General features: G+C 40.6%; 1 protein-coding gene and 1 long non-coding RNA gene across 14 annotated transcripts; one reads left to right on the plus strand and one right to left on the minus strand.

The window, feature by feature from the left end:
* The first annotated feature begins 12,733 nt into the window (after nt 1-12,733).
* Nucleotides 12,734-224,881, plus strand: RBMS1 (RNA binding motif single stranded interacting protein 1). 12 transcript variants are annotated; one of them, XM_081241872.1, is made up of 15 exons: nt 94,052-94,477; nt 130,346-130,521; nt 182,021-182,079; nt 187,064-187,155; nt 196,425-196,582; nt 198,597-198,676; nt 210,310-210,416; nt 211,303-211,352; nt 211,479-211,572; nt 214,053-214,100; nt 214,993-215,043; nt 218,564-218,674; nt 219,616-219,696; nt 221,136-221,220; nt 222,254-224,881. In XM_081241872.1, exons 1-14 carry the CDS (start codon nt 94,409-94,411, stop codon nt 221,211-221,213), a joined length of 1,254 nt encoding a protein of 417 aa, XP_081097998.1. In that variant the 5' UTR covers nt 94,052-94,408; the 3' UTR covers nt 221,214-221,220; nt 222,254-224,881. The 12 variants fall into 12 exon arrangements, with proteins under 12 accessions (XP_081097997.1, XP_081098001.1, XP_081097999.1 ...); XM_081241875.1 differs by lacking the exons at nt 94,052-94,477; nt 214,053-214,100 and adding an exon at nt 12,737-13,233 and having other exon boundaries at nt 219,616-219,729; XM_081241873.1 differs by lacking the exons at nt 94,052-94,477; nt 214,053-214,100 and adding an exon at nt 12,737-13,233 and having other exon boundaries at nt 130,349-130,521; nt 210,310-210,425; nt 219,616-219,729.
* Nucleotides 63,328-77,147, minus strand: LOC308621852. 2 transcript variants are annotated; one of them, XR_014016515.1, is made up of 3 exons: nt 76,468-77,147; nt 71,750-72,667; nt 63,328-65,996 (listed from the first exon to the last, which is right to left on the minus strand). It is a non-coding gene; the product is annotated as an uncharacterized lncRNA (long non-coding RNA). The 2 variants fall into 2 exon arrangements; XR_014016516.1 differs by lacking the exon at nt 63,328-65,996 and having other exon boundaries at nt 67,896-72,667; nt 76,468-76,588; nt 76,859-77,147.
* Nucleotides 224,882-288,358: the final 63,477 nt, after the last annotated feature.

Genomic DNA, 288,358 nt, shown 5'->3' on the forward strand with positions numbered 1-288,358 from the left:
CAGGTACAGTCCTTCTGAATGCTCGATTAGATTTCCTCCTCCCCCTAGGCCAGACATCTCCCAAATACAAGGAAATCCATCTAAAGCATCTTGAAAGTGCAGGATTACTCGCATTTCATTATTGTTGCTAGGTCAATCACAATATATACCAAACACAGAAAGTCCTGACAAAGATTGGATGGTTTACAACCACTGGCATTCTGCATTGTACTTGCAGGAAATGTAAATGACTGAGGTTTGTATGAACTGGGATTTAGTCCACCAAACAGTCTTGCTTATGCTCAACTATCCATTAAAGTGGGAAGGTTGCAAACATAAAAAGTTTCATGCAATCCTAGAAGTGTAAGTTGATGGGGAGTAATGTCCCCCCAAAGTGCAGGTGGACAGCTTAGTGTCAATCTAAGAAATCTAGAAAACTACCACACAAGGGGCAAATTTTAGGTTCCCAATGTTGTTCAACATTCCTTATGAGTGACAAAATGGAATTGAGAAAATTCTCAATTCTGGTATGATAGCAAATATGACAAGATTATTAACACTTAAAAAAATATAAGAAGAAGATTGAAAGTATTCTTTGTAAATTAGAGGTATGTGTAAACAAAGAATTTTGATCGAAAAGTACAAAGGCAACACTAATTAACACGTGCCCTGAAATTGAGATACTCTCTGCTGATGTAACAGGAGAAATAATCTAGACTTGCCATCAATAAAGGGGTTTGAGATTACAATGGAGCACAAGTTAAAGATACTGATAAATCAATAGTGGATTTGTCTTGTTTCCTTGTTATAATAACAGAACAGGATACATCTTCAAAGAAGGGTGGACTGTAAGAGCTTGGTAGAGCACACACTTTACTGAGCATAAGAAGACAGTGTTTTACTAGACTATCCAATTGAATCATGATGTAGTAAATTATGGGAGACCCAGAAAATGCATCTCAATTTTAGAAAATATTTAAAGGAAAGGTGAAAGGCCTGAAGTTATTTAGTCAATAAAAAAGATGCTGGAGAAGTTATTTATATTACAGAGCAGTGACTAAACATTATCCATCTTCCACAGGGCAGGATGTGATTTGTTATGTCATAAATTACAATTCGAGCACCTAGAAAGTAGGGATTTCTTGATAATAAAATAACTAAACTGTTAAATAAGTTATTGAAGGGAGTTATGTGATCCTACAAGGTCTATAGGTTGATGATAAATGAGAAGCTCTGTATAATGTGAACTAGTTTAATGCTTACACTCAAAGTGTTAGACCAGAGAATGTCTAGAGGCTTTAGCCAAGTCCTGTATGCCATAGACATTTTGATTTAACTCCTACCTTCAGTCTACTGCTCTTTTCTCTCTACATGCATTCCCTCTTGGTTTTGACCACAACCCATATACAGTTGCTGACTCCAAGTCTATTTCCATCTCTGACCTCTCCTCTTAACTCAGACCCACAGATACAAATACCTGCTGGACACATTCACTCACATTTTCACTGGCACCTTAAAAATCAATCCCCTCTGCCCCAAATACTTTGCATAAATGTTCATAACAGCACTACTCACAATAGCCAAAAGATGGAAACAGGCCAAATATTCATCAACAGATGAATGGATAAACAAATTGTGGTATACACATACAATGGAATATTATTCAGCCATAAAAAGGGATGAAGTACTGATACATGCTACAATATAGATGAACCACAAAAACATGCTTAGTGCAAGAAGCCAGGCAAAAAAGGTCACATGGTGTATAAATCTGTTTATATGAAATATCCAGAATTGGCAAATCCATAGAAACAGAAAGCAGACTGCTGATTGCCAGGGGCTGGGAGGAGAGGGGAACAGGGAGTAATTGCTTAATGGGTAATTTTCTGAATTAATTTCCAGGTAGCACACAGTGTGTACTGTATGAGTAAGTAAGTAAAAGAGTACGTAGTACTCTTTTTGTGTTCCTTTGAACTTTCTACATATGTTACTGTGGCAGTCAGACTCCAAGATGCCACTCATGATCCCCACTCCTTGTACTCACATTCTTGTCACGTTGTAACTAATAGAATGTGGCAGAATTAGAATTGATAGTATGTCACTTCTGAGATTTAGGTTATAATAGACACTACAGCCTCTACCTTGGTTGAGTTTCTCTCTCTCTTTCTCTCTCTCTCTCTATACACATGCACACACACACACATACACACTATATACGTATATACAGCTGTCATGTCATTAGCAGAGCAGTCTTATACAAAGGCTCACATTGAGAGGAACTGAGGATGCCTGCCAATAGCCATAAGTGAGCTTGGAAGTGGATCCTCCAGCCCTTGACCTTCAGGCGACTACAGTCCCAGTAGACATCTAAATCTTATGAGAGACCCTGAGTCAGAATCATCCAGCTAAGCCACTCCCAAATTACCGACCCTCAGAAATCATGTGAAATAATGGTTGTATGCTGTTTAAGTTGCTAAAGTTGGGATAATTTGTTAAGCAGCAATATATAACAAATATATACAATGATTAAATTCAGCAGTAACCATGGCAATTATTTGGAACTTACACCAACAGAAAATTTTTTTCAGGGAGGAGTGTTTTTATCACTAATATCACACTCCCTTATTGCCTGCACCCAGAATGCACAGCTCTCATTGCTCTTATACATCCTGCCTCTAGATTAAGCCATTGTCATATCTTTCCTGGAATAACTGGAGTACCTGATTCTAATCTCCCCCCTTGCCATTGAATCTATCTACCATACTGATGACACTGTAATCTTTCTAATCGTAAATCTGACCTTGTAACTCAGATTACAACTCAGACTCTGTAAAACCCCTTAATAACTCCCTTATACCGGCAGAATAAAGCCCAAGTGATTTACTAGTTCATGTTGCCTATGCAAGAAATATTGGAAATGTCCACGTATTGCAGACTAGTATTCTCATAAGGTTGTCATGATCTAGTCCCCACTTAGCCTTTCCAGCTTCAATACTTACTCACCTCTGCATGTACTTGGAATTTAAGTCATAACGAAAGATTTGTAGTTCTCCAACACTTTTGCATATACCAGTATTTTGTCTAGAATTTTCCAATTCTCCTTCAACTCTACTCTTGCTTCATTCCACTTGTATCCCTATTTACTTGGTGAATTTTTTTTTTTCCTCACAAACTATAGCTAAAAGTGTCTCTTCTTAAAAAAGCTTCACTGGGGCTTCCCTGGTGGCACAGTGGTTGAGAGTCCGCCTGCCGATGCAGGGGACACGGGTTCGTGGCCCTGTCCGAGAAGATCCCACATGCCGCGGAGCGGCTGGGCCCGTGAGCCATGGCCGCTGGGCCTGTGCGTCTGGAGCCTGTGCTCTGCAACGGGAGAGGCCACAACAGTGAGAGGCCCGCGTACCAAAAAAAAAAAAAAAAAAGCTTCATTGGACATCCTCAGTCCAAATAAAGTGCTTCCTCCTTATCCAGGTTACCACACTCTATAGCAATCGTATGTTTACATGTCTGTTTTCACTACTAGACTGATAACCACTTAAGGACAGGAGCTATATTCAGTTTGCCTTTAGTGCCATGTTGATTAACACAGTGTCAGGCTACCCAGGAGGCATGTGCTAAACAAAGGAATTAATAAACATTGAAAATTAAAGCAGCAACAGCAACAAAAACTATCCAGTATCACAAAACCCTAACTCACATGCTATTGTAATTTTTACACAAACATTTTCATATTTTTCTAGATAATAATTTTATATAAATTATCCATTTTTATTCCTAGCATTAGCACAGTTTAGTGTTCTGCATTTATTTTTCATTCTGGATACTTCTATTGCTATCTGTTCGAGTTCAGTAATCTTTTCTTCTTCATTGTCTAAGCTGCTGTTAATCTTTTCAAGTACATTTTTCATCTCAGGCATTGTTTTTTGTAAATAAGTAGAGATCATAACTACAAGTTAAATATATAGCATAGTATGACTGTCAGCTAAAATCACCTTTTTCTTCCTTCCTTCCTTTCTTCCTTCTCTGTCATCCCATTAAAGAGAAATTTATCAGCATGAGTTCCTTTCAAGTTCACATGCAATTTAGTTCATCACGTTAATGTTTCTGGTGATGATGTTGGTGGCACTAGTGGTGGAACAGGTGGTGAGGGTGATGGTAGGGGTAGGAAAAGGAAGAGAGAGAGGAGAGAAAGGAGAAGCTGAGGGCAAAGATAAAGATGAGAGAAAGAAAGCGATCAAAGGGAGAGAGAAGAGAAGGAGGAAAGAAATATAAAGGAAACACAATCTAAGTAAGAAGGTAGTACTGAACAATATTTAAAAATAGGGCTTTTATCATCAGCAGTCCTGGGGTTTTACCCTAGATTTTTAACTTACCATAAAGAACTACCTTAGTTAGGGCAATTACTGAATATCTCTGTCTATTTTTTTTAATATATAAAAGAATAGTAATTAATATTTCTATAGTGCTTATTTTGTGCCAGGCACTAGTTTAAATGCTTTATGGATATCAACTCATTTAATCCTCTCATAAACCTCATTTTACACTTTTCCAATCAGGGAGGGGAACAGCCAGCTTTAAACCTGGGAAGTCTGACTCTGGAGTCTGTGCCCTTAATAACAGCATCTACCTGGAAGGATATAAGTGAGGATCAAATGAGGTAACTTATGTGTGAGGTTTTTGTAAACTAAAAAGTAATTATGGGGAATTCTCTGGCAGTCTAGTGGTTAGGACTCCACGCTTTCACTGCTGAGGGAAGGTTCCATCCCTGGTCAGGGACCTGAAATCCCACAAGCCGTGCTGCGGCCAAAACTAAATAAATAAACAAAAAGTATGATGTTAAAATAATTTCAAAATAACTGTGATGGCAATGATGCTGATAAAATGTAGATAAGACTACAGGAAGTCTTAAGAACAAAAACAAAGTATTGCTAAAATTCAACTATAATTTAGATCCGGAAAATTTACAAGTGCTAAGGAAGCTAAAGATGATGCTTCCTTTATGTGTTTCCTTTCTTCCCCAGCTTTCTAATTCCACAGCACCATCAAACAAATAGAATTACCAGTGCCTTCCCCCTTGACTTGGCTGACCACCTATAATGCCACAGAACCCATACACTGGTAGATAAAAATTGATAGAATTTATAGTCTTAGGCTTCTATTTTTATCAAATATTTCTATGTGGTCTTGAAACACATATTATAGTTTTTCATTTCAGTACTGCATTGAAGAGTTTATGTATGTACAGACATATATGTATATACATATATAATATATATACACACTGTTTGGTTAAATCTTAGCTTTTAGGACATTGTACCATCTCATTTAAAATGCTTTTTTAAAAAAAATCTCAAACACTGAAGAATTGAAACAACTAAATAGTTATCTTTAAAGTTGGGGGTTTTGAAAGAAAGAAAGAGAAAAAGAAAGAAAGAAAGAAAGGAAGGAAGGAAGGAAGAAAAGAAGAAAGGAAGAAAGAAAGGAAGAAAGAAAAAGAAAGAAAGGAAGGAAGGAAGGGGCAATTAAGGAAAGGCAAAAATTCTCTCCTCTCACTCTTCTGATATCTCTTTAGAAGTTCTCTTATTGGTGAACACACTGGAAACATCCTCAATTAAAAAAAGAGCCTTAAAGTATTAGGAGCACAGGCACCTTTTCTTGACCTCTTCTGATTATGAAATCATGAAATCACAGCCTACCTCATACAGGCATCTAAACATCTTGCTGCAAGGGTCAGGCTTTTTAAAAAGTGAAAATGCAGTTGAAAAGAAAACCCTTAGTTGACACATGCTTAATAACATGATTTTGTTTAACCTTGTAAAACATTTTAGAAAAATCATGTCATTAAATGATTTTTATCAAAAGCATTTTAAAAACAAGCAAGGCACAAAAATTAAAATCTATCTTTAGGAAATATTGGCCTCCACAAAATCCAAATTTCTAACCAATAGCAGCTTGAGGACTGCAGGCCTATTACGAAAGAAAACAGACCATAAAGTGAAAGAATTTTTTCCCCTTCACATTCAGCTGGCTTACTCCCTGAACTTTTGAACATTTTTAATTATTTGGGGCTTTAATATCATCAAAGGTTGTAATAATACTTATCAGCAGCCTGTTTACAAACACATTCATAGGACCAGCTAAGGAGTGCAAGTCATGGAACCTTGGTTCTTCAAGAGCAGGGTCTATGTCTTGACTTGCCTCTAGGTGCCAGACCATTGCACACTGACGGTGCTCACTAAATGCTTACCTGATGAATTAATTAGTTATAAATTATTTCATTCACCTTTTTGTGGAGATGAGTCTCTGGGCTATGGTGATAAAGAGGTGAAACCTTATTTATAGAACACCCATCCCCAACACGGCTGACTGGGGGAATGTACGGCCTTGACGGTCAGCTGAGTCCTTAGTTGCACCGTATTCTTAGATAGATAGCAGCATCCAACTCTGTGCATGACTTGCCAAATTTAGGACTAGTAGTCCACCACCATCAACACTATTAAATATTCACTGTAACTGAGTTCCTCAGCTGTGCCCAATTTTAGCCCTCATTAATATATTTATCAAATACACGTTTTAATTCATGTATACTTTTTGTCTATTTCACTTCTGGAAGGAATTTTTTCTGAAGTTTAGTACCTACTGGTTGAATACATGGGCTCCTTTTACTGATCTAAAATACACTGGGGCAAGGAAGGGGTGTGTAAGTGGTTGTTACACTGTCACTCTTGTAAATCACAAAATCACTGAATTTCTAAATTGGAAGGGACCTTTGAGCATTTAAAGAACATTTCTCCCCACGAGTTCTGGAGGATGCCTCCAGTAAATTTGCATGTAAATTGGATAATTGGTGTTCGGAGAGAGGTTCAGACTGGGTGCCATGGGAGAGGCATTCAGTTCAACCTGGTGGTTGAAGGAAGCCATGACGGAGCTGGCTTAAGGAAAGGATAAGAGTAGACCAAGTGAAGAAAGGTAAAATGTGCTCCAGGCAGATGGATCAGAAAAACCCAAAGCTAGCTGGAGCTGTACAACAATTTGGTGAAGGTTAGAAGGAGCAGGTATGAAGGAGAGGAAAGAACTACAAGTCACAAGGAGAGAAATCAATATGGAAAAATGAGAAGGTCCAGTCAGAAAGGGAGTTTTGAGCTGTGATTTAAAAAAAAAAAAGTGAACTAAACAGCACTTCTCAAACTCTGGTGGAGGATAAGGGACACATTCTGAGAATTTTAAAATTTGTGTTTCACCTTGATGGAAAAAATGTTAAAGTATATTGCAACTTATAAAGGTAACAAGATTTTAGTTTCTTAAGACAGGTCTCTACAAAATAAGGTTTGAGGATCAATACCTGAGAAACATCAGTGATGTATACATACCTTCCCTGAAGACTGTAAACAATTCCCTACTCATGACCAAACTTCATTGTACATTATAACCAATGGTTCCCTTTTATCTACACTATTATTTGTTTAACTGTCTAAGAACTCTAACGTATATGTCAGGCACACTTTCACCTTGCTAAAGCTATGTATGTGGCCATTCTGTTTTAAGTGTTTAATAAATGTATTACAGACATCACCTACTTACCTAGTGTGGAAGTAAATTCTCCAAGTTCTGCATGAAGTCTTTCTGATGAATCTAAATCCCATTCACTGATGCTCTAGCACAAGGGCTTTTCATAGCAAAATTTCTAATTTTATCCTTCAATTATTTCAATACTCTCAGATAGATGGCATTAGAACAAAGGCATTCATCAATGCTAATTTGTTTGGTCTGATTAACTGTACTGATAGAAAAAGTTTACCTTTAGTTATAAGTGAAACCAGATTGGAGATCTTCGATGGGACAATGTGCGCCTCAAAGTCTTTAACTTGGGGTTGCTCCTACAGAGACACAACCCCCCACCTTTCACCCTATCCAATGTTCTTATGGATGACCCACTCTCATTATCATGTCTCCTCGAAGTGGTTTTCCGTGACTACTTAAAAATCCTATCCAGCTCCCACAAAGTTACTCTCCTCCCATTAGCATGTTGCGTTCTTCATAGAGTTTATCATAATTTATTATTGTTTTATCTTTGTCTCTCTCACTAGACTGTACACTCTATGCAGGCAAACACCAAGCCAACTATATCTCCAATGTCCTGCACATAGAGGATATTTCTTAAATGTTGGTGAAGCTATAAAGGTATAACTTCTCTTGGGGAAAACACCAATGGCTCATGCTTTCCTAAGGGTCATCTTGGCACAAATTTCATTAAGAATATTTCATGAGCTCCTTCTCCCACATGTAATAAGGATAAAAGACACATCTTAAGGAATTTGTTATTGAAAAAAAATTTTAAGAGCAAGCTGATGTGGGTTTCTTAGAAAAATAGCTAATCCAGGTGAGGGCATGAGCTGTACAAGGACCCAGGACCATCTTACTATGCTAGAAAGCAAAAAAATCTATCAAAGACTCTTGGGGTCTGGTAAAAAAAAAAAAAAAAAGCCACAAGAGACAATTTGAAGGGTTCCTCGTTAGCTGAAGATGGGACAGTTTGAGCATCAACAAGAATAATGATTGTGGTGGATTGGAACAAATCAAACATGTAAAATTCACAAGTTCAGGATGTTGTTACTTAAAGCTGGTTAGCTTTGGAGTTTCCTATGGCATCGACTCATTATTCTGAAACTTGGTAAATAGGGGGAAATTTATCCTGCTCTTCCTGTGCTAATTGTATTTCAAGTTAACCAAAGAATTGAAGAGAGAAAAATTCTTCTCCATAGACAATTTCCAACTAATAAGTAAAGAAGGAATGAAGAAACTATGAAAACCACAATTTTGTAACCCCTAGTTATGAATGACTATTAAAACCATGGAAATTTTTAGGGGATAAATCAAACTGATACTACCTGAACTTCTGATCAATCTTAACGTCACTAAAATGAGACAACCGTATATTATGTGTCTCTCTTGATGTGATGTGATGGACATCACATCACCTATGTGTGTCCAGCACCACCTATGAAGTGTTCTTTGCCAAAAACAGTGAACCAGCATGTAATAAACTTCTAGAACTAACCATCAACTTTAAATGACACCACGAGGTTGCAGTCAGCCATGTGGGAAATTCTATAGGACAAATGACTTGATTTCTTTAACAAATAAACATCAATTTAGAAAGTGAGTGGGGGTGAACGTTTATATATTAAAAGAGGCTTAAGAGATAGCTCAACCAAATTTAACATGTGGACATTGTTTCATCCTGATTTAAACAAATGAACTACAAAAAGTGATTTCTAGATAATTGGAGAAAAATGAACAAGAACTGGGTATTGATCTTAACAAATTGTTGTCAACTTTGTTAGAGGTGATCATGATATTGTGTTTTAAAAAGTTCTTCCTTGTTAGAGGTAGATATCGAAAGTGTTGCAGGTGAAATGATACAATGTTTGGGATTTGCTTTAAAACACTCCAGAAAAATTAAAATGTGTGTTTGTGTGTGTGAGCGAGAGAGAGAGCGAGAGTGAGGGAGAGAGAAACAAGGATGACAAAATGTTGATAAATTTTGGAACTGGGTATTAGGAACAGAGGAAATCATTATTCTCTCTGCTTTGGTATATGTTTGAAAATGATCATGAATAAAATTAAAAGCTGAGTTTTGTTTTTAAAATGTTTTAGCATGAAATACAGCAAACATACAAAAGAGTCTTGGAACCATTTAAAGAAAAGTATTGAAATATATTTTTATATATCCACAACCCAGTGCAAAACATGGAACATTACCATCTCCACAAGCCCCCTTCCAACCCTCCGTGAACATCTCATTCTTCTTCTCCCTCAGAAATAAACCACTATTCTGAATTTTATGTTATAACCCTTTGTTTTTCCTTATAGTTTTAAAACCATTACTCATGTAACTATTCTTACACAACATACTGTTAAGATATTTTTTTCTGTTTTTCAACTTCATGCAAATGGAATCATTCTTTATGTTGACTTGCTTCTTGCAACATCAATTTTGAAATGATCCATGTTGCTGCTTTTACCTATAGTTTATTCATTTTCACTGCTGCAAAATGTTCCATTGTAGGCATATACCACAGCCTTTTTACCCATTCTACACTTGGTAGACATTTAAGTTATTTTCTGTATATTTGAACACTCCTGTACATTTCTCTTGGTACACAGATAGACGGAATTCTCTGAGGTAGATGCCGACAATTACGGTGCCCTAGCATTCATGCAAATAAATTGGGGAATATCAAACTGTTTTCTAGGGTGGTGAATGTACCAATTTACATTTCCTCCAGTAAGCAGTGTTTTTGAGATTTTCCCCTTTTCTACATCTTCACCTACTCTTAATATTTTCAGAGTTCTTAATTTTTGCCAATCTGGTGAGTGTGAAATGGTATCTTATTATTATTTTAATTTACATTTCCTTTATTACTAATGAGTATGAGTATCTCTTCATGTGTTATAGGGACATTTGTGTTTCCTCCTCTCTGAAATACACACATTTAATCTTTTACTCATGTTTTAACATGTTGTTTTTCTTTTTAAAATTGATTTCAGGGAGTTCTTTATATGTTCTGTTAGCCTTTTGTAGTTATATGGATTACAAATAACTATTTTGTGGCTTGCTTTTTCACTTTCTTTATAGAATCCTTTGATGAATCAGTGTTCTGAATTTTAATAGAGTCAAATTGATCAATCTTGTACTCTTGGTCACCTTATTAAAGAAATCTTTCCCTACTTCAATGCTATCAAGATATTTCCTATATTATCTCCTAACAGCTTTATAGTTCTGTTTTTTTACATCTAGGTCTTTGATTCATTTGAAATTCTTTCTTCCCCTTTTGTGAAGCAGGGCTCCAATTTCATTTTTTCCATATGGATAGCCAATTGACCCAGAATCATTTATTGAAAAGCTCATGCTTTCTCCACTGCTCTGCAATACCACCGCAGTCATAAATCAAGTGTCTACGTAATTGTGGGTGTGCTTCTGGGCTCTGTAAAACAGACTGAATTTTCATCATCCAGAAAAAAGTAGAACAGTCTGAGTTTGGTAATTTCTTTTATCAACTCAGGCCTAGAACTCCTGAGATTGTTCTTAACTTGTTCTCTTCCTTCCGTCACTCCTTTAAACCATTCCTAGTCCTCCTAGGTTCTTATAACACAGGTTAGTTCACATGGTTCTCTTATCAAATGCATTCAAGAGTCCCACACTGAAACAGTATAAAGAATTATTTTTAGATGCCCTAGCTAGGCAATGGACCACCCCGACCTTCAGATTGACATTAACCTCAACAGGGCCCACCATACAGCAGAAGCTCAGCTATAGGATTTCACATGGGTTAACTGTTAATTTTTTAAAAAGAACGTGATTTGCCTCCTGGCATATCCAAAATATTCTCATAGGAACTTACATTTGTTTTTTCAAATTGTATAACCTAGAAATTTGTCTAAATCATATAAAGATGATAAAGGTTTCATTTCACTATTGCATCATTTTAAAGTATCTTACTAAATCTTTTGAAATGTAATCAAATAAAAATGTAACTGTTTGACAAAATCATGCATTCCATTTCAGTTTGATTTACCTTTGTGCTATTATGAAAACAGACTCTCAGAAAACCAAAATGACAAAACAGAGTAATCAAGGTCTATTTAATAACAAATTAACTTTTCATTACATTTTATTAGATGCGCAACAACTCCAATTTGAAGGTGCTTTCTTACTTATCCTATTTGTACATTTTTGGTACTATCTCTTGTTGAGCTACAATATAAAAGTCTTCTGCAGGCAGCTTCGGGGACCAATTAACTCCATTAAATTATATCCAGTTATGTAGTGAACTGAACCACTGCTGTCTGGGGCTGTCTGCAGCTGTGACAATTAGGAGATGGAGAGAGGCAGAAAGGGAGAGATTGATTTTAATATGTCACTGAAGCACACTGCAACAATATGCCAGCGTGACTTTCAAAATGGCCTTAAAATATTCCAAACTCAGGGAGTTTCCTTGTTCCTGAGTGGGAGTTGTCAGACTGTCTGGCAGCATTAGAAAGAGGCAGAGAAAAGCTGATGTCTATATTGTGTCCTCTAATAATAAGTCTGCCTCTTTGCGACATCTCCCCCTTAGAAAGATCCGTCTGTTTGTTGTGAGAAGCGTGTGTGTGTGTGTGTGTGTGTGTGTTTGAGTGCCTTGCCTCCTCTTGTGCAGAGGGCATGATTTCACCTCTCATATCTCACCAAACTCACCAATCCGAAGGACACTAACCCTCCCAAGGTCACCTAGAAAATTAGTGTTGTGGCCTGGGGGGAACCGAACCCAGGTGTCCCCACTCCAGTCTTGTGGTTGGGCACTAAATAATTTTCCTTCTCTTGTGAAAAAAAAAAATCATTCGGCGGGGGGGGGCGGGGGGAGGGAAGTGAGAGATGAATCAGATTTCCTCCTCTTTCCCCCTTACCTCCCCTCCCCCTTAAGGAGATAAAAACTCATGAAAGCAAACAAGGTGTCCACTCCGCAGTTCTTAAGTGCGTCCCCCCAAAGAAGGTGTCCACTCTGCAGTTCTTAAGCTGGGTCCCCCCCAATCTACCCCCACCCTCCACCCCCAACACAAAGCGATTCGGGCTCCCAAGGCTTCTGCCCGTCAAGCCTGGGAGGTGAGGAGTGGTTAAAACTCAGCCCTCACCTCCAGCCGGTCCCGGCTCCGCTGCGCCCAAGCCCCGCCCCCGCCCGCCCTTCCCCCACGGCCTCGGCACGCCAGCCCCTCTCCCCTCTCCCAATCGGGCGCACCCACCCCAGATGCCGCCTGGCACCGAGCGCAGCCGCCGCCGCAGCAGCACTTTCCACTTGTATTGATCACCTCCCGGCCCCGCTGAGCCTGCTCGCCGCAGCGGAGCGCGGCCAGCGCGCCAGCCCTTGGCAGCCCCGGAGCACTCGGGCTCCGGGAGGCAACTCCTTGCGAGCGCCCTGTCCGGGGTGCCCTCTGCGCTCTGCAGTGTCTTTCTCTCTGTCTGGGAGCAGAAGAAGGAGGAGGAGGAGAGGGAGGAGGAGGAGGAGGAGGAGGAGGACGTCTGGTCCGGGCTGAGAGGTGGAGCAGCGGCAGCAGCCGCCGCCGGAAAGGGAGAGGCAGGAGAGACCGAGACTTGGAAACCCCAAAGTACCCGCGACCCTGCACGGCAGGCTCCCTTCCAGCTTCATGGGCAAAGTGTGGAAACAGCAGATGTACCCTCAGTACGCCACCTACTACTACCCCCAGTATCTTCAAGCGAAGGTAAAGAGGCGCCGGGGGCGGGGGGCGCCGGGGGCGCGCGCGGCTCTGGTCCGGGAGGGGCACGCGGCGAGCCCCCGCCGCCCCCGGTGGAGTTGATGGAAGGTTGCTAACTATAGCGCTGGCCTGGGCGAAGCCCGGCGGCGCGCGGGGCGGCGGCTGCCCGCGGAGCGGAGTGCGGGGATCGGGTTACAGAAAGCCGCGGGGGGAGAGACTAGACAGGAAAAAGCCGCCGGCCCCTTCCTGGCCCGGGAAGCGGGGAGGGTCGCGGGCCGAGAGGCGCCCCTCGCCGAGCCTTGGCTGCTCGGCCGCCGACGCCTGGGGCCCGCGGCAGGACCCGCTGGCGGCGCGGATCTTCGAGCCCTTCTCCTGGGCCTCGCCCGGCGAGCAGTAACTCTCGGCTTCCCTCGGAGTGGCGCGGAGCCTCCCGCCCCCCGGGGACGCCCCTCAGCCTCCCGCGCGCGAGACAACTGGGGCTCGAGGCGGGGGACGGGACTTTTTCCTCCCCGCCTCCGGCCCTGCGCGCCCGCCCCTCGCCTTGATCTTTGTGCGGTGTGGCACTTCACCTGGTTACTGATTTCTTCTTTTACGCTGTTGTTTTGGGTAGAAAAGTGGCCAAAGTTCACTCAGCGTTCATTGATGTCCCTTTTAATCTTCCCTGTAGCTTCTGCAAAGGAAGGACAATGGGCAGATTTCGATGCAGAGAAAGAAGTGACTTAGTATTTAGTTTAGAGACATACTACCTTATATGTTTACCACAGATCGATTGCCAGTGGTGCTTTCTCAAAAACGGCCTTGGGACACGCTTAGGTAACACAGCGGATGACATGTAGTCATACACATTGCGACTGGCTTTCCAGGGACCCTGGGTACGTTGTTAGTGGGCCTACCTTATTTTGACAATAAGAATTTGATGCCTCCTAAACTCAGGAAAAAAAATATTGGGTCCATGAAGAGTGAGGGTTTCACTGCTTTGGAAGCTTTTTCCCAGTTTGGGAGGGCAAAAGTTGGATGCACCAGCCTTCTTCAACAATTAGCATCTCTTATCTTGACTCCTGGTGCCCTTCCAGATCACAAAAGATGCAGCCTCTGAACTTTCTTTGGGAGGTTGTAATCATGCCCTGCTTGCTGGCAGAGGGCATGTCTGGCCTGGTGCAGAGAATCTCTGATTCAACCTTGATAAGCTTTTCTTTCTTACAAGTGTGTGTGGTCCATGTTATGTACCTACATCATAGTTTTGTATGTGTCCATGTGAAAAGGACACTTGTTAGCATAGAGACCTGAAATTTCTTAGCCCTCAAGGGCCTCATTTTCACCCCCCTCCCCATTTTCATTTTACTTTGGGTCGCCACAAAGCGGCAAGATGATACCAGCAAGGATACCCATCATTCATTCTTGTGTGGTCGCTGCTGTATTTGCTTTCAGGGAGTGGAGGGAGGTACCCGTGTTTTGGTGAGCTACACTGTAAATATAAGTTGTTCAAAGAAATTTTGAAGTGTAATCAATGCTCTACCTTTTAGATATCATATATGTTTAATGCACTTGTTTAAATTATGCAGCATTGGGTACCTAAAGGACAGCCTATTCAACACTTAACTGTATGAATAATAAATAACATACACTCAGGTGAAAAAGAAAAAAAGGCCATGTTTCTACAGGCATATTCACCTTAGTAATTTTTATGTACCATTAGTAAGTTAGAAACCAAGTACATAGCATTTAATATAGCTAATGCAATGCCATTTGGCGCTTTTTGCCCCGTAAATAATTGAAGAGAGAGACAAACGGCAAGAGCCTGCTCTAGTAATTAGGGTCGGATCCCAGAAAGCTTTAGGGCCCATTTTCTGAAAGTGTGCTTCCTGCATAAAGCATTTAATATTGATTTGTGTTACAGTAAATGACATTCTCAAAACTATTTTGCTGTTTCTACTATGAAATCTGAAATCCTATTATTCTGAATCTCTTTGTTTCCGGAGAAAGACACACATACTCACTTGACCTATATAACTTGGTATTAAAGTTTGATAATTAAATCTAAATTTCCTGTTGTAAAATATCTTGATTATCTCAGGAAGAGGCATCTCCTAAAATGTAAAGCGACTAGATGCAGATTTTAGGTAGCATAGTTCAGAACACATAGCCCTTTTTGTCTCCCGTATCTCATCTATCTCTTGGTCACATGGTATTGTGAGTCATTAAAAAAAATAGAGACCTGATTTGATTTGTAGTTAGTTTAAAAACAAGTGTTACCTAATCTACCTAAAGAGTTAATAAACTGACGTAGAATCTGTTGTCTACAGTGATGATCCTTGCCTCTGTGTGTGTGTATTTTAACCTTCCTGAAATATGGGATAGAAAACATCACTGTTTAAAGTACAGTGATGTGTTTGCTAGACAGAGTTGTTTTGAAACTTCTGTGTGAAAGCTATATCAAAAACTGAGGGATGGCACGATCGTTTACCAAGTGATATTTGACTTAAACTTGTGATCAAGAGATGGATGTGTTTTGAATTGAAAAAGAATAAACGGATGGGATTTCTTTTCATTAGAAGGAATAGATACCAATGAAAATGGCACTTGAAAATGAGTTTTGTTGCCATACCGTAAAAAGTTAACATATGTCAAATCATTCTTCATATGTTAATCATCCAGAGTCTGTTTCAGAAAAATTTAGTAATTTTTCTCTATAAAAATATATTAGTTACTTCTGCATTCTACTAACAGTTAACAACCAAAAAAGCCTGTGGAGCTGGATTACGGTGTGTGACCATATTGGTATGCTTTGTGCTTTGACAGAAAAAGATAATTATTAGAAAAAGTAATACAGCTGCATTAAACATAAACTAAAGTTGAGGATGTTATAGAAAGGCAGGACATGGGTGGAAATGAAGGAGATTGCGAAATTTTCATAATGCCTTAGCATAGAGTAACAGAGATTGCAAGTAACCTGATTTTACACGCTTGTTGAGTTTTTTGTATTTCTCCTTTAAGGATGGTCTTATCACAGCAGGGTTCTCTTTATCACCTGACACATTCATTCTAAGATATAGGTTGATGTAGCTTCATAAATATAAGCACGTATTGTTCTAAAGGATTTTCTAAATTATTAAGTGACTTATGCCATATTACTAAAAATTAAACTTGGTATCTACTTTTCAGATACACAGGAAAAATTCTGGAAATGTAACATATTTTAATTAACATTTTGTGTGTAGACATTTTCACTTATTGCAAGGCAATCCTTGAATTCTGTTTGTTTCAAAGATACCATGATGTACGTTACTGCCAATATGTGTATGCAAATATTTATGGAAATCGAAATACTAATTCTAGTTCTTCTGAAGAAAGGGAAGTACAAAATGTTCTTTACATGGTTAGCTAATATTTCATACCAGCTACAAGCAGTTTGACACATTTGTGTCTTTATTCATAGTTATATTGTTTTGTGTACTAAAGAAATGTTCTACACTAGAGAAATGTTTGTTTCTAAAACAAATGTTTGTTTTAAAGCTATTTTTGTATAAGTGTATGCCAAAGAACATACCTGAACCTAGCTTCAAAATCTGAAAAATAATGAGTAATATAATTTGGTATTCTATTAATGAAGCTACTAGAAAAAAAGCAGCTTTTCTGAATTGAATTTTTGGGTGCATTAACATTTTGTTGAATTCCTTAACTTTTCCTTAGTCATAGTCAAATGAATATTGTATCAATCTGTTTCTCCAGGAATGAGGGATCATGATTTGATACGTGGAACTACTGAGTATATTAAGGTGAATTGGAGGTACAGTGTCATGGTATTAAAACTTGGGTTGCTCTATGTCTTGAGAAGTAAGTACGTTTGTGAGATGAATAAAGTTTGCTTAAATGCATCAATACAGTAATACAATATTTTACATGATGAATACACCTTATTTCCTTAAGTGAGCGGGATATTGTGGCTATCTGGAAGTGGTGTTGGAAGGCTCAAGGTCATGGAAATGCTAAAATCAAGATGCATTATGATGAAATATTGTAGCACCCTTCCCCTCGGATAGCCATTTCTTTTGAATTTCCATAATACATATTATTTTTTTATATGTCGGGAGACAAATCTTATGCTCCTAGAACGGAACAGGGAAAGATAAGTGAAGAGAAGTAGGAAAGTATTCAGTCATTTAGTATCAGTATAACTAGATATACCTTACATTTTTGGCAATCTTGGCTTCGAATTTAAATTCAAATATGGGCAATTTCCATGTAATACACTTTCATGAAAAACATTTTTTTAAGCTTTACTGACATATTTCTCAGACTTTGTATTTTGCTTAATGGTTTTTTGGAACTTTTAAATTACCCCAGCTTACTTAATGAGTACTGAAATTTTAATAAGTCGTAGGTCTTTACACTAAAGACAAAGGGACCTTTTTCCCTTTTCTTTTTACTAAAGAGGGAGTTGCCAGGAAATAAAATTCTTTTTTTCCCCTATGTCTGCTTAACCACTAAAAATCATGTGAGGAAGATCTAGAATGCAGGTAAAAATGATATGGGCACCTAAATGTTGTTCATTCTTTTTAAAGATGAAGAATTTCTTGTCTAGTTTGTTTTTTATTGGATGCTCAGTTCCCTAAAGTTTATTTTCCCCAAGCATGGTGTCCTTATCCCACACTAAGTCTCTCTTCAAAGGCTATCAGCCCTCCCTATTTCCTTGCTTGATTTGCAGAACTGTAGGTGCTAAATAAATGCTTGTTAGTGACTATTATTATTCTGAATAAGTACATGCAAAATTTTTTTAGACCAGAAAAAAATTATAGACCAAAATCTACAAATATAATAACTCAGCCTGATTTTCTGATGAAATCTCAATATAGTTTGATTTGAATGTTAATTTATTTTGTTCCTATAATGAAAACTTCAAACATTTTATGAAGTGAGTAAGATCCCTAAGATGAATCACATATCAATTGATCCGTGCTTAATTTATGGAATCAAAAGTGCCTTTTTTTTGGCAGACTTTATTAAAGAATATGGTGCCAGAAAAAAAAACTCATAGTATTATATCAAAGAGGGAAATGTTACATGATGAATTGGTGACTCAGCCTGTCTTTGCCTCTTATTACTGGCCCCCACCAACAGGATTCAAACTTTTTTCTGCTTAATTTTCAAGAAATTCCTTATTTTTCAGAGTATTTCAGATGTGGTAAAAACATTTATTCATTTAATGGTTAATAACCAAAACATAAACTAGCATTAAGGTGTTCAGAATTATAATTATCTCTGTTACTGAGTGTTGTGTAACCCTAAATATGACATTCAGCCACCTAGCTTTTTATCTCATTCATTGGGTATTATAGGAATAAGCAGGAACTTATCCAGTTGTTCTTAAGTGGAAGTGTTTTATTCAATGTAACATTGCTTATTTTAAAGAAAGTGTAATGATATGTCAGTGATTTAAATGCAGTGCCATAATATTTGGTACAAAATTAAACCATATATTCAAAATTGAACTTTGGGCTTGGGGATTTTATGTGGAATGAATGTAAACGTTCTGGTTTCTCTGCTGTATCATTTTAACGAGTAAGTAGTAAAACCTGGTGGAACTCGGCTGTTCCTCGGGAGAAGCAGCACTTGGATGATACAGACATTTACCACCGGGAGTTTGGTCAGATGGTACACAGCAAAATGTCTTCTTAGATTGTGTGTGTCAAACACACATGCAAATTTGAGCATGCACACAAATTTGATGACAGAAACCAAATAATTTCTTAATCAGGTAGAAATGTGGGGAAAAGTGTAAAGAGAATGGTGACAGCCAAGCCAACAAGCTAAACGTGTATCTCACATATTTGAATTCCTTATTTTTGCTGAATGCATCTAGTCTCCTTAACATAATTATATGAATATTTAAAATTTTCAAACAAACATTGGAAAATAAGTGTGTCAGAGATGGTGAGAGAGAAAAAGGGGGCAAAAATCAACATCTAGACCTCCTAGAGGAGAAAATGTTCTGTCTAAAACTAAACATTGTCATTCTCCATACATTGTCTTTTAGCTAATTCTTAAATGGATGCATTTACCATTTTAGAGGATGGAGAACGGTCTTCTGGATGACAGATATGAAAACCTAGATTCTAAAAGAGAGATTAGATGCCTTATATCAACAGCTAACTTACTTATAAATCTGCTACTGTAAACACACAAAATCAGTGTCTGGTGGATGATTGCCTACAATGGCTGTAACATCTGTATTCTGGAATTAGGCTAAATTTTAATCTGGTTGTTTGTGGGAAATTGCTGAGGCTCATGAAGGGCTAAAATACTAACTAAGCAATCATATTTCCTTAGTGACCCCAGAGCACCATTCTCTGCACTTGATATTAGGAAAGGTCAGGGAGTGTAATATCTGGTCCCTGCTCTCCAGCTGCCAGGGAAGACAGAATAGACACAATTCAAGACATAAGCAAAGAATATTTACAAAACAGTATACCCAGGAAGGCAGCATACCAACCAAGGGTCTGAGTGACAGGAAGGCACTCAGATCTATATGTGGGATTAAAAACAGTGCCATGTGTATTGTGAGAAAAAGTAAAGTGCTAATAAAAGTTCCAGTAAGCCTGGGAATTTTAGAAAGAATTGGGCTTTAGATTAATGAATGAAAATTTCTTGAAATGATAATCACCATTGTTTTGTATATTTTCTGCTCTATAATCCTTTTATGTCTACTTAGAACTTTAAAGAATATCACCTTTTTGTACTTTATGTTAACTCCTTCTCCTCAAAGTTTCATATACAATTACCTTATTTTACATTATTATTTTTCCAGTTTTATGCTTATAAATGTGCTATTAAACCCACCTATTAGGGTTGTGACAGGCCGAGAATATAATCCTTAACTGATGACATTGTGGTTATATAGAAGTATTACATTTATTGTTTAAACCATTTGAAGTGATGTTTATTTCTCCTAATTTATTAGCCTTCTTTGGAGTTTTGTTATGTTGCTAATTACATCTTTGTGTGCCTGCAATCTACATCTTGATAATGTGTCTATTGTGAGCTAGCATTTCTTCAGAAAATAACAGATTTTTTTTATTATTCCTGATCTTTCATGGTTATAGCTTTTTATTCTCTTTATTTGGTCATTATCTAGCTTTAATTCTTTTAAAATAAGCTGTTTACTCTGCAATGGAGCTAAGTCCTTCAGGACTATTATCCTCTGGCCTCAGTGTGAGACACAGAACCTATCCCTCTGGCTACCCATTGAACAACAAGTGCTATTGGGCTGCTGGGTCCAGAAAAAGAGCAATTTCAGGGAAGGTTTTCGTGCAAGAAAACAAGATCATTTCATTGATATGATAAATAATTTTTACTGATCTTGAAGGAAAAATGCATCATCTTCCCAGCTGTGCAAGTGGGTGGGCCTTCTTTACATGATACTAGTTTTGTTTTTTATAAGTTGAAAAATTTACTAATAAGAATGGGCAGAATTAGATGGATACATCATGGAATTCTGTGCTTTTTCTGAACTTGAGTTTCTTGGGGCGGGGAATCAAAGTTGCCGAAAAAGAATTTTAGATTATAAACTTACATTTCTATTATACTTAAGCCCCTCAAATGACACTATGCTATTTCCCCTGTTTAACACTTTCTAAACATGATGATTTTGAGACTTATAATTGCGAGTATGTTTGTGTTGGAAAACCGCTTAAACCCTTCCTCACCTGTAGAATAGCAATGAAATATTTTTGCAGTTTGAAATAAAGTCTCAGATAAAATATTTGGTTACAAGGAAAAGTAAATCATATCAGAAATTTGTAATACCACCAACTTTACCCTTGTCTTCTCAACAATAACTTGGATTCATCACCAAACAGGTTTTTGACGAATGCAGACATTTACAGAAAGAAAAATTTGCCAGTTTTTATTTTCAGGTCATTAACTGAAATACTCCCCAAACCCTCTCTGCTTCCTACAGAGCACAGCTTTGATTAATTGCATTGCTTTAAAAATGGAAGCCTTAAAAAAAAAATCCTAATCTCAGTTCTTAGGTTTTATTCTACATGATTATTTGCATACCTTTATTAACAACAACACAGAAAGAACTGGCTAGGAGAGAAACTTCTATAGCTGAAATTCTATAGCTGGGCAAATGATATTTTTTAGAGCTCTATGTGATTTGTTCTGTGATTGGGTATACCTTATCTTACAAGCGAATTGTGTTTCCAACAGGTTTTGTTCCAGAAAGTTCACTTATCAATTATTTAGAACTTGAAACTCATCTAGTATATTTCATATATAAATTGTTATCTTTAATGATAGGGTCCCCAGCCAACCCATAAGAGCTTGTGAATGTAACCCAGTTTATAATTCACATACACTTGTTCTGTACTGGTCCTACCATAGAACCAAATCATCACACGGGGACAATGTTTCTTGGAGGATGGGGGTGAGTATTCAGAGTTGGAATTCAGGGAACCCATCTTGGCCTCCTTTAGGGGAGTGAGGAATTTTCCCTAACTCACGTGAGGGGCAGTGGGAAGACGAGTTCCCTTAGTCCCTCAGAAGGGGCTTTGAGCTTCTAGGACTGGGGACCGGGTTTCAAGAAGAGATGGGAGGTGTGGCTTGTGGAGTCACGTGGGTCAGGGATTTGCGAAGCTGGGAGTTGTGGGTTCAGGAGCTTCTCGCTGAGTTAAGGCCCTGGGAGACGTCCTCGCTTCTCACTCCTGAGACTAGCTCCCCGCTTACTTTTTTCTTTCCCTGTGTTGGCCTCACTGCTAATCTCTTGTTCCCTTTCCTCCTAGCCCACCCCCAATTTTCATAAAGCAGTCCCCGGCTTTCCAAGGAGTAGGGCTTTTCATCCCTAGCTCATCACTGACTAGATTACTATAGCCTCACAAGCTTTCCTTCTCTTCTCTAGCACGGAATCAAGCAAACAGCTCTTGAGACTGGTAACAAGAAGGATATCAAAAGACAAAGAAAACATTGTCCAATACCATCACTTCTCTTATTTTCACCAAGTCCTTGTCCAACAATGGTTCGTAACTCTTAGGGGAACCTCAAACCTTGAGAATCTGATGATGGCACATTCCCATTAACCTCAGATTTTTACTGAGACTCAGCCTGTAGAGTACAGGTTAAGAATCCTACCCTGAAAGGAGGGCAAAAATGGAACCAGTCTATGCTTTAGAGCATGACTCAGACCATAGATCCCTTGGTATTTTGATTCTGGATTGCTGCTTGACTCTGGGGTGAAGAGCTAGACAAAGCCCAAGGGCCTACAAAGTAGGAATGGCAAGGGTCCAGGGGGTTGGGCAATCTCAAAGTGTGCTTCCTCTTTCCCGTCTCATTTTCCCCCACTCCTTCCTTCCCCTTTCTCCTCCATTCCTGCTTCTACCTTTTCTTCTTGTGCAGTAACAGTAGTGCCACTGTGGACTGGCTTCTGGCCAGCTACACGTTTGTGTGCCCAGTGGTGAATCTGCCAGGGTGATGGCTGCATACAAGCTAGTCCCACTGCGTCTGCCCAAGTCAGGGGACCAAGTGGGTCTGACTTAATTTGGCTAAAAAAAAAATCTTTGCTACCTCTTAATGCTACAGATTATGATTAAGAATTTGCTAATTACAGTTCCCTCTTTGAATGGAATTTTCTTTCTGATTCCTTATCCAATTTTATATGGAAAATTTAAATAAAATTGTATTTGGTAATATATAAGTGTTATAGAAGCACAGACATGATGTAATACTTTGAACAAAAGAGAATATAATTAGCATAATAAAAAGTATTTTGATGCCAAATGTATGCTCTTAATGAGATTGGAACTTTAAATAGTGAAATGGTAAGCTGCATACAATTTTTCTGAACCCATAATAAAATTTAAAATCATATGTAACCATTTTTTTGTGTTTCTTGAATATTTCACAAAACTATTTTTTGTCTAAAAATAACCACGAAATATTGTGTTTTTCTGATTGGCAAAAGACTAAAAAAAGGTGTGTTTCTTACTTGGTAATAGTGCCTCAGATTTTCATTTTAATAGCAAAAATCTTAAATGTTGATTTCGATTGCTTTTTTTTTAAAGAGTAGATTATATCTTAACATATAAATAGGATTTCAAATGACAGTGTTCTTTTCTACCCCTCTATCTCTGTCACCAAATTCAAATTCATGTCTCAGCAGTTTGGGATGTTCTTCGGTGCATATCCTTTGAGCCTTCAAAATTTGATTTGACTGTGTGTTCTGATGATAGCTTGTTCAGATAAGCACATGGTGGTCGTCATCTGTGTGTCTGGGCCCTAATGAACATCTGCTTTCTAGGGCGCCACAGGAGCACCTTTCTTTGTTTCCTCTTCCTTTGCCTTTTTGATTTGAATCTCGTTAAACCCTGCAAATGGGGTTGTTTTTCAGTATGCAAATACTCCCATCTCCCTTTTTGGAAAAGAAAAAAAAAAGCGCCAGATATTTTAAACATGAACGCGTTGGGAATTTAAAAAGAGTCTGCAGGAAGCAAGTGCACAACTATAGTTCTACTCTTGACCACTCACACATGTTGTACTAAAATCATCTAGCTGAGATCGTAGAGTTGGAGCTACCTGGTGGGCAATTTAATTAAATTCAACAAACACTGAGCAGGCATTGTATTAGGCCCTGGAAGGTGCAAATATGTAAATGAGGCATGATTCCTGCCATTGTGGAGCATGAGATAATTTTTTTACTTGTTTATTTAAAATTTTTATTTTAGGTAGAACATATATATAGTATAGCGCACACATTTTAAATATATAGATTGTTATGCTCACGTAATGGCCACCCAGGTCACTCTATGACATTTCCAGCACCCAGAAAGCACCCTCATGCCCCTTCTCACAGTTTCCTCCCCAGAGGTATCCGCTAGTCTTACTTCTATCTTTGTAGATTGGTTTTGCCTATTCTTGTACTTCATAAAAATGAAGTCTTATCATATGTATCCTTTTGTGTCTGTCCTCCTTAGCTCATTAACATTTTGGTTTGATTCATCCATGTTCTTATGTGTAGCTGATTCTTTTTTTAATGCTATGTAGTATTCTATTAGAGAATATATCACGATTCATTTATCTGTTCTACTATTAATGGGCATTTGGATTATTTCACTTTGGAGCTGTTATGAAAAAATTGCTGTAATTATTCTTGTTCATACCATTTGGTCAACATATGCATTTAGTCATAAGAGAGGAACTGGTAGGTCACATGATATGTGTATGTTCATCTAAAATGGTAGATATTACCATTTTCTAGTCCTACTGGCAAAGTGTGAGAAAGCTATTTGCTCTGTATGTCACTAACACTTGGTATTGTCAGTCTTTTTAATTTTAGCCCTTCTGGTGGGTGGTATCTCATTATGGTTTTAATTTGCATTTCCCTGATGATTAATGATGTTGAGCACTTTTTCATATATTTATTGGCCAATTGGATCTCCTCTTTTGTGAAGTGTCTTTCAAGTATTTTGCTCACTTCTTAAACATAACAGCTTTATTGAATATAATTCACATAACAAAACTCAACGTTTTGCTCGCTTTTTAAAAAAATATCTTTATTGGAATATAATTGCTTTACAATGGTACGTTAGTTTCTGCTTTATAACAAAGTAAATCAGCTATGCATATACCTATAGCCCCATATCCCCTCCCTCTTGCATCTCCCTCCCACCCTCCCTATCCCACCCCTGTAGGTGGTCACAAAGCACGGAGCTGATCTCCCTGAGCTATGTAGCTGCTTCCCTCTAGCTATCTATTTTACATTTGGTAGTGTATATAAGTCAATGCTACTCTCTCACTTCATCCCAGCTTACCCTTCCCCCTCCCCGTGTCCTCAAGTCCATTCTCTACATCTACGTCTTTATTCCTGTCCTGCCCCTAGGTTCTTCAGAACAGTTTTTTTTTTTTTTTTTTTTAGATTCCATGTATATGTGTTAGTATACGGTGTTTGTTTTTCTCTTTCTGACTTACTTCACTCTGTTTGACAGACTCTAGTTCCATCTACCTCACTACAAATAGCTCAACTTCGTTTCTTTTTATGGCTGAGTAGTATTCCATTGTATATGTGTGCCACATCTTCTTTATCCATTCATCTGTTGACGGACACTTAGGTTGCTTCCATGTCCTGGCTGTTGTAAATAGACCTGCAATGAACATTTTGGTACATGACTCTTTTTGAATTATGGTTTTCTCAGGGTATATGCCCAGTAGTGGGATTGCTGGGTCAAATGGTAGTTCTATTTTTAGTTTTTTGAGGAATCTCCATACTGTTCTCCATAGTGGCTGTATCAATTCACATTCCCACCAACAGTGCAAGAGGGCTCCCTTTGCTCGCTTTTTATATGGGATTGTCCTTTTTATTGGTTGTAGGTTTTTAAATAAAGTCTGGATACAAATCGTTCATCAGATATATATGTATGAGAGTTTCTCCTCCCAATTTTCAGTTTTCCCTTTCATTATCTGATTACTATCTTTTAATAAATAAAGTTCTTAATTTTAATGAAGTTCAGTTTATGATTTATGTTCACCACTTTTTGTGTCTGTTTTAGAAATCATTGCTTACTTTAAGGTCATGAAGTTATATTCCTATATTTTCTTCCAGGAGCTGTATTTTATCTTTCACATTTAGCTCTGCAATCCATTTCTAATTAATTTTTGTGTTTGTGGATAGGGTCAAGATTCATTTCCCCCCCATATGAATATCTAACTGATCCAGCAGTATTTATTGAAAAGACATTTTCATTTTCCCCTTTGAATTTCAGTGCTGCCTTTGTTGTAAATCAGGTGACCACATTTACGTGTTTCTTTTTCTGGACTTTTTGTTTGGCTCTGTATGTATTCTTGTGTCAATACTACCTGGTCTTAATTACCAGAGCAATATATTAACTGTGTATTCTTCAAAGTGGCCTTAACTATTCTAGATCTTCTAACTTTTAAAATAAATTTTAGAATAAGCTTATCAATTTTCATAAAAAAAGAAATCTGATAGAATTTTTATTGGACTGACATTGAGTCTATACATCACTATTGGGAGAACTGATATCTTCCAGTCCGTCTTAATCCTCAGCAATTAAGTCAAGTTTGGGGTTTGGGTCGGGAGGGTGGTAATTATTACATCACAAGTACATTTGGCAAAATCAGTTCTGATTTTCGAAAGATTTATCCAAATATATCATCTTTTTAATGTTACTCATTTATTAGAGAGATCCTTTATCCTATGATTTGCTTAAACCCTTAAGTAAATTACACTTTAAAGGATTATAAATAATCCATCTAAAAATTCAAGTTACACACCTCAGTGTTGGTTACTATGCAGAGAGAATGTCATTGTGTATAGCTTCATGTAATCTGTAAGAAGGATATCTCTTCTTATTTATTTATGAACTTACCACTTTTAAGTAACTGATAATAAAACACAATGGAAAATTATTGTTTTAAATGCTTATTTCTTAAATACAGCCAATGATTTCTTCAAAATTTATAGTATGATAGTTGGCATAGACTCTAAGAAAATAATTCTTTTGAAGGGCAAGAGAGAATATTCATTATCAGGTAAAAATTAATTTTGAAAAGTAGCTTATAACTGAAACTTCCCCCTTAAGAACAGATGACATGCTTTTTGATTTTTCTTGAATGCATCTCAAAATGTAACTGTTTCTCCTTTATATTCTTTATTTTCCCTTTGAGGCTTCGTTTATTTGATGATGTGTCATCCAATCACCTTGTCTGATATAAGCATGATAATCAGCTGAAAATTAGTTTGTGTTTGGAGAACTTACTAACATCCCCTGTGATTTTTTTTTTTTTTTTTTTTAAATATACCCTGGATATTGTGAAAACAAAGGCTGGGAATAGCTGTGCTTAGAAAGCACCAGGTAGGGGCTTCCCTGGTGGCGCAGTGGTTGAGAGTCCGCCTGCCGATGCAGGGGACACGGGTTCATGCCCCGGACCGGGAGGATCCCACATGCCGCGGAGCGGCTGGGTCCCTGAGCCATGGCCGCTGAGCCTGCGCGTCCGGAGCCTGTGCTCTGGAACGGGAGAGGCCACAGCAGTGAAAGGCCCGCGTACTGAAAAAAAAAAAAGAAAAATAGAAAGCACCAGGACATTGCTGCTCTGTGGGCTTCTGTTCCTTCAAACTTTTTCGTAGATGTTCTAGAAATCTCATATATATTTTTTTCATGCTTTATATTTAAGGTTTTTAAGCCTTGATTACTGCCGACTTCAGCCAGCCAAAAACAACTACATAGAACTTTCAAAGCTTATTAGTTCTGGCTAGGTTAGCTTGGGTTGAGTAGGAGGTTGAATAGGTGACTTCTGAGGTCCCTTTCAACTCTAAATTTTATGATTCTGGTAATTTATAACATCCAAGAATCACAGAATGTTAGAACTAGAATGAACTTTAAGATAATCTGATCCAAGCCACTCACTTTCCAGATGAGGAAACCTACCCAAAGTGAAGAGACAGGAGTAGAGTTCCAGAGCCAGAGGCGGGGAGTAGGGGGGGTGGGGGGAGGGGGAGGGGGAGTGACAGGAGGGCCAGGCCTCACATGACTGGCCAGCGCTGTGACCTGAAGGAGGGAAGGAAGGAAGAAGGCAGGCCACACACAGCTTTAGCAGCTATTCCAGGAGACTTATCAGAGGCTGGACTGGGGTGTGAATGGGGCCAGCGTCACCAGCTGGTTTCTGATTGGAAACCAGTAGTGGTCACCCTGCCGGCCAGACTTCTGCACTTCCTTCCCCAAGTGCGGCCACTTCTCCTGGTTTGCCACAACAGTGTCCAGATCTGATTCTGCTTTGTTCTCCTGTTTTTAACCCTACAGGTTAGCTGGGTAGCGCTATTGTAGCTGGGCCCTGCTCATCCTCCATGGCTTCTGGCCTATTCAAGGCCTTGTCTCCTTCTGGATTCTTCCTTTACCACATTCCTAAGGGTCTTTGTTTTCATAGCCCTGGGTCTGGGGCCAAAACCCTCTCACTTTTTCAGCACGCCTGGAGCCTTCCCACACTAGCAGGATACACTCCAGACCACTTCATTCTCGCTAAACTTTCTCTGTCCTGCCGTCGCTACCTGCTGTAACCTGTTTGGTCACCAAAACAACAACAACAGCACAACCCAAAGAGGCTCTGATTAAGCACCTCCTTTCTTTGTTGAAGCCAATGCTCTCATTCAGCACTCTGATGGGAGCCACTTTCTTCCTAATGCCAAGCACTCCACGTTAGTTTCTAGTATCTCTTGTTTTTTTCATGAGTTGTTTGAACATAGTTGGCAGCCTTCTGCATTTATATAGGATCAGGTTTCAGGACCTCCGTTTTAGTCAATTACGTGGAAGACCTCAGAGAAAGAAAACACACAGTAGGAGGCATCAACAGGTCCATTGTGCTACTTGGATACAGCTTTTCCCTCATGCTGCTTGGATCATATACTCATTAAATACATTAGCTGGAAAGAACATGCCTGGCCATATGCCTCACTTTAGGGAAATCAAATACAGGAGAAATTGGGATATAATAAGCAAATAAGAGAGCATGATTTTCCAACAGTTTACAAAACGTTCTCCAGTGAAAATGCCTCCCTAAGTTCATTTACATATTTCTAAGACTTTGACAGAAAGTATAATTTAAAGTTGAGCCATCAGGAGTCATGGCCTATTAAAGAGTAATTAGATATTAAGAGAAATAGTTTGTGAAATAATTCCTTAAGTCAGTTGGAAAGGGTGAGTTTATTTTGTCGTATTAGATTTACATCGAACTTCTGAGGAATACATGATTGAGCAAAGGTACAACTGTAGTAGCCTTTTGTGTTTGTTTTGTTTTGCTTCTCACTGCTTCAAAAACCCTCAGTGCTGATTGGTTCAAACCTTTTGGTTTTCCTCCTACTAGTGTGTGTAATCATGACTGGTAAACTCTGGAAGCCATGCCATGCACAGAAGGAAATGACAGAAAGGCCTGTGGGTGATTTAAACTCATCATATTAGGGCCTCTACATTATCTGGGAGGAAAACAAATTGTTTGTGGACCATTATTAGTTGATAAGTGTCACCGTCAAGGTTTCCAGGGTGGCGGTGTTTTTAAAGACTGGGGAGAGACGTGCCTTTTAAAAACATCTTAGGGTGCCTCTTTTACAGAGCAGTTGATTTCTTGGGCCAGAAAGTTCTCTCAGGTGGAGTGAGTGAATCATCTTTAAACAACATGTTGCAAAGCAAAACGAAACGAAACAAAAAAACACCATGTTGCTCCAACATATTTGGCTATTAATAATGTGTGCGTGTAAATTGCTCTGTCTCTCCCAAAACACAGCGGTAGCTTTGTGTTTGAATTTCCTTTACTTATTTAATTATTGCAGGAAAGATGGACCTGCTTGACACTTTAGAAGTCATGTACATTGTTTGTCTAAGTTAAAAACATATGTATTCCATCAGAGTGACTTAAAGGAAAGTCAGGGTTCCAGTAAGCACAGGAGTAATTATTATCCTTAGAAACAGGGAATTTTTTTCTGATCCGAGTTTACTTCCTAAACTAAATGTTTCTGTTTTTAGTAACCTTTTATCTAACTTTTTCAATATGTCAGGAAGCTTTTGAACAAAGTTTACTCACATTTTAAAGAATGTACAGGCCTATTAAGGCAGATATATCCAGTTCTGCATTGGTTATTATATGCTCACTCTTGGGCAGCTGATAAAATCTCATTTTTAGGATGTTTAAAATATGGGGACATAAGAGTTTACTAATTTGATCTTTCTTCATTCCTTATTATATGTTAACTTTCACTAAGTGGAATTTCATTTAGACTATATGTAATAAATTTACATTATAATGTAATATAATTCACATGTTGGGAGATAAGATGGAACAAGTCAGAGAATATCAGGAAAGAAAAAGCATAGCATGAAGTTTTATGTGTATTTAAACTGAATTTAATAACAGTTTAACGTATCATTTTGTTAACAGTAATTTGTGTGTATGTTGTCTCCTTTATAAGAATGTAAGATTCTTAAGACAAGAAATACACCTTGTTCATTTTTGTGCCTATTACAATGCTCTGCACATAGTAGGTAGTTAAGTAAATGTTCATTAAATTGAATCCATGTCTATTGTTTACTAATATGATAAAGAGAATTATGAAGCACAGCCAGAATTCTTTAGGGGTGAAATGCTAATGCTTAAAATACACACATGATTAGGATAAAAATGGGTTTTTAGTCTAAATTACCTAAATAATTTTCTCAATCTATAGCTTTACTATTAGACTCCTTGTTTGTGCCTAGAAGGCCATCACTACTATTAATCTAGTTTGTCATTGTCATATAAGCATTTCATGAAGTACAAAACCAAAATATTCAAGTTAAATATAACAAATGTAATGTGTATAGAAATGAGAGGCCCGGGCTCCTCTGGTGGCACAGTGGTTAAGAATCTGCCTGCCAATGCAGGGGACACGGGTTCGAGCCTTGGTCCGGGAAAGTCCCACATGCCCGTGCACCACAACTACTGAGCCTGTGCTCTAGAGCCTGCGAGCCACAACTGTTGAAGCCCGTGAGTCACAACTACTGAAGCCCGCACGCCTAGAGCCCGTGCTCTGCAACAAGAGAAGCCACTGCAATGAGAAGCCCGTGCACCACAATGAAGAGTAGCGCCCCCTCGCTGCAACTAGAGAAAGCCTGCGCGCAGCAACCAAGACCCAATGCAGCCAAAAATAATAAATAAATAAAATAAATAAATTTTAAAAAAAGAAATGAGAGGCCTATTAAAATGAAAATTTTACTTGTAATTTTTTGAATAACATATGGATGGGGCATTATTATTGAAAAGCAATTAAATATTTTAAAAGGGCTACATTTCTAAGAACGATATTTTTTAGGATTAGCTGGAGGTCTCTAAGGGCCTAGAATTGTGTCTGGAAGGGTTTGTGATTATAGTTGTCAGGGTTTTGACAGGAAACATATTGCATACTCAAACTCGGTATTCAAGGGATGTTTAATAAACAAGGATATTTACAAATGTGTTGGCAGGACTTAGGGAAACCAAAAAGGGATAATGACATGTTCTGAGGCCAGCAAAAGATGGGTATTTTTACTACACAGGGCCTGAAGGGCTAGAGGTGGGAGCAGTTCCCAGAAGCTAGAAGGGTAACGCTGTGAAGAGGGCTGCCTGAGAGGAGCAGTGACCTTAGCTGAGGACCAAGGCCAACCTAGGTTGGGCAGACATCCCTCACTTCCCTCCCATTTTTGGATCTCCTGCGAGTGCCTCCAATTGGAATCCGTAGGAAGCCAGAGGGAGGAGGATCCCTCTGATGCAGGGCATTATGGGTCAGCTTCTCAGGGCACAGAATAGGGTAGAGAAGGTGGAGAGGCAAATGGAGGAATGGGGATCAGTAAATATTTGTCACATAAATAAATGGCTGCTTACTACTTAATGAATAGTTTTCTTTTTCTTTCAACTAACAGTGCTACTTATTGCCTTCTTACAAATCTGCATTATTCCTTGAATGAGATAAGCAGTATTTAGTAGAGTGCCTACTATGTGCAAAGCATTTTGCCAGGCCTGCTGCTATCAATAGCAGATTACTTTCTAAGAAAATTGTCTGCTAGTGGAGTTGTACCTTGCTTTACACAATAGATATTGAAAACAACCAAACAAGTGTTGACATTAAATACTTTGAAGTGACATTATAAAGTAATCCAAAGCACCTCATTTCAAGTAAACTTGGGAAGCTTGCTCTTTAAAGCAGTCCTTTAGTGTAGCTCTGTCCAGTAGAACTTTCCACAATTATGGGAATGTTCTATATCTGCACTGTCTGATGCAGTGTCCACTGGCCCCGTGGAGTCTGTTAAGCACTTAAAATTTGGCTTGTGTGACTGAGACACTAAATTAAAAATTTTTAGCCACATGTGGCTAGTGACTCTCATATTGGGCAACACAGCTCTAGTAAATTGTTAAGGAAGTATGGGCTACCTGATTTAATTTTTGTGTGAAATCCATTTTGAAGTAAGAAGTTGGATCCTGCATTTACAGATTTTCAGATAGCTAGTCTCCATGTATAGGAACCCTGCAAATACTGGTGACCAGAATGTAAAGGGAAAAGAAATCAAAAGCACCGAAGATGGAGTTGGTCCTAAAGCTTTTTGGCTAGTAAAAGTAAAGCAAAAGATGCAAAAACCCTTTTATGTTATATAGTATATGCTTTACAAATGTAGGTTATGTTTATTTAGACTGATTTATGTTTAAAAATAGACCACTGTGTCCAGGTTTCTCATCATTAAAAAGTCTACTTCAATTAAAAAACAATACATTTATTTCCATCATGTAGATATTTTGTACCATACTAGTGGCTTCCATTCTTAGGCAATTGGTTACAAAGAAGATATTCAAAGAATGAAGCTAGGAAGTCTAGTATGTACCCAGCTAGAAGAAAATATGACTAATGATATATTAAAGGTGTATATATCTTCTCTTTAAGATCTTGATATTTAGAGTCTTCATTTTTTGTTTATTTTCTTGGGTTTACTGTATATATATATATATTATATACATATATCATATATATTCAGCTTTATGATAAAATCTGAGATTTCTCTTGGCCATTTTTATCAAGTTTTCTTCTTTTTAGCCTGTCTTTAGAAATCTGTATTACACTAAGTCCAGAGTCTGAAAAAACAATCACTTGAAGTTCATAATTATTCCATAAGGAAAAACAGATGATGCGCAGGCTCAACGGCCATGGCTCACGGGCCCAGCCGCTCCGCGGCATGTGGGATCTTCCCAGACCGGGGCACGAACCCGTGTCCCGTGCGTTGGCAGTCGGACTCTCAACCACTGCGCCACCAGGGAAGCCCAGACTGTGCCTTTTAAAATGAACAAGGTCTAAGGTCATTATGACAGATTTTAAAAATGACTCTTGCTGTACAAACTCAAGAACGTTTTTGTTTTGTTTATTGTGGTAACATATGCATAACATAAAATTTACCATTTTAACTATTTTTAAGCATATAATTCCGTGGCACTAAGTACATTCACATTGTTGTACAATTATCACCACTCAAGAACATTTTTCAGTCCCTAATATTGAGAGGTGACGTTTCCAGTTTCATGGAGATTTTTTTTTCTCTTCTAAAAAGAGCAACAAAATCATCCACAAATTCTTGTTTGTGTCAGTAAGGAAACATCTGCTAAAATCCTATCAAATGGCATTGTAAAATGGTATTAAATTAGCATAGCTACTGTAAGCTTGTTCATCAATATACAAAAAGAAGTTGTTGAAGTAACTTTTAAAATGAAACGGCACTTAAATAGGAGAATGCAGTTATTTGGCCTCTTTCCATTTCATTTTTGAAGGAATTTTGTCAGAAACCCAACAAACACTATAGACCAATGATATGGTATGTGCTGAAGAAAGGTGTGGTTTAATGTATGGGATATATTACACTTTGTGACTCACCTTCCTTTAATGTATTTTTCAAGTTTGTGTAATAACATCCATACTTAAGCTTCCGTTCTTTTATTCCTTTGAGTTCTTGAGACGATACTAACACAGCAATGAAATTTTAACTCACTTTTATGTGTGATAAAATGCATAATTGACTCATAATATTTTGGGAAATTATAAAAGATAAAACCAGCTTTCTTCCACAACATGAGTTCTGTCTACTTATCTGTTGCCGTAGTAACCAGGTAAACACTAATAAAACCAAAGGGGCATCAAAAAAGTTTCTCACATCATTTGCATTGAAAATTCTTCATAGGACCTTTTAAAAATATTATCTGGGTAGGGGAAGGAAAGATTTACATAATGGAAGAGAAGTCAAACTTTATTTGAATATAGAAACAGAGTTGAAGGGGTAGAAATCTGTATTGCTGAGAAAGGAGTTTTCAGAGCAGACTGTTTCTGGTATTTTATACCAATTATGTGCAGCTATTGCTTTGAATAAATTTTGCTGCCCTGCTGAGATTTCCTTTTTACAAATCCTGGAGCAATTATAAGATGGAAGTCTGGAATGTATAAACAATGTCCTTTGAACAGTAAATGAGACTCATTCTTATAAAACTCAAGGGTAGGAATGTACTACCTTTTATTCTGTTTCTCTGCCTTTCCTTCCTCCGTAATCATTGCACAGAAACTCGTGTCTACTTTGAGTGGACAAAAACAGGAATTTTCACTAGAAATTCTTTTAAAGTATAATTTCTATCAAACTAACAAAATCTCTCCATTGCTATAACACAATAAACAGTATACTTAATAACTGTTCAGTGTAGCTATTGATTATATATTTCTATATCTCCAACCTTAGCCCAACAAACTGTAATAGATTACCTTTTTCTGTAGACCTGGAAAACAAAATACTGCCCCAAGTCAGTTTCATGGGGAGAAAAATGACACCCTTAGAGCATAACATTAGTCTGAGTTTCCAAATGTTAGCTTGTTTTATGTGACAAAGCAATCTGCACTAATCATGGCAAACAATATATCAAATCCTAAAGAGAAGTCAACTGTCACTTGGAATTAACTGTAAAAAGCCTGAACTCCATTATTTTGCTGAACTTACAGACCTTATACAATGTTTACAATAAGGTTTGGAGAGTTGCCTAGCATTGGAATATATACAATTAAACAACACAGTGGAACGGCCCTTTTATGTCAGCACTGCTAAAAGACCGCCATTATGCTCACATGATAGTCATTCTTGGAACTCTTAACATAAACAGGAGTAGAGAACATTCATTTGTAATTCTGTCTAAGTGCATGTGGGATTTTATTTTATTTTATTCACATAAACCCCCATGGAAACTAAAGATAGCAATAATAAAGGGATCGCCGAATGAGAATTATTTCTTTGTCAAAGAATGTCATACTTTTGTTTTGTTTGCAACTGAGCCTAAGTACTTAGGTCTTTGGACTTTTATGTAAGCTTCTATAAACAGGGAGATTGTATTTAAATTTATTACAAAGTGAATTTATTTGTTTGAAGATACTTTTACACTAGAAATTAATACAAAATGCACTTCCTGGTTCCCTCTTTTAGACATTTATCAAAAGTAACAAATGTAAAGAGGCAACAGAATATCATAGATTAAAATGAAACCAAACATAGGCTGTGTTAAATCCACATCATGTTTCCTTGTAGTTAGATTAGGTCAATTTAATAGTTACAGCTAGACCAGAAGGGTTGATCCTTCAGTGCAACCACAAGAGGGAAAGATACACAACTGAAGCAATTTCTTGTTTTTGGAAAGTGGAAATATTTAAGAGATTGATTTAAGTTCTGTCTTTCAGTAATATAAGTATATATTTTTAATACATGTATTGGATTTTCCCTGTAGTATTTTTTTCCTATAGGCTTCCCAGGGATGTGTTTGGCTTTATAATTCCGAAAATTAGTTTACATTGAGACCAAAATAAAACATAGCTGTAATCACATGACTCAATATCAGGAGGAAGATTTGAGTTCAGTTTAGATCACTGGAGCCAGTGACTCCAGCTGTTTTTGCCTCTGTTTTCTAGTCTGTTGTCTACAATTTGGGAATTTGTTAAGCATGTTTCCAGAGAGGTTTGAACTGCTTGACAGAAATTTGACCTGTTAAATGGCCAAAAAAAAGCACTGTCAACTTGTATATGAAAAGTTTGCAGGATATTTGAATGACTGAGTATTAAAGCACCCAGAACATAAAAGGTTATCTGAAATATGATTTTTTCAGTAAAAAATGAAATGTTTGCCTCTCCCTAATCCTGGCCTGAAATTTGTAGTTTAGAACCCTCAATACAGACCACTTTTTGTCCTTTACTTTCGCTTATAGTATGAATCCTTCTCTCCACTTCTCTAAATACCTGGTGGGCCTCCACTTATAATTAGAATAAGTGAAAGATTATATTGAATTAGACTAAGGATTTCCCAAACATGGTTTTGACCCTATTTGGACAGGGTCAACCAGATGCCCCAAGTATCCTTTAAATAACCAGTGAATCGATCATCTGTGTGACTAGACTGTTCTTGCACCCGTTTATGTGTTTAAGGACACTCAGAGCAATAGGATCCACATACATTTGTGCAGTACTACTGGATTCCTTTTTTTTTTTTTTTCAAGAAAATACACATTTCAAATGTTTCCTCTATTCCCTTCTTTTCATAATTTCAGGACTAAGTTTGGTTTTGATTTTATAAACTTTAAAAATATTTCTTTCGGGCTTCCCTGGTGGCGCAGTGGTTGAGAGCCTGCCTGCCGATGCAGGGGACACGGGTTCGTGCCCCGGTCCGGGAAGATCCCACATGCCGCGGAGCGGCTGGGCCCGTGAGCCATGGCCGTTGAGCCTGCGCGTCCAGAGCCTGTGCTCCGCAACGGGAGAGGCCACAACAGCGCGAGGCCCACATACCGCAAAAAAAAAAAAAAAATTTCTTTCAAATTAATATTTTTCCAGAATGAAGAATCCTAATTTTATATTTATTTTCTTTGAATCATTTTAGTTGATAATTTAATTTAGTTGTTTGGAAGGGCAATAATTACAACTTCACAGAGTGACCTAATGCACTTGAATTTTGTGCATAGTAACGTTAGATTTTTGATTATATTTCTATTAAATAACTCGCCATGCCCAATGTTAATTGCTCTTTGGGGTTATGGTTCACGTTGAGCTGCCACCTTTCAGGTGGTCCAAAATGACTCCCAGATACCGTTCCAGTTGTAGCTGGTAGTTTAGTGGGCTGTGTTAGTCTTACTCATGGATATTGAAGATCATCTGTCACCTTTTTGACTCACTTTCCCATTTTCTCAGCCTCATCAGCACAGTATGTGTCGTGATGAAAAGAAAGAGTGGTATATGGAGATGTGGCATTTCAATGCGTACCACTTCTTTCAAATTTTATATAAAAATGTTAAGTTAAGCTGGACATGAGTCTGAGAGCAACCATTCTTAGAACTTAAAAGAATTATGTCATGATTCTCATGTTGGTTTCTTGTTACATTTCCTTCCTTTCTAATGTTCATTGCACATATACTCTTACCCAGGCATATGGAGGATTCACAGGTCAGAAGACATATCCCCACTCTTGGAGAGAGTACAATACAACTAGGGGAAATAGTATGTAATTAATAGCCATTAACAATTTGAGTTGAGGGGTGTGGATGGTATGAGGAGAGTGGTCTATGGGAAGGTGGAGAAATAGACTTCACTTCACTTGAGGATAAATCCAAAAAATCTCTGTGGATGGGGCAACATCTGTGCTCAGCTTTGATAGCATGGTGATGATGATCAGCGGTGTCGGTGGCAGAATAACATTGGTATGTTTGGGGTGGACTAGAAGAGCAGTGCAGAGAGCCTAGCATCCATGCAGGAAGACAAGGCGAATGAAGAGTTCTTGCTTTATCCTTTGGGCAGTAGGGAGCGATTATAGGTTTTAAGCTGAGAAACAGCAACATTTCAGGGAAATTAATCCAGTAGATGCAAAACAAATGGGTTGGAAGTGAGGGGAACTCTAAGCATAATAAGGCTTTTTCTGTGTATATTTTAAAGTGGATTCTGTGGCTACTGTGTCAGAGATTTCTTGAAAACCCCTAACTAAGAATATAGGCAGTACCTAATGAAGGTACTGTCTATGTTCTTTCAAATATTCTTTCAGTGTTAAACAGTTCTTTTCACTACTGACCACAAACATATTTAAGTGCAAAATCAAATGTGCCTGTGATATGTACAAAAGACATCTAGGCAAAGTGATTCTATGTTTTTTCCTTAATTATTTGAATTTGGAATCCCACTTTATAAGACTCAAGTACTATGTAAATTCATCCTGCACAACTGCAGGTATAGGCTATGAGAGAATTCATTGTAGTAAGGTAAATTGTTTTGAACAACAATAACAAAAATGATAATGATTACAGCTAACATTTTTTGAATATTTACTATATGCCAGGTACTGTTCCAAGAAGTTTATGTGTATGCAAATCACAATTGTTAAAATATAATATATAGTTAAGTATGAATGGGTCTCATATTAATAGAAAAATGGGAAGAGAAGAACAAGTTGGTGTGCTTGATAAATAGAACAAATTTAATCTGTAAATATTGTCTCTTTTCATATGATCAAGAGAACACCCATGTACTAGGCCCTATGGGAAATGAATGATGTCACTCTTTTATACTGACAATTGAAAAAGTCTATAATATAGTTCATTAACATATGCTAGAAAGTAAAAATAAATTGGGTGAACAGAATAATATTTGGGGAGTGTGATGTGGAGCTATTCCAAGCAGAACACCAGCTTGGATTTGTTTTTCTTTTGCATCTACACCCGCACAACAGCCTTATGGATTTAAAAATAATTATGTACAGTTTTATCGTCTTGGCTCTGGAGCACTGCACTCAGTGAAAATCATAGTTATCTGCATTAGGAGGCTGCCGATGCAGCCTGAGCATCTTTTATTAAGAATCTTGTCTCATTCTGCCTTTCAGAAATGTATAGCCCCGCCCCCTTCATTGTTTTATCTATTCACTACGAGGTCAGCTCTTTGTCTCCTTAACTTTATTCTCTTTTTTGAAATCTCTCTTTTACTCACTTGTGGAGTTACATCACAGAATGTGTATCTCCTATAATTATATATCTTGTGACAACTCTCTTGATGCTTCCCAAGAATAATTTCTGAGTTGTTTGCATAATCCTCTGGCTTGAGTGAGAGTTAGTTATAGGGATACCAATAAGGTCCTGAGAGAAAACAGAAGGGCCAGATATAAATGCTGAGATTAGTGGCTCCCTGAAGAAAAACACCCCGTGGGAAGGTGGGTACCAATGTGGGCAGTTAGAAAGCTTTGGATAGTGATTCTGGTGGAGGGTTGTCCAATGTGGAAGAAGCTGAAAACTACTAGAGAAATGACGAGTTTAGAAAATGCTGGACGTCCCCGGGGCCCCAAAGCCCTGAGTAGCCATCAGGGGCCACATAACTTGCATGGGCAGAGTCCAAGGAAGCCTGGAGTCACGGCTATGGTGGGAGCAAGTACCCAGGGGATGAGAATCAGACCCAGGCAAGCACCTCTGGTTCTTTCACGTCCAGTGAGGCGGACAGAGAGGATTCTGGTTTGAGTTAAGGTTGAGAATGAGGGTAGATTTGGAAAAGAGACTGAAAATGCTATGGAAGAATGATCTATCTCTGTAGATATCACTTATATGTGGAGTCTTAAAAAAATGATGCAAATGAACTTATTTACAAAACAGACATAGACTCACAGACTTAGAAAACAAACTTATGGTTACCAAAGGGAAAAGTGGTGTCGGGGGGTGGGATTTGGGATTAACAGATACACATTACAGTATATAAATAGATAAACAAGGACCTATTGTATAGCACAGCGAACTATATTCAGTATCTTGTAATAACCTGAAAGGGAAAAGAATCTGAAAAAATATATATATAAGTATAACTGAATCACTTTGCTGTACACCTGAAGCATTGTAAATCAACTATACTTCAATTTAAAAGAAAAAGGAATGATCTAATGTATAAACATGAGCCAGGCCACGTGGAATTTGAGAGTATGTACCTGTAATATGTCTAATTTGTATGTAGTTTATTCCCTGAGCTTCTCTTTAATGTTTGCTTGTAAACAGTTACCAAGTCAATCATTTTGTCTATTTTAAATGACTTTCTGGACATGTGGTACTTCAGAGTGGGGACTGAGGGCATTGTAAGAAGAGTACAAAGGCATGGAATCAAGTGGTTTTGTCTTAGGAGGAGAAACCTGTGTTCCTTCAGATGATGGTAACAGAACATTTCCCATGAAGTGGCATCAAACAGAGACTTTTTGTTTAAGGGTCCCCTGGGTCTGGGTTTTGGCATGTATACATGTCATAATCCCAACACAGGTAAATACTGACTGTATCATGGGTAAGGGCGGAACTAATGCTAACAAATCATTTTGTCAGTGGGCTGTTACTACGCTAGCCCTGATACCTCTTTTCATGTAAGAGTTCAAATTTCTTGTGGCCAATAAATTAGGTGTTCACTGTTCAAAGCTGAATTAATGAGTAAAAGTTGCTTCAATGATTTCTTACAGTTTTTTTTTAAAAAAAGACTTAAGGATAAAGTTCCCTCCAACTTTCCTGCCCAAGATAGAAGTTAATGTGCCACAGTGGGCTTCCCTGGTGGCGCAGTGGTTAAGAATCCGCCTGCCAATGCAGGGGACATGGGTTCGAGCCCTGATCCGGGAAGATCCCACATGCTGTGGAGCAACTAAGCCCGTGCGTGCGCCACAACTACTGAGCCTGCGCCCGCGCTCCTAGAGCCCGTGCTCTGCAACAAGAGAAGCCACCGCAGTGAGAAGCCCATGCACTGCAATGAGGAGTAGCCCCTGCTCACCACAACTAGAGAAAGCTCACGTGCAGCAACGAAGACCCAACGCAGCCAAAAATAAATAAATAAAATAAATTTATATAAAAAAAGAAGTTAATCATATTTACTTATGCTATATATTTTAACCAAATGATCAAAATTGCATGTCCCACATGCTGTACATAATACTGTTATTTTGTATGAGAGCTAATCAAAGTTATCAGAAAGTAGTTTATATATTTTTTGTTGAAATTGGAGGAATGAAAATAAGCTTCCTTCTATTAAAGCTATTTATTTGTTTGTTTGTTTTTTATTAAAGTATAGTTGATTTACAGTGTTTCAGGTGTATGGCAAAAATGCAGACTAAAGACAACCTTTCAATGCTGGACCATAAAAAAACAGACCCAAGAAGAGGGGGACCTGTGCATTTACTCCTCTGACCATTTTGGGACAGCACTCTAACCATTTTGGGACAGCACTCTAACCATTTTGGCAAAACAATCCAAAAGTAAATCAGATAGAAACACGAATCTATGTTCCCAGAGAGACTGTTAGTAAGCCGCTTGCAAGCATGGGTCGTGCCTTCAAATTGCTTTGAAACCTCTGTTATACATATAGTGGATACATACGAATAAATACTTGTTGAGTGACCCAGATCCATATATAATATCATCTTATTCTTTTTAAGAAAACAGCCACTGCGTTTCCTTAATTCCAAGTGTACACATTTCCTCCCAATACTTAACCTTCCCTGAAATCAGAGTGCATTGTCTGGTTGGTGGCGTGTTTGAGGGGTTGCCAGCCTGGGTGAAAGTCCAGTTCTTCTGGAGGGGATTTGTGGATTTGGGTTTACTTGTGATGGCCACCTGGGGACACTACCAATCTGAGCCCACTTGAAATTAAATCTGCTTGAGGTTTTGTTGTGCCACACTGGTTGTGTGGATATCGTACCAGCTGGTACTTCAAATTCTTGGAGGAGATTTTTTTTTTCTTCTCTTCAGCCAGTCATGAGCTTGAGACATGCACATTTCCTTGCTGTGTCTTTCAGTGCAGTAAGTTTATTTCTTGTTTGCCCTACTCCAGATAATGGGACCCCCTTGCTCTCCACATTTTCTATAGAGTTCTTCTATCAGATTCCTCATTTTTTATCTCGAAGTGGTACGTAGAATAATGGTGTATCTTGTTGTTGATGGCATCTTAGGTTTCATGAAATACAGTATTTGTTCAGGTTGCAGTTATCCAGCTGATCCATGGCACTTGAAAGCCCAGACAGAGGTTCTGCTGATTGGCTGCTACTGGGGCCAGAAAGCTTATTTTGTGTAGAAGATGGTTACAATACCCTCGTGGATCTGAAGGTATGAGCCAATGTGGATGACAATTAATGTCTTAGTGTTAATTCTGCTAAGCCTCTTTGGGCTTGTTTGTAAAGCCACTTTACAAACTTACTGGTCAGTTGTATCCTTTTGCATTTCTCATAGTAATTGATCCTTGCACATTTTTTTGCTATCACACGTGCAGAGTAGAATGCCCTCCTGAATTGTAATCTCCACTTGTTAACAGACTATTCATTTCTCTCCTTCATGATTGTTGCCAACACTTTCTAAATGCTTCTGTCCCGGGTGCTTCTCTTCCTCTTTGGGAAAAGAGACAGGAGGAAGAGAATTAATATTTATTTATTGCCTAATATTTATTTATTGCCTACTATTGTCAGGTACTCTATGAAATTATTTTCTTTAATCCTGACAACAACCTGTGGAAGATAATTATTATTATCCCATTTTACGTAAGAGAAGACTGAGGTTCACAGAGGTGAAGCACCTGCCCGAGGCCATGCAGTAGGTAAGGAGTTGAGCCAGGATTTGAAACCTGCGTCAGACTTCAAAGCCAAACTACTTTCACTCTACTTCATCTTTTCATTTGAGGGCAGAGCTTCATGTAGGTTTTTTTGTTTTGTTTTGTTTTTTCAATTTCTCTTAGGCTCACTGAAGTGATTTATTCACACTAGAGATTGAATACACATATAGAATTCCCCTAAAGCAGGTGCTGCATCTGACTATATCATAGGTGTTGGCCCTGAAGCTCGAAATTTGGGCTTTTGTTTTGTGTGTGTGTGTTGCATACATGTTAGATTTCGGTTACTGTGCTAACATTTGAGAAATGAGTGCTTTTACCTCAGATAAAAATAAAACTGAGGGCTCACTAATCTAATTCTCAAATTTAAAAATTCTCAAAATTAGTCCGATATCTGCTTGGGTGTCTCATTTTTCATATAGATACCTAATTTAGAGTTTTTACTCTTTAACTAGGCTTTGGCAAAGCATCAATCGAAAGCAAATAATATTTTATATTTACATTTAGTAATATTCTGAGACTATAACTTACTACTGCATACTTTATTGAGTGAATTTAATTTCATAAAAGAATGATTTTAGAAACTTTTATTTTTAAAGGTATGATTGACAGACATGATGTAACTCACTGGGGATGGCAATAAATTGCAGTAAGATTATAATCAAAGCACTTTGAGTGTGTATGTACCATATGATAATAATACATGAATATGCTTTAGGCTAACACAGACTTTTCTGCTAAGTGTGAGAATTACCCAGAGAGGGAGGTTTTATGGAAGCTAGATGACATTTCTAATTACTAGGTAAAGACTGAAATTCAGGAGTGTGTGTGTGTGTGTGTGTACACATACCTGTAGCCCTACCAAGGCCTAATTTATTTATCTGTCCTCTTGTTTCCCACTGCTTGATCAGACCCAAGCATAACTTGGGTACTCTGAACTAGGCTTCTAATCTGATGGGTTCTACCACGAACTTTGGTGACTGATGAGCAGTCTCAGGAGAAGGCAATAGAGAGAGGAGAGAATTCTGTCCCACAGTCCTCACACTTGGTTCCTGAGGCAAGCCTGCTTTATTGATTTCTTGCTGAGATTTCTTATTTCTGATACTGGCTATGATTGGTTAGTATCTGACTTTTTCTCACCCTTAGACCTGGTCCCTCTTTGAAAGTAAATAATAGGGTCGCCTGACTACAGTTGTGAGGGCTGGCAGGTGATGACTGAAAAAGTGGTACCTTTCTCATCTCTATCAAATAAAAAAGGTTGAATGAAAAATGTAGTATTGAGTTTGGCAGGAGTAATAATGTTGGAGTTAGGCCACAATATTGGGGCCTGATTTTTTTCAGTGTAGGTGGTGATGTATGTTTGTTTTGCAAAGACTACACAGCTTCCTTAGAGAAAAACAGGAGAGACAAGACTTTGAGTTTTGAATTTCTACAGAGTTGAGTCATAAAATGTTGGACGTGCTGTTGTAGTGTTGCAATGACTATGCCAAAGTCAAGTTTTACTGCATCACATATTGTTATTAGTAGTGACAGGCTGGCCAATTAATCTGTCTCTTTGGAGAAAGAAAGATTAACTTACTTGTCTTTTTGTCATTATGATTGTCTGTCTGATAATAACTCAACTTTGGAACATCTTCAAAACTCATTTGCTTCAATGCCCTTTGAAGAACTCTTGCCCAGAAGATAGTTAAAGATAAATATTGACAATTATATTTGTGGAACTGTAGTACTATGCTATTCTGTAAATAAGTACATTGCAGTTACTCTTGGGAAAATTCAGACCTCATGGAGATCCTTCCTTACTGTATATAGCAACCTACATTGTGGAATGTGACACAATTCCTATTAAATAGGATTAGCCCATTCATGTGGGCCTTACAAGGGCAAGGATCTTTTCTTATTCTTCATATCCCAGAATTAATGACACGTTCAACAAATATTTGTTGAATGCATGAGTATATGGGCAATGATTTTAGAGAACATGTATGACTTTTAAATAAAAGGTATTTAAAGCTATACTATTTTGAAAAAACAACCTCCAGAAAGCTTCAGAGAATAAGAACTTGTATATCTACCTTAAAGTATTAATAGTTATTAACATTTGCCACATATGCTTTACCTCCTTTTTTCTTCTTAATCAAAGAAATAAAATAGTGCCTTCACGCCTTCCTCAGAGGCACCTCTCACCATGAATGTTGAGACTATTCTTCATGTTCGTGTCCTTATACTTTTCCTACATTTATGTGTATCAATGAAACAATATATAGTAGAGGTTTATTTTGTGTTTTTACATTTGCATTTATGATATCATACTATGTGTATGATAGCGTATCATTCTGCAGTTTTGTTCATTCACAGGTTACATTTATGAGAACTGTCCATGTTGATTACATATAGATCAGTTTTATTCATTTCATTGCTTAGTATTCTGTCTTATACCTTAAGACTTTTTGATGCATGTTTAGATCGTTGCAGGTTTTTTCACTGTTCTGGAAACGTCTCCACGAATATCTCTCTATGGGTCCCTTTTTTGCACATGTGTGGGGGCTCCTCTGAGGCCTGTTTCTGGCAGGGGAGTGGGAGGTCTTGGTGTGTCCTGTGCTCTCTGAAAGGGCTGTCTTAATTTCTCCTGACACCAGTGTGCAGGAGAGTACCTTTCTTCCATATTCTTTCAAACAGGCTTTAGTATTTAGTTAGTAAAATATGCAAAATGGGTTCTTTTAAAGTTCACGGTAGATGGCTTAACTGTTACTTAATTTCACAAAATTCAAATTCTTTTTCATAACCTTAGAGGAGAAGGAAGACAACATAGGAAACAAAACCCTTGTGAATGAAAAAAGGGAATCACCATGGAATAAAATAGGAGACATTAACTTAAAAACCCTTTGGTGGCCCTTCATTGAAGGTCTCTGTTGAACCACACTGAAGTGCATCTCATTCTCAAAGGGGTGGTGACTAACCCCCTCCCCACTTCCCATGACAATCCTGGCTGAAAAGACTCCATAATAATCATTTTTGAGCCCTAAACACTCGGTCTCGTAGCAGCCTGAACTGATGCTTTTGAGAGGCATATTATAAAATGAAAGTAGATATCTAATGAGAGGTTCTGGATTAAGTAGCTTAAGTGAGTAAGAATCAGCTTTTACAGTGATTGGATTAACCATCCTGACCAATCTGAACATCTTTTTGAACCTCTTTTTTCTAGAAAAGATACCATCTCTTTTATGTGGAAACCACCATTAGCAGAAATGAAACCTTGGTTTTGTCAGAAAGAAAAAAAAGCATTATGACTAATTTTATGGATCAAGTTTTTTTTCTCTCAGCTCCTGACTGTGTTCTGTTTTCTTCTCATTTCTGCAGGAAGAGCCCATTTCCTTGCCACGCTTTTGCCTTTAATGTATAAATAGCAAGTGTTAGATGGCCTTTACCTCAAATCTCTTCCATTCATCTCAGGTTCTCATTCTTCAGTTGAAATGGCCCGCTAAATCTGGCAAATGACCATGGTTAATATGTTCTTTACCTTTTGCCCCAATTCTCTATTTCTCTCGCCAAATATTCTTACTGTTGAGAGGACCATTTCCACTTACCCAGTTCTAGAGTCTCCAAAATCACCTGGTTGTGAAGTTTTCCTCCTGAGTACCGCTCACTGCCCTCGCCATCAGGAAATCAGCCTTTTGTCTTTTGTCCCTTTCTCTCCTACCCTCATCTGACCCGTGTGAGATGTTAACTTCTAGATTAAAAGAAGGTCTCCTCAGGGCTACCTTGAGATGCCTGGGCAAAAGGCAGGCCTAAGAGTGGAGGGCAGGAGTCATGTGCTTGTTTTTCCTATATAGTACTCAGCACGCTGTGAACTCAGTAAGTCTTCAGCACAAACTCTTTAGTGTCTGCTTGCCAGTTATTGTGATAAATGGCACAGAACAGATTGGTTTTCCTCAAAACACAGTATGCTTTCAGGCCACTTGAATACCCTCCCCCAGATGAAGCTGGTGCACATCCAAGTTTGGGGCCCATTGGGCTAAGCAGAAGAGAGCCGGGGAAGGAAATTGGTGGGGGAAGAGCACATAAAACAATACTAATAGCTGAAACAATAATACTAACTGGTGTTGTCTGTGGTTCAGGGTCATCTGTTCTGCCCCTTGCCTTCCGTTGCCATAGAAAACTGAAAATTGATTGAATTGATTAAATCAGGAAGATGACAATGGTGAGTCCATTCAGCTGCCTATAAACCTGAGGGATTCTTTCACAGCTAAGCAAACAGCTACATGGCTAATGCCTAAAAGAAAATAAGCAGCAGGTCCAAGGGAAATTAAACTCTGTCCTTTCGCTGACTCCCTTTCTATTCTATTCTACTGGAAATGTGTATCTGTGAAGAATTTCTTAGTCATTTGCTGTAGGCAAATACTTGTGTGGGCCTAATGGAGTATAGAGCAGTGAAAACAGAGGTCATAACTCAGGGAGGAGGGCGGGTAGTGGCGGTGATGGATGTGAACTAGGGCAGGGTGTCTTCTGCAGCCTTTGAGGCCCTGTGCACTTGCCACGGTCCCAGAGCTCTCATAAAGCCACACCAGCCACAGGGGCTCTCCTTCCAGAGGTGATGGAGGTGCAGGCTCGGGCCCTTCAGCAACCACTGTGCTGACTTTACAGAAGTAAAAGGAAAGGGACAGGAAGTCACACCCTGCCCCACACATACTTGAATTGAGTGAAGTAAGTTCTAGAACTGCAGACGAGGCCACAGCCACCCTGCCTCTCTCTGAGGTTTGTAATGCCACCATTTACACTTTGTTCCTTCCGTCAGAGCATTGTCTTTGGTTCAAAAAAAAAGCACATTTTCTGAGAGGGATAAGATTAAGCTTCATTGCTCATCTCACTCTTATTGTAGCAGACTGGATGAAGAACAAAGAGCAAGAGGATGCTGCATGTCTATAGTGGAAGAGCTGTGGTTACCAGAGCGGGGGATGGGGGGTGGTCATTCCTCAGGGAGCTTAGGGACCAGAGAGAAACCCACCCCCGCTCAGTGTGGTTGTCATATTAGTAAAATGAGAATAAGGTGAGTCCAGGGCAGCCTTCAAGGAGCAAAACAACCAAAGAGAAAAATACAGAAAAAGCAATGGGTTGTCTGATGACCTGTGTTAGAAAGGCGAGTGAGCACTCTTGCAGCAGCAGCTCTGGGACTTCCTTCTGGTACCTCACCAGCCCATGACCTGTGGCCAAACCCCAGCGACCTTAACCGAGACTCGGCCTCTCTGAGCTGCAGTGTCCTTATCAACGAGTTGTCCTTTCTGGAGCCTGGCTGTTGATTCCCTTACCTCCTGGTGACATGCTAAATGATGAAGGCCCCCAGATCTGGTCACCACCTTCTCCTCCTATCCCTCTCACTTTGTGCCTCTCAGAGTCATTAAGTGGCCTCAACTTCTATCCCCACAGAAAAGCCAATGCATCCCCAAATTGATGACCAGAAGCAGGACATTCACCTTGATTGCCTCGCCACAGGTCAAGGATGGTACTTTTGGGGGTGGGGTAGGGTCATCACCTGCTTCAAGGAGATTCTACCTCCTTTGGGCCCAGAGATTTGTTTTAACTTATCTACAAGGTTAATGGATTTAATTGTGTGTTAGATTGTAAGTAAGGATTCTTCCCAGTTAATGATGCTGGTGTAGGAAAAGCCATCAATTCTCCCATGGCTCAGCAAGCTTAGGCTTGAAGTAAAATAGTGTTTAGACCTTTTCTCCTAATATATGCTTCTGTTCAATCAATATTGACGAACGGGTCTCTTAGAAAGAAGATGGGTGCATTAGACCTTATCTCATCTGTCCAGTAAGTCAGTTGTTGTGCTTCAAGTATTAGTATCAGGCACTCTTCTGAAACTTTACTTTCAAAGTAATGGAAAAGTGGAATAAATTATTTATTGAGAACTTTGGTCATGAAATGCCCTGGTCTCTTGTGGCAATAAGGTTAACCGTATAACATGTGAAATAATATACAAGTTGGTCCACAGTTAATAATGATTAATGAGTGGAAGAATGAGGAAAATGTTTTAAAATAGGTCAGAAATGTAGTGCTTATGTTGGTTTGTACTTCTGTTTGGAATTTTTAAAGATCAGTATATGTATCATTTTCAGTTATTTGAAATATGCCATTAAGAATTATGGATATAGAGTTTCGCCCAAATGCATTTAATCTTTTAAGCATTTGTACTATTACAAAGATCGTGGAGGATCAAATGAAAGCATTTTAAATGGAAATCTTATAAGAAGGAAGAATGGCAGCACTTTGAGTGGTGTCCTGTTTACTTTTCTAAGATGAAATTAAATGTCATGTATTTGGGAAGCCCACTACAGTTTTTTTTTCTAAGGGAGACAACAACTTGTAACCCTAAGAAAGAGTAGATACTTATGGCAAATTGGAATAAACATGCCACTGTTAGAAAGAAGACCAAGAAAGCTCCAATCTACATGAATGGAAACTATCCAAAGTGCCATAGACACTCTATTAACAGGATTGTTTGGAACATGAATGCAGATCAACTGTAGGCCAAACAATCTCAAAATGTAATTGCATCCCAAAGCAATTAGACATGGTGGGTATTAGGTCTTGTCTCTGAAGCAGTCTCATAAAGGTGCTGCCTGAATTTCTAAGGAACTATGTAAGCTGGTACAGTTTTTGCCAGCGTGCCTCTGATTGGTGGTTAGAAAAGCGTCACAGCAGCACACAAAGGCTGTGTGAGTCTAAAGTGAATGAGTCTTACAGATCTGCTCCAGCCAGGAATCCCTTTCTTCACAACTGTGCATGTCGTGTATATTATGGACCTTGTGCTTAAAACATTTCTCTGGAGATTTCTCTCTGTCTGCGTGTTTTGAGTCCCAGGACCCCAAGATGTGGCCAGCAGTTCTTACTTCCTTGCTTCTAAGGAAGTACTTGGGGTGTAGTTGCCGTGTGAAGACCTCTCCACTTTGGATAAAGACCCTGGTAACTTTAAATATTAGTAAATCGGGAAGAAAATGTTCTTTAGTGTAATTTCATGTGTGAAACAACTTCAATGGAAAATTTCTTGATCCATTTTTTAAATACTGACAATTTTAATGATCATTGTGAGTAAATGAAGGTACACGTTAATCTAATTACAATCACTGTACCTAAATAAATATTCAGGCTTATGTACTATAGAGTCACTTCTACCCTGCCATCTAGTGTAATATGTAGCACAGAGTATCTGTAGCAGAGTATCTACTTAATAAATACTGGTTAAAGAAATAAATGAATTGGGACAACCAGGCTGAAATAGAATTAGGTCTAAATAGGAGAGATAAGTGCCATTTATAGCATCCAAATAAGGTGTCTGAATATGGTCATCAGTAAAGCTTTAGTGTGATGATATGCAAAAATTAATGCTAACAATGTTTTTATTCTAAGAGATGTTCAATGTGTATTAGAGAAACCTATATTTCTTTGCAAAGTTGTTTGACTCTTATGCAATAAATTGCTCAAAAGTGGTGGGTTGCACCCAGAAGTGTCAGGAGATCACTGAGGAAGTCACATGATGTGTCAAAGCGTGACATTCAGGCCTGCACTAATTAATGCGTAGGCAGCACTGCCCAGCTAGCTGATCAACTGTTGTATGTTGCCTACTTAGCAATCTCTGATCTATGCTCTGAATCATGTCATATGATTTCAATGTGTATTTGTGAAATTATTCAACACTTAGCATACCTTAAAGGCATAAAGCAAATTGTGGCTATTTCTTGAGGCCATCGGTGCTGCAAGAAATGTTGTGCTCCCCTCTCCCCCCGCCCCCCCGCCCCACTCCTGTTTGTGGCAGTGAAGCTTAGCAATAAGAAAGACCATGTTCACATCAAAGCTCTGTTACTTATTTGCTGTGAAAGCCTAATATTTCTAATATAAACATATAATAGTTCTTAGCCTCAGTTTACTTCTCTGTAAAATGGGGCTACTACTACTAATTCACAAGATCGTTAGTCTTCTCAACCTCTGTTAAGTTACACAAAGTCCCTTGGAACTGGCCAGCTGAGGGGTGCTGGTAAAGGAAGTGTAGTTGTCTTGGTTTGGCTGAATATCTCTATTATTGTTGAGAAAATAGCCCATGGAGGACAACTGGAGGCTCAAGAGGAGGTTGGAGAAGCAAGAAGCAGCTGAGTTAGTGGAGAGGGAGTGTGAGAGGCAGATTCCTGCTAGAGCTCGGTACACTGACAGCAGCTAAATGTTATAGTTGGTAACTTGGCAATGAGGGACTAGACAGAACAGAAAAAGCTGGAACAACTCAAAGAGCCTTCTGCTCCCATTTAGTATAGAAATGAATAGTCCTACATTTTTTAGTATCTCTTGAGGTTTGCTATTAAGGTAAAACATGATAGCTAATGTTCAAATTATGCTCAGTATATGGTGAATTATTAAGAGAACTTTATCTATAGAGATGCTCAGGATATTGTGTTTAAGAAAGATAGAAAATCTAAAATATTACTTAGAGGGCTTCCCTGGTGGCGCAGTGGTTGAGAGTCCGCCTGCCGATGCAGGGGACGCGGGTTTGTGCCCCATCCGGGAAGATCCCACATGCCGCGGAGCGGCTGGGCCCACGAGCCATGGCCGCTGAGCCTGCGTGTCCAGAGCCTGTGCTCCGCAACGGGAGAGACCACAACAGTGAGAGGCCCGCGTACCGCAAAAATAATAATAATAATAAATAAATATAATATTACTTAGAAAATTTTTCATTAAAAGAGTTAATATAAAAATCTATAGTGTATCTTATTTAAACTCTTATCTAGATTAAAAGGAACACCAAAACTTACCTGGAATCCATTTGTAAAAAGCTCCAGTCAGATGGAGGTGACCTCTCATTCACATTTTGGCTTCGTTTAGCAACAGTTTCCTCATCTTTTGACTGGAAATAAAATTACCACCCACTTACAGCTGGTAAGAGGTTTAAAATCAGATAACCCCTGGAAAGCACTTAGCACAGTACCTAACACAAAGTATGTGCTAAACAGAGGTTAGCTTTTATGATTGGTGTTCTTACTATAAGTGTTACAATTACTATTTTACCATTTCAAGATTCTTTTTCTGAAATCATTAAGACCCACTTCTTTTACATTAGCTGAAAGTCTTTGCTTTCTACTCCTTTGCTTGGTCTGGATTTCCTTTTCTTTCATTGATTTTCCAAACATTGTTTTGATATTGGGTAAATCACTGCCCATTAAAAGCTTGGGAAAGGAGCTTATATTGCATTGTGTGTGCTGGCCATAATTTTCCCTGTGCTCTCCTTCTTTTCTTGTCTTGGCTGGATGTTGGATATTTCTTTGGTGTCCTCTCCAGGCATGTTCATGGTTTTCTTTCCCAAGTTCCAAGTAGTGCCTATGGGACACTGTGGCTTGCCAGCCAAAATCCATGTATTGAAGTGTGCACGTGTGTATTCCTGTTAGTCTTTGTTCATCCTGCAACTATATTTCTCTTCTTCCTTCCTCTCCCTCTTTCTGGTTGTAATATTTCTTACGGTTTAACAAAATGTCACAAGAACATTCTAAAAATGATACTGTGCATTATCTCCTTCTTGTGACATAACTGTAACTTGAGTGAATTTGTTCTCAACAGAGAGGAGGAGTGGGACATTTCTAAACAAACAAAAGTAACAGCCTTTACTGTTTCTTATATGCCATTCATAAGGCTGCAGCTTAGGTAGAAAAGGCCAAGTCTTCAGCTGAAGTTAAAATGAAAAATTTGAGTTTCAATCAACATCAGATACTAGTCTTTATCTTGACAAGAGGCTTTAAACACTTTGGAAAGATAGCTCTGATTAAACATTTGTTGGAATGGACAATGTGGCATTCCAGGAACCAGGATCTGTACTGTAACTTAGTATATGTGAAGTATATTTTCAGAGAAACAAGAGCTACAGGGGTAGCTTGGGTTTAACTTCTGAGGATGATCAGAGACAAATATTTGACTGATGAATATAATATTTGATGGATGTTCAAATAACTGTTATCCCAAATGTACTAGAAAATCAAATAAACTGAGAACTTTTCCTTCTCACTAGTAATTCTACCTAAAGGAATTTTAATTCCTCACTTCAGAGTGGTATTTTTAAAATGTAAATCTGATCCATTACCACCCACCCCTCCCAGCACTGCCCAAAATCTTTAATGACTTTTGGGTGCCCTTAGAAGACAGTACAGTCTCTTTGATGGAACCACCACGTCTTAGAGGGGCTGGCCCACTGTGCTCCTGCTTCACTGGGTTCCTGGCTTACCATCCTTCACTTTCTCAAATGCTCCACACTCCCTTCTGTCTCAGAGCCTTCCAGGACATTTCCCCTTTTGGAATTCTCTTTCTCCCATTCTTTACACGGTTTATTCCTCCTAAACCTTCACTTCTCATTGTCACAGTTACTTTCTTAGAGAGGGCTTTCCTGGTTCCCTGATTTAAATTAGAGCCTCAAAGTTGCTGTCTTACACGGCCTCCTGTTCTTTTCCCTTATGGCACTTACCACAGTCTGTAATTGTATATTTGTGTTTCTTTAGCATCCATCTCACAAGTAGATTGTAAGCCACATGAAGACAAGGATTCTGTTTTATTCACAGCTGTATACATGGTACCTAGCCCGGTACCTGGCAGATAGTGAGCCCTGGATAACTGTGAGCTGAATTGATAAGTATGTAAGATTGCAAGAGAAGGATAAACAATTGAAATGGTTTGCATGTGTCATCTTTGCTTCTTTTCTACCTCTAGCTTGCTGTAAACAATCTACCTCTCATGAGATTTCCTCAAAGAAACCATTATAATATTATTTTAATTTGAGTAGCAATGACGCAAATGTTTATTGAGTTACAAGCTGGGTGCTTCTGCACACAAAAGTAAATTAGATGTAGCTTCTACGTTAATGGAACTCATAATATAACCCAAGAGATAAACATTTATCTAGCTCTCTGGGGGGCAATATGGGGAGAGTTCCCAAGGGCTTGTGTTTGGGGGAGAGGTGGACAGGATGGAAGAAACTTTCATAAAGGAGATGACATTGAAGCTCACTGAGTTTGGAAGCAGTTGTAGAATGTTTCTAGACGGAGGATGTTGAAAGGCTATTCTTGGTGGAAAACCTAAAATGGGTGAAGGCAGAGGGGCATCAAAGTACATGCTGTGAGAGGTTCTATGTGGCTGGGAGTGGGTGTGGAGAAGGGTGAATATTGGAGGAGAGTGGCAGGAAATGACGTCGGCAGGATAGATTGGGTGTAGGTCCTGGATCATTGGGGTGTTTTTGCTAAGAGGTTTGGATATTATTCTGTAGGCCATAAGAGGCCACGAAATGTTTAAAGCAGGTGAATGAGAGAGCAGATCTGTGTTTTAGAAACTTAATGCTGGAGTTCCTTCTGAAGACCTTTCCAAGAGAGCTGTTTTAATAGAGTGATGGCAATGTGTTACTGAGTGCGTGGGAAGGAACCGAAGAGGATAATGAATAATAACCAGGCTTTGCGGAAGCTAGGTTATAAGGGGAAGGAAAATAATGATGGGATCTCTTTTAAAAATCTTTCTTTTTAAAAAAATTATGAAAGTAATACGTGCTTAATAGAATTTGGAAAATACAGAAAGTTATAAAAAAAAAAAAAGAAAGCAAAGATTATAACATGGTTTTGGAAGGGAAAGCAGAGTCAAGGGAAAATGTTCTTAGGGAAGCTTTTGGAAATGATCTGGAAGGATCTTCCCCTGTAGAGATGCCTTAGTTTTTTTCTTTTCTTTTCTTTTCTTTTTTCTTTGCAGGTTCTAATTCTGTCCATCTAGAGGGGCCTTTTGGGTCTCAGGGCTTTTGCATATGCTTGTTCTTCTGTCTGGAATAGCTTCTCTTGCTGTCCTCCCTTCCCCCCTTTGACTTAGTTAACTTACTCTTTCAGGCAAATAATAGTAATAATGACCATCATAATAATAACCATAATTTAGAAACATATATTGATCACTTTTTAGATGCTATTCAGTGGTTAGTGCTTTCATTTGTTATCTACTTTAATCCTCACAAGAGTTCTATATGGTACGTACTATTATTATCCCATTTTCTAAATGAAGATGCTAAGGCATGGCTAGATTAAGTGACTTGAACAAGTATAAATACCACTAGTTATTTCCTCAGGGAAGCTTTCCACACCCCCGACCGAGTTAGGAACCCCTAAATATGATCTCATAGCTCCTAATTTCTCCTGGGAGGCTTTTATCACATTAGTACTCATTTGATAAATGTGGATCTTGCCTATTAGACTGTGTCCCATGAGGGCACGTTCTATGTCTTGTTCCTGGCTGTACCCTCCAATGCTTAGCTCTGTGATTACGTGGCACATAGTAGGGTGCTCAGTTAACCAATCACTTGACACTAAAGATCGCTACTCTTGTAGTGAGGTCAGTCTAAGCCTGTGATGCTCTGACCTGGTAAAAGCACCTATACTGGAAAAGGGGCTGTTTCTTAGCTGGGCTCCATGGCAGCCCTGGGGCCTTGAGATATGAGAACTTTGGAATTTCCTGGGGCTTAGATGCCTCTAGATCAAACTGTATATCTTTTTTTTTCCATTTCCTCTCAGTTCCCTTTCTTCCATGGAGCAGTCTCGTAACTGATCTGATTTTCTAGGCCTTGAACTAGATCACATCTTCATGCAGGTCTAGACAACAGGGACTCCTGGCCTAGGTTGATAGTCAGATTCTCTGAGCAGTTTCCTTTAAAGGTTTGAGTTTGCTTTTATTCAGGTTTTATGCATCTGATTTTCAGTGAACTTTTCAAGCTTTATAATTTAAAAAAATAATGAATTAGGTGGAGATTATAGAAAGATGATTTTTCAAGATAATGCATTAAAAGTTTCATTTTTATATTTTGTCGATGAATTGGCTTTAAATAGATTTGAAACTCACCAATAAAGAAACTGAGGTTTGTTTCCTAAAAAAGGTAAATTATTGATTTTTAACATTTTAATTCAAATGTAGGTTGTGCTGTACATTTTAAAGTAAATATATTTCTGGATTGATTTTGGACCTGCTGCTTTTTTATTCTATTTATCAAGCAATAAGAACTGTGAAGGCACTAGAATTTGAATATTTAACAGTTAATACAAAGTGTCAAGAAAAGAAGCACACATTATGAATTTTTTTTCCTAGTTTTAGACATTTAGTAGAGTTCTTTTTGTTTTGTTTTGTTTTTTCCCCCCTTAACAAAAAATTAAGGCAGGTCAACTTGAGTTTCAAAATATTGTCTTGGGAACTACTTTAGTCTTTATCTTTGTCTTCCTGTTTATTTATAGACTGGAAAAGGAACACAGCCTTTCCTGCTTGTTCAGTTTCCTAATGATGATATCTCAGTTTGTACTGAATTAATCCAGAGGAAGAAGGCATTCTTTCTACCCCTACAGAAGAAACCACCTCTGTGAAAAGCTGGGGTTAGGGCTGTCAAAGTCCAGTGGTTTAGGAATTTCCACTATTTTACTTTATTTAAAAGATAACACAACTTTCAAAAAATTTCTTAGCCCTAAAGTGTATTAGAGCTAGTATTATAGGAAGAATATGAGAATTGACAGTATCATAAAAGGATATAAAGATAGTAAAAGCCAGAGTAAAACTAACTTTGCTGGCATTCCATGGCTGGTTGTGATATCAAATTTTGTTACTTTGGGTATGAAATGAAACTTAATAGAGCCTATGTTCTGATTACCCTATTTAAAAAAATATTTTTTACATTCATTCATTCAGCAGACACTTCTTAAGAGTTCTGAGTGTTAAGAATTCAGAGATAGATACGACCTCATTATCAGACAGGAGTCTGGGTCCATGAAGGATTGTGTGCAGTTCACTTACCCACCTGTAAACAATGCCCCTTCCCAAATAATACTGGACTGTAATATAAATGAGAAATAAATTTTCATTGTGTTAAATCCCTAAAATTTGAAGGTTATTTTTTATAGCAGTTAATCTATACTGATTAATATACTCGCTGTCCACTGTCAGGATACCTCCCCCTAGTAAGCATTAGTTAGTGAGAAGGGGAGGGAGAGTGTCCCAAGTGGAGAGTGGCATAGGGGAGAAAGAAAGGTTGGAACTTTCAAGGAGCAGTTTGGTGTGGCCAGGGGGTAGTGGAAGTGGAGGGCAGTGTTTTTTTTTTTTTTTTTTTTTTTTTTTGCGGTAGGCGGGCCTCTCACTGTTGCGGCCTCTCCCCCTGCAGAGCACAGGCTCCGGACGCGCAGGCTCAGCAGCCATGGCTCACGGGCCCAGCCGCTCCGCGGCATGTGGGATCCTCCCAGACCGGGGCACGAACCCGTGTCCCCTGCATCGGCAGGCGGACTCTCAACCACTGCGCCACCAGGGAAGCCCGAGGGCAGTGTTTATGGATGGGACTGGAAAGGAAACTCAAGGACCGATCAAGGAAAGCTTTATGGACCAAGCTAAGAGAAGAGGACTACTGAGACCTGAGGGAAAAGCAGCCTCAGGGATAGAGTATGTGATGGAGGGTGTCCAGGCAATAAAGAAAAGGCGCTAACCTAGATTTGGTAAATGGCTTAATAAAAGAAACAGTTCCTCACAATAGAGATAATTTTTAGTCATGGTCATGCTTAGTGGGTTTTCCAACATACAAGGTCTCCAAAAGTTTGTGATTGTAGACCCCTCTATGGATGGTAATGGACATTGATAGAACATGAGCCAAGTGAAGGAACTGGGAGTATTTAGCCTGGAGGAGAGGGAACTTGAAAGACCGTAATCATTGCCTTCAAGTGTGGATAGCAGACGGAAGACGGTTATACTTGACTGAGTGGCCCCAAAGGCTGCTTAAGACAAATAGGTGGAAGGGTAGGGAGACAGATTTGCGTTCAGCGTAAGGAAGAACTTTCTGTTATAATTGCCTGAAGAGCAGTCATTCAGTCCTGGAGAAGACAGCCACAAATTTTATGAACAGAAAGGATTGGCATAGACTGGCTTCACAGCTTGGAGGTATTGCCATGCAGGTGGCTCAACTATTGGATGAGACTGAGACGAGATACCTTTTGAGGTCTTTGCTAATAGTCTCATGTTCTTTGATATTGATCTGAAGTTTAAAATTTTATGAAGGCTAACTACTTAGATTTGCCCTGATTTCAAGGTCAGGGAAATGTGTGATATAAGGGTTTTAAAACTTCCAAAGAGAGGGAAGACTATACTTGCACAAGTGTCTCTACCCAGAGCTAACCATTTGGCACTTAATACATACTTTTTTTTTTTTAATTTATTTATTTATAGCTGTGTTGGGTCTTCGTTTCTGTGCGAGGGCTTTCTCTAGTTGCGGCAAGTGGGGGCCACTCCTCATCGCGGTGCGCGGGCCTCTCACTATCGCGGCCTCTCTTGTTGCGGAGCACATGCTCCAGACGCGCAGGCTCAGTAATTGTGGCTCACGGGGCTAGTTGCTCCCCGGCATGTGGGATCTTCCCAGACCAGGGCTCGAACACGTGTCCCCTGCATTGGCAGGCAGATTCTCAACCACCGCACCACCAGGGAAGCCCAATACATACTTTTTGTTGGAGCTAATGAATAGGCATTTTGTCCAGTTCACATGGCTAAATGACCTTGCCCTGATATCACTGAATGGTATCGCCAATAGAATGTCAGCCCGCAACAACAAGGCAGTGGGGTGAAGGAAAAGACAGATACTATCTTCCTCTGAGATATTGGGGGAAGAAATGTTCCCTTAACTCCCTTATTTATCAGAGCCAGATAGCTCAGCTGTTCCTCTGAAACTGTCAGGCTTTCTCACATTGCTGCCTCTGAACTGATGGATGGGGATTGATGGATCTTGCTTACCAAATGTGCGTTGTGGCAAGACACAACTTTATTTAAAATACCATTAAGATGCAAACATATTATAGCTACTCTGAAGGCCTTCTCTTACAACATGAATTATTCAAACAGCTTCTTAATAATTGCATTGATTTCCACAGTTAAAAACAGATCAGATTATGGAATCTGTTCAATACCACTTAAATGTTTATAGATGTTAGAGTTGACAAAGACCTTTTAGATACTGATAATTCCTTTCACTAGGTCGGAATGCTAGAGATTTGGCGTTACTAGTAATGCTCTGTGATTGTTTTTAATAAATCAGGAGCACTGTAACAGCAGCCATTAAGGTCTTCATTCTTATTCCATTTTATTCCCAGAGTCATTGCCTGAAAATCTAGTTATGCTAAAAATCTGAGCCAAAACTTTTACATTTATATTGATCAGAAGCTTTTATGTTTCTTTTGCAAAGATCAATATAGTAAACATGCCTTAACCTGCCTGTATTGATGCACGTATTTTAAAAATCTATGAATATTTATTGTGATAAAATCCAACAAGATTGCAGCTTCTCAGATGCTTTTAGTACCCTATGAAAGAGGGGCAAGTTAACTAGTGTGAAAAGAAATTATAGGTGAAGCAAAAATTAGATCTTATGTTCTTTTTGATTTTCCCCTTATATGGAAGTTTCTGGGAAGATGATTTCTGTAGTGTTTTTGTCTGTGTGGACTGCCACAACAAGATACCATAGCTTAAAAACCAGAAATTAATTTTCCCACAGTTCTTAGAGGCTGCAAGTCAGAGGTCAGGGTGCTAGCATGGTTGGGTTCTGGCGAGAGCTCTTTTCTTTTTCTTTTTAGAATTTATTTTATTGAAGTACAGTTGATTTACAATGTTGTGTTCGTTTGTGGTCTACAGCAAAGTGATTCAGTTTCATATATATATATATATATATATATATATATATATATATATATATATATTCTTTTTCATATTCTTTTCCACTGTGGTTTATTACAGGATATTTAATATAGTTCCCTGTGCTATATAGTAGGACCTTGTTGTTTATCCATTCTATATATAATAGTTTGCATCTGCTAATCCCAAACTCCCAATCCATTCCTCTACCACCCCCCTCCCCCTTGGTAACCACAAATCTGTCTATGGCTGTGAGTCTGTTTCTGTTTCATAGATAAGGTCATTTGTGTCATATTTTTAAGTTATACATGTAAGTGATATCATATGGTATTTGTCTTTCTCTTTCTGACTTACTTTGCTTAGTATGATAATCTCTAGGTCCATCCATGTTGCTGCAAATGATATTATTTCATTCTTTTTTATGGCTGAGTAATATTCCATTGTGTACATGTACCACATATTTATCCATTCATCTGTCAATGGACATTTAGGTTGTTTCTATGTCTTGGCTATTGTGAATAGTAGAGTTCTTTTCTTGATGTGCAGATGACTGCCTTCTTGCTATGAGCTCTCATGGTCAATCCTTGGTGCTCACAAGGCATGGAGAATAAAGCCATCAATCCTATTGGATTAGGATCCCACCTTTATAACCTCATTTAACCTTAATTTCTCCCTAAAAGCCCTATCTCTGAATACAATCACGTTGGAAGTTAGGGCTTCAATATAAGAATTTTGGGGGGACAAAATTCATTCCACAGCACATAGGCAGTGGACCCTGGAGTCAGATTGCTTGCATTTAAATGTGACCTGGAGCAAGTTACTTAACCCTCTCTGTTTCTCAGTTTTGTATAAACTGAGGATAAAGAGTGATGATTTCATAGCTTTATCATGTTGAATAAATGAGTTAAAACATGAAAAGTACTTAATGCGTGGCATATACTAAACATTCAGTAAATGTTAGCTATTATTATTGAATATCTAACTAGGTATTTATGTCTCAGCTAATAAGACTTTTGTGATTTTATATATGTATTATCCATGTATTCATGTTTACATATCAAATGATTACTAGCACTGGAAAGTCAAAGCATGCCTTGAAAATTTTCCCTCTGAAATTTGATAAATACTTAACTATAAGAGAATAAAGTATATTTTATTTTATAAAATTCTTATAAAGAAGTTGTTCCCATCAGTGTTGATCTAGTCACCCCCTTTCTCCCTGTCTTGTCCCGTCTGCCAGCGCTGGAGAATGCTCTGCAAACAGACTCAGGACCTTCTCTGTCTATAGCCTAAAGATTTCAAGATGACACTGTAAAAACAAATAGCAAGGGTGGAGTAACTTTCCTAGTGACTGAAAAAGGAATTCTTTACTTTTCCTATTTTTCCACTTAAATCTTTTACACACACACACATACACACACATGTACTCACTTTCCTACATGTACAATAAAAAACAGAACACATGGTTGTATACCTTATTGTTGTGGAAATCAAGAAACTTCATCCATAACAAGAAATTCGATAATCTTTGGATTACCCTAAAGGGAGTTTGGGGTAAAAGCATCCCCATTTAGTTATTGTCTTGGAAAGCTAAACAGAAGACAATTGCCAACTTACCAGTAGCTCTACAGGTAATATACGGTTGCCTAATTCATTGGCTAATATTCCATTTCCTGTGTTAGACTGAACACTGACTGGAATTTGAATTGAGTTAAAAGTGTAGAGAAAGTGCACTTAATTGATTCTCAAATAATAAATTATTTTTTAAGATTTGCAACACATGCCATCAGACAGTCTCCAATCCTTCCTGACTCTTTCTGAGTCTAGAGAAGGAGCTATGTTTTCTGTCAGTATCAGTCATTTCTATTTGGCAAGTAGGCTTAAAAAAAAAAAAAAGGAAGGAGAAAAAGCATGAAGGACAATGCCCATGAGTTCTCTTTGCCCCCTTCCTAGCAAGCAGTTCTCTCTTCCTGCCTTCTGAGTCCATGTTGCAGGCGTTGGACATATAGCTTCCCTCCCTCTCCCATTTTGAGTCCATGAACAAGTCATGGATATATTACACTTATAAACGTTTCGTTCTAGACAGTTGTACTTATGAGTCAAATTATAAGACTTTCACTAAAATTGGAAACCTAAGAGTCTTTTTATATCTGAGCTCCTGCTTTAAAAAAAATGAAAGTGAAATATTTATGTAGTGCAATCTCTAGCTGCTGTAGGATGTACAGTTTAAGTGATCTATCTTTGTAATACTTTTCAGTGTTAGGATGGCCAGTTCTACTAGAATACTGAATGCAGTAGAAAATAAAATCAGCGTGGTATGGGCATGTACCACTTATATGCAAATTAAGGCATTTATAAATTATTTTTCATATGTACTGGGATGCAACTATTTTGCAAACTATGGTCAAATATAGTATCAAGAAACAGTCCTTTTGGGGGAAGAAAGTGAACTTTCACACCCATCTCTGTACTACAGAATTAATTTGAACTGAATCGTAGACCCAAATATAAACTCAGAACCATAAATCTTCTAGAAGACATGGGAGGATGTCTTTGTGACCTCATAGTATGCAAAGGTTTCTTGGATACCACACAAAAAAGCACATCATAAACTTTAAAAATTGATTAATTGGATGACATCAAAATTAAACATTTTTGTTCACCAAAATATACCTTTAAGAAAATGAATAGACAAGTACCACCTGGGAGAATATTCACAACACATATATCTGACAGAGGACTTAAAAATACAAAACACGTAGAGAATTTGTACAAATCTATAAGAAAAAGGCAACCCAATTAAAGACTCGAACAGGTATTGCACAAATTAAGATACGTGAATGGCCAGTAAGCTCAAAAAAGTTGATCAACATTGTCAGATGTCAGGGAAATACAAATTATAGCCACAATGAGATGCTATTTCACATCCACTGGAATAGCTGAAGTATAAAAGACTGCCAGTGCCAAATGTGGGGGAGGATATGGAATACCTGGAATTCTCAGTCAATCGTGGGAGTATAAAAAGGTCTAACCACATTGGAGAACTGTTGGACAGTTTCTTACTACTTTAAATTTATTTATTTATTTATTTATTTATTTAGGGCTGTGTTGGGTCTTCGTTTCTGTGTGAGGGCTTTCTCTAGTTGTGGCAAGCGGGGGCCACTCTTCATCACGGTGCGCGGGCCTCTCACCATCGCGGCCTCTCTTGTTGTGGAGCACAGGCTCCAGACGCGCAGGCTCAGTAGTTGTGGCTCACGGGCCTACTTGCTCCGCGGCATGTGGGATCTTCCCAGACCAGGGCTCGAACCCGTGTCCCCTGCATTGGCAGGCAGATTCTCAACCACTGCGCCACCAGGGAAGCCCAGTTTCTTACTACTTTAAACAGACATTATATGACCTAGCAGTTCCACTCCTAGGTCTTCACCGATGAGAAATAATAATATATGCCTACAGAAAGAATTGCATAAAAATCTTTGTAGCAGGCTGATTCATAAGGCCAAATGCTAGAAACATTCCAAATGTCTGTGGAAAATGGATAAACAAATTCCTTTATAATGGAATACTACTCATCAATAAAAAACACTACTGATTTAAGCAACAATACTGGTGAATCTCAAAAACATGCTGAATGAAAGAAGCCTGTTGCAAAAAAAAAAAGCCTATTCTATGATTTCATTTACATGAAATCCAAATACGGGCAAATCTAACCTATGGTGATGGACTTCAGATAGTGGATGGAGAGGGAGGTTGACAGGAAAGGGGCATGATGGAACTCCTGAGGGATGGAAATGACCTATGTCTTGTTTTGAATGGTGGTTATGCAATTGTATAGAGTTGTCAGAACTCATGCACTAAACATTTAAGATCTGTGTATTATATCTCAATTTTGTTAAAAAAAAAAAAAAAGAAGAATCTGTCTTCCTCTGTCAAAACTTTTGCAGACAGACGAATAATCCAAGATGGGAGCCTAGAGAATGTGAGAAAAGTTATATGTGAGATTTCTTGGAAGAAGAAGAAGCAATTGGCTGCCTCCAATGTGTACAAATATGTCTGTGCTACAAGAATCCCTCAAAAGAATGTTAGACAGGAGGACCTGGAGTCAACAACCTACTGAGGAAATGGAAAGCGCAGCTTTAGGGACATCACTGAAAAGGCCATTTTAGAGTGAACACATTTTGGTGAGGGGGGGAGTGGGGGAAGGGGGGTTTGCCAGCAGTAAAGATGGCGACTTTCGTGCTTCACCTAGAGGGGAAGGTGGTACATGGGGATCCTTCCAAGGATACTTCAGGTGTTCCTCGGCTTGGGAGTCAACTGACTGAAAGACCAGTTAGTCAGTCTACCTTGAAGGTGGAGCTGAGGCATCCATCCTAAAGTCAGGGAAGCCGCATTGGTTTTAGGTGTCAGAACTGTCCCTTAGACGTGGTTTCTTAAGGCCAGGAATGTTGGGTACCCTCTGAGGGAGGAGACCAGATCCATCTGGTCAACCTTCCTGACGGAGAAGGTGAATCTATTTATGTTCCCAGTTACCAAAGAGCATTGATCCTCCAAAGATTGCCTTTCATCTGCATAAACAATGGGTTTTATATAACTTGATTCCCCTATGGAATCCCTTAAAATGATCTCAAAGAGTATTCTTGACTTCTAAATGCTTTGAATGCTGCTGAAAAGCATAAAGGACTTGATGGGGATTCAGAGAGGGCATCAACATTAAAGTAACTTCTTCTTTTCCTACAATGGTAGGAACAGCAGGAACCTAAGGCATTTCTTATCTCTTGTCCAGGTCCTGTCAAAAATCTCATCTGATCACAGTAGTAAAAGTGGTATGAACAGGGTGATTCTCCTGCGTTTTTGGAGTCAGGCTCTTGCAAACTGTTTTAGAGAAGTTTATCCTTAATCCCTTAAATAGAGAAGTATGTAGTATTGCTATAATTGGAAGTTTGTTTTAGAAAAACTGGGAAGTATGACTTGAGTCCCTTAATAATCAGTGCCTCTGATTTTTCCTGAATGACAGAAATGTATATTGCATGTGATACAGACTGTTCCTTTGTACCCATAGCCCTCACAGTTTGAATACTTCTTATGTTGTGTGTTCTAAAGATGCAAAAATGTTGTGAGACGATGTCCATCAAACACTTGGGAGATTGACTCAGAAAGAAGCATCGTATTCATGAACTGCCTTCATATGGTTATAGGCATTTCAAGATTTGTTTTGTCAGCCACAAAATTGGTCATATTTCAGCATCTGTAACTCCTGCACTTACTGATGATAGAAAGATGAAGATGCTGTGAAGTGAGTACTGGATTGGAGTGTTGGCATTTCTGACAGAACTGACAGTTTTTCACATTGACTGAGGCATTAGGTAGACTTTGCTTTCTGGATTATATATCGCTTTATTATGGATTATATACCATTCTTGCTAATTGTGCTAAACTGGGGGCAACTGCAAGAGAAATGAGAGTAGTCCATGCTTTGCACCCGTCCCTCCCCCAGAGGACTTTTAGAAGGGCTCAGGTGGGAGCCACAAACTAGACAAAAAACTAAGGAGGTGGCAGTGGTAGAGCTGAATCAGGTGTCACTAAGGGTAACCATGAAGGTCTGGGCTGATGGCCTTTTGGATAGTAGTTGCCAGCCTGCTGTTCCATTTTTGAGTAATTTTTTTCCCCCTTAACATCACTCAGGGTTCAGTCTCGGTGGATTGGGAATGCTAAAGCAGGTTTTCCCTTGGAGAGTGTCCCCTTTAACATTTTAGACTCCTCCAGCTATTCAGGTTTGTTTTCATGTCACTCATATTTATTTTGTCTATTAAAAATATTTTCCCAGCATCATTTCATTCCAGGGAAACGAAGCAGTCTCCTCCACAATCGAACAAGATTAATGTGCAAACTTAGCACTTATCTACTTATGCTTTGCAATGATTTAAAGTTCTTATCCTATCGTTGAATTAAATATTCATGGTAAAAAAGAAAGGGCAAGAAATAGAGTGGCGGCAAGGGTGAAATTCTAGGATGTACTTCAGAGACAGACAGCCTGCTGCTTGATTTCAGTTAATCTGGCTATTTTTCTTCATTACCCTTCAAAGTTCAGTTGAAAGGCCTTAGCTGAGGATTCTTTTGCTAAACACATTCTTTCAGATGAGTGTTAAAATGTATGCTATAGTTTTCCAGGAACCCAATACTCTGTTAGCTCCCATTTTATTTTACCTTCTTTTTGTTAGTGGTGGTAATAAGCATGAGACCAATGTAGCAGGAAACCATGGGGATGAGCTTTCTCTTTGCGTGAGCCTTTTCCATGGTAGTAATACCCTCAGAGATGCTCACATTCAGTCATGTTTGAGCTTGGGTGAAAATGGTCAACTATACTTCCGAGTTATTCCCTTTATTCAGAATAAAAAGTAGAGGAAGCGAGTTTGGTAATGAAGTATGGAAGAGATAAATTAATAACTCAGCCCAAAACTGCATAGCTTAAAACAACAGTAATTTATTTTTTCTCATGATTCTGTGGCACAGGAATTTGGACAGGGTTGGCGGCTCTACGTGCTGTCAGCTGAGGTGGGGCACTGGGCTGTATGCAGCTGGTGGCTGCGATGGGCTGGAAGGTTGTGGAGGTTTCACTTTTAAGAGCCAGCGCCTCTTGCTTTGCTCTTATTCTTTCTTCTCCACCTGGGTAGCTTGGCCTCTCTCACAGGACATAGTCTCAAGGTAGTTGGACTTCGCTCACATGGAGGCTCGCTTCCAAGAGGCAAGGTGGAAGCTGCCAGGAACAGCATCACTTCCACCACATTTTGTTGGTCAACTTACATGTCAGCCCAGATTCTAGATGAAGCGAGACAGACTGCACCTCTTGATGGGTGGAGTGGCACTTGAGTACAGGAAGGCGAGGAATTGATGGTGGCTGTTTGGAGATTATCTGTACAGTTATTTACCTATGTAACTTAAAGAGAAGGGACAATTTTAGAAAAATGGCTAATTTTATTTGTTCCAGTAAGGTGGACTGCTACGATGAAGATTATGAAAGCTTTCTTGACGGGTTGTTTCATAGAGATGACTTTATAAATCCAATAATGTTGATTGAAACTCCTCCCCCACCCCTGCATCCCCCTTAATTTGTCAGTGCTCATTAAGTAATAACTTGACTGTGTGATGGAACATTTATTTACACACTGTAACTAAAACCTCGGGATGCTGTAATGAATGAATTCTTGATTCTTAGGAAATTTGGACAAAGAAGTTCAACTTAGTCTAGATCTGAAAATAATTCCAGATTTCCCATTATTGTACTCCGATGGACCTTAACTCTTCTTGGTTTTCCTCTTACTTCTGGAGGAGTAGCATATGTCCATTTTCTCACAGCCAGAGATGATCTTGAAAATAAGTGCCTTTTTTAGAAGAAAAACTAAGGCTACACTTCTAATATAAAAATCCTCCCAAATATAAAGATTAGTCTACAGCTTGGTGAATGTAAAAATCTGTTCCCGTTGCACTCCAATTATTAGACAGTAAAATGTATTGCATGATTATTGTGTACTAAATATTCTGAAGAAAGGGTCATAGAATAGGCGTAAGAAGATTGATGTTCTCGTCACCTTTGGCAAGTCACTCAGCTTGGAGCCTTTTTCTTTTAATCCCAATTCTTTTATTTTTTATGATTTAAAAAAATTGAAGTATAGTTAATCTACAATATTGTGTTAGTTTCCGATGTATATTATTTTTCAGATTCTTTTCCATTATAGGTTATTACAATATATTGAATATAGTTCCCTGTGCTATATAGGAGGACCTTGTTGTTCATCTATTTCATATATAGTAGTGTGTATATGTTAATCCCAAACTCCTAATTTATCTCTCCCCCCCACCATCCCCACTATCCCCTTTGGTAACCATAAGTTTGTTTTCTATTTCTGTGAGTCTATTTCTGTTTTGTAAATAAGTTGACTTATATCATTTTTTAAGGTCCACATATAAGTGATATCATATGATATTTGTCTTCCTCTGTCTGACTTATTTCACTTAATATGATAATCTCTAGGTCCACCCATGTTGCTGCAAATGGCATTATTGCATTCTTTTTTTTAATGGCTGAGTAATATTCCATTGTGTATATATACCACATCTTCTTTATCCATTCACCTGTTGATGGACATTTAGGTTGCTTCCATGTCTTGGCTATTGTAAATAGTGCTGCAGTGAACATTGGGGTGCATGTATCTTTTAGAATTAGAGTTTTCTCCAGATACGTAAGTCTTTTTCTTAATCTATAAAATGAGGAGAATAATTCCTACTCTGCCTTCCTCAGAGAGTGTGAGATTTAAATGAATAAGAGTATTCAGGGCCACACATAAAGTATGATAACTGGTGATAAAAGAAGTGTTGGGATACCAAAAAATGAGAAAGAACTCAATTTAGAAAATATATGTATATAATATATGTATGTGTATTCCCTCCAAGGGGCTCAACATTCTGTCTCACTGTTCTAGCTATGTAGAAAGTTTGGGTGAGGCTAAACTGCCCTAGCCAGAATACCAGTCCCTTTAAATGTTTAATTCCTTTTAAAAGCTGGGTAACATGGCAGAACATTAACTACAGGAATCAGGACTGGGCTTGTCCTTTCTGCCCTGACATTCTATGATTTCTGCCCTTCCTTGACAGTACTTTTACTTATATATGGTTAAAGATCCTTTTCATGATCAATTTAATAAGGATTTTAAAAGATCATCAGAGGGCTTCCCTGGTGGCGCAGTGGTTGAGAGTCCGCCTGCCGATGCAGGGGACACGGGTTCGTGCCCCGGTCCGGGAAGATCCCACATGCCGTGGAGCGGCTGGGCCCGTGAGCCATGGCCACTGAGCCTGCGCATCCCGAGCCTGTGCTCTGCAACGGGGGAGGCCACAACAGTGAGAGGCCCGTGTACCACACACACACACACACACACACACACACAAAATAAATAAATAAAAATAAAAGATCATCAGATAATCATCAGATAAAAATAATTCTAGATTCCTGCTGGCCATAAAATAGTTGCCACCTTTAACTGATGGTATATAGGCATACTTCATTTTGTTGCACTTGGCTTTACTGCACTCTACAGATATTGTGCTTTTTACAACTCGAAGGTTTGTGGCACCTCTGCATAGAGCAAGCCAATTTTCCAACAGCATTTTTCTCACTTCGTGTCTCTGTGTCACATTTTGGTAATTCTTGCAATATTTCTAACTTTTTCATTATTATTATATTGTTATGGTGACCTGTGATGTGTGATCTTTGGTGTTATAATTGTTTTGGGGCACCAAGAACCATGCCCATGTAAGATGGCAAACTTAATCGTGTGTGTGATCTGCCTGCCCCACCAACCAGCTGTTCCCCAATCTCTCTCCCTCTCCTCGGGCCTCCCTATAACCTGACATAAAACAATTTTGAAATTAGGCCAATTAATAACCCTGCAATGACCTCTAAGTGTTCAAGGGAAAGAAAGTGTCACACATCTCTTATATTAAGTCAAAAACTGGAAATGATTAAGCTTAGTGAGGAAGGCATGTCATAAGCCAAGATAGGGTGAAAGTTGGCCTCTTGTGCCAAAGAGTTAGCCACATTGTGAATGTAAAGAAAAGTTCTTGAAGGAAATTAAAAGTGCTACTGCAGTTAACACATAGATGATAAGAAAGCAAACATCCTTATTGCAGATATAGTGAAAGTTTTAGTGGTCTGGACAGAAGATCGAACCAGCAACACCGTTCCCTTAAGCCAAAGACTAATGCAGAACAAGGCTAACTCTCTTCAATTCTGTAAAGGCTGAGAGAGGTAAGGAAGCTGCTGAAGAAAATTTGAAGCTGGCGGAGGTTGTTTCATGAGGTTGAAGGAAAGAAGCCGTCTCCATAACATCAAAGTGCAAGGTGAAGCAGAAAGTGCTAATGTAGAAGTTGTAGCAAGTTATCCAGAAGGTCTAGCTAAGATAATTAATGAAGATGGCTACACTAAACAGATTTTTCAGTGTACACAAAACAGCCTTTTATTGGAAAAAGGTGCCATCTAGGACTTTCATAGCTAGAGAGGAGAAGTCAATGCCTGGCTTCAAAGCTTCAAAAGACAGTCTGACTCTGTTGTTAGGAGCTAATGAAGCTGGTGATTTTAAGTTGAAGCCAGTGCTCATTTACCATTTTGAAAATCCTCTCATAAGAATTATGCTGTATCTACTCTGCATATGCTCTATAAATGGAACAAGAAAGCCTGGATGACAGCACCTCTGTTTATGACATGGCCTACTGAATATGTTAAGCCCACTGTTGAGACTTACTGCTCAGAAGAAAAGACTCCTTTCAAAGTAGTACTACTCATTGACAGTGTCCCTGTCACCCAAGAGCTTTGATGGAGATGTGCAATGAAGTTAATGTTGTTTTCATGCCAGCTAGCACAACATCCATTCTGCAGCCCATGGATCAAGGAGTAATTACTTAAGAAAAACATTTTGTAAGGCTATAGCTGCCGTAGTGATTTTTCTGATGGATATGGGCAAAGTCAATTGAAAACCCTCTGGAAAGGATTCACCATTCTAGCTACCATTAAGAACATTTGTGGTTCATGGGAAGAGGTCAAAATATCCACATTAACAGGAGGTTGGAAGAAGTTGATTCCAACACTCATGGATGACTTGGAGGGGCTCAAGACCTCAGTAGAGGAAGTAACTACAAATGTGGTAGAAGTAGAAAGAAAACCAGAAGAAGTGGAGCCTGAAGATGTGTCTGAATTGCTGCAATCCCATGATAAAATTTTAATTGATAAGGAGTTGTTTCTTATGGATGAGCAAGGAAAGTGGTTTCTTGAGATGGAATCTACTCCTGGTGAAGATGCTATAAAGATTGTTGAAATGACAACAAAGAATTTAGAATATTAATAGTTGATAAAGCAGCAAGGTTTGGGAGGGTTGACTCCCATTTTGAAGGAAGTTCTACTATGGGTAAAGTGCTATCAAACAGCATTGCATGCTATAGAGAAGTCATTTGTGAAAGGAAGAGCCAACCGATGTGGCAGACTTTATTGTTATCTTATTTTAAGAAATTGCCACAGTCACCCCAACCTTCAGCAACCACCACCCTGATCAGTCAGCAGCCATCAACATCAAGGCAAGACCCTCCACCAGCAAAAAGATTATGACTCACTGAAGGCTCAGACGATGGTTAGCATTTGTTAGCAATGGAGCGTTTTTAAAATAAGGTATGTACATTGGTGTTTTAGACATAATGATATTGCACATTTAATAGACTACTGGATAGTGTAAATACAACCTTTATATGCACTGGAATATTTGCTTTATTGTGGTGGTCTAGAGCCAAACTTGCAGTATCTCCAAGGTACGCGTGTACAATAGTTTGCTTCTTCTTTTTTCAGGGATCCAGTAAATTATAGGCCTGTGCTGTCGAATATGGTAGCCACTAGCCACATGGGACTATTTTCATTTATATTTAAGTTAATTAAAATAAAAAATTCAGCTCCTCAGTCAACACTCAGCCATATTTCAAGTGCTCACCAGCTACCGTATTGGACAGTACAGATGTACAACATTTTCATCATTACAGAAGATTCTAATGGATGGCACTATTACAGACTATTTTCTAACCCATTTGTTGCTGTTTTTTCTTCCTGCTATCTCCCTCAAAGTCTTGCTCTTTCATGCTTGTTTGTTTCGGGTGAGCAATGGGAAAAAAAGAGATCAAACTCCTGTCCAATGTTTCTGTGTTTTAGTAGTGTTGATGAAATAGCTGGTAACTGAATGAGCTGAAACTATTGACTAGAATAAGATTTCAGAAATATCTGTGAATTTAATTTATATGTATCGCCCAAAGAAGTGGTATAGAGGTGGCCATATTTGGTTTTTAAATGGACTAGTATCATGTCTTCGCTAAACACTTCTCATGAGCTAGTGACTACACTTTTCCTGTTGAGTGTTGTTTTATTACCTCTAAAATTTTTGTTTTATTACAAACTCCTTTAGTGAGTGAAAATTAGGCCACTATGCTCATATCTAGGCCTTTTCTCAGTTTAAACAAAATTTCTGATCGGAGATATGTTCGGATCTTGATATATGCCAGTTAAAATATTGACTCTAAACAAAGAGGTCATAAAAAATATGTGATTAAAATGATTAGGAGTTGAGTCCTTATCACATAACACAAAGTAAATGAGCGTTGCATAATTCTGTACTTAAGAGGTGCAGCTCCATTGCACAGGCATGTTCCTGGATATTCCAGACTGCTTTTAAATTATAGTGCTTCGTGTTGAGAGATTGATATTAAAATATACTTGGGAATTAAAATTCACTTATGATGAATAGTTGTTTAAAAAGCTTTAAGATAACACCGTGGAGACATGTTAAAAAAGAAGTCTTCAAAGCCAAGCCACATTTCTTCGGATCAGAACCAGAAACATTTGTGTAAGCAGTATATTTACCAAATGGATCTCCAGTAATGGAAGCCCATTTTTCACTTTAACATTGATGTAATTTATGCAAAGACAGGCAACAAAATTATACCTTCTTGTTGCTTAATGTTTCCTACATGGACCAAATTTCGGTCATTTTTTTATTGTGAAACTAAAAATAAAGTTTGCTGCTGAAAACTTGAATTCTGTGAACAGGCTCATTTTAAGCATATTTTCCTATCTTCATATCCAAACCAGTGAGAATAGGTACTTACCCAGGAGATTCAGTCAGTTAGCCTGTAGCCATGAACCCCAGAAGGGAAGAGTAGTTCATCGCTCATCTAGTTGGACTTCCTACCTGATGTGAATTGCTTGAGGATTGGGCAATGAGGGTCATGTCCCAGGTGTGAACCGGCTTTGTTCTAGGCAGCTGGGCAGGCTCCTTAGTAGCATATCTTTCCAGAATTCCAAATCATTAAATGAGATGCTTGTTTCTGAGTCGCTGTGTCATGACACACCAGTGAGTCACAAAGATTTCCCTGCGGTGTTGCAGCAAGCCTAGCTTTCCCCAAAGCTCTGCTTCCTTCTTGGACACATTGCCACCAGGCTACCAGCATGGCCTGCACATTCTGTCCCCAGTCCCAAGGGTTTTACATTCTTTATGTCTGGATTTAGCTAAAGTCTTTTCTTGGCTAGGGTTGGTTTGCAGTTCTTAATCTGAATTCCTCCACCCATGCCAAGTTGTTTTTGCAAGGGGTTAAGCCAGTCTCTGCACATAGGTCTAACAGTTTATCGTTCAAAACGACATTTCTTTGAGTTACTCATTGCCAGTGTCCTATGAAACCACCATTTCTTTTATTTCCTAGAACTGGGAAGGAATTTGAGACACCAGGTGAAAAGGAAGAGTGAAGAAAGAAAAGTGTGGGGATGACAAACGCTTGTGAACTTGACTGTTTCTTATGGGCCAGAAAAACACATTTGTGTCAGCCTTGCCCATTCTTACAAGCCCTTTCAGAATGGTTTCCACAGTTTTCTGTAGTCACTCTGTGGTCAGTCTCCTCCCTGTTCTCCTACTGTGTATTGTTTAGATCTCCGCCATATTGCTACTGATGAGGTTCTGCTTTGTCACTTGGTCATTTTGTGCATGTCTCTTATTGAAATAGTCACATTCTTCTTTGTATCTTCAGAAGCACCTATAATATAAAATGATATACTATAGTATAATATACAACATAAAATAACAATATATAAGTTTATACATAGGTATATATTTTTTAAGTTCCTTAAATATAACAGATTCATATTCAATACATAGTATTGAGTGCTTATTCTACATTGTATAAGACACTGGTGAAAAAACAATGAACAAAACAGGTGTGACCCCTTCTCTCAAGGAGCTTCCATCAGAGCATGGACATTAAATAATAATTTAAATTGCAACTTGATGAGTCCAGAAAAGGAGATGTACAGTGTGCTCTGTGTAAGATGATGTAACAGGAGGGCCTAGCCTCTTCCGGCGGTTGCAAGGGGGGATTTTCTGGTAGAAGTGCTGTGTGTGTTGTAAGCTGACACTTGAAGGTAAGTAGGAGTTAACCAGGCAGAGGTAGAGGAAGAGCATTCCACGCAGAGGGAACAGCATGTGTAAAGCATGTTGCTGGATAGGTTGCCTTGCAGATATGAAGAACTGAAAGACCAGTATACCTGGAACATAGTGGGTGAGGAAGAGAATGGTGCTAGAGGAGTGGATAGGTATCAAATCTTGCAAGTATTTGTGGGCCGTGTGTGGAGGGTTTGGTTCTTTACCCTAAAATCAAGAAATCACCACTGAAGGGTATAAAGCAGAAGATGCTTAATCCACATATTTATTCAATTAAATCCTAACAGCCTTCAGCTTTCGGAACTTACAGTGGCACTCATTGTTCTCATTTGCACTTTTACTGTCTGGGGAAAAGAGGAAGTAGTATGACTTATACAGGTAATTGGAACCTCTCTACCAAAAGATAATAAGATGTCTCCTCAAAAAGAAAGAACTACCAGTCTGGATCTAAAGCTTTTGAAATTTGAATTTTATTCTATCTTAGACATGGACCACTCAGTTTATTCTGAAAACCTGATTTCTAGCAATCATCTTCCCAGTTTATTCTTGGACTCTTGTCTCAGTGAATTAGACCATTCTTGAGTTCTGAGACCGTTCCCCCTGCCGCAATCCCCTGCCCCACCCTGCCCAAACACTTAGCCATTGAAGGGAAAAATCTCAACGGTTTTTCTCTTGCTGGAGCCGTGTGTCCATATCAATCATAAGCAGTCTCATGGAAAAGCAGTCTCATGGAAAGCTTGGAGGAAGGAAAGGAGGGGAAGAGGCATCAAAGGACCTGAGGCTAGGTGCCCAATCATTATTTTACTGAACTGGAGCTCAAACAGATAGGAGAGTTGCAAAATTTGTGAATGCAGTGAGAATAAGGAAGGCAAGAACTTTTACTTTTTTTTTTTTGGAGGTATAATTGACCTACAGCACTATGTTAGTTCCAGGTACACAACACAGTGATTCAGTAATTCTATACATGACAAAATGATCACCACAGAAGGTAAGAATTTTTAATGCATGTTCTCAAATTTTAAAATCCAGTTTATTATATTGCTTGAAGATGCCAGTGCTTTGTGCATAGAACCTTTAAATGATTAACGGTTCTTAAACATCGCAACAAAACTAGAGGTGTGCATAAAGAGACATAGGTTCTGAAAGGTTATTTTTTGCATATTGAATCCTTAAGACTAGTAGAAATGAAAAAAAAATGTTCAGATTAATCAGTTCTTACTAAAAAGAAGCACTGGAGAGAGTAGTTTTTAGTCAATTGCTTGATTATTTGATGATCACTACTATACTAGATACAAAATAGAAAAATAGAGATACAGTGTTTTCTTATGAGAAACATATCTCTGAAATAATTTTGTATTTGCTTTTAAGCACTCTCAACTCTTGGACAGAGTATTTCACCTCTGACCCAGTTTCCTACTGCATGGTAGGGCTATAGGAGCCTATGGATGTGAAAGGGCTTTTAAAAACTATAGAGCACATACAAATGTCTATACTAGTATTATCGTTCCAGTTATCTATTACTGAGGAACAAACCATCCTAAATTTAAAACAATGACTTATTATTTTGCACAATACCCTGGGTTGGCTGGGATCTGCTGGGTGGCTCCAGGTGACTTTGGGTCACTCATGCAGCTGCATGCAGTTGGGAACTGGGCTGTGGATAGAAGGTCTAAGATGAGTGCATTCACGTGCCCCCCAGGTGTCTGGCTCTTGGCTGGAGTGCCTCTGTGCCCTTCCACCTGGCTTCCCGTTCTGCAAGACCTCTCTCTCCATGTGGTCTCTCTACCTGGATGCAGACCAGCCCAGACTTCTTTACGTGGCATTTTGGCTGAAGTCTTCTTAAGTTACTCAGCAATGCTTTTACATTCTTCTGGTCCATTACAGGGCCAACCCACATTCAGTGGGAGGAAAAATAGATTCCAACTCTTGACCAAGGAAAGCAAACTCACATTGGGAAAGCATATGCAGACTGGGAGGGATTGTGGCAGCCATCTTTGGAAAATTCTATGGCAATTATTAGGTAAAGCTTGATAGGTTAAAATATTCTACTCTCAATGAGTAAGCAATTAGAAACAAACTCTTGACCTACACTACTTCCAGAGATTAAAAAATTTTGTCATTTTTAATATGTATGCATAACAACCATCAAATATATTCACAGTAGTTATTCTAGTTGAAGGGGAAAATGTATCCCCTAAAAACCTAATTCCTGATTTATTCTTATTGTTTAATAACAAAGAAATATACTACAATCATACTTTTTATTGTTTCAGAAGTTAAACGCACTCTACCCGTTTATTGATACAAAGGGAATTTGGATCTCCCTCTAGTGGCAATAGGTTTTCTTTTCTTTTTTTTCAGAGCTTGCTTGAAACAGTAAGATGGCTGACATATATAACAGAACACAGTTTCAAAAATGACTGGTTTTCACTGAGATGGATCCTTTCTCCTGTGTGAGTTATGGTAGATTCTTTCATTTCTTATGAGAACTGTTCACCTTCCTAAGAAACAATCATCATATTATATGAAAAAAAAAATTGAAAGGAGACTTCCTGTTAACTTTTAAAGTATAAAAACTGTTCCCATCAGTCAAGGTCTTAAGTGAAAATGATTATATTTTGACAACTAAAATAGCTTGATCCTTCACTGAAAAAATAAATTGGATTTTTAGTTTTTGTCTGAAGAATTATTTTTGGAGCAGATAAATGTATTTAATTGCAAAAATCTTTAGAGAGACAACAATAGGTAGTTACTGAAATGTGAAGCTTGAGAAATACTAATAGCCAAACCAAAAATAAATAAATAAAAATAAAAATAGAAGTGCCAAAGCCTTATGCTTTCCTCTAAAAAAAAGTTCAAGTTCGGATAGCTATCGCTATCATTGTATAAAAGGAAGCGCCACGTCAAAGGGTGGGAATAGAAAAACAGCTACAGCGGAATTTGTAAATGAGGCTTTGCTATCCTCACCCCACCACCCAGGAGAGTTAATATATGTTCATTAAATTAGTCTCTTATCTGTCCATTTACAGGCAGAGCTATTCTGATTCTTTAAGAAAGGACATTTTCTGTAATGCTATCAGAAAAGACATTCTTACAAAATGCTATTTTCTCAACTATTTGCTGAAGCTGATCCAAGTTACTTATACTGCATTGTCTTGTGTGGCAGGCTGAAGCTCTCATCCCTCTCTTCTCCTTCCCACAAAGATAGCAGGATGGACAGGGATGGTAGGTAAGAATCCAGAGATTTTTTTTTCTTTTTTAATTTCCAGAAAGTAGAACCTAGGATTATCAGAAGAATTACAGGATATTTTTTGTTTGGGAGTAAACTATGAACCAGTAAGGTTTCATGAAAATAATTAAACCATCCAATGAAAATTTAGTGTTTCGTTCCAATACCTCTTTTCAGTTCGATGTGTATAGCCAAGTATGTGTCTCTTGTGGTCTCGATTACATCCGGTGTTTTTAGCTGGCAGCATTTCCTCTGTTGAGGCCCCACTTGATTTGCCAGGCTTCATTTCTGTGAATATAAAGAGAGAAAACCAAGTTGTATGAAAGAGTGAAATTTAAGAAAAAATTAAGTGTTAGGATAACATTGATTTTTGAAACAAAAAATGAGACACTAAATTTGTTATAAACAAACTGGTCCTCTGATTATGAAAAATATATAGGCTACAAAAGTACTTGGAAAGTCTTGTAGCCATCTTTTAACCACCCTGTATGTTTTCTTTTGAATATTTATAAAAACCTAATTCAACTAACAAACAGAGACCAAAGAAGCCCCTCCTACGTAGTTAGTTGCACACATCTGGAATAATGAAAGTGAATTTGCAATTCTGAAAATGGTGTTTTCTTCCAGTTCTCATAGAAGTGTTTTTGGAGCAGTGGTCTATACTAACAGCTGTATTCAATCTTGAGTAAAAGTCACTTCCTGAAGAGAATGAAATTCAACTTAACATTCAAGCTTGCCCAGAACGTAATCCTGCGGGGCGGGTGTACTATGTGATTATGAAACTGGACGTGGGCACCCTGCTGAGGTGATTTCTTGTAAATAGTACCCAACAGAAACCGTTAATCAGTGCCAGTGCTTTTAACTGAAGATTTAATCATCTGAAAGCATTGCTTATTCATTGTCAATTAAGACAAAACCATCTTAATTTTCAAGAATTTTATTCTTTGGTATTTTGAAAATATAATTCCCTTCTGAAATTATATTTATATGGAATCTGTATCTTTATCTATCTACACATACTCAAATATATAGATATGCATACCTACATATGTTTATATATATTTAGACTTCTCAGGTTTTTTAAATTGCTGTGTCATTCTTGAGTTTCAGACAAATTTTATTTTTGCTTTTTTAAATTCATTGATTCATTCATTTACTGTAGTGAACCTAATTTAAATAGAATTTTTGTTCCTGGCTTCGTAAGATGAGTTGATTACATATATAGATGTGAGAGGTACAGTTTTAGCTATTTAATATCGATTTTAAAAATATCTTTTAGGTAGGTATTACTGACTTTTACTCTCCTAAATATTGTACTTATTTAAAAGAAAGAAAATGTTGTATAACTTGGATATTGCTCAATCTTAATGGAATCATGGTTTAGATGGAAAAGTTTTAACTGAATCAGTTGTTTTCTTTATGGATCACTCTTTTGTTGTCTAAACAATGAATGCATAGTTTTCAATCAAGACTATTAAATTGAAATAAAGTCTAACACATTAAGCCAGAATTAACAAACATATATAAAAATTCCAGCCTTCTCAATTTGTAGAAATCAAAACCATTTCCCGTTTTACTTTGGTAACAAAGAACGAGCTAGGCTTTTTTCATTCCTTGACGAAATCTCTAAGTTGCTTTGAAGACCTTTGTTTATAATGGCTTCGTGCATTCTTTTCTTCTTGACATGCTCCTCTCCGTCCAGTGAGATACTAATTAAAGAGAGGCCACTGTGACCCTAGATTGTTTAAAAGTCACCAGGAATAAGGCAGCAGCACAAATCTGGACAGGAAGTGCTCATTCCTAAAATACAACACAACCCTTAAGACCATCTTATCAAAAATCTGTTGGCTTCTAATAGCAAAAGAAAAAAAAAATGCTTCCTTTGATTTAAAACATACACATTTAAAACCAAAATAGAATCTCTAAAACTTACTTAGACACCGTATATACAGTTTTTAGAAGAATTTGCAAAAAATAACATTATCTCTTATATATTAGATGACAGTTTAGTTTAGAGACATTGAAATAGATAAACATTAAAAACATATGTTGAGTTTGATGGAGAATAGTCTAATTTGTATGTGGGTTTTGTGTGTGTGTGTGTGGGTGGGGAGAGGAGCCTATATCTTGTCATTCCTTTGAAAGAATTTGAGACAGCTCAGATTGTATATGAGAAGCTTGGTTTTCTCATATGCAGGAAGTGGCAACACTTTAATTGGGATGGTAAGAAAGAAGAATATAGTACCAGCTGATCACGTAGGCAATTTTGTTAATACTAAATGATTTGAAAGAAATGGAAATAACTTAGTAACTTAAATAAGCAGCTGGTACTGCCTGACATCAAATTATTTCCCTCTTGAAATGACTTGCTGTTGCTAAGTGCTAACTTTCAAGAAGAGTTTCTTATACAACTGTTAGCATTTGTTTAGCAAGATGCTTTTGATTGCACGTAATAGAGACCCACTACTGTTTGTGTTAATTAATGGGGGTGGGATGGTTCTGAGAATATATAGGGGAATCAGAATCTCTGTTATGAGACCAGACCTCAAGGGAACCCAGGAAAGCTGCCTTACCAGGCCTCGGGATTGGCAGGACCATAGTGGCCATGGGCCTTGTGGAGGCCAACTGGATGACTGTTCTCAGTTCCAGGCACAAATTAAACAGCAGGAGTTTTGAATTTTCCCTCTTGAGCTTCCATCATTTCTGCCTCCCAGTTGCTCTTTGTTTAGCTGCTGAGTCCAGCTCCTTTGCTTCTTGCTATCTACTGGCAGCTCATTCCTCCACTCCTGTGATTCTCAGTGTAGAAGATCCTTGCCCTGTGAGTCACTATTACAAGTGATGATTCCTCTGTCTCATTGTTTCTGCGTCTTCCCAACTTCAGCTTAGTCATGGCCCCTCAGCTTGCCTCATGGCCTCCCTGTCTGTGCACAGTACCTGACTGTTTGACTATAGTAGGCTCTCTGTAAGTATTGGTTGAATGAATAGATGAGGCCTGTTGTTAGGGAATTACCATCATCTTCTCTTTTAATCAACTTTTTAAGGAACTAATAAGATAGAAAATAACTAAAAGGCAGGTGGAAGAGAAGTTATTTTGAGAATTTTTAGAGACCTGATCATCTCTCTTTGGGTTAAAAAGAATTCACTGGAGTAGTAGTAAGAAATTATTTGTTTATGCAGGCACTGAAGAAGTGAATGTGTTTAAACTTGAGAGTATAGACTATCCCGTTAAAAGAAAGAAGTACCTTTAAAAATCTCCCACTTCATGCTGCGCATTCAAGCAGCTATAGGTACTATCAGGAATGGAGATAATTTAACTTCAGACGTCAGGAAATGAAGCACTCATTTTCTTGACCATATTCCACCCAGGAACCAAGATTAAGGTCTCTAATGTAGGTCTGAAGGCTTCTTTTGGCCTTCAGATCTGAATCTTTATTATTTGTCTGTGAAGAGATGATCAATTCCTGATTTTCTCAAGGCAACCGTCCCCTTTTATGCTTGTTTTTTAAGTCCTCTACCTTCCAGTAGCTGCTCATCTTTTAGCTTTTGGTTGCTCAGGGTAAAAAAATAAACACCAAGACAGAGTTCTCAATTCTTTACTCCATTGCTTGCTTTTTTTTTTTTTTTAATATGAAATTGAGGTTCTGAAGTTTATTTTATAAAATCTTTCCTAGATTCTGCCATTTGTATAATAGTATATGAGTAGATGGTAGGCATAATTAGACCCAAATGGGTAATTATGTTTTTCATTTAAAAGTTTTCCTCTAACAACTGGGTTGAAGAAGAACCTGAAGAGCAGCTTAAGATTCAATAAAATAAATTTTTAAAAAAAGAAAAAGATTCAGTTGCTCAGCTTTCCCTGTTAGAGCATTGACTATCCAAAGTTGCCAGTTAATGGGGCTTTCATTCCTCCTGCACTTTGGAAATGATCAGCATTCCCAAACACATTTGAGAGTATTTTCCCTCATTAGAGAATAAGTGCTTTTCAGATTCTGAGGACTTTCTGTGTGAAAACAAAAACAAAATAGATAATGAAAGTGCTACATGAGTATAGGGAAAATTTTCTCTTTAATTTTATGAAAATGGTATTTTTTTCTTGGACTCCTGTGCCAATAAGTTTAAAATAACCTTTGTTTGTAGAGTTGCAACTGTGTGCAAGGCATTGAGCTAGACCCCTAGCTTTTAACAAGCGTACACATTCCAGTGAAATGCACAGATGGCTATAACCAAAGTACACTACAAGTGGCCATAGTAGGGAGCATATAGATTTTAGTGGTAACGAGAGAGAGGTGGGGGGGAGAGAGGGAGAGAGGGAAAGTGAGCACAGCGAATGCTGAGCAGGGAAGCAGAGGCTCGAGGCAGTTTGGACTATGGGTCTGGATCCCTGGAGAAAGAAAGAAGAATGCCAAGAAGAAATATATATATATATATATATATGAGAAAGAACTGAGGAAAGTTCATATAAATAATGTCAGATGATCTCTATGTTATCATTTAGCAGTGAAGAGTGAGATTTAGAGTTTCAGGAAAAAAAAATTAAAGGTTTGGAATTAATTCTGAGGAGGATGGGGTAGGAAGCCACCTGGAAATGAGTAAAGTGAACATTAAGCTTAAGTGATTTTTTGGTGAAGCCAATGAGCATGGTTATGATTTGCGGTCATTAGCAATGCAAGAGGAGGAACAGAAAAGTCTGATGGTGGAAGGTGCTTGTCTGTAAGACAGGACGAAAGGCTGTGGATACTGGATAGTGGAAAGAACAAACTTGGTGTCCCTGATTCGGGGCTCTAGATTAGTTAGGAAGCGAACTGTGGGGAGGAGGTGCTGTTGGTAATGGTGGTGATGGTGTGGCCTGATGGAACCGAGGAATGGAAGGATAAAGAGAATGAAGGGGAAGCTTACATTTTCACATCTGGAATGGGAAGAATAATGGCGGTGTGGGGACTAATGAAACAATGCCTATAAAGTACTTATAACAATGTCTGGCATATATTATGCACTCAAAAATGCTAATACTGTTATCTTTATTAATGAGTGCAGAAGTGATGGAAGAATGGGCATTTCAGGACTTGATGGCATGTAATGGTGTTAGTCACTGAAGTCAAGGAAACATGCAAGTTCTCTTGAAGTGGAGTTCAAGGACCTACCTCTAAGGTTGGGGTTTTAGGTGACATGATATCACCTAGGGAAAGCTCTTAGCTATGTGCAAAATTATCTTTATGTTGAAGGTAAATAAATGATAATAACTGATCTTTGTAATTGAACAAACTGAACTGTCTTATTTTCTTCTTCCCCAAACTCCAGAATGGAGGTATTGTTACCTTTTCCCTTTTTACAGTTAAACAGATTTAGCTGAAGATTGCCAAGTTATCAGGTGGTAGAATTGTCTTTCAAACCCGGAAGTTTTTACTGAAAGCCCCTGCCTCGTCCTCTACTCCATACTACAGACGGCAATGGCAATCTGTAGGTGGTATAACGAGATAGAGAGCATTTCTAGGGCTGTACTGTTTAGCATTGAAGAGGAACAAGGAAGAGGCAGATGCCTCTTGGTGTGGGGAAGACAGAAGAATTAACCATTGGAGTTTCAAGGGAAGTCGCGTCATGAGGAGAAAGTAATTTTCAGCTGTGTTAGTCATTCTAAAATACATTTTGGTACCATCTTGGGTTTTAATAAAATACATCCTTTCCTGAGAAGACATTTCATCAGTCCCAAGCCCTCTTAGATCAAGCGGCTGTAATTTCTATGTATCTTATAGTAAACCCTTTTTTAATAGCGAAGCATTATATTCTATAATATATGTTATATAGACATATCTCTTATATCTATATAAATAGAGCTGAAGTTAAATGTGTATTTTTTCTGGGTTCCTGTAACTACTCTCTGGTTCATTCTTTATAACAGAGTTTTTCAGATAAGGATGGGAGTGTGTGTCCTCCTCATTTCTGACCTGGAATCGTGTAGAAGTAAGCCGCAACGACTGATGGGAATATATAGTATTCCTCAGGTATGCTGGACTGGAAAAGAGACTGAGAACAACTGATTTATGGTGAAGCCAGGCCAATAAGGTCTTGCTGAACTCTTACAGGATGCCTTTCGATGTAGTAAATAGTGGAGAGTACATGGTAGATCTTGGCCATGGTTTCATCAGTAGAGGAGTTTACAATGTAAAGACATTACGTTGACCTAATTTAGGCATTAATACAGTCCTTAGAAAATGTAGCGAGAGGTCTTGGAAAATAGATGAAAGTAGGAAAAACTCAGAGGGGGTGGACCATGAGCTGTGATTTCAACAGAGTAAACAGAGGGAGGGATGAATGTGGTTTGGCTGATGGAAAAACAGAGGCTGTTTCCTGGCAAAACTCAGAGCCAGAAAAGAGTGAGTTCATCTGTCGCCAAAACACAAGTAGTAGCCGGAAGAGAGGTAAAGGGGGAAAGGCGTTAGAAAGAGTGCTTTACAAGTGATGTTCAGAAATTTGCACTTGATGTGGGAGTTTTAGGAAGCACGGTGATATGGCCAAAGAAGTCATAACAAATTATTTTAGAAATGTACACAACAATTTGGAATAAATAAGGACTGGTTAGAGGGAGAAACAGAAGAGGTTCCAGCAGTTCTAGTTTGAGGAAACTAATGGATAAAAGATATGGAAAAAGAAGAGTCAGTAAGGAACATAGAGGTGCTGCTAATTTAGAAATAGTGCATTTTCACTGTCGGTTGTAGAAACTGGCTAAATCCTATGTTTAATCACTTGAAATTATATAGCATTTCCCAACAGATTTGCTGTCACCCTTGTACTGTTCAGACTGTAGTCTCATATCTCAACTTTTTAAATGTTTTTCTTTTTCTTTTTTTAGAAGAAAAGAATAAAATGGACAAAGTAGTTATTTAAAAGAAAACTTTCTAGATGTTGGAGCGCCAAGAATCAATTTGCCTTGGTTTCTGGAATCCTCTGAAAACCAACCTCACAAGGCTTTTAGTCCACTGTATCATTTAAAAATTCTTTAATTATGAAAATTTTCATATATACACTAAAGTAGAAAGAAGTAGCTTCAACAATTATGAACAATTTGCCCATTCTTATGTACTGATAGAATTTTTTTAAGCGTTATGTGATAGAATGAAATAATCTCTATGATTTTCAGTTACAAGAGTTTGTACATCTAGTTTTTTAAAATATGGTAATTATCAAAACTTAAATTATGATTTTTTTTAAATAAAGGAGACAGATATAGAGATGGGAAAAAGTTTCTACAATGATTTGCAATATTTTGTAGCCTTCTTTACCTAAATGATGTCTATGGTAAATAGCTTAAATGAATTCTAAAGCTTCTTAAAAGAGCCCCTAGATAGAATATATTTTCAAATCACTCAAGAAATTATGAATTACAGAAGCTGGAAGGATATTCTTTAATACTGAAGAAGTCTGGCTAGTCAATTCGAATTTATAATTTGTCATTGAATTAACATATCAAAATAATAAGCTTGTTTTACTTTTAGGACATAATATCTGTTTCAGTAGGACTTGCATGCATTTGGAAGGTATTGTTTATTTATTCATTAAACCAATATTTGAATGCCTAGTGTGTGCCACGCCCTAAGTTGGGGCTTGAGATATATTGGTGGTTTGACATGTTAATAATTTCTATAAGATAATATTCAGTGTGAAATCAATTATAATTTTCTCTTATAACAAGGGAAACATTACAGATAAATGAAATTCATAGATAATTTCCAACCTTCAGTTTGACCAACCTTGAGTCAGTTAATAAATTGACCAGTTTGTTTCACTTTTTCCTATCGGTTTTATCTTCACATCAGCAATGAAATGACTAAAAGGAAAGCTGCATAAGGAAGGAGGAGGAAAAGGGACCAGTCAGTTCCTGAACAAATATGAACCCTCAGATACCTACAAGTACTAATAGTCATTACTCTAAGTGTGAACCATTTACATCTTTTTCTGTAACTGGGTCATCTCACCTGCTAAGTTATTGCTTTTGATTCACTTTGTCATTTCATATCAATTTTAAGGGTTGTGATAACCATTTTAGATATATGTCTTTTTATCTGACTTACCTGATTCACATAAAAATTACTTTTCCGATCGGAAGTCCTAGGAAGACTGAGAACTGGTACTCCAGGCCCTGCAAAAAGGTAGAAATCTGTAAGACTCATAGGTTGGAATTGATGTTGTGTGCCAGAACAGCACTGAGTGATCTTTTGAGAGTGCATGTGTCCGTGTGCATGCATTTGTGTGACTTAAACTTGATAAAGAAGTAACAGTCCAGGATGAATGTTCTCAAGTTATGTTCGTAACTGACAACTTTAAAGCACTAATAACAGGAAGTGTGGAGTGGAGAGGTCTGATAAATATCTACAGATTTAGGCTCCTCTCCCTGTAACCTTTCTTATCATATAAATGCACCGTATATCTAAAACACCACGGGTGTAACTTGAGGTGACTGTGAGGAAATAGCTGAGGAGGGAAGCTGACAGCTCAGTTTGCTCCTTTGTGAGATTACAGTAGAGTTTCTCATTCTGCCTTGTGGAGACTGCCCACTGGTACAGTCAGATCTTGGAAGAACTGAGTGTGTGTCATTTACTTGTAATCACTCAGTAGCTCTGGGTTCTTTAGAAGATTAAAAATGAGTGTTTGAAAAATATATTTCTGGAGCCTAGGCTATGAATAAAAAGAACATGTGTGTGCATTTGTATGCACTGTGCTCATGTACCTGTGTGCCATACTACACAGATGCCAAGATTCACTTTTTTCACATTTCAGCATTGCTGAAATCAGAATGCATCTTTTAATTTATGATGTCCTATAATTACTGTTGTCCATTTTTTCAAATGTTAACATCTCAGTAATTGTCAAGCATATTATAATCAGTGGCATCTTAGATTGCACGACATACAGTTTATATCCAAATATTTATAGGAGACTGATCTCAGAGAGATTTGTAGGACATTTCTCTTTTCCCCAGAAAGTAAAGCAGGAAGATTTGTTCTGACAGTAATAGTTGAGGTCAAGAGAGAGAAACCATTTGATTGTGGAATACCATTTCCTTAATAAGTAACATACAAATGCAAAGTGCAACATTCATTACAACACCTCTTAGGATCCCAAGTGATCTAAAGATTAGGATGCAAATTCACCATGTTTAATATAATCTGTAAAATGTAGTCTTTAAGATTTGATCACCCATTTCTTACATTCAGCTCTTTCTAATTTCAAGTAATCATCACTTTGAAAAGAGGATGCAAATCATTTTTGTCATTTGTGTGTATGTGTGTGTGTGTGTGTCTGTGTAAGAAAGCTACCATTCCTCATCCATTCATGCCTCCAAAAAAATTTACTGCACGTAAGACAGTGGGTTAAGTAACTCATTAGAGATTTACAGACTGTTTAAGCACTCTTACAAGGTTGTTAAGGCTCAAAATAAGATGACTCCACCCTCACTTTTATGGGTTGGACAGTATAGAATACAGACGAAAGCTGTATACAATCTATAGAAGACATAGACTCTAGTCCTGAGGTAGGAATATAATGAGTAGGTTCAGATTTGGAGGCTGTTTTAACAAAGAACCTTCTAATAGAAATGACTAAATATGGATAGATTGAATTTATTAGCGGTCGTGGTGTCCAAGGAGAGACAGTAGCATTCATTCTATTATTGTATTATTTCTTGAGTGATTATTATATGCCAGGCACAGGAACTGGCTTTTAATAATTCTTTCCCACCTTGAGGTTCTGCTTCATGACCCAGGTCAAGTCGTTTAACCTATCTGAGGCTCATTCTCCTGTTTAAAAAAAGTGGAGGATGCCTGCCCTGCCTCCTTCCATGAGACTTTAATGAGATGTACAATAAAGCATTTTATAAATTGGAACATTTTATAACATGCTATGATATAATATAATATGATAGGTCTGAAAAATGTCTTCAGCTATTATCTGTTGCTTCTTCCTAGTGCTTCCTCCAACTTAGAAGAATTTAATAGATTTTAACATTTAATAATCCTTTAGTTGAAACTTCATCACATCTGCCACTAGATCAAATATTAGATTGGGAGGTGAAGGAAGGGTGGTTCTGGGAGGATCTGTTTAATGTGTTGTCAGCATTCTGGGAGTGTTCTTCATACTTTGGAATTAGGAATTGCTGATGTCATGATCAGTCACATTGTCATGACAATATCAGAATTTCCTCATTTGCCTTCTCTTCTCTTAGGGAGTATCAATTTGCCACAGGTCTGTCATCAGGGTGTCCCATGTGATAAGTGTATTAGATAACCCAGAACTAGTCATTCTTAAGGACACTTCGGGTGGAGAATTTTTAAAAGCTCCTTATGTAGCCCACGGCAGTACTCTTAACTTAATATTCTACTGCTGGAAATGTTGCCTTCATGTATCCCCAACTGAATCGAAATTTACTTCTAATTCTGTATTTTCTTGTGTGAACCTTCACATTTGTAATTCAGGGGAGAATAGAAAGCTTTTCAGCATCCTCATTTACTTAAAGGATGTTATTAATTATTCTGTTATCCTCCTCTTCAGGTGAAATAAACTAAGGTAATGGTCATCTTAGCAACTAAATAGAAAGGAAACTGTTTTATTGGGGTTTTTTTTCTGTATTTTGAATGCTTTAAATCCTAATTTGTGCTCTGGATCCCAGGTTTTGCACAGACATTAGTTATGTCTCCCAGACATTTAAGAATGTTTTATACCTTTTGTCATTCTTGGCTTATACGAGGGTTTTGTTTGTCGGAGGTATAGTTAGTTGTTCAGTCTGTACTATCCAAATTTTCTAACAGTTGATTTTTATTCATGGAAAGGAGACAGTTTTTCCAGGTTTGAATTTTGTTTTTCATGATTTAGAGATTTGTGGGGGTTTTTTTGGCTCTAGTTTTCCAAAAATTCTGTTGAGTTCCTAAGTACTTTCTGTGTCTTCCCAAGTCATATAGCAAGAGGTGGATGTGATTAGCTGTTTCCACAGCACATCAGCCCTGCCCTTCCTTACCTCAGCTCTTATCCTTTATACATAGTTTGATCACTACAGTAGATGATTATGTTACTTCCATGTCTTTAGATAAGCTGTAATTGCAAAAATCACTTAATATCTTTCATAATTTGTAATTTCACTGTAATTCATGGAAAACTCATTGAATTATCTCAAAGTAGTTTGAAAAGAAGCACTTATTTTCTTATAGGCTTGCTAAAGGATGGAGAATAACAGCTCTAATACTAGATTCCCACAGTCAAAGAATGTAGAGGATTGAGGCATCCATCCAGGTAAATTAGGAAAACAGTAATCCACAATAAATGCAAAATGGAGCTTCTCTTTCTCCTGGTTTCCCAGATAGTTGACTCTCCTTTATTTTGTTATAGAATTTGATCTACAGATACAAATTCAATATAGTGTAAACCAAATGAAAACAAAAATCTTGAATTTTTAATTCATATAGCTACCCCCAAGATTTTGGTTTTTGGAAAGAATAAGGACCCAAGTACTTATTTTTATAGAAAAACATAGGAAAAGAAATTTAGCTTACAGAGAATCACTATGCCAGAAATTTGAGTGAGCTTTGAATTTTATTAACTGTTTTGCAAGAACAGGGCAGTAACTAATTTATGAATAGATGGTATCCAAAATTTTTTGAGTGTAAATTATTTGTTTGGAATTTAGAGGATGTTTGGCCACAGAGAGAAATATCCTAAATGATGAATAGGACGTTAGTTGTCCGATAAGCATGTATGAATCCCATAATGAAGCTAATCTCTAATAGGGTTTTCCACTATTTTGTGAGTGAAATTATATTCTCAGTGTCAGTTCAGGATTCTGGAAATACCTTTCATCTAATCACCATCCCAGCTTTTAGAAGATAGTTTTTTCTGCTTCTCTCCCAACTTCATCCCACCAATTATCCCAGAAAATAAAACTGGTGGTTGTAAGAGAGGAGTTATATTTTAGCAACCATCAGTTAAATGAGATTTAGGAGCTAGGTTGGGCCAGAATATGTATTTGTACTATTAACTATATGTTCTATTATCGGAAATTTTGCCTTCATAATCAACTGAATGGAAATTCAATGTAATTTCATATCTTTTTAAAAGTGACTTGCCCAAGGTCATATACATGGTAACTGAAGCTCAGATGCACACCCAGGACTGAGCTCTTGTGTTTTTCCCTATGGGGTTTGGACTTGAACCATAGATCATAGTAATAATAACGATCACGAGTGTCATTGGACCTTGGAGGCTTGGAGTCAGAGAGACCTAAGTTCAAACCTCAGCTCCATTCTGTATTGGATCTGTGGCCTTGGAAAGGTTGCTTAAGCCTCTGAGCCTCAGTCTTCTCTTCTGTAAAATGGGCTAATCATTCTCTCATGTTGCGTGTGTGTGTGTTGTGAGTGAATGGGGGGCGGGGGAGAGGAACCTGCTGAGAAAGTGCCTACAATATAGTAGTTACTCAATAAATGACAGTTATTTATTAGTCCATTCAGAGAAGCAACAGCAGGGCAAAGCCTGTTTCTTCTCTTTTGTTCACCAGGATAGGTTTAAGAATCATTAGAATGTTGCTTTTGTTAAGACTCATCAGAATTTGGCTTTGTTTATGTTGTTCTATATGCCTTCTAGGATTATAGCTATAGAGCTATAGTTTTATTTTATTATAGTGGTTTCATTTTTATGTACATGTGATTTTATATGTGTCTACGGAGACTTTAGGTCTAGAACAAGAATTATAGAATTTTAAAAAAGCAAAATAGTAAATAATAGAAAATATTGCTGCTCCTTTAGAAATAAGACACTTTATCAACTCTATTTTGTACCAGGAAAGAACAGAAATTTAAAGAATCTGCTGACATCATAATTTTTTTTTTCTTTTTCTGTTTTGCTGGGAGCTAGAGGCTTGCGAGCTTTTAAACGTAGGTACTCTCAAATGTAAACAATTTTTTTAGTGTGAACTGTTTACATTAACCAATACTATGTGGTTGTATTTTATTCCTTAAAGATTGTAATGTGAAGTAATGTTGGATGAACTCTTCCTCTTCATTCTTTTCCGTTTTTAATGTGATCCAAATAAAAATGGGTGCTTGAAATTATTTAGCAGTGATAGAGGGATAGACCCTGCTACAGGTCTATTCTTTTGTTGATAGAAGTGTTCTATTTTTATCTCATTGGACATCTTCTCTTCCCCTATTTTTTTCCCTTCTTTCAAAGCTTAGCTTTCCCACCACACTTTCTTTGTAGTAATTTTACTCAAAGGCTCCTCTCTTATATGAGGTTCAGTAATGCATGTGTTGGAATGGGGGCTCTCCTAGCCTTTTGATTTTGCTGCTGCCTTCAAGGAGCTCACTGTTTAGTGATGATTTCAGCAGCAGTGACCCCAAATCTACATCCTCTGTCATACCATCCATCTCTCTCTCTCCTGCTCTTTTTGTTTTTCTCCTCATCTTCAGTGCTTCTTTCTGAATGTCCCTCAAACAAAACATTTATACAGCTGAGCTGCCCACACCCATGTTACATCCTGTATTGATCTCTCCCTGCAGTGGACTGGCATAGCACATGATTGTCTAGACCACTTGGCTGGCACTTATCACTTAATGCCTTGCATTTTTCGTGTCCAGCAACTCGGTGCTGTAGAAGTTACGAGTACTCACCTGGGAATTGTAGCATTATTTAGAAGGCTGTTTTGAGTCCACAGCATTATAGTGTTGAAGGAGCACAGGACAGGGTCTTTTTAACCCTAGCTAAGCCTAGGGTTAAACATTTACTTGTTACTTCCTTGCTCTACGGTTAAGTCAGTCAGTCTTAACCTGTTTTCCTCTCGTCTGTAAATGAAGCCTAATAACCCTCCCAACCTCATAACGTTGCTGTGAAAGTGAAATGAAATGTGAAATTTATAAATGAAAGTCTCATTTTCAGAATGTTTCTGTGGGACAAATATCTTCTCAATTCAAGAGGCTCAAATTGCAGTTATACAAACACTTGGGAGTAGCCAAGTCTCACCTGCTCTACAAGGCTGCAGGCTCCTGCATGTACTGATGGCTCCATCTTTATTATCCTCATTCATAGCCCCCTCCTGCCTCACAGTGTGATCTCTGATACCACTCACAGTCTTCCCATTCATACAGAAATGGCCCTGGTCCAACACACAACCTCTTTAAAGGAAACAGGACAAAAACAAATGTGGGAGAGAAACTTGAGTTCACCTAGCTCTTGAAACAGACCTTCTGTCAGACTTTTTTTTTTTTCTTAAACCTCTTAGAGTTAAGCCTTAGAAAGCATCTTCATTCAGCCATTCAACACACAGTTCTCGAAAAAGGAGCCTCTCCTTACCTAAATTTGCTCTTTTTTTTACTTGTCAATTCCAACTACACCCTTGTTCCTCCTCTTGGATGGTCAGCCAGCCTTACTAACATAAGTTATTTACACAGTATACCCACTTAAGTCTACAAACCACCACTCTGAAACCTGGAGAAACAATAATAACAGCTGCCATTTATTGAGTTTGGTACTTTTGTTGGAGTACCATAGATACACTTAAGACAGTCAGGGAGGAGTCTGGGACTCAGGTTAACTGACTTGCCCAAAGCCATGTGGCTAGTAAGTGGGAAGCTGAAATGTGCAGCCAAATCTGTTTGGCTGTTTTAATTTTGTTCCTTGGATTGCAAAGTCCAGATTCACTTAAGCTCTCTGAAAAAGAGGGGTGGGGCTGGTTAAGTGTACACACGGAGGGGCTGTTGTCAGTCTTAAGAGCCAAAGCAGCTTCAAGGACTCCATCTCACGGCCAAGTGCTCACCCGCTCCTGGCATCTGCTTGCCTCTCCGCTTGCTGCCAGTCAGCTTCCTGTTACTCATAGTTTCTGCTTCCTCATAACCTTGGCTTGCATATGGTTTTGGCTTTTTGTGGCCTCAACTCTACCCCCTGGCACTCTTGCAGTTTCTGCCCCTTTCCTAACTGGAGTTTTCTGAATTAAATTCCCAAGGGTGAGAATCTGATTGGCTCTGCTCATTTTTTCAGTCCCAGCCATGTCATAGGTCACTGGCCTATCTGTGGATTGGCTGCCCCTGGGTCAGATTCCCACAACTTTACCCACCAGCTGAGCTACGGGAGGAGGATGTTGTCTGACCGCCCAGGCAGCAGTCTCAGTTTCCCTTTCAGGAAGATGAGCATCTACAGGGCAGATTCCAAAGCCCTAATTCCTACCGTGATAACTTGCAGTTTCTCTGGAATGTTTCCTTACTGTGTCTTAAAACATATTTGTTTCAAAGGTCAATAAACTTTCCCAGATGAATCTCACTAGGATCTATTCCTATAATCATTTATAACTAAGCACTTGTGAATATCTATAATTGAGTATATATACATATATGGTTTCATGTTTCTGTTATTTCTCTTAGGTTGGAATTATTTGGGCTTTAGTGACTTTGTTACATTTTATATTTTATAGTCTTTGAGGGTGGAAAATCTATCTTCTCCTTTCTTTGCAATGTAGTTAAGTGTGTAGTACCTACCTAACTCTGGAACTTTGAACCCTGGCTTGTAGACATTGTTTTTAAAAATATACACCTTGAGTTATCTCCTTTTATGTCATACACTATATAGAGCACTTTGTTTTGTTGCTATTTAGATATCCTTTTTATTCTTCAAAATAGTCCTTTTAATATTTTTAGTATTTAGTATATTTTAGTATCTAGTATTAGAATTGCTTTTGTATTCCAATTTAAATTTTTTTATCACTTAAAGTCATGTCTTATCCCTGTAAAACGATTTCAGGGTATCAAATCAAGTCTTCCCATTCTAGAATAGCAAAATATCCAAAGTATCATGACCTTAGAGAAGAGCCATAGAAAAATTAATCTATGCTGTTCTTTTGTGGTTTAGACTGTGGTTTCCTAAGAGACCAGTCATGACAAGTGAGGTTGTATATGGAATTTTTTCCATAGATGACAGGTTTGAACTGCTGGGGTCTTGGGCATTAAGTTCGCAGGAAAAGGCATCTATGACTTGAACAGTTCTACTTAAAACCTTATATTTTATACCTGTGGTTGATAACTTGTGATAAAAGGTCCCTGTGAGAGGAGACAGCAAAGGGGCAGCCCAAACAACTGTAAATGCATGCAGTAGCCCGAAATAGCATATATATTAACACAGAACTGAATGTTAGTTGTATTGTTTCTACTAAATCATTTTAAAGAGCAAATACGTTTCTGTGAATGTTATCTAGCAAGTTCTTACTTGCCCATTGTGCACCTAGTACTGCACTTAGAGTAAGTTTGCTGCTGCTTTTTCTTAATGAAAAGTTAAGAATTATATATATATATATACATATACATATACATATATATATACATATATATATATATATATAGTTTGTGTATATAGTTGTTTTCAATCAGGTGAGACTTGTTCTCATCACTTTTGCCTGAGAATGTTGGGAGCCCTTCATCATATGGAGGTGGCTCCCTAGGTCAGCAGTAGGAAGGATATCTAGGATGGATATTTTTTAGTTCCTTGTTGCTGGAAACACCTTTGAATGGTCACAGCTTTGCTAGAAGACTCGGTTTCTATAGGGGACACTTTGTTTTCCTTATGGCAGCCAGAAGTTGAGAGCCTTCACTTCTTAGCCGAGTTAGGATTTTTCATTATCATGGCAGATGGCCCTTTCCAGGAAGGCGTTAGAGGCCAGAGGCCAAGGAAGAACGCTGTAATATTGACCGCTTAGTGCGGTAATATAACCCTGTAATAGTCACTGCTGAACAAGGCCAGCTGTCCCAGTGGCCCATCCACAGACCGCGGGGCTCTTGCCGGTGGGACTTGCTGTAGAGGCCGTCTGCCTTGCACAGGTTCTAGGCTTGATACACTAACGAACGCAAAGGCGGTCCAGAAAAAAGGGGGGGGGCATCTTGAATCGCCTTAATTTCAATTGAAAAACAAAGGAAACTACCTCCTCACTTTGTCCCTGTTTTGCAGTTTCTGTGTCCCTTCAATAGAACACATTTGTGTCGCATCTCATAATTAACATATAGAAGGATCACACACTTCCAGTTTTCGGGAAGGCTTACTAAACCGATGGCTTGAAATGATTTTCGCTATTTGACTTTGGCATCTTGAAGGTAAGCTTGCCAACTCTGGCATAGGAATGAAGTACGAACTTTACCGTGCGTGTTTGCGGTTAGGGGGTGGGGAGTGGAGACGTATTTTCTCTGCTAAAATTTTAGCGTGCGAATTGGGGGAACGGGGATTTGGAGAGGTTTGATGGAAGGCTGGTTTGTTCGTTGAAATAGGAGTGATTACCCGCACCTTTTCTGGGAGAGTGGACGGTCGGGGGATAGTTTGGAAGGGTGAAAGAGAAAAAGAAGACTTGGGACCAGTTGGCTTCCTACCCAGGTGTTAGCGTGATCCCCGGCGCGGTGCCCTGAAAAGGGGCTTCGAGCCCGGGTGCAAAGCTGCCGCGGGTGCTGAAGCCAAGAGCCGAGGGGGAAAAAAGAAAAGAGGAGGGGGGTGGCTACTCCAAGGAATGTGCGGCATGCGGGGAGCCAGACCCAACCATTGCACCAGAGCGGGGGCGCCGGCGGCTCCCCGGGCCGCGCGGCCCCCGCTTCGGCCCCGAGCCCGGGAGGGAGCGCCCGGGGGCCGGCCGGCCGGCTGGGCGGCGGGCGCGGCGCTGGGCGGGAGGGCGGGGAGGCGCGGGTGGGCCTGGGCGCGGCGCGAGGCGGTGCGCGGCCGCCTCCCCGCCCCCGGCCGGCGCGCTCTCGGGGCGGTGGTTGAGGCCGCGGGAGGTGGGGACGCGGCGGCGCTGCTCCTCCGCTGCCGCCGGGAGAGTCCGCGGCGCCGCCAGCTCCGCGCGCGAACTCCCGTCCATGGCACGCAGGGCGGCGGCCGCCGGAGCTGCCCGAGTCCTGCCCGCCGCCGCCGCGCCGCACTTTTAGACGAGTCCGGAGGTCGAGGGCGGAGGAGAAGTCAGCCCGGAGCTGCAGCCCCCGCCGGCCGCCGCCGCGCGGCGAGAGGGAGTTCCCAGAGCGGCCGCGGCCCCGGCCCCGGCCGGCCCCCTCCCTGCGCCCTCCCCCTCGCGGCGAGGCTGCCCCGCGCCCGCGCCCGCCGCCCGCGCCCGCCGCGATGATCTTCCCCAGCAGCAGCGGCAACCCTGGGGGCAGCAGCAGCTGCAGGACGCCCTATCGCAAGCAGGTGAGGCGGCGGCGGGGATGCCGCGCGGAGGCCGGCCGCCCCGCTCTACAAAGGGTGGCAGCGCTCGGCCGGGCTCCGCAGTCGTCCTCGGAGGGACCGGGCCGGGCGGTGACCTTGTTTCGCAGGAGGCGGCCCGCGGGGACGGCTCGGGCCGGTGACCTTAGCCGGGGAGATGCCCTCGCCCCCTCCGGCCGGGCCGGGCGGGACGCGGAGGAAGGGGAAGGGGCGGCGGCGCGGCGAGAGCAGGAGCGCGCCGGGGGCTTCGCCCAGCTCTGCAACAAGTTTGGGTTTTTTTTTCCGGAAACCTTTGTGTGTGCAAGAGTACGATAATAAGTCTTAAGATTGGGATACAACAATCTTCACTTGGAACCTCAAAGAACCTGCCCGATTCGTACGAAACCCGGAAGACGTGTGTGTGTGTGTGTGTGTGTGTGTGTGTGTGTGTGTTCGCGCTCGCTCCCCCTCCCATTTATATATTAAAAAAAAGAAAAGAAAGAAAAAGAAACAGGAACTTCTACTGTCACTTTCTCAAGGTTTTCAGTTTTCAGCAGCACAGGGAAATCCTGTGACATCCTAGTTGCAGAGATACTTGGATAAGCCTGAGTCATACACATGCCTTTTCCTATTTTAATACCGTTTCATACATTTTTTAACAGATTGAACTCCAAAGGCACTTGAGTGGTTAGATGAAAATCCCCTGCCGGGAAAAGGAGTGGAGCTGGAAGCTTATAGTCATGGCCTTTTGTTTTGTTTTTCATCTTTGTTTTTAAAAGAAGGTTACTGAAGCCATGTTGTGGTAAATCTCACGGAGCCTTTCAGCAGCAGCATTAACAAGACCTAGCTTTAAATTATGTAAAAAATGTGCAGGTCTGTTTAGAAAAGGTTAAACTGATTTAGAGGTCAGTGGCAAGATGCTTGTTGAGAAAACAAAAACACGATTGCAGATATTTTTCTTCCATAATAGATCTCTTGTCTACATCCTTAGCCACTGAGACAAATCAATTAAGTTATTATCCCAATAATGATTCAATCAAACTGTATCCTTCCATGCAGACCATGGCTCTGTTAAGATCATGACAGATGACAGTGATGCCTGGTGGCTTTCCTAAAGGCGTTCACAGGATTATTGATTATGTTTAGTCCTTTTTGTTCTCAAAGTCATTTTGGGGGGTGGGGTAGGGAGGGCACTCTTACTATAAGTATATCTGAAAATGGTGCTAATTTTCTGATACAATGACTGTCAAAAAGTATTGTTTTCTGGTGTCTGGTTCTTTCACTTGTTAGCTTTCCCTTAAAAAGACAGTAAACACACCTGGTCTGTATGCCCTTGCTTTCCAAGTCAATGGAACTTTTACCTGGTTTAAGAAAAGCCCCTTCCTTTAATTAAAAAAAAAAAAAATCTGCATTTGTGACTTGGCTGAATATATACTAAAATTTGTCAAGATTCAGAAGCTGGCATCTCTAAAATCTCTTCATGTGGCCTCATTTAAAATAAATGCCCTCAGATCCAGTACACTTGCATCAACTTCATAAATGAAGCCAATTTACAATAAATGTTCTCCTGAATCCTCCTCCCCCCCCCCCACCTCCCTCTACCTGAAAAGATGGCTAATTATGTAAGGGCCTTGTGTATTCATTTATTTGTTGTCAGAACCCGGTGGGGTGTTAGCTCTGAAATGGGGAAAAGGCTCTGAGGGCGAGGCCTTTTGCTGTGAGGGGCTGGAGGTTTTGTGTGTGGAGGGGGACAGCCTGCTGGTCTGGAGCACGCTGATAAGATGCTCTTCTTTTCACTAGGCTCTCCTTAGATTCAGAGACTAAAAGGGCTGACTGAATCAGAAAAACAAACAGACTTTCTTTTTTCTATAGGCGAAGAAAGAAATGAATGTGTAGGCATTATACAGACACAAGACCCCGGGTACCAGTGGTATTTGAGTCAAAGGTTTCTTTTGTTAGTATTTAGCCATTCACTGGGAAAGCACACTTCCAGCAAGGGGACCTGGTTACCATGAGTGACTTTGTGATCTCATCCTGGCTTAGTCTAAATGGGAAGTCTAATTAATGCTTTTTATAAGATTTTGTGACATTAAGCTTGCACCTTTCAGTTCACGTTAGTTTGTTCATTTTGATGAAAGAATAGGTCCATTTTAGGTGCATAAAGCAGTTTGATTTTAATCTAGAAATATATGATCAGCTGTTAGAGCTGATTTCAGATAGTTTGCCCGAGGAAAACACTGAATGTGAGGAATACTTAAAAATCACCTTTGGAAAAAAAATAAGCTGGAGTCACATTTGTATTACACATATATATTAGTAGTGGCAAACCATCATCGAGCATCTTATAGCCTGTGGGTTGCTGTTCTCAGTGCTATAGGTGGGTTAACTCATTTAGTCATCTTGACAGTCCTATGAGCTAGGTAATGATAATATCTCCATTTTACAGTTAAGAAAACTGAGGCATAGATTAAGTACCGTGCTCAGTCTGTATGACCCAAAGTGCAGAGCCAGGCTTTGGCAGTCAAGCTCTTAAGACAACCACACTACAGCAGCCTGCTTATTATGTGCACATCTCAATGAAAACTCATACAGAGCTTCTCTGCATCACTGCCCATCACCCTTCTAGTCTCAAAAGTCTGGTTTAGGGATTCCTCCCACCTATCTGGGCCATGGACAGGTGCAGGGAGGGGGTGGTGAGGAGGGAGTTGCAGGTGAAGGAGGATGCTGTGAATGACATGGATGGTGGCTTCGTGATATTTGGGATCGGCATTGATGTTAAAGGATTGCTTTACAGAGCGATTGTACGATTTCTTCTTAAAACTTTGCAAATATAGGAGTCAGCCAGTTTCAGTTAAACAGAGGTGGGTGGTGCTCATTCCCCTCCTGCCCCACGTTGTGTATCGAGGACGTCAAGGAGCACTGATCTCCAGCATCATTTAGGATAAACAGGATTTTCCTGCATCACAGGCCTATGAGCGTGTTAGAAATACTTCTGCTCGGCTCAGGTCAGAGTAAGATGCTTTGAGTGGGTGATAACCCAGGAGGCAAGATCTAGACAAAGATTGTTGGTTCTAGTCTCAGTGGAGAAATGTGTATGGCCTATGATTGTTGACTGTGACTTTCAGATACAGGATATTCGTTAAGCAAATCCAGTCTGTATGAGAACACCGCCACAAGCAAAATGAAAGCCCTTTAGTAGGACTTCTGTAGTTGTGAAAACATTTTTACTATGTCTCAAAAGAAAAAGTGCTTTCCTTTAATTAGAGAAGATAAATATTTCCATTTTATTTTGAATTCTTTTATTAGCTACTTTCCCCTTCCTGTTTCCTTACTTCCATTTCGGAACTGCTTTTCTTGAAGTAGTTGATTCACTGATGTCATATACTTGGTTTTTACAAATTGAGGTGTGTAGCAAGTACTTTTTTGCCTAGTGGTTTGCAGTGGGGTCTTTGGGGTAGGGGAGTGCATATAAGAATTTTCGTGTGTGTGTGTTTCTTTTCTTTTCAAATGATCTTGCCAACCAATAGCTGTACTTGTTAAGTGTTGCTAAAACTTTTGATGAGTTGAGTACTTATCTCCCCAGTTTAAATAGATTTACATAGTTTGCTGCTTTCTTGAAGATTAACTGGGTGTAGCTGCACGTGAAGAATTCAACAGTGATTCAGTGTTTGGCCTTGTTAGAGGATGACATACAAAGCTGTTGATTAATCCTCTTCAAGCCGTTTCTGTTCACAGCAATTTATGTGTAGTAGATTGGGTTTTGTTAAAGTTTGAAGATTAAAGTGTTCAGAGAAATGTTTAAATGAACACTGTCTGAGCCAGTCCCAATTTGTTGTCTTTTTAAAAGAAGGTAAACCTACTCAAGCCACAGAAATTGGAGGTTTAGGGGAAATTAGCAGAAAATTAAAGTGGTATACATAAAAAGGTCTTGTCCTGTTTTTGTATTAGGCTATTTCAGTGTGTTTGTGATTCAGTAGCGCTTGTGCCTCAAGGTAACTGTTTGAAATATGTAACCATGGCCATTTGAAAAGTACGGAATTCGCCGTCAGTGATCATCCAGTTTTTCCGCTAGGCATCCCTTTTGGCATCTCACTACATTTTCCATAGTTCGCTTCAGGTTGTGAACACGTTTCTCATTTTTGTTCTTTCCTTCCTTTTAGAGACTGCTGTCAGCTGGGCTCATCATATATTGGTAATACTTTCTGAGCCCTTTCTTGGGGTGGGCGGGGACGGGGGGAGTCAGACTTTCCAAGTTTCTGAGAATATATTTCCAAAGCACTCTGCCAATAAATAAATATTTAAAGATGTATATGATATCCCTTCCCAACCTCAGCTACATTTAATCTTCACAACATCCGTATAAAGTAGGAAAAGGTCAGGAATTTTGAGGCAGTGAATTTAAATGGCCTAGTTGGTGAAAGCTCAGGTCTCTGGAGTCAAGGGTTCTGTCAGCTACCAGAAAAAAGAGAAGGAAGCTCGGTCAAGAACAGCTGTAGCCCCACTACACTTCCCTTTACTTGGCCTCCCAAAGACATGTGGCACACACAGCATCCCAGATTTCAGCTTTGGGAATTGTAGCTTTGTAATTTATTAGTGTTTTTCGTTTGTTTCATAAAGGCCTTTGCTCTAGGGTTCTCAGATAACATACGGGACACCAACTTAAATTGGAATTTCAGATAAACAATGAATAATATTGTAGTGTAAGCACGCCCCAACTATTGTGCGGTACTGTGTGTTTTTATTTGCTAAATCCAGCAATCCTATCTCTGGGGAACCCAACTCACTTTTTAAAACGAGTTATAAAAGAAATCGTAATTATAAACAATATGATTCCCATGTTTTCCTCCAGAAATCTTGCCTCTTAGCATATTCCTTGAGCCCTGGTAACTCCGATTTCACACCTTAACTTCTTTAACCATCACTCAGCCTGATTGGAAGAGACCCCGTCTTAAGTTCTGGCTCTGTCTCTTGCATGCTTTTTCACTTAACCTCCCAAAGCCTCACTTTCTGTTAAATAAAGATAATAATGCCCACTCTACAGGGTTGTTGTTGTTAATCCTTCTAAGGTGTTATTATTATTAATGTCCCTACAGAGCAAGCAACAGCGGGTGGTCCTGGGAGGCTCTGTGTGATCCTGGGAGACCTTGACACAGCCTCTAAGAATGGACTTTGCTTAGAAAGTGGGGGCAGCCTCCAAAAGCGTAAGGATCTGGAGCTTGAAAACGAGACTCTCAACCACATCAAAAAAAAAAAAAATCCTAAAAGAAATAGAAAAGAGCATCCCACCATACTTCAGAACAGTTGTTCCTGTATTATGCTCTTGTTAGCAGAGTTTGCCTTCTCTTTGGGGAAAGAAAGGCTTTCAACCCTCTGTTCTTTATTTTATGCAAATATATGATTGGAGAAGGAAAAAAAGAGCATCAATCACTCTTGTTGATGAAAAATGCTACCTTTTAATTTGCTCGAAAATGGACGGATTTGATTGTTAGTATATGCGTGATGATTTCCTGAATTCTTTCCTTTGTCTTGTTGGTTTTCAAAGATGCCATCTTTGCCTTTCTCAGAAAAATAAACATTGTTTTCCTCCTTGGACATCTGTAGGTGTTTGGTGGGTGTTTGTTTTTAAACTCGCATCTGTAGAGAATGCTTTGCTTTAATACATTCTAAAAGCGTAGGAAATTTTAAAATAGGATAGACATACCACGAGGAAGGAAGTAATATGCTTTTCCTGAAATTAGGACAAGGTGAAAAAATTAAATGGAGCAAACTAAATTCTGTATTAAAATAACGAATCAATGTAGCTATTGTTGTTTAACACATTAAATGGCAGCAGCCACACAGAACTTGGTGTTAAACATAGTAATGCTCTAATAAATAGAAATGTATTTTGGCTCCACTTTATTCATTTAAACATATGGACTTACAAAGCAGTGTAACGTAAACTGGGGAAAATTGTATTTGCATTTGTTAATTGTGCATACAATAGAGCCTCAAAAAATGCATTAAAAAAAAAAGACTGGAAGGAAATATGCCAAAATATTAACAAGTGTTTTCCTCTGTTGGTAGATGGAATCATGAATGACTTATTTTTCATGATTCTGTTTACATTTATTTTTCGGCCTTTCAGTCCCCCTTGTTCCTCACCTGAACATACAGTCCCTTCGGTTATCGAGAAAAAGATAAAGTGAAAAGAATATAGAAAATTGTGTTATTTTTAATGTTTAAAAATTGCAGTGAAAACCCAATTCTCATGTCATTGAGAGTTTCAGCATAGCATGTAGGTGTTACTTGTTTCTGTGCCTGAGCTTTGAGATACAGTCCTTTACTATTCTTTATGAATTTCTGTTTTTATTTTTACTGCCAATTCCTGTATCACATTTTTGGAAATCACCTAGTTCTGACAGATAGTTTTTGTATTTATGAACTTAGTATTTTCCCATTTTATACATACTCGACAGGACTTATGTACTTTTTAAAAAACATTTTTAAGACACCAACTTATATGAGTCAGCAAGGAGGAAATGTAGCTATATATATGGAACTTCATATGCTAAAGTATTTTTCACGGAAGGAGTTATTTTAAATATTGAAGAATTACCGCTGTTTTCTCTGTTGTCATTTGACTTACAGGTGCATTTGAATACAGCTGTTTGGTGGACAAATTCCCCCTCATATAATTTCTGTATTGAACGTGAAAAACCAAGACTGTTCTACCACTCATGTCATAATCCTTTGGATTTATTTTATTATGAATACTCATAGCTGCCTTCATCACACATGTCCTTTTCATTGTAGCTTTTTGAAAGGGCAGTGGGGTGAGAGGCGTGGCTTCCTTACAGGCAGCTGTAATTTATAATGGGACAGTTTCTGTAAGAATCACACAGTACAGATCATGTCTGCACTTTAGAAGCTGTTGTTACAGTGTAACCTAGGGGGGATTTTCAGTATATCAGGGAGTTTTGGGTGTGCTCTGTAGAGGCTACAAGACTTCAGAGTGAAAGGAGGAGAGAGCACTGAAGGGAGGAAGGAAGAGGTGGGGGGGTCTAAGGGAGAGATAGAGAGAGAAGGAAAGCAGTATTGCTTTGTTAGCTTCTTACTTTATTAGTTGACGCGCCACTTTACAAAATCTGTTTGTTTCATTGTTTTGATGCCCTGTAGGTTGGGTGCCGATATGTAGCCTCATTGTTTTGTATTATCTGAGATTCTTAGATCCTATTTTTTTCTGCATAGTATTCCCATCATCTAGAATTTCCTTTCAGCTCTGTTCTAAAACAAGATCTCTGTCTCTCCACTTCCAGGAACTGCCTAAAAAAAAATCACCCTTTTGGAAGACCATTTATGATCAACCCAACCCTATGTATTCAGATATTCTAGAAACAATGTTGTCTCCACTTTCTCTGTCTGTATTCTCAGTTTTATAAGTCAGATGCCAACAGGTCAGCTCCAAGGGAGTGGATATGTTCTTTTGTTTAACTGAACGTTTAACAGCGACTCAGAAACATTGAGTCAAATAATTAGTGTGTAGCACAAGTTAAGTTGGGAATGTCATTCTGGAGGAAGTAAACGGGTGACACGCAGAAGGTACACTGTTGCTCGTTAAGAGAGAGGCTGGGTGGGGGGAAGCCAGTTTAGCTAGCACCTCAAACAGCTGAGAGATGGTGAGGACCCAAAAGAAGGGAGTTACATTGTGGACAGGAGGAACAACCAAATTTTATAGACATTGGAGGACATAAAGCCCCTAAAATTGTATGTAAAATGTGGCATACATCCGCCGTTTCCTGGGGAGATGTTCGTAACTTTCATCAGTTTGCCAAAGGGATTTGTGCCCTCCAAAAGAATTTATGACTGCATGTGGAAATGGAGGAGGACAACCTAAAGATGGTGCCAGGATTTCTAACTCGGGAGGCAGGTTGCATCATGGAAGGTGACATTTCAGGTGGAAGGAACATTACAGCAAAGATTTGAAGATAGAAGACATGGGCTTTTCTAGGGGAAGACTGAGAAATTCAGGTGAGCTGGACTGCAGGGTAGAGGTTGGAGGACAGAGCAGGGATAGGGTCAAGCTTGCTGAAGTGGATGCAAGGAGAGCCTGAGTTTAAAGGTGTTGTAACAGTTGAAATAAAGCTGTAAAATGGAGTAACGGCAGTGTGAATGTATTAGATGGGGTGGATTCAAGTTATTGTACAGAGCTGGCGATTGGGTGGGGAGTGGACAGTGTTCGTAAAAAAGAGTCCTAGGTCTCTTGTCTGAAATGATTGGAAAAATAAAATGTTTCTGCAACATTACTTGCTCTGGTCTCAGTGATTAGGTAGAATCCAGCCATTCTCTTACAGGGATTGGTCCTTCAGTATCCATGTTAGTCTCATAAGGAAGAATCATCCAGCCCTGAAAGGCTAGTAGCACCCAGTGCAAACCACTGTTAAGTACTCTTTTTGAATCCAGGAGATGGTTGTAAATATTTTTTTTACTGCTCCCCTGGGATTGTCTTAAAGTCAGTATAGAGGCTGTGTCACATGGGTGTGTAGATTTCCATGTTTGGCCTGGATCCTCACATTCTTTGGAGTGGAGAACTTATCCAGCAGATCTTTTTCTTGATAGTATATGTCATCTATAACATCTGTAGTATAACAAGTGCATTGGTTATATTAAATACTCCCACCTCAACAGGAGTATGAAAGATGGCAGGTTGGATGGTGAACGGGTTAGAGAATTCACCCTACCACAATAAATTAGTTTCTGAGGAAAAGCCATAAGCCTGGTTTGGCCATTTTAATTTGGCCATGTGAATCACACGTTACCACCCTTCCTACCAACCAAGTGCAGGCAGGAATTTCCAGCAAGAAATACAGAACTAGAGTTTTGGCCAAGAAGCTCAGGACCTCCTGAAACTTAATAGGTGGCACATTGGGAACAGGTTAAAGCAGTTCAGGAAGAGAAGGTGTCCAGGAGAATCTGGAGAGACCTGGGGGCATAGATTCTATAGTGGGAAGGAGGATGAGCCTTAGGCAAAGAAGGGGAAAGAAATGGCAAAATGCTGGGAGAATCAAGAGAGTATCACAGAAGCCCAAGAAGAGCAGAGTTTCTAGCAGAGCTGGTCAGCTCTGTTAAGTGCTGCCTAGAGGTTAAGGAAGATAAAGGCAGAGTAGAGGCCATTGGAAATGTCCGTTGGGAGGTCTTTGAAAGTCTTTGAGACGGAAGTTTCAGTAGAGTAGTTTGTGTGTGGTAGGCAGGGAAGGGAGCAGGGGTGAACGTGGTAGAAAGTACATTCCAGAGGGTTTAAGGAATGCATGAGTGAAGAGGGTGTGTCTTTAGAAAAACTGGGTGTCAAAGGAAAGAGTCCCTTCAGACAATCTTGAGGCAAGATTATCTTAGCATCTGACTGGTTGTAGGTAGAGCAAGGTGATAGAAAACAGGGACTAGTTGGAACTAGGTCTTTTTTTTTTTTTTTAAGAAAGATTGAGGTTAGTCTTACAGGAAAGGGATCTGAGAGAGTTTCCTGACAGTGATACAGGAAGGAGGAGATTGATTATGCTAGAGATATTAGGAGGAGTAAAGAGGCCAGTGAAGCTCAACCTTTTAAAAGCTTACATTTCAGTAAAGAGGTTAGGTCGTCTGTTATGATTTAAAAAAAAAAAAAAAAAGGGATTCTAGGCCTAAAGAGTGTGACAAAAGATTTGGAGTAATCGCTCTTGGGAATTTGGTGAGCATTCAAATAGAGATGAGTAAAAGGATGCCTAAGCTGTAGCGAGGGCCCCTGGGAGTGCAGGGGTCTGAGTTGGCAGGATATTTTGACCCTTCTCCCACAAGAAATGAGGGAAAGCATCTGGGTAATGAATTTATGTAGGGTTTGGCGTTGGTAAAGGGATTAGGTATGAAAATCGAGAGTATCCTGATGAACGTTAAGGAGACAGGTGAATATTACTCAGCCATAAAAAGAAACGAAATTGAGTTATTTGTAGTGAGGTGGATGGACCTAGAGTCTGTCATACAGAGTGAAGGAAGTCAGAGAGAGAAAAACAAATACCGTATGCTAACACATATATATGGAATCTTAAAAAAAAAAAAGGTTCTGATGAACCTAGGGGCAGGACAGGAATAAAGACACAGACATAGAAATTGGACTTGAGGACACGGGGAGGGGGAAGGGTAAGCTGGGAGGAAGTGAGAGAGTGGCATGGACATATATACACTACCAAATGTAAAATAGACAGCTAGTGGGAAGCAGCCGCATAACACAGGGAGATCAGCTCAGTGCTTTGTGACCACCTAGAGGGGTGGGATAGGGAGGGTGGGAGGGAGATGCAAGAGGGAGGAGATATGGGGATATGTGTATACGTATAGTTGATTCACTTTGTTATACAGCAGAAACTAACAACATTGTAAAGCAATTATACTCCAATAAAGATGTTAAAAAAAAGACAGGTGAAATCAAGAGAGACACTGAACTTTGAGAATAAGGAGGGTCCTGGAGATTGTGATAAGATAAAAAGGAAAGTCCCTGGGAGTGAGGGAAGGAGAGTGATCAGAGGGGAAACTCCCCGGTCAAGATCTTGGAGGTGTAGTAGTTCCAGAATCTTAACCTTTTAGAGTTATTGGGATGATTAAATGAGATGATACAGATGTGTCTGCCTGGCATGCCAGAAATGCTCAAGTGGTGATAATTACTAAGATGTGGCTCTCATATAATTTATACCTCCCTATAACCATTGTTCAAATATTTGTGTAAATCAAATCATATTTCAAACAGACTTCAATCACGAACCACGAACCAAAATAATATATATTTTTTAACTGAACCACAAGCCCAAATTAAGTTTTAAAATATCCTATCAAACTATTTCAAAACATCTTAAGTTGCTTTTAAAGAATAAAAGGTGGACATGGGTGTGGATCCCAACTTCATCACTTATTAGTCCTATCACTGTGAACACATTTCTTAAATTTCCTGCATCTTGATTTCCTCAGTGACAAAATGAGATAAAATAATTACTTAATGTTATTGAGATGATTGGATGAAGTCATATATGTGACAGCACTTGACGCATTATCTGTCACAGCTGCTCCGTCTGCTTCCCTTCTTCCTTGCGGTGTCGCCTAACAAGTCAGTTCACACAAGAGGATCTCGGCGGATGGGTCACAAAATGATAATAGTGGTAGAAGGTTGTGATCATTCTGTTCATGATCAGAAAATACTTCGTTAGGAGAAAGCTCTAGAAGGGAAACTCAGTTCTCATTGATAAAAGGAAATGATTCTTACATTGTCCTTGACTTCCTAGAATAAAAGATCAAGGAGTTAAAGTAAGGTAAAGTGCTTTATGACAGACAGACACTACAGAGATGTTGTTATGGATTCTGAAATGGGTGCCCTTAAACTATTACATGAGTATTTTGTTTCCTTCAGCGTGTGATTTTAAGTTTATGAAGTCTATTGTTCAAAGCCACTTTTCCCAAATTGTGTTCACTAAGATACTGGGGTTCTATTAAATGTTAAAAGTGTTCCAGGAGTTGAAATATTCAGTGTTCAAAGAAACTTGGGAAACACTACAAACTATGTAGTATCGTTGTCTTAGAGAGTAACAGTGGAAATCGGCATTTAAAAGTCTGAGAAATCCTGCAGTACAGACATTTGTCTAACTTTGTGTATTTCGTTGTGTCCTAGAATTATTTGATCACAGTACCTAGAATATTTACTAGCTATATTCTGTGGAACAGTTTGGGAAACACTTATTTAAAGGAACCTTTTGCATTTTAGAGTTGGAAGGGACCTTAGAGATCATCTAGTCCAGCCCTTGTAATTTACCCCTAAGGAAATTATAATCCAGAGACATCGAACGATTTGTTCAAAATCTCACAGCTCAAAAAGCCTAGGTCTTCTCACCCTGAATCCTCCATCATTCTACCTTCAGAGTCTTGGCTTTTCCAAGTGTGGCACACCCTTGCACCAGTGTTTTCAGAATTGCTTTCATATGAGGTGTTTTATTATTCTCTGAACAAGTAAGTCCTTAGGGATGGTATGTTGCATGTTACTTTCAGACAAAATAAATTATCTGCCAACTGTCATATGTTTTGTTTTTAATTTCTCCTCTTTTAAGGTTAGTTTTCCCACCTATTTTATTGTTTCTTAAAGCACTTATGAAATCTAGATTACTGACTTGGGAGGTCAATCTAGTTTAAAATATCAGTGATCTAGAAAACCCACAGGTTCTAATTATTAATGAACATTCGTTTGCCCTCTAAATTTGTTTTGTCTTTTTCACCTAATTGGCTGTGGGTAGACAAATTTACATATGTTTAGCCCCTTCCTGCCTGACTTACTACAACATGCAAAATTTGCTCTGTGGTTTCTAGAGTAAGTTCCTGTATAGAAGAAACCACAGTTTAGACTTTACAACCCTGCTGTGTGCTAAAGCCCTCTAGGACACACTGAAATGTGCTCTTTAAAAATCTGAATGACCAGTTCCTTGCCCTTTGTTACCATTCAGATATTTCAGGTACTAATAGTTCACTTGGATACTTTCTCTTTTTATGTATCTTAAGGTTCGTAGTTGCTTAGCCTAAAGAAAAGTGGGTGGGTCCCTGTCATAGACCCTCACTGATTCTTTCTGGTGTCTACAACATGAAAATTTATTCTGAATGAATCCTGTGATGTGATAACTAGTGCTCTGGATGAAGTGATATGAAATAATGTCTGTTATATCATGTGTATCACAAAAGAAGCATAGAATATTAGTGCTGAAAGGACCTTAAGAGATACACTTTTGTAAGTACTCATTTTAGAGTTGAGGATGTTTCAACATCACACAGCTTATTTGTAACAAAGCCAGGACTAGAACACATGTATCCAGGCCACTAGTGCAGTTTGAACCTTTTCAAACAAATCGAGCTTGGATTATTATTCATTCAATCAATATTTTAGAGACCAATATGGGCCAAGCACTGTGTTAGGCCCTGAAGGGAATAAGAAATTGATGATTTTATTTCTCAATGTTGTAGTGAAATAGGGGCTGTGGAGCAGGTGTATAAATCACTATACAAGGTAGAAATGAATCAGTGGCTTAAGAGGTGTAGCTATTTAAGAAGTGCATGGTGTAAGAACATGTCTAACCTATAGCTATCATGCTCCGATTGACCTTAATTTAGATTATTTGACTTTTAGGTGCATTTGATTTGACTCCAGATAGAAACAACGTTCTCAGTTGGCTGATCCATTTTGTCATTGTGTTGATTGTCACATTAGAGTTATTCTACCCTTTAATTGACTGTATTAAGCTGCTTATTAGGGCATAAAGCAGAGAAGAAACGGAAGTATATCTTCCACATTCTTGACATTAATTCATTGCCAAATTTGGTTTAGTTCTCTAAGAGGGGTGTGGAAGAGCTAGAGAGCACAAAGAGAAATTCAGGCAAAAATGGTACTATTTCAGTTTCTAAGAGGCTCTTCTTTTCATTGTTCAGAAGTCAAAGGTATGAAGTAGGGTTGGAAAATATCACTTGTGGAGCTGGGATTGTTGACAATCAAGGGAAACAACAGATAAAGGCTTACCTAAAAATTGCTCGTACATTTCACAGAGTGTCTACAACTGGGGTCAGTATACGGTTTTCTGTGAAGGGCTCAATAGTAAATATTTTAGGCTTTGCCAGCCATAAGGGCTCTGTCACAATTACTTAGCACTACCTGTGGCTTCAAAGCCGCCATAGATGATGCATTCGGATGGGCTGTGTTCCAGTAAACTTTGTTTACAAAAGCAAGTGGCAAATGGGATTTGGCCTCTGGACAGTAGTTTGCAGACCCCTGATTTATGGAACCCTTTATTCGTTGGCTCTTTTACCAAAAGGTGCACAGAACGAACTGAAAGAAAATGATACTCAAACCAGATAGTAATGATACTAATTATTAGCACCATCACAATAGAGTAGACAGAGAGTAAAACCAAGTGAGTGTAGGTTTGATTCTTAGCTTTGATCAGAAGGTTTTGGATTAAAGGCTCAATCTTTTTTTTTTCCCTAAATAAATTTATTTATTTATTTAATTTTGGCTGAGTTGGATCTTTGTTGTTGGGTGCGGGCTCTCTCTAGTTGTGTCGAGCGGGGGCTACTCTTCGTTGTGGTGCACGGGCTTCTCATTGCGGTGGCTTCTCTTGTTGTGGAGCACGGGCTCTAGGCACGCGGGCTCAGTAGTTGTGGCACGCGAGCTTCAGTAGTTGTGGCACACGGGCTTAGTTGCTCCTCGGCATGTGGGATCTTCCCGGACCGGGGCTCGAACCCGTATCCCCTGAATTGGCCACTGCGCCACCAGAGAAGCCCTAAAGGCTCAATCTTGACCAGATATTTTGTTTGGTTGTATTCGGGGAGGCTTCCTTCATGTATCTATGTAATCAATACTACCTTGGTCATTTTTTTTTTTTTTTTTGTATTTTGAATCCCTAAATCTTGGTCATAATTCTGAAATGGAATTTATCACAAGAGAGCTGTGATAAAATAGAAATAGCATCCTAGGAGTAAAATGTTAATTTTTTTTTTTTTTCTTTAAAAATATGTTTTGGCTTAGTTTGCTAGGGCTGCCATAACAAAGTTCCACAAGCTGAGTTCTTAAACAGTAGAAATTCATTTTCTCACAGTTCTGGAAGATAGAAGTCGAAGACCAAGGTGTTGGCAGGGCCGTACTCCCTCTGAAGGTGTTAGGGAAGAACCTATTCAGGCCTCTCTCCTAACTCCCGTCTTCACATGACATTCTCCCTGTGTGGATGTCTGTCTCTGTGTCCAGATTTTGCCTTGTAATAAGGACACCAGCCATGTTAGAGTCTACCCTAATGAACTCATCTTAACTCCATTACCTTTGTAAAGACTCTATCTCGAAATAAGGTCACATTCTAAGATACTGGGGGTTAGGACTTCAGTGTATGTGGGGTTTTTTGGGGGGGCGGGTGGGGGAGGACAAAATTCAACCCACAACAACCTGGTACCAGACATTCCTTCATCTTGAGTGAAGCTCATCAGTTGGTTACCCTGATGGACCCCAAATAAAGCTAAAATGCTTCGTGACTCACTCGTGGTCACTTTGGCTTTCATAACACAAGTGTTACACTGGTGGTCCTCTTGTGCATAGCATATAAGGAAATGTTTTATTTTGTTGTTGTTTTTCACCTGTAAGATAAAAGATACTTCTTTACAGAAATAGCTTAAACATGTAAATAGCTACGGATGCGTCCATTTCCAACCATAATCGTCAGGGACCTTGAGGAACTAACTGCTCTGTCCCTGATCTGCTTTGCTCAAGTCCTTACCTGCCATTCCAGTCAAAAGTACTCTCCTTGCTTCTTGAAGTCTGTTTTTCCTTCCTCTCCTCCAGTCTTTTGTTAGGCTATCACAGATGGCCACGAAACTCCACCCTCTCATCGGCAAGCTCACTTCCCTTTCTTCTGGAAGTTGAAGTTCAAGGTCTCCCTCTTCCAGGAAGATAATCTCTGTGATCTCCCTTTTCTGCAGTTCCTGCTATTACATTAGAGCAGAATTTTGATGTGATGGTTTTCCATTGACCGCATCTCAGCTGGGATGTGTATGTGGTGGTGTGGAGAAGCAGTAATGCCCTTTATACTCAGAAAGGGATGAATCGCACCATTACCCATTAAGGCATCAGGTTACCTCTAGGGACTTGGAATGGAAGTGAGTTCCTGAAGTTATTAGGTAAGTCCTTCGGAACAGGGAGATTCTTGCCATTTTTAAGTTTGTTTTGAAAGCTGTCATAGAGCTGTGGTTCTGTAAGAATGTGAAGCCTATCAAAGCTTCTTGAGTCTTATACAGAAATTTAAAGCTATTCATACATTCCATTAGAGGTGCCTCACTTTTGTTATATTTTCTTTCACTTCTTTTTCTTTCTTTCTCCGCCTCCCCTCTTTTTTTGACAGATACTAAGGACACATCTTGATGGCACCAATTTTTTAAAAAAACAACTAAATTAGTTATTTCTCTTTACCAAAGTATTCTTCATTATATATAATTGTTGCTTATTTGCTGAATTGTTCTAACTTTTTGTTTGGGTGTGTTTCTCATTACCAACTAGGTTGTTTTAAGATCTCTGAGCACTTGGAAACTGTATTTCTTTGCAGCATAGTGTTTATGGAGCATAGTGTTTTACATGCATATTTGGGGCACAATATTTGCTGCTTTCATTTTCAGGTTTTCTTTAAAAATCCTGTTTCCTTACTGCATTCAGGACATGGATTTGCTCATGCAGAATTTTTCAGAACTACCTCAGCGTGTGAAGTTAGGCATACTTATCAGTTATTATTTCGGCAAGAATTTATCAGTGACTGGCAGTGTTGGGGAAGGTACATTTCTGCCCAGAATGAGGTCATTGGGTTTATAAAAGCAGCCACTTTCTGAAGTTTGTTTGTTTTCTGCAAATAGTCACATAAACCAAAGTGAGGATTGAGAGAGTTTGTAAAATGAACACGTGTGGAATTGACTCCCTGACTCCGAATGGGAACAGAAAGATGTTGTCTTGTAACTGTGTAGGAGATGCACTGTGGAAGGCCTCGTCCCGGGGGGCATCCTCTGAGCCGATGAGTTGACATTTCTTTGTACCCAGTGAAGTGTAGGTAGAGCTGGGCATTGAACTCTCTATATGTCTGTTACTGAGAAGCCACGAAAATCTCTCACATCTGAGGGAGGGTTAGTAAGAAGTGTCAGATCAGGGAACCAGAAATTGCTTGGATCAGCTGATGGAAAAGAGGATCTAGAGGGTGTGACTAGAGAGTGTGCAGTTTCAGAACCGGAGACGCCTTTTCCTGCTGGCAAGTCCAAGGATCCAGTGTCATTTGGAAGAGCTGAAAGATAAACCCTGTGGGGGGCAAGGGGACAAGATGGCGGCTGCTCTGCGAGTAGGGTGGTCACAGCCAGGGTGCTGGGGCGTAAGTGGGTAGGGGCCTCAGTGCCCTGAAGACTCAGATTAGCTGTAGAGGCCATAGCATAAACCTTCCAGAGTAGGAGGGGCGCCAAGGTCTCTGAATCTCAGAGATGTGCTCTCTTTGTTCTACTGTTTATGTAGGCATTTCCTGAAGTGTGGTCCCTGGGCCACTGGCATCAGAATCTTCTGGGGTGCTTATTAAAAAGGTAAATTATTGGGTCCCACTACCTCACTTTCCCAAACACTACAGGGGCATTTTAAGGTCTCTAGGTGACTTAGAAGCTCACTGAAATCTGAGGACCACTGAGTGAAATATTCCTCAGAAAAGATCTGCCTGTGGGCATCTTCAGTGAAGAAGAATGAGCTAGCTTATAAAGCAGTCATCTTTTAAGTCCAGGGGTGATATAGGCAGGAAATGTAAATGGGTGCCAAGTAAGAGAATGACAGATGTATGAGTAACTGAGTCAAAACTGGGTCCAAAGAAAAATTGGGATATATCTCCCAAGGCTGACATCAGAAAAGCTAACAGCACATGTCCCTTGCAACCTTGGTTGGCCAGAGCACTGGACCAACTGGGCTGATGCATTTGAGCTATTCTGTGTTCCTACAGGAAACTGGAAACGGTTTCAGAGGTCAGTCTGTAGAAGTGCTGAGCCAGCTAAGATGCCAAGGCCAGCCATAAACCTCAGGGACCAGATGAAAATCTTCAAAATCTAGTACACAGAAAGCTGTTTCTTTTTTTCCCCTGGTAAAATTTTGGCCAGGCATGTTTTTTAAGCAACTGCCTAGGGTGTATATATGTGTTGGGGGGGGCGGTGGGAGGAGGTGCATATGCTGCTAGTTCTGTGTACTTGTTGGGGGAGAGGACACAGCAGGGAGGAGAGATTTCCCCAGCATTGCCACCTCCCCAGCCCCATTTCCTAAAGCCACGATTGGCAGTCTTTTGATATTTGTAACTTCGATATTGACAATCGTATATAGCTCTATCTCTAGCTAAGAGGGAAAAAGCAGCCCGGAAAGTCAAGAGGTGGAGGTAGTCTTAGAATCTGAAAAACCAGACAGTAAATATCTTGAGATAAAATTTGTTGAAAACAGCAACTTGTACACCACGTAGAAAACATGCTTCTCAATTCTTCAGGTGACGTCCAGCTGGGAGGAATGGTGCACTACAGAGAGTATCAGCAGAAGGATACCAGTACACTGGAAGATAGGCACCAGTTAACAAAAAGAGGGTTAATGGGAATAATCATAAAATCGTGCCGTTCAGTTAAAAAAAAAATTCTGAGGGAAATCGAATACGTCCCACTAGGTATGTGAAAAGACCTGTGTGGCTGGTTTGACCCCAAATGAATTAGCCAGCTGATTTAGCTGCTTAGACTGTTGGTGTCGTTTTACCTACAATTAATAAAATTTGAGTACTTAGATTAAGAAATGAAGTCATCCTACTGCATGAGTATTAAAAGTTCTCATCCAAAAGTTCATCTGTAAGTTGAAATTTTTAAAATCAGAACACTTTTTTTTTCTCCTCATAGAAACATGGCATTTGGTGAACTGGTTCCTAGGTTTGCCAGTCGAAATGTTATTAATAATAGCTAGATTCCTAGGTTAGCCCCAAAGCCCATGGTCTTCTAATGGAATTTTAGAAATGATGTTGCCAGCTTCAGAGTCTCTGTTGAGCAAAGGGTTACCGTATGGTACGTTCAGTAGAGGTAGAGAATGCCTTTCTCACTTCTAATAATCATAGTGAAAAACGTAAATTGAGTGGCCTTTTGCACTCTCCCTCCTCTCTCTCTGAAGGTTGAAATAACAAAAGTTAGGCACCTCTAATGGAACATGTGCACATCTTTAAGTTCTCTTGCTGATGTTCATCTCAACTGTTTTAGGTGATGACTGTTTTACCACATCAGATTCAAGAAATTTGGGGATTTTTTTTTGCGGTACGCGGGCCTCTCACTGCTGTGGCCTCTCCTGTTGCGGAGCACAGGCTCCGGACGCGCAGGCTCAGCGGCCATGGCTCACGGGCCCATCCGCTCCGCGGCATGTGGGATCTTCCCGGACCGGGGCACGAACCCGTGTCCCCTGCATCGGCAGGCGGACTCTCAACCACCTCACCACCAGAGAAGCCCGAACTTTGGGGATTTTAAAAGAGGGGCCCTAACCCAGATGCACCTCTAGTTGGAATTTCAAGTGTCAAACTCACCCAAATGAAAAGGCCCAGGGCATAGGAAAACTTTGGTTAGCCAGCCTTTCCAGGGAGCCTTTCCTGGGGAATCAGCTCCCCCAGTTTCCTTTGCCTTTTGCAGCATCTTGCACTTTTGAACCCACAGGGTCATTTTCATTTTCAGTTTTCTCCATTTTCTTCTTTACCGTGGCTTTGCAAAGGAGCCTCAGAGCAGGAGGAAGGGGGATTGAGAAGCTACTTACCTGTATAAGTCAGTTTCAAGCTTAGGACTGGTGGTGTCTGTACTGAGCAGAGCCCTCTTGGCCATCTGGGTACCAGGTTGCGAGAGGAACACTGAGAAGGATGAACTCAAGTGTAGCTGGCAGTCATTAAGCGCTTCTTCCAAGCTTGGCATTTCACTAGGAGCCCAGCAGTGATTAGCTTGTGCTGCCTTCACAACTACTCTGTGAGCTAGCATAGACAGTATCATCCTTACTTTACAGATGAAGAGACGAGATTCAGAGATAATTTGCCTTAGGTCATGGTGAGTGGCAGTGGTAGATCTGAACTTGAGGCAGTCTGATTTCAGAACCCATCCTTTCAACCGTCATTGCTTTACTACCTCCTTAGGAGTTGTCTGGGTCAAAGCAGTTGTTCAGTTATTGTTGCTTGTCGAGGGGTTTAAAGGAATACCTTTGGGGGGACGATAGTTATCATTAAAGATTTAAATTTGGATAAAAGAAGGGAAGATTAGACTTGTATGCTGTGGCAACTAGAAGTGGTTTAGAAATAAACTGGGGCATCTGCTGTCTTGTAATGGTCCCCCACCTTCACCCCCCATCTCTATGCCATAGAGAGAAATCTTACTTTGGATATGAGGCTGGACAAGATGACACATAAGTTTCTTTCTGGATATAATTATGGTTAAAGAATTAATCGGTGTTATAGTGGGTACGGATGTAAAGTAATTCTCTGTGCATGTTTTGATTACATACCTAAGTTTAGGAGAAGTAAGGTTAGGAGGGTCAAAATCAGCCGTTAGAGAAAGTCACTGTAGTGGGTTGAATAGCGTGTCCTAAAATTCGTGTCTAACCAGAACTTCAGAATGTGACTTAATTTGGGAATAAGATCTTTGCAGATGTAATTAGTTAAGGGTCTTGAGATACAATCAAAGCAGAATTAGAGAGTGGGCCCTAAGTCCAGTGACGGTGTCCTTCTAAGAAGAGGAGAGACACAGACAACCACATGAAGGCGGAGGCAGATTGAAATTACGCTCCCTCGAGGCAAGAATAGCAGGAGCTACCAGAAATTAGAAGAGCAGGAAGCAGCCTCCCTTAGAGCTGTCAGGGGAGCATTGCCCTGCTGACACCTGGATTGCCGACTTCTGGCCTCCCGGACTGTGAGACAATAAACATCTGCTGTTATAAGCCACTAGGTTTGTGGTGATTTGTTACAGCAGCCTTAGGAAACTAATCCAGCCATTTCCCACTTTCTCCCCATTTATATTTTATCTTTAACTTTGGGTATAGCTTAATGTACAAATGTAACATTATAGTTACTATACAAATCTAAGTTTTAAATTTCCTGACAGAAACTAATGACATTTGAATTCTATTAGGATGCTGATACTTATATTTAATCAACTTTTTAAAAGCCATGCGGTTCATTTCAAGGAGTAGCATTTTCTCTGTCTATTCTTCTAAAGCCATGCTGCAGTTGCGGGGCCGGTGGGTGTGATTTGTGATTCATCCGAGAGAATTTTATCAGAATACTCAGATGGCTTCATTAAGAAGTTAGTCCTCTAAATAACTCTCTGTCGTACACTTCTCTAAGGTTAAAAATCAATTAAAAGGATTGGAGTGAAGGTGTCATTTTTCAATTGAGAGTCTAATAAAGCAAATCCTGGCAAGAATGAATAACAACTGCCTGACCAGATGTGGCCATTACCGAAGGCAGGAGGATCCCAGAGTGATTATATCTTCTTGAAGGTTTATAGTAATTCTGATTAATCTGTTTTGAAAAGACAGATACCCACATATCTCAGGTATCCAAAGGCAATACGATTAAGATTATTAGGACTCATCTTTTTCTCTGAATTATAATTCTCACTATCAATCATAATTTGTCCAACATCCCTGGTGTTTTTGAAGTCTTAAACTAGGAATTTTAAAAGTCCACCTGTCATATAGAGTTGGGAGATTGTTCCAGAGATGCTACAAGTCTGGAGAGGAAATATAATAGATTTCAGTGAAAATAGAGATCTTGTTTCAGCTACGAAAAGGGGTATGATTGATGCATTTTGCCCCAGATATCAAACTCCTTTCTAAGACAGACTCTGCCATCATCCAGCCCTGGCCAACTCCTCTCACCTCTTCATACCCCAGAGCTGTTCAACATACAGCAGTTAAAGCCCTGCAACAGTTGCATGGTTTCTAACATATGTCAGTCCATGTTTTTTCCCTCACCACGTACATAAAGCGCTTGGTCCAAGCTCTGTGCTGTACAGGGTGGGATAATCAGGCAGGATGTGGTTACATGTCCTCAAGGGGCTTACAGGCCAGGGAAGGCAGATTTATTCTTTAATTCAAATGTAGAAATAACCATGTTAGAAAGTGTTAAACTATTGTTTAGATTAAAATACCATGTACTGAGAAGATCTAAAGGAAAGCATGTTGCCTGAGTGTTTTCTAGCGAAATTCCTTCACAGTCATGCTGTACTGTTGGGATTGGGGTAAGGGAGGACATATCACTAAGTTCCACTGTTTTGCAACCAGTTTCTTGAGCCAAAAACCTTTTGGTTATGTTTTATTGATGGGTATTAGGAAGATTTTTAGTAACCATGACATAGGCAGAGTATTCACGGCAAAGGTCATTTTTTTAAAAGAAGAGTCTTTAGATAGAGCAACTGTGTATCAAATAAGGCCCCCAATTCAGTGAAAATCAATGGCACACCCCTCCCTTAACGCCTGCTTTCTCTTCTGCTTATCTCCTAAAGAGGTTGTCAGGCAGACCGTATTTCACATCCAGACGTCCACCTCATCAGTGATGTTGGCAAAATCTCTTAACTTCTGTTTTCTCAGCTGTAAAATGGTGAAAATTATACCTCCCTTATTGTGATTAAATGAAAGAATACATATAAAGCACCTAGCTTGGTACCAAAAAACACAATAAATGCTCAACCATGTTAGCGATCAGTACGATGAATAACACTCAGTTCTCTAGAAAAAAATGTTTGCAGTAAGCTGTAATGGTTTAAAATGGTGTTCTCCCTTTAGCTGTTGCTTATTTCGCTCTTTTTAAAGATTGTCTAGGTAAATTTGATAGTAAAACAATCAAATATTACAGCCCCAACTAAAACAGGTAAACAAATGGCTAAGCCTACTCCCCTCTATTAAGAGAAAAGTATTATTCTTGACATTTTGTCTCTTTCTAGAAAGATAACTGCTAGCGAGCATTTGCACATCAGCTATTAGTGCAAGGTATGTTTGGATTTTACAGTAAGAAAGAACGAAGATGAAGTTAGAGTCTCCGATGCAGGTGATGCAGGCAAAGTTTCCATGTGTATTTCTGGGGACAGCAGAGTGAGATAACCTGTCTAAGATTTTAATGGATAAATTCTGGCTTCAGTATTTACAATTTACATTTTACCTTTTGAAAAATGTATTCAGGCAGGATTAGATTGTTTTTTAGATCTGCATCTCTTCCTAATTTGCTTGGTACTGGAAGTTCTCCTAAAAGTAGGATGATGGTGTAATTTGAATAATTCTTATGTAACTGGGAGCAGCTACTGGGTTGCAGAGACAAGCAGAACAGGGGCTGACTGGCACCCTCCGTGCCTCGAGGTGAGGACCTCCTTCAGCTTCCCTGGCTGGAGTGTAGAAAAGGCAGTTTGCCCATTCATTCCTAATTTTTCCCCCCATACTAGTAGTTACAGTGCCTGGTTCTGATCTTTAAAAAAAAAATCTACCATTCTTCTTAGTTCATTCTTTTGTTCTATGTCCCGATTTTTAAATTGGGCAGAGAGTACTGTTTTGAGATTAAATCTAGTCCAAAATGTAAAGGAAATATCCAAAGACTTGAATTTTAGGATTTTTGATGTCGTCTGTATGGAGAAATAGAAATTTTAAAACTGTTTGTGTCCCCCTCCTGCATTTTTTCTGTTTCAGCAAAATGATTTGGTTATGCACAGGTTCTCTGAAGTATCCTTGCTGCTACTTCACATTCACACAATCCGGAGAGCGTAGGAGATCCTAGGTGGCTTGGAGGCCACACTTGGACCATTCCCGTCTGCTCTGTCAGGACAGGGGTTCACGGCAGTGTTTTTCCCCTTCCTGTGCCAGCAGTGCTCATTGGCTGCTTTGGTTTAGGTGGGGTGGGTGCCGAGAGCTGGCCCCTCATCACTGGTCATCGAGTGTAGAGTCTCCTGAAGCCAATTTCCATTTAGGTACAATTGTCTTCACCACTGTGTTTCTTTGTCGATCGGTGGGAAGAGATGATGTCGTTTTCTTGTGCATTTAGAAGGACAGAGATTTATGAAATCCAGTTTGGGTACCTGTCACTAATAAATTAGGTTAATCTAGGATCATGATTGAGAATGAAAGGTTGCATGTTTGATTTCATGAAGCAAAGGTAAAGGACATTTTATATGCTACATAGTGAAACTAAATATAAGGAGAGGAAAAGGGGATGGAAAGGCTCAATGGAGCTGTGCTGCTGTGGGGTGTGCGACCCCCATACCCGACCCCCCAAATTCACAGAGGTTCCAGGTCTCCTTTCTACCGAGAGCTAGAACTTGAATCATACTGTCCCAGGTTTCTTGGAAAAGAAGGTCCCTCTGAAATTTTCAATTTTCAATCAGTTTCAAATGAAACTGATGCTTTGTGATTAACTTGAGCAACAGAAAATAAAAGGGTCTTCAGGAAGATGAATAGCTTCACTTTTGTCTTCTTGAGCAACAATCCCTACTTTAAACAAAGAGACTTGTGAAATAATTTTTCTTTTGAAAAAGAAGTCCTGTGTGGTTTACATAAATACTGAAACCGTTTCCCAGATTCCACTTACTGCAGAATGAAGTTGTATGTTAGTTTATCTACTTCAGAAAAGATGAAGAGAGGAGTGAACCTTGCCAGCACTTGGGTTGGTTACCTTCCAAGGCACCCAGGTACTCCAAGGCTGATACCATCAGTCCTGAAGTGATTAGACAGCAGTAGTGCATGGGCTGGCTCCACAAGAGAGAGGAGAGTCTCTGGGCTGCTGTAAGCAGTGGATATTCAGTCTAAATAGACAAGAGAAATCCCACAGGGAAGAAAACTTGTTCCTGCAAAAAAAAAAAAAAAAAATGAAGAACTGCTTACTCAGGTCAAAAGAGGAACAGTTCTTTAAGTATACTGGTGAGCTACTGGGAGCAGGGTTCTCATAACTTTGGGGATTTCTGAAGGAAAACCAGCTCGTCTTAGAGAATTAATATGAGTATAGCCACTGTGAAGCTTTAGGATAAAACCAGACACTGGAATACATGAAAGGAAAATCTTCCAAGTCTCTAGTTTCTTTGTGAGGAAACTGAGGGTTGAAGTTTCTTGGTTTAAGTGAGTGAATTTGTGACATACATAGGGAGATTAGAGAGTGGGCGGACAATTCTAGAGACTTTCTCAAAGGTTTCTAACCTAAGCTTATTAAATTGCCAGTTGACCCTGAATGTACTTCTCTGACAGAAAGGCAACAAACTGCTATAATTAATCTGTTTGATTTGTGTATCTTCTTGTAGATGGTACAGATAGTGATTATATTATTCAAAAATTTTTAATATAAACACAAAAACAGAGTGGTAGCATTCACAAGAATTTTTTAGGAATTTTGAATTGTAAATTTAATAGATGATGTGAGTTTCCTTTTTTTTTTTTTTTTTTTTTTGGTAAGCAGGAAATCGGATGTCTCGCATACACTTGGACATCCAGGTAAGCAATCTAAAATATGAGGTGTATAGGGGTAAGACGGGAATAAAGACACAGACCTACTAGAGAATGGACTTGAGGATATGGGGAGGGGGAAGGGTAAGCTGTGACAAAGCGAGAGAGAGGCATGGACATATATACACTACCCAACGTAAGGTAGATAGCTAGTGGGAAGCAGCCGCAGAGCACAGGGAGATCAGCTCGGTGCTTTGTGACCGCCTGGAGGGGTGGGATGGGGAGGGTGGGAGGGAGGGAGATGCATGAGGGAAGAGATGGGGGAACAGATGTATATGTATGACTGATTCACTTTGTTATAAAGCAGAAACTAACACAGCATTGTAAAGCAATTATACTCCAATAAAGATGTAAAACATTAATTAATTAAACTGAAATATGAGGTGTAAACGAGGCCGTACAAAATACAAACCTCTTCTATGATGCCTCAACAAGGCTAGCACATCAGTTTTCCTTTTCAAGACTCATTGAGAAGACTTGGCAAGTACCAGTATAAGTGCTACAATCTTTGTAGCAAGTAAGGGCTGGTGCCTCTGGACGGCACTGGTGGGAAGGGAGACCTACTTCTGCCTTGAATTAGCTGTACGACATTGGACATATACATGCTTTGACTTCTTTGGGCCTCAGAGGCGTTTCCTGAAAAGTAAAGTATTGAATTAGATCACTGTTTATCAACATTTTAAAAGTCAAGCCGTCCTGAGTAAAAATAAAAATACTGCCCCTATCTCCACTCCCCACCCATCTCTTAATATTCTTTTATACTTCCGGTTGAGAATTACTGGACTGCGTGATCTCTGATGTCTCTCTCAGCTCTGGAAAGCAGATGAACAGAGGTTTTCATGTCATTTTATGGGTAGATGCACCTTGCTCCTTCTTAAAGTTGGAAAGGGCCCTTTCCAGAACTCAGTGTCACTCACCAAGAGTATTTATTGCCTTCAGTCCTGCCTTATGCATGGGCAACACCCAGAAGCTTGCTAGAACTGCAGAATCTTGGCTCTACCCAAGTGGCTGAGTCAAAATCTGCATTTTAACAATGCAAGTGATTCCTGTGCACATCAAAGTTTGAGAAATGCAGCAGAACACTGTTTTGTAACCTGCAAGCGGCGGTATTAGTGGGGTGTGGAATCAATTTAGTAGGCCACTACTAAGTCGCTACCAGCATTTCTTATTTAAGGAAATAGGCAAGAAAAGGTACTGTTAGGGTACATTTTATACGGTAAAGGAAAATAACTTCTACGTCTTTGCCTGTATGTGTATACAGTGTTTCAATCTCAGGCAAAAAATAAATTTTCTAGGTGGATCTCAGGCAAAAAAGAAAAAAAAAAAAAAAAGCCACTGCGCTTTGTGTCTCAGAGACAACCATTTGCTTAATCCCTTCTATTTGCTCACAGACATTTACGTAGAAATACATACACAGAGATACATAACAAAAAGCTGTCGTACACTAATTATCCATATTGCGTCAGATGTAAACTGCTAAATTTTACCATGAAAAAGCAATAAATGTGATTATTAATTTTTTTGAGTTGTAGTAACTCAAACATTTTTCCTGTTGATGTTTTACTTTGGCTATATACAAATCACAACACGGTCAGATATGATTTCATTTTTTGTATTATTATTATTATTATGGGAAGATTTCAAATACTTGTTCAGTTTCCTGAAAGTACAGATAATGCTTTTTTCTCCAGGGGCTAATTTGTGAAACCCATAATACTGCAAGCTTATTCACATGTCCCTTTGCATCTTGGAAAAAAAAAAATTCATTTGGGGTTTTTTGGGGGTAAGCTGGCTCATATTTTTCTAACTTTATGTTTAGTTAATCACTTTATAGTACTTTCAATAAGTGTTGTGTAGTGTAAAGAAAGTATATTTTTAAATAGGTAATTTCCACCCTGAGGACTTTGCAATCTCAGCAATAATTCTTTACTTACAAAAAATGCTAGAAGATACAAACTGTACTGTACATAGAGTTTTAAAAACAGCTCATTAGAGAAATGCAAGTCAAAACTACAATGAGATATCATCTCACACCAGTCAGAATGGCCATCATCAAAAAATCTAGAAACAATAAATGCTGGAGAGGGTGTGGAGAAAAGGGAACACTCTTGCACTGCTAGTGGGAATGTAAATTGATACAGCCACTATGGAGAACAGTATGGAGTTTCCTTAAGAAATTACAAATAGAACTACCATACGACCCAGCAATCCCACTGCTGGGCATATACCCTGAGAAAACCATAATTCAAAAAGAGTCATGTACCAAAATGTTCATTGCAGCTCTATTTACAATAGCCAGGAGATGGAAGCAACCTAATTGTCCATCATCGGATGAATGGATAAAGAAGATGTGGCACATATATACAATGGAATATTACTCAGCCATAAAAAGAAACGAAATTGAGTTATTTGTAGTGAGGTGGATGGACCTAGAGTCTGTCATACAGAGTGAAATTAAGTCAGAAAGAGAAAAACAAATATCGTATGCTAACACATATATATGGAATCTAAGAAAAAAAAAAAAGGTAATGAAGAACCTAAGGGTAAGACGGGAATAAAGACACAGACCTACTAGAGAATGGACTTGAGGATATGGGGAGGGGGAAGGGTAAGCTGGGACGAAGCGAGAGAGAGGCATGGACATATATACACTACCAAACATAAAATAGATAGTTAGTGGGAAGCAGCCGCATAACACAGGGAGATCAGCTCGGTGCTTTGTGACCACCTAGAGGGGTGGGATAGGGAGGGTGGGAAGGAGGGAGACGCAAGAGGGAAGACATGTGGGAACATATGTGTATGTATAACTGATTCACTTTGTTATAAAGCAGAAACTAACACACCATTGTAAAGCAATTATACTCCAATAAAGATGTTAAAAAAACAAAAACAGCTAGAAGGAAGTTGACCATGCTGGTATCCTAATTCCATTGGGGTGAGGCAGGAAATTCAGGCTTTGCAGAGGTGTTCTGAGCTGTCATGATAAAGGTAATGCTGCACTTCCCTTAGGAAATTTCCTTTTTTCAATTTGTTTTGAGTAAAAAGGAAGAGTTTGTTCTTGTCCCTTTGCAGGGCTCTGTGTCAAGGAACAAAACAGGTGTGGATTTGAAAATTCTTCATTTGAGACCCAGAAAGAGAATAAAAACACTCTCTGTGCACCTGCATTCAGAATCCAGAAGAGTAATCAGTTTTGTGCCAGGAGTTTGGCAGGATTTTCTGTTTACCGTGTTCCAACAGCTGGTTGTTATGAACTTTCTTTTAAGGTGGTTTTGGAGCTATTACATGGTCTTTTGATATATAAGAGATTAAATAGAATGTGAAATGCAACTTTTTACTGATTATATGTTGAAACAGAAAGATGTGAGGCTGTTAACCAACAAAAAGTCTCAATAGGTCCAAGTTATTCAGCTATAATATTTTCACCTGAAGACCACTCTGGCTATAAGAACTCTGAATATTATATCTTAAAAAAATTTTTTTAAATTTGTTTCTTTAAACTTTAGTTGTACTTCTAGTATAGCTTCTGTATTTACTGTATTTCCTCATAAACATCTGTGGCTAAATAGGGACTCTGTGCTTGGCTTAAGTGGTGTAGGGAGGTGGGACCACAGTGCAACTCCTGTCTGTCTTCTAGCTGTGCATGTAGCTGGGTGAGTCTTCTTTCTCGGGTCTGCTGATTCAACCTCTTACTCCATTTCTCTGGCTGTTGGTGCAGGTAGATAAGAGTACCCAGGGGGCCTGGCTGGGTTCTGTCGTGATATGCCTTAGTTGGAGACAGCCAGAAGCATCATCCAGCCTTAGAATTCGGAAATGGAAGGGAGCTTAGAAATCACCCAGTCTAACCTGCTCATTTCCCAGGCGAGGACCTTGTGCTGCCCAGAAATGATGCTCCAGTTACTGGCCAAGGCAAGACTGGACTCCAGATATGCAGATATTTCCATTCAGTCATTTTTCTTTTGTATGTAGAGAGGAGGGGGGAGAATTTCCTTAGGTTTATGTCCCCCACGAGCTATGCTCTTCATGTATCATCTTTAAATTTTCTATTCTCCCTGTGAGACTCTGAATAGTCATGTGTGACATTATATCCATATTCTATATCGATTTCTAGGTAATCCTCCTACCTTTCTAGTGTCATCCCCACCCCCCACCCCTTCTCCATCCCAAACATCAGCTTGTCCTAGCATACCCTTGAGCCAACCAAGGGAAGAGACCAAGGAAAAGAGGCTGGTCTTTTCCCTGGCTTCATGAGGAATGATGCTTCCTGTCTGTATCTTGGTCGGCTCTTCTCTCCCCACACACCCACCCCTTTCAGGACTGCCCTTCCTCTGTTTTTAATGACTTGCCGTTAATATTCAGCCCCCTCAGCCATCCACTCCCTCAGTGAAGCCGCCTTCAACCTTTCTGTCCCACGCCCTCTCATCCCTCTCATCTCAGGGATGAGAACTTGGTTGAACTCTTACTACTTTTAGAAACCATACCATACCACACCATTTTACATGATGCAATTAAGGGTAGATAAGGCCAGGAGCCCACTGTTAAAAGCTTTTCCTTCCTAATGAATGTGCTTTCTGGTAAGGAAGTTTTGAACCCGTTGTCTTAAGCCCCTCACTTACTTTCTTGGCCTTCCAGCTTTCCGGTGAATAACATATTTAAAGATTTTTTTTTTTTGTGATGTGGACCAATTTTAAAGTCCTTATTGAATTTGTTACAGTATTGCTTCTGTTTTATGTTTTGGTTTTTTTGGCCGCGAGACATGGGATCTTAGCTCTCCCACCGGGGATCGAACCCGCACCCCCTGCATTGGAAGGCGAAGACTTAACCACTGGACTGCCAGGGAAGTCCCTGTTTTTTTGTTTTTTAAAGACTTTTTTAGAAGAGGAGTTTTAGGATTACAACAAAACTGCAAGGGAGATACAGATTTCTCACCAATCCCGGGTCCCACACACTCATTCGCTTCCTCCATTATCCGCATCACTCACCGGAATGGTACCTTCTAAAATTTCAGTGCACGTCTGAAATTTTTTTTTTTTTTAATCTGATGGACTTAGGTAAAGAGATTTCTATGTAGAGATTGCAACTTTACATTTAAGGATGAGATTTGATAACTATCTTAGTGAACATTAATTACGAAGCCTTGGGAATTTTTAGTTTTAGGTTTTTTAAATAGCTAACATAACAACATGGACCTCTCTGCTTCGACAGACAGAATCCAGCAAAAAAATACTGAATAACCTATTGCTCAGTTTCATAGTTTGAGGCTACAAAGTTTGTTTCCAAACCAGGGGCAGTGACAATATGAGACCCAGTTCATTAACTAATTAGCTATGTGATTTTAAGCTTTGATATCCTGGCATCCAATGGGATTACCTGATATCGGCCCATTTGTCCTCCTTCCCATATGATGGGTGAGTAAGACCCTGCATGTGTGTAGGGGCACCATTGTTCTGGGCTAATGTCGGTGCTGTCCTTTCGCCTCCTGGCCTACCCGGAAGAACATCTGCTTCCTGGCCAGCTTCTCATCTCTCACTAACTCACCTCCCACTTCTCAGCTGTGTACTTTCCCAGCTCCCTGTGCCAGGAACTTTATCTTTCTCAGTTATTATTCCTAGCCCTTTTGGAACCACTCAGATGTCTAAATGGAAACAAACCAACAAAAATGTTCTGACTGTGACAAAATTGGCCTATTTAGATGATCTGCCCCCCATCCCCGTTCCATAATTCCCCTAAATTATTAAATTTGCTTTGTATATTGAAAGCTTTGGGAGAAGAACCAGTATATGGCATTAGTATGTTAGTGCCTTTGTGTAGTACTCAGTTCACGCCAGGCTTGATATTATACTATTTCCTGGAGAAATGATGATGTCCATGACTTCTGTCTGCTCTCAGGAGCAACTGTAATGATTATTTTGCTTCTGGATAAAGGAAAATAGTTGATGTGGTAAACCTCCCTGCTGTTTGGTGGTTGTGTGTGTGTGTGTGTGTGTGTGTGTGTGTGTAGGGGGTTGCAGGGTGGGGACAGGGATTATGGATTATAACCTTAAACTATAAGGATGACAGCCTTAAAGAAGACTTGAGGGTAATTAAAAGGCAGATACTAGGTTTCCCTTCCCTTCAAAGTATATTCTTAGGAAAGTTCCTAAGTGGGGGGGGGAGGGAAGAACAACTTCAGCTATAAGATTGGTCAGAGCACTATTCTTAAGCCTATTAGAAATAGGAAGGAAATAAGACAATAGAATTTATATTGACAGGTCTTTGTTTTTTAATTGTTCTTTGCTGAATAGAAATCTACAACAATGTACATGATTACTAATATATTTTTAGTTCACATGTGGTTAATCCCATTTTTAAAAGAGACTTAGATTTGCATTTATATAGAAGAGACTTCTTAATGTGCATTGGGGTGAGGGGTGATGTGATGGGGAGAGAAATAGATTTACCGTATGTGTAGTTGCTGTGTGTCTGTCTTTTAGTGTAGGAGGTGAGTGGGCTTTCCTGGTGGGATGGAGGCATCAGAGCTGTCCACACAGGAAGTCTTCCCTGAGTGCTGCCCACACAGGAAGTCCTCCCTGATTGTGGTCCACACAGGAAGTCCTCCCTGAGTGCTGACAAACCCTCTTCCTGCTGGTGCCCACACCCACTTCTGCAGGGAGTGCAGAGAGGTTCTGCTAACAGAGCCACCCATTTATTCACCACCAACTTTATTTTTCTATCACTTTAGGCATGCGAATTCAGCCTAGTTAAATGTTATTGTGAAAACTGAATTAGCTTGTTTTCCCTGCCCTTGGATAGATAACTTGATAGGTATCTTGTTTACCTGACCTGAAGCAGTGAGATTAGGCCAGAGAAGCCTGAGCTATAGACTCCTAGGCTCTTGTGGGATGGATCAGCACTTAGCTGTGGTCATTCAGCCACCCAGTTCCTTAAATAAATAGGTTGAATTTGTGAAAATCGTCCACATGCTTCATCCAAGGGGTGGAAGGTGGGGAGTGTCTTTTCAAATTCTAGGGCAGCTTAGGGGTTTTGAGGGGCAAAATGTGAAAGGACAACCAGTGATGAAAATGGAGTTTGATAAAATATCGTCCACTTGTAAGCTTTTTTTTTCTTTCTCTTTTTTTTTTTTTTAAGTTTGCGGTTCATGCTGTTGAGGCACTTGACTACAAAGTGTAATTGCTTTAAATTGATCAGGGTTCTGAAGTTGTAGATAAAGACTTGTCAGTGTTTGTGTTTCAGTCTGGGAGTGAAGGTTTCATTCTTCACTGGTTAAGTGGAGCCTTCCTAAAATGGTGACTCTGATGTTTGCCTGTAACGTGCTGTAGCTTTCCAAAATTGTTTGCAGAATTCTTTTAATGAAAAGATTTATAAGGTCGAATTTTAAAAACTGACCTTTTTAAGGGTTTTGTTAAAAAAAAAAAGCACAAGTTGACTGTTGCTCATTAAATTAACTTAAAGGCACCTTTGACTTTTTTTTCTTAAAAAAACTTAGCCACCAATGGTATTAAGTGTCATATTTCAGAAAAACTTGAATTTCATAACTTAAGTTGCAGGAAGAATGGGCACAGAAAAATTAAATAATATTAATAGTTCATTTAGGATATAGACAGTGTTTTGGATGCCATTTACAGTACAGATTAAGGGCTCTGGCTTTGTTGTCCAGCAGATCTGAGTTCAAATTGCAGCCCTGCCGCCTACTAAAAGTGTGACCATGGCACATTACTTAACGTCTCCTGAGACTCAGTTTCCTGATCTGCAAAATGGGAGAACAATAATGCATCTGTCTCGTTTGGATTAAGTAAGATGATGCACTGTGACACATGGCACAGTGTCTTGCACATATGAAACACGCAGGGTATGACAATAATTATTACCCTGCTCTTACAATTATCATTAACCCATTCTGAATATTTTGGAATAAACTCCTTTATTGTGTTTGCATTTTCTTCTTTGAACGTGAGGAAGTCTTTATCAGGATTTAAAGTTTTAATTTCAATGAGTTCTAAAAACTCAGTCTTTGATCTAAAATTTTCTGTACCAGAAAATGGAAAATGGACAACTTGGACTAATTTAATGCTTCTTCTCTTTAGTCATCAACTATTTCTGAGAGTTGATAATAGGATACATTTGAATTTAACCTTGGTCACCAGGACTCACCAGAGACCAGTCATCCTCAGGATGCATTCGGGAACTCCCGTCTCCCAGCTGGGATAGGAATACTAGGAGATTTCTTTCCCCCAACGAGTAGGTTAGAGAGAAAGTGGGGAGGCACAGACTGTATATGCTCCCCACCTACTTCCAGCATGGGAAGATATTGCCGTCATAAATATGGAGGCCGGTCAAAGACGCCTTCCATCAGCTGTGTAGATCACGGCTCTGCTTCTGCCAAATATAGATACATATATAAAAGCCTGCTCCTTCATGTCCAAGAGGTCTCCAGATAACTCACACGTCCACATGTTTCTTTTCATCGTGTAAGTCCATGCCCGACCCTCCACTTTCCACCCCAGAGAAGAGCAGAGATGAGAGCTGAGGCAGACTTGGGATGCAGTCTTTCAGATGCCTGCTGGTTCACTTTCTTTGGGTGGTGTCATCCCACTGCAAGGTGGGCATGGACCCAATCCACAGCTTCTGTCAGACCCCTGCAAGGCTTATGACCCAGGTGACCACGTTTCATCCCCCGACTGCAGCGCTGAACACACCAGGTCCTATGGTGAAAAGCTGTGTTTGAGACAAGCACAGGTTCTCGGATGTGAATCAGAGGCGATTTAAGAAAAACTACAGTCTTGCCTAGATGTCTGCAACTGTCAGTTTTTTGTGTAAATCGAAGGCTAGGGACGGGGTGGCGATGCATGTGTTAACTTCCCAGCCCCTCTGTTCTCCACTGAAGTGAGAAATAGAGGGTGCCTGGCTGATTGCAGGTTGCAGCTAGCAGTTACATTGAGTGACTTTGGAGAAGGGACACAGACCTCTGTGTGGCCCAGCTGGGGGTCTGAGGTGCCAACAGTGGCAGAGCAGGAGAAGGGCTTAGTTTATACCTGGAAAGCAGTTTTTTTATCCCTTAGAGAAAAACAGGGATGAGAGGAAAGGATTTGAGTTCAACTGCTTATTAAGGGCATAAATCAAATAGATTTGATAGGATATGATCTCAGGCAAGTTTTGTTTGGATTAAGCAGTGCTGATGTTCCTGGTTCAAGTTCAGCCTTCATTTATACATTGACTGTTGTTAACCCTTCTTGCAACTCTCCTTTCTGAAAAAGAATCCCTTGAGATAAAGTGGTGTTTGGACTCTGATTTTAATTTAGCAAGGGCGCTGGGCAGTGAGAAGAACAATCTCCATAGTGTATACATAGGCCATGAAGAAATGGTTACATGTCTAGATTCATGAGGTGCCCAGTGCCTCAGGATACTGTGGAGTTAGGGTGGCCGTGGCAGAAACTGGGTGCAGAGCCAGATAATCTATCCTGGAAAGTTGAGATTGCTGACAAGATCAGCAAGGTTATATTTATTGCAGGGGGTCTACTTTTTGAACTTTCTAAAGTGGAATTTAACTGTGTCCTAGAGATGCCTCATTTTCTTGTTTATGGTAGTAAAAATCAAGCTGTAAGATTTGAAAATCTTGTTGAATGTCTGGTGACTAATTTTACATCTTCAAACCGTTACTCAGTGTCAGTGATGCCCTTGGTTAGTCTCTTTATTATTTAGAAGATGTGAAGTAAAAAAAATTCCTGTCGTGGTGTGAAACTGCAGAGCATTTGCTGTGAGGACACTTTGGGGTGTGCTGACTCCCATGTCAAACTGAACCATTTAACTTCCTCAAAGGTCATGTGTGTGGCATAGGGACAGAGAACTGTGGTTTCTTTCGATTGGTTAACAATTATCTGATGTGAGTACACTTTCAGACATTCTTCCTAGGTGGCTGCCGACTGAAACCACACCGAGCCTGGCTTGCAGGCTTCGTAAAAGTTACCTTGGTTGCTGCCAGGCCTGGGAAGGTTTCCAGCTTCTACACCATTCTCACAGGGGTTAAATTTCACGAGGTTAGCCAGAGCGAAAGGCAGCCGACCTGTGAATCTTATCCGGATGTCTCAAGGAAGCCATGGGCCTGTCTTAGAACTAGGTGAAGTCTTCCGTATTTGAGCCCCTTGACTGAACTCTAACTTTCTTACACTTGAAGAGTAATCTTTTTTTTTTTTTTTTTTTTTGCGGTACGCGGGCCTCTTACTGCTGTGGCCTCTCCCATTGCGGAGCACAGGCTCCGGACGCGCAGGCTCAGCAGCCACGGCTCACGGGCCCAGCTGCTCCGCGGCATGTGGGATCTTCCTGGACCAGGGCACGAACCCGTGTCCCCTGCATCGGCAGGCGGACTCTCAACCACTGCGCCACCAGGGAAGCCCCTCTTTTTTTTAAGAATCAGCTCAAAAAAATTGTCAGCAACTTTCAATCAAGTGTCCTTCAGAATTTGAAAACCTTTTCAAAAGTCCAGTGATTTCTAAATGACTGTAGACTAAAATGGTATTATCAATAACTTTATGCAAGTTCGTTTTGAGTATCAGATGTGTTCCTTAAAGTATGTGAATAAAATCTTACAAAAACTTAGTCCTGTTTCAGGTGTAGGTAGAGAATATTCTGCTGAGTAAAATCCTATTATTCATGTTGAAGGAGAGGGTATTTTTGTAGAATGAACAGATCTTTTTTAAGGTGTAAATTAAAATCTGCGGTAAAGTAGCTGAAGATAAATCTGTATGCATATCTTGGTAACTTCATCTTGGTTGGGAGGTCATACAGCCTCTGAATGGTGCCGAAGCGGTTCTGTCTGGCGTTCTAACGCTGCCGTCTTTGTTTTCCAGCAGTCTCTGGTCCCAGCCCACCCCATGGCCCCTCCCAGCCCCAGCACCACCAGCAGTAATAACAACAGTAGTAGCAGTAGCAGCTCAGGATGGGATCAGCTAAGCAAAACGAACCTCTATATCCGGGGGCTGCCTCCCAACACCACAGACCAGGACCTGGTGAAGCTGTGTCAGCCGTAAGTAGAAGTTGTTCCTTGTGTTTAGCTCCTAAATATCTCCTTGATCATATTACAGAGTGAGATAAATTGTGTTATAAGAGAGGTTTAGTACAAGACAAATCTGTGAATGCTCATTCTGGTCACAGTTGACAGGGTTTCTAAGTTTTCAGTCCTTGGATGCTTTTTCAGTCAGCATTACGATCAACAGAATGCCTATATAATAAGATAAATTGGAGCATTTGCTCAGTAGAATTTGACTTTATTGGCGCATGAGAAGCAGGCTATGAATTGTTTAAAAACACGGCTGGTTCCTTTTTGAGGAGTGCTCATATTTTGTGGAAGCACCTCTCGGGGCCATTCTGTCTCATCATAAGAGAAACTTTAGTTGTCACTGTTTGTCAGAAAGGTAGTTACAGTCTAACTTAATCCTAAATGGGTATAAACTCTAATGCCAGGGGGGCAAAGGTAGTCTGTCTTCACTCACACCTGTAGTTTTGTGGTCCGGGTTGTTCACGCTCAGCTCTGGGCATTCTTTTTTTTTTTAATTAATTAATTTATTTATTTATTTTTGGCTGTGTTGGGTCTTTGTTGCTGCGTGCAGGCTTTCTGTAGTTGCAGCGAGCGGGGGCTACTCTTCGTTGCGGTGCGCGGGCTTCTCATTGCAGTGGCTTCTCTTGTTGTGCAGCACGGGCTCTAGGTGCGCGGGCTTCAGTAGTTGTGGCACGCGGGCTCAGTAGTTGTGGCACGCGGGCTCTAGAGCGCAGGCTCAGTAGTTGTGGCACACGGGCTTAGCTGCTCTGCGGCATGTGGGATCTTCCCGGACCAGGGCTCGAACCTGTGTCCCCTGCATTGGCAGGGGGATTCTCAACCACTGCACCACCAGGGAAGTCCTCAGCTCTGGGCGTTCTTAATCCCAAAGTTCCTATTCCTCTTCTCACTGCCACCCTTGCTGTGTCCTGAGATGAAATGTGCATACATGTATAACTTTGTTCCAAAGGAAATTTGCATCATATGGTTGTCGATAAATGGAATTTAAGTATGCTACTTTGCTGCAATCACATTAACTAAGGAAGAAAGCACTAGTTTAAACCAAGGAGCCAGAAGCACTGTACATTGCAAAGATCACAGTGTAAAGACTAAAAGCCTCCAATCACTTTAATCTATAGAAGCCTACACGTACAACAGCCTCTTTTATTTATCCAAAGACAATCATGGTCCCTCACAAACAGAACTTTATATAACTGTGGAAAAGGGTGTCCACTAAAGAATGTTTCCTGTTCCCTGAAAAGTATTTCCATTTCTAAACATATGATTAATAGCATCTTATTTTTGTTGTACTGGGTAAAGTATAAATTTATTACTTCTTGCTTTAAGAAAAAAATTTTTTTCAAAACTTACTTGGGCAGCGTTTGCCAACTGGAACTAAAAGTAACATCTGGCCTTCCATCAGGAGCGATGGTGGTTTTGCTCTGTTGTGTTTTTAGAGAGGAGGGTGGGACACTGGGAGGTGGTTCGTCAGCATCTGGAGAGCCTTCCGAAGGCGGTCACCCTCAGGACCCTCCCTCCGCCTTTCCTGTGTTACCCTTCTGATCAGCCCCTTTGGACTTTGACTGCAGCCTTTGCTCCCAGGGCAGTGAAATAATGTCCTGTGCTAGGGATGACTTTGAAAGCAAGTCCAGCTCTTGGGGTTTGTCATGCCTGACCAGAGTCAGATGGAATTTTGCCAGGCACACCCTGCCCTGTTGCAGCTGTTCAAGACCACAAATAGGCCTTTTTGCTATCTTGTCTGCTGTTGACCTTTACAGCCATCTTCCTCTGCTTTTGCAACATAATTACAGGTAGATAGAGCACCTAAAGTCTAAGGAGCTAAAAATATAACTTTGTAGGACACAAAAGAATGAAATTAACCCTCACATTCTTGAGGTGTAAGAGAAGGGGAAAGGATTTCAGAAGACAAATTGTTCCTCAGCTAGTTTTGAATCCTGTAAGGTGAGTTGTAACATTAAGGGGATAGAGTTAAACAACCGTAAAATAATAGAGTAATACCATGTTTTACATGCAGTAAATATGTATTTGAAAAATTAAACCAGCAGTTTTTTTACTGAGTCAAATCATATTCCAAATGCAGCAGAAGAGCATTTGATCATCTTTCCTGAAAAATTCATTCCTTTGTTGTTGTTGGTCTCTCTGACATACGTGGATTTTCTCAGCACGTGTAGACATCAGTCTCTTCGCTGTTATCAATAGCAGCAATAATGGTTTGCCACTCACTCTCTCCTATCATTTGCAAAACCCCAGGTTTGATATTTAGCTCTGATGATAGTTTTCTTTATGTTATTATACAGAGGCAAGACATACAGTAATAGAGAACTCTATGTCAATATCTGCTGAAAGCTTTGTTCCATTTAACACAGAGCATCTAATAAGTACCAGATTTGTCTGGTTGACAATTTTGTGTCTTAAAATGTGGAGAGAGCAAAAAGGAGCATTCCTGTTCTGGACTTAATTGTTTCCAGTAAAGAATAGCTAGTTGGCCACATGGAAGTGACAAGAACCTTATGGAAAAGTGACTCATCCTAGAGCTTAAAAAACTGAGTGGACATAATTAGAGATTTTTTAGAAAAGTTTCAGAAGCTTCTCAGAAAAGATAGGTGTAAATTCATAGCTCTAAAAAATATATATTTTAGAAATAAAAATTTAGCACTGTAATTTACAAATTAATGTGAATTGTAGGAGGGGCAACAATTGAAACAAGTAATTTGGGTCTCTAGGGGACTTGGATATTTGAGAGGGTTATGTAACAGAAAAATGGAGAAAGATACCTAAGAATGTTTGCAACAGGGACTTGATAACATACAAACAATGCATGAAACCTGAAGGCAAGAATGACATGAGGATTGTGAAAACTGGAGAGGGAGACAGAAAGTATTTATAAAAAGCTGTGTTTGGAGTAGAACATACAGATGCTGTAATGTTAGAAAAAAATGACAGCGAAAAAGCAGATGTCAACACAAGAGATGGCAGTGAAAAAGCAGCCTCAGCCCCAGTCAGAGAGGGACTTGGGACACTAGAAAGTGTAGGTCAACATGGCTGAGAGAAAGGGGGCTCACACTGGAGGGTAGTCAGTTTCGGTGACTTGAAGGACACTGGTCTGAAGGACTGGGCTGTGGGATGTGACAGGGGTGATGGTGGTCAGGGGATAGGGAGTAAAAGGAGATCAGTTTTCTAAGAGGATTTGATAAAAGAAGCTGACCAGCTCTAGCGAACTTCTGCACTGTGATGTGTGTATATATAGGAAGTCTTGTTGGGACCTCCTGGCCACTCTGGCTGCTGCAGCTCTGCACCCTATGTCTAACGTGTTATCTGCCCAAAAGGAAGACATCAGTCCAGTTAACCAGCACATTTAGGAAATGGAATGAGCTGGGTGACAGAAAGGACTCATCTTTTACCCCCTGACCTTTAGATAATCTTCATTCTCCGCCTTCTCTAAAAGCAAGCCAAACAAAAAACTTTGCCTGACTGTGTTGCCCTTCCAACTTCTCCGGCAGATTTTCTAGGCAGATGAGCTGATGGCTGTTGGTGCTGCCATTTTCTCACTACCTTAACCCTTTGCATTTTTCTTTCAAGTTTCAGCCGAAACTGCATGGCGTCTTCCATCTCCCTTATTTCCTCTGGCTTGTTTTCACTGTTGTGCACATCTCCTCAACTCCTTGCTCTATTTTTCTTTTTTTTTTTTTTTTTTTTTTTTTTGCGGTACGCGGGCCTCTCACCGTTGTGGCCTCTCCCGTTGCGGAGCACAGGCTCCGACGCGCAGGCTCAGCGGCCATGGCTCACGGGCCCAGCCGCTCTGCGTCATGCGGGACCCTCCCGGACCGGGGCACGAACCCGTGTCCCCTGCATCGGCAGGCGGACTCTCAACCACTGTGCCACCGGGGAAGCCCAACTCCTTGCTCTTTTGATTTAAGTTTTCTTGGCTTGTTCCTCTGCAGCCCCATCCTCTCAGAGGGTTGTTCCCACTCTTTCCAATTTTCTGCAGATTTTTCCACTTGAATATCTTACTAGCACCTCACATTCAACACTATCTCCTTCCTCTCCAAACCGTCACTTTTCCACATGTACTCTCCCCAGGTTGAAGCTTTGGAGCAGTGTTGGCTATTTCCCATTATCCTCTTAGTCACCAAGCCCTGCGGCTTCTTCTTTGGCCTGTCTTCGTTCTCGGAGCCAGAAGAATTGGGTGGTTCCTCCCTCCCTCCCTCCCTGAGGGGTGACAAGCGAGAACCGTTTGTTCCTGCTGCTGCTTCCCCTCGGGCCTCTCCGTTGCCCTTTCTTGATTTTCCAAGGTCGAGTCTAAGCTCCCCCTGCCTCCTTCATGCGTGGACCACACTAACCTCTCCTTATTTATTTTGATGCATCCCCACCTCCCAGTCAGCATCTTACTTCCATACATTTCTGTTCTCCAAGGGTTTGCTATGTAGCAGCACGTCTGTGAGTGTGTGTAATGCTGACAGCATATCATCTTCACAGATTTCTTACCTACAGTATAAACTCACGGTGGTCAGGGTGGCAAGATTTTGGTGCCCCAGAGTTACCTACCACAGTGCTAGGCAAGTAACCTGTAAAAGGGGTCAAATAATGCTCATATCATGAGGTTGTGATTAGGATTAAATCAAGTAATATAAGGAAAGGAGCTGGTCCACAGTCTAGGTCATTGAGCAAATATTAGTCTCCCCATGCCTGAGCCTTTACTCCTCAAAATCCTAACTACTAGAATAAATGTAAATTATATGTAATCCTACATTTTAAAATAAGGAGAAAATACCAGATTCTGATCCTGAAAGCTGGGAAAGCCAGAGAATAGGTTATATTAATATGAACCACCAACCTTCTCTCCCTGAGGCGTTTTTGGGGGGGGGACAAGGGGGGAGAGCCGGGGGGTGGGGGGAGAAGCACTTCACTCACAAAAGACTAGTTTTATCCTCATGCCACTCACCCCGATTTATTCCTTGTCATAATACTGTAAAGTCTTTTGTTGTGTCCCTACTATTTTTTCTGAAAATTTAAAAACAGTATTTGGTCCAATGAAAACAAACAAACAGAAACAGTATTTGGGGGCAAGGTTTGGTCCATAGTTCTTCCTGGTTTGCAGTAGGAGCAAATATGTGGGTCTCTGTTGGCCAAGGATGGACATTTCTGTGATACTGACATCACATGAAAAGGTCTGCATAACTCAGTGTATCAACAGCTTATTTTAAAGGAAAAAGTCTATTGATATTAAAGCAAGATGAGGTATTTCTACTCCTCCCACCTTCTACAACCTTTTTCTCATTCCCAGACCAATCCTTGGTCAACCAGTTGTTTTGTTTTGTTTTTTTCCCCTTTCATTCAATAGATATCTAATTCATTTCAAAGTACAGTAAAACATGATTTTTATATAAATGTGAAATTAAATCTAGCCTATAATATTATAGCCTATTACTAATTAAAAGGAAATATATATATATTTTTTTTTTTTTTTTTTTTCTTTTTGTGGTACACGGGCCTCTCACCGTTGTGGCCTCTCCCGTTGCGGAGCACAGGCTCAGCGGCCATGGCTCACGGGCCCAGCCGCTCCGCGGCATGTGGGATCTTCCCAGACCGGGGCACGAACCCGTGTCCCCTGCATCGGCAGGCAGATTCTCAACCACTGCACCACCAGGGAAGCCCAAAAGGAAATATTTTTGATACAGAATGTTTCCTTGGTTGTAATATCCAGTATATTTTTATTTCCTAGCGCTTTGTTTTCTGTTTTCTGCAAGTTTTCCTTATTCTTTTGAATATAATGCAACTCTTAAAAAGGCGAAGCGGAAAAGCAACACAGATCAACAGAGGCAGACATAAACAGCCAACCCTAATTTAAGACAGAATAAAGTAAAAGTTATAATCAGTGCGGTGTTCTGGGAGGGGTCGGAGAAAGTCTTCGTTAACCTCGATACCAGGGGATTGGGATAGCTTTCGGGGAGGAGATGATTCTCAACCTTAAAGGACAAGGTAGATGTCATGCGGGGTGGAAATGATAGTGTCCTCCAGGTCTCCGAAAGGGCCCAAGAGATGTGAGTGTGCTTGGATGTTTAAGAAAGCACAAAGAACACTTCTTGGTACGTAGCTGCCATTCAGCAGTTGTTCGTTAGCCAGGGCTCCTGGTGCCCAGAGTGCAGAGTGTGGATGCAGAGCAAAGAGAGGCTGAGATGCAGTTTGGGAGCATATCGTTAGCACTTTGAATAATAAGCTGAAAAGTGTGGAGTCTATTCTTTAGCTACAGAGGAGGAGTTGGCCCTTGGAGTGGAAGAGAAGCAAAATTCAGTGTTTTCTCTTCTTCTCAGAATGGTAATTACAACGGAAGTCAGAAGGTTGGCTTGGAGAAGAGGGCTGTCATAGGCTGAGCCGATGCGACCCTGAACCAGGGTGGTGATAGGCGATGGAGGGGAGAGGCACTGGGACGGCAGGGCGCCTTAGAGATAGGAACGCGGGGACTGAAGCATGATTAAAAATGACTGTAAGGTTTTAGCTTTGAATAAAGTGAAAATGTGAGTTGCTCTAACTGAGAGAGAGTGCACAGGAAGGGCACGGACTCTCACTGATTCTCTCTCAAACCCTAAACTCCAGCCTCTCCCTGTGTTCCCCAGATGTGGCCATGCTTTTATTCATTCGTATAAGCCACAAACAGGGCCCACTGAACTAAATACTTCTCCGAAACCACTAGTTTTTTTGTTGAACACTGACTTTAAAAGAATAATTTAAGGGCCTCCCTGGTGGCGCAGTGGTTGAGAGTCCGCCTGCCGATGCAGGGGATACGGGTTCGTGCCCCGGTCCGGGAGGATCCCATATGCCGCGGAGCGGCTGGGCCCGTGAGCCATGGCCGCTGAGCCTGCGCATCCGGAGCCTGTGCTCCGCAAGGGGAGAGGCCACAACAGTGAGAGGCCCGCGTACCAAAAAAAAAAAAAAAAAAAAAAAAAAAAAAAAAGAATAATTTAAGTTCTGACTATAGTAAAAAGTCAGGGCAACTGTTAGGAAAATGGACAACTTAAAATGATAAGGAATAATTCTTTATACATTTCCATTTATCTCTGTAACTCTAAAATTTCTTAAGCAGTTTTATCTGCTGGAAGTTCTTTTCTCTTTACCCTGGAATAAAATGTTCATCCCTTTTATTTCAAAATCATTAGGCTACTTTTAAGGTAAATTTGAAAGTGAAGGCATTCTAGTAAGTTAAATACAGTTTTTTATGCTTAATTAATCAACCTTTAACCCTAATAGGAAGTTAAACCTTAAGTGTTTACCCTGAAAGTAACAAGGGCCTGACAGACCCACTATTAGGAAATCCCGGGTATATATGAAATCCTTTGGAATTTATATAAAGTGCATGAAATGAGAGTACCTTAAATTGAAAACAAAACAATGATCCTGTGATGAAGTAGGAAAAATCACTCCACCCAAAAGTGATCTGATTCTCACTTTCAAATTGAAGAGAGACTTTAAAGCCAGGTAACGCAAGGCCATTCAGGTATCCCCAAATGACTCAGTCCAAGAAGCCTGAACATACCCTAAGTTATTAATACATTTACTTTAGGAAAGAAACACACACACACACAGCCCGCATGGGGTATTAAACACACACACACACAGCCCACATGGGGTATTAAACACACACACACACACCCCACATGGAGTATTCAGACAGCTGTACAGACATGAAAGACACGGACCAAAAGATTTTATTGCCTACATTCAGTATTATTCTAAAGTCAGACTTGTGAATCTTACAGACCCATAGCTCTTGATATAGGGTTAAATTAGAAGCTGACGTATCTCTTTGAGGCATACTTTACCCTTCAAGTGACGTTTCTAGGCAAGTTGAAGTAGTGTCTTAGTGGTAGCGGCGGTGGTGGTCATAGTGTATTTAACTCACACACATCAACAATGAAAGACCCACAGATTGTTTTTTCTTTGGTATCCACCGCCTCTAGGATAATTGAAATTTGGACGTACTGAGCTGTATTGTATTCCAAAGCCATTTGAGCTTTTAGGTTTTTTAAAACTGCATTTTACAAGGGTACTGAAAACTGTATCTAGCAAAATTTTATTTCTCAGATTCCTTTGAAAGACAGTCAGAAAAAGAAAAGTTAACAGAAACAGAGTGATAAAAAAAATAGTTCTCTCATTAAATGTGTGCCTTAACAAAAATGTTTTATTGACTGGAGTACTTAAAAAAAGCTCTCCCCAAAAGTGAAATTGAGTTAAGATGATGTTTGCCATAGTTAATCATAGCAAATGCATGCCATTTTTCTTTCTGTTGCTATTATATAGCTCCTTGTGCATATATAGATTTTATTTATATGGTAAACAATAGGATTTCTTTTAAGTTCCAAGTGTTTTTGTTCTGTAAAGCAGCTAAATTTTATCCTCTCAATAATTCTTTCTTCATCGATCTAGAAGATTCTCAGAATATAAAATACTATTAGCAATAGTTTCTCGGACTTGGCTTCTTTTATTATTACTAGCATAAGAGGGTGACACATAATAATTCACAGAGGGCTTAGACCAGGAAAATTGGGCATTTTCTGAAAAGTGTGATCTAAGATGTGAAGTTTTCAGACTTTATCTCACTGTTTTAAAAAGGTGTGCCAATCTATTGCATCAAAATATTGAGTCATTAATTGTAATTTAACTCTTTCTTCATGGACAATATTCCAGTCAGGGTCTATATAGTCAAAGAGTAAAACAGGATGCATTAGACACTGAGCAAGATATATATCATCTTTGTGATCTTTTTTTTCCTCTAAAAATGGAACTCAAAGCAGATTTCAGAGTTTAGGAACAACAGTGTGTATTTAACAGTATGTATCTCCTTAGTCATCTCTTGGATAAGCCATATAAAATCGTTTGTTTTCTTGTTCATGTTAATTGCTTCCTTTTCCTTCTTGGTATGAAAGAATTCTGGCACTTTAAGAAATACTTTGTGTGCAATAGATCTTTGACGTACCAAGATATAGTTTGAAGACTTTTGGAAATCCCAGAATTTCACAAAAATAATTTCAGCATCAAAAAAATTCGCCACAAATACCTGCTTTCCAGTAGAGAACCGTCTCTTTCTTAGACCTCTCTTTGCTCTTTCTTTATTTTTATCATTAGAACTATCAGTTGGCTTTTTTTAGGGGGTGGGCAATTTTCAAAAATTAACACAATATTTAATCCCTTTTTGAGAGTTACTGCTACACAATTAGAGCAAAACCTTCTTGAAATATGGACCCTGGGTGATGGGCTATGGTTCTTCACTGGCTGCATGACTCACTTCCCTCTGTCTGAGTGCTCATGATTCAAATACATACCGCAGCAAAATTTTAAATTACTACAGGTCAGAGACTTTCAGTGTCATCACAAGTAATTGAAACCTCAAACATTAGTTATTGCCAAGTACCTACTGCATGCATGCATTTGATATTTTGGCAGAAAACCTCAATTATGTCTATTTTCTAATTTATTCTCCGTGTAAAATCTGCTGGTAAGCATGGATATTTAGAGATTTAGCCAACCCTCCTTACTGTCAGTTGACCTTTTTCTTAAGGGTTTCATTTTGTTATCCTAGACATGATTCAGAGCCTTCTTCCCTGTATTGCCCAAATATTGCACACACTGTTGGCAAACCAATTTGAATGTTAGCCTTAGCAGAAGTTAATTGGGAAGCCAACACTGAAGATAATGGCCAGAATCACAAGAATTTTTTCAAGAGCATCCTCTCCTTCTCTGTGAGAGCAGATGGAGTTTACTTTATGCTCATCCCCTGTTCCTCTGTCTGAAACTTAGGTTTCTGTGGCAGCAGCTTGGGGGTGTTTAACCATTAAATGAATTTGAAGGTATGATCAGGAATAAAAGCCTTAATTCTATATTTGGCGATTGTGCTTGGTTTGACTTAGAATTTCCTTAATGGGTTAGCATGAATATTAGAAATTTACAACCTCTCCCTTCATCTTTCCCCATCTTCATTTTATAATAAATGTATGTAAAACATTTCTGCATAATGTGTAAACACCTGAATAATGCCAGCAGCTAACCTTTGACAGATATTTCCTGTGTGCCAGGGACTGTGCCAGATGTCTTATTATTTAATCCTAAGAACAACTTTATGAGCAGTATTGTTATCCCCATTTTATTTTTTTAACTTCTTTTAAAAAATTAATTGATTAAAGTTAATTTTAATTAATTTTTTAAATTAATAAATTAAAAAAATTTAATGTAAATTATTTAAAATTTTAGAAAATATATATTCTTTTTTCAGATTCTTTTCCATTATAGATTATTACAAGATATTGACTATAGTTCCCTGTGCTATGCAGTGGGACCTTGTTGTTTTATCTATTTTATATATGGTAGTGTGTATCTGTTAATTCCAAATTCCCAATTTATCCCTCCCCCTCACTTTCCCCTTTGGTAACCATAAGCTTGCTTTCTATGTCTGTGAGTCTATTTCTGTTTTGTAAATAAGTTCATTTGTATCATTTGTTTAGATTCCACCTGTAAGTGTTATCATATGATGTTTGTCTTCTCTGTCTGACTGTTATCCGTATTTTAAAGATGGAGTTGAGAGAGGTTTCCTTCTCTTATTGCTCAGGATAATTCAGCTGATAATGGTAGAGCTGGGACTTGAGCCTGGACAGTCTGACTCTAGAGCCCATACTCCGAACCACTGTGCTTTCTACTTCCCCAAACATACTCTGAATGCTGGTTCATTATGTTCATCCTCCCTTCATCAGTGCCCACGTTCCTCTGTATACCACAAGCTATAAAAAGACTCATTTCTCCGGGATCCTAAAAGAGATATTCAGCCATGATAGATTTAACAAGATTTTGTTAGAAAAAGCAGCTTTCTTTAAGTCCGCTTGAGTAGCCAACAGAATCAAAAGCTCAAGGTAAAGGCGGGAAGATAGAGGAGGAACTCATCTTTCCTGACATCTAACAAAGTAATCCCTTCTAATGTAGCCGGTTATACACAGCTCAGCTCCTGGTTAGCTGTCTAGCGTGCCGCTCCCCGAGATTACACAGTACAGAGAAGGTATGTCATTTGCTTGATGCCTGAAAGGCTTAGTGCATTACAAAAAGAAACATTCTTTTAGGGATCCCCATCTAACAAATCCAAACAACAATGCTTTACAAAGTGGCCTAACATAGCATTATAATTTTACTAGAAGTATAAATCTGATTAAAACATAAGACCAAGCCTCTTCTGAGGAGAAATTAAAGTAGAAGTAAGTGAGTGGTGAATTCCATTATTTGTTAAGCATCGTGCCTTTGATTTTGCTAGATACTGCACTGGGTAAGGCCCATTTCCTACCCTCAGGGAGGTTCTTGTCTTATATGGAAAATAAACTTCACACATCATGTAGACCAGAATGTGGTGTATCATATGAGAGACAGAAAGTGCTATGGAGATTAGAAGATAGGGCGTGACTGCATATGATTGGGCGGGCATCAAGAAAAGCTTGGCATTTGAATGAGTCTTCTTGGCTGGGTGAGTAGCTCAAGCCCAGGTTTAAAGCCAGTACTAGCCTGGCTGCCTGCCTTGTCTGGTCTTCACTAGGACCATATCATGGGGTTCTTTAATCCCAGAAGAAGGCTTGTACTTCACTGGGAGGAGAGTAGGTCCAAAGAGGAAGATGAGTCGATGAGTGTAAAATTTTTAAAATTTTGAGTGTAGGAAACTGGGAGTTTGGTACCATTAACATATATAAGGATCAGGAGGAAGAGCTTGGTTTTTATTCTTGCCGGCAAATTCTCATCTACCCTCTGCAAATTCAAATTGAGTACCTGTCTGCTTTATGAATTTGTGTGCTTTTGATAGGGCTATTAAGTGGAAAGAAACAACACGTCAATTCCAGACTGATGCCTCTTCAGTGCAGAAGAGAGACTAGTAATTAAACCTGATTATTTGTCAGATGGAATAATGTATATTGGAAACTTTCTGCCGATGTAGCCCTTATGGTCAACCATTCGATCTATATATTCCTCCAACATGTCATTATTTTCATAAATTTTTATAGTTCAGTTTTAGGGGCTTACACTTTTTAAAACGTTGCTTTTTGTTTAATAACATGCTCTGCAACTCCCTTGATAGGACCATTTGGCTTCAGACTGGAGACTTTTGAGAAGAGATTTTGTAAGAGAGCCATGGGACTGAGTGGGAGGAGAGGAGGACAAGTTTCCCTAAATGGGGTACCTAGAATTAGAGAGGAAGTGCACTCATAACACAAACAAACCTGACCAAGTTCATGGCTGTGCCAGCGGACATGGACTCTTGCTCCTCCTGGCCGTCTGTGCCCTCACTGACCTGGCCACACCAGGCTTAAACTTGTCTAAATTGGTTAAACTTGCTTATGGGACCAGGATCACTTGTCTTCCTCGTTTTCTCTTTATGCCATAACATCTTTCTGACTCTATGACTCAGACGTCTGTGAGGGAATCTGTATGAAAAACTAACATTTTCTGGATGACAGTAAGTCCCCTACACACGAACCTTCAAGTTGCAAACTTTCAAAGATGCGAATGTGCCCCGGTACGCCAGCTGTTGTACCATACTTTTCAAGGTACTGTACTGTAAGATTAAACATGTTTTATTTTTTGTGTTTGTTTTTTATGTATTATTTGAGTGAAAAGTGTCATAAACCTATTACAGTACAGTACTATATAGCTGATTGTGTTAGTTGGGTACCTAGGCTAACTTTGTTGGACTTACAAACGTGCTCTCAGAACGGAACTCATTCGTATGTAGGGGACTTACTGTATCAGCATGTACGTGCAGGGTTCCATCTTTCCAAAGGCCACTCTGGTAGCAGAAGGATTGTTTCTTTAAAGATGAAACAAAGAGGCAGTTATCTGTGATCCTAGGGACAAAGACACCTCTGGCCCATTTGGATGGGAGCACTGATACTTTCCAAGGGTTTTTCCAAAATGTTTCATCTTCACCCCCAAATCTAAGCCAAAAATTATGAAAATATTGTTACTGCCCATTTATAGGCTTAGGTTTTACTCCATTACTTAATCTACTTAAGTAACCCTGTGTAGTCTGTCTACTTAACTAGCTACATAACATTTTGTTTCCTAAATTTTTCCTACTCTCTCTTTATTCATTATCTTTTTTGTTGTTGTTTGATACCATGCAATTTAGCTGTTAAAAGCCAAACCCATTTAATTTTTTTTAAACTTTATTGGATTATAATTGCTTCACAATGGTGTGTTAGTTTCTGCTTTATAACAAAGTGAATCATATATCCCCATATCTCTTCCCTCTTGCGTCTCCCTCCCTCCCACCCTCCCTATCCCACCCTCCCTATCCCACCCCTTCAGGCGGTCACAAAGCGCCGATCTGATCTCCCTGTGCTATGCGGCTGCTTCCCACTAGCTGTCTACCTTACGTTTCAAACCCATTTAATTTTGACTGAGATCTTTGAGGCCAAAGAATTTGAGCATATATTTAACTAAAAAGTCTGTGGCACTTTTTTCATCTCCAGGCTGAATCACAGAACTTTACATCTCTTCTAGTTCAAGTGGCTGTGAATGAGGAGTGCTCACCAGAATCAAAATTTGCATGTCCAGGCCCTTCAGTAGATTCTGAGTCAGAAGATTCAGAGATACATACATATGGAGAGAGTCAGTGTAACCTGCAGTTGTACTAAAGAGCACAGGCTCTGGATCCTTCCATCTGGCTCTGCCACTTAATCGGGCAAATTTCTCAACCTTTCTGTGCCGCAGTTTCCTCACCTGTTAATAGCACCTACAACACAGAGTTCTTGTGGGGACTAAACGGGTTAATACATGTGGAGTGCTCAGAACATTTCCTGGCACGTATGAATGTTACTGCTGTCATTATGTATTTTTTAAAGCTCTTAGGAAGTTCTGGTGTTCAATCCCTGTCACGAGCTACTGATTTAGTCCCTTCATGTTATAATTGAGAAAGCTACGGTTCAAGAAGTGACCTTCTTGGAGTCAAAATTAGGAAGTGGCAGGCCTGGGAAAACATCCCATCGTCTCCCCCACCACCCATATCTTGATTTCTCTCTTTACTTTTCAGGAGTGAATGAAACTGTACACTCATCTCTGCCCTTAATCATGAGTATGAAATATCTGCACTTCAGTTTCTTGCCAAAGAACTCAACTTTGTCCTCTCCACTGCAGCTCTTGTCAAAAGCTGTTGGAAGAAATCAGATTTATGAAAAATTGCCAGAAGGATTTGTAGTTCCTTTGTTCATCACAGAGCTTCCCAACCTTGTCATGGCACACATAGAAGAGGATAGTGTTTGTATTCAATTATATTGGTATCATATTAGATTAGACTGGTATATCGTCAGCTGGCAAGGCTGCTCAGTGCTGGAAATGATGGGCCCCACCCAATCTCCAAGGGTTGACGGGATCAGTATCCCCGTATCTATAATAGGACTACCCTAGCCAGAGGGGGTTTCGAAATTTTTTAGTAGAAAAGGCCTTCGGTCAAATGAAATTTTAAACAGAACTACCTATACAAATACTTCAAACCAGTAATTTTTTTAGTATGTATTTTATAAATGCAGATTTGTAACATTTATAAAATTTATAAAATTCATCAGGGAGAATGATGAGGCGGTTTTGATGAACTCAAAAATTTGAGACTGGGACTTCTGACGGTTGCAGAACAGTATCAACAGCTTAACATCTAGAATATTTCTGTTTTCTGTTTTGGTGGTATAGTATTAGGGAAAAATACTTAACATCCATAAGCAGTTGCAGAGGTACAAATCTTCTAACAGCTCATTTTATCTTCTTAGTATTGTCTTGAATTGATCTGATCCAAAAGCTAGAAAGAACCAGAAGTTTTTTTGTCTTGACATTGAATTGTAATACAGCTATTCGCATGCCTCATGATAGGTATAAAGGTCAGACCTCAAAGTATGGTTGGGACCAGTCTTAATGATGTTTCCTTGTTGTGATTCAATGCTTATTACTGTACAGGTGGCTTAATAGCCATGGTCATGGTGAGGGTGTACGCCAACTAGTTGTACCTGCTCCTGGCCTGTCATTTGTTTGAACGTGATGTATGCGTAGGTTATTTGTACAACTTTATATGAATGGATGTGTGCAGGCTTGAATTTCCAGAATACCAACACAGAATTAGAACTTTCCTAATCGGTGACTCATTTTTAAGAAGTTCAAATGTACGAGAAGAGATGGCAGGAGACACATTGACCCAGAGTCTGCCCTTGAGGAGACTTAATGTGAGGGTGGTGATCGGTGTGATAAAATGTGTTGTGCTTTATATTTGCTTGCGTTTCCTGTTTGGTTTTCTTGGTGGGGTTTTTGTGGGGGTTGTCTGGTGTTTTGTTTTTTGTATTTAAAGGCTAAGAAATTGAATTCCAAGAGAAAATTGGTGGAACTCCAAAAGCACCTCTTTAGAGCCCAACTTGATAACCACTGTTCCAGGGAGTGTGGATTTTATCTCTGGATGCTGCAGAGTCAGCAGAGAGTGTAGTATGGTAAACACAGAGCCGTTTGCCCTGGTAGAATTGCACACGCCACCGGGGTACTCGGGTGCCGTGCTGTCGTCTGACCTGGCTTTGCACCTAACTTGTGGCCTCAGGAAGACCTACAGGAGGAGGCTTCTTTTGGCCTCGGAGCTGGAATACACAGAACTTCTCCTGATCCCTGGACTTGCTTTTACTGACAAACACTAGTTTTGTAACTGTTGTATTTCTTCTCATTTTGACTGCTAGGAAGTTCTAGGCCAAATTTGCATCCCCTGTTGGCAGTTCTGTGGGACTTCACTTTCTGGTTCGCATGTCTGTGTAGTAACTCTCCTCCTGAGTTTATTTTCCCTTCACCTTGAATTCCATTATCTATTTCCATCTTGTGGTGTTACTTATATTTCTGCCCGCAGTCTCAAGCTTTTATGGAAAGAAATATAAATAAATGTTTCTCGTGCTCTCTATTTGACTACCCCTTTTAAAATCACAGTAGGTGGGACTTTGCTGGGTCATCTTTTATCAGTTTGTACCGCAATCATTCTTACCAAAGTGGCTGGCTCTCTCGGGAATGCTGGTATTTTTGACCATCCAATGGCATTTCCATTGGAAAGGAAAACCTCTTCATGGCCCTATGAAGACATAAAGACATAAGTGGATGCACAGCTGTTCCCTGATTGTCAGTAAACATTAAAATCAGCAAATACTCAAAATCCTGATTCCCAGCAACTCTTAGCTTGGTTGACATCTTTAAGGAAAAGGAAGGCTCTTTTTTTTTGGCTGCGTTGGGTCTTCGTTGAGGTGCACAGGCTTCTCATTGAGGTGGCTTCTCTTGTTGCGGAGCACGGGCTCCAGGCACGGGCTTCAGTAGTTGTGGCTCGTGGGCTCTAGAGTGCAGGCTCAGTAGTTGTGGCGCACGGGCTCAGTTGCTCCACAGCATGTGGGATCTTCCTGGGACAGGGCTCGAATCCGTGTCCCCTGCACTGACAGGCGGATTCTTTTTTTTTTTTTTTTAATTTTAGAATTTTATTTATTTTTTTATACATCAGGTCCTTATTAGTTATCCATTTTATACACATCAGTGTATACATGTCAATCCCAGTCTCCCAATTCATCCCACCACCACCACCACGCCCCCACCGCTTTCCCCCCTTGGCATCCATATGTTTGTTCTTTACATCTGTGTCTCTATTTCTGCCCTGCAAACCAGTTCATCTGTACCATTTTTCTAGATTCCACATACATGCGTTAATATATGATATTTGTTTTTCTCTTTCTGAGTTACTTCACTCTGTATGACAGTCTCTAGGTCCATCCACGTCTCTAGAAATGACCCAATTTCGTTCCATTTTATGGCTGAGTAATAATCCATTGTATATATGTACCACATCTTCTTTATCCATTTATCTGTCGATGGGTATTTAGGTTGCTTCCATGACCTGGCTATTGTAAACAGTGCTGCAATGAACATTGGGGCGCATGTGTCTTTTTGAATTATGGTTTTCTCTGGTATATGCCCAGTAGTGGGTTTGCTGGGTCGTATGTTAGTTCTATTTTTAGTTTTTTAAGGAACCTCCATACTGTTCTCCATAGTGGCTGTATCAATTTACATTCCCACCAACAGTGCAAGAGGGTTCCCTCTTCTCCACACCCTCTCCAGCATTTGTTGTTCGTAGATATTCTGATGATGCCCATTCTAACTGGTGTGAGGTGATACCTCACTGTAGTTTTTGATTTGCATTTCTCTAATAATTAGTGATGTTGAGCAGCTTTTCATGTGCTTCTTGGCCATCTGTATGTCTTCTTTGGAGAAATGTCTATTTAGGTCTTCTGGCAGGCGATTCTTAACCACTGCGCCACCAGGGAAGTCCCAGGAAGGCTTTTTTAAACTGTGCTTTTCTTATACCCATTCTCACTTAAAATTCACTTTGGCCTTGAATTAATTGTCCATCTTTTTAATGTTTGAAAACAGGAAACATTCAGAAACTTTACTGGATATGTATTTTAGCTGTAGAAGTTTATTTCACCTCTGTTTTGGTAGCTCAGTAAATCACAGTTTAAAATACTTGGTTCTGGCTTCTAAACCTCCTGTGGGCTATGCAACTGCTTTATTCTCTAGCTACTACAAGTTCCTGATAAATTCCTAGGCTTGAGTTTGAAGGAACATTCTTCTTTCAGAAGTAGGTCATCATGCCACAGTTAGTTTCCTCTCTCCCTCCCCTCTGCTTTCCTCTCTTTTTGGATGTCTGTTCTGACAGCACCGGCCTTTACTGGGTTTGCATAGACAGTAATGATATGTCGGTTATGAGTTTTTCAGGATTGGTTTTATTTCTTTATAGGGTTCATTTATACCCCAGTCTTACAGCAGATGTTCCTCGACATGCAATGTGGGATTATGTCCTGATGAACCCATTGTAAATTAAAAATATCCTGAGTCAAAAGCATTTGATACACCTAACCTACCGAGCATCATAGCTGAGCCCAGCTTACCTTAAATGTGCTCAGAACACTTACATTAGCCTACAGTTGGGCAAAATCATTTAACACAAAGCCTGTTTTATAATAAAGTGCTGAATATCTCACGTAATTTATTGAATACGGCACTGAAAGTGGAAAACAGAATGGTTATAAGTGTATTGGGTGTTTATCCTTGTGATCGCGTGGCTGACCTGGAGCTTCAGCTGCTGCCCTGCATCATGAGACAGTGTCATACCACGTATCGCTAGCCTGGGAAACGATCAAAAATCATAACTCAAAGTACAGTTTCTGCTGAATGCATATACCCCTTTTGCACCAGTCAAAAAAGTGTAAGTCGAACCACTGTTAGGTCGAGGACTGTCTATATATAGAGTCAGTGGTTTTCTGACCTCTGATACTTGCCAGACCAAGGTTTCCTCTGTGGGTCCACCACTCAACAAATGTCCAGGAAGAATTTTAATACCACGTTGAAGAGAAATGACGAGGTGACACTCGTAAATGACCTCAGACTGCAGCAAACCAGGCATCCCCTCGCTCTCCGCTTGTCTTGCTCTTGCTTTCTAAACCTTCCCAGCAGTACGATCTCAGGCACTGCCGCCACACGGGCACAGTTGCCAGGATGGGTCACAGTCCGAGCATGTCTTTTCACGTTGTGGACCGATACGAGCCATAAAGAGAAATGTCTTTGAGCATGTTCCTAAAATCTGCGTACCCTGCTGCTGTCCACATGTACACAAAATGTACAGGTCGGCCCTGTCTCCAAAGACAGGGAACTCAGTCATCCTGGCTTGCTGACCCCAAGTGGCTTTTTCACTTTACTCGTCGTTTGCAAGTCTTGTGATGGCTGCAGGATCCTGTATTACCTGCCCCCCTCCCCCATTATTTTTCTGACCTTATCTCCCCTTAGTCTCCTCTACTGCTTTCCTCCAGCCATGGTGGACTCCTTGGTATTTCTAAAACGTACCAGGCCTGCTTCTGCCTTCCAGCCCTTCACTGGTTTTTCCTCCTCACATAACTGCCTTGCTCCTCCCCAGATCCTCCTGACTCACCTCCTTCAGGACTTTGCTCAAATGTCACCTTCTCAACAAGCCTACCCTGGCCACCTTTTTAAAAATTGTAATCTGCCTCCACTTCACCTTGGCATTTGATATCTCAATCCCCCTTGCCTTGTGCTATCTAATTGTTATAATACCACCCTCTAACATACTGTGTAATTTGCTTATTTTTGTTTATTTATTACAAGCAAATATATCAGTGAGTATTTCTGAATGAATGAATAAAATGCTCCTTTATATGGCACAAAGGAAGGCTGAGGTATGAGTCCACATCTCTAACAGCAGAGGCCTTGTTTTCTTTTCTTTTTTTAAATTTTACTTCTGTTTTTTTATTATCAAAGAAAAATATTTATTTCTAACAGATAGCTATGACAGAACTAATAACTTTTACTATACATGAATTCATTAAAAATCTCCTTTTGAAATGTATTCTTGCCAATAATTCAAAGTACAGTAGCAAAATAAATGGGCAGTGGTTCTTAGAGGCCTTGTTTTCTTGATAGTCAAACTCAGGACCTATTCCTGGGGTGCATATTTGTCACACACACACACACTCACATTCATACTCACATTCTCTGGGATGAGCAACTAAAATATCAATGAATCTGGATTACCCAGTGCTGGGAAAGGCCATGGTGAAAATGAAGGCTTTAGAATTTGCCACAGGGACAAACTTCATCCTCCCCATTATATATATATTTTACCTCTCATCCTGTTTTTTGACATCTCTTTATTGTTTATTGTTATTATAATAACAATAAAGTAACATGTCAAATAGTTCTGTAACATGTCAAATAGTTTTTATAATAAGGCAAGCTAAAATAAATCTAAAGAGAAATGGTAAATAAGTAGCCCAGCACTTTAAGTCTCCAGTTCCTCACTGGTAGCATCAACAGATTGAACTGAGATGAGGACTAAAGCAAGTAAGCAGCAACGTACTGCCTCATTTCCTCTTCCCTGGCAGAATTTCTAATAAATAGATGAGAACACTCTTTCCTGCTCGGTCTGGCTGGTCCTCAGAATCCTTCCCTACACGACGCAACCACTAGCAACTCTTCAGGGTTGGCATGTGAGATGAAAGCTATTTGAAACCCCTGACAGATTCCTTCCAGCTCTGTGATCTATGAAAGGGAGAAATAAAGGGTTACTCTTTGTCTTTCTAGGGACCTGGAACCTTGCTTGTTTCCATTTTTTGGGGTATTTAATATCCCTGCATAAAACACATTAATAAGGCGGGAGCTTGTATCTCCAAGTAATCAATAACTGGGCTCTCTTCCAGTTTAGTCAGGAAATAGATTATATTAATTAAATTTTCTGATTATAGAGTTTTATAGACTTTATCTGAATTGTCAGTTTTCAACGCAACAGGATACAAGGAAAGAAATACATTTTCTTATCATGATGCAGGTTACACTTAACACTTGCATTTCAGAGTTATCATTAGGACCAATTATCATTGAAGTATGCTTGTGCCGAAGAGCTGCTTATGATAGATTTCTTGTCAATCAGGTGCTTGATCTCCAGGTAATTCGCTGTGTTTGATCAGTGCTGGTTGATAGTCATTACACAAGCTCTTCAGGCTTAACCACTGATGAGAAGTCGCACTTGAAACGATTGACCTCTCTCAGTAAGCCATTTTGCTCCTGCCTCATTTTCCCTTTGTCCTGTGTTCCTTGCTGTTGATTTTTACTTTTATTTTATCTTGTAGGGTGTGCCTTTTTATTAACTTCCTGAAGTCCTTTCTAGAACAGGACAGCCAGTACACATATCATACATATATGTATAGATGTATATGCATATATATACACGTATACACACACAAGCATCTTATATGTTTGGATGCATAAATAGATGGATAAATGTCATTTTTACTCTTGTGAGTAAAATAATGAAAAACATCAACTAGAAATCTTTTTATTCCTCTGGTGAGTGAGTCGCCTTTTGAAATGTCTTGTAGGAAACATTTGGAGTGTCAAATGCATATACACCCTATTTTAAAGAAAGAACATACCTAATATTGATTTTGAGTAGATTTATATAATGATTTCCTTTCATATTACATTTTCAGTGCGATAGATGGTATTCTTTAATTGGATCACAATTAGGAAAACGTGTTAAAGGTAATAAAACTAGAGATAAGGACTGTGCAGACCATTGTTCTGTTCTAGAATGGTCAAAGCTCAGGAATACTGCCCCTGACCATTCTCCACGCAATGGACAGTGTCTGATTTGTTACCATTTATTTTAGCCTTCTTTCTCAATGATGAACTCTAAATTATGATTAAGGTAATGAATATGAAAGCACTTTGTCAAGGATAAAACAGTCTATTCAAACATAAGATCAGGGATATCAGGACCTCTGCTGGTGTCCTGTTGGGCTAATTTGAGACATTGCCATGAAATGCAGCAAAATTCCTTAGTTTAGAAATGTTATGATTCATGTGATAATGTAGGTGACAGTGCTTTCATATGGTGTTAAAGAGCAAGAAAAATGTTACTCTCAAAATTGTGTATTCTATGTACAAAATTAGTGGACAGACCTCTGAGGTGTATTCAGGGTTGGTTATTTGTACTGTTACTTGATGACCTCCAGTGAGGAAACAGATTAGTCCTTCTGCTATCTTGGGTTCACCACCATTCTATTCCAAATAATTTTCCAGTTCTGTAGTTTAAATTGGTCTCCTGCATCAACGAAGTCCATTATTGTGACTATCCTCTTTTATCACTGGATAGCACATGGATGCTAAAAATCGGGATAAAAATAAGGTTTAAAAATGGTGTTTAAATAAAGAAACGCACAGCATGGCGTTATAACTATTATGTGAAAATTATTGTCCGAGAATCTTACATTTTTGCAGGGTTGTGTTCACTTTGGTGGTTATGTGTTTGAAATATCTTGTGAGCACCATGCCGGGTTGTTCATTGAATTTTTAAACCATTTGAATTATTACAGCTACAGAGGCAATAGAATATTGCTTGAGTATTCTAAACAATTAATTGCTGGGCCTTAGACAGATAAAAGGTATCCATGGTCCCACCTCTGCATTAATACTAAAAGTGATTTTATTCCTCTAGTTCAAAGTCATTCGTGTCTCTGATGTTCACTTCTTACATTTAAGTTAAAGCACAGACATTCTCTGAGAGCGGTTTTGCTCTTATTTTTTCACCGATGATAAGAAAAGATCTCTTTCTCATAGTACTTATAGAAAAAGAAGCAATGAATTTCCTTTTGTAACCATTCTTTTGCAAAGTTTGCTTTAAAAAAAAAAAGTAGTCCTGCATAATAATTACATTTAGTTTGAATTGATTAAGGGACCTAAATAAAAAAAAGAGTTCTCTGGTGTTTTTGAACGTAGCTTTAAGAAATTTTATTCAGAACTCTGTAGTGTTCAGAGGATTTTATTATTGGACACAAGACCATTAATTTCTGTTCCTTGGTTCTTCCATCGCATTGTATTGCCTTTGAAGTCTTCACACTTTTTTTTTTTCATTTTAATGAAACATTTAATACTCTGTTAAACATATAAGTTTGCTTAGTTTGATATCTTATCCCTGTGGTTTCATTTCCACAGGCTAGCCTCTGTCTAACAATGACACACATTTGATGAGCACCTACATTTTACAAAACATTATTTTCATATATTTTTTTCATATATTTATTCTCCTCTTTCCCTCCAGTTTGCTGTTAAGGGATTTTCCTTGAGTCAGTTAGTTGGTAAGAATTAGAACATGGTTCTGTTTCCAAAACTTAGCTTTATTCATTGTCATTTATCTGTCCTAAACAGTGTGCTTGTACAAACACATACACTGACTGTCACTCTCTATTCTTGAAGTCTTCACTTTTAAGAATGGCTTAAAACAAAGGAAGTTTCAGTCACACCATTTATCATGGAGAGAGTTAATGTGTAACATCTCTTGCTTGCTGGCTGCTTTCACCCTAACCCCATTCCTGTGTTGGTTAATACGACTTTAGGAGGAAGGGACAGAGAGCGGAAGCTAGCTCAAGCCAGTTTTACAACAGGTCAACTTAGGTTAAATTTAGAAATAGACATAAAGGAGTCTTGGGTATTTTCTGTGATTTGTCTGTATTTTAAGGATATGATCTGATTCTCATTTTATATAATTTTGACCAACAAAGTTTTCATCTTAGGAAGACAGGAAAGCAGGGTCACTATTCTGAAAGAATGAATGATCAGGGTGGATGAAGGCTGCATTCAGCACCTGGAGGGCCCACTGGCTGCTGCCCATTCTGATTGGTCAGTGCCTGTGTCATACCAGCAGTTAAATATTTTTAGCATCACATCCGTGCTGGCATATCTGAGTTAAAGACTACATTCTTTTTTTTTTTTTTTTTTGCTGTATGCGGACCTCTCACTGTTGTGGCCTCTCCCATTGCGGAGCACAGGCTCCGGACACGCAGGCTTAGCGGCCATGGCTCACGGGCCCAGCCACTCTGCGGCATGTGGGATCTTCCCGGACTGGGGCACGAACCCGTGTCCCCTGCATCGGCAGGCAGACTCTCAACCACTGCGCCACCAGGGAAGCCCTAAAGACTACATTCTGATGGTGAATAATGTTGTAGCTCATCTCTGATAAGAAGTGTAAAGACCCACACCAAAAGAGGTCAAAAGCTGAAGCTCTAATTAAATGTTTTTTCAGAATGGGCAGGCATGGGAGATATTCCATGATTGAGAAGACTCTGAAGACTGGAGAAGGCTTCCCAGATTTGGGGAAATTTGTTTATCAAGTAATTCAGCTAATATCTATTGAGAGTGCTTGCCATGCTAGGTTCTGGGAGATCCACAGTCCTTTACTCTGAACAGTCACTATCTGCTTAGGATACTAATTATGGCACCATATTTGACATAGCCTGGACTGTTAAAGTGATGTCCATCCTTAAAGTCTTACACGTGGCATTATGAGGGAAGATTATTCCTACCACCCACCACCTTCTTCTGGAGTGAGAGTCAAAATATTTAACAATTAAAGCAGACTCTAACCAATCAGAATAAGCACTGGCAAACTGATTTATTTATGTTCTGCCCACCCATGGGGAACTTCTCTAATTTTCTAAGGGGATTTTAAGGACACGATATACCTGGGCTGTGTTCTCAGAGTATAAGTAAAAGACAGAAGACCTGATTTCAGGCCCTGGTCCTACCCGTTCCTGACAAGGGTTGGTTATAAGTCAGCCCTTAGGAATGCACTAAATATTTGAGTTTCAGTTTCTTCACCTTTAAAATGGAAATGATGTCATATGGAATGTGAATTTCTAACCCCTACTCCAAGTTTCCTAACTTTCCACAGGAATGAGCAATTTCAGTTCTCCCTTAAGAAATCTCCACAGTGTCCCCTAAAACAGGACTAGCTTCTCCATATGGTCTACTCTTCCTGCCTTTAAATGCTTGTAACTCCCTCTTCCATATTTTTACCTGCTCTCTGTAAACTGACCATTTCTGGTGTAGCCCTCTTTTCTGAGCTGCTTGCTATCTTACGTTTCTGTTTACCAGCCTGTAAGACCTGACTGTCCTACAGGTTACTCAATTTAACATTGTGGGTTTTACAAACTGAAGGGAAAGTTCAGTTCTTCTGAAATTACTGTGTAAACTTGGACGACTTTGCCTGAAACTTAGTCTCCCTTTTTGTAAAATAGGGGTAGAATACTAACACTCTAAGCTTATTTTTAGGAGAGAGAGAGATATTACCTAAGCTGTTATATAGACCATTTAACCCATGGACACTCACAAATGGAAGTTTTTATTCATATGATCATTGTCATCATATCGTAAGGTAAGGATCAACGATGTATCACTAACCCAGTCGAGGGACTCTCTGGATACTAGGTTCAGTTTAATGAAGTTTTATTTGAGCATCTGCTGTGTGTCAGACACAGTGCTGAATGATAGGATACAAAGATGATGCTAAGCCGAACAAGCAGAGACCCCTGTAGCCCACTGCACCTAACACATACCCACCTGTATTATTATTATACCTCTCTAGTCTAGCAGCTGGGCTGAATGCTAACACATAGTAGGCACTCAGTAAATAGTTGTGAAATGTCATAGCTGTGAAACTTATTGCCATTGCAATCTGATCTCTTCCTTCTGAATAGATTATGTTGCATCTTCCTAGTACCCATCAGTGTTTCCACATATTGTTAAGAGTCATAAATTAAAGTGCTCATCAAGTCAGGCAAAGCATCATAGATATGGAAAGGAATACGAAAACCTATCTGCCCCTGTTCTGCCTTTGAGTAAGGATTCATTGAAATTATCTCAGAAAGGTAAGTGTTTGATCTTAAGTTAAAGTTTCCAGAGGAACAAACTGTTATCTTTTTAGTAATACCTGCTGCTCTACCCAGTACTGCTGCTTACAGGTTCCCCATTTTACCTACTTTATTGCCTATTGTGAGGACTATGTGAGATCATTAGTAATGAAAATATCAGAAATAGTTCAATTTCACTGATTTCATTGACTTTTTGAAACTATAATTTTCAGGTTAAAAAAAAAAAAGGAAATGTGCATTTAAATGGTAATAACTGGTTCCTTAATTCCAAGTTGTTCAAAGCATTTGGCCAACAAAGCATAGGACAGGAAATAGATATGTAGTCTTAACACATACATCAGCAAGTCCTATAATATTGTTTTCAATGTCCATCTAATTTCAGTCAGTAAATCCAGTTTCTTTAGCTCATGTTCTTGTACGCGGAAAATATATAAAGAATTTGCTGAATCGATGGCACACGGGAAAATTAGTACAGATACACCATGGTCTCACCTTCCAGATGAATTATGTTTAGGCTTTAGAAAGGGGTTAGTTTTTATTTTTCTCATGTCAAAGCAAAAACTATAAGATAGTATTTTGCAATCACAGATGCCTCACAAGAAGACATTTTATATCATCCTTACTCATATATTCTCTGGTTGGTAATTAAATTTTACTCCAGGTGACACACAGCAGAGGTCAGAACTTCCTATAATGACAATAATGCACATTAATAACTGTGTGGTAGCCAGTAACACAACCCTTAATTAGAACCAGTAATCCGATAGGCTTCCTAATGAAACAGGAGGCCCCACTGAACTTGTTCTATTTCCATACTCAGACCTAGGACAGAGCCACTGCTCAGGATTTGGCTATAATAAGCCAGTAAAATGTGGCCTAATGCTAACTAAAGTCAGATTGTTATTTTAATGGGGATTTTACTTTTTTTTAATATATGACATTCAAAGAGCATTTCTGAAGTGCTGAACAGCTATATTTTGAAGGTACAAGTAATGAAAACTCTTGATTTTACTTTTAAGAATATTCACTAGAAATAAGGATCTGTCTTGCCTAAAATTCCACAGAAAGAGAAATTCCTGGGCTTCCCTGGTGGCGCAGTGGTTGAGAGTCCGCCTGCCGATGGCAGGGGACACAGGTTCGTGCCCCGGTCCGGGAGGATCCCACATGCCGTGGAGCGGCTGGGCCCGTGAGCCATGGCCGCTGAGCCTGCGCGTCCGGAGCCTGTGCTCCGCAACGGGAGAGGCCACAACAGTGAGAGGCCTGTGTATCGCAAAAAAAAAAAAAAAAAGAGAAATTCCTAACCCTGTAAGAACTGTGCTATGTCCCTCCTTGGATATAGCACTTGACTGAAGTGAGCATTTTTAACCCAGGCAGTAATAGCCTTCTTCCTGACGTGGTGTATAATGGCAAAATCACCGGGGATCATAGTTTGGTTTGGTCAGTAAGTTTCCATGAGGTGTGTTTCGTGCCATGATGGCTTCTTAGGTCCCTTATTTCAGTTCTTAGGAAATAATCATTTTTTCATATATCACTTGAAGATCCCCAATTTGGATTGTAATAGGTGATAACAGTATAAAATTTTTCCTTAAAAAAATTTTTCTTCTGCACCAATAACTTGATATGTGCCCCTGAAGGACTCTGATACGAGCAGATGATACGGATGCTTCAGGGTGGAAGGAGTGTCTGACCCCTAAGAATATGCTCTATTCCTGCTCTAATGCTAATTTAACAATCTTAAGAGGAAACTTTATTGTGTGAGCATTGAAGTCAATAGGCAGCTGGAGCTATTAAAAAATGAATGTGATGGGTTTAAAAGAAACCTCTTTGGTTGGGTTTTCTTACTTTGCACATTTTGTAACTTTCAGTAACTATAAGGGATGTCTATTTAGGTGTTTAAAACATATATAGGAACACAGCTCTCAGATGACTTAAAAATTGAGATACAAATTGCATATAACATTGTATTACTTTTAAGTGTACAGTATAACGATTTTATATATGTATACATTGCAAAATGATTACCACAGTAAAAACGTTAATCACCACACATAGTTATAATTTTTTATTATGACAGAACTTTGATGATCTACTCTCTTAGTAGCGTTCAGGTATACAATATTATTAACTATAGTCACCATGCTGTCTGCACATTATATCCCCAGGACTTATTTGTCTCATAACTGGAAGTTTGTACCTTTAAACCACTTTAAGAAGAAGATTTTGCCTCCCAGTGTTTCATGACACTATGCCAAGCATTAATAGAAGTCATTTTCTTCGAGGAGAAGTGGTCAGATGTTTAAGACACATTTCTGTAAATGACAGTAATAAAACAGCTGCTCAGAACTCAGGATGTCTTAATTAACCCTTTGAATAATTTGTTACTGTCACTTGATTTCAGAGGCAGTTTTATCAGGTTCAAGATCAAACATTAGGATTGTGAAGTGAAACTTATTTATTATTGCTAGATAAAACAAATGATTTAAGAGCGGTCTCACCAGGTTTACTGAGCTTTTCTTTTGGAGAATAAGTTTTTTATTGAGTTTTCTCAATATTATTAGTAGACCATATTAAGTATTTTAATTTAGTTGTAAATGTTTGAAAACATATAACTATATTGGAAGTAAAAGTTCAGCTTCAGATCTTGCTCAAATTCATCTATCCTCTGAAATACTTATTGTGAGATTTGGAATGGAAGGGAAATCAAGATGGGAGATAAAATTATTTGGACATTTTAATGTATCTTGCTGGTTTAATTTAAAACAGAAAACAGATGGTGGTACAGCTCAACTTTCCTATCCCCTCTGCATTTAGCAATACCCTTTTCTAGGTATCCCCTAGAACAGGGAAAATGTTCCCACATACCATCTAACTAATATGTCTCTTCTTGTGGCAGTGTCACTAGATTTATGGTTTGTGGGTTTTTGGTTTTTGGTTTTCCTGGTTTCTTTCTCCACCCTTAACACTCCCCACCTCATAGTAAACATGGGGTTCCCCTGACACTTTGGGGGTGTCAAGAGGGAGACTTTCTCTTCTTGACAGTGGTAGCAAGTTATCAGCTTCAGTGTCAGAGCACTGGGCCTCAGGGCTCGGTGCTGGGCAGAGGGGAGGTAATTTACGGCACTGAAGATATCCGTAAAAGGGTATTTATCACAGTGCCATTTGTAATATTAAAAAATTGGAAACTACTTGAATGTTCCAAAGTAATTAATGAATTTATAGTATATCCATTAAAACATGTTATAATCACGGTAGATCTTGTTTTTGTTTGTTTTTTAAACATCTTTATTGGAGTATAACTGCTTTACGATGGTGTGTTAGTTTCTGCTGTATAACAAAGTGAATCAGCTATACGTATACATATATCCCCATTTCTCCTCCCTCTTGCGTCTCCCTCCAGATCTTGTTTTTGAAGAATATTTAATGACATGCACAAAACTCACAGAATATATTAAGTGAAAAAGATTTAATAGTTACATATTCAACATGATCTCAAAATTGTTAAAAAATTTTGTCTATCCAGCCACTCACATACATTCATCTTTTAAAACTCTTCTAAGACAATTAACAATGTTTCCAATTTTATAAGAGCACCTGCCAGTTGTATAACCAAAAAAAGGCTGAAGATTTCACAGAAGGAGAAAAATGACAAAAATGAGAGTAGACTATGAAAATGTTCCTGGTCATTGGATTAAGGATCATCATTCAGGGGGTGACACTCTCTGTGATAATAGTTGGGTAGTTGGGTATTTAATCACTCCTCTAACACTCGTATGTTGTAAAATAGCAAGTTTTTAAAAATGTATGTATTTTCTGACATACCTATGAATATCCTAGTTTTCTAAAACATTAAATTGGAAATTTCACGGTTTCATTAAGGGATGGACATATACTACTAAGTTCTTTAGCTCTGACTTAGAAGTTTTTTGCTTTGTTTTCTGAATGGTGGTAACAGCCTACTTTTGTAACTTGGATCAGAAAATTCTGGCTGTCTCCATTTCTCATTGTTGATTTTTCACCTGCTTCAGATCTTTTCCAAGAGCTGTTCACTCCTCACGCTCTCAAGCCTCCTATCATTTCTATCCTTGTTTCTGCAGAGATCTTTCTTTCTTCCTTTTCCCTTATGTACCCTGAGGTCAGTTGGTGTGTTTTTGCTCTTAACTAGATTACTCCTTGGGGAACCAGAAGTCAGTGTTGGGCCTCAGCGGACTATGTTTTGAGAAATTCTTCCTTCCAGTTGTCTTCCAGAGTCTCATATCCACTATAGCAACATAGCCCAAAGATGTCCGTTTCTAAAGCTGTCAGTGGGATTCAGCAGAATTGGAGCTCTTTTCAGATGATTACCTCGTGTGGCTGTTTTACTATTTTGGCTGACATGCTTTAAATAGTGTTGATCCATTAATAAATCACAGCAAGGGAAATGGCCTTTTTTTAGTATTTTCTTAAAAATAGTATATGCTCATAAAGAAATGAAAAAGTATACAAAAGTTTAGAGAAGAAACTAAGAATCAAAAGTTAATCCCACTGCTAAAGAACCCCTCTCCACAGTTTATTGGTTGATACTTAAAATATGTCTATGTAGTTAACCTAAACTGGTTCATTAAGGTCTGCACAACAGAGTACCAAATTTACGTGGGCGAGAGAACGAGGGAGAGAATGATTGATTGAAACATGACTCTTCTGAAGGACGGGATGTGAGGTTATGGGGCACCCTGAGTAGTGTCGTGAACATTAGATGAGCACTAATGATGGTCCAAACATCACCAATCCAAGGATAAGATAAATACCTTTAAATATATGCATGTGTCATAAGAAAATACCTAAGAACTAATCTAACATTTACAAATTATACCTTATTACAGTTTACTTTAGTTACAAAGGCGATTTCACACACACATACATTTTGTAAACTGCATCACACACAGACACACATATGTATAAAGACATGTGCACATTTGTGACCACCTAGAGGGGTGGGGTAGGGAGGGTGGGAGGGAGATGCAAGAGGGAGGGGATATGAGGATATATGTGTATGTATAGCTGATTCACTTTGTTATACAGCAGAAACTAACAGTACATTGTAAAACAATTATACTCCAATAAAGATGTTAAAAAAAAAAGATGTGTGCATACACTGGGCATTATATATATATATTCATTTTGCTGTTTTGGACACTTTACTAAGAACCTTATTTTAGGACAGTCCGCGGTATGTAATAAGACACCCTTGTGTTTCAGTTCCTGGCACTGTGGGGAAAATTAATTTACAGATACTGTTCCCAGAACTTCTAAATCACCACAAATAATTTTAGAGCATCAACATAGCTTGGACATCTGTTTGTTTCCAGCTACACCAGAAACGCAGGAAAAACAATGGGTAACAAAATCATCGTTACCATAAACTTCAAAGGCTTAAAATAATTTGTTTTCCTGGATTTTATGTTGAATATGATTAAAGTAACTTGGTCATCAATTTAGAATTTATGCTCAGATTGTAATGTTATTCATAACGAAAGTAAACTTATTTCAGTAGACTACAGTGAGATGTGTAATCAGTAGAGGAAAAAGGAGAAAGAAAACTACCCACTTGGATAGCGTAGCACAGAATTTTCCTCCAGAGTCTGCACAGCTGGCATCTTAGCCTTTTCTTTAACAGGTCCTCCCCTTGCGCTGAGGGCACAGTCAGGCCTAGTTCACTCCTGGCTTCCTGGGTTATAGCTGGGTGATCCTGGGCAAGTTACTCTCCTTTCTGGCCTCAGGGTTCTCAGTCATAAAGTCAGGCAATTAAGTGAGATAACATACGAAAGTTCCTCCCCCAGGGCTTGGCACAAATAGGGTGTGGAACAAATCTGGTTTCTTTGGTTCTTTCCCTTGCCTTCCCTTTTCTAAGTATGGAGTGGTTATTGGATATTCTTTTGTGCTCGCCCTATTGTCTATGCCTTATGGCCACTACCTCCTCTTCTCTTTTTTCTTTTCTTTTCACAGTTAATTCATGTAAAATTACTTCAAGCACTGCTTATTGAGCACCTACTGTATGAAAGGCACTCGGGGTAGATAGTATAGGACATATGAATGAGTAAGGCATGGTTCCAAAAAAAAGTAATAATAATAATAATAATAATAATAAGGCATGGTTCCTATCCTAAGCAAGATTATAATATATATGAGAGAAAAAAGATGGATGGGTGGATGGATGGATCGGTGGGTGGATGGATGGATGGATGGATGGATGGATGGATATATAAGATGTGTTAACTGCTTTCCCAAAGTAGAAGGAATATCAGGTTTGGTTGGGGCAATGAATGAGTTTAGTTTGAAGTTATTACACATTTTCATTTAGAGCCTATTTAGATGGAAAATAGAATGTACTGTAATGTTTTTTTGTAGCACATTTATAAGATTAAATTGAGTATTCGATATTGTTACAGTCATGTTATTGTAGCAAAGGAGAAAGGAAAAAGTGTGTGATTAATAAGTTCCAGTTATATCATTAGGTGGATTCTCTCAACATTATTTATTATGTACCTTATAAAGATTTATAGAAAACATTTTATTAAATTTACCATGTATTTCTTCATATTAAGAACTGCCTTAACCTTGGAAACTTTAATTTCTAAGTTATATGTATATAACAATTTCAGCTTTTGAAAATTTGGATTTCTCCATATTTTCTGCCTCACCTGTCTGTAAGGAGGGCTGTCACCATTTTTCAGTATTTAAAAAGGATGGAGTTGTGGGTACTGATGCTCCTGAAGGAAATATATAACCTACACACTAAGCTCATTGCTCTCTCCAGAGCTTGCTCTTCATGTCTGCTATTGTGTGCCAGCTGGGAAATTGTTCCCAGGACTCCCATACAATTGGGGATATTGTCATCTACATAAGAAATGCCTGGTTAGTGTGGGTATGGGACTGAAATCCATCTCAAAGTCAGTCCCCAAGTTCTGTACCTGAAGCATTTCCTCCTCCCACAGAGGGTACCTTTTTCAATTTGCGAAAAAGGTGTCTTCAAGGCTGGCGGTTGCCCTGGTTGCTCCCCTAACCTTGTGGTAGTAAATGGTTAAAATGTGATACCTGAGATAAGTAAGACCGACTGATGTCAGATTTAGTCAGTCCTTGTTTCTAGACTGTGAGTAAATATGTGGTCCCCCCCCCTTTTTTTCTTAAAATGAGGCTCATCAAACAAATGTACCATTCTGACATGCGATCCTGTCGTACGTTATTCATTCCACCCAAAGGACATGACTAGAGCTCATTCAAAGCCCCAGGAGTTGGACATGATGAGGGAAGAATTGTAGAATGTTCTGCTGTGTATGTGCCACAGGACTTAATTTATATGGTGAGAGTAACTATAAAATCTTACCAAGTAAGTCAAAAAGACAATGCTGTCAGGACTTTTCAGGTATACCTTGCATTTCATATATTCTCAAAGATTAGCCCCAAAATGTGAATGCTTATTATCTCCCTTACAGCCAAGGTTAGAAAAATAACATTAGAAGTGCAGAAGTTGTATGATTGCCCTAATTTGTGCACACTCTAAAGCAACTACCGGGACTTCCCTGGCGGTCCAGTGGTTAAGCCTTTGCCTTCCAATGCAGGAGGTGTGAGTTCAGTCCCTCGTAGGGGAGCTAAAATCCCCCATGCCTCACAGCCAAAAAAAACAACCTAAAACAGAAGCAATATTGTAACAAGTTCAATACTCTAAAAAAAATTAACGAATAAAGCAACTACCATAAGCAATCTAAAATAGTAGTTGCCAACTGCTGTAGCCATGATTTAAATGGTGCCAGGCTACCATTTCCCATGGCAAGGGAAATCTTAAACTGCAGAAGACACAGCAGCCCATGAACATCTAGGTCTGCACAAACAACACGAAGACCAGCAGCCACATGTGGCTCTTGAGTGCTTGAAACATGCCTAGTCCAAATTGAGGTGGCTGGAGTGTAAAATACACATGGGATTTCAGATACTTAGGAGAAAAAAATATTAAACATCTCACCATTTTTATATTGATTATATGCTGAATTGATGATATTTTGGATATGTAGGGTTAAAGAATATTAAAATTAATTTTCTGTTTCTTTTTACTTTTTAATGTGGTTACTACAAATTTAAGGTTACATACATGGGTCACATTTATGGTTTGCATTCCACATATTTCTATTAGACAGTGCTGGTCTAGGTATTTCAAGAGAAAAGATGGGGGGTTGTGTCTGTGATTTCTTCATAGTCTGTATCTCACAAAATACTGGACCTCTTGTTCTCTCTGTCCCACAGGCATGGGCTGTCTCTGTAACAAGGACATACAGTATCATTGATTACATGTTCTTTTCATCCCATGGCTGTTCTGCAGTTTACTTAGTATGTAGATTATTTACAATCATTCTGTATAATCTCTGCCGCAGAATCTTTGTGCACAATCTTAATAGTTTCCTTAGGAGAAATGGTTTTCAGCTTTTGCTCCACATTACCCTCCAAGTATTGGGTTTGGCCACAAGGTTCATTTGGGTTTTTCCGTAACATCCTACAGGAAAACCCGAACGAACTTTTGGCCAACCCAACATGACCAGTTTGCTCTTAGCAGAGGTGCATGCCTCTTTTGCCATTTTTCTCTCCAACCTGGGGATTTTCTTTTTTGTTGTTGTTATCTTTGCCAGTGTGACAGAGAGTGTGTGTTATCTCTGTTAGAAAAGGAAAAACAACTAAATTTTACACTCTGACATGAGCTGCTCAGTGTAAAGTAACAGGAGAGAATGAGAAAGGGCAGTGTATCCTTACCTGCTTTAGATAGAGGTTTGAGTTAATTTGTAGTCTCTGCAGAAGTGTATCAGACTTGGTGACCATTCCAAATTATATTTTTCATGACTGTCCGGTCCTCTTTGCCAGCATGAAGACCTTAAGAAATAAATAATGTAACCTGGCATGGAATACCTGGCAGGATGAGTCAGCCCATACATGTGCCCTCGAAATGAAAGAACACCAAGAGCAGTTAACATCACACATAGTTGTCCGAGTGCATAATGAAGATCCTGGGGGAAAGCATCCTTCTTGACTGGGAAGTTTTTAATTGGCCTGGCTACCTGGGATACAGTTACATCAGGACTGCAAGTCCAATTAACCAAGAGTTTACAAAAATCCATCCTGTGCCTTCTGCACTTGAGGAGAACAAATGAAAAAGAGCCCTGAACACACAGACTTTTTTGCTTTCCTTCTTTTCATTTGCTAAGTGTAGAACTGGTTTATGTCAAGAAATTGATCGTCCCTGTTGTCTCTGGCACATTACCATTTTTCACACACAACAAGTGGAATAGTTCCCTAGGAGGCTGCTGTCCTGTAATTGTCATGTCTCAGGTTTGCTACGTGGTTGTAACAATAAGAGAGGCTCAGCCACTTGATGAATGGATGCTCCTAGACATTTGTGCTGGCTTCTTTCTCCCTGCTACTTTATATTCTGAGAAAAGCTTGACAGTACTGCAAATCTTTATATGCCTTTGTTTTTGTCACTTGGTTCATTAGTTTGATAATAAAATACCTACATTAAAAAATATTTTTTAACGTCCCACACATTCTCTCATCCCCTTTGCAGGTGATGGATAGGTCACATGCCATTTGCTGAGCTTATGTGTGTAAATCATATGCTTTACATTCTAGACCTTTCTTCCTCTTTCTTCTGCACAGGGGATTGGGATAGAATTTAGTCCTCATTACTTTGCTTTTTGTTATCTGATTAGCTGAAGGGATCTGGCCCTTTCTGAGATAAATATCTTTTTGTTTTCCCCATTTCAGGATAAAGTCTTCAATATACATTATAGCTTTTTCATTTGGCTGAAAGACTATAATTTGGGGTTGCTTCCCACCACACCCCCCAATTGTCTCAAATCTCTACTTTTATTAGTATAAGTTTTTAATTTGTGCTTTAAACTTAGCCTGGAAGGGTGACTAAGAAAGGTGAATTTTGGATTTAAACTTAGCCTGAAAGGGTGACTAAAAAGATGAATTTTGGATTTAAATGTTTGTGTTTCATTTCCCTAAAAGAAGATTGTGCTGCATTATTTCCTTGGTCCAACACACTCTTCATGGCTCAGGTCCAATCTTGGCTTTCTTTAGTAATGATCTTTTCCTGCTTTAGCCAACAAATTTCTTTAACACACATTTTCACTGAAGTGGCTACTTAGCTGCAGGAGGAGCCTGACTCAGATTCATTTTTAACTAAGCATCTACCAAAGAGCCTGGTTTCCTTTTCTGATTCCTTTGTACTGGCTTGTCCTGGAAAGATGAGTCACTTTCCCCCTCAGTCTCAGTTTCCTACCTCTGTAGTACAAGACTGGTCTCCTTTTCCGGGTTGTCATGAGGCTTGGATGAGATATATGTGTGAAAGCCCTTAGAAAATGTCAAATGTGACAATTCTTTAAATGTTTATCCTGGAAGTCAAGCACTTGTCATAGCTTCTCTCCTGGTTCTTATCTTAACTGTCTACATGTTCATTGTACACTCGTAGGAAATACAAATTCTCCATTCATTAGCTCATTGTTTACTCAGAAATATTTTGTTGCGGACCTGAAGTACATTACTACATCTTCTCCTTTTCTACAAAATCTCCTTGCATAATGTTGTGTCAGAGAAATGGAAATCTTTAGGTACTGTAGATAAGTGCTCTGTGAGTAGTAATGGAGGATTCCTCATTGAACAGGATGAAAATATTTTTAGAAGTGAGCCCACACAGTAACCATCATTGCCAAAATGGATTTACGAATGTGGGCATCTCATTACACATGGTACTGGAATAGGTGCTTTACCCCTCAAGTTTTCACCTGTTTAAAATGAATGTACTTTCTATCTCTGTTTTCTTTAAGGTTCACCATTCAGGGTTCATGCTCGAGTTACATGGTTTTGTTGTCAGTTTTAAAGATACTGGTTTGTTACTGTCTCCTGAATTTCCACTGCAGCTTCTAATTCTTCTGATTATTTCTTGTGTTTTACGTCCAGGCACTAGAGGGAAATTTAATTTTTCATTTACTGGACCTAAAAGTGCTTATTCCTGTCCACCAGTCATCCCCTGCTTCACTTGCCCTGCCTTCCGTCCTCATTGCCTTTGTAAATGAGGTGCATGGTTTGGGAAGGGCCTGGAGTCAGTTCTAGAAAGTGAGCTGCAGCTTCAAGCCATTCCCTGCTTCTTTCTGATTTCGGCTGTTGGTAAGAGGCAACAAGCAGGGGCTTGGAGCAATTAGTGAGCCCAGTGTAGGCCTGGGTGTCAAGGGGGCAATTATCACCTTCCTCTGGATACAGTTTGGAACTGGCTCTGGCCTGGTGGGGGCCACCCAGGTAAAAGAAAAACAAATATTTTGATAAGCTGAGCTTTGAACAGTTAAGTAGTGGGAAAGGGTACTTAATATTTACTTAGGACTTTGTCTTTATTTTATCTATGTGCTAAAACAGATACTATGTTCCTTACAAGGGAGTGGGAGTGTGGATTATTAGGATCATAATATAGATTATATGTAATATGTATTTGGTAAATAAGCACAGGAGAGATAATCATGTCATATCCCTCACCTCTCCCGTATTCTCTCGTATTCCCTATTTTCAATCTCAGCTCAGAAAAAGCCCACCTGTCCTTCCCATCCCACCCACACCCAGCGGTGCCTGGGATGGGGTCTGGGAAGAGAGATTTCATCTCCATCTGGTTGCCTTTTATTTGCATCTCATGTTAATGCCAGAGATGTTGCACTTTAAAATATAAAGAGCTTTACATTTACCTAGAAAGAACTCTGGGGGGGGGGGGTGCGCGTGTGCGCACATGCACACATAATGTATGTGTTTATATATGTAAAACTGTGTTATGTGATAAACTTTCTGGTTACTTTCTTTAACACCATGTCTTCAGTGATTCTCTAATATCACTAGGATCTCAGCTAGTACCGCGATTTATTTATTTATTTATTTTTTGTGGTACGTGGGCCTCTCACTGTTGTTGCCTCTCCCGTTGCGGAGCACAGGCTCCGGGACCGTGGCTCACGGGCCCAGCCGCTCCGTGGCATGTGGGATCTTCCCAGACCGGGGCACGAACCTGTGTCCCCTGCATCGGCAGGCGGACTCTCAACCACTGCGCCACCAGGGAAGCCCGCGATTTATTTTAATACCACTCTTTATTTAATACCAAAAGTGTGAGAAGTCCACTTTTGAGGATCCCTTGCAGATTGTATGAGGCCTTTCTAAGGATCTATAAAGTGCTGCGTTTGTGTTCAGGACCCATGGTATCTTGACTGTTTTAAGCATACAAGTTTAATTTAAGTACGCCCTGAATGAAGCAGGAAGTCAGGGGAGCTGAGGGCTCATTCCTCAGGAGAGTTAGCAGAAGTGTAAAGAGACACCATTCCTGGTGACAACGCCTATGTCAGCCGCACCCTAGAGAGAACTAGAAGGAGGTAAGCTAATCAGAAGCCTTCTCCCTGTTCTCACTTGTTTCTTATGTGTATTTTTATTGGGGGCATGGTCAGTTCATACACAGTTTTATAGAATTTTACTGGGCTGTTTTAACCCAGTCTATAACTTGACATTAAAGTAAATGGAATGCTGTGTGGTATTGTTTTTTGAAAGATGTTTTTGCCTTTATTCTTCTCGCTAATGATTCTGTGTGTGTAACCAGTATCCTTATTGACATTAATCTGATTGATCACCCAGGCCAGTCTTCTTTTCAAAGCAGGGATACCAACCTCCCACTCACCAACCCCCCATATTTTAGTGGTTCCCCAGATTTTTGGATTTTAAGGACCAATACACTAAACAAAAATAATTAGGGTTAGGGATCTAGTATCGACTTAAATTTTTATTTTGTCAGAAAGGACACAAACTAAAACAACGACCACCTTTCATCACTATTTTATAAAAATACCCAGGGGCTTCCCTGGTGGATCAGTGGTTAGGAATCCGCCTGCCAGTGCAGGGGGACACGGGTTGGAGCCTAGGTCCGGGAAGATCCCACATGCCGCAGAGCAACTAAGCCCATGTGCCGCAACTACTGAGGCTGCTCTCTAGAGCCCGTGAGCCACAACTACTGAGCCCGCATGCCACAACTACTGAGGCCCACACGCCACAACTACTGAAGCCCACACGCCTAGAGCCCATGCTCCATAACAAGAGAAGCCACCACAGTGAGAAGCCTGCACACCACAACAAAGAGTAGCCCCCGCACGCCACAACTAGAGGAAGCCCGTACGCAGCAACGAACACCCAACACAGCCAAAAATAAACAAATAAATTTTTTAAAAATACCCAAAGTGTTTTATTTATTTATTTTAATACTAGTATTTATCTAATACCACTACTTATTTAATACCAAAAGTCTGAGAAGTACATAATTTTAGATTAAAGTTAACTCTTTGAAAAATTCACTGCACTTGTTTTTCTGTTTACTGCTTGGCGATCATCTCTTCCTGAGTTGGTTTTTGTGAACACCTCCTATGCAGCCGCATCCCTGACCCAGGTTGCCTCCCAGCCCTGCTTGAACACTGCTAGTTGTGGCAAGCTCTCTACAATAGTTTTCAGACAGGATTTCTTTATAGTTTTTTCTTTTCCAGGTGAGCGTCTGCAAGGCTGTCATCCATTCCTTCCTTGGAGGATATGATTTCTAGACCTTTGTCTACCATTCTCACTCTTCTTCGAAAGAGCTCAGACTAGGTAAAAGGAGATGTTTAGGGCTTCCCTGGTGGCGCAGTGGTTGAGAGTCTGCCTGCCGATGCAGGGGACACGGGTTCATGCCCCGGTCCGGGAAGATCCCACATGCCGTGGAGCGGCTGGGCCCGTGAGCCGTGGGCGCTGAGCCTGCGCCTCCGGAGCCTGTGCTCCACAACGGGAGAGGCCACAACAGTGAGAGGCCCGTGTACCGCAAAAAAAAATAATAATAATAATAATAAAAAAAGGAGATGTTTAGAACAAATGCGTTTAATGTAGAAAGCACTCAGTGAAAGCAGACTGTTGTTATTCATCTATTCCTCCACTCCTTTCTCCTGAATTTTGACTGTTTATCATTTGTCAGGCACTATGCTGGGGCCTGACAGAGGAAGCAGTCCAAGGACGCATATCTAATGGGGCCGTAGACATGGAGGTGATGCAGCAGCACGCTGAGGGCTGCACAGAGAGGCGGTGTGGACACACTGCCATGGGCAGGTGCAGAGGGAGCCCTTAGCTTGGTCAGGGAAGGTCAGAGAAGGCTTGCTCCTGCTGGAGAGGAGCATTAAACTGAGGCTTGCAGAATGACACTGAATTTCCCAGGTGAAGTAACATCGTAAAGGTCAGAAAATTCAGATGGATCAGGGCAGGTGCAGGGACTTGTATAGGATCTACAGGCAAGCTGGAGCCCTATGAGTTGCCTAGGGCTGCTGTTACAGAGTACCACAAACTAGGTAGCTTAAGATGACAAAATTTCACAGTTCTCAGGGCTAGAAATCCAAATTAAGGTGTCAGCACAGCCATGTTCCCTGTGAAAGTTGTAGGGAGGATCCTTCCCAACCTCTTCCAGCTTGTGGTGGTTTGCCAGCGGTCCTGAGTGTTCTGACTCACAGCTGCATCTCTCTCCCCCCACTTCCCGGACTCTCTCTCAGTGTTCACATGGCATTTGCCCTGTATCTCTATCTGTGTCCAGATTTTCCTCTTATAAGGACAACTGTCACATTGAATGTAGGCCTACCCTAACGACCTTATCTTAATTTGACTATATCTGCAAAGACCCTATTTCCAAATCAGATCACATGCACAGGTACTGGAGCTTAGGACTTGGACATGTCTTTGCTGTGGCAGGGGAACACAGTTCAACCCACAGCAGTGGGTATCAGGGAATGGTGAGCCGAGGGGCCCAAAAGCATAATTTCTTTCTATAGTCAGGATCATATATTTTCCTCAGTACAAACCTAAATCATTCAGAGAACTTGAATTTGTTCCTAATCAAAAAATCCAGGTATTTTCATGTGAATAAGCCAAGGCTTTCCCTAAATTTATACGGTCGATTTTTCCGCCCTTGTAACTTACATGTAAGACTTTTCCCTATTAAATATTATAGTGTTGGCTTCGGCCAAGAATTCATGCTGGCCTATTGAAATAATTTCAGGTATTAATTCTGAATCTTACATTCACCATCCCCCCTAGCTTTGGGACATTTATGTATTTAATAAGTGAGCTATCAGTGACCTGATTTATGGCATTTTTAAATGTTGAAAAAGTGCTGGCCAAGAACAGAGCCTTGTGGCACATCACTAGATGCTTCCTTCGTGCTGTGACCCTGACCATCTGACTAACTCAGTCACTTGTTTAGCTAGTTACCCACTCATCCAAACCACATTTCCTCTTCCCAGATACCCTTGTCTAATCCGTGAGCAAATAATGATTTTTATTTAGCTCAAATCAAAATATACTACGTAGCATTTCCGAGCAACCCTGACTTCCTCACCAACCCCCAAAGGAAAAAGAGCAAACGTTAATGTGCATGACTTGCTCTGAAGGACTTCACTGGTGCCTGTTCTTTTCACCAGTCTTGCTAACCTTCTATTTCACCAATCCATTCTGGAAATTTCACTTCAGATCAGCATTAGCCTTACCTGCCTTTCGTTTCTAGAATCTAGTTTTCTGTTCTTTTAAAGAATCAGAATGGTATTTTTCCTTTCCATTAGCACCTCTCCTCTTATGCAGGTTTTCTCAAAACAACCAAGATTAGAAAATCCTTACTGATGAGGTCATGTAAATAAGAAGCACTTTTAGCCCCAGTCTTCATTCACAGCCCCCTTACTTGCATCTTCTGGAAAATGCAGTAAATTCAAGCTATCTTGAGAGTGAGGCATATTACCTTCATTTGAAATATGGTAATATTGTAAAACGGATACTAAAGTAACTTACAGCATGTGACTCTCTTTGGTTCCCTTCTTTCTCATAAAGATAATTCCTCTCTGATTTTCTTAAATTTTAAGATTGTAAATTTTTAGGGCCATACTACTCTGTCTTTGGAATGATTGGTTATCTGCAGTGTCTAAGGACAGTCTTATTCAGAAGCAAACCAGTAGGAAGCCAGTGTGGGAGCCCTGTTTATCCTTTTCCATCAGATCCGCTCTTCAGAGACGTGACCACTGTCACAAGTGACCCTTGAACGAAATATCTAAGTTTAGAAACATCAACTCTGCTGGCAGGCTACATTCACATTCCCTTGCCTATCAGCTCAAGTGTATTTTTTTTACTAATGATACATTTATATTATATCCCCAGATTTCTTAAGAGCTGAAGTGAGTAAAATAGACATTAATTTCCTTTTCATTCTGTTCTTCAGGCGGGCTTTTCAAGGTCATGGGGCAGTCAGGATTTATTACTTAAAAAAAGGATGGCCTGACAGTATTTGGAAATTGATATGCTGGTGCCGTGTTCTGGATCAAAGCCAACATTAGTGTTCAGTCTAGGAAATGTCCAATTTGACTCTGTCCTTTTTTAGCTTGTGTCAGAATCAAGAGAAAGTTCTAGGTAATTTGCACACTCTGTTTTAATAGTTTCAGATAACTCTCTGTTTTGCTTCAGAGAGCATGTTTACTTTTACTCTCTGTCACGCTGTTCTTGTTTTGAATGAAGCAATCATTTATGGTTTTTGGTATTGAAGTTTAGTGCATTCAGTTTCTACAGACTCTGAAACAGTTACCTGGAAGTGTGTGTGTGTGTGTGTGTGTGTGTGTGTGTGTGTGTGTGTGTAAAAGCTTTCTAGTTTTGATTTCTTTTAAAAAGAGCAGAAATTTAGAGATAGTTGCAACAGGTCTAGGAACCAAAACTCTTCTCGGTGTTTTGGTTTTTTTTCCCCCCAGCAACCTTTTACAGTTTCCTTTTTGGTAGCAATTTTTAATTCCATGTTAAACACCTAAATTACCTTGCTTCCCTCATTTGTTTTTATAAGCTAAATTGGGATAAAATACAAGGCCATGTTCATTTTCCAAGGCAAAATGTAGTATTTCCCTGCTCCCTGCAACTTCCAACCTCCCTGAATTCCCCACACCAAACACTTTAAGGGGAAAAAATGTGTACTCCATGTTTATATTTCATTCACTGAACCAATATATATTGAGGGGTTTCATTATGCAAAGATCTGTACTGAAAAGTAACCATAAAAATGGTAGGCCTACAGTTTCTCAACATTTTGTGGCTTAGGACCATGTCATAATGAAGGTGAGGAGAGTAGTCTAGTGCTCTCCAGTGGTTAGAATTGGAAGTGCTGTTATTCCAAAGAATTCCGGGGCCGGGGTGGGCGGGGCATGGGGAGAAAAGGTTAACATTTATTTGTTACCAGACATCTGTTATGTGCCAGCACTGTGCTGGCCCCCTAATAACAGTGCTGTGAGTTAGACGTTGTCACGCCCTAGGTGACAGGTATGGTACAGATGGGGATGCTGAGGCCAGACACCCACACCAGAAGCACGGAGCTGGTTATTGGCTGAATGAGCACTTGAAAAGAGCTCGCTCTCTCTCGGCAACTCCATCTGCTTCCCAATATAATACTGTCTTCCTTCTCGTAAAGTACTATATCATCCTGAAGGTGAGATTGTTAAAGCAAAGAAAATACATTACAGGTTTTGTTGGGAGAGGAAGAAAAGTTTTTCAATGCTCTATCATTGTCAGTTCATAAATTCAACTCAGAAAGAAAAGACCACTTTATATAGTTAAATTGCCTTTGTTTTCAAAGTTAGACATTTATCAGTGTTTTGAGACTTTTCAGGACTCATTTTTATGTTAGATAATCTATGTTTTACTTGCAAAATTCTGGGTTCCATTTTCAGCAAGTATTATTTTCCTCTGACATATTAGTACTTGGGAGCACTAATTTGGTCCTGGCCATCTGTGACTGCATCTGTAAGTGCTGCAGTATGGTGACTTGTGGCAAAAATGCTGTCAGAAGATAGTGTCAGTGACCCTTTGTGTGCTGTGTGCCCTTAAAAAAACAAAAGTACTGTAAAGCTACTTTACCTTGATTGCAGATCATAATAGACTGGATACTAAGTTATAATAGCAGATCTATATAATAAATCAAATGCTTTATAGTGTTCTTTTCGTTTAGAAGAGAGGTATAAGTTTTTCATAGAATATGGCAAAAAGTGCATCTTAGCCATTTCTAATGAGGTAGTTTTAATATTCATTCTATATGAATTATTTAGTTCAAGCCATACATGCAGTACACAGCATCAGTTGTTACTTTTGTATAGCATTTATAATAGATTAGCTGTGCCAGCAGGAACGTTGAAAAGGCAGGGTAGCAGGAGTGGTTCTGCTTTTAGTCACAGAAGAGGTTATACTCATCCCCAAATCTGGGTGTAAATTACCAATTTTATTTGTGTTCTGAAAGAATGTGTTTATCTTAAAATTTCAGTGTTTTGAAAAACTAGATACATAGATGTATATGTTTTCTCTTGAAAAACATGACACTTTGTCCCAAAGCTTCTGTCATTTATTCTCCAGCAGCTCACGTGTCGTAAAGCAGCCCCTCTGGCCGAGGGCTGGACCACCCGAGGATGGTGTGCACTTCTGCTAAATTAATCTGCAGGCTCCAGGTCTGGGACTGGGGCTGAAATTCACTGTCCTTTCCAGGGTAGTTCAGAAAAGTGAACCATGGTGATTCCTTTTCTCCGTCTCCTCTGCCTTCACAGAGGCAAGCCACTAGCTTTCTATAACACAGATACCATAGGTTATTTTTCTCAGATGTTAAGTTAAAGCATTTGAGGCTAGTTAGAAGAAGTCCTCTGTCTTAAAAACTTCCCTGTCTTTTAGAACCTTTCCATTCTTCTCCTAGCTCTCCTCAGCCCTCCATGGTAACTTCTTGAACTTGAGTGTTATTGCTTGAGTACAGAGAGCCAAAAAAATAATAGTAATAATAAACCAAAACTGTGACATCTCTCTTTGCTAATTCTAGCCACAAGATTTCCATTAATCTTACTAAAATCCTGCTTTCATCATATCATTCCACAGTTGCAAAACCTCCAGCCACATTCTGTTCCCTGACTCCTTTTCCTAGAACCCAAGGCCCGCTAGGACCTTTTCAGACTTGGTTTCCGATCTTCCCCACACAGCTCGCATTAGACAGATTCTTCTGTTTATTGTCTTCCGTGGCCTAGCTGAATTTCTGTTTTCCCCAAAGTGTTTCTTGCTGAACTTGACCTTCATCCTACGTTTAGGCTCCTTTTATTTAGCATTCATCATACAGGATCTCAATATTCTTAATTATTTTTTAATATTAAAAATTTCTTACATTCCCCCCCCCAAATTATCCCCCTCAATGGCAGGAATGGCATCTTACATACTTTTCATAGGCCTTGGATGGTGAAGGGCATGCTGGAGACGTGCTCTAAATATGTGAGGCTTGATTTGATTTCTTGGTCTGGCCTCCTTCTTGACTGTACTTGTCTTTCCTGCATTCCTTTCACCTTCAGCACCAGGTTTGGTTTTGACCTTTAGGGCTGTAGCAGCTTTTCCTGCCAAGCATTTTCCTTCTTCAAACCCTGGCTCCCATTCCAGCTGCAGCTTCCTGTTCCGTTCCATATACCAGGAATCCTGTATGCACAAAGCACATCCAGCCGTACTGCACAAGTGGAAGGGGTGGTTAACGAATGTTAAGAGTTAAGCCAAAACGACTGGAATTAAAAATGGAATATCTTTCTGTACCTTTAATTTTTGTACATCTTAGAAGTCTTATAGAAACAGTGAAACTCTTCAAGGCCAAAAAGGTGAAGTCTTAGAAAATCTGTCTGATATTGATTGCCTAATTTTAAAATTTCACATACATATACCTCATCCTCAAATGCTTACCACTTCCTATACCAAGTAGATAAAGAAAATAGAATGACCTGAATTTTTCAAGGTACTGAGGATTCAGGATAACATGGATAAATGACTCCTTCTGCTAGAAAGCAGAACTAGAGAACTCTTTTAGGCCTCATTGTCCAGCAAACTTTTCTATTAGCAAAATGAATGTAATTTATACTTTCTTTTCCTTCCCCTATTCAGCCACTGTTAGAAGACCTAAAGCAAATTGTAGGAAATCCCCTTTCCTGGGAGGCCACTGGAAAGATAAAGCAGCAAAAAAAAGCAAGTTAGAAAAATGCATGTACAGTATCATCCGGGTGTGAGTGTATGTCTGTGAATTATTTTCCCTTTTCCCCCACAAGTCCACATTAACAAAGGGCTCCTAATTCCCAAATCCATTCCCACCAAATAGATACCTGCATTACTCCTTCTAAGCTTTAAAGCCAGCCATACCCTCTCTTCACTGATACCTTTATTCTCTTGGGCCTCTTATTCCAAATAGAACAATGTTGTCTACCCAGAAAGTCAGGGAACTGCTTTCTGAATGTTATCAGCATCTGTGTTAGAGGCTTTAGCAGTTCCAGGGTCTGCCCTCATCCTCATGCCACTTGTTTGGAGCTGCGCAGATTCACAGTGGGAGCAGCTTTGAACCTCTGGAACAGTCTGTGGTTGGCGACCAAAGTTTCCACACTTGTCAGCATGATTGGCCAAGCAAACTTCTGTCTCCCTTCTTTGCTGCTGTGTAACCTTTATGGGTCCCTTACTCACTCCGCTCCTTCGTTTCACAACTGCAAAGTGGGAATAAAACTTCACCTATTCAAAAGGTCGCTGTGAAGATTAAAATAATTGACCTAAATCACATAAAACAGTGCCTGACATAACATAAAATCTGTATAAATGTAAGCTGTTACTTCTGCTATTCCCCTGAGTTAACTCACTAGGTCATAGGCTTTCCATTGTGGGTGCTGATTTGATAGCCCACAGAGGTTTTGTTTTTTTCTCATTTCAATCCCCTCTCCCTCCTTCTTGCTAATTACTGTCATTTGCACGGGCACAGCCTCTCTCACGATGGTAAGTTTCTTTGTCCTTCAAAGGCAGTTCAGCTATTAAAACAAAAGCAATCATCCTATATGCGTGAGCAATATCCCACCCTTTTTCACAATCGGTTTTTGTTTACATTATAGATGTACACTTTTTCTTACTGTTTTTTTCCACACACCCATTGCTTTTTTCAGTTTAATAACGTTTGTAAAATAAACTAACATAAACCTTGCCAATGACCCTATGGTGCCTTAAATGAGTTTCCAACTGGGATGACCAATACTAAAATAACTCGTCAACCCTTACCGCCATCTGTTGGTGGTGGGTGGAATGGACTCTTCTCCAGAGCCTTGGCTTGTAACTGGCCATGTTCAAAAGCTCCAAGTTCCCTAGTAGATGAGAGAGAGGAGAAACTGTGTGCGCACCTGAGTGCCACGTGCAGACACTTGTACGTGCATACTGGACAAAATCTATAAGGATGGGCTTCCCTGGTGGCGTAGTGGTTGAGAATCTGCCTGCCAATTCAGGGGACACGGGTTCAGGCCCTGGTCTGGGAAGATCCCACATGCCGCGGAGCAACTAAGCCCGTGAGCCACAACTACTGAGCCTGCGCATCTGGAGCCTGTGCTCCGCAACAAGAGAGGCCGTGATAGTGAGAGGCCCACGCACCGTGATGAAGAGTAGCCCCCACTCGCTGCAACTGGAGAAAGCCCTCGCACAGAAACGAAGACCCAACACAGCCATAAATAAATAAATAAATAAATAAATAAATAAATTTAAATTAAAAAAAATCTACAAAGATATGCATCAATCCATTTAACATTTCGTATTCAGGACTTCAGGTGATTCTAATATTTCAGTCTGCTTTTCTGTGTCTTCTAATAACAACAAATACGCATTTCTTTTGTAATTATGCTAAATTTTCAAAAAGGTAGAATCAATGAAGGACTAAGTGATGGGGGCAGAGGAGAAAATGAAGTTTTATTTTAGTAAGTGCAAACTGAAATATGCTTAGATTTTATATTATAGCAGATGAAAGAAGAAATGGAAATGGGGGAGAAATGACAAAAGCTGGGGTACAAACAAAAGAAACTTGGGTAGCTTCTAAGCGAAAGGTTTTATTAGCCACTAGATTTAAATGTGAGTTTTTACCTGTTATCCTCTCCCTTTGAAATTTTCATTATTCTGTAGTCATGTCTCTTAATTACTCTTTATCCTTTTACTGTCAGAGTTTCCTCTGGAGTGGATTAATCTACTCTCAGCAAAGAATATTATATTCTGGGTAGCCAGGACTGTGCGTCTGAGCCTTGTTACTTTGAAGCTGGGTAAAACCCAAAGAATCTTCATCTTCACATTTTCCCCATTAAATTCTGCAGCTTGCTTTCTTGGGCATGCATCTCCTTGGTGTCCTTGGAGTGTGAATCCTGCCAGTCAGGAGGCCTGTTTTCTCCTAATAAATCCTATGTCCCTGTTACTTGACTTTTTTTTTTTTTTTTACAAATTAAGCTGCAGATAGGAACAAGGGGAGGTGAAAATCTGGTTGCTTTATGAATTTCTACCCAGATATCTGTTATTCTTGCAGGCACTGCTGATCAACAATAGAATTAGACTAAATGTTAATCATCTATAATGACTTCTCCCCGCCCCCCATCCCATCCCTTGCTTCACATTATTAAATCTTAACTGCAGATAAGACTAGCAGAGGGGAATCGGGACCGCTCTGAACCCTGCTTCCCCCTTTCCTGTTCCTTGAGGTGCCATTTGCCAGACGGCTCGTCCCCATATTGTAGATCTTTCTCATGTCATCAGAAGAACTTGTTCTGTACTCCATTCCCACAACATGGTGACTGCATCAGCCCCTGAGAAGCTAACTGAGTGAAGAGCTCACAGAAAAAGATATTGTAGGAGAGGAAAACACTTCCAAACCCTGCCCCACCACCACCCCGGGTAGCTCCAGAGAAGTGTCTTACTGAGCCTCTGATTGCATGGAGGCTAGTATGCAGTAGTACCACAGAGTGAAAACTGTTTTGACTTTCTGGGAAGTCATGGGCTTTCAGTGTTAACCCACAAATCATGATGAAAACCACAGTAAAAAGTAAAACCGATAAATTTCAGACATATTTCTTCTCCTACACACACCCCCCATCCCTCCTTCAACCATGAACCACAAACTTATTTCTTGTGTCTAAAACGAACAAACAAAAAACTTGCTTTGGTTTGAGAAATTCGTCTATTCCAATCCCTTAATAGAAGAGATCTTCCACTTTTTTCCTCACCTTTCATACTCTTGAGTAGGTAAAGGAAACATTGTTTCTCAAAATTATGTCACAGATAAATTGCAGTGAAAACTTAACTGTTTTTGAGCTTTGAGGTTTTAGGCAAGATCTTAGTCTCAAAATTTCTATGAGCTTTTGTTTTCCCATTAGCAAAAATGGGAATAATAACAGATACCTCATAAGATTGTTGTGAAGTTAAATAAGATCATACATACAAAGTGCCTAGAACTTTAGGAACTGAGTAAACGTTATTCCCTCTCTGGTTTCTTATAAAATCGCCCACTAAATGGTTGAGGAGATTAGGGATAGTTTCGTGGAAAAGTTAGTGTTACAACAGGTTCTTTAAGTTCAAGCTTGGATAGAAGGGGGCAGTGGAAAGATAAGAGAACCATGTTCAAAGTGGTGTTTAAGGCAGAGTAATGCAGCAGACTGGGTTGGAAGGACCAGAGGCTAGAGGCAAGAACTATGATATGCCTTTTGTATAGGTGTAGGCACAGTGAAGGGAAGGAGTGAATGTTACACACATGTCAGAGGCAAAACTCAGAAGAGTGATTGACTGGCTGGATTCGGGAATGGCTGAGTTGAAGATGTCTCAAGGACCACAAGCTTGGTGGAAGATTGGGAATGTGATGAAGCTATTGAATGAAACGAGATATGAAGAGGAGACAAGGAAAATGTGTTTGAGGTTCTTTGGGGATGGGATTTAGAAAATAGTGGACATGAGGTAACATTTAACTAGATATTTAAGTATCTTAGTAAGATACTAAGATAGTTAAGTAAAATGAAGACAAAAACTAAAGATTTGGTTAGATCAAAAAAAAAACAGGAAGGAGAAATGGGCTTCATCAAAGAAGATGTATTAATTAAATCTGTGGCGCTGGATATATTTCCTAGGAAAAGGAAGGGTTAAGGGCTGATTATCAAATGTGATGAAAGTACTTGGTTAAGGAGAGAGAGGAGGAAGACGAATGGGCCAAAAAAAACACTGAAAGAGTGCCCAGAAAGGTAAGATGAGGTCCTGAGAGTGAGGGTCCTAGAAGCACAGGTGTGGAAATGAGGAGAAATGTCAGATGTAGCAAAGATCAAAGAGAGCCCAAACCAGAGTAGAGTGTGGCATGGATTGAGTCTAGTGCTCTCAGGAGCCTCTTCACTTTTCCTGCTTCCCACATCTTCCTCTCTCCATGTCTTCTTCCCCATTATTAATGCGGAGAGCAGAACCAGAAGGGTAGAAGGCCAGCCCCTGACCTTCTCTAAATTTGCTTTCTTCTGTTTGGTTTACAAAAGACCCTGAACTCTGTGACCGCAAGCAAAGTCTCTTAATCTCTGTGACTCCCAATCCCCTTATCCTACATTGGAGTCCTACCAGTTTTCTTCCCTACTTTTGGAAAGGGCTGTGATAGGGATGCAGTCTAAAAGCGTTTTCAGCTAAAACTTGTGCAAAGGAGAGAGTGCTGGTAAATATCAAGCTGTCAGTGACCTAGGTAGATAAATGGTTGCTAAAAGGTGGTCTTTAAATCACTTATTGTTTCTGTTTTGCAGAGTTTAAAAAAAAATTTTTTTGTAAGCTTCGTGACCTGTGTTAAGGTTGTTATAAATACTCAGAATCTCTACAGGGAATTGAAGGTGTTTGTGTAGCCTTATGCCTCTTGGATGTAATTGTCATTTGAACCTTAAATTATCTTTACTTTCATGTGCCCAGTTAGTAATCATTTGATTACATGATTACACAGAGTGAAGATTAACTGAGGGAGAGAGGTGGCCCAAGCCATTTGTTTCCTCTAGATAAGTATCTTTCAGCTTGTTCAATAAATAAAATAGAAACCTGCAACATTTAAAATGTTTTAAAGTGCTGCACAGATACTTCCATTTTCTAAAACTTTTAAGAGTCTTTTTAGTCCTCAGCAGAAATCATGAGAAAGTAGTATTAGAGAAAATGTGAAAAATTTAAAGTAAATACATAGGAAAGTAAAATTTTGGAATTTGCCACATATAAATGGGGAAATGTCTCAGATACCTCAAGTATGTTATGTGCATTCTCTAAAAACCTAGTAATTTTTAAGAGTTATTTTAAGAGTTATTTTTCAATAAGAGTTATTTTTCAAAGGTTTTTCTTCTCCGTTTTTAGAAGACAAACATAGATAGCGGTGCTTTGCATTGTGGTCTGGTCACTGTGAAAGGGTGTAGGTAGTACATATATTTAAACTCTGCTACCCCTTTGTTTCTGATAGCAGTGCCCTCAATTTTAATATTCTGAATTTTTTTCCTTCTTCTCCCAACTTCTGTTGTACATTAAGGAATTTGAACACATTTTTCATACAAACCCTCATAAAAGTAATGCTTAATTCCTGATTCATTGTTTTATATTTTTGTATTGCCTATTTCTTGCACACACGTGCCCACACACACATTAGTGAGTACACCGTGTAACTATTATTACAGCATTAAAAGAGGTCTTAATAAAGGTATTTATAAACAGTTGTCAAAATCTTAGGTAAAAGAGACCTGTTTTAAATATCACATTTAAAATATTTAAATAACACATCAAGTGTGTTAAAGATATATACGCATACGCACCTTTCTGTGGTGATCTAGAGCCATGCAGAGCTGCCTGCAAAAGCAAAATGGATAGATATGATCCAGGCAGCTTTCCCACCATGATTAGTTCGTAAAGGCTATGTTGATCTTAGTATTTTCCATTAACACTTCTGTAGCCTTGCCTTTGGGTTTGTATTTGACCACAGACATGGTGTTACTAGACGAAACTATTTTTATAGAGCTTACATTCCATTTTTTTGGTCCCAAGATCATCAGGTAAGTACCTGATTCCTCAAAGCTAAACATCAAACTGTAATCCAAAGATTCAAATGAGAGGCCTAGCTGTTCCCCCATTTTAGTTTTTAGTTTGTGTTTAGAATTCTCATTTCCCGTCCCCTAGTAAAGATCATTTTGTACTTGAAAGTTTGCAGATGTTTGATAAGTGTGTGTGTTCTCTGGACTTAGACATTAATAAAGGTTCCTCAATTATAACTTCTTTTTTTCTCTTTTTTTTCTTAGATATGGGAAAATTGTTTCCACGAAGGCAATTTTGGATAAGACAACGAACAAATGCAAAGGTATGTTTCCTTGGCTGATGATTTGCTAAATCAGAGCTTCAGAAAAATAATGGAATTTTAAGCTTGATCTTTGGTTTCAAAACTACCTCCATTTATTAAAATCCAAATCTTACATGTCACCCAGTTTCTGTCTTGCGCAATGTCAGCATATTGCTTGCGTTTGTCCCTGGTTGAGTTTTGGCTGGAAACCCAACAGCAGCTAGCCCTTTGCCAGAATCCCAGATTTGATGCCAGTAGAGTTAACATGCAAAATACCGGCTGGCATTTATCCCCTGCTCTTAAAAGGGGAATAGAGTTAGAAAATAGCTTTTCTTTCCTGAGCCTGAGGAGATTAGAGCTGCTCACTGAAGACCATTGGACTGCACTAAAGAACTGAAAAGATTACATATTGTGCAAATTGGCTCTATTAATTAGAGTAGTTTTAAGCAGTACTTAATTACATGTTTCAATACTCCCAATTGTTCTCTGCTGAATGCCTGTTGACAATATTGGCAGCGGGGAGGAGAGAACCATTTTCACTGACCGAATTGTAATAGGGAGGGGAGGTCATACGCCCCTTTGAAATATGCTGCTGCATTAATTTGATGCACTGACCTTCAGTTTTCCGTGTAATTAGGATGAGCTCATGCGGCTCCATGAGCTGGAAGAGGAGGCGTCTGGAGTAGGCAGCACTGATGCTCCGTGGTTCTGACTTTTAATGATCCAGCATCTTAACAATAGGCATGTGATTTCTAGGAAAGGGGAAGAATGGAGTCAGCTGACTTTGAGTCTAACGACTGACCCCGTGAATTGAAATAAGGTTGACAGGAATAGGCAGAGAAGGCAAATCTCCTCATTAATTAGACCCCAGTTTTTCAAGTAGTGGGGACGGCTGTGGCTTAGCACAATCTGAAAAAGGCAGAGAACATAAATGAACCCTCTGGATGGTATGGTAGGGCCTCACCAGAGAAGCCAGCCGTTTCCTTTAATCTAGACTTGAAGTGATTCATTGTATTTCTGTCTCTTCTTCAAAGCTCCTGAATTTAAAGGAGCTATTGTGGCAAATATCTAAGCCCATGTTTAGTCAACATGGCACATTCAGGCAGTTTTGCCTTAGGACGGTGAATAGAGCAATGCTTTACGCAGAGTGGTACTCAATTAATATTTTCAGTGAGTTAAACTGGAGAGAGTCAAATTGTAGACTGAAATGTCTACCCAGTTACCAGATGAGTCTTGTTTACCATATTTTAAAATGATTTGGGTGAGCAGGGACACAGGAAAAAAACCTTTCAGTTTTATAACAAAAAAACCGGACTCTTGCAGGTATAAAACAGGAAGCTGATCTCAGCATTTGTTTCAAACCAAGAGAGAAATCACAGTAGAGAAGTCGTTTTATAACCTTACCCTTCCTTTCTTCCTCCTCACCTCCCCAACCCCCTTACCCCCAAAAAAGAAGTCTTCGCAGCAGATCAGTGTGTTAAAAAAGTACAGCTGCCCTAGTTACGTGAGGGAGAGGACCCAGAGGCCTCCCTGGGTGAATTCTCTGCCATACCTCTGCACTGGACACGCTACTGTTATACACTCTTTTCCAGCAAGACCCTATTGCCTGGAAGCCAAAACTCCACAAAATGCTTAGTATGATCTGGAAAAGGTACGAGTTAAAAAATACTAAAGCTAAACCGAACATCATAATACAAAACCCATGATATTTGGGAAGGGTCCAAAGATAAGTGGAGAGATTTCTGGGGCTTCTAAATAAGGATAAGAATAACTCAGCACTGGTTTTCGATACATATCTCCTGGAGATGTTCTCCTAAATTGAGTCTCAGGAGAGACTGCCTTATGTCGGGGGGTGAGGGGGGGCGATGAGAGAAACCTCTGAGTCTCTTTGTGTCACACAGGCCTCTCAGGAAGAAATAGCAACAGATATCTGGGGTGTGGGTGAGTGAGTGAGGGGGAGAGAGTAAGCAAGAACGAGTTTATAAAATTCTGGAAGGGAGAATGAAAGAGCTCCTGAAAAATAGTAATTTTAGGACAAATGAGAAAAAAATAACACAGCATAGCTCATAATAAAGACAGATAACATGTTAGCCATATTATAGATAACTTGAGAAGGTGGGTAGGTGGATGGATGGATGAATATAGGTAATGCTTAAGAGGTTATTAGTATAAATGGAAAGTGCTTGTGTTGTATACTAATTTTTTGAGAGTTGAACAGATCAAAGAATTTTATACCTGGAAATTAGAGACCTTATAGGTCATAAAACATTTTTTGGCACAAAACATATTTTGAAGCCTCTCTCCAGAAGACAGAATTAAGCTGAAGGAAATATTGCTCTGAATAACATGTTATCGTAGTTATTAAATTTAAAAATTCACTATTCAGTTGCTCTTCTACCTTTCAATTTTTGTCAGTTTTTAGCCAACAAAAGGTATTTAAATGCTTTTCAGCACTGGAATATATGGTAGTTCAGGACCAAAAAAAAAAAACTTACAATGGATTGATTGTGACACCGACTAGTTAATTATCCATGTTTACAGAGTTGTATATAAGACCAGAACACACACACACACACACACACACACACAGAGACGTAAAATGGGTGAGGATAAGTCAGACCAAAGGGAAAATAGGGGTAAGAGCAGGAAACTTCATGTTACTATAGAAATTGCCCTGTATTTCTTGGTTGCCAAAGCAAAAATAAACATACCTATTCCCATGATTCAGTAATCACAATGTAGAAGAAAATCCAAGAAGCAGGAATACCATAACTGTTGCTGGTCCTGAGACCTGAGAAGAATCCTCTTGGGGGTCCAGTGAGAGGATGCTGTGTTACTTAGTTTATCCCACCTTCAGAAATATCTGTATACATATTTATATAATGAAACCCATGGAACCTGTGAAACTCATTTATATACTCTTATATTTACTTGAAAGTAATATAATAGAGGAAGCGAAAGAGCCCAGGGTTGCATGCTTACCTGTTATATTTGTTTTTCAGCAAATATTTATGAAACAGCTATGTAGTAGACATGGGGCAAGGCCAGAAAAGGTTATAAACAGTTAACTAAAAATGCAACCATTATGGATTTTTCCTAATAAGGAAATAACAGATAAAATAATACTAATATTACCTGAATGAATAGCAGTTTCAGCTACATGAATATCAAACTTGAGATCTTCTGTTTATTGTAATTTATTGACAACAGCAAAATTAAGGAGGGTGTCTTAAATATCCATCAGTAGAAGTTACATCATTTCAGTGTAGTTGGGTGTTCATTTTATGACCTGCTTAGATTGTATTTGGTAGTAAAATATGTATGAGAGTGAGAGAGTGAGTATGTGTGTGCCTGTGTGTACCTTCATAACGGGTTGCATGTTAGCATTAACAACAGATTTCTAATAAAAATCCAAAATACGTTTAACCTGACTTCTAACCTGGCTGTTGAGTAGCGTTCTCTGCTTTTACTTGGGTCAGCCTCTTCTTTTTCTTTCCAACCTGGCTATTTCTCCACTCACTGTCAAAATCAAATTAGGCCTTATTCCAACCCAATTCCAAGTACTCGATGGAAGCTGCTGCTTGTTTCAGCTTTGACACTTCTGTCTCCTAAAACATCTATTTCTGTAATCCATAGTCTAGTTCACTAGTTTTGTTACCAGGCAATATTTTTGGTATTAATACTGCACACTCACCTTTGGACTCTTCTGAAGTTTCTGTTTGGTCTTGTTGATGCATATATTTGCCTATTTTGACACTAGTTTCTTCCTGTCTAAATTACTGTAGCTTTATAATATCTGCAAATAAATGATAGGGCTGGCCGCTCTTCTATGCAACCTCCAAACAGGGCTTTTCTTTTTCAAAATATTCTTCCTCATTTAAACTTAATTTGATAATAGGTTTGAATTCCAAGGAAATCTCTGTTGGTATTTTTGCCTGGCATCCTGATCTTTTAAACAGTGTGCTAAATAGAATTGAACCTTTTCTCAGTAACTTAAGAGTTATAGTGACAAATCAGTGATTGCCTGATTTAATACAGTGATGCTTATGGATCAGTGAAGTTCATGGAGCTGTTTGCTCATATGCTGCTTAAGGCCTGTTCTTTGTATAGTTTTCCTCTTTTCTTGATTGCTATTCATTTTCACTAATAATTAGCATATGGATACTATCCATATGATTATTTTGTAGCAGCCCTACCCTCAACCCAACCCTTTTCCCCCATCATTTCCTGCTTTTGATTTGTCTGTCGTGGCCAGGCAGAATAGCTGACCAGCTTATCTAAAATGTTTGAAAAGCTGTGGATAAATATGCTTTGAACCAGGACCTTTCTTAGGAGGTTATTTATTTATTTGTTTTATTATGTTTTGTTTTTAGACTTTAGGACGTGAACTGCTAAAACAGCTATTTTGGGTTTCTGGAGCCATCCCCCCCCCCTTTATTTATTTTGAAGAGATCATGAGCTCTATTTTAGATAATGATATTTTTAACCAAGTTGTAACATTTAGATTATTTTATATTTGGGGTATCCAGTGGTTGTACTTAACTTACTTGAAAAATAAAATGTAGTCTACAGAATAAACATACACTTGTAAGCTCTGTAGGATAGCACCATCTTTTTTACCAAATTATTAAAAATGCTACTTCTCTGAAGTTGATTTTTTTTCCTTTTTTTTTTTTTAAATCTTGGTATAACTTAGATGTCTTTTTTTTTCCCCCCAGTAAGTACAGGACACCTGAGAAAAAGATCTGGAAAAGGAAAAAAACTGGTTGGTGTTTTTTTTTTCCTTTTTTTTTTAAACTTTGAAGGGAAACTTGCCTAGCCCGTGGTAGATGGGGAAGGACAGCTTGAGGAGGATGTTGCGTTGCAGCTGTAAAGCTTGAGACTTGTCAGGACATCAGGGCTTTCATTTCTGTTGCCTGCATCAGAGACCAAATGGAGTCATCCTTTTCCTCTTTATGTAATCGTAAAATAATGGCTTAAACACTAAGTGTGTTCTGCATTTCAGGTTATGGTTTTGTCGACTTTGACAGTCCTGCAGCAGCTCAGAAGGCTGTGTCTGCCCTGAAGGCAAGTGGGGTTCAAGCTCAAATGGCAAAGGTGAGTTGAGAGCCGGTACTCACTGCTCTGGTCTCTGGCTTTGGTTCTGAAGCTAGATACATGGCTTTTCCTGTCACCATCCAAGTTCTTCCTTCCATCCCAGAGAGCCACAGTTACCTGTGGACACTTGTCCCCTGCCTTCGCATCCTCAATGGTAGCTATTTTGCCAAAGACTGTTCCTCATAATTTTATATGTGAAGAAGGATTTTACAACTGTATAAAATTTTACATAGCAGATTATGTAACCCCCTAAGTAAATGGAGAAATAGCACCAGATTTTCTCAGGTAAGTGGGTACTTGTGGGCTGAAGCTCTGTACTGTATTTTTTAAAATAATTTTAAAATGTCAATGCTTAAGGAATTAATACATTTTAGAAACACTTCCGAAGGTAATTGTGTATAGAATGTCATATTATGAAAGAATAACAAATACAATCACATATGTATGCGTTGTACAAATATACTAGTAGTTTTAATGCAGTGTAAACTTACAGATACTATTTCCTCTGTGTAAAAGTCAGTGATTTTTAGACATTGGTTATTTATGGATTATAAATCTTCTCTTTAGTAGTTCTGCAGTGGCTTTATTCAGGACTTGTTTTGATGAACTCTTAATCACTGAAGTGGTATTTATGCTCCAGTCTTTTTTTTTTTTTTTTTTTGCGGTACGCAGGCCTGTCACTGTTGTGGCCTCTCCCGTTGTGGAGCACAGGCTCCGGACGCGCAGGCTCAGCAGCCACGGCTCATGGGCCCAGCCGCTCCGCGGCATGTGGGATCTTCCCGGACCGGGGCACGAACTCGTGTCCCCTGCGTCAGCAGGCGGACTCTCAACCACTGCGCCACCAGGGAAGCCCTATGCTCCAGTCTTATTGCCTAAATGTAAACTTGGGTTATATCACACCTAGTGCCTGAAGTGCATTTATTAAGATACTCATACAATTATATACATATTTTTTTATTTGTGGTTTTTGAATTGCTACAGAACATATTTTCAAGCTTGAAACTTGGCAGTTTGATATCTTGTATATTCTTTTCAAAAGATCGATAATTTTATATTATCTAGTGTCTTTAAGTACGGAGGAAAGTAATTTTGTGCTGTCCTCTGCTGCTTTTGAAGAGTAGCATGTGGTCATTCCCTGAGGGGTATTCACATTTCCATAAGGAAAGAAGATTTATGGAAGTTAAAGAACCCTGGTTGAGATAAGTTACCTGCTAAGATCTTAAAGCTGTTGAAGGACATATATGCAGCTACCAGGATAGAGATTTACCTTGATTAAAGGAATCAGCATGAGTAAAGATTTCAGGAATTGATGAAAGGGATCACCTTTCTAAAGTAATCCTTGACTTTTAATATTTTTAGACCTTTGGATTGAGTTGGACTTATTTCAGATGTTTTTAAACTCCAGAGGAAGAAGCTAAAATAAACAAACTGTAAATACTAAGCACCATGATTTTTAGATTACTTGTCCATAATATACAGCAGTTTCCTGTGGTATTGTTGAAAGACGGTGATTATGAGGCTTGAAATATATTTAATTGTGAGTATGCAATACCTATGTTGTGTATGATTTACAGAATGTTTTATATACCTATGTAAACAATGGGTAACCATACATTTTCTAAGCAGGACTTTTAAGGCACAATTGGAAAAGGGCTCTGTTTTTCCCTCTGTTGTGTCCATTTCCTCTACTCTGTGAAGCTCCTGTTTCTTCATCTCATGGATAAAATCTAGGGCAGGTCCCATGACTTTTCTGGCTACTCTCGTTATTTTGAAAATTTCCTTCAGTTGCTTCTTTCATTTCAGGTCTTTCTGGTTCATTTTTTTTCAGTAGAATGCCCCTTAATTGTTTTCATATCCAAATTTCAGGGAACATAATTGTCTTTCAGTACATTTTCAGCCTTCCTATATGTATTTACACCAATCTCAGTACAATATTTTAAACAAGATGTTTAAGGGGAAAATCTCAGGTTATATTCCAAATACAGTTTGTAAAATGTCAGAATTGTCTAGAGGTTTTGAAAACTCTGCTGAGAGTCAGCAGAAAGAGATGTGTGTCTTGGATGCTGCTGGTGCTAAGAGAAATGACGACTTACAAAGCAGTTGTCTGCTAATAACCATATTGATAATTTGGTGATCAAGAAGTGATATTTTAAAAGTTTACATCCCAATATAACCATGCATTACGTGTATACAGACACACGTCCAGATATGTAACAAATGTATTTAGTCGCATTTTAGGAAATTGGGGGTTGTGATTAATGGTAATACATTATACTTTTCTTCTTACTTGAAATAATATGAAATAGGCACCTGGTTAACATTTTGATGCTGAATGTCTGATTTCTTTTTTTAAGAACACATTCCAATCCTGTTTATTTGACAAAATTTTGAGTACCGTATAATAGTAAAACTTCTCCCTTCCCCCAGCTCTGGTCTGCTCTAAGTAGTAAGCTTGTCCTGGGATGGGAGCATGGTTAGTTTCTTTCCTATTTCCCAAATTTGTGCCTTTCCCACTCTTCCCATAGCTAGCTGTGGTTTCCAACCCCTCCAAGGTTGGAGCAGTGGCAAAGGATGGGAAAGTTTCTTGACCTGACAATTATGTGATCTGGTATTCATTTCTCTGGGCAGACAGAGAACTGATGTTTTCCTTAGTAGAATGCTTTGCTCTTTCCCCTGTAGTTCCTTCAAGCTAGAGAAGACGTGTCCTCAGGCTGTTAGCCTCAGCTCCTGAGAATCTAAGGGTCAGCCTTCAGCCCTTTTCTTCTAGGACCTTCTTATACTTCAAGACAGCCTTCCGGGAAGGCTCTAACACAACCCTGGGCCAACTCTACCTGTGTGGCCCACATTGATCTGTTTGCCAGCTGTCTGTGGGAGACTAGTTACCTCCCAATTGCACTTATAGGCCCCTTCAACCAGCCTTTGCCTTTTAGATTCCTCAGGCGTAAGTCAGACATTGATGCATTGTATCCACCAAGCTCGAGTGGTCACAGACCGTGCCTGAGGGGTCTGTTGAAGCCCCTCTTGCTGGACTGGCAGCGGTTCTCTCCACATGCGTGTCCATTCCAGCCTCTCCAGTCCCTCCCAGGCAGACGAGAGGTGGGTGGTCAGCTGAGCCTCTCAAGCCAGATCTCAGCCACTCCTATGCAGACTTTGTGTAGGTGGTCTGGTTTCTCACCCTGGAACGTGGGCATGCCTGAAACCCATTTTTTGGTGACTTCTGCTGAAACAAAGTTAGAAAGAGGGCTATTTTAACAACCTGCTCCAGGTAATACAGAGGCCTTTTTTAGAGCGGCCCCATGAGCACTTACCTAGGCATCTTTTCAGTGCCGGTGATATTGAGTAGCATAATATATTAAATATATCCTGTTTGAAGAAGTCTTTACAATGCATTTAGTCAGAACCAGACTGGGCATAGATTGGCACTGTATGTTGTGTCAACAGTGCACTTTGAATGCCAGCTTTCCCGTGGACTGATAATGAGCACTGTTCAAAGACCTCCTTAGGTGGCTTGGACTGTAAATTGGCTAGGAAAAGTGATCCCTTCCTACATCATCTGTAGGGAGGGAACAATGCACGGGTTCAGAGATGCTGGCAGTGTGCCAACATTCTGCACATTGTGAATTTCTTTGGGTCTCTGTAGGATGACTGAGTTTCCTGGACCTGATTTCTTTTTTATTATATCATTAAAGTTACAAAAGGTATTTTAAATGCTAGAGGGTCCATTGTTCTGTGCCACGGAACCATGGGTTTGAGTATCGGGAGTTGACTTATCCCCTTTATGCTGTCTGGATAAAGGAGCATCTGTCATGTACCTTTTGTGGAGACAGTTTATAAAAGTTTAGGTCTGGCTCCCATGTTTGGATGATAAGGGACCTGTCACTGTCCACTTTCCTCTAGTGAATTAATCTGGACACTATAAAGTTTTGAAAATTCACATTGCCACATATTAAAGGCTTGCTTTCTTACATAATCAGAAAAAATTAAGGGACATTCCACTAGGCGAGTCTGAGGAGTGGGGGAGAATATAATATTGTTTGACACTTTGACTACCTGAGTTGAAAAAGAACTCCACAAATATTCAAAACTGAATTATAAAGCTACAAGTGGAGAGCGTTGGACAACAATGGTTGTTTCTTATTCGTGTTTTAATTTCAGTGCCTTGCTTGGTACTTGGCCTATGGTAGATATCAAATGTTGTTTTGTTGATGATCAAAGAAGCCAATTAAGCAAGAGAAAAACTTCCCAGTTTGGGCAGATATGGAGAGAGAAGAATGGGACATTTAAAAATTATATTTATTGAGTCTATCGAGTACCCTGATGAAATTTACCAAAGGTTTTCCAAAAGGCTCAAGGTTATACTTGAGCCATTTATGTTAAACTTGGCATTTGTTTCAAATGTGTGCATTTTTCAAAATAAAAGATTCAGAATCTATGAAAAGAAGAAAAAAACCTCAGATAACGAGCTAAAAAGATATAAAACTCAAGTCAACATTGGTGATATCTGTTAATAGAGTGACTTCTGTAGGCCTTTCCGCAATACCTCTTAAGACCTGCTGGGGGTCAGCGGATCACCCTGTGTTATTTGCCTAGCGGTATGCTCGCACTTTTTTCAGTAAATAGGCAGTCAGAGGAGCAGGAATTTAATCGCCCTTCCACACAGAGGTCTACCACGCTTCAAGCAGTTTGCATTCACATGCCCATAAGCAGCTATCTGCTGGTTGGTGAACCTACTCAGTACAAGAGAAAACAGATGTCTGGTCTTCCTGCCAGGTCCCTTTCTTGAATTTTAGGAACCATTCCACACGCATAGGGAGGTTTTTGTTAATTTCTTTCAGATGATGACTGAGTGCTTTACACCACGTGGGACCTCCAAGCCCCACTTTTCTACTCAAGTGAACATTAGTAGCCATTTATCCCTCGCATGGCCAATGTGGGATCCAAGTGTTCTACTTGTTAAAGAAGCCATTGAACACTTTCCATGCCTAGGGATATAAAGAGGTCTGTTAGCCCCATTTTTATTTCTGACCACCCATAATTTACAGAAAAATTGTTTTTTTCAGACATAGCGTTGTATGTAATAAAATAGAGTTATGGTTGTCCCTGATTTTAAAGGGGCGAAACTACCCTTATTCAAGAACCACTCTCACGTAGTACAAGTACTGTATGTTCCGTTTACTAGGAATGTATGGTGATTAGAATGCATGGACCCTTTGGTGATTAGATATTCTTGTGGCCATTGCTGCCAGCTTGGAGTTGCTTCTCTTTTTTGTTTTGTTTTGTTTTTTTACTTGCAACTTTGTGTGCAATGTGTGCAAGATAAGTTGACCATTTGAAAAGAAGGATAAATAATGTTAGCCCTAGAGGTCATTCCAAATGAAGAGAGCTAGTTGACTGAGTGTTTGCTATTGAAAACAAATGCGTTAAAATCACAGGAAATATCTACCTGTACTTAGTCTATCTTAGCTCACTATTTATCATAGAGTGGGCTAGGAGCTCAATTTCCTGATTCTGATTTAGCACTTTTTATTATTTTTTTTCTTCATTGGTAAACATTCACGTTGAATCAACATTTTTAAGAATAACTTTTTTTTTTTTTTGCTGCATTGGGTCTTCATTGCTGCGTGCAGGATTTCTCTAGTTGTGGCAAGCGGGGGCTACTCTTTGTTGCGTTGCGCGGGCTCCTCATTGCGGTGGCTTCTCTTGTTGTGGAGCACATCGTCTAGGCACAGGGGGCTTCAGTAGTTGTGGCACACGGGCTTAGTTGTTCCGCGGCATGTGGGATCTTCCCCGACCAGGGCTCGAACCCGTGTCCCCTGCATTGGCAGGCAGATTATTAACCACTGTGCCACCAGGGAAGACCCAAGAATAACATTTTTATTAATAGTTTAATAGCAACTAAACCACAGATTTAGAAAGTTCTTAGTTACCTACATTGTCAGCCCTTTTGAAAATACTTCACAGATGACAAAGTCTATGAACATTCTTAAATATTCTTAAATGTTAGTCATTTAGATTTTAATAATTGTAACTCAAAAGCTCACAATATTTATGATACATGCTTCTTTTTTTTTTTTTTTTTTTTTTGCGGTACGCGAGCCTCTCACTCTTGTGGCCTCTCCCGTTGCGGAGCACAGGCTCCGGACGCGCAGGCTCAGCGGCCATGGCTCACGGGCCCAGCTGCTCCGCGGCATGTGGGATCTTCCCGGACCGGGGCACGAACCCGTGTCCCCTGCATCGGCAGGTGGACTCTCAACCACTGCGCCACCAGGGGAGCCCGATACATGTTTCTTATGTAACATTTTTAATGCCACATCTTTGTCCAAGGCATGTTTTAATGCTCTTTAATTAGGGAGTTCCCAGCTTTATTCTGAATCTGACTAAGCATGATTCAGAAATCTTTCTAACAAGATAGACTTGATCACATCACTCCCTTGCTTATGTGCCTCCAGAAGCTGCAGATTTTTTAGGGCGTGGCTTTCTAGCTGCAGCACAGGGACACGGCTCCCCCTTCCTCCTACTCCCCCTCACCCAACAAAGTATAACGCCTGAAATCACAGGATAAACATGGCTTATATTCCTGCAATATCAGTATGACTCAAAAGTATTAATTCAGAAATACTGTTTCTGTTTGAAACAAACTCAAATAATTAGGGAGTAGATTGCAACATTTACATGATTTTTTTTTTTTTTTTTTTTTAGATAAAATACAAGCCTTCAAGGAAATTTTGCAGTTCTGGCAAGGCTACTTTATCCTTTGCCCACACAGTCTTCAGGATACATAGTCATTCTCTTTCATGCTAGCATTGCTTAAGTGGAAAAGTTTAAGCACTGATAACTGGCAAAAAAGTCATACTCCTTGGATAGCTTTTCACAATCTGGTTTTCAGCCTCATGCCTTATGCTTGTTTCTCAAGTCTCAACTCAATGTCATGCCCTCTGTAAAGTGTTCCCTAATAAAGACAAGCTCCCCTATCTGTCCTCCCATTGTGATTTGTATACATCTCTATTACAGCATTCATCACATGTGTTTTTATATTCCCAACTCAACTATAAACGGCTAGAAGACAGGCCTGGAGTCACAATTATTGTACAAGAGGGTCTGGGATGTACAGGATGCACTATAAATGTCATTGGGCTGTATTAGGCTACAGGACCCCTCAGTGTACCCACCTTCAGAGAGAAAGAACCCCATCTGTGTTCACCAGCTAAGGACCAGACTTCCACAGGAACAAATACAGTCTTGTGCACTCCAGGAAAGCTTCAGGGACTTGGGAGGTTAGAGCCAACATGAGATAGTTAATTGAGGAGCTGTGGATTAACTGGGTGAAGTCAGGGAAGGTAGTGAATGAAGTGGAAATAAGGAATTAAGATTTTAGCTTGTAGTCCACCTGAGAAGAATTTGAAAAACTTAATACCAAAGACCATTTTGTTTTTCCCTTTATTTTGAAGCATTTTGTCTATTACTGTCATGCATTTATTAAATCGCTTTACAATTTTTATACATTAAAGGTATGCTTTATGTAATTTTCAGTGGGAGATTTTGCCCGGCATAAGGTAATCAGTGGTACCACACTGACTTTATCTGCTTTCAGACAGAAGCAAAGGTAGTTGCCATTTTTGTTTAGTCTGTCAAGGGTTAATGAAGTTAAGTTTCTGGCTTGCTACTGAGCACCTGAAAATTTTTAATTTTTTTCTTGGACACAACTGCACTGACACCCCTGAGAGTCTGGGCCACCCAGGTTGGGAGCTTTTCTGCTCCATACCTTTGGGACTGGCCTGGTAACAGGCTGCCTTCTGTCAGAACCAGGAAGTCATAGGGACAGTACTTTCTGCCCATAGTTTCTCAGTCTTTGGTAACTTTAATTCTTGGGACTACCAGGGTATTTGCCATTCCCTAGGATACCAGATCGTTGTTTTAAATCTTAAAGGTCAGTTACTTTTACTTGCAGATTATCTGAAAGGAAAGGTTTTATTTCAGGTTTAATTAATGCCAGGATACATTTGAAAGTAGAGGCTTTGTGCAAATATGCATATGTTTCACATATATTTTTAAAGTACTGTGCATTTTGGAAATTTAAGTATAATGAGTGTGCTGTTCTGTTGCCTAAGGCTGAGACATCAGTTAATGACTTTGCTAATAGTGCTTGTTAAAGAAAAATCATAAACTTGCATAGTTCAATATGTAAAGATACAATTGGTAGTAAGGTCAAAGGAAAGCCTGTTTTAAAGTTAAGATCATCCTGATCTCACAATTGCCGAGATGAGTTTTTACTTGTCAGAAAATATTCCAGATATCATATAAGCTTATTTCCTGATGATTTAACACCAGACTCAGTAAATATACATAGCAGTTACTGGTTCTCAGAAAACTCCGTTGCTATCTTTGGTTTCAGCTGGTTTTACCTCAGCAGTGGAAAGGTGGGTGGGAAATGATCTAATTGCTGCTTCTCGAACTTGCATATGCATTTGTACTGCCTGGAGATCTTATTAAAATGCAGTTTCTGATTCTCTAGGTCTGGGATGGGGCCTGGAATTCTACATTTCTAGTAAGCTTGCAGGTAATTCCATCACTGCTGGCCCCTGGATCACTCTTAGAGTAGCAAAGATTTAGCAAAACTCCCTTCCCCCATCTACACTTGAGTTCAGCTTTATCCAGGTTCTAAAATTTGTTCTGCCTTGAGTCTGTCATTTTGTATGACTTTGTGGGGTTTTGTTTTTGTTAATTTAGGAAGTTCTCTATTTCCCATTGGTGATCACAACTCAGAGGTAGTAAGGACTCTGCTGTAGAGCAAAAGAAGGGAATTTGGGCAAAATCCCACTGGACTTTAGTTGACTTAGTCCAGAATCCGTCGTGTGTTTCTGGATTGAATTATTAGCAGTAACAACCATTTGTGCAATAGTGTGCTCAAAATGGGCTCCTAAAAATAGTAGTGGAGGAGAAGTTAGTTATTTTGTAGAACACGGCAAACAGCTGAGAGTTGTGCGTCCATGAGGGCATCCTCTCCAACTCAGCAACGCCTGCCAGCACTTCTGCTTCCAGACCTGCCAAGAATGGTTTGGTGGGATCGTGTCTGACCTGCACAGATTGTCCAAGCTTCAGACACTGTTTTCAAGTGTTCATGGTGACTCGGGTGTTCTGTAGTTCCCATGATCTCACTTGCTAGTACTTTCAAAGGACCTGAGCTAAGAGAGTGGCCAAGTAAACCTGTGTTAACATACATATCTCACCTTCTGCTGGAAATTAATAGACAGTTCTCTATTCGGTTTTAGCAACAGGAACAAGATCCTACCAACTTGTATATTTCTAATTTGCCACTGTCCATGGATGAGCAAGAACTTGAAAATATGCTGAAACCATTTGGACAAGTTATTTCTACAAGGATACTACGCGATTCCAGTGGGACAAGTCGTGGTGTTGGCTTTGCTAGGTAAGTACGCTGCCCTGTCTTCTTGTCAACAACAGTAACTCTGCTGTGTTTCCTTGAAAATAAAAATTGAGCAAGAAGAGAGAATTTAAGCCAGGGTTATAGGAGCCAGTTGTACCATGAACTTAAATTATGCATAAAAAATGGTTTGCATTTTTCCAAATCTTTTGGAAGCTCATTAGGATTCTTGAACCTGAGGACACTAAATATTTGGTGACTTAGGGCAAGGAAATACCACATGAGCAATAGTTCCTCAAGTATGTTTCCTTAATAATTTGACTAATTAGATCAAGATGCCTAAACTTCTTAAAAACAACAATCTCAGGCTCCTAAATTTCGTAAATAAATTGGTATTTTTGTCTCATTAGATGGAACTTTGGTTCATCATCAATAAGGTCAGTGAATTAGATTTTTAAGTGAAATATTTCAAACACTCAGAAAAGTACAATAGACACCTGTCTAACCACCAAGTGTTACACAAATTGTAACATTTTACAGTTTTTGCCGACATTTTTTTTAAGAAGTAAAATGTTGCAGATATCTAAAGTACCCTCAGTCCTTCCATCTTATTTTTATCCCTTCCTCCCCAGAAAGGATACTTCCATGTAATGGTTAGTTTGCTTCCTTTAAAAACCTTGAACAAAAGAAGCTTTGGTTTTTGACGTAGTTGCAATCTGAAAGCCTGCGTACAAAAACTGATTTTACATCATTTAGCAACCTATTAATACTGTGCAGTAACCGATAATGTCTACATGTCTTAAAGTATTGACTTTGGTTTTGGAGGGGCAATTAGTGACGTTTTACTTTCCTATACATTATCCTATTTGATGACAATCGCATCTACCACAGGCCTGTGAGATCAACAAAGCAAGCACTTTTCACTCTTTCACATATAGGAAAATTGAGTTAAAGAAAGGACTTTTCCATTGTCACAGGGCTGCCAAGCAATGAAGCAAGGTCTAGTACTTGGTTCTTCTGGCTTTCAGTCCATTACTTTTTCTGTTAGGCCAGATGATTTTATAATAAAACTAAGATATTCTACAGGTGGAAAGTCACCAAGGCCAGCATCCCCAGTGTGCACTTCATGGGTTAAAAGGACCCAGGTGAAACAGTGAAAGGCCCAGCACCATATGAAAATCGTCCCTCTGTGGGTGTTCTTCTGAAAGCAGATCAAGGACTTTCATTTCTGTATCCAAAGATAGAACCCAATTAAATTCTATTGCTTTTAAAAACTATTAAAAACCACCCATTAAAACCAAGGTGCAACTCTTCTGGGTAGTCCAGGAGTGTAGTGCATTTTGAGCAGATTATTCAGTGTTTTTTCCATTAAAGAAAAATAAATCAAAATGATTTAATTCCCCTGAAAGGTTTCTTAGGTGTTCTTAGCCACCTGCAGATGTAGAATAAGTTGTTAGGCTCCATCCTTTAATTCCTCCTCTAAAGCCAAGATGACAAAGAAGGTACATAATTGACTTCACTAATTTAATTTTAAACTTCAAGCTAATGAGAAAAACCTGTAAGACACATCCTCTGATTAATACCAGTTCTTATCGTGACTTTTGAGTCTGTCATTTTTTTGAATACGTAAAAGGAAAGACCATCTTTAAAATGACCAGTATCCCAGCAGCACTAAATACACTAGTATTTTAAACTGGTATTTTTATTTTTAATTCACTATCATGACTAACAAAGCTATTGTGTGTTGATTATCAGTTTTTCTACAAGTGGGAAAAAATTATACATTTCCTATGCTTGATATTAAGCACTCTTTGTATAATTTATTTCTTTTATGATTCTGAATGTACTGTGTGGTTATCAAGTTTTTATTTTACTATGGAAGCACACAAACAACAGTTAAATAAAAGATAGAATAAACCCACTTTTTCCTATCATTCACATTTTTGTTAGTTTTCATTTGTATCCAATAAACATATAGGATTGTATTCATGTGTACAGAACAAAATGAAAACTAAGATATCTCTGATTATTTACGTGTTTTATTTTTATGTATAAATAGGATGGAATCAACAGAAAAGTGCGAAGCCGTTATTGGTCATTTTAATGGAAAATTCATTAAGACGCCACCCGGAGTTTCTGGTATGTTGTTTGTCTAAAATTGTATCAGTAGTCTTTTGTTTTAGGATGTGGTGACTCTTATATCAAGAACAAAGAAACTCCTCCTTTAGCTCTTTAAAATTTATTTCTTTGGATCTACAAATAAGACTTCAAAATTCACTTCTCCCAACTGTTTAAATATGAATGGAAGCATAGAGAAACAAACTTATGGTTACGGGGTGGGAGGGGGTATAAATTGGGAGACTGGGACTGACATATACACACTACTATATATAAAATAGATAACTAGTAAGGACGTACTCTGTAGCACAGGGAACTCTTCTCAATACCCTGTAATGACCTATATGGGAAGAGAATCTAAAAAAGAGTGGATATATGTATATGTATAACTAATACAATTTTCTGTACAGCAGATACTAACACAGCATTGTAAAGCAACTATACTCTAATAAAAAATTCTTTTAAAATTCCAAAAAAATGAAACGTAAGCTTAGGGGGGAAAAAAAAATATATATATATATATATATATATGTGAAGCAGACCCAGTGGTAAGGAGGTGTGTGACTTGCAGGGCATTCAGAAGCCACTCCTTCTTGGATGAGGAAGCCGTCCTCTAACTTACCTCATCACCATCCTCAATAAATATTCTGTCAGTCCTATCCGTTGAGGACTGTGGTACTTTCCACCCCAGCTCCCGCCTTCGTTCTGGAAGATGTCAGCATGTGTTACCCCTCCCCCTGGACTCAACTTCTGTGGCCCCTCCATCCACTCCTCTGTGGCCGCTTCCTCCCATTGCTCTGCCCCGTGTTGTCTTGACCAAGAAAACACTGCACCTCAGGAGCTTTTCGTTCCAACATTACACCCCCTCTTACTCCCACTAAACCCGGTCTGAAATACAGTGGGCTCCAGCTTGATCAGACCCTCAGCATCACTGGTCCTCACTCAGCCTCTCACCCTTACCTAAATAGCAATTCTCAGTTTTCACCACCCTGCTCAGCCCTCTCCCTACACTGCTCCCACACCCCAATCCTAAGGAGATGACTTCACTTCCCTTTAATCAGGCTGTCCTATCTTGCCCTTTCAACAGCTTCCTCTGCTGCCGTTGGGTTACTGTCTGCATAGCGCCCTGAGGACACCCACCTGTACGGCAGCATTTAGCATGTTTACATGTGTCAGTGCACTAAACTAAGCTCCTCGAAGGCAGAGACTGTTTTCTTATCTTTCTGTTTTCATGCCTAGCTCAGTACTTGAACCATACTGTTCAAGCACCAGTAACTGTTTGTTGGTTTTGCATAAATTTCACTTCGCTATTCACCAAGACAACACTACCTATTTGCAAGCTAGAGTGCAAGCGGCTGACCACAATCTAGAAGACGTTTCCATTTGTGCATGTGTAACTAGTGTTCAGTATTTATTCTTCTGTAGCTCCCAGGTTCCATCTTTAACTGGATGGCTGATGATTATGATTAGGGATCCACTTTACTTTTCTGTATCCAGGTGAGTCTCACTTCATAGAGAATCTATTTATAAGTGTGTGCGACACCACGGACTAACTGCATCCTTTAATACCAAAATCTGACAGCATACAGTTTGCATGGCTGTATTTGAGCTTGAGCTAAAGCATAAAATACGAGGCCTAGAAGTACGCTCTTCCAAGGAACTCAGCCTTGTGAAAGAGCTTCCTTTTCTGTTTTTTAAGTCAATTTTGTTTTTCCATCCACAACACTTGAGTTGAAAGAAAAAAAAAGAAACGAGAGGGGAATGTTTTTACCTTACAACCAAGTAAAGACAAGGGAGAAATTTCATACGTGGGAGGCTTCTGTCAGCCTTGCCCCGTGGGGCCTTCCAAGGCCCCTGCACACAGCTGCCCCCTGTGTTCACCTCGCTTTCCGTGCCATCCTCAGCATGGGCAGAACCCCGAGAGTATTATATTAGTCCCTTCGAAGGGCTGCTCATCCAACCCACCTGTGACCTCGTTACTTTCTCAGCTCATTCGTGCATGCAACAAGGAGATTTCGAGAAGGAAAAACACCCCAGCACACATTTGTTTTGATGTTGTATCAAAGATAAGATCTACCAGCTCCCTGAATGAAGTAGATCTCAGGGTGTCACGAATTGAAGTTGGACCGTTTCCTTTTTTCTCCAAAGGACTTCATGGTTGTGTCATTTAACTGTTTTCTTTGAAGTAGGTGTGAAGACTCTTGGTCACACCCATTCTAGGAAGAAAAAGACCTTGTTTTCCAAACCACACGCAAATAATTGTAGGATTCTCTGCACCTTTGCAATGAATAGCTTCTTCCAAGTAGTGCTAAGTGTCAAAGCGAGCATATGAACCAGATGGGTTCCTTCTCCATGGAGAGCATCCGGGCAGGGAAGACAACTGTGCAGTCAAGCTGTTCTCTTTATTCTGAACCAGGACTTAACTTTATGCCATTTTCTGGGGTTTGATGATCTCTCACATGTTTTAGTCTTGGTTCCCAACTAGACTGCATGTTCTTAGAGGCAAGGGCTGCGTTTTATATTTTAATTTTGCGGTAGGCACCAAAAGCCTGTGCATCACCCTATACCAGCAGAGGTCACCAAGCGGTTTCCAAGAGCATCTTTCACATAGAGCTCATCACAAGAATCGTGGCTCTTTTGATGACCTTTTTGGATAGCTTTTGCCTTTAAGTGAGGTTGAGCTACTTTTTGGCAGGAGTTTGAAACGTACAATGCGGGGTTGGGAAGCATGCTATTCCAGTGAACCCAGCCTTTCCCCAGAACAAGTCTCCAGTGGACTCGAGAACCCACAACGGAATTTGAAACCATTTTCAACTTCTCCGGATTGTTTTTTGTACACACAATACAAGAACTATCTTTGACTACCTGTCTGTTTATTAGATGCTGCTATCTCCCTTCCAATTACCTGAATGGCTGCTGGCACATGGGTTTCCCCGTGGAATGCATATGATTATTTTCAGTAGAACCAGATGAAAAACAAAAATATTGTCAGGCAAGGGTAAACTGAATGGGCCTCCACTTTAATGTTTAAATAATGTAGGCTCATTGCTAGGCAGACATAACATTTCATAAATACAGTCAGAGGATGGTTTATTTAATGATGCAAGTTGTTTAGCTGGCATAAGCAGAATTATCCAGGATGGTTTGTGTCAGAGTACTCCGATTCTTTCACGACTGGCGATTTGTCTGTGACACTGGAGCCAAGTATAGGAAAGAAACCTACATTAGACACAGTCCCCAAAGACACTTTCTTTTGAGAACTGAAAAGAAAACGCATCGCGTGAACAGTGCGATGAACAGTAAACTGAACGTAAACTCATCGCGTGACACTCTTAAGAAAGTCTCTAGATGGCAAAGCAGAGAGGTCAGCTGTGCACATGAGTTGTCACTTCTCAGATGCCACCCATCCATCTGCCAACACACTCTTTTCATACCAGGGTGATGTGGCTGGGTTCCCCCATGCCTGGCATACCCCACCCTGGCCTGGGGCCTGGTACATAATGTAGTATATGTTTAGAGTTTCATAAAAATCCACTGTACCACATCACAATTTTTTATACAATCTGCTTTCTGAAATCACTTTTTAAAAATCTTGTGCTTTTGTGTCTGATGTTACCACATTTTCAAAAAGGCTTTATCTTATGGCAGATTCTTCAAGTGTACATTATAGTTTGTGTTAAAAAAAAAAAAAGTTGCTCAGAAGGCCATTCCTTCTGTCCTTCCCCCTACTCAGTCTCTCATTTTTCCCTGAAAATGTTGAAATATTGTCCTTTGTTTGGATTTACCTTGATTTCGAGTGCTAGCTGGTTTGCAGTAAGTCAGATTTGCTTGGAAGGACCCCAACAAGGATAAAAGAGGCAATGACTTCTTCGTGAGACAATCTAGGTGAATTCCACAGAGGTTTAAAATAAGTACGTCCCATTTGCTTGATAAAAATTCCATTATGGAGAAATAGGATGGTGGTGGTTTCCCGCACAGTGAACATTAGAAACGAGATGGGTAGAACTGGTGTCCAAATTAGGAGACATGCCCAAGGCAAAAACACTGTCACTCATGGCCATGATTCAGGGATTTGTCTGAAAAATATTCTTCCAGTACCTTCCTGGAAGAGAGTACAGTCTCCAAGAAGACTAATGCACATGGCATGTTAGCTGGAACTCTCCTAGGGCTGCTTGCCCTGCATCCGTTGTTTCTGCCTCTGTGGGAGACACGCACGACACACACACCCCATGGACAAAGACCACGTGTATATTCAGTGCTGCAGGAAGCAGTATGGTCACATCTCTCTTTCTGGACCTCTCCATGACATGAATGGAGTCTGCCCTCGTGTGCTAAGGGCAGAGAATTTTTAAAGAAAAGAAAGAAGTGTCTTTTCACTGGATATGTGAGCGCCTTTGAGATGCCCAGTAGTGTGCAGGCATCATTCTGCCACATCGCCCAAAGCTTTGCCTGTGTCGTGGAGGAGCTCCGTCGTGTCGTGAAGCGCATATGTGACTGCTGGCCTACTCCATCCAAAGACCTCAGCTTGTTTTACATCTACTTTCTGTGTTACTTTGACTTTTCAGACTGGGTACATGCCCAGCAGGGCTTGAAAACCGCTCTTATATTCTGGAACGTTCTGTGTATAGGTAAAATTATTAGGGCCTTGTCCTATGCCAGGAGGCAGAAAAGCTAATGTTTAGGGGAAAAGTTACAAACCTAGTAAAAAGCCTGGAAATCTTTCAAGGGTTTTTATTGCCCGTTTCATTTCCCGAACGTTTGGCTTAAGCATTATTAACTCTGTTAAAAACAGAAACGTTTGGCAACTCTAGGACAAAAGAAATACTTGAAAACATGTGGAATGTTCCTGGTACCTTTAAGACAATGTGATCATACCTTTGGGATCGTGATGTGTTCATGTCTCTCTCACCCAGTATGTACAGTAGAACAGAGTCTGAATGCATGTATTGTTGAGATGTTCCCTCCAAGAGCTGGAATCTTATGAGTAAATCATTGCCATGAAAGCACAAGTGCTGGAACCATCCTGGGAGGCCAGTGGGGTGAGGGCTGTCTTGCAGATCCAAAACTCCAACTCATTCTCTACCAAGGAGGGAAGTCTGGTTTTTAAAAAGTGACAAGGGACTTCAACTAGAAGTGTGCCATTGTTTGTTTTAGCTGAAGATCCTTTGAGTGCCGTGCCAGGCTTAGGAGGAGGCTACCTTCAGGCAGCTGTTACCACCATGGATCACACCCAGCCTACAGCAGGCCCCCTCCAATCAGTTTTACACCTTTCCACTATCAGGTTCTGCCAGAGAGGAACAATAAATAGTGGAGTAAGATTTTATAAAAGCATAAGGATCTTGGGTGGAAGATGTAGGTGTTTCTATGAAAACAGTTTTCTAAAAGGCATTTGCCAGTAACTTCATCCTTAACTACAGCTTGAACATTTCTTTATTCTATGTGAAGCCAAGGCAGCAACTATAGCCAGCTCTTAAATCTCACAGAATCAAATTCCAGGGAAAACAGGCCAGTCCCTAAAAATGCTTATAACTTCTGAACCAGAAGTTCCTCTCCCGAGAATTTATCTTGATAAGTCAAAGGTAAGAGGAGGGGCCGTAGCTCAAAATTTGAACTCCTCCTGTTGTCATAGTGATAAAATAATAGTAACTAATATTCACTGAACTGTTCTCTGCACTTTATACATGTTTATGTATGTTAATTGTAACAGTCTTTTGTACAATCTTAAGTACTCTTATTATCCCCATTTCACAGATTATGAAACCAGAGACGTGCCTGGAGTCACTAGCTAGTAAATGGCAAAACCAAATTTCAAACCCAGAGAGACTAATCTAGAGCCAGTATTCTAACCACCATAGAATCTGACCACCAATATTGCATGGGCACTGGAATCAAAGAGATAAAAAAGATAACACACACAGATGTTCATACGGTGTTAGTTATATTGGCACTGGAATCAAAGAGATAAAAAAGATAACACACACAAATGTTCATACAGTGTTACAAGAACAAAGAAACTATACATGATCCCTTTTCAAACAGAACATTATGTAACCATTAAAGAAATGAAAAAATTCTATAACAAGGTAGAGAAAGGTCCACAATGTAAATGGTAGAAGAAAAGGCCCTATCATTGCAAAAATGAAAAATATAGACTTAGAAGAGTAGTAAATATAGAATATTAAAATATTTATGTTGGAGTGATGGGGAAGTATTGCGTTTTTGTTTTCTATTTAACCTGGCTTGAATGTTGTTTAACCATTATTTTACTGATAAGTAAAGCTGAGTGGGAGATGGAACTACTCTATCTGGGTCAGGAAAGGAGGAGAGATAGAACCTAACAGAGCAGGCGCGGGAGGGTAGGCATCTGCAGAGAGAAGCCGGAGCTCTGCCCTGTGGTAAGAGGACCGCAGGGTTTGGTTAGAAACAAATAGGGAGCTGAAACAGGAAATGATGTCGTGTACACAAAGAAGGGATTGTATTTATTGGATCCTTAGGTTGAAATTTTTAAAAGAGCCCTGGATAGTTTCTTGCATGTCCTTAGTTGAGGGGTCTTGAAAATAGCCAACAGTTTCAGAAAGAAAGCTAATTACGGTTGCTGAGTGGACTACTTTTCTACAACTGATAGAAAAGCTTCTATCAAGGGCAGTTTATGTCTTAGAGACTGTTGATTGGGATAAAATACTGCATAGCTAGAAAAATGGGAGTTTGGGAGTAGCAGTTCCTCCAGCTGTTAGAACTTGGTGAGGAAAAGTTTCACTTTGTTACAAATACAAAGAACTCATAGTCCTCTGAGCAGTTGGATTAGATAAGTGAGGAGGATGTCTGGGAGGTCTAACCATGAACTACAGTGCTTAGTCAAAGCAGGCATTCTAGAAGTGATGCTTCATGAGGGTGTCCAGGGAAGACAGTTGAGCGCAAATTACTGTAGAGTTTGAGCTTCAGAAGATGGGTAGGGACACAACTTGGTAGAGATGTGCAGTGAGGCATCGTGGGCATCACCCCTATGGCTCACAGTCCCTTAGGAGGGACTGTTAGTGCCACGTCAGGCATTGGTAAAAGATCATCCCTGTCGAGGGCACATTGGAGAATCCAGTAATGCAGTTACCTTAGATGGCTCTTAAGAGATGCCCCTCCAAAATATCAGATCAGTGCTTGCATGTGGCACTGCCTACTGAAGGCTCTACCACAGTAGTTAAGCTTCTGGAGGTACATGTTCTTGTTGGTTCTGATGAAAAAGAAAATAACTTCTCTGTCTTGGCTAGTAAGGACGAGAATCTGACCTGAGAGATTTCACAAGACATCTGAGGCACACCCTTTACAAACCCCAAAGATCCTGATTCATTACGGGAAATTCAGCATAGAATACTTTGCATATTTGGCAGAAACAATCAATAAGGGATAATTTTATGAAACATTATATCACAAAATTTTTTTTTTTTGAGGTACGCGGGCCTCTCACTGTTGTGGCCTCTCCCGTTGTGGAGCACGGGCTCCGGATGCGCAGGCTCAGCGGCCATGGCTCACGGGCCCAGCCGCTCTGCGGCATGTGGGATCTTCCCGGACCGGGGCACGAACCCGTGTCCCCTGCATCGGCAGGCGGACTCTCAACCACTGCGCCACCAGGGCAGCCCATATCACAAATGTTTTTGTTAGAACTCTTTGCAATTATTGTTTTGGCTCAATAAGGTGAAGAGTTACTAATCTAGAAAATTACCATATAGAGGATATAGGTTGACGGTTAGAAACTAATTTTTTTTTTTAAGGTTAATATACCCAAACTTACCTGTTGATCACAGTCATATTACTAGTATTCAGGGCACGTCCTTTTCTGCGTGTCAGGCCTCCTCAATACCTCCCTTCTACAAAGAACAATCAAGGAGGCCACCTGAAGGATCTGTTCTGTAGAAAAAGCTGACATCACATAGCATCTCCCAGTCTTTAACCTGGAACCCTGGATATTAGGCTCCAAATGCAAACTAGAGACTTCCCTGGTCGAGTAAGCCGCAGCATATGCCAGTCGAATAAGGAGCTCTCATTTTGTAACAATCTTGCGCTCACTTAAAATAAGTGGGCCATGACACAGATCTGGGTATGTAAGTTTGGTTTTCGATTCAAAAATCTAACTGAAGTCCTCTGACTCTTGCGCAATCTAATGGTAACATAAATGTCTTAAAGAAATCTTCACATAGTTGCTTTCCTGGCACACATGATACAATCTTTGTAATAAATAGGTTATCAAGAATGCTTAGGAATAAGCTGTGTCTCATGTCATCCAAGTTCAAGGAGCGGCAGCTGTAAAAGAAATATAGCTGTTCCTGTGTCAGAAGTGTTCCACTTCTGCCGGCATTCTTATTAAAAACAAACATTTCAGTAAACAGTGCTCTGACCCATAAATGGCAAAATGGCCTTATAAGATTGGGATGCTCTCGTCCCCATCAGACTGCAAGAACTATGAAGTAAGACCCTGTTTTATTCACCACTGTATCCCTAGCTCTTCACACTATATCTGGCACATAGTAGGCACTCAGTAAAACTTTCAACTGCTAAAGAGACCAGAGAAAACTGTAATAGAGGGAAGAAGCTGTTAGAATTTTATATTGCGTCACACACACGGAATACTGGGGTATTCCTGTTCCCCAGAAGCAAGGAACCAACATCTAAAAACTGTGTCATTTCTACTGGTTATAATTCTTTAAAATAAGAAATTAATTTTCCTAAGATACGGGATACCTGCTAGTAGTCAAACTGTTGTAGCTACTTACCTTTTTGGTTTTAGAGGAAGGAAAATATCTTAATGACAGCACAAAATCATGTAGCAAATGTAATTCATTTTTGAAAGATTCAACTACATTCTGTTCCATTTGTTTCATTTTAAATGATATATTTGCAAACATGTCATCGCTCACTTTATGTTTACCTCCTCATTACACCGTTTTTAGCAGGCTTGATTGTTGCCTGAAATTGCTTTTTCTTTGACGGAGCTTAGTGTAGATGAATGAAAATGTGTTGGAAGCACCTTCCCACAGGTAGGGAAGGCCTGTTTGGCCTCTCAGCAAATGTGCAGCCCTGGCACTCGCCAGGGATGGCTACCCAGCTGCTTCCATTCATGCCTGCCTGGGCAGCCCCGATGAACTTCCAGAATGAGTCCGGCCTGGTCACCTTCTTTCTCTGCTAATAGAGGAAAATGGTGCATTTGCATCACTTGCTGTGCCAAGTAAACTTTTTTTAATTTGAATTTCAGTCTAGGCGCTCGTCCTTATAATGCCTCTAGATAGAAGCAGTTCCCCAAAGTGAAGCCCCACAAAGTGTCAGCACCACAGAGTTTAATCTCTCTCTCTTGTTCCACAAGGTTATGGGGAGGTAGATTCCTAAAACCTCAGACATCATTGGAGAAAACATTTGATGCCATAAGGACCTTTCTAGGTGGGTGGAGAGTGAGACCTTGTTTCCAAGTTCTCAGTTTGTCCTTAGAAGTCAAGGATGAGGCATCCCCGGCCACGGCAGACAGGCATTCTCCTTCCTTCCACTTGAATGCGGTCTTCTCTCGGCCTTCATTTGCATCTGGCCCTGAACAGCCCACTTGTAGAATTAAAAGCATCTTCAGGGGTTAGAAGGCTCTCTTGTTTCACTGCATCCATTTACTTTACCTTCTGTGATTGTTAGTGAAGGTGGAAATTTCCAAAAGTCAGTATCTTTTTTTTGAAAAGACAGAGAATGTAGTTTAGGAATGTAGTATTTGGCCCCTGGCCATCTTCCTTCACACCCGGTTTGCCTTAAATGGAAGAATGGAAGTTCCTTGTTCTGGAAATCGGCGGGTGGGGGAGGTGGAGGAGTCAGAAGGGAAGCCCGGGGCATCTCACCAGACACATGACACTTTTGCTCTCACCTCCTGGCACCCGTAGTACTACAGCTGCCATTCAGAGAGCTCACATGCCAGCCTGTCCCTCTGGAGCGGTTCACACCAGGGAGAGGAAAAAGGAGTGCCAAACCGTGGCCCCGACAGCCTCGAGGAGGAATTGCAGTTGGGTTTTGGGTGCATTTTGTGTTTCGGCAGAGGAGTATTGAGAGGCACTGTTGCTCCCACCCTGTCATTAGCAGGTGGGTAATAGTGCTATAAAATAAGAGGTGAATTAGGATAATAAGAGGCAAAGGAGAAAGGAATAAATTTTCCACAAGTAATATTTTTCTCTTCATGGTTATTGAACTTTGAAACAGAACTTGAAAGTAGTAATCATGGTTCCACGGTAGACAAAGGACAGAATGTGAGAGCCAGACAGGAAGGTGTGATTGTCTTTATTACATTAACTAGAAACATACGGAAACAAGCACAGCTTTGAGGAATACACTGTTATTTTCATTCAAGAAAAATTTTTTTAAAAAAGGAAAAGTCATGGGTGGCCTACTATGTCATCGCCTTTTTTTTTCTTTTCTTTTTTTAACTAATTAATATGTAGCCCTGGTAAGAGAGTCTGTGCATCTTATACGTCTTTTGCTTTTCTTTGCTAGTTTCTTGGGATCATTTTTTTGAGGTAGATGCATAGTAAAGCAACACCAAGTGGGACGATTAAAGGCCCAGAAAAACCTTTAGGGTGGGCAGGTGTTTTCAGCTGTCTCACAACAGCTGTCTTCCATGTTGTATCCCCAAAATAAACAAATAAGACCTATTTGTATTCATTCATTGATTCAGCCAAGATGTAGAAAGCGCCTGCAACATGCCAGACACTTACTTGGGCACTGGGAATAACAGGGATGAACAGAAGTCACAGCTCCCACGGAGCTTCCACTCTAGAGGGGAAACAGACACCAAACAAATAGCCACACTCACAAAGTGTGATAAATGCTCTGAATAAAAATACAGTGTGAGCAGTATAAAGGGGGGCTTGTTTTCTACTGGAGAAAGTGAAGACTGCTCCGAGGAATCGTAATGGAAAGCTATGGGAGCATTTTTAAGTGGCGGAGGGGAGGGTGACTCAATCCTGTTCACATTTGAAGATTTACTGAAATGGAATTAAAGAGGGCCCAGAGTGAAAAGAAGAGTATCTAAACCTAAAGAAGTACAGAAGTGAATCCAAAAATGCCTTTGCTTCCTCGAAATAGCTCTTGAAATGTTTCATTACACTCTGGTTTGAACATCATAACTAATATATTTTCTGTACAGTATTTTTCACCAGTGGATCATCTCCTAAGGGTCTGAGTAAACTTTTGCCTTGAAGTATTCTATCCATTCCCTTAGAGCACCAACACTGCTCCTATTAAAAAAGAAATTCAGGGACTTCCTGGTGGCACAGTGGTTAAGAATCCGCCTGCCAATGCAGGGGACATAGGTTCGAGCCCTTGGTCCGGGAAGATCCCACATGCCGCAGAGCAACTAAGCCCGTGCGCCACAACTACTGAGCCCGCGTGCCCTGGCGCCTGTGCTCTGCAACGAGAGAAGCCACTGCAATGAGAAGCCTGTGCACCGCGGCGAACAGTAGCCCCGCTCGCCACAACTAGAGAAAGCCTGCACACGGCAACGAAGACCCAACGCAGCCAAAAATAAATAAACAAACACACACACATGTATATTTAAAAAAAACAAAAGAAATTCAATTACGTTTTGTCACTCGTGCACACGTAAAATTTTGGTTTCCTGTTATTTTTCCCTGTTTATTCAGCTCCTACAGAACCTTTATTGTGTAAGTTTGCGGATGGAGGACAGAAGAAGAGACAGAACCCAAACAAGTACATCCCTAATGGACGACCGTGGCATAGAGAAGGAGAGGTGAGACTTGTAAGTCCTCTCTTGAAACTTCCGTGGGGGTGTATGATCATGAAAGCTACGTGAATGGTTACACAAGCAGCATCTTGACTTGGCCTCCACGCTTCTAGAATAGGTGCCAGGATTAAAACTTTATAATCCAGATAATGTCACATAAAACTCTTCCCGGTGTATACTGTGCTAAGAGTGGTGATTCTCCCAATGGACACATAGATGATGGAAGCAGCTGTGTTTACCAGTTAGCTACATAAAAAGTAAAAGAGCATTTTAAATTGCTGTAAGAAATGCACGAGTGGTTTTTTCCTCTAATGTCACGGTTTCTTAGGTTTACATTTTAAATTATTCAGAAATTACTTGAAATATTATTAAAATAAACAGTATATTTGTCATTGAGGATTTTTTGCCTAATAATAATGGTCTTTAGGAAAAAAAAAACTCAATTTCTTAATTAAAATGTTGGCCCATCATTCCCCCATATTTATCGTAAATGGATTGTTCTTTTGCTTTTGTTTTTTTACGGAACATACTGGTTCAAGAATGTCTAGGGAAGTGCCGTCCAGTAGAAATGTTCTAGAATCTGTACTGTCCAATGATGATCACTAGCCACTTAAGGCTATTTATTTGAGCACTTGGAATGTAGCTTGTATGGTAGAGGGACTCAACTTTTCATTTAATTTTAAATAGCTGCCGGTGACTAACAGCTACCATATGGGACAGTGCCGATCTACAGCTTAATTCTCGTGTTGAGTTTATAATTACATTTGTCTAACGGAAGCTCTCAATTTTATCAACTACTACTAAACTATCACTGTTTTATGTTGCCATGACTCTGAGAAATGGAATTTTTAATTTGTGCCTTTGCAGATGAATGTTCTTTCCTTTCCCATAGGCTGGAATGACACTTACTTATGACCCAACCACGGCTGCTATACAGAACGGGTATGTCATTAAGATAAATACATAATGGCTAGAGGGAAAATGTGAAAGTGGAAAATATTAGATGTTTGTTCCGTGAATGATTCTATTTAAAGGATTACTTAATAAAGGCTTTTGTGTTTGTTCTAGATTTTATCCTTCACCATACAGTATTGCTACCAACCGAATGATCACTCAAACTTCTATTACACCCTATATTGCGTCTCCTGTATCTGCCTACCAGGTTTGTACCTTCAGGATTCATCACGAGTACGACAACTTGCCGACCTTGAATCACTGCTACATTTTTATGTGTCTTAAAATTTTGAACATCTATAGTGAAATTTTAAGTCAAATGTTATGCAGCTTGGATACCCAATTTAGAATCAGCTGCTTTTTATGTGACAGAGTGATTTACTTTTATGTTTAGGAGAATGTGCAACGAGGGGAAATGGTTGTCAGTTGTCACTCCTTGAAACCATAGCATTTTAGAATTGGGATGAACCCAAATACTTCCTCCACAACAGGCCCTGCTGCTGGACACCATGTGTCCCAGAAGTTGAAACGGAAAGAGAATTGCCGTTAGGTAAAATACAGACTAGGTGTGCACCCTTGCCTTTGTTAATTTGTCAGCAGGAACCAACAAAAGAGCAAGTAAACATGTTAATAATAAAGATGTGTCTCTGTTAGGTAATGTGAAATGAGCAATGCACTGAGATTTGAGGCCAAAAAAGAGAGGTGACTCCCTGTTTATGTTATTTTGTGAAGAGGCTTTACCCTAAACTCCCAACTTAGAACCAAGATCTCATTAAGCACCTTATTGTAATGTTGATTTGGTTTTATTGCAGGGGTAGCTCCTATTCTCCATGAACCCCATGGTGGTGCACATGTACTTGTCCTCCCGTATCAGAGTGCCTCTCACAGGGTTGCCGCCTTGGCCCAGACAGGGGCACTCTAACGGAGTCAGTTACAGACATGGGAATACACTTTTGTTGACTGTTGAGATCCTGTGTGACTAACTAAACTAAACTTCTGTGTATTCTTGTTTTTAAAATAATTGAGTCAGTTATTGGAGCCCTGGTTTCTGGGGGTAGGGGACGACAGTAATAACTGTGTTATTTCACTTCTGTAAGCCTCAGTTTCCTCATCTTTAAAATGGGGATAATAATAGTTTCTATCTCATAGGCTTATGATAAGCACTAAATGAGATTATCTATGTAAAGAGCTCACCACAGTACCTGGCATATCATTAGCACTCAGTAAATGTTAGCTATGATTATTATTATCATCCTTTACATCCAAGATTAACTGGCTGGTAAGAGTATATCCATTCTGCTTTTTTAAAATAATGGATTGGTCAATGTAAGCAATATCATAAAGGTGGTTCTGTCAAAAAGCATAAAAGTAGCTCTGGATAACAAAGAGAAGAGATTAAATGCACTAAAACTGGAGTTGTAAAGTAGCATTCACAGCCTCCCTCGGCTTCTAGGTTCTTTTCACTTCCTTTCTTTGAGTCGTCACTCATTTTCTTTTATCTCTCTGGGTTGTTAAGTTACTGGTGCTTCAGTCTGCTAGGCATAGCACTCACTCATTTAATGCCTTTTTAATGATTTTGAACTTAAGATTTCTATGTTTTCCTTTCCTGTATGAGATTCAATGAGATCTGCTCTAGTGCATTTTCCCTAATTAACAATTCCTATATCTGATGTTGAAAAGTAGTCTTCTTTCTTAACTATCTGAACTTGGAAACCTCTTTATGTATACCACTAAAAATAGGGACAAGTAAGCTTATTCTCAGACAAATGAAAGATTGTGCATATTAATTTGAATGTATGCAGCTATAGATATTTACAGCTATGAATGCTTCTCCTCACCACCTTTTTTTCTCTCTTTAGTATAAAAGCAGTGAGCATTTTGGCCACAGAATTATTTCATAGAATAGAAAAAAATTAGGAGACCAGGGTTGTTAATAGATTTGGTAGACTTAACTGGAAACAGCATTTCATTACAAAGGTCTGATTTCTTCTCCTGGGCAATCTGTGTTTCCCTAAGATACATGTGGAAATTCATTCCAATTGCCTGGCACTCAGTGCCATTACCTTTTAGACTGATTCTTAACCCTATAAGTTCAGGAACCCAATGGGGTCAGCAAATGGGCTTTAAGTGGTCTGTGATTCTCTTAAATTGTTTTCAGAATGTTGCTTGTATGTGTGCAGTCAGTTGGGGGGAAAAGGTCTATTTCCTTCATCAGGTTTTCAAAAGGATTCATGACCCAAAAGAGGATAAAGAACCAATGATAAAGAGTTCACAGAACATAGATTATTATTCCCATTTTATAGTTAGGGAAAATTGAGGAATAGACATTGACAGCAGCATATTTGTTGCTTAAGAAAGAAAATTGTGTTAGATGTCATGGCTTCCTAACCCCGTAATGATATAAGCTATTAGATTATTAGGACCACTGGAATTATACCCAAAATGGGTGCATCTGGCCCAAATTGGGGTCTATAACGGGAGCTGCTCGCCTCCCCGTGATTTATTCAGTGAAGGCCTTGCACTCCTGTTGGAGCAAGCCTTTCTCTGCTAAACCACTATATGCTCATACAATTGGATTTGAGAAATTGGCATCTGCAAGAAACCACCAATATCCCGTTGGGGAAAGGCTGCAGTCCAGATAACTGAAATGTTAACAAGGCAGAAGCACTTAACTTTGGTCTGCCTTAGGTGGCAAAGGAAACCAGAGAAAACAAGTATCGGGGCTCTGCTATCAAGGTAAATCATAATACATTCTTCCCCCATGACTCTTCCCCATATCCTCTCTGTAGAACCTCTGAAGTTAACAGTAGCGGTTGAGATACAGGAGGGGTTTGTTCTCAAGAATTAGAGGCAAACTTATTTTGAAATCACATAGTCTCAGGAAAGCTCTGGGCATCAAGAAACGGGCTGATAGTCTTTCTCTGGGGTGGCAGAGACTACACATGCTTTCTTTCCTGCCACAGAACCTGACTCTCACATCTTACTTCTCGATCCAGAGGGTCTACTGTATAGATGCCCTTTTGACTGTAGATGTCAGGATCTAGTTACTGATGTTTAATTTCCTAAATCTGGATTTCAGATTTTTATGTTTTACACTAACTAGAAATTGTTGACTGCCAGACAAGATTTCTGAAATTTAATGTCCTGGGTATAAAAAGGGGGTTGAATTTGATTATTCTTTTTAAGTAAGCACATACTTTAAGGATTAGTTTCTAATAAGATGTGCTGGAATTAATTCTCATTCCTCTGTATTCCTAAAGCACCTACGTTCATATCTTGATTGTAATACTTCTCACTATTTCTTTGAGGAGTTTACTTGTTTATCTCCCTTGCTTAGACAGTAAACTTCTTGAGGGTGGGACCTATGTCTTCCTTTTTCTCTTTGGTGCTTGATACTCAGTAAATACTTTTTGAGTGGGCAAATGGAACTTGGTTTTAAATAATCATTTCATCCTATTCAGGGTGACCAGTTTGTCAAGAACTCTAACTGCCTTAATCTTTTTAATCATTGATAGTATTGTTTCCTTATTTTCCTTCTGTAGATCTTAACATGATTAAAAGAGCTCTAGAGAAATAGGTAGCACTCTAATGGAAATCAATGTTTCTTCCAAAATTCTTCCTTTTCCAGGTGCAAAGCCCTTCTTGGATGCAACCGCAACCGTATATCCTACAGCACCCCGTAAGTTTTTCATCTTCATGGCTTTGTAGTTTATAAGTAAGCTATGTATACGTTAAAAACCATTCTCTGGGTTTAAACCATTTGCCCAAAGATGGTGTAGGATTTGGGAGATTTTAAATATCAAATATGAGAATGAGTTCATTATAAAACTTTCACTCACCTTGTCTTAAATCGGTGGTTGACCTTAAGTCAAATTCGCAATCCATGAGAATTTAAACGTAGGAGATTGTTCCACTGAATTTTTAAATTTTAAAGTTTTTAAATTGCTAAATTTTTAACCATACTTAGGATGAAATAGCTCTCATTTTTTACATTCTGTTTAATGCAAATATAAAGTGTTCAAAATTGACCTAGAGTTTTTCATTAGTGTTAGCCTCTCCATGGAAATTATAAAAAAACTAAAGTAGTAACACTGACTTTGGTGAATAACAAAGGTGATTTCTTTAGTGACACGACCATGTGTTGTACTTATGTATATATTACATTTTTTTAAATTAAGTGAGTTACACTTCACCTTATTAGGTAGTATAGTTAATGTATTTTTCAGAGATACATAAAATCCAGTTTGTGGAATTAAAACATGGGTTTAAAAGTTGAAAAATAAAGGTGGAGAACAAAATCACAAAAAAGACTAAGAATGCCTAATGTAATAATCTAGATGCTTGCCATGAGGCGGCCACAAATTTGGCCTAAGCTTTCTACTAACCAGTGCAAAATGGGAATCTTAATAAGCAATACAGTTCACAGTACTTATAAAACGGATCAGTTGCTTAGGAAAAGCACACTGTTCTTGGCCTTAAAATGAGATAGGAATTTCTCTCAAGACAACTTCCTAAAGAGGACACTATGCAGTGTTAGACCAGGCATGTGAAACAGCAGAACAGGGACACATTCTGAACAGGAAGTTGCTGAGATGACTTTGAAGAAGCAGACAAAACATGTTTAGTTGATGACACAGGAGAAGAGCTCTCTGATGATATATGTATGTGTGTTGTGTGTCTGTATAAACACACACACGTGTGTTTCTACACACACAAATCTGCACACGTACACCCACACAAACGCCTATGGCAATCTGCATCCTGGTACTCTGTGCTGTCCTATTGGGGAATGCTGGAAATCAGCTCACTTTTCATTTGGGGGCTTCCTAGTACAGTCGCTCCTACAGATGAATGAGGAAGAGAAGCAGGAAGCTCCTTCTGCATATTCCAGGCTTTTGAGTCATTTCCATGTTACCACACACTTTTTGATGATGCACATTACAAATTTTAAAGGAAGAAATTTCATATGAAATATATTAATAACAAACTACTTCTGACATGAATCTATATCCTTTGTCGGGGGAGGAAGGGGTCAACTGTTAGAGACAGAGGCAGGCACATCTCTGAGTTGAACAACTTTGAGACAGTAGTGGTGTGTGCAGAAGGCTCCTACCTAAGGATTCATTCCTTCTCCCCACCCAGATTTAGACTGCCTGCAACCAGCATTAACGCACCTGCACACCAAGCTTTGCCCTCAATTGTGTATCAGTTTATCAGTAAATAACAGTGTATCTAAGGGATGAGTCAGATACAGTGATACCAAAAACCTAACATTAATATTTGTAGGGTGTATCAGAATAATTGCATCCTCAGGTAATCGGGTGATAGCAAAAGTGAGAGGAATGCTCTAATCCATAAGAATATTACAATTGGATAAATTAGAGAAAATGCAAAAATCCAGAAATAGAACTAATTGAATTTCATACACAATTAATGTACCATTAGGTAATCATTAAAAATGATGATAATGACAGCAAGGCAGTAAGGTAAATATTTATAATGGAATGTTAAGTAAAAAAGCAAAACCTAGGGGCTTCCCTGGTGGCGCAGTGCTTAAGAATCCACCTGCCAATGCAGGGGACACGGGTTCGAGCCCTGGTCCGGGAAGATCCCACATACCGCGGAGCAACTAAGCCCGTGAGCCACAACTGCTGAGCCCATATGCCACAACTACTGAAGCCCATGTGCCTAGAGCCTGTGCTCCGCAGCAAGAGAAGCCACCACAATGAGAAGCCCACGCACTGCAACAAAGAGTAGCCCCCGCTTGCTGCAACTAGAGGAAGTCTGAGCACAGCAACAAAGACCCAATGCAGCCAAAAATAAATACATTAACTAATTAATTAAAAAAGAAAAAAAAAAAAGAATCCGCCTGCCAGTGCACGGGTTCAGGCCCTGGTCCGGGAAGATCCCACATGCCACAGAGCAACTAAGCCCATGCACCACAACTACTGAGCCTGCGCTCTACAGCCTGCAAGCCACAACTACTGAGCCCACATGCCAAAACTACTGAAGCCCGCGTGCCTAGAGCCCGTGCTCTACAAGGGAAGCCACTGCAATGAGAAACCTGTGCACCACAATAGAAGAGTAGCCCCCACTCGCCACAAGTAGAGAAAGCCCATGTGCAGCAACGAAGACGCAACAAAGACCCAACGCAACCAGAAATAAATAAATTTAATAAATTAGTGAATAAAAGCAAAACCCAGGATATGAAATAGTTCATGTGCCCTGGCTGCAGCTCTGTAAAAACATGCAGAGGCCAGAATCTGGACAGTGCTACCCTGACTATGCTAACAGCTGTGTATTAGAGGCAGGCTGGGTTATACGGGTGGTTTTTTTCACCTCTCCTCTCTGTTTTTAACTATATTTAATTTTATTTTTCATGACCAGAATTTTTTCAAATGAAATAAAAGATTCTAAAATTGGATTATTAATCATATCTGAATCTGCTTCCCTCCCCTGGCACCAAATTGCAGTTGAAAGTTCTGAGAAACACTGAGTGAATGAAGAACGTGATCTTGGTCCTAGCAGCCTGACCTTGAATCAAATGACTATTTTTTTTAACATTTTTGAACGAAACACTGTATTTATAATATTCAATATAGTATATTGTTTTGTGGCTGCATGAAACATCAACAGTCATTTACTTTAAAAAAAAAAAAATAGGGCTTCCCTGGTGGCGCAGTGGTTGAGAGTCCGCCTGCCGATGCAGGGGACACGGGTTCGTGCCCCTGTCTGGGAAGATCCCACATGCCGTGGAGCGGCTGGGCCCGTGAGCCATGGCCACTGAGCCTGCGCGTCCGGAACCTGTGCTCCACAACGGGAGATACCACAACAGTGAGAGGCCCGCGTACAGCAAAAAAATTAAGCATTTTGTAACCTTGGCCAGCCAAAAGTAGTTTGCGTTTCCTGTCACACCCCACAGTTCTCCTGTGGACTAGCTTGCTTTACAGTTAAGTGAAAGTAAAGGGAGAGGTATTTAATAGAAGGATTTCTGTGAAGTGGGTGCTCTTTTAAAAAGTCTCAGGAAGCACAATCTAGACCATTTATAAGAAATCGTGACACCGTTTGCAAGTTTGAGGGGAGGTTATCTTAGCTTCATGTTCCTCAGTAAACTAAGGCATTTCCTTTGCAAAAGATGGTTCCAGAATCTGCACTCCCTCCCTCAGTTTGTCTCACTTCCTCTGTCTCCGACTCCCCAGGGTGCCGTGTTAACTCCCTCAATGGAGCACACCATGTCACTACAGCCCGCATCTATGATCAGCCCTCTGGCCCAGCAGATGAGTCATCTGTCACTAGGCAGCACCGGAACAGTAGGTGGCAAATTAATATCATGTGTCTCAGCAAACAGAGGAGGGTAAATTAATGCAGCCTGTGTCTTCCTTATCAATTATAGACTCTGTAATGTCAGAGATTATGTCTGATCCCCTCTCTCCTCCCACATTGCCTTTCACATAGTAAGTACTCAGATATTTCTTGATTAATTGATGAACTAAAAGTCTGTCCTCTGGCTATCTATCTATCTCTCCTTTATCAGAATCTAGCATCCATACAAGACCACTTCTAGCCCTAATTACTAGTATCGTTCATTCACACTGGCAGACCTGGTCTCATGAAGCAAAAGATGAAGGTGATTCATGGTAGTCAAGGCAGGGAATTTTTACTCACTTATTTCTTCTTGTATGGATTTTGGGGGCACTGAATCACAATCTTAGTACTGACTTATTTCCTCCAAATCCAGGGACTCAGTTGGGAATTGGGGTTGAACTAATCCCAGATTCACTTCCAGGGTTGATACGTGTAGTGTTTAGATGGTCAGATGGCCAAAGGCTTTTAATTGAGACCATATCTATGGTAGCTTAAAAGAATAAAGGGTAGTATTTTCCTGGCTTACATTCACAGCCAACAGAAGCAGCTTGTAAAGGCTAAGCCAGGGCCACACACATCCAGTGAGAAACCTCTCCTGCCTTCAGAGAAGGATGACTGTCAGCATCAGGAAAGCAAGGGTCCATTTCCCATTTTTCAGTGACCTGCTAAAGATGTAATAAGGCATTTACTTCTTGGGTCTCCACCTATGGAAACAATTCTAGATACTGGTTCAGGGGGCTGCTGGAAACTCATGAGGTCCTTTGAGGGAGAGACCTTCTCGAATAAAATAGCACGTTAGTGATGCTGAATTACCGAGGACGAGAAACTGTAGTGACCGTCACCCATGGCTCGTCGTTGGCCATGCTGACTGTATTCTTCTTTTCAGTACATGCCTGCCACGTCAGCTGTGCAGGGGGCCTACTTGCCACAGTATACACACGTGCAGACGCCGGCGGTTCCTGTGGAGGTTGGTATAGACTGTCCAGTGGCCGTTCTGGCAGTGAGTAATTTCAGAAATGGGTTAAATAGAACTCAAAAAAGAATCAATCGAAAGTCAAACATTTGCATAAAGAATCGAGTTGAGTGCTCGCTTCGGCAGCACGTATACTAAAATTGGAACGATACAGAGAAGATTAGCATGGCCCCTGCGCAAGGATGACATGCAAATTCGTGAAGCGTTCCATATTTAAAAAAAAAAAAAAAAAGAATCGAGTTGAGAGGGAGTCTATGCCTAGAGTTGTTTTCCACTATGAAATATTCTCTGCATACAAGTTAGTAAACAGCATCCAAGCCACACCCCCAAGACTCCCAGAAATACTGATATTTTCTAGGCTTGTAGCATATTTCATACCCCTTCAAGGCTCTATCTTGTCTCCTGTAAAGTGACGCTTACAGGCAAATTAAGATAAATCTGGAATTTGCAATACTAGTAACAAAGATTATATCAGTAATAATAATTACAAAAATTAACTTGTTATTAAGATACTTGAAAAAAAATGTTTCAGAACTGTAACAGAGATGAGGAACACACCATACCTGTTTTTATAGAGACTTAGTAGAGCTAAATAACTCTTAGTTCTTGTTATGGAAAATACTGTTATGATATTGATATGGAAGAAGTCTGACATTTGGATTCAAGTTGGGCAGAAAGTATAGTGTTTTCCTGCAAAGTACCCTTGAAATTCCAAGGAAATTCATCAACCCAATCGATCCCCCCTGCTAGGCAGATCCCATAGGTTCCAATTCCAGAAACAACCCTAGGACTGTGGCTGGATTACAGGGGAGGTGGGATGTGTTTTGTTTTGTTTGCTTCTAAATGATTTAAATTTGTACAGTTATTGATAGCCACAGTTACCAGAACCCCTTATCTACAATGCTAGAACAAACAAATCTGAAACGACAAATTTTCCTTGTAACTACTTTAGCAAAAAACCTGACCTGTGACAGAACCCAAGCTGAACTGATGTAAGACAAGATCTTTACCCCATTTACACTGCATGTTCATACCTTTCAGCACAGACCTATTAATGTGTTTGATTATGAGGTACAGCCCTAGACCCCACTGGGTATAGTCTCTGATGTACAGCATATGCATACCATGTTTCCGATTCTAAAATCTGAAAATACTGAATTCCAAGTCACATCTGGCCCCCAAAGGGTAAGAGATTTGTTTGGTAAATTGCAGCTTGATATGAAGAGGCAACTCATAAAAGTTAAAGGAGGTTCTTTGGGTCTATCAGACATTTTAACTTCTTAGGGAAATAATTAACTTTGAAGGTTCTATATGACATTAAGAAAATCACTTTTAAGGAGTGCTTGTTTTTAAGATGTGGGACTCAGTCCAACCTGGGTAACAGAGTTTGGATTTCTTTGCTCACATGTCTCATCTGTTCTGCTTTGTTGTAGGAGGCGAGTGGTCAGCAGCAGGTGGCTGTAGAGACGTCTAATGACCATTCTCCATATACCTTTCAACCCAATAAGTAACTGTGAGGTATGAGAGAAAGGTCTCCATCACTGTAGGGCTCAAGTCAAGGAGAGTCTGTGATTCTTGTATCAAAATTGTACTTTAAAGAACTCAGGTCTGGTCACACTGCTTCAGTCATGGCCAGGGAATCCAATGTTACTGAAATGTTAAAAGCAGTGATTTTGGGCTTCCCTGGTGGCGCAGTGGTTGAGAGTCCGCCTGCCGATGCAGGGGACACGGGTTCGTGCCCCGGTCCGGGAAGATGCCACATGCCGCGGAGCGGCTGGGCCCGTGAGCCATGGCCAGTGGGCCTGCGCGTCCGTAGCCTGTGCTCCACAACGGGAGAGGCCACAACAGTGAGAGGCCCACGTACCGCAAAAAAAAAAAAAAAAACAGTGATTTTGTGGATTTGTAGATAAGTATTCTGTCCCAAAAGAACAGTGCCTTATATTGAAGTCAAATGTATATTTACACTCTCTTCCTTCCTACCCACCCCCCGCCAAAAGATTGGTAACATAATCAGACAATGCCGGGTACCATATTTGTCCTACAATACATTTATATATATATTTTTTATATATATATATATTATATGTAATATATATATATTATTTTAATGCTCACAAACTAAAGGAAATATAGCATAAGATTTTGCTTAATCTAGCATTACAAGATTAGCAGTATCTTGACTATGAATCTAATATGACTATCCTTAGATTGAGAGATTGCTTAGATTGAGAGATTGCTCTCCCAGTTCCCACTTGGACCACGGATCTCAAAACTAGTCACTCTGCCATGCAGATTGCAGTAAAACAGCTGTGTGGAACCTAGAACACCTGGGTTTCTGGATTGCTCTGGTGAAGTATGTTGCAGGTCCCAGGTTTGAAAGGTGGACTCAGGGCATAAAAAGTGACCTCAGTTCCAGAGTTTGCATTTACTGGCCTACCACCAGCGATGAGCAGATCCTTTCTCAAACACATATCTTTAAAACAAGAAAGAGATGACATATCTCTGGTATATTACACCAAATGTACAAAAGCATTTTTTTTTTCTCTTTCAGATGTACAGAAGGGTGTGCTTAAATGAAGAAGGTTGTGAAGGCTGAACAATCATGGATTTTTCTGATCAATTGTGCTTTAGGAAATTATTGACAGTTTTGCACAGGTTCTTGAAAACGTTATTTATAATGAAATCAACTAAAACTATTTTTGCTATAAGTTCTATAAGGTGCATAAAACCCTTAAATTCATCTAGTAGCTGTTCCCCTGAACAGGTTTATTTTAGTAAAAAAAAAAAAAAAAAAAAAAAAAAAAAACCAACAAAATACAAAAAGATTTTTATCAAATGTTATGATGCAAAAAAAGAAAAAAAAAGAAAAAAGAGAAAAAAAAAGAAAAAGAAAACTTCAATTCTCTGGGTATGCACAAAGACCATGAAGACTTACCCAAGTGCATGACCGGATTCTTGTGGTTTTGTTCATTTTGTGTTTCGTTTGTGTTTTTTTCAGCTGTATGAAATGGGCTTTCTGATGTTTAAATAGTCCAACTTCACCCCTGGTGTTCTGTGCTTGCAGTGTGAGTGTTGCCGCCAGTGTCTCTTATCTTAGCTTTCCGTTTTCCTTTCCACGTAGTGTGAAGTGTCTTATCCTTTTCTATGAATTCCAATTTGCCTTAACTCTTTTGATGCTGTAGCTGTTTCAGTAAAAGTTAGTTCAAACTAATGATGTAGAATGCTTTGACCAAATGGGCTGGTCTATTATGCCTTGTAAAACAGCAGCATAGGGCTTTTAAAAGGTAGTCAATAAAAGTTGCTGAAATTTTGGCTTTTTTAAATATGTAGTAGGTGTTTTTAATGATTTTTCACATAATGTGTAAGGTAGTGAAATGCAAGAAGGGAAAACTGTTTTGTGTGAAACACATTTTCTGACTGGGGAACTTTTAATAGGGTAAATTGTTTGTAAGGCTGTACGCCAAGAGTTTCCTCTGATAGTTTGACTGATTTAGGATATCTGCTGTATGATGCAATGTAAAGTCTTTTTTGCCTTTTTTCAGGAAAAAAAAAAAACAACTAACTTGATGTTCTAGATTTAGTGTAGGTAGCGTAGGGGCAGGGGGTGGGGGGAGGGGAGGGAGTCACCGAATGTTTTGTCCTTCCTTTATACTAACGATAGTGCTTTAGAATGAGAATGACGCCTGAGATCTGGCAAACCGAAAAAAAAACACAAATGTTGCTACTGCAACGAAATGGCAAAAGCTAAAAGTAAGGATTTATCTTCAAACATAAGCTGAGATATGAATAGAAGCAAAACGATTGGCTACTAGCTCTCTCTATCACGTAAATTTGAGAAACAAAAATTACTTGGCACTTTTAAAGGTAACTTCACCAAAGACCGAAGAGCCAGTAACCAGTAGCTCCAGCTTGTCTCAGCATCACATCTTCTGTGCTCTTTATTTTTGCCGGACCAGTTTGCGGTTAGGAGAATGTGCCTTTTTTGTACCTTTGGATTTAGGTTTTATAATTTTAATTGATGTATGGACACACACAAACAAAAAAGCATGAAGGAAGATTTGGATCCAAGCAGTGCCACACTTTACATCATCACTACAAGTGTTAAGTGTAAAGAAAAACCAATTTTGAAACTATGAAATTCCTGATTCATAAATACACAGTTATTTCTACTTTAGTACATATAAGATAATTCACTGTTATTAAAGCTCTTTTATTAAGACAATTGCATACGTTTGAAAAGCAATGGTAAATTAAGTTGTCTTCCAAAACTGTGTACTTGTCTGGTCAACTGTGTGTGATCAGTTATCTACCTCAGAGTCTATTTTCTTTTGTGCTGGGACAGGTTGCTGGCCCTCCCTGTTTCCACAGACCAAATCCTTCCTAGCTCAGGAGCTAGGCCTAAGCAGTTATTTCTTTCGAGTATTTTTTAGTTCTTAAAATTTATGCTTGTGTTTGATTATAGATGTCAGTGATATTTCATAGTTTCAAAAGTCCTTGCTGCTCTGAGAAGTGTAGATTCTAGTGAAAATTACATAGTCATAAGAGAAGTGTGTTTTTGTTTTTGTTTTTGTTTCCTTTTTTAAAGTTGTGGTATTATTGGTTCTATGCTCCCTGGAATATTACTGCTTTGTGAAAGTCCAGACCGAACGCAGCACCCTCTTTGTACCTAGTACATTATAAACCTGGGTCTCTCACTACTTGATATTTTTGCATTAGTTAAGACAGAAATTTGATAACTCAGTTAGAGGGGAGGGGAAATCTGCTGCTAGAAATGTCTGAACTAAGTGCCATACTCGTCTGGGTAAGATTTGGGAAACATAACCTCTGTACATAAAAAAAGAAAAAAAATCAGTTAAACATCACATAGTAGACAGCCATTAAATTATAAAAAAAATTAATTTATGAAGAAAGACCTTTTGTACAGATTGAAAAAAAAAGATTTTCATAGAGATATCTATATGATCAAGAGAGTTAATTTTTTATTTTTGTTTTACTAGTGCCACAAACTTGCCAGTGGTAACTTATTTGTCCGGTTCAAGATAACTCTGTAGTTTTCTTTCCTAGGACTTGTTGTTAAACGCCAAAAAGACATTTTTGAACTGTACATTTGATCAGATTGTTAGCTTTTTCTGTTTTATTTCTTTTGAGAACCTTTGAATAAAAAACATCTGAAATTTTATTTTTCCTGTCAATTTTTTTTAGATTAGATTCAATGTATATCAGAATTTCATTTCATTTCTGATCTCTTCTTTCAGCTCAGTGGATTGGTTTGAAACTGAGTTGAAAATTATTTTCAGATTCAATATGTACTCGAAGTATATTTCCTTCAAAAGAACTGGAAAAAACCTTGCCACCCTGTTGTGTTTAGTTATTTCAGTTCATGTACAGGGACAAGCATTTGCTCACCATGTTTCCTCTCAGCAAAGTCCACCTTTGGTCTGTTCGTAAACACCAAAGAGCCAGGCCCCTCTCCTTCCTCCTTCCTTACTGCTACCTTTTGACTGTGGCACTGTCATTGCCCAGCAAGGAGGAGCGAATAAAAGCAGTGTCCCCATCTCTGGTAAACAAGCCCACGGGTAAGGATTTCAGGGTGATCTTATCCCTGCCTTGATGCCTCGGGCCTCCTTTAGTGACTTTGTTTGGCTGTTCCCAGTAGGAGGCTCTGGTGCAGCATTCATGGGGCAGAGACCACAGCTCTCTTTCCCACACTGACATGCTTTATGGGAGGCTCTTAGTACAAGAAATGGACTCTTACCCAAGGTAGATGAAATGTTTCAGTGTAGTTGTAAAGGTTTCTTTTTCTGCTGCCCATTGGCTCTGTCCTGATGCAAGGAGTGGGCGAGAAGAATATCCATAGCCTCCATTTCTGTATGCCTCCCCCACAGTGTGGACGATGGGATATGTGAATTAGATACATGGGGTTTAGAGCATGTACCTTGCCGGAGCCGAGAAAGCCCCAGTACTCACTGGCTCTATGAGAAAAGGGAACCCGGTCCTCTAATGATAACCAGTGCTTCAATGATAACCAGAGGGGAAGAGGTCGGGGCAGGAGCAAAGTGTAGCCTCACTGACACACGCAGGCTGCCAAGGATGTAAGCTCTGTGGCCCGATGTTCTCTCCCAGCCTCACACTGTCCCCATGCTCCTTCACAGGACCACTGACCAGAGGCAGGAAAGAAATACTGCTGGGCCCCTTCGGTTTTGTTAACCTTATTTTTGTTCTGTTATTTTAAGACGGCTCATGTCATTGGAGTCCTGGGACATCCGGGGGCTGTCGTTCACACAGAAACTGATAAACACTTTTTCAGAGCACCTTTTCTGTCTGTGCAACAGGGCTTAGCAAGCCAGACTGCTGATGGATAAAAAAGAGCTGTCGCTCACACATAGAGAGCCTGTGGCGCCTTTGGGGATCAACCCCACCTTGCTAAAATGTGGTGGTTCCTCGGGTCATCGTCAGGGGCCAGGACTCCCTCTTTGTCTGAGATGGCCTGGGTCCAAGGATCGGGGAGGAATTCTTGCCTGGAAAAGAGGGAGGAAGCTGGCAGCGACTCCCGGGCGTGCATATTTCTCTCTCTCTATGGGCTGGGATGAGGGAGAGCAGTGGGTGGACAGGAGCCCCGTTTTCTCCCCACCATCCATGCCCTTCAGGAGCAGTGGCGGAGGTACATCCGCTGGAGCATGAATTCCGCCTCCTCTCAAATTTCACAGATGCTGGTTAAAAATTCACTAAGAGACAGGTAGTGCCTCCCAGCCTGAGTAGGGACTCAAAAATGTTCAGATCTGACAGCGATAGTCTCATTCCACCAAAACAGCCAAAGAGGAAAAGATGCAGCTGCCTTGGGAGAAAGGTCACAGACCTGTCACCACCACCTTCCTCCACCACTACCACCACCCCCACCCCCGACCCTTGCATGAAAATCTTCAGAAGATGGCAAGTAGTTAGGAAAATTCAGCCCAGGGTTAAAGAAAAACCGGGCAGCTTCTTCCCCTGCAATAGCAATGTGATGAGGTAAGCACCCTTCGGTAGTGGCGGGGAGCGGGGGAGGGGTGGCCGCAGGCAGCCCCGGCAGGTGGCGCTGGGGAGCAGGGCTGCGAGGCAATGCTCCCGGGGCCCAGCGCAGCGTCCTTGGTACGGCTGGGGAGGCGGTGCCGTGCGCCCACCCTTCCTGTGGATGACCTCGGCCAGGCGATGGAATTTCAGCCCTGTGGAATGGCTCCGGAGGAGTGTCTCCTGTCTTTGGACGTCCTGTCTTGACGCTCTGGGTCTTTTCAGGGCCCGGGAGTGTTCTCACTTGAGCCACTAGAGGGAGGATTTTGTGGCTCTCCACCTGCAGCTGTGAGCTTGAAGGCAGGCGACCCGGGCCTCGCAGGGGGTGCTCCTGGTGGAAATCGAGGGTCCCCAGGCACACACCTCTGGGGATAACAGGGTACTCGAACTGCGGGTTGGTAGTAAGAACGTTGCCCGATGCTGTCAGCTTCCTCCTGAGAGCATTGTTGCTCAGACGGGGAGTAACTTATATGTGACTTTTAAGGCTCAAGGAAGGGGTTGGGGGCAGGGAAGGAAGTCAAAAGCCTTGCCAGACTTCATGACTGCAGGCGTAAGAAAGTGCTGGTAGGTCCCTGGGCTGCTCAGAATTGAAAACAGGTGGCTTTGGATTAAATACAAACTTTAATGCTATTAATCCTTTTGTGCATGTGTGTGTGACTGAGATTTGATGTAGATTATTCCACTGCTCATTGACACAAAATACGGATCATAAACAAGACTGCGGGTATCTCCTACCCTCTAGTATCCCTGAAACCACTTCCTCTCCTTGAATACCTCCAGTGACTGGGCACTTCCCACCTCTCTTGGCACCTTGTATCTTTTGGGGAACTGCTCTCAAACTTGCTTATGGAGTCAAATTTGCGTCTTTGTAATTTCTACCTGTCAGCCTTAGTTCTGCCAACTGAGATGCCACAGAATAAGTCCGTCATTCCCATTCCTGAAAAGACAAAACCGTAGTGACAGACGACACATCAGTGATTGCCAGGAGTTAAAGGGGACAGGAGGATGTGACCATAAAGGGGATAGCACAGGGGAGTTTGGGGGGGAATGATGAAACTGTTCTATATCCTGATGGTGGTAGTTACACAAATCTATATATGAGCTAAAATTCATAGAGCTGTATACCCAAAAATTCTGTTTTAATGTACAGCCATTTATTCAAAAACCTTTTTTTAAAAATGAGACCAGTCATTTCTCAAATGTGGAAAACTCCTGGCTCCACAAATCTTCTCTGGGTTGAACATTCCTTGTAGCTTTAACTGTTACTCGTCAGCTCTGGCTCACCATCAGGTCACCCTCCAGATGCACCACAGGTGACTCAAGATAAAACCCAGAACTGCAGGAATAGCCTGGGGCTTCACCTGTCTCCCGGCTCAGCCCCATCCGTCTGCTGCAGGTGAAACGGTCTCCTTCTTGACTTCCCAGTTCTTAAAGCTTGTAGCCAATTAAAATCCCTGTTCCTTTCTTTCTTTCTTTCTTTCTTTCTTTCTTTCTTTTTGTCACAATGATTAATTATAATAGACATGCAATGGAATATTACGTAGCCATTTTTAAATGAAGACATTTTCACAGCATGAAATATACTCAGGATATAAGGTGAACAGAAACTCTCAGGCACAGAACTGTATAGTATGCTCATAATTATGAAGCAGTATTTAAGTATAAAAGATGAGGAGGGGGTACTTCAAAGTGCTTAGCTGTGGGTGAAAGGCTTATGGAAAGTTTGTATTTTCTCATTTATACTTTTCCAAATGTTTCTAGTCTACAATGAAGACATTTTATAATCAGGAAAAAAAAAGTTTTAAAAGAATGTTGTCAGATCATCCTAAAATTATGCGAGTTGCTATGTTCATTATATTCCCGGTCAGCACATTCAATTAATTTTTTTTTCCATTTAAAAGATACTGCCCCCCTGGGGCTTCCCTGGTGGCGCAGTGGTTGAGAATCTGCCTGCTAATGCAGGGGACACGGGTTCGAGCCCTGGTCTGGGAGGATCCCACATGCCGCGGAGCAACTGGGTCCGTGAGCCACAACTACTGAGCCTGCGCGTCTGGAGCCTGTGCTCCGCAACAAGAGAGGCCGTGATAGTGAGAGGCCCGCACATCGCGATGAAGAGTGGCCCCCGCTTGCCACAATTAGAGAAAGCCCTCCCACAGAAACGAAGACCCAACACAGCAAAAATAAATTAATTAATTAATTTAAAAAAAAAAAAAAAAAGATACTGCCCCAGACATCAGAAGACACAAAGAGGACATGATGTGGTCCCAGTCCTCAAGGAACAGTCTTGTGAGGAGACGGTGTATAAATGACAATAGTTCAAGGAGAAGTAACAAAAGTATGATCTAAATAAAGAGCTTTGGGAGCACTGTGAGGGGCCCAGACGGCATAAACACTCTCCTGAGGTTCTTGTCATTTTCACATTACCAAACAGTTAGTTCCTTTCTTACTGATCAGAATTTACTCCAAAGCAGCCATTTCCTCACTAGTTCCTCTGCCTCCTGACAGATGAAATTGTCGGGCAGACGAAGTCTTTGGTAGCTCTGCCCTTCCCAGAGTGAGTCTTGGAGCAGATGTCCAAAGAGTTGACTTCTTTCGTCACTCCTGCTCTGAAAATATTGGGATGTGTAACAAGAAAGTGTCATCTTGTTTTGTTTTGTTGTAAACAATCAGGGTGTAGGATACGTTTTCTTAATAATGTCATCTTCTTTAACCTACCTTGGTCAGATGTTCTGCACACACCAGATTGTGGATTTGCAAACACCTGTGTAGTTTTCTGACTGCCTCCCCCGCAACCTCCACCATAGTCTTGAGAACTCATGTTTATTACTTTCTTCACAGAAGTCTAGCCAGCAGTCTCATCATATCCACTTTGTTACACGTTGCTTTGACATGTGCAGGAATAATACATATATTATTTCCCTCAGCTTTCACTCTCCTAGCGATTCGTCTGTCTCTGTTTGTTTTACAAACCTTTATTTTTACAAAGGTTTGAAGCAACGTACCAGAAACACAGTAAGATAAATGTAAAAATCAGGGCTTGAGAAGTTAACAGTGAAAAGAGATAGAGAGAGCACAGAATGTATCCCTGCAAGCCAAAAGGCCTCCATCATCCCTATAGTTGAACCTCAATGATTTTGAGTTTCCTGGCAGCCAAGGTGAAGAGGGGGAAAGGTACGTACATCTATAGCTTTTATTTTCAAAGGGAGCAAAGACTACCAGATCCTCTGGGAAAAGATAGTATTTACTAGATTTCGATAGGAACTCCTGCAGGCAGCACTGGACAGTGTCTTCTGCCACCTTTCCCTGCCAATACAATCACATTTTCCCAAGGTGGTTTCAGGTAGGGTCTCTGAATGAAAGTCAAGGACAGCATCCCAAAGCACCACTCCGTGAAAGTTACTCTGGAATGCTATAGACTCGTAACAGACGTTTTCAGTTACGTTTTCACTTTCTTCTCAAATGTCCTTAGGCGGTATACTTCATCCCTCTCACCAAGCCCATTGCTCTACTTCGGAAGGACAAAAGTCTGTTTTGCAACAGCACAAACATTCCAGGTGCTCCTTTTACTTCCACATTCAGATCCTCAAAGGAAAAAGAGGTGCCAGGCCCAAGTCATTCTGCGGCTTACTGAGCACTCCCAGTGACGCCTAAGGCCCTCTCCTCCATTCCACTGGAAGCAGCAGCTCAGGGGCAAGTGTCTGGGCTGGCTCGTTTGGTCAGACACCTGCTCCTCTGTGGCAAAGACCTGTGAGTTGGGAAGCAGGATCATGGCACTTCCCATTACCTAATACTGCAGCTTTCCAAAGACTCTCAAAATGAATAACGCTTCTCCATTTTTTCATCAAAGGACCCTTGAGAGGTGAGGAGAAAGCGTAGGGAACTCCAGGGATGTCGAAGCACAGCTCTGTGTGGCCCACCATGAGCACAAAATTTCTCATGTTTTCTCAGTGGGAAGCTTGTGTTTACTTTATAACATCTTTCTCTTTTCCCCCGAAGTGGTTGTGCCTTTGAATTTATTTCTTAATTTAAAAAAAAAAAATTTTGAAACACAAAAATTGCAAGTACAGTACAAAAAAGAAAAAAAGAAACTTTTATCCTGATATATTTGAGAGCAAATTATAAACCCAAAGCTCCATGACCCTCTACAAACAAGGACATTCTCCCATATGACCACAATACAACCATCAAAATAAGGAAAGGCACGCTGAAACATCACTAATTATTCCAGTAACGCCTTTGGAGTAAAAAGATCCAGTTCAAAAATCATGCATTGCCTTTAGTCGTCGTGTTCCTTTGGTCTCCTTCAGTCTAAAATATCTCCTCGGTCTTTAGTTGACTTTTGTGATTTGGACACAGTTGAAGATTCCAGGCCAGTTATTTTGCAGAGTGTCCTCAGACTGGTTTGTTTGATGCTTCTGTGTGGTTCTGCACCTTTTGCAGGAATATCACCAAAGTAGAGCTGTGTTCTCCTCGCTGCGTCCCGTCGGGAGGTGCGTGATTTCAGTTTGTCTCATTATCAATGATGTTCCCTTTGATCACTTAATTAAGGTGGTGTCTGCCAGGCGTCTCCCCTGTAAAGTTACTCTTTCCCACTTTGCAGTTAATAAGTAGTTTGTGGGGAGATGTTTTGGAACCATGAAAACGTGCTGAACTTCCTCAAACTCGAATTTATTCATTTACTTATTTCTATGAGTATGGACTCAGGGTGTCCTTTTTGTTCAATGGATGCAAATCCGTAATCGTTATTTGTTTTGATGCTCAAATTGTCCCTAACTTGGCCTGTGGGAACTCCTGCAAGCCACCTTCTGTGTTTTTAAAGATGTGTCCCCATTATTCTTCAAGAGCCTCCTTGCTTGCTGGCCCCGCCAGATGTGCCAAGCTTGCCTTGTACTTTCCCTGTTCCAGTCCTAGATTCAGCCATTTCTCCAAAGAGTCCTGGTTCCTTTTAGCAGAGAACGGTGTTTAGAAGGTAAGGTTTGGGCACTAGATATACTCATTACTACTGACATGTCACTGTTCTCCAGCCCCGTCAGTAAATAGGGATAGGAGTGTGTGTGGGGGTATAGACGTGCAACACACACACTTACATCTGTATTTTCTCCATGATCTATACATACTAAAAAACATACATCTGCATCCATACCTCCAAGTCCTTTCCAACACGACAGCATTCATTTTCCCTTATTTGTAATTCTCTGCTGACACCAAGGAACCTGGCTCCCGACATCCTTGATCCTTGTACTCATTCGATCAGATCCCCTGTCTGTGACCAGCCTCCCGTCTCTGACACCCCCTCAGCAGGACAGATGCCTCAGACTTACTCTCCTGCTCAGGCTCTCACACCTCACTCTGCGTGGGAGCCTGGGATGGCGAGGAGGTTAGTTCTCCTCCTACCCTGCCCAGAGAGAGATGGAACCGTATGTCAGGGGACAGGGGTCATTCTGCCATAAGAGGGTGAGTGCTCTCCAGAAGAAGGGGGCCTTTTGTGATGCCGTAAATTTGCCCCATGAAGTCTGCTTTCCTCCCCACTGTCAGATGGAATGCGGTCAAAGTTTTGAAACAGAAAGTTGAAGAACAGGAATGGTGTGGAAGTGGAAAACCCAAAAAGGAGACATAAAAAGAGACATGGAAGGATGGCAGAATGAAGAGAAAGAAAGGAAGAAGAAAAGAGCAACTTAGAAAGGGACTTAGGTAGGAAAATGAGTATTAGACAGTTTGAGTGGAAGAGAAAAAGAAGATAAAAGGAACTCCGTTGATTGACATCACCCTCGCAAAGCTGTCCCCCAAGGGCCTGATAAACACGCTGGTCTCTCACAAGCTCTCAGCCACCAAACTTGGTGCGTATTAAATTAAAGAAACAGAGATGTTTCTAAGATGCCTGCACTGACTTGCCATCTCTGAGGCCCCAAATCCAACATTTTGCAGAAACTCCAATGCAGCAGCCCCCTGATTTCCCCAGATGTTTTTCCAGCGCCTCGCAAGCGAATCTAGTCCAGCGTCACAAAGCGCGGGGTTACTTTCTTACCAAGTTGAACCATCTCGTTACCCATGAGTTAATTCTGAAGTCTCTGAAATAAATGCCTTTGAGTTTTTGAGAATAGAAAGAGCTACAGCCTTTTGTGGTCATGGAGAAAGAGTGAATTCACCAATCTAAACCGTCTCATGTCTCTTTTGCTCCAACTGGGCCTCCCTGCAGCAGCAGCCAGGGTGATGTCTCCACTTCCCTGCCTCCAGTCCCACCTCATCCTACTGCAATCTGGGCTCTGCTGCCGGCTCTCCACTGCACCATTCCCATCCCGGCTGGACAGGGACCTCCGATTCCCAAGACAGAGAACTCTCAAACCTGATCTGAATTAACTCTTGGCTGCATTTGTCACTGTTGACAGGCCTCCTCTTCTTGAAATTTCATTGCCCTGCTTGAAGTTCTCCCACAGCCCAAGTCTAAAATGCCTGGCTCCCCCAGGACCTCATTTCCACTGGCTTTGGGACCTCACTTCCAGCCACATCCCACATTGAACTTTAAAAATCTCAGAAACGGGGCTTCCCTGGTGGCGCAGTGGTTGAGAGTCCGCCTGCCGATGCAGGAGACGCGGGTTCGTGCCCCGGTCCGGGAAGATCCCTCATGACGTGGAGCGGCTGGGCTCGTGAGCCATGGCTGCTGAGCCTGCGCGTCCGGAGCCTGTGCTCCGCAACGGGAGAGGCCACAACAGTGAGAGGCCCGCGTACCACAAAAAAATAAAATAAATAAAAATAAATATCAGAAGTGTTCTGTAATCTGCACCTTTGCCCCTTGTTTTTTTTTTGCGGTGCGCGGGCCTCTCACTGTTGTGGTCTCTCCCGTTATGGAGCACAGGCTCCGGACGCGCAGGCTCAGCGACCACGGCTCACGAGCCCAGCCGCTCCGCGTCATGAGGGATCTTCCCGGACCGGGGAACGAACCCGCGTCTCCTGCATCGGCAGGCGGACTCTCAAACACTGCGCCACCAGGAAAGTCCTTCTGTATCTCTTCTTGTCTCGCTCCTAGATGGTCTCCTCCACCTGGATAACTCCTATTTATCCTTTAAGAGTCAACTCAGTACTTAAACTCCTTGAGAATAATTAGGCAATAAATAACTGCTTTCGTTTGAACTTTTTTTCAGTTGTGAAATAAGCTTAGAAAAGTGCACAAACCATAGATGTACAGCTCAAAGTCTTGTAGCAAAATGAGTACCTGTACCTCCACCCGAGTTGAGAAATAGAACACGGCCCCCTCCCTAGATGCCCCGACAGCTGTGCCTCTTGACAGTCATCAGCCCCTCCTTCAGCTCAGTAGGTAACACTCCACAGACTTTATGTTATTCACCTCCTTGCTTTTCTTTATGATTGTATCACCTAAATATGCTTCCCTAAAACCTAGAGTTTAGTTTTGTCCATACTTGAACTTTATATAAGTGGAATCGTGCTTTCAGTATTTCATTGTGTCTGGCATCTTTTGCTCGATATTATATCTTGCAGATTTAATCGTGCATTTTTGCTTAGCTGTAATTTATTTTTATCATTGCATAGTATTTCACTGTATAAATATACCAAAGTGTGTCTATTTTATTTTTGATAGACGTGGGAGCTCTTGACTATTCTGAACACTCTATGATGAAAATGCTCAGTGCATCTGTGCCTGTATTTCTGCAGGGTATATGCCCAGGAGCGGAGTTGCTGGATCATGGGTTGTGCCTAGCTTCAGCTTTACAGGCTAATGCCAAAATGTTTTCAAAGCGGTCATCACAGACCCTAAGATTAGATGAAATAACTGTCTTTCGTGCAAAGAATACCTCTACTTGAGATTTAAAACAAAACAAAACAAAAACAAAAACAAAAACTAGTAGTAAGGGTCCAGTGGGTGAGAGGTGAGTATTGACAAAGATCAGCATGGAGGATGAGGATCCACAGCGGAGGGGTCTAGCCCTCACGGGAAGGGGAAGGTACAGGGTCAAGGTGTAACCAGTGTACAGTCCCACGTAGGGTTGTGTTGGCCTCCCGCTGTCAACGCTGAAAAAGAGCTCCCCTCCTTTCTCTTGAAAAGAAGGAACGGGGTTTGACTAAGCAAGGATGCCATTCCTTGTCACGGTGCTCTGGTGCTGCGGATGTTGTTTCCGCGGTGTCCACGGACACCCAAAGCAGCTGTGGATCAGACCAGGTTGCTCCTGGGCCAGCCCCGCTCACCCTCCACCCTACTTCCCACTGGCTCCCACCCCTCAGCCTCAGGAATGCTTCTCCACTCCTGGCCCAGCAGTGGCTCTCATGGGTCTCTCCCAGTCTCAGCCCTTCCAGCCCAACAGCAGCCTCATGTTGCCACCACCTGAGTGGGGTGTGGAATGTTCTCCTTCCAGACCTTTCACTTCTCAATCACCGATAGCACTCAGCGATCACTGAGAGGGTGGGGCAGCTGGAGGTTGTTCCTCCGGGCATTATTCTGAAGCTGAGGCTGAGGGGTACCCAGGTATCCTCCTCTTCACTGTATGGAGAAGTTGGGACCATGTCTTAGTCTTCACTGGGTCCTTCCCTTTCCCCAGACCACTCCAGTGCCCAGCAGAGTTCCTCACACACAGCGGCCTAACCTAAGTTGGTCACTTACCCAACCAGCAGCTTTGTAACAACTGGGGACACAGGAGGTACACTGTTCCTAGAACTCCGTACTGCACCTGCCAGAAAATGGTCAAAATGACCATACAAATCTACAACGACTATGCGAATGGCGCCCGCGGAGTTGTGTAGAGCACAGCTTTCTCGCCGTAAGCCTCATTCTGGCTGATGGATAAATAAAATCCGATGCTTATATGCAAATCTCATGTTTGTCAGTAATCCCAAACTCTTAAAATGGGGTTACCAGAGTGCTAACAAGGAACGATTATCTAAATGACATTAATGGCTCCCTTTAGGTGGAAGATCCACCAAATTGTTATTTAAGTTCAAGTCAGCCAGAAAATGCCAGCAAAGGGGGATTGATTGATTTAATAAAAGAGGCAGTGATAAATTCTTCTGTAGCTTAATGATTCTTCCCATGTGAACTAGAGGGAAACCAGTTCGCAGGGTATAGCAGACACGACATCAAAATCTATCCTTCTGTTTCTTCATGATGAGGGGCTGGAAAAAAGGGCTGATGGCTTGTCGACTCCGAACCTGAGTCCGTGATAAGGATGGCTCCCCAGTGTCCTGCAGGGGGTGCTTCGCTGAGGACGGTGAATGGTGAGCCCCTAAAAGGACCGCTCAGTCCAGCTGAAGCCTCCTTTCTCCAATTTGTCTGCCCACAGGGATGTCTTTTTCTAATTTTTGCAAGGACTAGTGCTGTGTCAGACTTTCAAACTGTTTCCACAAACCCAAGCCTCATAACAGCATTTCTGTGAGACTAGCGTCTCTTTTGCAGTCCACAAGGCCAAACATCCTGGTTTATCCTGGCTTCTTTCCTTCTTTCTATGTTAAATCATTTATAACACTATAGGTCAACGAAATCTCTGTTTTCTAAATTCAGCACTGCCAGCCGGGTGTTCTCTGTTTGCTCCTCCAGATTACCCTTTTTAACTCTCTGTGTCTCAGGAGACTGACCTTCAGGATGGCATCAAGCTGGCTCCCTTGCCTCTGGCTTCCATCTGGGGTTGGCCAGTGTGAGGTACCTGCAACCAGTGGGCTGGAGAGATGATTAATCAAGGTTTATTGCCCAGGCTTCCTCCCTGTGGCCCGCAAATTGGCAGTGTCCCCATCACGGGTTGAATCGTGTCTCCCCTAAATCCATATGTGAAGGCCTGATCCCCAGGACCTCAGCATGTAACTGTATTTAGAAATAGGGCCTTTAGAGAGGGAATTAAGTTAAAATGAGGTCATTAGGATGGGCCCTAATCAAATATGACTGATGTCTCTATAAGAAGAGATTTGGACACAGATACATGCACAAAAGGAAGACCATGTGAAGACACAGGGAGAAGACAGCCATTTATAAACCAAGAAGAGACACCTCAGGAGAAGCCAACACTGCCAACACCTTGATCTTGGACTTCCAGCCTCTAGAATCGTGAGAAAATAAATTTCCGTTGTTTAAGCTGCCCAATCATGGTACTTTGTTAGGGCCTTCTACCAAAATCACAGGCGCAGACCATGCTCCCTGTCCTAGAGCCACAGTTCTCTCCCTGGCTTGTGTCACTGCTCCCTCCCCAGACTCCAGGCTTAGGGGAAGGAAGAAAGGGCTCCCTGCTGTTGCTGCTTTATAGTGGCTGGTTTCCCTTTGCTTTTATTATGATATGATATAATAAATATAATATAATATACCGTCTTTATTAAACCCTCTTCAATTACCCATTTGTGTGCATCAGCGGTTACTTGCCGGAGCTTAGACTCATCCACCTGTTTCCAGCAATTTGTCTGGGTTGTTCCTAAAATGTAATCCTACCCAGCAGACCCAGACCAGAACGGTTCATCAGGTGAGATGAACCCTTCTGCCATCTTACCATGTGAAAAACATTTTCTGAAATTTCCAACGGTGACAAGAAGCTATTAGAATATGCAACTCAGTGGTGAGCTCTTCGTAAATAAAGACGCCAAATCGGTCTAGCCCAGGAAATGCTGACATCGTTGTACCAGGGAGTGAGAAAGTGACTGTTCTGAAAAAGAAATTCATGCTATGGAGAGAACACTCTGGAAATGGATATTTAGAATTGTTTCCACCATTGTGTAAATCATTTCTGAAAACAATGTTTTCTCTGTTAAAAATTCCAATAAATACACATTTTAAAAACTTGGAAGTAGGAGTTAAAGAAATTATTTAAAAACCTTTCAAATGTATAATTTCAGAGAGCTTTGAGCATATCTCTAGCTATCTGCTATCTGCAAAAATGGTGCCTCAGTGAGGCTTCCTTGCCTTCTGACTTTCTCTGGGTTTGGCCAATTGGAAGCACCTTTTCATTCGGTTATAAGAGCAATTGATTGATGCCAAAAAAGATGGAAATTTATTAATAAACTTTCATCAGAATCTTTGCCTAGTTAGTGGATGTGGCCCAAAACATGTCAAGATGGAGTCATTACAGACAACAATGTGCTTCTTGCATATCCTGTAGCATTGCTTTTAGACACAGTAGTCACTAATCAGGTACCAAAATAAACTGTGCTTAGAAACAGACTTTTGAATCAAATCACAAAGTGGTAATGCCAGCTTTTCGAGTGAAGCATATAAATATAAAATGAGCATACAATGTTAATAGCTAATGAAAGCAAAAAGGGCTTTTTTTGCCATCCAGAAAACAAAGAACTTAATACTGTCTCACTTTAAAAAGCATTCTCTTTTTGTTTTTCATTAATAATGTATTAGTTCAATAGTACATGTGTATCTATAAACAAATAACAGTATTGGGAGTATCTGCTTAACATCTTTTACTGATTCTGGTGAGTCATCCAAAAAGTTGGAGACCACTGAGCATTCAAGCATAAGGGGCTGCAAACTAAAAATCCACTGTATCTGGAATCTTAGAACTTCAGGTTCACAGGTCTATCTTGTTCAAACTGACTTCAAAGCCAGCGAAGGGGGAAAGCACAAAGGAATGCTGTGCCCGAGGGACAGCCAGCGCCACCCAGCCTCCCGCCCGAGGCAGGGGAGTCGGCTCCTGGGGTAGAACTGCCACCTCTCAGAGAGTTTGGAAATATTTGGAATGTAGTGGGAGGCCCAAGGGACCACCCAGTAGTAAAAACCCGGAGGAAAGCCTTCCAAAAACAACAGGGGGCAAAATGAGGGTAACTCCTCCCCAGTTCCACCTCCTGGCCAGGCCCGGGCGGGAGCAGTCCATCTTCCTGCATTCCTGACTGTCACAGAGGCTACGAGCCTTGGAAATAATGCTATCACAGTTGCAGTGTTTGGAGGTGACAGAAAACATCCTAGTCGCGCCAGAGAAAATAGCCGTTTAGACTAGACTACGGGAAAATGCCCCTGGCACTCAACTCAGCATGCCTTCTCTCAAATACTACCAGCAAAACAAGAACCCAGCTCCAGGCAGAGCTCTGGACCCTGTGTATATTTATTGCCTGGCCTTTCAGGAAAAAGGCTATGAAAATACATTGATGGAGTGGAGATGTCATTATGTGATTTTGAAATCAATGCCACTTCCCAGCTGTTTTTTGTTACTGTTTTTACAGGATGCCTCAGTGATTAAAATTGAAATGTGGTTACAGAACAAGGGACCCAGAGAGCTGTTCATTTCTCTGCATTCCTACAAATGCATCCTGCTGTTTCCAGCTTTTCTCCTTAAAGGCAGGGTGAATTTAAATCGGCTTCTCAGCACTGACGGATGCACCAAAGCAGTTTCATCTCCCTGTAGAAGCCTCTAGAGGAGATTATCTGAATGCTTGAAGAAGCCATTCGTCTTTACAGTTATCCCAGGTGATGTTAACAAGACATTATTTCTGCTCCCCACATTCAGAGTTGTAGCTTTGTGTCTTAGATACTGGTGATTTGTTGTAGTTTTGTTTTTTAAGTCCATTCAGTGGTGGTCTGAGTAGAGATTAATGGGATTTTGTAATCTAAGTGAGGTGAGCTCATCCCTGAGTTTGGCTAAACTCTACTATTCAGCCTATTGCTCAGCTCACAGGGGACCTTCTAAACCCCAAGAGCCTCCAGCTGAATGGAAGCACAAACACTCTGTCCCGAGCCACACTCGGTGGCGCCAAAGCTGGCAGATGCTGCCATGTTACATGACTGTACCCTCCAAACTGGATTTTCCTTCTCTTCACTCCTACAAAGAATAAGAAGGCCACATGGTCCCAAATTATTTTCCAAGATGACCTTCCAAATGGATACCTGGGGCCTCCAAACGCCCTCTTACCGGGAGGTGTCTTTCATTTTCTCCACACACCATGCTCCAACAAAACCAGACTTCCCACCTTGAAGAATGAAGCACATATTTTCATCCAGTCGACTTTTTGAAGAATGAAGCTGAGACCTTGATTTACTGTGGTTTGCCTGCCCTGTTCTATAATGCCAACAGATTACTGGGCCTTGTGGCAAACTTGTCCTTCATGTTTTGTGGCCAGGGCCATTCCTATCTTGGCTGGAGAGCTAAGAGTGGAATTTTAACTATGAATTTCCTTGTGTTTAATAGGCTCACATCAAAAGGCCGCATTCTGCCTCAGATATGCATGAACAACTTCCACTGGTGTTACTCATGTATCTCTGAGTTTAGTTAAAATACTCCAACACTTGGGCACTATTGAAAAACATTCTTCTTGTTTAATTGCTTTAATGTGCATGTGGGAGGGTGAACCAGCACGTGGAAATTAATCAAAAATTCACTCTGTTCTAGGTAATGTTTGGTTTTTTAAGGGAACAAAGCCATCAGGACAATCCCGCTAATCAATTCCATCATTGTACATACCAACCACGGAGCCCCTCCAAGCTACTCTTGGAGGCCTCATTAGCCCAGACCCATCTGGTTATTTAAGGGGCAGCTGTGGTAGAATGAAGCACACAACAGGTCTGGACTCAAAATAGGCAAGATCAAATTCCAGCTCTGTTAATATTGTACCGACTTGGGCAAGTCACTTAATCTTTCCCAGCACCTATTCATCTGTAGACTGTTGAATTTACAAGGTTATTGTATGAATTAAATAAATAATGGGTGTTAAGTTTGTTTTTTATTCAAAAGTATTTTGCCTGATATAAAGACAAAATATGTAAACTAATAAACAAAAGCCCAATAATTATGGAGATAGTAAGGAGAGACTGACTTATGGTCAAACAATGGTAGAGCAAGCACAGACTGGTATAACTCCTTTGGAAAGTAGTCGCAATGCATACCGATAACACTAAGCAGATAAAATTGTCTTCTTTGATCCAATAATTCCACGTATGAGGATTTGTCATTGGAAATACAAAAAATAAATAAATAAGGGGAAATCTTTGTGTGTAAAGCTTTTCTTCATAGCATTTTCTTTTTATCTTGGGAAATAAGTGGAAGCAACCTAGATTTTAAGTAAATAAGGAAATGTTTAAGTACATCATTACATGCTTAGATGATACTTAAATGACCACATGCAGAATCATTTGTACCAAGAAAACATAAGCATTAAAAAGGACTGGAAGGAAATAGGACAAAATTTCCAACAATAATGGGTAGAAGAAAACCAGAAGATGCTTTGGATAAAAGCACTATATGGAGGCTTCCCTGGTGGCACAGTGGTCGAGTGTCCGCCTGCCGATGCAGGGGACACGGGTTCGTGCCCCGGTCCGGGAAGATCCCACATGCCGCGGAGCGGCTGGGCCCATGAGCCATGGCCGCTGAGCCTGCGCGTCCGGAGCCTGTGTTCCGCAACAGGAGAGGCCACAACAGTGAGAGACCCGCGTACCGCAAAAAAAAAAAAAAAAAAAAAAAAAAGCACTGTATGAACTTTTGCCCCTCTTTGCATTCGTAATACCTTATACATAGATGACACTCTGTACATAGTAAATGAATTTTTTTAAGTATTATACCTTAGCTCCTAATTAACTAGAACACTCGGCTCAACTAACTTTCCAATTAATCAAAGTTTTACCTTAATTAGCCCTGCAAAATAGTTTTGAAATATTTTTTTCTGGTGGTTTGTTCTTATTTTTCCATCCAGCTATCTGTAAGATCATAGCTATTCAGGAACTAGCACATGGGCATTTGGTCAAATAGCAAAAGCTTGGATTCAGTCATTGAGTGTCACAAGGCGCAACATCAAAGGAATTTTCCAACATTGCTCCCCACATACAGCTGGGCCCATGTCACTTGATCCTAAAGAATGCCAAGCAGTGTGCAGCGGGTGGTGACCGCTCATGGCAGGGGAGCCAATGTATATGTTTCCCTCAAGAGGAAAATGGGTGCAAGCCTAACAAGCGGGGGGTGGTGGGGCATGGGGGGGTGGAACGGGGGACACTTTAAGTGTAGACAGCAGTTTTCAGAGAAAGTTCATCAGCAGTATCATAGTGAGTTATGCACAAGGAGGGAATGCAATAAATAAAACCTCATTAATTTACAGAAATAGAACCAAAGCATCCAAAACAGGCAACTACATGATTATTCGGTTCTCCGAGCCACTGGAAGTAACATTTATTGCCTTCAGATGAGAGCCACCTTTAGTGGCTTTCTTTTGAAATAACATTATAAAATACCATTTTGTATTTCTAGCACGTCCTATGGGCCTCTCTATGGTTCCTTTGGGAACACAGCGCCATGCTCAGCATTCAATGGAGTTGTCCACCCGGGAAATGGAAGCTAGCCTGTGTTGGGGCAGTCTACAGAGGAAATGAGTTTTGCAGAGAAGGGATAATATCTCTAGGTCAGAAATTAACTCAGTCCTTGAATTTCAAATAGAAGTGTTTCCTCACTGCTGAGTTCACCTAAAGAGCAAAAGAACAAACTTGCACCTCAGTTACGGAAAGGAAAAGCCCCTTGAAGGCTCATGGGATCACAGAAGGTTAGAAATGAACAGTACTAATACTCCACCACACACAAGACACACATAGATGAGGAGACAGTTGGAAGAGGTTAGAAATTTTTAGGAGATCACACAGCCAGTAAATGGTAGAGTCAGGATTCAAACCCAAGTCTCCTGGCTCTCTGCTGCTCTGGCTTCTACACTACTCAGATACCACAGGGCTTGCAATCTGCCAAACGGCCACCAGTACTGTTCATCAGACGTTCAAGAAGCAGTGTAGCACCACGGCAAGTGCTTTGGAGTCAGACTGGAGTTTAAATCTTAACTCTGTCCCTGACTAGTGCGTGACCTTGGGCAAGTCATCTCTCTGAACGTCAGGCTCATCTATAAAGCAAGATCATAAACCCAACCCCACAGTGTGGTGGGAAGAATTAAGTGAGATAATGCACCTCAAGCACTGAACAGGGGGTTTGGACCACCACGGGGACTCAATGAACAGTATCTGTCATTACTATCCTACCCCTGTCCTTGAAGGCAGACCCAAAGCCCTGAACAGTCAGCTCAGCCACAGAGGAAGAATGTGGTCTAAACAGTTCATCCTTCTTCACAAAAGCTTTATGGATGCCTCTTGTCCTCCTTTGTGCCCAGCAGGAATAAATCAAATCCAATCTAGACCATGTAGTGCTTGTCACCATTTTTGATACTAACCTCATCAGTTTTTATTTTCATTTTCTAGTTTACCTAAACCAGCCATTTTTAGAGGCTAGGGACTTTAAACCAAGGTTGCCAATAAATTAGACTCATCTTGAAAACACCAGGATCCTTCTGAGGGAATATAAATATAAACACACACAATACAGGGAAAAAATTTTTTTAATTTATTTTTTATTGAAGTATAGTTGATTTACAGTGTTGTGGTATCTTCTGGTGTGCAGCAAAGTGATTCAGCCATATATATATGTATATACATATATTCTTTTTCATATCCTTTTCTATTATGGTTTATTACAGAATGTTGAATGTAGTTCCCTGTGCTGTACAGTAGGACCTTGTTGTTTATCCATTCTATATGTAATAGTGTGCATCTGCTAACTCCAAACTCCCAATCCAACCCTCCCCAATCCCCCTCCCCCTTGGCAACCACAAGTCTGTTCTCTATGTCTCTGAGTCAATACAGGGAAATTTGATAGGAGTTTGGTCATCGGCTTGAATGCCAGCTCAACTCTAAATTTGCCCAGTACTATTTGGGGTATTAAAATCTATATGTGCTTAATACCCCACCACCCTGCCATCCATGAGGTTTGAATGTCCTTTATAGAGTGAACTTGATCCTCCCGCCTTACTTTTGGTCTCTCTCCAGAGAAGCTAACACAGTGGCATAGCTCTGCCATTTGTCAGCCAGAAGTCTGGTTACACATTTGCTCGTCAATCTAAACCTAACCTATTCTCATACAAGCACTTGGGGTTTCGTGTAAATCAACCAGACGTTCTGTCATTCACCAGCAATATCTCTCCATAGTGTTCTACACCCATGTGCCTTCATGAACTAGTTCACTATGTTTGTGGAAGAAACATTCAAATGAATGTGCTTTTTCAGGAATAGTGACACCAGAATGTTATAAATCTGTTCATTACCACAACAAGAATAAGTGGTATTTCTGCCAAAGACTTTTGATAATGGGTGCAGTAACGCATCTCAGCACTTTCTGAGATTAAAGGTCTGCCCTGAGAGGTAAGTAGGATAATGCATGACTAACAAAAGCAAACCCAAATTTCGGAGCTAAGTTTTCCTTGTCAGTGTAACTGATGGTTTCGAGCAGACGCTGCCATAGAAATTCATAATGTTATTTCTATTCTCTTCATCTTAACGTCCAGGTGAGGCTGACCCCATGGTTTGTAAAAGGGCAGATCCTTATTAACTTAGCATGCTTTATTGTGATGTTTCTTATATTGGAATTCACACATGTTTTTAACAGTTGTGCTTCAAAAATCTGCTATAGTTTAAGGATAATATTTCACAGAATTATTAGTTCATCACTTATTAAAATACTTTAACATTCAGTTGATTAGTCTCTTAAGCTTTTTAAGATATTTGTTTCTGATTAGAGTGATTAATTGTTAACATTTTTTTTAAAATAGGTGATTTGACTCTAGCCCTCAATAGCTCTTTTAGCATTTGCAAGAGGCACAAAGGAACTAAGGAACTGGAAATTTAAACAAGAAAAATAACAGTTTTCATTGACACGCACTTTACGTTGGGCCAGTTAACTTCAATGTTTCTGGATTGTAAAATGGTGTTTAAATGTAGAGCTAATTCATGAGAACTGTGGAGAAAATGAAGGGGAAATCCTTCAATCTAGGATGTCTATGAAGAGCACATTTTATTCCTACAAGTGTCTGAAAATGCCTGGTGTCATTACTATTCAGTTTTGTATCATTACTATTCACTTTGAGCTCTTGGAAGTATCAGTGCTGTAAAAAAAAAAAAAATCCAATATCTGTGAAACGTTATTCATCCAAATAACATGTCCTCTAAAGTTAAAGCCTCACAGATAGAGCTATGTCGTATTGGCTTTCAAGATTCCTAAAATGGACAGAATATAGATTCTGGTCAGAGAGTAATGGCTGTTATTTACTGTTTTGGATTCTGAACAGGCTCAGCAGATCACAGTTAAAGTTTTGGGGTACAGGGCTTCAAGTCACTTGGTGATAGTATAAAGATTAGTGTCTACCTAAGTAAAATTCTGAGCCTCGGCGAAATGGAGATATGCCTTCCTCCCCAGCCATCCTCTCTCGTCTTCATTCCTTGCATTCTCATGGTAGCGTTTTTTTCCTCTATCTGACGTACTCCCTCTAGCGTTTCCTAGATGAAGTACAGAAGCTAAAGCTCAATTTACAAACAAAAAACATTATTGCAGTCTCACAATATTATCCCCAGTTACCATACGCTAAAACAAACTTACCACCAGATGTTTTGACGTGAACTTTAAGGGATTGCCAGAATTTTTCATCTGAGCGTCTCAAAGTTAGATTCTTGTATTCCAACTTCAGATCCCAGAAGGGGACATGGATTTCTACTCTGTTAAGGTTGGATTCCTTCCCTGCCTTTGAATCCTTATATTCTAATTTACTTTTATTGAAACATGTGGGGAAGCGGTAGGGAGAGTTGGAGGGAGATTCGGTACTGAACTAAAACATACAAGCAGGCATTTCTTCGACCTATTTTCCAGGGGTAGAACTTACACTGAATTCTCCTAAGTTACCCGAGAGGTTCAAGATATTTTGACTCAAGAAAAAAGTGATGAATTTTTTAGAACGGTTTTACGGAAACCATGGGCATATTTTCCACCATAGAAGCCCTTAGTCAAACCAGAAAGAATAGCTACTTGGGAAATGTATTGCTTATGAGCACTTTTTCTTGACAGTGAAGAAAATATACTTGACAGAGAAGAAAACCTGTCAGCTGCTGTTGCTGCTACTTTGGAAACCAGCCGCAGCTGATTGTGAGACCTAACTATAGGCCAGGGTCATCTGGGGATCCACACTGCTCACAGGAATGTCACCCACACCTTGCCAGCCAGTTCAGCCAGTCCAGCCCGGAGAGCTATTTTCAGCTGGCCTTCCCACAGGAAGGCCCTGGACTGTCTTTCATGCCACCGGCATCTAGTTTTATACTTAACTATTCTGAACCGTAATCTGATCTCTTCTCTCCTCCACAACATCCTACCTTTTTGAGACCCCCATAGCAGATTGATAGATACGTCAAATTTTAATATTAACACTGATCTTTTGCTTAAACAGCACAAAGCTCACCCACACAGAGAGCTCTACTATATCAAATTACTTCAACCAAGTGCCTGAGCAGGAGACCTCAGCCTTATTTAGCCTCCTTCATCTCTACAGCCATCCGCCACCTCCCATCACTGCCAGGCCTGGTCATTCAGATTCCTAAGGATCTGTTGTTGATCCTCTCCCCTTCCATGTTTACTGTCATTACATTTCACCCACGTTTGCCTAGACTTCTGTAATAGCCTCCTAGCCAATCTCCCTGCCTCCAATTCACCAATATTCTACCCTTCGTTATCTTTCAAAATCACAAATCAGAATGCATCACTCTTCTGTTTAAAATCCTTCCATGGTTCCTCATCACCTATGATATAAAACTACACACACACACACACACACACACATACTCACACACACAGCTCACACAAACATTTTGGACTCTCCAGTTAGACTATGAGGCTTTTAAGGTAGGCACCTTATATTATTGATTCACACACACACACACACACACACACATACGCTCACACACACAGCTCACACAAACATTTTGGACTCTCCAGTTAGACTATGAGGCTTTTAAGGTAGGCACCTTATATTATTGATTTTTGTGTTCCCATCATTTAGAGCTATACCTCAATTGAATCAGTAAATACGTTTTGTTGTATTAATTAATAAACATATAAATCTCATGAACAAATCAGCCAGTTGCCTTCAAGAAAGTATATCTGAATCCAAGGCCCATCTTAACCTATGCCCTTCACTAAACAGAACTTGACTTACCAGGTTTGAAGTTGGGTCGTAGTCTAAGGACCCATATCTGCATTACAGAAAAATGGATGCTTCTACCAAGAGATGACCTAGAAAAGTCTTAGGGGCCAGGAAATTAGGTCAGAGAAAAAGAGGCAGGAGCAAGGATGTGTGGGGCTGGGGCTTGTCACCTGATGTGGGCTGTCCAATCCTGGAAGACTTAGGAACTTAAGAGGCTGTTAAAATTGAGACAGACATCATGCATGTGTCTTATCCATGGAGTGCCTCTAGGCTGTCTCTTCTTTACTTAACATCTCTACACTCTCTGCTCATCTGTGCAAGTTCCCAGCTTGGATCTCAGGTTTAACCTGGTAACCTTGACTTCAAGATCAATTACCAACACAGTTTCTACCTTTGCCATTCTAGGTTAGTCATTTCCCCTCATGCAGTTTTCCCCAAGATAAATACTTCTTTAAGAGGTTTCCGAGGTTTAATTAATCATGCCTATCGTGGTGACATTTGGCAACCACAGTTCAGGACCCATGGTCTTCTTGGCATCTCCTTATCACACCAAGTATTGACTCTGCTTAACTTCTGCTCAGAACTCAGGCAGATGTTGATCCCTCACCGGCTGAGAAAGGTTGACTCCCAGAAAAATATGTCAACCATATAGTTCTTCACAAATCTGGCTAGCCTTCACATCCAAACCTCTCTAACTCTTCATCTATACAAACTCCCTATTTTTTCATTATATCATTAAAAAAAAAAATACTGAGCCTTTATTTGCCAGACCAGGGATGGAGACAGTGAACAACACAAACACAATCCTTCTCCCGCAAATCTTGCAATCCAGCCATCTCTCCATTGTCCCTTGAATCCTACCTTTATACAGGACTCTTCTGCTTGCACTGAATATGCTCCTACCTGCCATCCCTCTGGGTCTGTGCGAAACCTTGTAATTCATCAAGTCTCCATTCAAGTCTTCCTACCAATGGCCTGTGTAGCCTCTCACAGTGAAGTGGATATTATGAACAGATTAAAGGACCATATCTAAGGATGCTGTGTGCAGAACCAATGCTGATCCTAAGGAGGCTTCTAGAAGCACCTCCAAGGGCTCCGTCATACCTATAATTTGTATCAGTTGGAGGTTTTGATATACATAGAAAGTACACGCTTACTCCTTGTGTGAACAACATGAAGTTGGATGGTAAGAATGATATCCAACCACAGAATCAAGATATATTAGTTATCTCTTGCCACACAGCAAATCATACCATAACCGAGGGGCTTAAAACAACAAACATTTATTATCTCACAGTTTCTCTAGTACAAAGAACTCAGACTATCCTTGTGAGCAGACAAAGAGGGAAACCCCTCAGCCTTCACTGGGGAGCCTCCCATCCTCTTGGGGGAAATGGAAGGACAAGACGAGCCTGAAGAAATCCAAGGAGAGAAATGGCAACATACTCCATGTCATGTAGGGGGAAGAACAGCGTTTTAGAAGATTTTTTTTTAATTAATTAATTAATTAATTATATTTTTGGCTGCACTGGGTCTTCGTTGCTACGCGCGGGCTTTCTCTAGTTGCGGCGAGCAGGGGCTACTCTTCGTTGCGGTGCGCAGGCTTTTCATTGCAGTGGCTTCTCTTGTTGTGGAGCACGGGCTCCAGGTGCACGGGTTTCAGTAGTTGCAGCACACGGGCTCAGTAGTTGTGACTTGCGGGTTCTAGAGCGCAGGCTCAGTAGTTGTGATGCACGGGCTCAGTTGCTCCGCGGCATGTAGGATCTTCCCGGACCAGGGCTTGAACCTGTGTCCCCTGAGGTGGCAGGCGGATTCTTAACCACTGCACCACCAGGGAAGTATAGAAGAATTTGAAAATATACTCTGGGCTCCCATTTTCACTTAGCAATAAGGCAACAGGGCCCTTAGTAAGCAGTTGCTCCCTTGTGATAACCCATAATCTCTAACTGGACTCAGTCCTCACACTGGCTTTTAGCATCTCCAATCATCTCAACACTGAATCTGCTGTCGGTTGCCATTTCAGTCGGCATTTATCCTACTGTCATCTTATAGAAGGGTTGAGGAAAATATCCCTGTCTCTTTTAAAAATGTGAAAACCGAAGGTAGACCAACAGGGCTCTGACTTTGTGGGGGGAAGAATATTCTTGTGTATTAAATATACAAGGAAAACCGATGTGTATTAAAAAAGTATCTTAAGATGCTATTATGAAACAGCTTCATTCATTCACTCATTCATTCATGTTGCCCACCTGGCCCTGTTCTAATTTGAATTTTCCACTCTTCCAAGCGAAGTCTTTAATAACTTCTGGGTTTTACTTCTGGCTGCACCCTGCCCTTTGTAAAAGATGGGAGGTGGTGAGCGCTGCCAGCAAATATTTGATTGATTAACTGATAGGGTGGGTCAAGTTTCTGGGAGAGAATAAATATTTGAGGGCAAGGTACCCCTTCCTCATTTAGAGAATATCTTGTCAAACCCAAATGGCCAGTTCCTATCTCATCAGTGTATTTTAAGCAGGGACAGCTGGAGCTCACTGCTTGCATCCTGCCCAGTCTTTATTCCTTCAGTAAAGGCAGGAAACAGCAGGGCTCTGCACACAGCAGTCACAGACCCTCATCAGAGACAAACCACTGACATGGCCACTTAATAAGAACAGCCTCGCTGGCCCAGTGTTGGCTTTGGGGAGCCACATGCAGGCACACACCAAGGAGCGCTATAAGCGTCCTTCTCCTTTCCTCCTTTGGGGGCCAAGGGCTGAGGAACAAGGCTCCCTCCGTTTTGTAACAAATGACCTATTTCAGTGAAATAAAAAAGGGAGGGCAGGCATGCAGTCAGCCAGTCAGTCATATGCCACGTTGTAGTGATGTTAGTATTTCATGCCAGTAATTCTGTCTAACAGAAACTCATCTTGGCTTTTTCCCATTCCTTTTAGCAAGATTGCAGTTGTAAATCAGCAAGAGTGTCCTGGAGGCTGCTTCAGGTTGGCTGTCAGGAGCGGTCTAAGGGGAAGAATCTTCAGAATAATTTAGAATCTGAGTCTAAGAGGGAAGGTCAATTTTGCTGTTTAGAATCGGAGCACTATGCCAAACTTGGCTTCGAAGGGAGGCTCTAAATGTCAGCCTTGGAATTTGAATTTAGAATATCTAAAAACAAAATTCATACTTTTACCCCCATGTGGCTTAGTTCAGGTTCTCCGTTCTGACCTCTGAGCACCCTCTGAATTTGGGAGGCCACTTTAATAAGAATCCATTTTGGATTGGTAAAATCCCTTTTTAGGTGTAAGAACAGTTTTATTTGTAGCTCCAAGAAGAAAATAGAGTGGGTGTCTTTCTGATCTGAAAGGCATTATGAACAGAAACTGAATTTGCTGGGAGAGTTCAGGTCTTGGCCCTACCTCTTTTTTTCTTTTTTTTTTAACCAGTCTCTTGTTATTTCCCTTTTTCCCTACCCTCCAAGCCTCTGGCAGCCACATTTCCACCGCTGTCTTTATGCGTTTGACTTTCTTTTTTTTTTTTTTTTTAAGATTCCATGTATAAGAGATGCCTTGCAGTATTTGTCTTTTTCTGTCTGGCTTATTTCACTTAGTGTAATAGCCTCAAGGTCCATCCATGGTGTGGCCTATGGTAGGGCTCCTTCCTTCTCATAGCTGAATAATATTCCATTGTTTATATAGACCACATCTTCTTTGTCCATTTATCTATTGATAGACACTCGGGTTATTTCCACATCTTGGCTATTGTGAATAATGTTGACGTGAACACGGGGGCTGCAGATAGCTTTTCGATGTCCTGTCTTCATTTCCTTTGGATAAATATGCAGAAGTGGGATTGCTGGATTATAAGGCAATTTTATGTTTTATTTTTTTGATCCTATCTCTTAATAACAGTGTGGTCTTAGGCAAGTACCTTGACCTCTCTGGGCCTTTCCTTCTTTATCTCTAAAATTAAGAGACAGAGCTATTCAGAGGAATAAATGAGAAAGGTTTTTTTTAAGTGTTAAGAAAGTGGAGTTAGAAACTATGGTGCGGGGAGATAAATGGCTCAAGCCACTCAACCGGCAGCTGCAGAATAAAGGCTGGAATCTATATTTCATGACCCAGCACTCACCTAGCAGCAGCTGGTTTGTTAACTGAATGCAAACATGTCTCCCTCTGAGGTCAGTCCCTCTAAGCTAAGGAGGGATTGGTAAGAGGCACAAATTAAGTAGAGCATAGAAGGATGGATCAACCCACTTCTGAGGGCCCTCATGTGTATGTAGACTGCAACTACTGCCAGATTTACCTAACCCCTGGCAAGTCACAGACCAATGCATGACTTAGTAGGCATTCCCTGATGGAAAGAATCTAATGCAGGAATTTATTATGGCCCCATGGTTGGGAAGCATGAGTGAGGAGGGGACTGGGGGGTTTGGAAACAATCCACACAAATAGATACAATCCATAGATGTGGACTCCATTGCAACTCCCTGCCTAAACCTCCTGCTCTGGCCCCGGCCCTGTATGCTATGAATGCTTCCCCTCAGTAGGGTCACTACTGAATTACACAAGAGACATCTCTCCCCCACCACCATTGCTATTGCACAATATTTCTCACTCTCTGTGGAGTTAAAGAGGAAAAACTGAAATCCCTGGAGACAAAAAACAACCCCCCTCCCTTCCATAAAAGCATCATTCTTGGCTAGTTCCACCCTTGCTTCTTCTTACAGAAGCCACTGGGAAAGAAAGAAAGACCTCAAGTAATATTTAACTCTGATCACACTGTTTGTTTTAATTATTAACATTTGGCAGCCAAAGGAAACAAACAACAGCACTTCATCCAGACACTTAAGAAAGAAAAAGGAACAGCTCATACCCTGGTCTTTTGAGCAATCACTTTGAATGGGCACATGCAGTCTTCATACATACCAACAAACGCTCCAAAGTGGGATGACTGATTCATTCACTCTGCAAATACTTATTGAACTGGCACTGTTCTAGGTGCCGGGAATATATCAGAGAACAAAACAGACAAGAATCCCTGTTCTTGTGGAGCTTATATTCTAGTGAGAGGTAGAGGAGGCTCATTTTTTTCTGGAAGTATAGTTGATTTACAATATTGTGTTAGTTTCAGATGTACAGCAAAATGAGTAATATATATCTATTTTTTTTCAGATTCTTTTCCATTATAGGTTATTACAAGATATTGAATATAGTTCCATATGCTCTACAGTAAATTCTTGTTGCTTATCTATTTTATATATGATTGTGTGTATCTGTTAATCCCATACCCCTAATTTATCCCTATCCCCCTTTCCCCTTCAGTAACCATAGGTTTGTTTTCTATGTCTGTGAGGCTATTTCTGTTTTGTATATAGATTCATTTGTATTACTTTTTAGATTCCACATGTAAGTGATATCATATAATATTTGTCTTTCTGTGTCTGACTTACTTCACTTAGTATGATAATCTCTAGGTCCATCCATGTTGCTGCAAATGGCATTATTTCATTCTTTTTTATGGTTGAGTAGTATTCCATTGTGTGTATGTACCACATCTTCTTTATCCATTCATCTGTCGATGGACATCAGGTTGCTTCCATGTCTTAGCTATTGTAAATAGTGCTGCTATGAACATTGGGGCGCATGTATCTTTTCAAATTAGAGTTTTTGTCATTTCCGGATATATGCCCAGGAGTGGGATTTCTGGATCAAATGGTAGCTCTATTTTTAGTTTTTAAAGGAACCTCCATATTGTTTCCCTTAGTGGCTGCACCAATTTACATTTGCACCAACTGTGTAGGAGGATTCCCTTTACTCTACACCCGGTCCAGAATGTATTATTTGCAGACATACATATGGCCAATAGGCACATGAAAAGATGCTCGACATCGTTAATTATTAGAGAAATGCAAATCAAAACTACAATGAGGTATCACCTCACACCAGTCAGAATGGCCATCATCAAAAAGTCTACAGATAATACATGCTGGAGAGGGGGCAAACATATAATGACACAACAAATAAGGAAATTATATAGTACGTTAGGAGGCAAGAGAAAAATATAGTAGGATAAGAGGAATAAGGAGTGTTGGGGGTGAGGAGTCCTATTTTATTTTATTTTATTTTATTTTATTTATTTATTTTGCAGTACATGGGCCTCTCATTGTTGTGGCCTCTCCCGTTGCGGAGCACAGGCTCCGGACGTGCAGGCTCAGCGGCCATGGCTCACGGGCCCAGCTGCTCCACGGCATGTGGGATCTTCCCGGACCAGTGCACGAACCCATGTCCCCTGCATCGGCAGGCGGACTCTCAACCACTGTGCCACCAGGAAAGCCCAAGGAGTCTTATTTTACATGGGGTGGTCAATGTTGGCCTTAATAAGAGGGTGAAATTTTAACAAACACCTAAAGGAAAAGAAGAAGGCAGCCAAGTGGATATCTGGAAAGCAGTGCTACAGACAGATAAGAGTAGCCAGGGCAAAGGTCCTGAGGTAGGAGCTGAAGTGTTGGTAGAACATCAAAGAAGCTGGTTTGTCTGGAATGAAGTGGGTGAGGAATAGAACAGAGGAAATGAAGTCACAGAGGAAATAGTGGCCAGATAAGTGAAACCCTGTAGGCTTATATATAAACTTTGCTTTCCTTTAGAGAGATGGAGCCACTGGGGCCTTTGGAGAAGAGATGTAACACTGCCTGCTTTGGATTTTAATAGGATCCCACTCTGGTTCCTGTGTGGTGTCTTCACTAAATGCTCAGTTAAGGCCAGGGATAGGGCCTTTGCCTACTTTTACCTCTTTTTCTCAAAGGTGCTCCAAGTTGGCGGATTTCCATGCTGACACATCAGCATCCCCCATGAACTGAGCTTTTCTGTCGCCTCCACCATGACTCCCCGCCCCCTGGAAGCACAGTGCCAGCATATTACATCCCAGCATCACATGGAGATGGACAAAGAAAGGGAAGAATCTTCTCTTCCCCTCTGTTTGCCGACTTCTCAATAATTCCAGCCCCACTTAGCAAGATCCATTAGAGCTAATTAACGACGTTCCTTTCAGGAGGTGTCTCTTCATGATGATTAATTCTGGGTCAGAAAGCTTGTTCCATTATAGTTCTTTTAAAAAAATTATTATTATTCAGGCTTCTAATACTGGCATGAACTGCGGGTGAATTTCTGAAGTCATGTTACTTAGCTGTCACAACTAGTAATAGAAAAATTCAATTTATAAAGAATTAGGAGAGGCAGGACAGGCATGCTCTTCGGTTTGGAACAAAAGAGATCAATCCTGACACAATGGCAGCATGACATTCGTGGACTTTGAAGATTCCAGGCTTCCTCTTCATTAATTAGAGAGAATCAAGAGTTCTGGTGGTTAATTATTTGCAGAAATTGTGCTCTGCAAAAGCAGATGCCAACTCACTCCAGCCACTTCCAGCTGCAGCTCTGCATGATAATTAAGCTGCGTGTCAGTCCTAAGCTCTATCTGGGCTGGCAAATAAACCCTGGGATAGCCACTGCCATCTCCCACCCCTCAGGTTTAGTAGGGGTCATGGGGCTTCCTGGCACAGGGGCCCCAGGAGGCTGACACTGTTCTGAATGGATTGCCCTGGATAGGTAGTGCTTTTAAATCCACATCAAGAAACATAAGATCAGCAAAGGAAACCATAAACAAGGCGAAAAGACACCCCTCAGAATGGGAGAAAATATTTGCAAATGAAGCAACTGAGAAAGGATTAATCTCCAAAATTTACAAGCAGCTCATTCAACTCAATATCAAAAAAACAAACAACCCAATCGAAAAATGGGCAGAAGACCTAAATAGACATTTCTCCAAAGAAGATATACAGGTAGCCAACAAACACATGAAAGAATGCTCAACATCATTAATCATTAGAGAAATGCAAATCAAAACTACAATGAGATATCATCTCACACCAGTCAGAATGACCATCAGCAAAAAATCTACAAACAATAAATACTGGAGAGGGTATGGAGAAAAGGGAACCCTCCTGCACTGTTGGTGGGAATGTAAACTGATACAGCCACTATGGAGAACAGTATGGAGCTTCCTTAAAAAACTAAAAATAGAACTAACATATGACCCAGCAAACCCACTACTGGGCATATACCAGAGAAAACCATAATTCAAAAAGACATATGCGCCCCAATGTTCATTGCGGCACTGTTTACAATAGCCAGGTCATGGAAGCAACCCAAATACCCATCGACAGATAAATGGATAAAGAAGATGTGGCCCATGTATACAATGGTATATTAGTCAGCCATAAAAAGAAACGGAATTGAGTTATTTGTAGTGAGGTGGATGGACTTAGAGTCTGTCATACAGAGTGAAGTAAGTCAGAAAGAGAAAAGCAAATACAGTATACTAACACATATATATGGAATCTAAAAAAAAAAAAAGGTCATGAAGAACCTAGGGGCAGGACAGGAGTAAAGACGCAGACGTAGAGAATGGACTTAAAGACACAGGAAGGGGGAAGGGCAAGCTGGGACGAAGTGAGAGAGTGGCATGGACATATATACACTACCAAATGGAAAATAGATAGCTAGTGGGAATCAGCCACATAGCACAGGGAGATCAGCTCGATGCTTTGTGACCACCTAGAGGGGTGGGATAGGGAGGGTGGGAGGGAGGGAGATGCAAGAGGGAGGAGATGTGGGGATATAGGTACCTGTATAGTGGATCCACTTTTTCATAAAGCATAAACTAACACACCACTATAAAAGCAATTATACTCCAATAAAGATGTTTAAAAAATTCTTTTTTCCAAAAAAAAAAAAAAAGAGGAAACGTAAGATCAAAGTTATCTACAATCTGCTCTTACAAAGTATATGTTTGGGGGCGGGGGCATCGAGGGAAGTTCAGGTCAAGGTCAGCTGGTGCACTTGGGTTATTGCTGCTGTTACCATTGTTGTTACAGGGTTGAGTAATCACTTGTCTTAAAAAACAACTTGAGGGCTTCCCTGGTGGCACAGTGGTTGAGAGTCCTCCTGCCGATGCAGGGGACACGGGTTCATGCCCCGGTCCGGGAAGATCCCACATGCCGCGGAGAGGCTGGGCCCGTGAGCCATAGCTGACGAGCCTGCGCGTCCGGAGCCTGTGTTCTGCAACGGGAGAGGCCACAACAGTGAGAGGCCCGCGTACAGCAAAAAACAAAACAAAAACAAAAAACGGAGGGCTCCTCTCTGCCCCCTTCCCACCCCACCCTCCTGAGAGAACCCCGATGAGGTTTGAGACATTTTCTTTCAGACTTTTCCTAAGCTTCAGGTTGCAGCCTTTGAATCCTCTTCTGATGAGCCAGATCCCGACAACTGGATGCATCTTAGCACCTCTGCTGCTTCTCCTGTTACCCCCAAGACTCCTTTTTGTCCTCAGTTTCTCTGCTTCCACAAGACTCAGTGGCAGATTTAACATAAGGGAATCCCGGTTTGGGAGTCTTGCCATTGGATTTGACTGCATGGACTGTCTAAGAATGCAGAGACTTTGGTTCTTATTTGTATGATCTTAAGGTTTCCATACAGGAGACAAATGGTAAATCTGACAACCCCACTGCGGTGTTAGCAAGGCATCCCAACTCAATCTGTTGAGCCCAGTCTTTAATTTGACCACAGATACTGTTGGAAAGTAGAAGAGTGTGTGCATTATAAAAGCTGTCAGCCCTGTTGATGGGAACAGATGCCAGCGGTCTGCTCACATCCACTGGGGGAGGGGAAACAGGACGCAGTGCTGGTCTTCCAGAAATAGAAATGTAGTGAAGTTAGCCCGGGGCCTCCGGTACCCTCGGTAAGGCGGCAGGCAGAGCCTCGTCTCTAACCTGCCCTTTCAGACATCAATTTCTTGGGGGGTTTATCCAGATGATTTCAGATCTCAAGCTGTGGAGGGCCTTGGGTATCTGATTGGCATTCAGGAAGAGCCACGGGTGGCGGGATGAGAGTGGCTTCCTGGCAGGCCTTTCCCCAAATACCCAGTTTGCTTTGAATGGTTTGATATTTACTGGCATTAAGACCCTTTGGCCATTTCACAGTCCATTTATTTAAGGTATTTGAAACTCTCTCTGCGGAGCAGCTAAGGTTATAATATTAGCCTGGCTGACATCAGACCCTCTCTCGGGTTACCAAGGGTATTCTGAACACTTAGAGGTTACCCAACTTTAAATAGCAGTAGCAAGTTTTGTCCACATCTTGATTGCAGCATTTATTACACTCCTTTGTAAACTATCTGTCTACGCGACTCTCTCCCCAACTAGAGAGTTACCTCCTGAGGGCAATGAATGTGCTTTAAGCATCTTGGTGCTGCGAGCTCTTAGCTGGACGTGGGGTACGGGTTTCAGGATAACTCTGTTTCACTGGGCTTTTATTATACAGTATTTGTTTGTTTGGTGGCAGGCTTTTTGGTGGTAGTGGTGGTGGTTGTTTGTTTCAATGAACATAATTTGACACAGGATGTAATGGTTAGTTTTGTGTGTCAACTTGCTAGACTATAGTACCCGGTGATTTAATCAGACGCTAATGTAGGTGTTTCTATGAAGATATTTTGTAGACGGAATTCTCTTCTACAACCAGTTGACTTTAAATAAAGAAATTGCTCTCAATAATGTGGGTAGACCTAGCCAACCAGCCTTAAGAGTAAAAACTGACGTTTCCTGGAAAAGAAATTCTGACTTAAGATGGCAGCATCCAGTCCTGCTTGTGTTTCCAAGCCACCAGCCTGCCCTGTGGATTTGGACTAGCCAGTCTCCACAATTGTGTGAGCCAATTCCTTAATATAAGTATCTTTATATAAATAAATAAAATCTCCTATTGGTTCTGTTTCTCCAGAGAACCCTGACTGATACATATAATATACATAAGTTCATGTAAAACACACCATTTATCTATCTATCTATCTATTTATTTGGGTCACTCAACAAATATTTTTTGAGTGCTTGCCATGCTCCAGGTATTGTGCTCAGCCTTAAGAAAAATGGTAGGAAGAGACCGTCCCTGAACTCAAAAAATGGTTTGATTTAAGGCAAGTCCAGGGCTGTGCTGGAGGTTTCCCAAGGAAACAAACCCAGCCTAGAATCTGCAGGAACTGGACTCAGTGAGTTACCTGCAGCTGCCTTGGCCTGGGGCAGGGCCAGCCTGGACTGGCAGAGAGCCAAGAGGGAACAAAACACATTTGCCCAGGCATCCAGGGCACCTGGTTTTGTGGTGCCAAAAAGGGAAAAAGAAAAGACACCAAGCCAGGGGCAGGGAGAGATGTTCTGGGTGGTTTTCTTGCTACAGGCAACCGTGAGGCTGAAAAAACTTTCCTCCCTACCAGCACCAATTCCCAAGAATTTCTCTTCCTGCCGTGATGCGATGGCCTCACTTCCTTTCCAGGAGCCCCGGGGATTTCTCATCAGCCCAGAAGCTTCCGGGAAGGGGCTGGCTTTGGGCTCTGTCATTACACTTTTGGCACAGAGGAACGGCTGGCGGGGGGAGCAGAAAGAGCCTCAGCTCTTTGCAGCTTCTCCAAAAGTGGCACCTTTTAAATGAACCTTGGAAAGAATATGCAAGCCTGATGTTTATGAGTCTCAGTTGGAAGATGTAGGAGAAAGCAGAGTGAGCACAAGACCAGCCAGAAAGTACAGAGAAAAGGTATTCAGAGGTGTGTTAGCCTTTCGATGAGCCAGGTCCTGCTCTGAGCAGGTTTATGCCCTGCCAGCCCCAGGTCTCTCTCCACAGGGAGAACATGGCACATTTTTCCTCCTCATCCTAGGGGCTAGTAGCAAGAAGCGAAGGCAAGGCTCAGATTAGGCATCGCTGCTCCTGTTCAGGCAGTACCGAGTGAGCCCGCATAGCATTGTTTATGAATGAGAAAAAATGACACCTTCCTCAAGACACTTGACTGTTGTGTGCCATAAAATGGTCTCCATCAATATACAAATCTACGATGCAGACGACTGAAAGATCATCTTTGGAGTTCTGCAAGGCACAACCATTCACCTGGCCCTGGGACCATCTAGGCTTCTTCTTGGGAGCTCTAGCCTCAAGCCATTGTGGTTTCCTTTACCTCAGGGAGCTGCTGTATTTGGGGGCTTGCCCGATTTAACTAAGAGGCATCCACAAGCCTAGATCTCTCCCTAAAGGGGATTCAATCCTCCACGGCTTTCCCTGAGGCTGAGGACGTCGGTGCTACCCACCTGGGAACCTGTGGTAGAATTTTCCAGGTTCCCACAATCATCTTACTCTTGCTTGCAAGTGCTTCTTCTATCTTCCCAGCATAGTTATTTATCTAAGAATCTCAAAAAATGTAACACTTCCTCAGCTGAAAAAGATGCTGCTAATTTTGATGGAACCATGTCAGCCCAGGGTGAAGCCCAGAACGGTGACGGGCAGACCGGGCGTCCCCGTTCTGCTCCCTCTTCAGGGGCTCATCCTGGCGATGCAAATGGTGGGTGAGTCATGCTCCGGACAAAGGCTCTGGCTGTGGACGAGCCTCTTAGACTCCACTGGCCTCCAGCGGCCTCAGTGCTGAGGACACAGGCCCAGAGATACCTTCTTCTCAGCCTCGACTTGATCAGCCTGGACCCTGTCACCATTCTCCTTCTGAGAGAGAAAAAGGGCGCTCACCTGGCCCTCACCCCACACTCTGTTACCGATGCCCATTTATGTGATGTGAGGTGGAGGAGGATGCCTATCATAGCTTCAGAAATACTCCACTCGGTGTTAAGGGGGCCCCTTTCTGGGAGTTCTGCAGACAGGTCACCACCAAACTTACCCCTCTTTCCGGCTGAGTCTTTGATTATCCACAGTTCTCTCCTGTATTGTCTTCTATTCCTGCCTGACAAGCTTCTCAGTAAAAGGAAAAGAAAAGCTACCTGGATGCATGTGTGCCCTCGGCAAAATGCTGCCGCCTTCTCTCTCCAAATACGCAAAACTCTTTTCTGTGCTTTCAACTCATTCCCAGGAGGGGCCTTTCCCCCAGGCTTCTGGAAGGAATTGCTGCAAAGGAGTAGCCACATGAAAGCCTTAACAAGTGGCTGGGAGAGCGCTAATGGGTCCCAGGATGATTTTTGAGCATCATCACGAATGGAAAGGCAACAGTGAGGTGAACTGCTCACTAACTGGGTGATTTGAGATGTCAATCATAATTCCTGCTTCATAAAGTTTCTTGAGAACTTTAAATGAGATGAGGTACTTGAAGTGCTTGGGGCACAGTGGGTACAAAATGAGCACTGATTTCACTCTTAGTGAAGTTTAGTATAAAGCCAAGCGACAGAGAGGCCCGTGTGGCATGCGTCACTAGAGTGGGGACGCTAAAAGCAGGGTTTCTGGGGACAGAACCCTGAGCTTAAAGCCCTCATCTGCCACTTAATAGTGGTGTGGATTGCGCAGATCTCTTAACCTCTGCTTTTTTTTTTTTTTTTTTTGCTGTACGCGGGCCTCTCTCTGCTGTGGCCTCTCCCGTTGTGGAGCACAGGCTCCAGACGCACAGGCTCAGCGGCCACGGCTCACGGGCCCAGCCGCTCAGCGGCATGTGGGATCTTCCCGGACCGGGGCACGAACCCGTGTCCCCTGCATCGGCAGGCGGACTCTCAACCACTGCGCCACTAGGGAAGCCCAACCTCTCTGCATTTTGTTTCCCCATCTGTGAAATGGGACCGATGGTGATAGTGCTTTCCTCACAAGAATTTTTGTGAGGATTAAGTGAATCCTAGAGCAGTGCCAGGTACGGAAGGAAGCATATATATACGTTGATGGCTATTTTACTGTGTTATTACGCTACTGATGATTATTCCATTTCTGTGTGTGCATGAGTTGCCATGTCATCGCAGTTCATTCCTTATTTCACAAATATTCTTGCACGCATCCAAGGTAACACTGTAAAATTATGTGCTGCAGGATTAAATTTTTCAGGGTATTAATAGGTGCAAAATTATGTGCTGCAGGATTATAATTTTTCAGGGTATTAATAGGTGCTTTGTGGGAAAAAAAGTAGTTCGGCAAATAAATATGTGATCCTTTGGCTTAATGATGCTAAACAGGTATTTTTACTGTAGGATTCACAGAACACTTAACATGCTGAATACACTCCAAGCAGATGCCTTTTCTCCCACAGTCCCTCCTAGGTCTGGTGTCACCAGAACACACTTTGAGAAGTGCTGGCCTAGGATCAGGTAAAAAATAAGTCAATAAGCTTCTCTGGCTGAAGTATAGCAGGTAGGGACATACGAAAGGTGCTGTCGGAAACAGCAGAGAGTCGAAGCGTCAGGAAAAGCCAGGCTGGGAAGAACTTGGCAGAACTAGCCTGGGAAGGATGAAAGTTACATTGCTGGGAGTTAGCAACACCCAAAGATAAAGCAGGCTGTAGCTCAGAACAAGTAAAAACTAAAGGTAAGGGGGACCAGAAGGTTGTGTGAGCTATCACTTTATTCTTTCTCCTAACTCCGAAATCAACTTTTTATTGAGCACATACTGTACCCCACACACTGTCCTTGAAGCGGAATGCCCTGCGTGCCCAGGAGGACGGCACACTCATGAATGGAGCCAGCAGGGAGGGAGACAGGCTGTATGGAAAGAGCAAAGGGTAAAGAGCTCTGGGAGCTTGGGAGGGGAACATGCTCCAGGCGGGGGGTTGGAGAAAGGCCTCCGAAAGGATGTTCTTTGAGCTGAGTCTAGAAAAATGCTTATTATGTCCGGCAGAAATGATAAGAGGGGTGTTTCAGATATAAGAGGTCCCTTGAGCAAAAATGAAACAATACTGGCGGGATTTGGCGACAGATGCACCGTGAACTTGGTTAGGGTGTGTGGGGACAGGGCAGGCACAGCCACAGGTTCAGGCTGAAGAATATTGTCCAGACAAGATTGTGGAGTGCCATGAAGGCCACGCTTACATGCCTCATTCATTCATTCATTCAGCAAATATTTATTGAGCACCTACTATGGGCCAGGCACCATCCTAAGTGCTTAGGGATAGAACAGTGACACAACAAAGCTCCTGTTCTCCTAGAACTTATAATCCTGGTGTGGAGAAAAAACATAAACAAATAAACATATAACACAACATCAGGTAGCAATAGGTGCTATAAAGCAAAATAAAGCAAGACTGGAAAATAGAGAGTGAATGAGGTGCTATTTTAGACAGGGTGGCCAGGGGTGGCTAAAAGGAGATGGTACTCGAACAGAAACCTGACTGAATTCCTGAATGAAAAGAGGGGGTCAGCCAAGCAAGTAAGCAGAGGAATTATGTTCCCAGCAGAGGGAACAGTCAACACAGAAGCCTGAGGCAGTGGGTACATGGAGGGTCCCGGAGCAAGTCCCATGGGTGGTTGGAGTGGGCTGTGTGAGGGGACAGGAGGGAAGGACATCACTGAGGCCAGATGGGTCACTGCAAGAACCCTGCGTTTTATTCAAGGTGTCATGGGATCTTGGGCTTTATTTTATTGGTAATCAGGGTGTTGAAAGTCTTGGAGAAAAAGGGTGACAGAGTGATATGATGTGAGCTGTTTTAGGTCAGGGCTTTTCCAGTTTGAAGGGCAAGAAGAAATCTCACACAGAGACGTCATACTTCAGTCTGAAATCAAGGGACACTCCGGCTGAACTGGGGATGGGAGTCCAGAGCCCCAACCACTGCCTACTTCTCTTGCCTTCCCCAGGGACCCCGTGGGACCCTCAGAACTTGGTACCAGTGGGGTGGCTGGGCCAGGTGTGTGGAATGCCTATGAGCTACAGACACTGGAGGCAGGACAAGAGCTTGAGGCTTCTGCAATAACCCAGAGGAGAGAGGCTGGGATCTTAGGCTGGGGTAAAGGGAGTAGAAATGGAGCAGAGTTGATGAAGTGAATCTGGTCTATTCTGCTCACCCCTCTCAGCTAATGTGCTGTGCATGCTGTGCACAGGTAAGAAATAAGCATATCCTTGCCAAAGAGATGACCACCTTTAGAATTTGGCAGGGATTTTTTTTTCTGGATTAGTGGTCTGCACAAAGATGAGGGAAGCTGCAGAGTAATTTCTACTCGTTGGGAGGATACTATCAGATGGTTGGAATGGTCTCCTCTTCCCTCTCCCCATATAAGGCAAATATTAAATATTGCCTCTTGGAGAAATCAAAGATGACACAAACAGATGGAGAGATATACCATGTTCTTGGATTGGAAGAATCAATATTGTGAAAATGACTATACTACCCAAAGCAATCTACAGATTCAATGCAATCCCTATCAAACTACCACTGGCATTTTTTACAGAACTAGACCAAAGAATCTTAAAATTTGTATGGAGACACAAAAGACCCCGAATAGCCAAAGCAGTCTTGAGGGAAAAAAACAGAGCTGGAGGAATCAGACACCCTGACTTCAGACTATATTACAAAGCTACAGTAATCAAAACAATTTGGTAGTGGCACAAAAACAGAAATATAGATCAACAGAACAAGATAGAAAGCCCAGAGATAAGCCCACAAACCTATGGTCAATTAATCTATGACAAAGGAGGCAAGGATATACAATGGAGAAAAGACAGTCTCTTCAATAAGTGGTGCTGGGAAAACTGGACAGCTACATGTAAAAGAATGAAATTAGAACACTCCCTAACACCATACACAAAAATAAACTCAAAATGAATTAAAGACCTAAATGTAAGACTGGACACTATAAAACTCTTAGAGGAAAACATAGGAAGAACACTCTTTGACATAAATCACAGCAAGATCTTTTTTGACCCATCTCCTAGAGTAATGTAAATAAAAATTAACAAATGGGACCTAATGAAACTTAAAAGCTTTTGCACAGCAGAGGAAACTATAAACAAGATGAAAAGACAACCCTCAGAATGGGAGAAAATATTTGCAAACGAATCAACAGACAAAGGATTAATCTCCAAAATATATAAACAGCTCATGTAGCTCAATATTTTAGAAAAAACAACCCAATCAAAAAATGGGCAGAAGGGCTTCCCTGTTGGCACAGTGGTTAGGAATTTGCCTGCCAATGCAGGGGACATGGGTTCAATTCCTGGTCTGCGAAGATCCCACATGCTGCAGAGCAACTAAGCCCGTGTACCACAACTACTGAGCCTGAGCTCTAGCGCCTGCAAGCCACAACTACTGAACCCATGTGCCACAACTACTGAAGCCTGCGTGCCTAGAGCCCGTGTTCAGCAACAAGAGAAGCCACAACAATGAGAAGCCTGCGCACTGCAACGAAGAGTAACTCCTGCTCACGGCAACTAGAGAAAGCCTGCACACAGCAATGAAGACCCAACACAGCCAAAAATAAAATTATTTAATTAATTTTTTAAAAAATGGGCAGAAGACCTAAATAGACATTTCTCCAAAGAAGAAATACAGATGACCAAGGGGCACATAAAAATCTGCTCAACATCACTAATTATTAGAGGAATGAAAATCAAAACTACAATGAGGTATCACCTCACACCAGTTAGAATGGGCGTCATCAGAAAATCTACAAACAACAAATGCTGGAGAGGGTGTGGAGAAAGGGGAACCCTCTGGCACTGTTGGTGGGAATGTAAACTGATACAGCCACTATGGAGGACAGTATGGAAGTTCCTTAAAAAACTAAAAATAGAATTACCATATGACCCAGCAATCCCACTGCTGGGCATATACCCAGAGAAAACCATAATTCAAAAGACACGTGCACCCCAATGTTCATTGCAGCACTATTTACAATAGCCAGGTCATGGAAGCAACCTAAATGCCCATTGACAGATGAATGGATAAAGAAGTTGTGGTACATATATACAATGGAATATTACTCAGCCATAAAAAGGAACAAAATTGGGTCATTTGTAGAGACATGGATGGACCTAGAGACTGTCATACGGAGTGAAGTAAGTCAGAAAGAGAAAAACAAATATCATATATTAACACATATATGTAGAATCTAGAAAAATGGTACAGTTGAACTGGTTTGCAAGGCAGAAATAGAGACACAAATATAGAGAATAAACGTATGAACCCTGGTGGTGGTGGTGAGATGAACTGGGAGATTGGGATTGACAAATAGACACCAATATGTATAAAATTGATAACTAATAAGACCCTGCTGTATAAAAAAATAAAATAAAATAAAATAAAATATTTTTAAAAAATTGCCCCTTGGGTTTTATTATCTTCCATTTCCCCATGATTTTTCCCAGCTTTGTTGGCCTCCTCCATCGTCCTTGACTATATCAGACATGCTCCTGCCTCAGGCCCTTTACATCTATTGTCCTTTCTGCCTTAGAGGCTCCACTTCAGAAATCTGATTGGCTGATCCTTCACTGCCTTCAGGTTTCAAGCAAATGTCACATCTCAATGAGGGCTTTCATGTCCACGCTACCTCCTTCCTAGCTCCTTTCCCTGCTTTGTTTTCTTTATTCCTTAGCACTTTTTAGTGTCTAATAAACTCTATAGTTAATTTTTCAATATCATTTACTGTCTCTCTCCTCTTATTTAGGATATAAGCTCTCTGAGAGCAGGGACCTCTGCCTATTTAATGTCCCCAAGGCCAGTAGTAGTGTTTCACATAATGGAAGTTTCATAGAGACTTATGGAGTGAAGGAAGGATTTTTCCTTGCATGAGTAACTGTCACAGGGTCTGGAACCAGTTAAATAATTTAATACAAAGGACTTGTTACTTATATATTTTTAAGGCGGCAAAACACATTTATTGTGAGCCATGTGGTGATCAGAAAATCATTATTTTATTCCCTGATTTGTTAAAAATACAAAACATATGCTAAACAAGGGGTATGTTAGTCCACTTGAGGATGTGAGACTTCTTTTGACAAACATTTCCCCAGAAATACCCAGTGGCCAGTATTGTGCTAGGCACTGGGGTGCAGTGATGAGTGAATTCGGTAAAACATGCAATTTCTTGAAGCAATTCTAAGATGCATAACCTATGTCTGCAACTCACTACTGCAGAGTCACTGTACTTACAGACAGCCTCCAACTGACAAACAGTTTGCGTTCTTAAGACTCACTTTTAATCCAACTGATGGAACTTGGAATACATTGTCTTATAGAACCTGCATGATCAATGGAGGAGAGTTTCACAGGCTGGGCTACAATCGCATTTAAGAATAATGCAATTGACATACCATAAATTCAAGATGAAAAACTGTAGAAAAGAATATTGTTGGATTACTAAACAAAATATAACTTGAGTTAGAAACTCTGTTGTTATGTATGTTGGGTGGCCACACTTGAGAAAAGCATTCGAAGATGTTGAAGAAAATCTTTGGCTTCCTCAAGGGAAGCTGGACTCTGGATTTTAATTTGGTGACCTCACACTGGATGTCTCATCCTGAGCCAGTGCCCTTTTCCCCCATTCCTCCCCTCTCTTGACTTTTCCTTGGTCTTTTCTTTCCCTTTGCCTTTGGCTGGCTGTGTACATCTTTATTTATCTCTGTCTTCTCTCTCTGAAGGTTGATGCCTCTCCCACCTCTTTACTGAGCATACAGCCTTAGTAAAATCTCCTCCCTTTTTTTCCCCTTACAATAGAAAAATGGCCACAGGAAGAAAGTCTATCAAGATCACCTGTTTGGAAGGATGTGGTCTTTCATATGGGTTCCTAGAGAGAGAGAGAGAGAGAGAGAGTGAGGGAGACGTTCCCCAGGTCTTTCAAAAACTGTGGCAAATTCAATACTTTTGGTGGTTTTTTGTTGTTTTTTGCTTTTCTGATTTCTTAAATTCATGTTATAAATAATCTTCATGACTTAGGTCAGGGGATAGAATCAAAAAAGTATGATGATTTATATCTACTTTTCGCCTGCATAATGTTCAAGGCAATGTAATAATGTACTATGTTGTAATGGGGTTCAGCTCTTCTCAGGAAGAAAAGCTAAAGATGTCTTAGGTCCTCACTGCTTCCGCTCTCATAGACAATTTTACGGGGACCAGGAGACACCTGGTCCTGTCATTATTTAGGTGAGTCCTAGGACTCCATTTCCTTATCTTTAAAATGTGGATAGTAAATCTGTACTTCCGATCTCATCAGACTGTTGACAGGAACAGGTAGCCCAGTAGAAATGAAATTGCTCTTTAAGACTTGAAAACCTTAGAAGCCATGGTATTATAAATTATCAAAAAGTTAACTCTGGCTATCTCTGCAACATTATGATAACCTGGATAATTTGGAAAGTCTCAGCCTTCTTACCTCACCCAGGGAAGTCCCAGGTTTTACGCAAGAAATTACTCAGGATCTGGTATTTGTTTTGGAACCATTATCAATAACACAAGCAGGCAGTTTAAGTCTTAAGTGCCATGAAATGTATTTGCAAAAGGAGAGGCCAGGAGGAATAAATGCTATCTTGAGTGAATGCTAAATTTCATACCTGCATTTTTTCTACTAACTGGGTTGGGCCATTCTCACTTCAGAATTGGGAAGCAGGCACAAGCATTTAAAATATGCCCTAGGTGAAAATCTTTCTGTGTCAACTGAATCTGCAGTTGAATCTCAGGAGACTTTCTTCCCCCAGGGCCTGATTCAGGTGTCTAGAATGTATACTTGCTCATACATAACAGGAGTATTCAGCTTTGTGATTATTTTTCTCCACTGGGTTGTTTGGGGATTTCAGTTCACTCTGGGTAAATGATGAGTGTGTGTCCTTGTCGAATAAATGCTATGATGTATGAGAGCGCTTCATTAGGACACAAGCCATTTGTACCATTTCCTAGCCATCCAGAGACCAGTATGGCTATGGCATCTTTTGCTCTAAGACTCACTTACACACCTGGCAGAGTGTTTCAGCTCATCAAGATCCTTTGTCGGAGGCAAACCTTGGTGCAGACAGAAGATACTGTGTGATGTTTTAAAGGAACAGTGGGCAGAGAATCAGGAGCCCAACATCCTTGTCCTGAGCAAGTGACAGTGTGACTGTGGATGAGCCCCTTGTCCTCTCTGTGTTTCAGTATCTCATCTATAAAGGGAGAGGACTCTTCCGGCTCTACAAATGTCAAGAGGCAAAGTCAATGTTATAAGCACTACCTGTCCAGTTTACCACACATCTCACCAGCTGGCCCTTAGATATACAGGTAAATCAAGAGGTAGAAAACTGAGGCCGAATGGGCCAAATAGAGGCCTAAGGTAGATTTTATAGGCCATTTATAATGCTTATTAAAAGTTTTATTTTGTTGCAAATCTTTGAAAATCAGGAGACCTCCTATAAGAATCTAGATTTCTGGTTGCTCTTGAAAGATCAAAAGATCTGGCCACATTGGGCCCAGATTCCAAAATAGCAACCACTAGCTGGAGCTGAGAGGTGGCTGTTCCCTTTGGATCAGGCACATGCTCTTCATTTTGCCACAGTCCCTACCATTCTCTATTGCCACCCACACACGGTCTACCTTATGGTACCTTTCTGACGCCTGTAGACATGTGAAATAGTAATAGTTGCCCTAATATCTCTCCCTATCCCAGATGTATTAACTTCCACTTTCAGTACCTTTTCTAAAAGGAGATTTTCTGCAGATTGAGAGAGGGGGGAAGAGAGAGAGAGAGCTCATTAACACTCTGGCATAAAGTAGGTGAGCAGATCACTGCTCACCAGACAGGAGGATCTCAGAGTCTTGGGGAGGAGGGAGAAGGGCTGAGAGGCCCAGGGATACCTGTGGAAGCACAAAGAGTTAGGTAGAGCAGCTCTTTACAATAGAAATATCATGCAAGCCACAAATGCAACCCAGATATGCAACTGAAAATTTCTAGTAGCCACATTAGAAGGAAGTAAAAAGAGATAGGCGAAACATTTAACTGAACATACCCAAAGTATTTTCATTGCATCATGTAATCAATTTTAAAATTATTAATGAGAAGGACCTACTGTATAGTGCAGGGAACTATACTCAATATCTCATAATAACCTACAATGGAAAAGAATCTGAAAAAGATTATATATACACATACACACACACATATATATATGTATAACTGAATCACTTAGCTGTACACTTGAAACTAACACAACATTGTAAATTAACTATACTTCAATTTTAAAAAATTATTCAGATATTTTACATATTTTTCACACTAAGTCTCTGAAATCCAGTGTATATTTTATACTTGCATCTCTTCTTGGTTCAGACTAGCCACATTCCAAGTGTTTATAGCCACATGTGGGAGAGGCCACCATAGGGGACAGCACTGAGGCAAGGAACCCCCTTCTCATTGTTGCCCAGAGTTCTTGCTAGCTACCGAATGGGATTCAAAAGGGAACCTCATGTATGAGGGTTCACTATGCACTATACAAAATACAAATATGACTTGCTTTCTTTTAGTTTGTGTGTCTCACTAAAAAAGATAGCTAGAGCTCAGGGAAACACCAGTGAAACGGTATTGCAACTGGTACCCAACTCTGTCTCCTACCACTGCATGTCCCTGGACTTAGTGTTTTTTAGCTTCAGTTTTCTCATCTCTAAAGTTGGTAATGATTGTATTTACCTTAAAAGATTATTGAAAAATTCATGAGAGTGCTTTACAAACAGTAAATAGCTATACAGACTTAATAAAAAGAAAAATAGCTATATTTTATTGAATGTTAGCCTCTGTGCTAACACTTTGCACGTCATTGTAATCTTTATAATACCCTTATCAAATGATATTATTATGCAGACTTTAAAAAGAAGAAACTGAAGTTTGTAGAAATTAAGTATCTGTGCAAAGTCACACAGGTAGTGAGTGGCAGAACCAACCATGGCTTTGAAAATAGGCTGGATTATACTCACGGTATTACTCTAGTTAGAGAGAGAGCGGTGAGAGAGAGAAAGAATGAATCTTACCTCTCACTTTCTTAAGTGTTTTCAAGGTGAAGAAACTGGGCTTTATAATTATATTCAGATCACACACGCAGCAAATGAATGGCCCTGGTAATTTAGAATTGAACAATATCTAGAGCTGTCATTCTGGTTTTAAGTCCACTGAACCTTCTGAGCCAAAGGAATCTCCTGATTTTTGAGATTATTTTTAATTCCAAAAATAAAGAGCTAACCCCTCTGAGGTCGGACCTCTTCAGTGTAGGAAATGAATGCATAGGCCTGGCAGGTAATTCATTATCATTTGTTGATTTTGCCTCTTCTTTGCTCAAGTGACTTCAATAATATCAGTCCATCCCAATTCTTCCTACTTCCCAGGAGGTGAGTTACCACTTCTATAATGAGATGATTTATCATCAACATTTCCAGCTTCAGCCTGACTTATGCAAATATGGATAAGAAAGATCACTTGTGATTAACTTCCTCCACAATTGCACGCAGACTCAGTGTGAGCTGAGGCATTATTGACTCCAAAATGATATTGTTTTTTTCTTTTTAATTTTATTTATTTATTTATTTATTTATTTATGGCTGTGTTGGGTCTTCGTTTCTGTGCGAGGGCTTTCTCTAGTTGCGGCAAGTGGGGGCCACTCTTCATCACGGTGCGCGGGCTTCTCACTCTCGCAGCCTCTCTTGTTGCGGAGCACAGGATCCAGACGCGCAGGCTCAGTAGTTGTGGCTCACGGGCCTAGTTGCTCCGTGGCATGTGGGATCTTCCCAGACCAGGGCTCGAACCCATGTCCCCTGCATTGGCAGGCAGATTCTCAACCACTGCGCCACCAGGGAAGCCCCAAAATGATATTGTTTTTATCACAGCAAATGATGTGACTGGTGTTAGTCTACATTTTTTCAATGCATCCCCACCAAACCTTCTCACCAGGTGGGCCCCTCTCCTGCACACACACTAATCTTTCCCAGTGAGGTCCCCTTGTATGTGCTGCTTCCACTGCTTGGAGTGCCATGTCCCTCAGTCTGTCTCATCCAAATAAGTCTGTCCTTCAAGGAGCAGTCAGCTGAGGTCAGGAATCTGATGATTTCCAGCTATATTGTTTCTATGTCTTTACTTCCAAGCACACATTGCCTATACCTCTCATTTTAGCCCATCGCATGCTCCACTGTGTTTTGTCACTGAAGTAGTTCGTGTGTATGTTTTTACCCAACGAGATGAAGATTCCTTGAAGACAGGCCCCCTCGTATCTACAGTGTTTTACACTTCAGCAGCACTTAAAATATTTTATTTACTGACCCTCTGAATATACTTATTCTGTATAATGGTGCTGGGTTATAAGAGGTGTGTAAGATCTGCTGAATTAAATAAACTTTACATTAGAAAACCATGTAGAATAGTGAGTTCTTCCAGTGGTTACAAAGCTCTGCCATGATGTCAAGGTTCTTTTTTTTTTGCGGTACGCGGGCCTCTCACTGTTGTGGCCTCTCCTGTTGCGGAGCACAGGCTCCGGATGCGCAGGCTCAGCGGCCATGTCTCACGGGCCCAGCCGCTCCGTGGCATGTGGGATCTTCCTGGACCGGGGCACGAACCCGTGTCCCCTGCATCGGCTGGCGGACTCTCAACCACTGTGCCACCAGGGAAGCCCTGTCATGGTTCTTAATTGTCTCATTCTCCCTCCTTCTCTGCCCATCTCTTGGAGGTGAGATACTAAATCTTGCAGTATTTCCATTTTTTACATCTGTTTAAGAGTACTTTGATAATGCTACTTCCCACTTACAATATGCGTTATTAATATCCTCCAGCAAAAGGCTGAATTATCTTGTGAAGTATATGATCAGAGTAACATGGAAAGCAATAAAATTGGTATGGATATAGAAAAACTTTGCTCCAGGTGAAATGGAAAAACTAATTGAAAACTATGACTCAGCCATCTGCCTTTTTCCTGGTTTAACAAAACAGCACAGAATGTACAGTGGCCGTGAATAAACTCTTAGTGCCCTTCCAGGTAATGAGTAACTGTGTGTGACTAAGACAGGATTAGGAGAAAGTCTCGGACCTTGGGAAAGAAAAAAGTTCCCCTGACTAGCTGGATAACTGGGTACTTCCCGTTCTGGGAAAGATGTTCATATCAGAGGCTTTAGGGACATCAGTGTTCTTGTTTGTCAATAAGAACCTGTAAGGAAAAGTTATTGTCTCTAATTAAAAAATAAGTACAGTGGGGCTTCCCTGGTGGCAGTGGTTGAGAGTCCACCTGCCGATGCAGGGGACACGGGTTCGTGCCCCAGTCTGGGAAGATCCCACATGCCGCAGAGCGGCTGGGCCCGTGAGCCATGGCCACTGAGCCTGCGCGTCCGGAGCCTGTGCTCCGCAACGGGAGAGGCCACAACAGTGAGAGGACTGTGTACCGCAAAAAATAAAAATAAAAATAAAATAAGTACAGTGATAAAATTCAGGGATCTGTAAATTCCTTGAGGTCCAGGCGGTCCTTATTTCATTTACCCTTTTGTGGGACTTTTCATATTTTCATTGAGTTGTGTTTGTGAAGTCAGCAAACACCAGGACACAGGTAAAGAAAGCCAAATGTTCCTTTGGGGTCTGGGTTTTCAGGTCCTTGGAGAATAGACCGGGCTGGCAGCCTTCATGAGAACAGACACACGGGTTTACCTTTGAGTAATACAATTAAATTCCTAGGCAAAGACTGTTATCAGCAGTGCCTAAGCCCAGCCCAAACCCTGAACTCTCCCTCCCACTATCATGGATATTTCAACAGGTAAACAGAACCACTGGCTACTTTAACAAACGTACCTGCCTTGGGCTATGTTAAAGTTATTTGACTTTCTAGCCTCTGGAACTGGGGCTTTGGTTTGCTTTCAGAAAAAAAAAAAAATCAGAAACCAAATGATCTCTTCTAGCAGGTTCTCTTCTGAGAAGACAGAGAGAAAGAGAGAGAATGAGAGAGAGAGAGAGAGAGTGCTGGTGCCCCTTTTTCCTCTTACAGAATCAGCCACCCTCCAGACACGTTGACAATCACCCAGGTCCAGTCCACCTATATTCCATGCTGTGAGGGGCTTCCCTTGCCAGTCTAGGAATCCTTCTGATGTTCCTCAGTTCCTCACTTTCCATGAGTTGCTGATCTAAATAATCAGCAACTCATGTCAGCTCTACTTCCAAAGACCCCAAATCTGTCAGCTTTCCAGATCTGATTCAGTCACCCAGTCACCGTCCGATCCCATCTGTCCTCCCACATCAAACCCTGCCCCTTTTCCCTGCTCCAGTAAAATCCATTCTTCCCACAGTAGCCTAAGTTATCCTTTTAGAGCATAATCAGATTATGTGGCTCCCCTGTTCCAAACTCCAACTGTTTCCATTATGTCTAAAGCAAAATATGAATGTCTCTCCTGCCTTACAGAGCCATCTACCACCTGGTCCTCTCGTGCAGACAGGACCGACCTCTTCTGGCACCACTGTCCCCTCCCTAGACACCCTAGATTCTTTCTGTCACCAGATCCCACAGAGCTCGCCTCTGCCCACTTTCCTTTGCTGCTGCTCTGCCTGGAATCCTCTTTCCTCTGACCTCTGCATTGATGGTTCATCCTTCTTTCTAATCTCGATTTACTGTCATCTCCTCATGGAAGCCTTCCCTGGTGTCCCACTGTATCAGAAGCGCCTCATCACCCTCTACCACATGACCCTAAATCAATTCTCTTCAGAGCACTTATCATAATCTGATAGTTTCTTACCTATCACCTTAAATGTAGTTAGCATTCATCTTTCTCCATTAAGATATTTTTTCTCACTCACCCTTATATCTCCAGTGTCTAGAACAGAGCCTGTCACATAGTAGGTGCTTAATATGTATTTTTTGAATGAATGACTAGATAAATAGTGTCATGGCCAGTGGACATTCTGTAATAATATCTATTGAGCATCTACAGTAGGCAGGGTCATAACCTCATATTACAATGACGTGGCCAGTTGCAATTTAGGTATAACTTTCTCCACGTTGTCTCATTTGATCCTCGTGGGAAACTGTGGGGAAATTAATGAAAAGGAATCACGGGACCTTGCTGCCAAGAAGCTATAAGCTGCTTTCTAATGCCAGAAAAAGGAATATGCATGTTAGACATGTAGGGCTTTGCTTGTTAGAGGCTCAGCAGGACCCACTGAGCGTAAGTGGAGATCAGGCACGTGAGACCAGGACCCACGCATAGTTTCCAAGTATTTATTTGCACAGCTGAGCTGCATCATCTTGTTTTTCAGCTGAGGGAACAAGGAAGAGTTTAACGAATGAGGGATGGATGCTAAGGGAGAAGTGGGGGAAAGAGGAAGGGTATGCAAGTCAGGGAGGGAGGCCTAGCCGGGCTTGGGCCCTGAGGGAGGACAAGGCCAGAGCCAGAAGCTGAGGAGCTGTTGGCACGAGAGGGAGTTTTGGATGCTCGGGCAGAAGCAGAGGGGCTTTGGGATGCAGAATATAGAAAACGACACGGGGCAGGTGAGGGCGTTTTCCTTACCTCTGCAAGGAATGTGGCGTGGTCGCAGCATGGGAGGAATCACAGGAGACACAGAACCGGGGTGCTTGCAGGAGGGGCAGGGGCCAAGGCGCAGCTTTGTGGCACTGGAAATCAGGCCAAGTGAGGGCGTTTCCATGGGGAATATCACCGCACTCTGCTCTGAGCAGCACCAGAGTCCCAGGTCCACTCAAAGCACCCTGAGGACACTGAAGATGTCTGCATGGCCTTGGCACTAAAAGCTCACAGAGGACCCAGCCAGCAGCTGTCCCCTGGGACAGGTAGGGCCAAAGCCAAGACTTGGATCCCCAGTAGAGGGGTTGGCACACAGGGTACCAGCAGAGTGGCAGTTTCCAGTGACCAACAAGCCATGACCATGCACGAGCTGTAAACTGTTTTTTCAGCATACTCAATACATCCTGTGGACCCTCCCCAAATAAGTAAAGAGGTTTTGAGAAAGGGGAGGCATGGAGGGCTGGCATTATGGGCTGGCATTCAGCTAGCAAAATTTGAGTGAAAATGTGATTTAATTGGCCTCACAGGCTGGTGAGTCCTGGGGACCTTTGGTTACATCCCTGCCAAGGAGCTCAGTAAACAGGTTCAGACCTACCCAACTGGGAGGCTATTAAGTGCCAAGGCCAAGGGGGAGCCAGAGGCAATGATGGGCAGGACAACAGCCCTGGTGTGGCACCCAGCCCTCCGTGGGCTGCTGGGATGGTGCTCCAAGCCCGCCAGCTGCTCTATTTCTGCACTTAAATAGACATAATTAATAACAAGAGCTAATTGTAATCTTTTCTGCCCAAGGGCCACATTCTGCCTAAGTTTACAAACTATGGAAAAGAGTTTCCTGCCCTGCCATGGCACCGTTAACTCCCACAGAAAGTGCCCCAGATTGTCCAAAAGGGTTCCATTCAGATTGGGTCTGTGAAGTCACTTACTAAGGGGTTAACTATAAATGTATGTAATTGCCTTCGACATCACTAACAAAGAAACTCAGCTTTCTTCCTTAGGGGGCAGAGACTGGAACTTATGCATTTTTATTTATTTATTTATTTATTTATATTTTTATTTTATAATGGAGCATAGTCCATTAACAATGTTGTGTTGGTTTCAGGTGTACAGCAAATTGATTTAGTTTACATATACATGTATCTTGGTCTTTTCCAAATTCTTTTTCCATTTAGGTTATTACAGAATATTGAGGAGAGTTTCCCTGTGCAATACAGTAGGTCCTTGTTCATTATCTTTTTTTTTTTTAATAGATCTTTACTGGAGTATAATTGCTTCACAATACTGTGTTAGTTTCTGTTGTATAACAAAGCAAATCAGCCATATGCATACATATATCCCCATATCCCCTCCCTCTTGAGCCTCCCTCCCACACTCCCTAACCCACCCCTCTAGGTGGTCACAAAGCACAGAGCTGATCTCCCTGTGCTATGCGGCTGCTTCCCACTAGCTATCTATTTTACATTTGGTAGTTTATATATGTCCATGCCAATCTAGACATAGAGAATGGACTTGAGGACACGAGGGGGAAGGAGGAAGCTGGGATGAAGTGGTTATCTATCTTAAATATAGCAGTGTATACATGTCAACCCAAACTCCCAATCTATCCCTCTCCCCACCCTTCCCCCCTGGTAACCATAAGTTCGTTCTTTAAGTCTGTGAGTCTGTTTCTGTTTTGTAAATAAGTTCATCTGTATCACTTTCTTTTAAGATTCTGCGTATAAGCAATATCATATGATATTTGTCTTCCTCTGTCTGACTTACTTCACTTAATATGATTATGCATTTTTACATCTTCCAAAGTCTCACGGGGATCTTGCACATAGTAGGTGCTGAACATCTGCTGCATGAAAGAAGCAAAAGCTAACAAGAATGGAGTGTTCTGGGCTTCCCTGGTGGCACAGTGGTTGAGAGTTCGCCTGCCGATGGAGGGGACACGGGTTCGTGCTCGGTCCGGGTAGATTCCACATGCCGCGCAGCGGCTAGACCCGTGAGCCATGGCCGCTGAGCCTGCGCGTCCGGAGCCTGTGCCCCGCAACGGGAGAGGCCACAACAGTGAGAGGCCCGCGTACCGCAAAAAAAAAAAAAGAATGGAGTGTTCTTTCTAACTCTGAAGCGCACCTCCAGAGATAAAGCCCTGTAGTGTGGTATGCAGGAGGCACGTTCCTAATGACATGGAGAGAACCAGGTCCTCTCCCATCAACACCCCCAGGAAAAAGAAAACAATGTTACTTAAACAGAGCTGAATTCTAAGTACAATAAGAAGTTAGTGCAACATTACCTTTTGTGGTGGTCTAGCTGTCCCCACTCAAGAAAGATTCCCACGTTTGGTTTTGTCCCATTGATGGAGAACCTCTGAGTGTGTATGTGTGGATACAGTCAGTGGGGTGTGTGCGCCCATGAGTGTTTGTGTGTTAACTTACCACAGGATAGAAATCAAGACAACCTAGGGCCACAGTGGTGAGCCCTGCGAACGCCACTGCTAAGTTCATCAGTGGGCAGGATGGACACTTAAAAGCTAGCCTAAAAGCAATGGGCTACTGCCATCATCGAGTAACCCAGGGACCTCTGAATGGTCAGAAAAGAAAGCCCTAGGTCAGTGTGGGGTAGAGGGGAGGGCTGGTTTTTGTGACTAAAGAGGATGAAAATGGTCATAGAGTGACAGATGTCTGCTGCCGCTGAGTAAGGAGCTCACAGCTACACCTCCGTAGATGGACCTCCTTAGATGGGCCTCCCTGGGGCTGCTCAGCGGACCAGCTGGTCACTTTGGTCCCACGTGGAATCCAGGCAGCATGGCCACCAGCTCTGGGAAGTCTGCCTGTCTCAGAGTTGACTTCACAAATGGATCTTCCAGGGATTGTCAGGCGAAGGCCTTGGACTTCAGCATCTCGGGGCTATTTGGTGCACTGCAATCATTATTGTTGCATCACTACAGCTGCTGTTACCAGGAAGGCAATGTATGTTTTAGGAAACATATCAGTCCTTGTAGGGTAGCCCTCCTTTTAGAGAGTTCAGGCTATTCCAAGACCCTGACTTCAAATTCATATGACTTTTGGCAGCCATACATCCAGGTTTCCCAGAATACCCCCAACCTCTGATATCCCGCTCCCTTGCAGGCTGGGTAGACTTTGTGAATGCCGGCACTCCCTATGGGTTGGGAATGTATAGTTGCCCTGGTCAGATCACAAAACTAGCTTCTTTCTATCAGCTGTTCCTTCTGAAATGATGGTGATTCATCTGTCCCCACCACCTTCGGAGCTGAAGGTGAATCATTGCGGAGGCCGGAGATGGCTGTCCAGACCCTGAGGGCCTGGGTTAGGAATGAGAAGAGTGAGTCAGACACGACAGGAACAAGCCAGCAGTCCTTAGCCACCCTCTTGGAGCTGAGCCACGTTAAGCTTTAAATAAATGGAATCCAGTTTTTCTCCCACCACTGTTCATATTTATTTATTACTACCCATTGAGCCAGAAGCAGAATGGTCAAAACATTTCCAATGAAGCTGAATTTTCAGGGTATTTACAGTCAGCCTGGAAGCAGGAGGAAGAGAGATTTATAGTTTTGTATTACCAGGCAGGCAGTCTCCCAAGCCTCAGCATTTGGACTTGTTTTTAATTAAATAAATATGCAGGCTTTAATCGGACTGGATCTCTGGAAACCTGGAGGATCTCCCAATAAATTGAGATAAGATCCTTAACCCAGAGGCATTTGCATCCCCTAGAGAATGCAGACAGGTGGGCGTTCCAGAAAGTGGGAAGGATGATTGCAGTGCAATACATTCCTGGGAGGTCAGAAAGGACTTGGCAGGTATGGAAGGTGCTGTAACATCTATGACTAGGCTAGAAGGGAAAGGTTCTTGAGGCATAATGAGTTTTTTCAGCAGTGGAGAGGCAGGAGCCATTCATGATCAAAAGCATGGCGCGTTCAGCTTGGGTTCAGATTCCAAATATCTCCACCAAAGGTTGCTATCGGCAAACCTCAAATGGCTGCTGATTTCAAAGCCTTATCTGCATACATCGAATCTCACGTTACTCCTCTGCTGAAAACCCTCTAATGCTTTCTATCTCATCGAGAGGGAAACCCAGGTGCTCTCCCGGACCTTCAAGGTCTGGTCCCCTGCTAGCTCTCCGCCCCACCTCCATCACAATCCCCAAACCCATGGCCCCAGCCCACCGGACGGTCCTGGCACACAGAGCAGCCTGCATGCTCCAGCCTCAAGGCCTTCGGACTTGTTCTTTCCTCCTGAAATGCCCCTTACCCCCGTGCACTCCTCCTCTAGGGTCATTTGAGATAAAATGTCACCTCCTTAGAGAAGACCACCCTGACCACACTGGATAAACTTCCCCAACACACCCTGAAAATTTGGTGACTGAAAAACAGCAGGATCTCACCATCGCCCAAAGGTCTCCCAGATATTGCCCAGGGGTTGGCTTCTAAATCTGTGAGGTGTGTAGTTATGGCCACAAAGACAATTAGCATCTCTCATCCCGGGGGCCCCCTGGTCCCTGTTCCTCACTCACAAAGCTACAGGCAACCTATCTGCCACCAGCCATCCTGGGGTGGGCAGGGTTCCTGTCAAGGGCGCAACGGCCACCCGATCCCAAGGCCCTCAGTCCTCGGGGGCAGAAGAGTCCTGGGTGCCAGGCAGAGAGGAGAGGGATTCCTTCCCCAGTGGCCGTTCACTGGGCCAGAGGCAGTTCACTGACCACACTTCACCTCCTGAGGCTTCCTGAGCAGCCTTTATCTCCTTTGGCCACCTCCCACCACCCCTATGACCAGAGTTCGGAGTCCTCTAAGCAGGAGGAGGATAAAGAACACAGCAGTTCCCTCCTCCAGCAGCTTCTTCCCCAATTTCCCTCCCCAAGAGGAAAGAAAAGAGCTCTGTGCAACTACTGTGTATAGACACCAGTAGACGCGAACAGAATCAATAGCGGGGCACATGTGCGAGGAGAGGCGTGATCCAAGGAGACTGATAGTACCCGTGTGGTACCTTTATGCGAAATTAGAAAAGAAGGTACCCCTTCCTCAAGACACTTTACTTTTATCTCTTAGGAAATTGTCACAATAACTAGACCAATCTACAATGTCAACAACGGAATTGTTTGCCCAAGTGCCCCACTATACGAGTTCCCTGAATTAAGTAGGCACCTTCATCCAGTGCCTGAAACACTGTAAGCAACTTTGGATTCTTCAATTAATCATGTCCATCGACATCAGGAGCACAGTCAACAACCCGGCCCTTCCCACAATTCTCAGCTGTCTGCAGATGACTGATCCTCCCAGGCTCTCTCTCTCAATCTATGAAATGGGAACAAGGACATTGCGAGGGACATGAGGGTCCTGCCTGCCCCCAGACCACTCCCAACCACCTGCTGGGTGTCAACCTGGTCATCCCACCTAGAGCCAGGTGGAGTAGAAGGCAGGGGCTCGAGGCGGAGGGCAGGCCGGGTTAGGCCTGGAGCATCTTTCTGCTCCCCTCCAGGCTCTGCTGAAGAGTCAGCAAGGACCGTTCAGGGAGGGAGCAGCGGGGCTGGGGCTCACCTCCTTCCCCATCCCCCCAGTCTCAGCCTCATCCACAGCACAGGTCTCCACGTCAGACCTGCAGGAAACTCCCAGGTCTGGCAACTGGTGGCTGGGAGGATGGACTGTTTGCATTGTTCTGCTTGTTTGGTTTGTAGAAGGGCCTTCCGGCTATGAGGCTGAGCAAAACCACATCACCCTGGGCTGGCTTAATTCATGGAGGACCAAGATTTAAAGCCTCAGCTTCCTTCTCAAACACACAGGCCAAACACTTGGGAGCCCCCAGCAGATCCCAGAGCCTGCTCACTCCTGCCAGGCGTGCCCCCTGCCCCCACCCCGGGTTCCTGGCTGTCCTGACTGCACACCCTGGTGCTCCATTTCTCTTCACGTGAAACAGAGAGAACTCTCAGGCAGGGCTGCAAAGTGCTTCCTGCGATGCCAGGTCCTGAACTCTCGACATGGCAGCTGTGGGCACCAGCAGCAGCTGGACGGGCCATCTCTCTGGTCCCAGACCGGGCTGCACTCATGCCATCTACACCACCCACTCCCTGGGCCTGCTACCCTGCACCCAGAGTGGCGGGAGATGGGGGGAAGAGCAGAATTCTGAGTGATGGCACACGGGCATACAAAGGAGAGAAGTGCTCACAAAAGTGAGCAAGATAATGAGACCCCAAATGGGAGTTATGACCAGGGCTCTGGAGTTAAAAAGGGGGTCTGAATCCTGACTTGAATTCAATTATTATCAGCATGACATTGGGCAAGTTACTTAATGGCTCTAAATACCAAGCATCAGCTATCTTATTTATGAAAGGAAAGAAGGAGAATATTTACCTCACTGTACCAGGTGGAGTCCCAGCAGGAGACAGAAACTACACCAGTTATTTCAACAGAAAGAATTCACTATAAGAAATTGTTAGGGCTTCCCTGGTGGCGTAGTGGTTGAGAGTCCGCCTGCTGATGCAGGGGACACGGGTTCGTGCCCCAGTCCAGGAAGATCCCTCATGCCACAGAGCAGCTGGGCCCGTGAGCCATGGCTGCTGAGCCTGCGCGTCTGGAGCCTGTGCTCCGCAACGGGAGAGGCCACAGCAGTGAAAGGCCTGCGTACCGCAAAAAAAAAATTGTTGACTGGGTACAAATTTCTACCTAGACATCTGAGAGGGTAAAAAGATACTACAGTATCACTGAGGTAGCAACTGCAGGAAGTAGCTCCCACCCTTACGATTGGGAGAAAAAAGGGAGGGATCTGGAATTATTAATCTAGAAATTTAAGGAGGGTTCTCAAAGGGCCAAGACTCAGAGTTCTCAAAGGGCCAAGACTCAGAGCTCTGAGGAGGGGCATTGCTGCGCTGGCACTGGGGTCTCTGAGTGAGCGTGAGAAGGCTGGTTCTGCCTGCTGGTTCTGAGGGCTGAAAAAACAGCAAACTGGATTCAACCCTCATTATTGCAATGAACTCCACTGCCAGGGCTGGGAGGTGCTGCTTGGGAGACTCTGGAACAGGAATCAGACAAGAAGAGGCAGGTCCCTTCTTCTCCTCCTGGCCTTGCAGCCTGCCTCCACGGCTCCTGTTGGCAGAGCCTAACACGAAGCAGCTGGCAAAGCAGAAATGTGGTTTGCAGAGTCCTGGTTTCAGCATTGCAAAGCAGGGTCTAGAGGGCTGGGTCTGGAGTTCAGAGACATTAGTTTAACAAATGGTCCATTCCCAGTGAGGATTAAATGAAAAAATGTACAGTCATCCCCCCTTATTCTCAGTTTTGCTCTCCACAGTTTCAGTTACCCGTGGTCAATCCCAGTCTGAAAATATTAGATGGAAAATTTCAGAAATAAGCCATTCCTCAGTTTTCAATTGTGTGCTCTTCTGAGTAGTGTGATGAAATCTCATTCTGTTCAGCTCTGTCCCGCCCAGGATGCGAATCATCCCTTTGTCCGGCACATCCCAACCGTTAGTCATTTATTAGCCATCTTGGTTATCAGATCAGATCAACTGTGGAGGTATCACAGTGCTTGTGTTCAAGTAACTCTTATTTTACTTAATAATGGTCCCAAAACTCGAGAGTAGTGACACTGGCAATTTTGATACGCCAAGGAGAAGCCGCAAAGTCCTTCCTCTAAGTGAAAAGGTGAAAGTTCTCAACATAACAAGGAAAGAAAAAAAAATCACATGCTGCGGTAGTTAGGATCTATGGTAAGAAGGGATCTTCTATCCATGAAATTGTGAAGAAGAAAAAACATTGTGCTAGTTTTATTGTCACACTTTAAACTGCAAAAGTTATGGCCACAGTGTGTAATAAGTGCTTAGTTAAGTCAGAAAATGCATTAAATTTGTACAAGGTATTTTGAGAGAGAGAGAGACCAAATGCACATAACTTTTACTGCAGTATATTGTTATAATTGTTCTATTTTGTTATTAGTTTTTGTTGTTAATCTCTTACTGTGCCTAATTTATAAATTAAGCTTTATCATATGTATTTGTGTTTACGAAAAAACACAATATATATATATAGGGGTTAGTACTATCTGTAGTTTCAGGCATCCGCTGGGGGGTCTTGAAGTATATCCGCCATGGATAAGGGGGTCTACTGTATACAGGATGCTTAGCACAATGCCAGGCATAGTAGTTGCTAAGTAACTACTATTATCATTTATTATTATGATAGATAACTGGGCTTGGCAATTAGATGGAGGATAAGCAGACTCTGTGATGAGTTGATAGTGAGAGTGGAGATAATTTTGGATTCCTCTTTGGAAGGTTCACTGATTTCAGGGGTAATATAAAGGACGAGAGTGACATCAAATAGTAGGAAGTCTGTAAATCAGTCACATGAATTGGATCTCTAAAATGTCCATCCCTCTCCACTCGCAATGCCCTGCACTAGATCAGATACCCTCACCTCTTGCCCAGTTTCGTTAATGCCCTTCTCCCACCTCAAGTCCATTTAAATCATGGCTCTGGGTCCAATGGTCATTGTTACGGCACTGTTGTCATCTCATTAGACTCCCGTCGCCTGCAGATGACAAGCCAAATTCCTGTGATTGACATTTAACACACTCAGTGAGCTGGTGGGAGCCCCAGAAATATTACTTTCCATTGGATCTAGTGCTGACCTCCCCATGTCAGGGTCAAGTTAGAAAAGTGAGGAGTGGGAAGGAAGTCAGGTTTGGTCTGACACCTGAGGGATCTCCCTCTGGTTGCCCTGATGTCAGCTCTAATTCAGAATGTCAGAGCAGGACAACTTTAGTAAGTTCCTTGTCATTGCTGAGATGACATCCTAATGCCCGAAGCCCATGAGATGCTGCTCTTCTTTCCCTCATTAAATTAGCAAATCCCTTCTCCCTGTGTTCTCTTTAATGAAGTCTTCTTTTATTGTTATCTGCGTCGTCAGCTAAGGCTAACATAAGCTAACAAATAATTCCAATTTTGAGATTATCATACTAAGTGAAGTAAGTCAAACTTACTTATATGATATCCCTTATATGTGGCATCTAAAACACAAAACAGATTATTTACAAAACAGAAACAGACTCACAGACGTAGAAAACAAACTTATAGTTACCAAAGGGGAAAGGGGATGCTAAGTTTGGAGGAAAATTAAGTCATCTAGCTCCTTGTTACTATTCTTCCCCGTATCAATTTGTCTTTTTAAATTTATGTCTATTTCTCCACCAAGATGATAACCTGCTTTAGAGTGGGAATGTCTCATTAATTATGTTATAAAAGACCCTTGACATATATTATCTCTAATTCTAACAACAACGTTGCCAGGTAGCAATTATTCTTCTTCTACCAGTGAGAAGACTAAGGGCTAGATAAGTCAAGTTATGAACCCAAGATTAAATAATCAGCAAATGAAAAAGCCAGGGTTTATTGAACACTTACTGTGTGCTTGAAACTGTGCTAGTTCTCACTTCAAAAAAAGAAATACAATTTACTTAAAAAATAAATGCCACAACTTCAACATAGCTCATAACAAATCCCAAATGAGTAATGTATTTAGGACTATGGAAATTCATGTAAGGCAGGCATTGTGGCCAAGATACTTAGAAAGAGATTGGACTTGAGCTTGGGAATTAAGAATGCACAGGATATGTTTAATCTAAACAGATGTGGTGGATGAGCGCAGGCATTTGCAACAAGGGTAAGGGAGTGAGCAGAAATTGGTAAAACTGGGTTGCTTGGAAATAGGGAAAAACCTGTTTTGCAGAAGCCATAGTTTTCATAGGAGAGTCGTGCACAATAAGTTATAACAATAGATCAGGGCAAAGTTATGGAAGGCTTTGAATGTCAGGTTAAGGTTTTTGTAATTTATTCTGTAGGTTATGGGGAATCACCAAAGATAGTTGACATACAAAAGTAGTGTTTTAGCCAGTTGTGTAATGGGTAAAGGGAGGAAAAAGGACTGAGAAATAAGAGATTACTTAAAGACATCATAAAGTGGATTAAAGATTATTTTAATCGCTTACTCTAACTGAGAAGCCTGGCATAGGGATGGGCAGGTTTGGAGGGTGATGGAAATAATATTATTGTTACTGGAGTTATTACTGTTGTTTGTGGAGGTGGGAGTTGGCAACGTGAAATATAAATATTTTAAGTTGTTTGTTTAAAAGCAGACAGTCCTGTTTTCCTGAAAACATGTTTGGAAGTTAAGGGTATAAAAGCTAATCAAGGGCTTCCCTGGTGGCGCAGTGGTTGAGAGTCCGCCTGCCGATGCAGGGGACACGGGTTCGTGCCCTGGTCCGGGAAGATCCCACGTGCTGCGGAGCGGCTGGGCCCGTGAGCCATGGCCGCTGAGCCTGCGCGTCCGGAGCCTGTGCTCCGCAACGGGAGAGGCCACAACAGTGAGAGGCCCGCGTACCGCAAAAAAAAAAAAAAAAAAAAGCTAATCAAAATAATTCCTTGAAAGGCGGGGAGGGAGATTCTGTTCCCAGAGAATTAAAAAGATTTATACCCACAATCGCATTCTACCTATCCTCTGCATGGTCTTCAGTGGTGTGCTTCTAATACATATTCTTTAATCTGGCTCTTTTCTTTCATAAGTAAACCTACAGTTCAGCGAGCATCCATATGAAGCTAAATATGGGCTGCTTTCTACCTAATGGCTTCTAAATTCACGATATCTCTTCTTCTTATAGATATTATCAGCACCTTTATTTTTTTCTAGCCAATTCTTTGAAAAATAAAAGAGCCAAATTTACTTAATTTAACAAAATATTCAATTTGTTGCCCAAATGGGAATCAGTAGGTAGGGTAGGGATGTTACACCCACAATGAAGGTTGAATAAATGTTGAATTTAAGATGTATAAATCAATGCATTAATTATTTGCACACATTTCTTTAAAACTTTCTTTAAGAACTTTTTGTTTTCAACCTTGGAATCATTGTTGGGACTCCTCTCTGACCCCTCTCAAAACTCAGGTCTCTCTTAACTTTAGGGCTCAGGAGGATCTGGAAGTATTGGCCTAACCAACATCAATGGTAGTCAAAATTGACAACATAACTCCCAAATACTGTACCTTATTCAGGTCATGCTTGTTTTACCTTTCACAGGGCCAACTTATACATTTAATTGGGTGATCCAAGAACAACTGTGTGACCTGCATCTGTATATCTGATGTCTCAGTCTCATTTCAGGGGTCAAGGGATGGAGAACATTTCAGTGGATTTTTGAAGGTCTAGAAAAAGGGTCTTCAGCCAGCATGACTAGTTTCCTTTCCTTACTTAGAGGTTCTGAACTTTTTTGGTGTGACACGAACCTCTTTGACTATCTAATAAAACCTATGGACCCCTTTTCAGAAAAAAGATGTCTGAAAATTTCTGAAATAAAATACATACAATTAGAAAGAAAGCCAATTAGATTGAAAAATAGCTACCAAAATTCTGAAAAAAAATTTTTGTTATAGTAACACACATACCTCTTTATTAACACTATCAAAGCCCAGTGGCAGATCTAGTGACTACTGTGATTTGGACACAGTGATAAGTGTTGACAACATTTTGAGATACCTGCAACAACTATAAAGTGATATGAAAAATATGTGATTCCTCTTGGTGAGAATTACAGGTACTGTTAATGACAGTGGTTTCTTGTCTACATTTATAATGAAGGAAATGTTTAATTTCAGTTTGGGATAGTGCAAATGAAGATACAACTTATTTCCCCTTCCAAGGTCATGGACCTCCCCCCAACACCCGGCAAAGGTGCTGTTAATAGATAGACCTCAGGTGAAGAACACATATATTAAAGAATTATTTCTAAGTAAAACATAAGCTATCAGTGCTCATGGGAGATCATCTGGATGCCTACTCAGCAATGTGGAGGTGACCCACTGTCGCTCTGGGAAGCTGCTCTGTAACTAGCACCTAGCATCATGCCTTACCCAGGGTAAATGCTCAGTACAAATCTATTGACTGACTGAAGAAAGGGTCAGAGAGACAATGGAGTGGGGTTGGATTTGGCTTTCTAAAGGCCCTTCCTGCTGCCCTAACATTCTGAGACTCTGTGGCTCTCTGACAAATGCAGAAGGAATTCAGCGAAGCCAGCTCAGAGCCCTGTGGCTGCCAGAAGTGACCGCAGGAGACAGTGCAGGTCGGGGGGAGGGGCGGTGTGTGGAGAAGCAATGCAATGCAGTGGGGTTGGAGTGAGTTGTAACTCTGTCCCCAAGATAAAGATCCAGATCAGAAAGTGGGGTTGCTGCATGCAGTGACTGCAGAGGGTAACCAAAGGGCAGAGAAACAGCTGAGACTTCTCAGCTGTTTTTTCTGCCGCATGTCTATCAGCCTGGGCAACGGACAGGAAATTCATTCATCAGCACCCTGGCTCGTAATTCTCTTGAAGAGGAGATCATTTATAAGCTTAAAGTCCTTCAGTGTTTCTGACAAGTGTCATTAGCTAAAAAGTGTTGACTGCGGATGCCCCTCACTCCTTAACACGTAGAAAACGTATACGAAAGGCTGAATTCAACCTTGTGAAGTTCCTGGCAGGGCTATATGTTAGAAACTAAGAAGACCATAATATGAAGCAATTATTAAGGATAGTAATCGTCATATAAACTAGACATAGATGAATGAATTTATTTCAGTTGAGACATTTACCTAAGTTAACACTTTTGTATTGGGGGCCTCATATTGTACAAAAGAGTAATTATAAAAAAGATGGCTGTTTTTGAAACATGTCTGAGCCAGCATCAGGTATCTAATGTAATTTTATCTCATTTCATCCTCACAACAACGCTGTGTGCCTTACCAGCTCCTATAGTGGTTTGAATGGTGGTCCCATCAAAAGATATGTCCACCCAGAATCTGTGATCTTATTTGGAAAAAGGGTCTTTGCAGATGTAATTAAGTGAAGGATTTTGAGATGAGATTATCTTGGATTATTGGGTGGGCCCTAAATCCAATGACAAGCGTCTTCCTAAGAAGAGGAAAAGACACAGAGAAGGAGAACACATAGAGGAGAAGGTCATGTGAAGAGAAGGCATTGGAGTGATGAGTCTACAAGTCAAGGAATGCTAAGGGTCGCTGGCAGCCACCAGGAGCGATGAGAGAGGCATGGAACGGATTCTCCCTCAGAGCCTCCAGAAGGAAGCAACCCTGCCAACACCTTGATTTTGGACTTCTGACCTTTTGAACTGTGAGAGAATAAATTTCAGTTGTTTTAAGCCACCTGGCTTCCTCCAGAATCTATCTACTCAAGGCTCTGAGAGTCAGAGAGCTATTGTCTTATTACTGAAAACTGCCCACGTGACTATGGCCAGTACCAGACTAGGGACACCTGGATCAGGTATGCTCACCTCTCTGCTGCCTGAACTGACAAATAAAGAAATTCATGCTGAAATAATACTACTAGGATAACAATAGACAAAGGATAACCACATGCCTGGAGTCAGACTGCCTAGATTTGAGGCCAACTTTTCCACTTAGTAACTATGAGACCGTGGGCAAGTTATTCAGCCTCTCTCTGGGCCACATTTTTTTCCTTTTGTATGATGGAAAGAATTCAAGAGGAGCCTGAGGAGACGTGGCAACAGATGTAATGTGGTTTCCTGGATGGGATTTTTTTGTTTTCAGATTCTTTTTCATTACAGGTTATTACAAGATATTGAATATAGTTCTCTGTGCTATACAGTAGGTCCCTGTTTTTTATTCATGGTTTGGATTCTTCAATCAAAAAAGGACATTAAGTAAAAACTAAGGAAATTTAAATAAAGTTTGGACTTCAGATAATAATAATGTATTGGTTTATTAACTGTAACAAATGTACTATACTAATGTAAAATGTTACTAATAGGAAAAAATAGAGAAGACTGGTGTGAGATATATGGGAACTCTCCATACTAATCTAAAACTCTTCTAAAATATTAAATTAAATTAAATTAAAAGTAAATATTATTTTCTAAATGGGGAAAATTTCAGTACCTCATAGTGTGATAAAGATTTAGAACAGTGCTTGGCACATTGTAAGAGCCATCGTTAGCAATTATTGTTTTACAGCCAGTATCAAGACCAAGGAATTAGTATTTGCAGTGTTCCATGAAATAGGCTAAATAATTTTTTTTAAAGTTAAGTTGATGCTGTATTTTTTAGATGCTATATATATTTTTTTATAAATCAAGAACCTTTATTAAACAAACTTTTTTAAAATTTATTTTATTTATTTATTTTTCCTGCTTTGGGTCTTCATTGCTGCTCACGGGCTTTCTCTAGTCACAGAGAGTGGAGGCTACTCTTCCATGTGGTGCGCGGACTTCTCTTTGCAGTGGTTTCTCTTGTTGCAGAGCACGGGTTCTAGGCGCGCGGGCTTCAGTAGTTGTGGCATGCGGGCTCAGTAGTTGTGGCTCACGGGCTCTAGAGCGCAGTCTCAGTAGTGGTGGTGCACGGGCTCTAGAGCGCAGGCTC

The sequence above is a fragment of the Mesoplodon bidens genome, assembly GCF_964165515.1.
Source record: "Mesoplodon bidens genome assembly, chromosome: 8".
NCBI classification, from domain to species: domain Eukaryota; kingdom Metazoa; phylum Chordata; class Mammalia; order Artiodactyla; family Ziphiidae; genus Mesoplodon; species Mesoplodon bidens.

What these genes read in the sequence shown, in the direction of transcription:
- RBMS1 (XM_081241869.1), top strand. Translation starts at nt 13,159, where the DNA reads ATGGGCAAAGTGTGGAAACAGCAGATGTACCCTCAGTACGCCACCTAC. An exon ending in ACGGCTGCTATACAGAACGG is followed by an intron (nt 211,353 to 211,478) that starts GTATGTCATTAA and finishes TGTTTGTTCTAG; the next exon opens with ATTTTATCCTTCACCATACA. An exon ending in GTCCAGTGGCCGTTCTGGCA is followed by an intron (nt 219,730 to 221,135) that starts GTGAGTAATTTC and finishes GCTTTGTTGTAG; the next exon opens with GAGGCGAGTGGTCAGCAGCA.